Consider the following 288,358-nt stretch of genomic DNA (forward strand, 5'->3'; position numbering starts at 1 on the left):
GAGAGATGTCCCTGCAACATGCCTCAACCTAAAATTTTGAAAATACCACAGGGGTTTTTGTTTTTTTTTTTACCAGCAAGGAACAATAACTCTTTTGTCTCCCACTTTCTTCTGTTTTGGTTAGAGAAATATTTAGATCCCCTGCCGTTTTTTTGTAAAACTAGCAGCTTCCACCCATTAATATACACAAAATATATGTTTATTCAAAATACGCAGAAAGTAGCAAGACAAAATGCCAATAACTTTTTTAAAAAATCTGTTTTGACAATCTCAGGGTTGCTCATTTTCATTACATTTCTTATTACACTTGCTAGAAAGCCTAAGTCATATCACAATGTCACATCTTATTAATTTTATTTATTCATTTATTTATTTATATTTATTATTTGATTTATAGACCACCTATCTCTCCAAGTGGGCTGTAGGCCAGCTGCCTATGCTTAACCTCACATAACAGGTGTAGGTGGTCCATTCCACCACCTCAAGGTTCTACCTCATTGTCACCTCATTCTTTCATGTCTCTTCCCTCAGATGTCACAAACAAACAAACAAAACACATTCTTAAGTCTGCCCACAGTCTTCATCCTCAGCTTCAAGGAAGTCTGCTCGTTGCTCATGGTGATCTCTATATCTGCTCAGATTCACCCAAACCACTCTGAATTTTAAGAAGTCTTGATAATTCATGGTAGTACTTGAGTGTTTTTCATATCCTTTGTTCCTGTTCCTCCTACCCATTAACCATAATCTTTTCATATTCTCATCCTTAAACTGTAAGCTTCACAAAATCTGACAAAATCAAGTAACCTGGGCTATGGAGGTCTTACTCATGGAGGTCTTACCCCAGAGCAGGGTGTAGATCGCGGAATTCTGATCTGGTGAGCCGGGTTTGATTCTGCACTCCCCGAGCAGTAATATCAGGGCCCTCTCAACCTCACCTACCCCACAGGGTATCTGTTGTGGGGACAATTTATGTCCGAGGAGTGTTTCTATTCACATGTTTAATAGAAGCAACACTATAACTTTATTACAGACATTGTAAATATTCATAACTTCAGGGAGATCAGTCACTCTCTTCTTCATCTTCTTCACCTTCACCTTGACTTTCACCTTCACCTTCATCATCCCCCACTCCATGGTAGGTAATGAAGTACGTAAGTAAATCCATGCAGGAGGATGAGGCAGAAGAATGCCGAGATGGTACATGGGACTGTACTATTTCAAACTGCAGGGGAAGATTCAGGAGCACCATGTATTGCAGCTCGTTCCCTTATCTTCAAAACTCCCTGCAGTCAGACAACCAGCCCAACCACAGAACCGTTCTCCTTGTTGGCCACATTTTCTATTTGCACGGAGGTCTCCCAGCAAAGAAACATTCAAACCTGGAACCCACCATTTGCAGTTTAAAGTGGCACAGTCCATTCCACAGCCTCAGGGTTCTACCTCATTGTCACCTCATTCTTTCATGTCTCTTCCCTCAGATGTCACAAACAAACAAACAAAACACATTCTTAACGTCTGCCCACAGTCCTCATCCTCAGCTTCAAGGAAGTCTGTTCATTGCCCATGGAGATATCTACATCTGCTCAGATTCAACAAACAACTCTGTGAATTTTAAGAAGTCTTGATAACTGATGGTATTACTTGGGTGTTTTTCATATCCTTTGTTCCTGTTCCTCCTACCCATTGACCATAATCTTTTCATATTCTCATCCTTAAACTGTAAGCTTCACAAAATCTGACAAAATCAAGGAACCTGGGCTATGGAGGTCAGGGCACTTAAATATATTACAGTGGAATTATCAATGGTAGATTCTTAAGCAGAGTTACCCAGTAGATCCATCCAGCTATTCTGCTGGATAAGAGTGGTAATCCCTTTGCCCACCCAAAACACCAGGGTGTAGTCTGCACGGGACAGAGTCCCAGTTTGAATAAATCCCTCCCATCTACACTCAATTCGATTTGCATTTTGATTTTGGGTGCTTTAAATTTCCCCTCTGCAACAAGTATGATTAATTCACGGGGACCCTACTTTCCCCCCCACAGTATCCTGGAGTGGATATAAGCCTCAATGAAAGGCTCAGAAGTCAGGAGCATTCTTATTAGATAAGAGCCCACAGGGAAGGGCAATATAAACTTTTAAATATTAATAAACAAATCTATAAATAATGAATGACTGCTCTTTCTACAGATGGAAACATGACTGCAGATTTTCAGTCAAACCCAATCAAAACACTTATGTCAGAGGTGTGTTTTTAATCACATGTTTAATAGAAGCATCACTGAAACTTTATTGCAGATTATTGTCAATATTCATAACTTGACAGTGATCAGTCACTCTCTTCATCGTCTTCGCCTTCACCTTCTTCACCTTCACCCTCATCATCCCGCTCTTCACTTTCTGGTCCTTCACCCATAACCTCTGCTGAAGGGGGGTTCTCAGATTTCTCAGCCGAGCTCTCGATGTCTTCATCTGCTGTTGAAGATGCTGCTTTTGGACTGGTGGCCTCTGTTGTTTCTGCACTCTTTTTTTCAATTGCCTTATCAGAAGGGGTAGAAGGTGGTGGTGGCGGCGGTGGTGGTTCAGGAGCAGGTGATGGTGGTGGTTCAGGAACAGGTTCTGGTGCTGGTGAGGGTGGTGGTTCAGGAGCAGGCCGTGGTGGTTCAGGAGTAGGTGGTGGTGGTGGTGGAGGAGGAGCAGCAGCAGCAGGAGGAGCAAGTTCTGCTGGTGATGGAGGTGGAGTAACAGGGGGGATCCACCATTGTTCCAGCATTGGTACAGATATTTCTTCAAGACTGGGCTCTTGTGATGGTGGCGTTTCAATGCTCCAACTGGTCGAATCCACTTCCTCAAAGGATTCTTCATCGTGCAGTTTGTCCAGTGTGTTATTGTCTAGTTTGTGCAGATTAGAATGCAAATATTTGAACCAAAGAGGCTTATCTCTCAATGGAGAGGGTGTTCTGGGAATCTCTTCATCTGGCACGAGTTTCTTTTCTTTGCCCAGAAAGTTCTTCTCCTTGGCTGCAGAATGCTGAGTCCAGACAACAATTAAGCAGATAACAACTACAATTATTAGAATGCCGGTGGTCACTGAAACAGCCAAGAGCAGCTTGTTGCCATATCTATATGGTGGAATCCCCTCATTTGTTATCCTTCCTAGAGGCTTCTCCCGTTTTGGTGTGCTTCCTGTGGAAATATCAGCCGCATCCAAGGAGGGCTGAATATTCCATAGGGCGGAGGTTTTCTTGATGTGTTCAGTAAAGAGTTTCAAGAGGAGGTCTGTTTTAGTGATGAGGTTCGCACAAGCAGCCTGGAGTGTGGGAGACGTGCAATCTACTTTCAGGATGCGGATCATGCGAGAGATCAGTTTCCTGACTGGCGGATTTGGGATGAGGTCAGTCAGCTTCTTGTTTAGCTGATTTTCGATGGCTTCACCCTCACCCTGAATGATGAAATCTTGTTGTGGCAAGAAGCCCGAAGGGGGAGAAGCAGAAGTCTCCTGCGGTGATGGCTCAGTCAATGAGGGTTTTGCGTCACCTGCCGGGATTTCTCCTGCAACGTCCTCAGTTCCCTGTAGGAGGGGTTTCAGCAGCTCTTCTTTCGTGAATATCTGTGACCCAAGTACCTTCTTTAGCACTAGCACAGAGTTTTCTCCATTAGGGAGGTTAGTCAAGTCGTCTCTGTCCATTTCCATGGAGCCTTTGGGCTCCAGAACGTTTGTCTGAGAGTCCCATAAGAGGCACCAGGAACATACAAAGGTAGAGGTTAGCATAAGCCACATCAACATGGTGTATGCCACCGAGCAAGTCTTTGCAGACTGCACAGCAACCACTGTGGGCAAGCTTTATGCATGTCTGAAGATGATTGTGAGATCATTTAGCAGGATACTAAGCATTATAGCCTAGCCATCCCTATGGCAACGATGAAGATTTTGCTTGAAAGGCAAGGACTGATGGGCTTGAGACACTGAAAGCAGCTGGGTATTGGCTGCAGGTTGCAGAATCATAGAATCATGGCGCTGAAAGGGGTCTCCAGCGTCAACTAGTATAATCGTCATACAACGTCATACAACGTACAGCATATCCTTATTGCCCAAAATGTATCTCATCCTTACAAATTTATGGAGTTTAATGTTGATCTAGGACAATAAAAAGATAATGTATCGTAACCGAATATCCTGAATAATTTGTTTAACATCCCAGCTTTGTCTATAAACTGTTTTCTCCAGGTACATATTTTACACAGAGCCATTCCTCCATAATTACTAGTAGCTTCTGCTTCCAATATTCTGCTACTCAGATGGTAGCTGCTATTAGCAAATTCTTTATCAGCTCCTTATAGTTGGCAACCCTACAGAAAGCTCATGTATAACATTTAATTGTCCAGCTAAGTCTTAAAAGAATTAAAAATGATCATATCCATCATGAGTAGGACTAATATACATACTGATTAGTTCATTTTCAATTGAGACTTGCGTTTATCCTGTTCCTCCGTCAAGGCTTCCCGTGTACAATTCTCTTTTGACTTAGAGTGGTGCTTTTTGTTTATATCTATCCCAAACCAGAGTGGGATGTCTCTATGAACCTGTTGGAATGTGAACCCCCAGCCCCACGTCCAACAGCCTGGTGTAGTGGTTAAGATCGCGGCATTCTAATCTGGTGAGCCGGGTTTGATTCTGCACTCCCCGAGCAGTAATATCAGGGCCCTCTCAACCTCATCTACCCCACAGGGTATCTGTTGTGGGGACAATTTATGTCCGAGGTGTGTTTCTATTCACATGTTTAATAGAAGCAACACTATAACTTTATTACAGACATTGTAAATATTCATAACTTTAGGGAGATCAGTCACTCTCTTCTTCATCTTCTTCACCTTCACCTTGACTTTCACCTTCACCTTCATCATCCCCCACTCCATGGTAGGTAATGAAGTATGTAAGTAAATCCATGCAGGAGGATGAGGCAGAAGAATGCCGAGATGGTACATGGGACTGTACTATTTCAAACTGCAGGGGAAGATTCAGGAGCACCATGTATTGCAGCTCTTTCCCTTATCTTCAAAACTCCCTGCAGTCAGAAAACCAGCCCAACCATAGAACCGTTCTCCTTGTTGGCCACATTTGCTATTTGCACGGAGGTCTCACAGCAAAGAAACATTCAAACCTGGAACCCACCATTTGCAGTTTGAAGTGGCACAGTCCATTCCACCACCTCAGGGTTCTACCTCATTGTCACCTCATTCTTTCATGTATCTTCCCTCAGATGTCACAAACAAACAAACAGAACACATTCTTAACGTCTGCCCACAGTCCTCATCCTCAGCTTCAAGGAAGTCTGTTCATTGCCCATGGTGATCTCTACATCTGCTCAGATTCACCAAGCAACTCTGTGAATTTTAAGAAGTCTTGATAACTGATGGTATTACTTGGGTGTTTTTCATATCCTTTGTTCCTGTTCCTCCTACCCATTGACCATAATCTTTTCATATTCTCATCCTTAAACTGTAAGCTTCACAAAATCTGACAAAATCAAGGAACCTGGGCTATGGAGGTCAGGGCACTTAAATATATTACAGTGGAATTATTAATGGTAGATTCTTAAGCAGAGTTACTCAGTAGATCCAACCAGCTATTCTGCTGGATAAGAGTGGTAATCCCTTTGCCCACCCAAAACACCAGGGTGTAGTTTGCACGGGACAGAGTCCCAGTTTGAATGAATCCCTCCCATCTACACTGAATTCGATTTGCATTTTGATTTTGGGTGCTTTAAATTTCCCCTCTGCAACAAGCATGATTAATTCACGGGGACCCTACTTTCCCCCCCACAGTATCCTGGAGTGGATATAAGCCTCAATGAAAGGCTCAGAAGTCAGGAGCATTCTTATTAGATAAGAGCCCACAGGAAAGGGCAATATAAACTTTTTAATATTAATAAACAAATCTATAAATAATGAATGACTGCTCTTTCTACAGATGGAAACATGACTGTAGATTTTCAGTCAAACCCAATCAAAACACTTATGTCAGAGGTGTGTTTTTGATCACATGTTTAATAGAAGCATCACTGAAACTTTATTGCAGTTTATTGTCTATATTCATAACTTAAAAGTGATCAGTCACTCTCTTCATCGTCTTCGCCTTCACCTTCTTCACCTTCACCCTCATCATCCCGCTCTTCACTTTCTGGTCCTTCACCCATAACCTCTGCTGAAGGGGGTTTCTCAGATTTCTCAGCCGAGCTCTCGATGTCTTCATCTGCTGTTGAAGATGCTGCTTTTGGACTGGTGGCCTCTGTTGTTTCTGCACTCTTTTTTTCAATTGCCTTATCAGAAGGGGTAGAAGGTGGTGGTGGTGGTGGTTCAGGAGCAGGTGATGGTGGTGGTGGTGGTTCAGGAACAGGTTCTGGTGCTGGTGAGGGTGGTGGTTCAGGAGCAGGCCGTGGTGGTTCAGGAGTAGGTGGTGGTGGTGGTGGAGGAGGAGCAGCAGCAGCAGGAGGAGCAAGTTCTGCTGGTGATGGAGGTGGAGTAACAGGGGGGATCCACCATTGTTCCAGCATTGGTACAGATATTTCTTCAAGACTGGGCTCTTGTGATGGTGGCGTTTCAATGCTCCAACTGGTCGAATCCACTTCCTCAAAGGATTCTTCATCGTGCAGTTTGTCCAGTGTGTTATTGTCTAGTTTGTGCAGATTAGAATGCAAATATTTGAACCAAAGAGGCTTATCTCTCAATGGAGAGGGTGTTCTGGGAATCTCTTCATCTGGCACGAGTTTCTTTTCTTTGCCCAGAAAGTTCTTCTCCTTGGCTGCAGAATGCTGAGTCCAGACAACAATTAAGCAGATAACAACTACAATTATTAGAATGCCGGTGGTCAGTGAAACAGCCAAGAGCAGCTTGTTGCCATATCTATATGGTGGAATCCCCTCATTTGTTATCCTTCCTAGAGGCTTCTCCCGTTTTGGTGTGCTTCCTGTGGAAATATCAGCCGCATCCAAGGAGGGCTGAATATTCCATAGGGCGGAGGTTTTCTTGATGTGTTCAGTAAAGAGTTTCAAGAGGAGGTCTGTTTTAGTGATGAGGTTCGCACAAGCAGCCTGGAGTGTGGGAGACGTGCAATCTACTTTCAGGATGCGGATCATGCGAGAGATCAGTTTCCTGACTGGCGGATTTGGGATGAGGTCAGTCAGCTTCTTGTTTAGCTGATTTTCGATGGCTTCACCCTCACCCTGAATGATGAAATCTTGTTGTGGCAAGAAGCCCGAAGGGGGAGAAGCAGAAGTCTCCTGCGGTGAGGGCTCATTCAATGAGGGTTTTGCGTCACCTGCCGAGATTTCTCCTGCGACTTGTTGAGTTCCCTGTAGGAGGGGTTTCAGCAGCTCTTCTTTCGTGAATATCTGTGACCCAAGTACCTTCTTTAGCACTAGCACAGAGTTTTCTCCATTAGGGAGGTTAGTCAAGTCGTCTCTGTCCATTTCCATGGAGCCTTTGGGCTCCAGAACGTTTGTCTGAGAGTCCCATAAGAGGCACCAGGAACATACAAAGGTAGAGGTTAGCATAAGCCACATCAACATGGTGTATGCCACCGAGCAAGTCTTTGCAGACTGCACAGCAACCACTGTGGGCAAGCTTTATGCATGTCTGAAGATGATTGTGAGATCATTTAGCAGGATACTAAGCATTATAGCCTAGCCATCCCTATGGCAACGATGAAGATTTTGCTTGAAAGGCAAGGACTGATGGGCTTGAGACACTGAAAGCAGCTGGGTATTGGCTGCAGGTTGCAGAATCATAGAATCATGGCGCTGAAAGGGGTCTCCAGCGTCAACTAGTATAATCGTCATACAACGTCATACAACGTACAGCATATCCTTATTGCCCAAAATGTATCTCATCCTTACAAATTTATGGAGTTTAATGTTGATCTAGGACAATAAAAAGATAATGTATCGTAACCGAATATCCTGAATAATTTGTTTAACATCCCAGCTTTGTCTATAAACTGTTTTCTCCAGGTACATATTTTACACAGAGCCATTCCTCCATAATTACTAGTAGCTTCTGCTTCCAATATTCTGCTACTCAGATGGTAGCTGCTATTAGCAAATTCTTTATCAGCTCCTTATAGTTGGCAATCCTACAGAAAGCTCATGTATAACATTTAATTGTCCAGCTAAGTCTTAAATGAATTAAAAATGATCATATCCATCATGAGTAGGACTAATATACATACTGATTAGTTCATTTTCAATTGAGACTTGCATTTATCCTGTGCCTCCGTCAAGGCTTCCCGTGTACAATTCTCTTTTGACTTAGAGTGGTGCTTTTTGTTTATATCTATCCCAAACAAGAGTGGGATGTCTCTATGAACCTGTTGGAATGTGAACCCCCAGCCCCACGTCCAACAGCCTGGTGTAGTGGTTAAGATCACGGCATTCTAATCTGGTGAGCCGGGTTTGATTCTGCACTCCCCGAGCAGTAATATCAGGGCCCTCTCAACCTCATCTACCCCACAGGGTATCTGTTGTGGGGACAATTTATGTCCGAGGTGTGTTTCTATTCACATGTTTAATAGAAGCAACACTATAACTTTATTACAGACATTGTAAATATTCATAACTTCAGGGAGATCAGTCACTCTCTTCTTCATCTTCTTCACCTTCACCTTGACTTTCACCTTCACCTTCATCATCCCCCACTCCATGGTAGGTAATGAAGTACGTAAGTAAATCCATGCAGGAGGATGAGGCAGAAGAATGCCGAGATGGTACATGGGACTGTACTATTTCAAACTGCAGGGGAAGATTCAGGAGCACCATCTATTGCAGCTCTTTCCCTTATCTTCAAAACTCCCTGCAGTCAGAAAACCAGCCCAACCATAGAACCGTTCTCCTTGTTGGCCACATTTGCTATTTGCACGGAGGTCTCACAGCAAAGAAACATTCAAACCTGGAACCCACCATTTGCAGTTTGAAGTGGCACAGTCCATTCCACCACCTCAGGGTTCTACCTCATTGTCACCTCATTCTTTCATGTATCTTCCCTCAGATGTCACAAACAAACAAACAGAACACATTCTTAACGTCTGCCCACAGTCCTCATCCTCAGCTTCAAGGAAGTCTGTTCATTGCCCATGGAGATATCTACATCTGCTCAGATTCAACAAACAACTCTGTGAATTTTAAGAAGTCTTGATAACTGATGGTATTACTTGGGTGTTTTTCATATCCTTTGTTCCTGTTCCTCCTACCCATTGACCATAATCTTTTCATATTCTCATCCTTAAACTGTAAGCTTCACAAAATCTGACAAAATCAAGGAACCTGGGCTATGGAGGTCAGGGCACTTAAATATATTACAGTGGAATTATTAATGGTAGATTCTTAAGCAGAGTTACTCAGTAGATCCAACCAGCTATTCTGCTGGATAAGAGTGGTAATCCCTTTGCCCACCCAAAACACCAGGGTGTAGTCTGCACGGGACAGAGTCCCAGTTTGAATGAATCCCTCCCATCTACACTGAATTCGATTTGCATTTTGATTTTCGGTGCTTTAAATTTCCCCTCTGCAACAAGCATGATTAATTCACGGGGACCCTACTTTCCCCCCCACAGTATCCTGGAGTGGATATAAGCCTCAATGAAAGGCTCAGAAGTCAGGAGCATTCTTATTAGATAAGAGCCCACAGGAAAGGGCAATATAAACTTTTTAATATTAATAAACAAATCTATAAATAATGAATGACTGCTCTTTCTACAGATGGAAACATGACTGTAGATTTTCAGTCAAACCCAATCAAAACACTTATGTCAGAGGTGTGTTTTTGATCACATGTTTAATAGAAGCATCACTGAAACTTTATTGCAGTTTATTGTCTATATTCATAACTTAAAAGTGATCAGTCACTCTCTTCATCGTCTTCGCCTTCACCTTCTTCACCTTCACCCTCATCATCCCGCTCTTCACTTTCTGGTCCTTCACCCATAACTTGTGTTGAAGGGGGGTTCTCAGATTTCTCAGCCGAGCTCTCGATGTCTTCATCTGCTGTTGAAGATGCTGCTTTTGGACTGGTGGCCTCTGTTGTTTCTGCACTCTTTTTTTCAATTGCCTTATCAGAAGGGGTAGAAGGTGGTGTTGGTGGTGGTGGTGGTGGTGGTTCAGGAGCAGGTGATGGTGGTGGTGGTGGTTCAGGAACAGGTTCTGGTGCTGGTGAGGGTGGTGGTTCAGGAGCAGGCCGTGGTGGTTCAGGAGTAGGTGGCGGTGGTGGTGGAGGAGGAGCAGCAGCAGCAGGAGGAGCAAGTTCTGCTGGTGATGGAGGTGGAGTAACAGGGGGGATCCACCATTGTTCCAGCATTGGTACAGATATTTCTTCAAGACTGGGCTCTTGTGATGGTGGCGTTTCAATGCTCCAACTGGTCGAATCCACTTCCTCAAAGGATTCTTCATCGTGCAGTTTGTCCAGTGTGTTATTGTCTAGTTTGTGCAGATTAGAATGCAAATATTTGAACCAAAGAGGCTTATCTCTCAATGGAGAGGGTGTTCTGGGCATCTCTTCATCTGGCACGAGTTTCTTTTCTTTGCCCAGAAAGTTCTTCTCCTTGGCTGCAGAATGCTGAGTCCAGACAACAATTAAGCAGATAACAACTACAATTATTAGAATGCCGGTGGTCACTGAAACAGCCAAGAGCAGCTTGTTGCCATATCTATATGGTGGAATCCCCTCATTTGTTATCCTTCCTAGAGGCTTCTCCCGTTTTGGTGTGCTTCCTGTGGAAATATCAGCCGCATCCAAGGAGGGCTGAATATTCCATAGGGCGGAGGTTTTCTTGATGTGTTCAGTAAAGAGTTTCAAGAGGAGGTCTGTTTTAGTGATGAGGTTCGCACAAGCAGCCTGGAGTGTGGGAGACGTGCAATCTACTTTCAGGATGCGGATCATGCGAGAGATCAGTTTCCTGACTGGCGGATTTGGGATGAGGTCAGTCAGCTTCTTGTTTAGCTGATTTTCGATGGCTTCACCCTCACCCTGAATGATGAAATCTTGTTGTGGCAAGAAGCCCGAAGGGGGCGAAGCAGAAGTCTCCTGCGGTGAGGGCTCAGTCAATGAGGGTTTTGCGTCACCTGCCGAGATTTCTCCTGCGACTTGTTGAGTTCCCTGTAGGAGGGGTTTCAGCAGCTCTTCTTTCGTGAATATCTGTGACCCAAGTACCTTCTTTAGCACTAGCACAGAGTTTTCTCCATTAGGGAGGTTAGTCAAGTCGTCTCTGTCCATTTCCATGTAGCCTTTGGGCTCCAGAACGTTTGTCTGAGAGTCCCATAAGAGGCACCAGGAACATACAAAGGTAGAGGTTAGCATAAGCCACATCAACATGGTGTATGCCACCGAGCAAGTCTTTGCAGACTGCACAGCAACCACTGTGGGCAAGCTTTATGCATGTCTGAAGATGATTGTGAGATCATTTAGCAGGATACTAAGCATTATAGCCTAGCCATCCCTATGGCAACGATGAAGATTTTGCTTGAAAGGCAAGGACTGATGGGCTTGAGACACTGAAAGCAGCTGGGTATTGGCTGCAGGTTGCAGAATCATAGAATCATGGCGCTGAAAGGGGTCTCCAGCGTCAACTAGTATAATCGTCATACAACGTCATACAACGTACAGCATATCCTTATTGCCCAAAATGTATCTCATCCTTACAAATATATGGAGTTTAATGTTGATCTAGGACAATAAAAAGATAATGTATCGTAACCGAATATCCTGAATAATTTGTTTAACATCCCAGCTTTGTCTATAAACTGTTTTCTCCAGGTACATATTTTACACAGAGCCATTCCTCCATAATTACTAGTAGCTTCTGCTTCCAATATTCTGCTACTCAGATGGTAGCTGCTATTAGCAAATTCTTTATCAGCTCCTTATAGTTGGCAATCCTACAGAAAGCTCATGTATAACATTTAATTGTCCAGCTAAGTCTTAAATGAATTAAAAATGATCATATCCATCATGAGTAGGACTAATATACATACTGATTAGTTCATTTTCAATTGAGACTTGCGTTTATCCTGTGCCTCCGTCAAGGCTTCCCGTGTACAATTCTCTTTTGACTTAGAGTGGTGCTTTTTGTTTATATCTATCCCAAACAAGAGTGGGATGTCTCTATGAACCTGTTGGAATGTGAACCCCCAGCCCCACGTCCAACAGCCTGGTGTAGTGGTTAAGATCGCGGCATTCTAATCTGGTGAGCCGGGTTTGATTCTGCACTCCCCGAGCAGTAATATCAGGGCCCTCTCAACCTCATCTACCCCACAGGGTATCTGTTGTGGGGACAATTTATGTCCGAGGTGTGTTTCTATTCACATGTTTAATAGAAGCAACACTATAACTTTATTACAGACATTGTAAATATTCATAACTTCAGGGAGATCAGTCACTCTCTTCTTCATCTTCTTCACCTTCACCTTGACTTTCACCTTCACCTTCATCATCCCCCACTCCATGGTAGGTAATGAAGTACGTAAGTAAATCCATGCAGGAGGATGAGGCAGAAGAATGCCGAGATGGTACATGGGACTGTACTATTTCAAACTGCAGGGGAAGATTCAGGAGGCCCATGTATTGCAGCTCTTTCCCTTATCTTCAAGACTCCCTGCAGTCAGAAAACCAGCCCAAGCATAGAACCGTTCTCCTTGTTGGCCACATTTTCTATTTGCACGGAGGTCTCACAGCAAAGAAACATTCAAACCTGGAACCCACCATTTGCAGTTTGAAGTGGCACAGTCCATTCCACAGCCTCAGGGTTCTACCTCATTGTCACCTCATTCTTTCATGTCTCTTCCCTCAGATGTCACAAACAAACAAACAAACAAAGCACATTCTTAACGTCTGCCCACAGTCCTCATCCTCAGCTTCAAGGAAGTCTGTTCATTGCCCATGGTGATCTCTACATCTGCTCAGATTCACCAAACAACTCTGTGAATTTTAAGAAGTCTTGATAACTGATGGTATTACTTGGGTGTTTTTCATATCCTTTGTTCCTGTTCCTCCTACCCATTGACCATAATCTTTTCATATTCTCATCCTTAAACTGTAAGCTTCACAAAATCTGACAAAATCAAGGAACCTGGGCTATGGAGGTCAGGGCACTTAAATATATTACAGTGGAATTATTAACGGTAGATTCTTAAGCAGAGTTACCCAGTAGATCCAACCAGCTATTCTGCTGGATAAGAGTGGTAATCCCTTTGCCCACCCAAAACACCAGGGTGTAGTTTGCACGGGACAGAGTCCCAGTTTGAATGAATCCCTCCCATCTACACTGAATTCGATTTGCATTTTGATTTTGGGTGCTTTAAATTTCCCCTCTGCAACAAGCATGATTAATTCACGGGGACCCTACTTTCCCCCCCACAGTATCCTGGAGTGGATATAAGCTTCAATGAAAGGCTCAGAAGTCAGGAGCATTCTTATTAGATAAGAGCCCACAGGGAAGGGCAATATAAACTTTTTAATATTAATAAACAAATCTATAAATAATGAATGACTGCTCTTTCTACAGATGGAAACATGACTGCAGATTTTCAGTCAAACCCAATCAAAACACTTATGTCAGAGGTGTGTTTTTAATCACATGTTTAATAGAAACATCACTGAAACTTTATTGCAGATTATTGTCAATATTCATAACTTAACAGTGATCAGTCACTCTCTTCATCGTCTTCGCCTTCACCTTCTTCACCTTCACCCTCATCATCCCGCTCTTCACTTTCTGGTCCTTCACCCATAACTTCTGTTGAAGGGGGGTTCTCAGATTTCTCAGCCGAGTTCTCGATGTCTTCATCTGCTGTTGAAGATGCTGCTTTTGGACTGGTGGCTTCTGTTGTTTCTGCACTCTTTTTTACAATTGACTTATCAGAAGGGGTAGAAGGTGGTGGTGGTGGTGGTGGTGGTGGTGGTTCAGGAGCAGGTAATGGTGGTGGTGACGGTTCAGGAGCAGGTGGTGGTGGTTCAGGAACAGGTTCTGGTGCTGGTGAGGGTTGTGGTTCAGGAGCAGGCCGTGGTGGTTCCGGAGTAGGTGGTGGTGGTGGTGGTGGAGGAGCAGCAGCAGCAGGAGGAGCAAGTTCTGCTGGTGATGGAGGTGGAGTAACAGGGGGGATCCACCATTGTTCCAGCATTGGTACAGATATTTTTTCAAGACTGGGCTCTTGTGATGGTGGTGTTTCAATGCTCCAACTGGTCGAATCCACTTCCTCAAAGGATTCTTCATCGTGCAGTTTGTCCAGTGTGTTATTGTCTAGTTTGTGCAGATTAGAATACAGATATTTGAACCAAAGAGGCTTATCTCTCAATGGAGAGGGTGTTCTGGGAATCTCTTCATCTGGCACGAGTTTCTTTTCTTTGCCCAGAAAGTTCTTCTCCTTGGCTGCAGAATGCTGTGTCCAGACTACAATTAAGCAGATAACAACCACAATCATCAGAATGCCGGTGGTCAGTGAAACAGCCAAGAGCAGCTTGTTGCCATATCTATGTGGTGGAATTCCCTCATTTGTTAACCTTTCTGAAGGCTTCTCCCGTTTTGGTGTGCTTCCTGTGATCATATCAGCCGCATCCAAGGAGGGCTGAATATTCCATAGGGCGGAGGTTTTCTTGATGTGTTCAGTAAAGAGTTTCAAGAGGAGGTCTGTTTTAGTGATGAGGTTCGCACAAGCAGCCTGGAGTGTGGGAGACGTGCAATCTACTTTCAGGATGCGGATCATGCGAGAGATCAGTTTCCTGACTGGCGTATTTGGTATGAGGTCAGTCAGCTCCTTGTTTAGCTGATTTTCGAAGGCTTCACCCTCACCCTGAATGATGTTATCTTGTTGTGGCAAGAAGCCCGAAGGGGGAGAAGCAGAAGTCTCCTGCGGTGAGGGCTCATTCAATGAGGGTTTTGCGTCACCTGCCGAGATTTCTCCTGCGACTTGTTGAGTTCCCTGTAGGAGGGGTTTCAGCAGCTCTTCTTTCGTGAATATCTGTGACCCAAGTACTTTCTTTAGCACTAGCACAGAGTTTTCTCCATTAGGGAGGTTAGTCAAGTCGTCACTGTCCACTTCCATGGAGCCTTTAGGCTCTAGAACATTTGTCTGAGAGTCCCATAAGAGGCACCAGGAACATACAAAGGTAGAGGTTAGCATAAGCCACATCAACATGGTGTATGCCACCAAGCAGGTCTTTGCAGACTGCACAGCAACCACTGTGGGCAAGCTTTATGCATGTCTGAAGATGGGCGGCTGGAGCAGTCATGAAATCAGACTGCTCCTGAAACTAAACAGGCCCAGCCCAAAAATAGCCGCCAAAAAGCACCCAGAATTGATCACTCTAAAAAAATAAACAAAAACAAAAAGAACCCCACCAATTTAACTACAGATATCTGAAGAAACGCAAAAGAATCGAAACAACAAAACCACTACAAATAGAAACAAGAACAGATAAGAAGAACCAAAGAAAGAAAAACAGAAACGGTAAGAAAACCAACCAAAACAAAACAAACGAAAACAACAACGGCTGGCTAACAACAAAGCCCTCCGGGATTGCCATCAAGGACTGTGCTGGGGCTGCCCACTGACCATCTACCAAGCCTGAACAGCCCCACGGCCGGAGGAACCTGGAGCTTGCTGAGAACAGCCAGGGGGAGCCGACCAGCAGATCCACTGGAGCGGCCTGTCAGCGTCGCTGCGGGAAACGGCCTGCTGCAGAGGGACCCTCCTGCAGCCGCCCAAGCAGAGCCGGACTTCAGCCACAGCTGACCGCTGCTACTGTGCCACGCCCACCATCAGCACCGCGGCCACCACGTGAACGGGGCCGGACCCTCTGCTGCGGCTGTTCCACCGCCGAAGGTCGACAGGACGCCATTACCACGCTTCGCCTTCCATTCAAGCCCATAGCTGCCGCCCGATCAGAGCCAGGACCCCGCAGGAACGGAGCCTGGACCTCTACTGATTCCGCCTCGCCATAGCTGCGCCGTGTCCACCACCCGTGCCCAACCACCACCAAACAAAGCCTGACCCTCTGCTGCTGCTGCCTGCCCATCGCCGACCCTGCACTACAGCCGAGCGACAAGGAAAAGAAGCAAACAGAAAAGAAAGAAGAAGGAAAGGAAAAGGAACACTCACCTGCAGAACAATAAAGAAAGAGAAGTACCAAGCCCTGGGGGGGGGGGGAACGGGACTTGCCATAACTATCCCATCTGTAGGGGGGAGGGAAGAAGGTACAAACGGACCATTTATTTATTCTCAGAAGGGGGAAGGGAAATCAAACGGACTAACGAACTGAATAAGATTAATACCAAATCCTGGGGGGGGGGGATTGCCATAAATATCCCATCTGCAGGGGGGAGGGAAGAAGGCACAAACAGACATTCTCAGAAGGGGGAAGGGAAATCAAACGGACTAACCGAGCTGACTAAGGTTGATGCCTATTTCAAAGGGGAGGGAAATTAGAAATTAAGCAGGAAGAATTTAGGCGGGAAGAAAAAAAGCGGGAAGAATTTAGGCGGGAAAAACTGTACAGACAGAAAACGGAGGGGAGGGGGAGAATAAGGGGAAAACTTCAAACAAACTAAGAGAAGAATCAAGTGGAAACATTGTGGTGTGCACAGAAAAGGGGAGGGGAAAAAAGAGGGGGGGAGGGAAAGAGCAGGGGTGGTGGGGGGGAATAGAAAAAGGAGAAAAATTTTTAAAAGGGAGGGAAAGAGACAACAATCTATGCACAGGAATTATAAAAAAGGGAGAAGAATTAACCCCCAACCCTCAACCTAACGACAACCCATCTGACCATTGACTGACCCCAAATTAAATTAACACCTTACCCATCTACCCATCCGAACAATTATCATCAACTGATCTACCACAACCCCACCATCAATTTAACTATCCCAAACCCACCCAAAACAATTAATTCCACCAATTAATCAACTAAATCCTAAAATTGAACTACCCAAACCCACCCCAAAACAATCAATTCTACCAAACAATCAATTCTATCAACTAATTGAACTACCCAACTATCGCCTGAACTACCCAAGCCACCCCAAATCAATCAACTCCACCAACCAATTGAACTACCCAACTACCAACTGAACCACCCAAACCCACCCCAATCAACCAATTCTAACAACTAATTAATTCAGACCATACCTAACAACCCACCCTCCACTTGCCAAACAACGCTAACTGTCCAACCCAATTCCACCCAACCCACAAACATCCAGTCCCAAATCACAACATGAAATAACACAGAGGCCACACATACACCACACACCCTGGACTGGGCAACCCTGAGGTGCCGCAACAGGCGATCGGGGCTACCCCTCCAGATACACATCCTACACATAGCACATAACTGTCACAATTGGAACTGGGAAGTCCTGAGAGGCTATAAATAGCGATCGGGACCAACCTTCCACAGATACACAAAACCCTACACCTACATTAGAAACCAGCAATAAGCACAGAACCAGGGTGGGCAACAACCCTAGCTAAACCGCAAAACCAAGAACTAAAACCAACAGTGTCCATGGAGCCCATCATATTTGAAAGAACGGAGGAAGGGAAGAAAGCGGGGGCCCTGAAAGGGTCAGGGATCCCAACAATAAGGGGCAGAGGCAGAGACAGCGGATGGCGGCGACCAAGGGGCCCGGAAATCAACCATACACGGGCCCCCTCCAGACTCCGCCCCATCCCTAGGGACACTAGGGTGGAGGCAAAGGTGAATAACCAGCCTCTGACACTGGTGCTGTGCAACGCCAGGTCAATAAACAACAAAACCTCTACCCTGCAAAACTATTTTGCAGAGCAAAGAGTGGACCTGGCGTTCGTGACAGAAACCTGGACCAGGAAAGGCGAAACAGTCGCCCTCAAAGATCTAGCCCCTGCCGGGTTTTCTGTCCTCCACCAGTCCCGGACAGCGGGGCGGGGAGGAGGGGTGGCAATCCTGATCCGAGAGGCTTTCTCCTTCAGGGCCCTTCCTGCGCCATCAATACCAGGCATTGAATGTGTTGGCCTCGGATGGGGATCAATCGAGAGCGTGGCCATTTGGTTAGTGTACCGCGCTCCCAATGCACCACCAGATGCCCTGCCTGCCCTGCTAGAGGCGGTGGCGGCCTGGACGCTACAGTTTCCCAGTCTATTAGTCCTGGGGGACTTTAACGTCCATGCTGAGCTGCCGTCTTCTAGAACTGGGCAGGACCTAGTGTCAACCATGGCGACACTAGGGCTCTCGCAGTTTGTTGTTGGCCCCACCCACCAAGCAGGTCACACCCTGGATCTTATTTTCGGCGTAGGTCTGAATGTGGATCTGGTCACGGCAACTGCCGTGCCATGGTCAGACCACTATGCCCTGAAGGCTCGGCTATGGCTACCACTCCCACCTCAGTTGGGCGCCGAGCAAATTTTAGCTCGCCCGCGGAGACTTATGGATCCAATTGGATTCCTGAATGCTCTGCGGGAGCCAATGCCTCCTGGCACTTCTCTCAATGGCCTGGTCAGCGACTGGCATGACAGACTGCTGGCTGCCATTGATGAGATAGCCCCCCGACGCCCTCTCCGGCCCCGTCTCAAGCGGGCCTCTTGGTACACCGAGGAGCTTCGCAACAAGAAACGGGAACTGAGACGGCTAGAGCGAGTTTGGAGGAAGACTCGTGACGAAGCCTCGAGAACATCTTATAGAATGCAGATGAAGGCCTATGAGATGGCGGTGAAGTCAGTGAAACGCAATTTTTACTCGGCTACCATCGCATCCGCAGACTCACGCCCGGCTCAATTGTTTAAGGTAGTTCGGTCTCTTACTGCCCTGGCTGAAGGGCAACAAAACAGTAGTAAATTGGATATCAGCTGTGAGGCATTTGCGAGTCATTTTGCGGATAAAATCTCGACACTCCGCCATGACCTCCCTCCAACCTTAGATACAGAAAGTGAACTAGAGGCCCCTTGGCCGTCTTTGGAGAATACCTTGAGTAACTTCAGACGACTCACGCTGACCGAAGTGGACAGGATACTAGCAACAGCGAGGCCAACCACATGCCCACTAGACCCTTGCCCATCCTGGCTCCTAAGAACAGCGGACATAAGGATAAAGGGCCCCCTCCGGGAGATAATCAATCTATCTCTCACAACGGGAGAATTCCCGGAGGGACTGAAAGAGGCTGTGGTACGCCCACTGCTGAAAAAAACATCCTTAGACCCGCGAGAGCCCAACAACTATCGACCCGTCTCGCATTTAGCGTTTCTGGGGAAGATGATTGAAAGGGCTGTCGCAAACCAACTAACAGAGTACCTGGAAGAAGCTTCGGTCCTAGACCCATCCCAGTCAGGCTTCCGGCCTGGCCATGGGGTAGAGACAGCGCTAGTCGCCCTGACGGATGACCTCCGTCGCCAGTTGGACCGAGGCGGGTCGGCACTGCTGATATTACTAGACCTCTCAGCAGCGTTCGACACAGTCGATCATGAGCTTCTAGCTCGCCGCCTCACCGATGCCGGAATACGAGAGACAGCCCTCCAATGGCTGATCTCCTTCCTCCGGGATCGTGGACAGAGGGTTGCAATTGGAGACAAAACATCAGACCGTCGTCAACTTACTTGTGGAGTCCCACAAGGAGCGGTCCTCTCTCCTATCCTATTCAATATCTTTATGCGCCCTCTCGCACAACTGGTACGGAGGTTTGGGCTGGGTTGTCATCAATATGCCGATGACACCCAGCTCTTCCTCCTGATGGATGGCCGCCCTGACTCCCCCCCAGAAGCATTAGCCAGCTGCCTGGAAGCAGTGACGAGATGGCTGAAGCAGAGTCGTCTGAAGCTCAATCCTTCAAAGACGGAGGTCCTGTGGCTGGGTAGGAAGGGCCCAATGCGAGGAAGCGTGCCTGCCTGCCCTGGATGGAGTACAGCTCTCTACGGCTCACTCCGCCAGGAACCTAGGCGTGATTCTGGATACTTCCCTTACAATGGAAGCCCAGATCACAAAGGTAGCGCGGCTGGCATTTTACCATCTCCGCCAAGCCAAACTACTAGCGCCCTACCTGGCCCCGGAACACCTAGCCACAGTGATCCATGCGACGGTCACCTCTAGACTGGACTTCTGTAACTCGCTCTACGCAGGCCTGCCCTTAGCCTTGACCCGGAAACTACAGCTGGTCCAAAACGCAGCGGCCAGGATCCTCACAGCAACACCGTGGAGGTCCCACATCCGGCCCATTCTCCACCAACTGCAGTGGTTGCCAGTTGAATTCCGGATCAGACTAAAGGTTCTGGTAATTACCTTCAAGGCCATTCACGGTCAGGGCCCAGTGTACCTGAGGGACCGCCTCCCTGCCTATGCCCCTAAAAGAGCTCTGCGCTCCACCGCCACCAACCGGCGAATGGTCCCTGGCCCTAAAGAAGTCCGCCTGGTCTCGACCAGGGCCAGAGCATTCTCTGTACTGGCCCCCACCTGGTGGAATGAGCTCCCGGAGGAGATCAGGGCCCTGACGGAGCTTAAACAGTTCCGCAGGGCCTGCAAAAAGGAGCTCCTCCACCAGGCATTTGGTTGAGACCAGGCACAACCAACAGCGAATGAAGGGCCCCCGCTCCCCCCCCACCCCCCATCTCCCCCCTTCCTCCCAGAACTCCACCAGAGCGCTCTGGACCTGTTGTGGTATTGCACCGTTCCATCGTTATATTATTTTATTATACTGTTATACTGTTACATTATTCTGTTATATGGTTACAACCACTGTTATTATTTACTGTATGTTTTAACGAAGACTGTTTCATGTATCGTTGATTAGTTTTAAATGTAAACCGCCCTGAGCCTTCGGGGAGGGCGGTATATAAATCTAAATAAATAAATAAATAAATAAATAAATAAAGATGGTTGTGACATCATTTAGCAGGATAGTCTGCATTATAGCCTAGCCATCCCTATGGCAACGATGAAGATTTTGCTTGAAAGGCAAGGACTGATGGGCTTGAGATACTGAAAGCAGCTGGGGATTGGCTGCAGGTTGCAGCATCATAGAATCATGGCGCTGAAAGGGGTCTCCAGGGTCACCTAGTATAATCGTCATACAACGTCATACAACGTACAGCATATCCTTATTGCCCAAAATGGATCTCATCCTTACAAATTTATGGAGTTTAATGTTGATCTAAGACAATAAAAAGATAATGTATCATAACCGAATATCCTGAATAATTTGTTTAACATCCCAGCTTTGTCTATAAACTTTTTTCTCCAGGTACATATTTTACACAGAGCCATTCCTCCATAATTACTAGTAGCTTCAGCTTCCAATATTCCTGCTACTCAGATTGTAGCTGCTATTAGCAAATTCTTTGTCAGCTCCTTATAGTTGGCAACCCTACTGAAAGCTCATGTATAACATTTAATTGTCCAGCTAAGTCTTAAATGAATTAAAAATGATCATATCCATCATGAGTAAGACTAATATACATACTGATTAGTTCATTTTCAATTGAGACTTGCATTTATCCTGTGCCTCCGTCAAGGCTTCCCGTGTACAATTCTCTTTTGGCTTAGAGTGGTGCTTTTTGTTTATATCTATCCCAAACCAGAGTGGGATGTCTCTATGAACCCGTTGGAATGTGAACCCCCAGCCCCACGTCCAACAGCCTGGTGTAGTGGTTAAGATCGTGGAATTCTAATCTGGTGAGCCGGGTTTGATTCTGCACTCCCCGAGCAGTAATATCAGGGTCCTCTCAACCTCACCTACCCCACAGGGTATCTGTTGTGGGGACAATTTATGTCCGAGGAGTGTTTCTATTCACATGTTTAATAGAAGCAACACTATAACTTTATTACAGACATTGTAAATATTCATAACTTCAGGGAGATCAGTCACTCTCTTCTTCATCTTCTTCACCTTCACCTTCACCTTCATCATCCCCCACTCCATGGTAGGTAATGAAGTATGTAAGTAAATCCATGCAGGAGGATGAGGCAGAAGAATGCCGAGATGGTACATGGGACTGTACTATTTCAAACTGCAGGGGAAGATTCAGGAGCACCATGTATTGCAGCTCTTTCCCTTATCTTCAAGTCTCCCTGCATTCAGAAAACCAGCCCAACCATAGAATCGTTCTCCTTGTTGGCCACATTTTCTATTTCCACGGAGGTCTCCCAGCAAAGAAACATTCAAACCTGGAACCCACCATTTGCAGTTTGAAGTGGCACAGTCCATTCCACAGCCTCAGGGTTCTACCTCATTGTCACCTCATTCTTTCATGTCTCTTCCCTCAGATGTCACAAACAAACAAATAAACAAACAAACAATACACATTCTTAACGTATGCCCACAGTCCTCATCCTCAGCTTCAAGGAAGTCTGTTCATTGCCCATGGTGATCTCTACATCTGCTCAGATTCACCAAACAACTCTGTGAATTTTAAGAAGTCTTGATAACTGATGGTATTACTTGGGTGTTTTTCATATCCTTTGTTCCTGTTCCTCCTACCCATTGACCATAATCTTTTCATATTCTCATCCTTAAACTGTAAGCTTCACAAAATCTGACAAAATCAAGGAACCTGGGCTATGGAGGGCAGGGCACTTAAATATATTACAGTGGAATTATTAACGGTAGATTCTTAAGCAGAGTTACCCAGTAGATCCAACCAGCTATTCTGCTGGATAAGAGTGGTAATCCCTTTGCCCACCCAAAACACCAGGGTGTAGTTTGCACGGGACAGAGTCCCAGTTTGAATGAATCCCTCCCATCTACACTGAATTCGATTTGCATTTTGATTTTGGGTGCTTTAAATTTCCCCTCTGCAACAAGCATGATTAATTCACGGGGACCCTACTTTCCCCCCCCACAGTATCCTGGAGTGGATATAAGCTTCAATGAAAGGCTCAGAAGTCAGGAGCATTCTTATTAGATAAGAGCCCACAGGGAAGGGCAATATAAACTTTTTAATATTAATAAACAAATCTATAAATAATGAATGACTGCTCTTTCTACAGATGGAAACATGACTGCAGATTTTCAGTCAAACCCAATCAAAACACTTATGTCAGAGGTGTGTTTTTAATCACATGTTTAATAGAAACATCACTGAAACTTTATTGCAGATTATTGTCAATATTCATAACTTAACAGTGATCAGTCACTCTCTTCATCGTCTTCACCTTCACCTTCTTCACCTTCACCCTCATCATCCCGCTCTTCACTTTCTGGTCCGTCACCCATAACTTGTGTTGAAGGGGGGTTCTCAGATTTCTCAGCCGAGCTCTCGATGTCTTCATCTGCTGTTGAAGATGCTGCTTTTGGACTGGTGGCTTCTGTTGTTTCTGCACTCTTTTTTTCAATTGACTTATCAGAAGGGGTAGAAGGTGGTGGTGGTGGTGGTGGTGGTGGTGGTTCAGGAGCAGGTGATGGTGGTGGTGACGGTTCAGGAGCAGGTGGTGGTGGTTCAGGAACAGGTTCTGGTGCTGGTGAGGGTGGTGGTTCAGGAGCAGGCCGTGGTGGTTCCGGAGTAGGTGGTGGTGGTGGTGGAGGAGGAGCAGCAGCAGCAGGAGGAGCAAGTTCTGCTGGTGATGGAGGTGGAGTAACAGGGGGGATCCACCATTGTTCCAGCATTGGTACAGATATTTTTTCAAGACTGGGCTCTTGTGATGGTGGTGTTTCAATGCTCCAACTGGTCGAATCCACTTCCTCAAAGGATTCTTCATCGTGCAGTTTGTCCAGTGTGTTATTGTCTAGTTTGTGCAGATTAGAATACAAATATTTGAACCAAAGAGGCTTATCTCTCAATGGAGAGGGTGTTCTGGGAATCTCTTCATCTGGCACGAGTTTCTTTTCTTTGCCCAGAAAGTTCTTCTCCTTGGCTGCAGAATGCTGTGTCCAGACTACAATTAAGCAGATAACAACCACAATCATCAGAATGCCGGTGGTCAGTGAAACAGCCAAGAGCAACTTGTTGCCATATCTATGTGGTGGAATTCCCTCATTTGTTAACCTTTCTGAAGGCTTCTCCCGTTTTGGTGTGCTTCCTGTGATCATATCAGCCGCATCCAAGGAGGGCTGAATATTCCATAGGGCGGAGGTTTTCTTGATGTGTTCAGTAAAGAGTTTCAAGAGGAGGTCTGTTTTAGTGATGAGGTTCGCACAAGCAGCCTGGAGTGTGGGAGACGTGCAATCTACTTTCAGGATGCGGATCATGCGAGAGATCAGTTTCCTGACTGGCGTATTTGGTATGAGGTCAGTCAGCTCCTTGTTTAGCTGATTTTCGAAGGCTTCACCCTCACCCTGAATGATGTTATCTTGTTGTGGCAAGAAGCCCGAAGGGGGAGAAGCAGAAGTCTCCTGCGGTGAGGGCTCATTCAATGAGGGTTTTGCGTCACCTGCCGAGATTTCTTCTGCGACTTGTTGAGTTCCCTGTAGGAGGGGTTTCAGCAGCTCTTGTTTCGTGAATATCTGTGACCCAAGTACTTTCTTTAGCACTAGCACAGAGTTTTCTCCATTAGGGAGGTTAGTCAAGTCGTCACTGTCCACTTCCATGGAGCCTTTGGGCTCTAGAACATTTGTCTGAGAGTCCCATAAGAGGCACCAGGAACATACAAAGGTAGAGGTTAGCATAAGCCACATCAACATGGTGTATGCCACCGAGCAGGTCTTTGCAGACTGCACAGCAACCACTGTGGGCAAGCTTTATGCATGTCTGAAGATGGTTGTGACATCATTTAGCAGGATAGTCTGCATTATAGCCTAGCCATCCCTATGGCAACGATGAAGGCTTTGCTTGAAAGGCAAGGACTGATGGGCTTGAGACACTGAAAGCAGCTGGGTATTGGCTGCAGGTTGCAGCATCATAGAATCATGGCGCTGAAAGGGGTCTCCAGGGTCACCTAGTATAATCGTCATACAACGTCATACAACGTACAGCATATCCTTATTGCCCAAAATGTATCTCATCCTTACAAATTTATGGAGTTTAATGTTGATCTAGGACAATAAAAAGATAATGTATCATAACCGAATATCCTGAATAATTTAACATCCCAGCTTTGTCTATAAACTGTTTTCTCCAGGTACATATTTTACACAGAGCCATTCCTCCATAATTACTAGTAGCTTCTGCTTCCAATATTCCTGCTACTCAGATTGTAGCTGCTATTAGCAAATTCTTTATCAGCTCCTTATAGTTGGCAACCCTACTGAAAGCTCATGTATAACATTTAATTGTCCAGCTAAGTCTTAAATGAATTAAAAATGATCATATCCATCATGAGTAAGACTAATATACATACTGATTAGTTCATTTTCAATTGAGACTTGCATTTATCCTGTGCCTCCGTCAAGGCTTCCCGTGTAGAATTCTCTTTTGGCTTAGAGTGGTGCTTTTTGTTTATATCTATCCCAAACCAGAGTGGGATGTCTCTATGAACCCGTTGGAATGTGAACCCCCAGCCCCACGTCCAACAGCCTGGTGTAGTGGTTAGGAGTGCGGAATTCTAATCTGGTGAGCCGAGTTTGATTCTGCACTCCCCGAGCAGTAATATCAGGGTCCTCTCAACCTCACCTACCCCACAGGGTATCTGTTGTGGGGACAATTTATGTCCGAGGAGTGTTTCTATTCACATGTTTAATAGAAGCAACACTATAACTTTATTACAGACATTGTAAATATTCATAACTTCAGGGAGATCAGTCACTCTCTTCTTCATCTTCTTCACCTTCACCTTCACCTTCATCATCCCCCACTCCATGGTAGGTAATGAAGTACGTAAGTAAATCCATGCAGGAGGATGAGGCAGAAGAATGCCGAGATGGTACATGGGACTGTACTATTTCAAACTGCAGGGGAAGATTCAGGAGCACCATGTATTGCAGCTCTTTCCCTTATCTTCAAAACTCCCTGCAGTCAGAAAACCAGCCCAACCATAGAATCGTTCTCCTTGTTGGCCACATTTTCTATTTCCACGGAGGTCTCCCAGCAAAGAAACATTCAAACCTGGAACCCACCATTTGCAGTTTGAAGTGGCACAGTCCATTCCACAGCCTCAGGGTTCTACCTCATTGTCACCTCATACTTTCATGTCTCTTCCCTCAGATGTCACAAACAAACAAACAAACAAACAAACAAACAAACAAAACACATTCTTAACGTCTGCCCACAGTCCTCATCCTCAGCTTCAAGGAAGTCTGTTCATTGCCCATGGTGATCTCTACATCTGCTCAGATTCACCAAACAACACTGTGAAATTTAAGAAGTCTTGATAACTGATGGTATTACTTGGGTGTTTTTCATATCCTTTGTTCCTGTTCCTTTTACCCATTGACCATAATCTTTTCATATTCTCATCCTTAAACTGTAAGCTTCACAAAATCTGACAAAATCAAGGAATCTGGGCTATGGAGGTCAGGGCACTTAAATATATTACAGTGGAATTATTAACGGTAGATTCTTAAGCAGAGTTACCCAGTAGATCCAACCAGCTATTCTGCTGGATAAGAGTGGTAATCCCTTTGCCCACCCAAAACACCAGGGTGTAGTTTGCACGGGACAGAGTCCCAGTTTGAATGAATCCCTCCCATCTACACTGAATTCGATTTGCATTTTGATTTTGGGTGCTTTAAATTTCCCCTCTGCAACAAGCATGATTAATTCACGGGGACCCTACTTTCCCCCCCACAGTATCCTGGAGTGGATATAAGCTTCAATGAAAGGCTCAGAAGTCAGGAGCATTCTTATTAGATAAGAGCCCACAGGGAAGGGCAATATAAACTTTTTAATATTAATAAACAAATCTATAAATTTATTTATTTATTTATTTGATTTGTATGACCGCCGCTCTCGGAAACCGGCTCGTGGCGGTTCACAATGTTTTAATACAAATACAATATATTAACCATTAAAATTCCCCATTAAAACCCCATTAAAATAATGACTGAGTCACAATGATGGCGATTAAAAAACTATTCCCGTACAGGCCCACTGGATGAGCAGAAGGGAACGGATGGATAATTGGGCATAGGGTGGAACAATCTGGGGAACCGGGTCAGTCTAGTACTGGCCTCCCCCCTCTAATAATGAATGACTGCTCTTTCTACAGATGGAAACATGACTGCAGATTTTCAGTCAAACCCAATCAAAACACTTATGTCAGAGGTGTGTTTTTAATCACATGTTTAATAGAAACATCACTGAAACTTTATTGCAGATTATTGTCAATATTCATAACTTAACAGTGATCAGTCACTCTCTTCATCGTCTTCACCTTCACCTTCTTCACCTTCACCCTCATCATCCCGCTCTTCACTTTCTGGTCCTTCACCCATAACTTCTGTTGAAGGGGGGTTCTCAGATTTCTCAGCCGAGTTCTCGATGTCTTCATCTGCTGTTGAAGATGCTGCTTTTGGACTGGTGGCTTCTGTTGTTTCTGCACTCTTTTTTTCAATTGACTTATCAGAAGGGGTAGAAGGTGGTGGTGGTGGTGGTGGGGGTGGTTCAGGAGCAGGTGATGGTGGTGGTGACGGTTCAGGAGCAGGTGGTGGTGGTTCAGGAGCAGGCCGTGGTGGTTCAGGAGTAGGTGGTGGTGGTGGTGGAGGAGGAGCAGCAGCAGCAGGAGGAGCAAGTTCTGCTGGTGATGGAGGTGGAGTAACAGGGGGGATCCACCATTGTTCCAGCATTGGTACAGATATTTTTTCAAGACTGGGCTCTTGTGATGGTGGTGTTTCAATGCTCCAACTGGTCGAATCCACTTCCTCAAAGGATTCTTCATCGTGCAGTTTGTCCAGTGTGTTATTGTCTAGTTTGTGCAGATTAGAATACAAATATTTGAACCAAAGAGGCTTATCTCTCAATGGAGAGGGTGTTCTGGGAATCTCTTCATCTGGCACGAGTTTCTTTTCTTTGCCCAGAAAGTTCTTCTCCTTGGCTGCAGAATGCTGTGTCCAGACTACAATTAAGCAGATAACAACCACAATCATCAGAATGCCGGTGGTCAGTGAAACAGCCAAGAGCAGCTTGTTGCCATATCTATGTGGTGGAATTCCCTCATTTGTTAACCTTTCTGAAGGCTTCTCCCGTTTTGGTGTGCTTCCTGTGATCATATCAGCCGCATCCAAGGAGGGCTGAATATTCCATAGGGCGGAGGTTTTCTTGATGTGTTCAGTAAAGAGTTTCAAGAGGAGGTCTGTTTTAGTGATGAGGTTCGCACAAGCAGCCTGGAGTGTGGGAGACGTGCAATCTACTTTCAGGATGCGGATCATGCGAGAGATCAGTTTCCTGACTGGCGTATTTGGTATGAGGTCAGTCAGCTTCTTGTTTAGTTGATTTTCGAAGGCTTCACCCTCACCCTGAATGATGTTATCTTTTTGTGGCAAGAAGCCCGAAGGGGGAGAAGCAGAAGTCTCCTGCGGTGAGGGCTCATTCAATGAGGGTTTTGCGTCACCTGCCGAGATTTCTCCTGCGACTTGTTGAGTTCCCTGTAGGAGGGGTTTCAGCAGCTCTTCTTTCGTGAATATCTGTGACCCAAGTACTTTCTTTAGCACTAGCACAGAGTTTTCTCCATTAGGGAGGTTAGTCAAGTCGTCACTGTCCACTTCCATGGAGCCTTTGGGCTCTAGAACATTTGTCTGAGAGTACCATAAGAGGCACCAGGAACATACAAAGGTAGAGGTTAGCATAAGCCACATCAACATGGTGTATGCCACCGAGCAGGTCTTTGCAGACTGCACAGCAACCACTGTGGGCAAGCTTTATGCATGTCTGAAGATGGTTGTGACATCATTTAGCAGGATAGTCTGCATTATAGCCTAGCCATCCCTATGGCAACGATGAAGGCTTTGCTTGAAAGGCAAGGACTGATGGGCTTGAGACACTGAAAGCAGCTGGGTATTGGCTGCAGGTTGCAGCATCATAGAATCATGGCGCTGAAAGGGGTCTCCAGGGTCACCTAGTATAATCGTCATACAACGTCATACAACGTACAGCATATCCTTATTGCCCAAAATGGATCTCATCCTTACAAATTTATGGAGGTTAATGTTGATCTAAGACAATAAAAAGATAATGTATCATAACCGAATATCCTGAATAATTTGTTTAACATCCCAGCTTTGTCTATAATCTGTTTTCTCCAGGTACATATTTTACACAGAGCCATTCCTCCATAATTACTAGTAGCTTCTGCTTCCAATATTCCTGCTACTCAGATTGTAGCTGCTATTAGCAAATTCTTTGTCAGCTCCTTATAGTTGGCAACCCTACTGAAAGCTCATGTATAACATTTAATTGTCCAGCTAAGTCTTAAATGAATTAAAAATGATCATATCCATCATGAGTAAGACTAATATACATACTGATTAGTTCATTTTCAATTGAGACTTGCATTTATCCTGTGCCTCCGTCAAGGCTTCCCGTGTAGAATTCTCTTTTGGCTTAGAGTGGTGCTTTTTGTTTATATCTATCCCAAACCAGAGTGGGATGTCTCTATGAACCCGTTGGAATGTGAACCCCCAGCCCCACGTCCAACAGCCTGGTGTAGTGGTTAGGAGTGCGGAATTCTAATCTGGTGAGCCGAGTTTGATTCTGCACTCCCCGAGCAGTAATATCAGGGTCCTCTCAACCTCACCTACCCCACAGGGTATCTGTTGTGGGGACAATTTATGTCCGAGGAGTGTTTCTATTCACATGTTTAATAGAAGCAACACTATAACTTTATTACAGACATTGTAAATATTCATAACTTCAGGGAGATCAGTCACTCTCTTCTTCATCTTCTTCACCTTCACCTTCACCTTCATCATCCCCCACTCCATGGTAGGTAATGAAGTACGTAAGTAAATCCATGCAGGAGGATAAGGCAGAAGAATGCCGAGATGGTACATGGGACTGTACTATTTCAAACTGCAGGGGAAGATTCAGGAGCACCATGTATTGCAGCTCTTTCCCTTATCTTCAAAACTCCCTGCAGTCAGAAAACCAGCCCAACCATAGAATCGTTCTCCTTGTTGGCCACATTTTCTATTTCCACGGAGGTCTCCCAGCAAAGAAACATTCAAACCTGGAACCCACCATTTGCAGTTTGAAGTGGCACAGTCCATTCCACAGCCTCAGGGTTCTACCTCATTGTCACCTCATACTTTCATGTCTCTTCCCTCAGATGTCACAAACAAACAAACAAACAAACAAACAAACAAACAAAACACATTCTTAACGTCTGCCCACAGTCCTCATCCTCAGCTTCAAGGAAGTCTGTTCATTGCCCATGGTGATCTCTACATCTGCTCAGATTCACCAAACAACACTGTGAATTTTAAGAAGTCTTGATAACTGATGGTATTACTTGGGTGTTTTTCATATCCTTTGTTCCTGTTCCTCCTACCCATTGACCATAATCTTTTCATATTCTCATCCTTAAACTGTAAGCTTCACAAAATCTGACAAAATCAAGGAATCTGGGCTATGGAGGTCAGGGCACTTAAATATATTACAGTGGAATTATTAACGGTAGATTCTTAAGCAGAGTTACCCAGTAGATCCAACCAGCTATTCTGCTGGATAAGAGTGGTAATCCCTTTGCCCACCCAAAACACCAGGGTGTAGTTTGCACGGGACAGAGTCCCAGTTTGAATGAATCCCTCCCATCTACACTGAATTCGATTTGCATTTTGATTTTGGGTGCTTTAAATTTCCCCTCTGCAACAAGCATGATTAATTCACGGGGACCCTACTTTCCCCCCCACAGTATCCTGGAGTGGATATAAGCTTCAATGAAAGGCTCAGAAGTCAGGAGCATTCTTATTAGATAAGAGCCCACAGGGAAGGGCAATATAAACTTTTTAATATTAATAAACAAATCTATAAATTTATTTATTTATTTATTTGATTTGTATGACCGCCGCTCTCGGAAACCGGCTCGTGGCGGTTCACAATGTTTTAATACAAATACAATATATTAACCATTAAAATTCCCCATTAAAACCCCATTAAAATAATGACTGAGTCACAATGATGGCGATTAAAAAACTATTCCCGTACAGGCCCACTGGATGAGCAGAAGGGAACGGATGGATAATTGGGCATAGGGTGGAACAATCTGGGGAACCGGGTCAGTCTAGTACTGGCCTCCCCCCTCTAATAATGAATGACTGCTCTTTCTACAGATGGAAACATGACTGCAGATTTTCAGTCAAACCCAATCAAAACACTTATGTCAGAGGTGTGTTTTTAATCACATGTTTAATAGAAACATCACTGAAACTTTATTGCAGATTATTGTCAATATTCATAACTTAACAGTGATCAGTCACTCTCTTCATCGTCTTCACCTTCACCTTCTTCACCTTCACCCTCATCATCCCGCTCTTCACTTTCTGGTCCTTCACCCATAACTTCTGTTGAAGGGGGGTTCTCAGATTTCTCAGCCGAGTTCTCGATGTCTTCATCTGCTGTTGAAGATGCTGCTTTTGGACTGGTGGCTTCTGTTGTTTCTGCACTCTTTTTTTCAATTGACTTATCAGAAGGGGTAGAAGGTGGTGGTGGTGGTGGTGGGGGTGGTTCAGGAGCAGGTGATGGTGGTGGTGACGGTTCAGGAGCAGGTGGTGGTGGTTCAGGAGCAGGCCGTGGTGGTTCAGGAGTAGGTGGTGGTGGTGGTGGAGGAGGAGCAGCAGCAGCAGGAGGAGCAAGTTCTGCTGGTGATGGAGGTGGAGTAACAGGGGGGATCCACCATTGTTCCAGCATTGGTACAGATATTTTTTCAAGACTGGGCTCTTGTGATGGTGGTGTTTCAATGCTCCAACTGGTCGAATCCACTTCCTCAAAGGATTCTTCATCGTGCAGTTTGTCCAGTGTGTTATTGTCTAGTTTGTGCAGATTAGAATACAAATATTTGAACCAAAGAGGCTTATCTCTCAATGGAGAGGGTGTTCTGGGAATCTCTTCATCTGGCACGAGTTTCTTTTCTTTGCCCAGAAAGTTCTTCTCCTTGGCTGCAGAATGCTGTGTCCAGACTACAATTAAGCAGATAACAACCACAATCATCAGAATGCCGGTGGTCAGTGAAACAGCCAAGAGCAGCTTGTTGCCATATCTATGTGGTGGAATTCCCTCATTTGTTAACCTTTCTGAAGGCTTCTCCCATTTTGGTGTGCTTCCTGTGATCATATCAGCCGCATCCAAGGAGGGCTGAATATTCCATAGGGCGGAGGTTTTCTTGATGTGTTCAGTAAAGAGTTTCAAGAGGAGGTCTGTTTTAGTGATGAGGTTCGCACAAGCAGCCTGGAGTGTGGGAGACGTGCAATCTACTTTCAGGATGCGGATCATGCGAGAGATCAGTTTCCTGACTGGCGTATTTGGTATGAGGTCAGTCAGCTTCTTGTTTAGTTGATTTTCGAAGGCTTCACCCTCACCCTGAATGATGTTATCTTTTTGTGGCAAGAAGCCCGAAGGGGGAGAAGCAGAAGTCTCCTGCGGTGAGGGCTCATTCAATGAGGGTTTTGCGTCACCTGCCGAGATTTCTCCTGCGACTTGTTGAGTTCCCTATAGGAGGGGTTTCAGCAGCTCTTCTTTCGTGAATATCTGTGACCCAAGTACTTTCTTTAGCACTAGCACAGAGTTTTCTCCATTAGGGAGGTTAGTCAAGTCGTCACTGTCCACTTCCATGGAGCCTTTAGGCTCTAGAACATTTGTCTGAGAGTCCCATAAAAGGCACCAGGAACATACAAAGGTAGAGGTTAGCATAAGCCACATCAACATGGTGTATGCCACCGAGCAGGCCTTTGCAGACTGCACAGCAACCACTGTGGGCAAGCTTTATGCATGTCTGAAGATGGTTGTGACATCATTTAGCAGGATAGTCTGCATTATAGCCTAGCCATCCCTATGGCAACGATGAAGATTTTGCTTGAAAGGCAAGGACTGATGGGCTTGAGACACTGAAAGCAGCTGGGTATTGGCTGCAGGTTGCAGCATCGTAGAATCATGGCGCTGAAAGGGGTCTCCAGGGTCACCTAGTATAATCGTCATACAACGTCATACAACGTACAGCATATCCTTATTGCCAAAAATGTATCTCATCCTTACAAATTTATGGAGTTTAATGTTGATCTAAGACAATAAAAAGATAATGTATCGTAACCGAATATCCTGAATAATTTGTTTAACATCCCAGCTTTGTCTATAATCTGTTTTCTCCAGGTACATATTTTACACAGAGCCAATCCTCCATAATTACTAGTAGCTTCTGCTTCCAATATTCTGCTACTCAGATTGTAGCTGCTATTAGCAAATTCTTTATCAGCTCCTTATAGTTGGCAATCCTACTGAAAGCTCATGTATAACATTTAATTGTCCAGCTAAGTCTTAAATGAATTAAAAATGATCATATCCATCAAGAGTAAGACTAATATACATACTGATTAGTTCATTTTCAATTGAGACTTGCATTTATCCTGTGCCTCTGTCAAGGCTTCCCGTGTACAATTCTCTTTTGGCTTAGAGTGGTGCTTTTTGTTTATATCTATCCCAAACCAGAGTGGGATGTCTCTATGAACTCGTTGGAATGTGAACGCCCAGCCCCACGTTCAACAGCCTGGTGTAGTGGTTAAGATCGTGGAATTCTAATCTGGTGAGCCGGGTTTGATTCTGCACTCCCCGAGCAGTAATATCAGGGCCCTCTCAACCTCACCTACCCCACAGGGTATCTGTTGTGGGGACAATTTATGTCCGAGGTGTGCTTTTATAAACATGTTTAATAGAAGCAACACTATAAATTTTTTACAGATGTTGTAAATATTCATAACTTCAGGGAGATCAGTCACTCTCTTCTTCATCTTCTTCACCTTCACCTTCACCTTCACCTTCATCATCCCCCACTCCATGGTAGGTAATGAAGTACGTAAGTAAATCCATGTAGGAGGATGAGGCAGAAGAATGCCGAGATGGTATATTGGACTGTACTATTTCAAACTGCAGGGGAAGATTCAGGAGCCCCATGTATTGCAGCTCTTTCCCTTATCTTCAAGTCTCCCTGCATTCAGAAAACCAGCCCAACCATAGAACCGTTCTCCTTGTTGGCCAACTTTTCTATTTCCAGGGAGGTCTCACAGCAAAGAAACATTCAAACCTGGAACCCACCATTTGCAGTTTGAAGTGGCACAGTCCATTCCACAGCCTCAGGGTTCTACCTCATTGTCACCTCATTCTTTCATGTCTCTTCCCTCAGATGTCACAAACAAACAAAACACATTCTTAACGTCTGCCCACAGTCTTCATCCTCAGCTTCAAGGAAGTCTGTTCATTGCCCATGGTGATCTCTACATCTGCTCAGATTCACCAAACAACTCTGTGAATTTTAAGAAGTCTTGATAACTGATGGTACTACTTGAGTGTTTTTCATATCCTTTGTTCCTGTTCCTCCTACCCATTGACCATAATCTTTTCATATTCTCATCCTTAAACTATAAGCTTCACAAAATCTGACAAAATCAAGGAACCTGGGCTATGGAGGTCAGGGCACTTAAATATATTACAGTGGAATTATTAATGGTAGATTCTTAAGCAGAGTTACCCAGTAGATCCAACCAGCTGTTCTGCAGGGTAAGAGTGGTAATCCCTTTGCCCACCCAAAACACCAGGGTGTAGTTTGCACGGGACTGTTTACAGAGTCCCAGTTTGAATGAATCCCTCCCATCTACACTGAATTCGATTTGCATTTTGATATTGGACGCTTTAAATATCCTCTCTGCAACAAGCATGATTAATTCCTGGTGACCCTACTTTCCCCCCACAGTATCCTGGAGTGGATATAAGCCTCAATGCAGAAGTCAGGAGCATTCTTATTAGATAAGAGCCCACAGGGAAGGGCAATATAAACATTTTAATATTAATAAACAAATCTATAAATAATGATGGAAACATGACTGCAGATTTTCAGTCAAACCCAATCAAAACACTTAATGTCAGAGGTGTGTTTTTAATCACATGTTTAATAAAAGCATCATTAATAAAAGCATCATGTTTAATAAAAGCATCATTAAAACTTTATTACAGATTATTGTAAATATTCATAATGAGATAGATCAGTCACTCACTTCTTCTTCACCTTCACCTTCACCTTCACCATCCCTGTCTCCACTTTCTGGTCCTTCACTCATAACGTCTGTTGAAGCGGGGTTCTCAGATTTCTCAGCAGAGCTCTCTATATCTTCATCTGCTGTTGAAGATGCTGCTTTTGGACTGGTGGCCTCTGTTGTTGCTGAACTCTTTTTTTTCAATGGATTTATCAGAAGGAGTAGAAGGAGTTGGTGGTGGTGGTTCAGGAACAGGTGGTGGTGGTGATGGTTCAGGAGCAGGTCCTGGTGCTGCTGGGGGTGGTGGTTCAGGAGCAGGAGGTGGTGGTTCTGGAGCAGGAGGTGGTGGTTCTGGAGCAGGTGGTGCTGGTTCAGGAGCAGGTGGTGGTGGTGGTGGTGGAGGAAGAGGAAGAGGAGCAGGAGGAGCAAGTTCTGCTGATGATGGAGGTGGAGTAACAAGGGGAATCAGTTGTTCCAGCAGTGGTTCAGATAATATTTTCTCAATACTGAGCTCTCATAATGGTGGTGTTCCCATGCTCCAACTGGTTGTATCCACTTCTTCAAAGGATCATCATGCACTTTGTCCGGTGTGTTTTTCTCCAGTTCATCCAGATTAGAATACATATATTTGAACCAAAGAGGTTTATCCCTCAATGGAGAGGGTGTTCTGGGAATCTCTTAATCTGGCATGAGTTTCTTTTCTTTGTCCAGAACGTTTTTCTCCTTGGCCGCAGAACGCTGAGTCCAGACAACAATCAAGCAGATAACAACTACAATAATCAGAATGCCGGTAGTCACTGAAACAGCCAAGAGCAGCTTGTTGCCATATCCATATGCTGGAATTCCCTCACTGGAATCATGGTGCTGAAAGGGGTCTCCAGCGTCAACTAGTCCGATCCCCTGCACAGTGCAGGAAACATAACTACCTTGGCCCCCACAGTGATCCCAATTCCATGCCCAGATGACACATCTTTTGGAATGTTATAAATTTATTGTCATAATAGTACAATACTAATGTTGTTCTCAGTATAATAGTGATACAATGTACAGCATATCCCTATTGTCCAAAATGCAATTCTTCCTTACAAATTTATGGATTTTAATGTTGATCTGTAGGACAATAAAAAGATAATGTATCATAACAGAATATCCTGAATAATTTGTTTAACATCCCAGATTTGTCTATAAACTGTTTTCTCCAGGTACATATCTTACACAGAGCCATTCCTCCATAATTAGTAGTAGCTTCTGCTTCCAATATTGTGCTACTCAGATTGTAGCTCCTATTAGCAAATCCTTTCTCAGCTCCTTATTGTTTCTAACCTATTACGATAGCTGAAGAGAACTGTAAGTGGATTACATGCAATCTCACAATGAATAATTTCTGTTGGAATCTGATGTATTTCTTACTGAAACTTTTTGACCAAACCCATCGAATATGGATAAAAATACCAATATGCTTTTAAACATCTCCAGCAACTGAAAGAGGATGTCAATATCATTTTTGGCATTCTTGGTAGGGTATTAACCATCCGTACATCATCTTTGTTTTTGTTGTTGTTAGGTGCGAAGCCATGTCAGAACCATCATGACCCCATGTACTATGATTCTCCGGAGTCCATTTAAGTTTGCACCAACTGCCTTAGTGACTCCATCCAGCCACCTCATTCTCTGTCGTCCCCTTCTTCTTTTGCCCTCAATTGCTCCCAGCATTAGGCTCTTCTCCAGGGAGTCCTTCCTTCTCATGAGGTGGCCAAAGTAGTTCAGTTTTATCTTCAGGATCTGGCCTTCTAAGGAGCAGTCAGGGCTGATCTCCTCTAGGACTGACCGGTTTGTTCACCTTGTAGTCCAAGGGACTCACAAGAGTCTTCTCCAGCACCAGAGTTCAAAAGCCTCAATTCTTTGATGCTCGGTCTTCCTTATGGTCCAACTTTCACAGCCATACATTGCAACTGGGAAGACCATAGCCTTGACTAGACACACTGTAGTTGACAGGATGATGTCTCTGCTTTTCAGGATACTGTCTAGATTTGCCATAGCTTTCCTCCCCAGGAGCAAGCGTCTTTTAATTTCTTTGCTGCAGTCCCCATCTGCAGTCTCCATCTGCTGCAGTCCCCATCTGGAACCCAGGAAAATAAAATCTGTCACTACCTCCATTTCTTCCCGATCAATTTGCCAGGAATTGAGAGGGCTGGATGCCATGATCTTAGTTTTCTTGATGTTGAGTTTCAAGCCAACTTTTGAACTCTCCTCCTCCAGCCACATTAACATAACAGATGTAGTTATGTTATGTCAATATATACACTGAGAAGGTCAGGGTAATGACATCTTTCAATTTTTCCATGGAACTTTGGAGTTCTGTTTTACTGGAAACAGATACTGCGGCAGAAATGGCAGTATTAGAACACAGGATTCTTCTAGAGTTTGCCTCTCTGTTTCTATAGCAGCCCAATATGCTCCCCAGAAATCTTATTCCTGGGGATCCCCTCTTCTCCCATGATTTGAGGGGCACATTGGCCTGCTGCAGAGTGTGAGAGGGGGAAAATCATACTCTGTGAGCAGAAATCCCTGTACCCACCTAGTTAGAAGCCAAGCCACCCCCCCCCTTCCATTTTTCAGCAGACCCAAGTTGTGTTGAAGCATACAAATATATTCTTTTACAACACAGAAACAAAGATATCATTCCAAAACAACTCTTTGGGGGCTAATTTTTTTTTAAAAAAACCTTTCCTAATATAAATAGGGATAGTTTTAAAACATTTTCTTTTTTTAGGCTATAAAGCAATGCTGCTGGTCTGCTTTTTTGTGGAAAGGCAACATAGCATAAATAATACATTTTTCTTTGGGGGAAAACTATTTAATCAATTTTAAAAATACACCTACTCATAAACTGCAAGAGGAATTTTATTGCACAAAATGCTATTTACACCCCAACAGTCCTTGATAACAGAGCACAGCCAAATCAGTGCCCAAGTCCCAATTTAACTGGCAAACAATAATGGAGAGTCACCCAGGGAATCTGTTCATCCCTTTCTTTGGGTGACACAGGTGGTCCATGTCTGGGACAAGGCAGTGTGCTACATTGATATTCATTAAAATGGACCATGAATGGCTCCGAACTAGTAAGGATAATAAATAACAACAAATGCTGCGAATACCACGGACAGCCAAAGTTACCAACAAGATAGTTTTAGAGGGGAGCAAATCAACTGTGTCATTAGAAGGCAAGATATTATGGCTGAAGTTCACTTACTTTAGACACATCATGCGATCAAACTCGTTAGAAAAATCATTAATGCTCGGCATGGTCAGTGGCAAAAGGAAAGGTGGTCACCAAAGGATCCGCTGGCTCAACAGGATCAAAGCCGACACAGGGATGACCATGAACCAACTAAAAGAAGCAGTCATTGACGGAAGCACTTGGCGAAGACTTTCCTATAGAATCACCGAGGGTCGGACGCAACTGAATGGATAACATCATCATCAATAATAATAATAATAATAAAAAAGAACTGAGTGCCATCCTAACCAGAATGACAGCCTAATTAATTAATGAATTCCCCTATTAATTATTTGGACTTATTGCCTGCCACTGTCATGACTGGCTCGTGGCGGGTCACAGTTTGTCCGTATTAAAACTTTCTGACTAGATGGGCGTTCGTAGTCTTTGAAGAGTGCAACGTCCTTAAGGATGGCACTCCAGGTCTCTAGTAGCAAACTTTGAAATAGAAGTAGGATAAAAAAAAAATTACTGCTATCTTGTCAGTTCACTGAGACAATGGTGAGAGACGAGCGTTTGGAGAGAAGCGGTGCCAATAGAAAGGCTGCTTTGACACGGACGTTTTCTTGTCTTGTGTTCATGCTCAACGTGGACCACCTGAGTTTGCTGGGGTCCTCTTCTGTAGATGGAGGCTGACAGATGTACAGCTTCATTCACTCAGATGCAGAGAAAATAGGGGGGGAAATCTAAACTACAGGGAATATAAAAAAGGCATATTTATGAATAAACTTCTATGTGCAGATTGGAATGTACCTGAGTTAATGATGGGTTGAACATCAGATCCTGTAAGTTATGGAGGGTCCTTGTCACTTATGTGGTGTATTCGAGGTGGGAATATTATTGACAAAACTGTAGATTTTCTCCCCTAAGTGGTAAAAGCAGCTTTGGTGTGGCAATTTTGAGTAGAAAATATGATAAAGCATTAGCCTCTTCCCCCAAGAACAAAACCAAACCAAACTAATTATATAAATATCACATGGATTAGAGAAAAATCAGCATCTTTAAACATAAACCAGTAATTTGTCTATAGTGCAACCAGGAGCATGTTCATTAAAAATCCAAGTGTATGTGTAAAATATTTTTCTCATGAAATCAAGCTTAATAAACTCTTATCTCTTGGGATGTTTTAATTTTTTTGGTAATGAACATACAAAAGAAATAATTGGGTAAGAAAGTGCAGGTAGCATCCATGATTAAAACAACACCCAGTTGTCCCAGTATGCTCTTGGAGGGGAAGGAGGGAGCTAATTTTAGAAATAAAATTCCTGTAGAAGGGAATAATGAGGTGCCTTCAGTACGAAGGTCACAGTCATTAATAAAACGACAGGCAATTTCATCTCTAGGTAAAGATGGTAGTAGTTAAGAGGTTCACGGTTTGGTTTACAGATGACAGTGGATCCGGTACAGATCTGATAGTGAATTAGCATTTCTCCAGATCTTTATATCCATGTCTTTGAAATGTTGTGAGGTGATACCAATTAACTAGCTGCTGAAAGGAAGCAGAACCATTTGAAAGGGTGCACAGACACACAATGTGGTCTGGAATAACACATAGCCGCAATAATAATTTTAAAAAGCCAATTTTCCTCAGAACCGGAGTTTAGCACCTTGTTTCATATAAATAACATATCTATCAGTTTATTGTGTAGGAGGCTTCTAGAGAGAGGATTTTTCAAGTGTTAGGTGTGAATTGATGGTACCCATTTGGGGGTCCTGTCCAGTGCTAATTGCTTCCATCCTAAACATATAGTTACAAGAGAGTGTGTTTGAAAGTGAACATGATGGATTCTTAAAAGCTGCGATCTACTCCCACATCCATATTTCTGTGTGTGTTCTTCCCTGGCTTTTTGGCAGGTGAGCTTTCTTCTTTTACATTATTTAACACCCTGTTTTATAAGTGTATCAAAACTGCTTACTCTAGAAGCCCAAAATAAAGCCACTTAATGTGAATATGAAAAATGATTTTCCAAAGGTTTGGGAAGTGACTAACTTCTAAGGTTCTGCGATGGACAGGTTTGGGTTCAGACCTTCTCTAACAGGAACCAATGAGAGCTGAAGGAATGCTGAGAAAGGGAGACTTGAAAGACATCAGTAAAGAGTTAGTAACAGAGAAGCTGACAGCTTAGGGGCTGTTCGGAGCAGAGCTGTTCAGAGAAGGCTGAAAGTCGTGAATGAGTAACTGACAGATCCCAGTTGTATGAACAGGACCTCAGTTCAAAAGTTCCATGGAAGTGAAACACGGTCACCTATACTTTCCTTTCCTTAGGGGCTTTTCGCACGCCTTCAAAATCGCACAATGGTTGCCAATTGAAAACGCTACTGATTTGCCATTATGCACAACGTCGTTGACAATCTGCCACACACCTGAAACCGATCCGCAAAAAGCGCTTCCTTGTAGCGCTTTCAGGGAAATCCCCAAAAGCGGATTCACCCTCCGGAAAGCGCTACACTCTTGCAACCAATCTGCAACACTAGCGAAAAAGACCTGTGCGTTAACATTGTTGCGGTTTCTTCAAAGTCCCTCCTCCTGAGCCTGTCCTCCAAACTTCCGGCGAAGCGATCGCCATTTTTTTTTCTCCTAGCGAGCGGGGATAAACGCAGCAGCGAGCCTCTTTCTGTTTAGAGGCTTCCCTGGCTTCAGTCCTTCACCTTTAGTCACTAAGCACAAACAACAGAGAAGCCTGTTTGCTGATGTATTTTCCCTTTATTTTTTACACTGTTTTCGGCCGAAAATCAAGCCCGTGAGGGGAGGGGGATTTTTTTTTTCCACTTGGGGGGAGCGTGGCAACGATGAAACGACAGCTCAAACACACCTGCCAGCTGATGGGTCTCTCCGTTGCAACGAATCAACACATATTCGTTGCAATGGGTGTTTTTTTTTTTTTAAACCTTTCTTAAAGGGAAAGGGGCTGTTTGGGAGCATGCTAACGGCTGCCCATTGGCTGCTTGACGGCCAGGGGCGGGACGAGCTCAGCAATAGCGCTTCCTTTCTAGCGATTTTTGCTGAGACCGGAAGCTTGTGGGAAATGATAGAAACGCAACTGGATTCCACTACAAAGTCAGGTATGCATAATGACGAATTGCACTATTTTAAATGGCGATTTTTCGTTCAGCAAACAATTTGCTACAAGGATCCCGGTGCGGAAAGCCCCTAAGGGTGTTTTGTTCTGATCATAAATAAATGTTTCTTGTTTCGATTACCCTGCTAGCTGCATGTTTAAAGATAGAAACATGCACACAATTTAATAACTCGGCCTGAATTTAGCTATACATACTGCAGTATATTATAGCAGTGGTCCCCAATGCCCGGTCCGGGGACCGGTACCGCTCTGTGGATCATTCAGTACCGGGCCGTGGCTCCTCCTCATCCTTCTCCCTGGCTGCTGCCTCGGGGGCTGCCCTGCCACTCTGCCGCCGGCTCACCTTTGGTGCTCTCTGGCGGCTGCCATGTCTGGGGCTCCCCCTTGGTATGGCACTGTGCAGCTGCTGCTGGCAGCGCCCCCCAGTGGGCGGCAGGAAGTCAGGGGCACCGACGGGAAAGCAAGTGGAGCAGGGGCTCAAGTGGCAGTGGCAATGTCCCTCGGCAAAAGACTACCCCCCTGGGCCTCAGTAAAATAGTCAAGTGTTGACTGGTCCCTGGTGATAAAAAGATTGGGGACCACTGTATTATAGGATATGAATGAATAGTGGCAGTGAGTGATTAGAACAGTGCTTGAGCCCCAACCCCAACAGATCTGTGTGAGCGAGGGCTGATTATTAAAGGGGGCTGGGATACCCTATCTGTGGTGTCCCTGGGAGCGAGAGAGGAGATCTGAGGTGCAAGATGGTCCTAAAACTCCATATATTAAAAAAGAGACAAGAGATGTGATGAATGTGACATTCTGACCTACTTCTAACCTGAATAAGAGTGATTTGTAGAGGCTGTGAGGCACTCTGTGTGAGTGGAGAAGGGGCAGCACAGTTCCAAATATTAAACAGACATTAGACAGACAAAGGCAGGAAGTTAGTTTGATGAATAATCCTAATGTGAGTGATAAAGGAATTTCCATTTGCCAGACAAATTGAATATATGCTCTTACCTCTGTTTGTTATCTCTGCGCATATATCTTTTTCAAAGCAGAGCCTGAAATGACACATTGAGTTTACTAATGTAATTCATCTATGATTCAGTTCTATACAGCCAGTTTTACCTTTCATACTAAGCACTCCACACCAAAGGCCATTTGATGAACACTTGGTACACTGTGCAAGTGTACCCCTGAAACCTGGGATATCCCTCAACCCTTGAAAACTTGGATATCTGTGCATAATCTATCAAAAACATCTTATTGCTGCTCTTGCTGAAAGAGTTCAGCAGAGTGGCATACAAGGTTGTGTGCAGTTCTGGAGGCCTCACTTCAAGAAGGACGTAGATAAAATTGAAAGGGTACAGAGGAGAGCGACGAAGATGATCTGGGGCCAAGGGACCAAGCCCTATGAAGATAGGTTGAGGGACTTGGGAATGTTGACTAGCAGGTGGTGACTATCCCAGTAACGACGCAGACCCAGATTTGGCAACAAATTGGCCGCAGCCGTTTATTAACCGGGACCCCTCCCACTGGAGCGTTGGCCCGCATGCCAGGTAAAGGAGCCCATGCCTTGTCAACCGGCCGGCTAACCACCATGCCCGCAGCGTTCCAGCTCCTCGCCTCACTCCCAGCCGGGAGGATGGGATGTCTTCCACCGCAGGATCCCTGGGAAGCAACCATCAAGGACCCCACAGGTGTCCGCCTCCATGGGGCCCCCTCCCTTCGCTTGGCCCCGGGCCCCTGGCCTCCCAGCCGGGTAGGCCGCGCCCGGTTATGGCCGGTCTCATTAACGAGACCCCCTACTCCAGGGAGTCCCGTACGCAGACGGGCTCCCTGCCAACAGGCTCCCTACCTTGCATGACCCACGACTGCGACGAAAAAACAGTAACAAACAGGGAGGGACGTGAGGGTAGCTGTCCGGGCGCGCGGCTGAAAGGGAAAGAGGGTGGGCTGCGTGCGCACGGCCTTTTAAGGCTGGCAGCCCCGCCCTTCCCCCCAGCGCGCCGCAGCGCGGCTCGCTGACGCAGCTGGGTCCGCGCCGCTCCCGGGCGCCACCGCCGCGTCAACGGCGGCCGCGCTCAGTTGCGGCCGCTATTTCAGCCTAGAGAAAAGGAGGTTGAGAGGGGACATGATAGCCCTCTTTAAGTATTTGAAAGGTTGTCACTTGGAGGAGGGCAGGAGGTTGCAGAGGAAAGGACGCGCAGTAATGGGTTTAAACTACAAGTACAGCGATATAGGCTAGATATCAGGGGAAAAATTTTTCACAGTCAGAGTAGTTAAGCAGTGGAATAGGCTGCCTAAGGAGGTGGTGAGCTCCCCTCACTGGCAGTCTTCAAGCAAAGGTTGGATACACACTTTTCTTGGATGCTTTAGGATGGTTAGGGCTGATCCTGCGTTGAGCAGTGGGTCTGACTAGATGGCCTGTATGGCTCCTTCCAACTCTATGATTCTATGATTCTATGAAGGTTCTCCCCTCTCCATTTTATCATTTTGACAATCCCTTTTGTTTGCAGGTCAGGAACAGGATACTCACTCAGGTTCCTGCTCTTAGGTTCACACAGGAGAGATGTGCTTAAAACCGCAACAATTTATTAAGAAGACGTAGGATCATCTGGTTTCAGGACAAGGGAGCTTGTGCAGATCACAAATCTAAGCAGAAACCAGAGCCCAGCAGGGACTCTAGTCCATGAGATTAAAGCAATGTGCACAAATATCACAGCTCTAGTCTGCAGGGCTACAGCCGATTTTACCACTCTGGGATCATTATCCTGCATGGTATAAACCAGGGCTTACATGACTCTTGCCAGCCTTATTACAAGGCATGGGCTTTAGAATACACAAGGATCTATACAGATGCCATGTATCACTATATTTAATAGGAGTTGCTTTTCATGTGGATGAAGAACCCAGCACAATGGAGACATTCATGGACAAGGGAGGCCTCTTAACACCTCGGTGGGGGGACTTCTCAGGAACAAAGATAAACACCACTTTCCAAAGAAAGGGGGAAAACACCATAAATGAGGCCCGGTTACAGTCCAGGAGAATGGAATTCCTTATGGCCCTCCTAGCTTGCTATTAATTTCCCTCTGTACTCAGCCTTTCATTAAGTGGTCTAGGTTCTGCAGTTTGAAATGAGGCCAACAGCCATGCTCTTTGAGCGATATCTCCAAATACCCACAGCCCAACGCCTGTGTATACGTGGAAATTCATCCGTAGATGACCTGCCCCCCCTATGTTTTGGCTTGTCCCCTGTACTCTGAACCCAGGGGCAAATTCCTTGCCAAGTTATTACTGAACTCACACCCTATTTCTGATTTTGACAAACTCACCTATCTGTTATCTAATACCGACCCCCTATATTTCATATAGGGTGGCACTTTTCGCTTTGGCCACCAGGGAGCCAAAGCATTTTTACAGGCGTCTCCCACCTTGATACACCATTTCCCCCCCCCCCTTATTGTAACTCAGTAGCCCATGTTTACAATTTTATGTACACAATAATGGAGAAATATTGTTTTATTCGTATTTGCACTTTATTGTTTTAATTGTGCTTCTTAATGGCCTTTGACTATATGCAGTAAATGTTATCGTATCATATCGTAAGTAGGCCAGGGGTAGTCAACCTGTGGTCCTCCAGATGCTCATGGACTACAATTCCCATGAGCCCCTGCCAGCAAATGCCAGCATTTGCTGGCAGGAGCTCATGGGAATTGTAGTCCATGAGCATCTAGAGGACCACAGGTTGACTACCCCTGGTCTAGGCAAAGCCGGTTGATTTCATTCTCCGCTCTCCTTGTATAATATGGGAGTGATAATGCTGATCTGCATCTAAAGTTGCCAGCTGGGGAGGAGCCGTAATGGTAACTGTTTCCCAGCAGTGAGTGAACCCTGCAAGGGTACCCAGAGAGACATCCCTTTCACTCAGAGCAGACACAGCCGATGAATAATGAGCCGGCTGCCTCTGGGAGGAACAGAAACAAGGGGCTGGTGAAGAGGTGAGGCTCTCAAGAGCTGCAGTCAGGCAATCAGGATAGTGCTTGTAATCATTAAACTAACAATTTGTCAAAGGGACCCGGCGCTATCCTGAATGGCTTTTGGATGAAGCTGAGGAAGCAATCTGGATCCAGGCAGACACTGAGGGGCAAATTTAATTAAAACCAGATACACTTTATCGCCACGAGCTTCCACGGGTTCAGCCAATGCAATCTGCAAAATTCAATTCATACAATGCCCTTATGCAGTCAGCAAGCTGGCTTCGCTGAGTCCATTAAGTGAAAGTAATGGACTGGAGCAGCTGGGGAAGGTACAGCGTCTTTTTTGCACTGTGCTGCCCTCAGTCCTAGGGGCAAATGCAAGCATGCAGAGAGGAAGTCGTTGTTTTGTGAATTCCTGATTGCAGGCGGGTGGCCCCAACACCAGAGATCTGACACTAGTGAAGTTTCTGCTTTTCCAGTCCTCGTTTTCCACGAGTGGGTTTTCTAGCCTGTGCTGGTCTAATGCCCAACTGGTGTGGGGTTGCCTTCACAGAGAAGGCAATCTCCAGAGGCTGAAGCAAGACATGATGTTTGGCATCTGTTCTCCACGGGGACTAGCAGCCCTGTGCCAGATAGTTTCCCCCTTTTGTTGTCAATTCACGGCTGACTTATGACAACCCCATGGGGCTGTGAGGCAAGAGACATTCCGAGGTAGTTTGAAATTGCCTGCCTTTGCATCGTGACCACAGTATTCCTTAAAGGTTGCCCATCCAAATATTGACCAGGGCTGACCTTGCTTAGCTTCCAGGATCTGATGAGATCGGTCTAGCTTGCACTAACCAGGTCAGGGCTATGCCAGTAAGGATATTTTTAAATTTGTGGGTAAAGACATGGACACTTCAGCGCCAAACAACCAACAGTTTACTAGAACCAGAAAACACTGAACACTGAGAAGCAAAACTGGGGAACTTATATACATACTCAAGCCTCCTGCCAAGACATGTGATTGGCCGTAAAGGAGGCCTGTGATTGGTCTATAAGTCTGTTCAAAGCCTCTTACAAGGGGTCTTGAAAATCTACACACACAAAGATATTATTAACATTTATTATTAAAATTTATTTTTAGTTTGAGTTTCCTTATTTGTATACTCCTGGAGCAGATCTATTTAACCATTTTGGTTACTTTATCTGGTCCTTTGGTTTGAGTGTTGTTGTCGTCTCCTCCGCCCCCTTTCTTAACCAGCAAAGCTACCAATTTCCATTAAGAACTCCCTCTAAAATTCCTGCAAGGCGGGCATAAATCTGGTTGAGACCATGGTGCAGTGGAAGGGGTTCTTCTTTTCTCCCCATGCCATTTTCCCCACCTGAAATGGCATTGGAGGATGAATGATACTCCCCAGTTCCACAATTCCCATGAGCCCCTGCCAGCAAACGCTGGCAGGGGCTCATGGGAATTGTAGTCCATGATCATCTGGAGGACCACAGGTTGACTACCCCTGCTTACATCCCTTCTCCGCTTATGTCCCTTCTCAAACTCTCACCAAGGCCCCTCTTAATTATTCTATGTTTTGGCCAAATTAAATATCCAAAATTCTGGCTCAACCCAGCAAACAAGAGAGTACAAACGGATTCCAATCTGTCATTAAAACCTGCAATATTTGGAAATGAATGGAAGAACACTTTGATCTACTGTGATGCTCTGTTTCTGATCTCTAAGACAGCATCCTTCAAGCAAATGAATTTAAAAGGGAAACTCATCTCTGGAATCGCAGAACTGGGATTTCTTTAAAATTTCACACTCTTGCCCCCACCTCTGGGTTGTTCTAAGACTTAGGCTAATTCTACAAATGTTGGGGAATGCACTTTCAATGTGCTTTGGCAGCTGGAATCGCCTTCTAAAGTGCATTGGAAGTGCATTATCTAACCTGTGTAGAATAGACTGTCGGCAATGTTATAGTAAGATTGAAAAAAAAAACCCTGATACAACCAAAATCAGAAATTCCACATATATTATGTTTCAATTGACTTAGCATAACTAGCGAATGGTCTCTGTATTTTTCCCAATTAGATTTCAATTTTGCATAATTACATTCCACACTTTCTTCCTATGTTTCGTAGCCCCTTCACCCTATCATTAGAGTTTTGTGTTCTCTACATAAAATGATGGTATGGTGAGAATCCACTTGAAGAAAGGGATTCTAGCCCATAAAAACGTATACTAGAATAAAACTATGTGAGTCCTGTCTATATTCCATTATGGTTTATTCAGTAATAACACCTATGTTTTAAAAAGCTTTAACCGCTCCCCCAAAAGAAGTATAAAACATAAGGAACATATTTAGACATACCTGCTTATTAAATGGACTGGAGTATACAATATTTTCGGAATTGGGACCGTTTCTTCCTTTTTTCATAGACACTATCGAAACAAAGAAATTCCACTGTCATTTTGCTGTTGTTTCAAAATGATTGGCAGTTTGGTACTGAGACTAGGGCAGTCCAATCCAAAGAGGGGTATAGTCACGAGCAAACTTTAAACTGTTACATTGTCTGGGATTAGCTAATCTGATAGAATGCCTCATCCTATATAGTTCATCATTCTTGATGGCCTTGAAATTGTTTAAGGAGCCTCTCTTGCAAGGGCCCTTGACTGAAGCACATTGGCGGAAGTCCTCAGCCAGAGAGGTTTTATCAATTTACTTCTGTTTCCAACTTCAAGAGACTGGAAAAAACCTTGCCTCTTCTAGAGCTTGTTCTCTTATATTTAGAATCAGCAGCTGTACATTACCTAGAGAACCGTCGTCTTAATTTCTGCCTTGGATCTTACCCTTGTTCTATTGTTGTTATTTAGATTGCTAACAATCAAGTCTCACCACAACCCACTTAGAAAACATTGGATATATAGGAGTCTATAATTTTGAAAGGGAGAGGGGGAGATGGAGAGATTGAGAAATGCAATCAATAATGCAAATAGTTGCTCCGTGAGCAATTCCTTTCCTGATCCATCTTCTGAGGCGGTGTGGGCCAAAAGCTCAATCAGCAAAGCTGCAATAATATTGACCAGCTGTTTAGGAGGTAAGAGGTGTGGTGTGGGAGTTATTTCCTCCACTTCTTCCATCTTGGTAAAATGAGACAATTGGTACAATTGTCTCTTCTGAGAGGAATAAACATGTGTGCCTCCCAGCATTTGGCTGGAGAATATTCAACAACCACAGGGTATGCAGGTGGGCTCTGGTATTCTCACCCTGTGTCAGGTTGACTGGTGGGTTTTCTTCAATTCCCATTGGTGCAGTGCCTAATTCAGATCAGGATGCTGCAGCCACTGGCACAGCTTAAAAACAAATTAAATCTGAGCAGCAGTCGGCAACGGGGATGCAGGACTTTCCAACCAAGGGCCTGGGAGCTCTCCCTGAGCCTCCGGGGAGGGCGGTATAGAAGTATGATAAATAAATAAATAAATAAATAAATAAATAAATAAATAAATAAATAAATAAATAAATAAATAAATAAATAAATAATTGATACTTCCTCTAGTTCTGTGCTGGATTTCCAATGCGGTTAGATTTTCAGCATCAAATTTGCTATTTCTGGAGCAGATGGGGCAAAGTTTAAAAGAAAGAGAGATCCTTCTAGAAAAATTGCTTTCCATACAAATGAATGGCACAATCTATTCTTTGGAGGAAGTCATGGCCAAATAGTATAGAATCAGTACTGAATTATTTGCTGCTTGTGAACGAAGGCTTTTGATTGGGTTCTGTCTTTAAAAGTGGCAATTGCCACTTCAAAGGGACAGGACTACTGCAAGGCCTTCATCCTTCTCCCTCTTCCTCTGGACCAAACCCTTCAAAAGAGAGGGAGATAGAGATTGCAATGGAAAGCATACCTTTTGAAGGGTGTATGTGTGTGTAAATATTTTTGCCAATTCAGATTCCTCCACTACGTAAAAAGGCTGGCAAATAGAGCAGAAGTACTTTTTAGAGTAGATAAAAAGTGTCATGAAACATGATTTGCTAGTCAGTGCTAATTTTATGCCAGTTAAAAGAATCCTGGGAATTACAATTCGGTGAGAATTCTGTTTAATTGATGTTGTTGCTAATGGGCATGTTTTTTAGTGGTGTTTTATTATCAGCTGTAAACTGCCTTGAGTGTGGGTCTCTGGGTCTATACATTTTCTAATTAAAATGCAATTACTGGGAGAAAAACATTTTGTTCAATGGGTTAAGACATGTATGATTAAGTGGATGCAGAATTTCGAGACTAATATTACAATGTAAGAATGGGAACAACTATGGGTCAAGATTCCCAAACTCACAAATAGTGAGTTTGAGAAAATTGGTACCAGAAAATGCTGGCAGGGGCTCATGGGAATTGTAGTCCATGAACATCTGGAGGACCACAGGTTGACGACGCCTGGTCTAGAGATTAGCTATAATTCTGGGAGGTCTCCAGGACCCTCCAGGAGGTTGACAAATCTATTCATGGTAGGACTATTTCCAATTTTAACACAGAAATGAGAAAAGTTTGAAAAAGCTCAAAGAATGCCTTCCCGAGTTCTGCGTCAATCGCCAAGAACAAATGTGACATCTTGTTTGGTTAAAGATTTCTGCCCCATCCTTCTAACTTAAAGAGGCATTTAGGGTAGCTTACGATTAACCACAAAAACAACATATATTTGTATTAAATTAAACCAAACATCTCAAGTGGAATATTAAACAGTCGTAGCAGTAGAGAATAAAATAACAACACCCCCCAAAGCCTCCCCGCCCCCGCCCTGCACAAAATAAACCAGTTATTTATTTATCCTATAGTTCTCCTTTCCAGCCTCCTGAAATGCTAGTAAATGTGATTTACCATGCAAGTCTTCCTCCTCCGGTGTTTTTCTGGTAATAGAGTCCTGGAGCTGACGCATTTTTTCCTTAAGTAAGAAGCCAACACACAAACAACCACAAAAATCAATAGCTGGAGTTGATTGTTAAAAATAATGAATGAGAAGCTGGAGGAGGTGAGCTTTTTAGTATTCTGAATGCTTAAGCTTCTTAGCACAGGAAATCATTAAAAAAAAAACTTTTGACAAAAAAAAAGAACCCTCACCTTTTGTTTTTGTGTGCGTGCAAGTGTGTGTGTGTGTGTGTTTGAGGCAAGCCTTTGTAGTTGCAGCATTTGAGACCAAAAGATTTGTGGGAAGTTTTCTTCCAGCGGCACACAACGTTCCACCCCTCCTTGCCACCCACTCCTCCAGGCTCCAGGCAATCATTCCAGAACATTTGCCTTGAACCTCACTGCCTTAATCAAAAGAAGGTGTTTTATAACCACCCTGGCAGTAATGGGCTACCAGGAACGGCCAACTCATCCGTTATTCTGCCACCTTTATTTGTGCTCTGCAATCGCTACAAATTGCCTTGAGAAAGAAAAAAAAAAAGACCAGCAACAACCTTGTAGATTGGATTCTAGAGTAGACCCACTCAAAGGGACTAGAGTTAATACAAGAAGTACAGCAATAACCTTTAGGTTATTATTGATTCATTCTTAATCAGTGATTTACAGGAATTATATCCTGTGCAGGATTCATAACAGGCAAACTCGGAAGGAAAGGAAAGACTCTGCCACAGTTTTTGTTATTCTTGCTAGGCAGACTAACATGGCTGCCCATATTGATCTAGTTCCTTGGGAGGCATGAGATTTAGCCATACAGAAATCCATCAACCTCTGAAGATGTGACTCATGAAATCTCATACTCTTTAAACAAATTTTCCTGGCTTTTAAGGTGCTACTGGACTCCTGCTGTTTTCTACTGTCAGCACAAGTTTGCCCCACAAACGTCTAGGATGTATGGAACCCATGATAATTTGGACTTCATGCACGGTCTGAAAGCCCTCAGGTTTACCTTTTTCTCTGCTCGAATGATTCACAAGGGATAACAACAGTTTCATAAACTAGCCTCAGATGCTGAGTCAGCACAATTAGATTAAAACCCAAAATTCGGCCCAATTACTTGACATCCCTATTGAAAATAATGGCCATTCCAAAAGTAATCACAACAACCTTGAGGATTCTACCTGCTGGGTGGCTTCGAACTGCGTTTTATGGTTCTGCCATTGTTTGAATCTCTCCACGGCTTCATCCATCGAAATGGTCCCCCTTTTCACCTCCTCCTGTAACAGGATTAGTTGTTCTTGATTCAGTGGGATGTTAGGCCTGACAGTTGCGTAACTCATACTCTCATCGTAAACCCGGTCTGTGGGTAGGAAATGGAAGAGAAAAGGCAACACTGAGTTAGATTCATTTAAATTGAAAACCGTGAACAAGTATGGCGGGATGGTCTCCTTGAAACAGGAACCTGCCCACCATGTAGACATCAAGAGACACTCTATGAGATCATAAGAGTTTAGCAACATCCTAGTTCATCCCATGATGGCACTTTCTGGTTTCATTATAAGTGATGTTAGCACAACAGCATGATGCCCACACACCACTCTGCTGCCTAAATGTTTGTAGGGGTTGCCAACTGCAGCTTGGGTGTTCAAGCTGAGCACTCCCAGCTGAGCCCGTGAAGACCTTATACAATTGCAGAGACTGTTCAGTTTACAGTTGGCCTGTGTTGAGGGCAATAGGTGTGGGCTCACCTGTCATTTCCCCCTTCACTGTCACTGGCTGGGTCAGGGATCAGTGGCCCCTACAAAGAAGATGCTCTCAGCAGACCCAGTGGAGGAGAGGATGGGACAGTTCACGATTGTCATTGTTTCTGCTGAACCACGTTACTCTTCACTGATTTAAAAGTCAAGATGTTAAAAGAGCTATGGCAGCTTAGCCATGTGGAATGATATTTCATATTAGAAGAAGAGTTGGTTCTTTCCTCTACCCGAAGGAGTCTCAAAGCGGCTTACAATCGCCTTCCCTTTCCTCTCTCCACAACAGACACCCTGTGAGGTGGGTGAGGCTGAGAGAGCCCTGATATTACTGAAGAAGGAGATATGCCTCTTTTCTCTACCTGAAGGAGTCTCAAAGCGGCTTACAATCGCCTTCCCTTTCCTGTGAAAGGGAACAGACCTGTGAGGTGGGTGAGGCTGAGAGAGCCTTGATATTACTGCTCGGTCAGAACTTCTCTATCAGTGACGTGGCGAGCCCAGGGTCACCCAGCTGGCTGCATGTGGGGAAGTGGGGAATCAAACCCGGCTCGCTAGATTAGAAGTCTGCGCTCCAACCACTACACCAAGCTGGCTCTCTTTACTGTTCCCCTTAACAGCACTAAGCAAGACTGACTATGGCCCCCTGCAGAGTAAGGAATCACTGGTTACTCTGGGCAGCAACCTTGTGATGGGGCTATCAATAAACTGTAACTTCCTGGATTACATTCTGTGCTGATATATGAGCTGAAGGCTGCCCACACAAAAACAGAGAAGCCACATCCAGTGCTTCTAATGGTGTACAAAGCATCCAGATCCACGGCCATTTGCCTGATTAATTCACCGTTCATTAAATTTAGCTGTCATCGGAGTTGCCATTGTGAGATAGCACTGTACCATTAGCTAATAATGAAACTCAAGAAAGGAAGCACTGACACATTACGTTAAGGGCAGGCGCTGCAGATCACAGAAACAAGCACAGGAAATGTGGCATTGCCTAGATAACATCTCGCAACAAATGAGCAATTCGCACACCACACTTTTCCCAAAGATAAGCACTGCGTCTTGCTGAGTTCTCTCCCTGTCTATTCATCATCACATTCATGCTCAATTGGCAAGTAATACGTGGAACGAAAATGGTTCTATTGGTTTTAATACGGCCATGCGCATGCGCACATACACAAATGCTGCTTGGCTTCCAGGGCAAGGGTACAGTAGAATGGGATGTACAGACAACAAAGAATGTGACCAAATGCTCTGTGATGGCCTCATTTGTTCAGAGCTCCTGTTTTGCTAGCAAATCAATAAAATGGTGTATGCCTTGCTTTAAGACGGGAAGCTGTTGGGTCCACTATCAGAACAACCAGATCTGCCTTACGACTGTTTTGCCTATAAATCCGAATGTACAAACACAAACATTCAAGGCACCCATTAGGGTTGTCTTCCTCCATGGACGCTCTATAGATCTCCAGAAATTACAACTGAATTACCAGAGCATTGGCTGGATGTTGCTGGTATGTTGACATCAACAAGACCAGCAACAAGGTCTAGGCTTTCACCTTTCTCCTGGGAAGTCACCCCTTCTGACTCAATGACCACCTGCTGTCAGGCTGGTGGTGGGGGACCCCCACCTCCACCAGGGGATCTGTCAACCCTATTCCTAGAAGAAATATTTACCATTTTATAGGACAGGCATATGGCTCTTGTACCTGTTCCCCTGCTCACTGTTACTTGCCCCCATCTCTGGTTCGTATCCAATAAAGGGAGCTTTGATTTTCATCAGCTTACACCCTGAAAATCATGCTTGTCTCTATGGTGCTTCTGGACTTGAGGCTAGCGGTTGTCTTGTAGACCAACACAGCTACCCTCTGAAACGATGGTCTTGCAACACACAGTTATCCTCCCTGGGACCTCTGTAGTATTTTAACTACCAATATGCAAAGCTGCATTAAAACAGCCATTCTCACACAGCTACAATTTCACGTTTTTTAAAAAGGCTACACATCGTGTAGTACATTGGGAAAATAAAATCTGGCCAGGGTATTAAAAATACATTTATTTCAGCAGGTGATTGATGTTTAGAAATTATTTGAACTTGCATGGCAATAACCTTGGACATCGGTGCACCAGCAGCGCTAATACAGATATTTAATCATATCCTAGGAAAATGTTACAATACTGCTTGAAGGTTACAGTCAACTCACGGCTCATAAAAAAGAACAAGTAGTCAAAACAGACATTCTCCTCCATAGAATGCCAAAAGTCTACCAGTGGAGGCACACATTCATACAAGTTGAGTTGGGGATAACAGCCTGCTAATGATCCTTTGTGTTGATCGTTGTATACATAAGAAGAGTTATTAGCTCTAGAAACGAACCACTGTACTGCAATTAAACACTCTCGAGTCCTTTGTTCAAGGCAGTTAAAAACATCAGAAGTGAGTCTCGTACCTGGTTTTCTGACTGCATACAAGGCCTTCTCATTAGCCGCAGAAATTCTGGTTGCCTTTTGCTGAAAGACTACAATAAGCAGCAAATTAGGAAACTTGTAGCAGCAACACAGTAAAAAAGAAAAGTGATCATCAGAGCGCATCTGAGGCCCTTGAAAACAGATTGTAAGGAGAAAGATTTCTCATAATATAGACAGGTATTGTTTTGGAATTTCATACTCCTGTATTTAACAGACTGTCAGGGGGTAGCCCAGGCTAGTCCAAACTCATCAGATATTAGAAGCTAAGCAGAAATTTTGGGGAAGTAATCCCCACTGAATAATGGGATTTACTTCTGAGTTGGAGATGTTTAAGATTGCTCCCAAATCCTACTAGAATTAGGAAAGGTTTGCAACAAATTTAATCTATGATGAACACCTAACAATGCAGTCCTAGCCAATGTTACACCCTTCTGAATCCACTGGGGTCAATGGAGTTTGAATAAGGTTACCAACTCTGGGTTGGGAAATATCTGGAGACTTTGGGGGTGGATCCAGAAGTGGGTAGGATTTGGGGCAGGGAGGCCACCCTCCAAAGCAGCCATTTTCTCCAGGGGAACTGATCTCTATCACCTGGAGAAGTGCTATAATTCCAGGAGTTCCCCAGGTCCCACCTGGGGACCGGCATCCCTCAGTTAGAAAAATATAACCCTGTTTAGGACTGCAAGGATTTCATATAGAAAATGGCAATCACTGCTTTAAAAACAATGTATTTTTTTGGGGGGGGGGTGGAGAAGAGAACGGATGAGTTGATTTTATATAACATAGTGAAGTGAAGCAGAGGAGGAAAGAGCCATTGGTACTACATTAGGAAACATTAACTTTGGTGAATTCAGTTCTTTCTCTCCGATTTTATTTTGTCTGCTTTAACTGCCTGATGCAGGATGTTGAGGCAGCAAAGGCTGTCTCGCTCCATTGGAAGCACCACCTGTTATGATAAAAGCTCTCAAATATCATTGATGACATTATACAAGTCGCGTTGACTTGCAGGGAACACTGGCGGTGAGCGAAACAACATTAGAGGGAATTGTGCTTTGACTGAGAATTTGCCTGTTTACAAGACCCTTGGAACAGCACTGCAGCCCCAGCAAGAGTGGTGCCCTAATGGCTGTAAGGTTAAGATGTAGGTCTCCCCCACCCACCATGACATTAAATAATAACAAATAAAGCTGAACAGATCAATTGGCTTGGAAAGACAGGATCAAAGACTAATGGCAGAACTGCATGTAAAAATCTAAAAAGTAATGCACACGCTGGAGCTGCAAGGCCAGAAATGTAAAGAGTGGGAGACCCCCCTACCACCACTGTTTTCTTTGTCTCTTTTTCCATTGAAAATTGGGCTTTTGAAACTGCTTTTGACTCAAGTGGTTTGTTTTGAAAACTTGTATTCCCTCTGTGGTGGTTTCCAGTGTGCATATCTCCTGACCAGGGTTTAAACTGCATGGAGCTTTTATTCCAATCCCAGGTCGATTCAGTCCCTGTTGTCTACACAAATGCGATTCCGTTTTGATTTTGGGCGATTTAAATTTTCCTTCTGCAACAAGCAGGATTGATCTGGAGTGACCCTACCTTTATTGTGCAATATCTTAGAGTGTTTTTTAAACCTCAATATTTTAAGATTTGGATTGAGAAAGCAGGCTGTTTTGAATCTGGGCTCTGCTCTGTGGTAGAGAACCTCTGATTGGCCAAGGCTGCTCATGTGACAAGCTTGCCTTAAAGGAGAAGCCCCTAAATTCTCTCTGTCGGTCTTGGATTTTTTTCTCCCTCCTTTGCTGTTTTCCAATCCTCTCCCCCACCCTTCAAGAAAAGAAAGGAAGAGGCTGTGCTTGGCTCCCCCCCTTCTAAACTACCCTAACCATGTGCAGAACATTTCAATGGGGAGGGGGGGGAAGAGGAAGACCCAAGTTCAAACGATCTGAATTCACAGGATTGACAATGGAATAAACAAAGTAAGTGCAGACTCTGCCCTGAATAGCCCGAGCTAGTTAAATCTTGTCATATCTCAGAAGCTAAGCAGGTCTAGCCCTTGTCAGTATTTGGATGGGACACAACCAAGATAGTTAAGGACTGTGATGCAGAGGAATGCAATGACAAACCACCTCTGAAAGTCTCTTTCCTTGAAAACCCTACTGGGCCACCAAAAACCAGCTGTGACTTGACAGCAGCAACAACATATATGCAACAAGGCTGAAATAGCTACTCTGCCCCATACTGCTCTGCAGTACTCTGTAAAAATAAGAATCAAGATTGGCTTTGTTGTCAAGTCAGTCAACTTATGGCTATCCCATTGGGTTGTTTAGGAAGGAGACAAACAGGTGGGCTTGCCTTTATGTAGCAACCTGGGGCTTCTTGGGTGGTTTCCCATCCAAGTACTAACCATGGCTAGCCCTGCTTAGCTTTTGAGATCTGACAAGATCTAGCTAGCTTGGCCCTGAAGTACCATGTTCATGGAAGACCTGAATTTTGGACTAGCTGGCTTCCATTCCGCAGAAATTTCAACAATGGTGTTTGATCCAGTATGAGGCCATACAGGAACAATTTCAGTATGAGGCCATTCAGTATGAGGCCATTCATGAACTATTTCATCCTCCTTTTGCTATTCCCATCCCAGAACGTATCAACTCATTCAATTTTTCTCCTTCACCTAGAAAGTGTATTTCTCTTTTCACATTCTGGTCCTTCTTGGACATCACACTTCACAGCTGTAAGCACATTTCTTCATGCCCAGGTTGCTTCCAGAATCAGAGCAGGCCTAAGATTGAAATTCTGGAAATGTTGAAAGGTAAAATGAAGGGTGAGGGAAAGGTTTCGCTTCACTCCCCTTGGCTCTCAATTTTGGATTAATACAGAAGAAGAAGAAGAAGAAGAAGAGTGGGTTCTTATATGCCACTTTTCTCTACCCAAAGGAGTCTCAAAGTGGATTACAATCACCTCCCCTTCCTCTCCCCACAACAGACACCTTGTGATGGAGGTGAGGCTGAGAGAGCCCTGACATCACTGCTCGGTCAGAACAGTTTTATCAGTGCTGTGGCAAGCCCAAGGTCACCCAGCTGGTGGCATGTGGGGGAGGAGTGAGGAATAAAACCCGACTCGCCAAATAGAAGTCTGCACTCCTAACCACTACACCAAGCTTGCTCTCCAGACCCCTTACCACATTATAGAATAAACACCAGTTCCTTCATCACAGCTGATGTGACCCTAAAGAAGACCATGTCCCTGTTATCCCTTCCCTTTACCTCATGCATAACTTCCCATTTGAATTCCAAGTGGAAATGGGTTGAGTCGGACAAAACATGTAAAAACATGAACTACAGTTGGCAGGTTTTTTCATTGGCAATCTTTGCAAAGGACGGTGAGGAGTCCCCATCAGACACAAAGTATTCCCCTCCCGCCCCCTCCTCACCCCGGCCCGAGGCGATTCTCTATAGTCAGCGCGGAGCTATATCACAGGATCATTGCAAGCCAATTTGTACCTGTCTGGGGTTAGGCCACACCAGCTTCCGTCTCCAGGGTGGATAATCCTGTGCCAGTAATGAGTGCATAACAACTTTTCACTATGTGCTAGCAATCAAAACGCACTCATACATTTATTTAACAGTTATTCTGGCACTGTGTAATTGGAAGCGTATTGAAGGGCTGAGGGTTCGCATGGGAAAGTAGACTGTGAATTGCCATCAATTGTATTGTGATTACATTGGGGTTTTATGCTGTTTTTATGCAAACTGCCACGAGTTGCCTGTGCTGGGAGTGGCGGTCTATAAATATAAATAAATAAACAACCTGGTGAAGGATATTAAAAACTCAAGGAATGGGGAAGGGAACATACTGGGAACGCACACCATCTGGGTGCCCATAACAGAGAATATTTATGCAGGTGTACATTACACCAGGGCTAGTCAACCTGTGGTCCTCCAGATGTTCATGGACTACAATTCCCATGAGCTGGCTCATGGGAATTGTAGTCCATGAACATCTGGAGGACCACAGGTTGACTAGCCCTGTATTACACAATTACCAGAAAAGGGAGAGGGATCCCACACTACTGTTATCAGAGGTCAACATGACAAATGTGAATCTATCTGCACATGAGCCAACCTGCTTGCCTCCGGATGTTTATATTGAAAACAAGCTCCCCCCCCCCCCCAAGGTTCCCTGGGAAACTGTAGTTCTTTAAGTGAATTAGTGATCTTTAATGGAAGATTCTCAAGACTGTCATCTACTTAATTCTGGTGGGATATTGTGACAGTTAAACTGGTGCAAAATGGATGTAATTACCAGTAGAAATACTCATGGGCCTTTATGTATGAGAAAAATAATTCCACTTGTTTTCTGCCTCCGCTGATGTTTTGTGTTTCTCGCTTGTTTGGAGGAACTCAAGGGTAACATTGCCCGTCTGTCTGCCAACCATAAATATCTCAGCTCTAGCAGTGAACACTAATGCCCGCTTCTGAATTTGTCAGGGGACTCCAAGTAGGAGCTTCCAAACTGCAGCTGGTCTGGAAGTTTCCACTTGATGTTCTGCTGCTGCTGCCCCCCCTGCCGCCCCCGAGAAGGAAGGGCTTCCCCTCCTATTGGCTCTTCCACGTCAGGGGTGGTGGCCGTGATGGCAGTGGCTGGGTCTGCTAGTTCCTTGCAAGGGGCGCATGCTCTTTCTGTAGACCAGCGATCTGTTCAATGTCAGTTGCCTAATTAAATAGGAATACATGAAGTTGCCTCTAGAACATATCAAACCTTTAGTCCCTCTAGGCTAGCAGTTCTGCAGGCCCCAGATTTTTCCCTTGCTCTGACATCCTTCAGCTAGAGGCGCCTGGGGTTAAACTCAGGATGTTACACATGCCAAACATGTGTTGTGTTGCTGAATGCCTCAAAATGCATCCATACCGTATTGTACTTCTGCATCCTTCTGCAGATCTGTACTTGGTGTAGTGGATAAGAGCAGCAGCTTCTAATCTGGTGCTTTGGGTTTGATTTCCTGCTGCTCCACATGTAACCCGCTGGGTGACCAACTCTTCTTATAATTCTGGTATTGGGTAAAAATGTAATTTAACCTGGAGTATTTTCTTGACTGATTCATTGTCCTCAATAGCTGATTATCCACAGTCAAAACACTGGGTTGGATTTCATAAGACACCAGTGAAGACACTGGCTGGGACAGACCTTTTCCACCTTCCTTCAGGGACCTCTTGGAAATGGAGATGCTGGAGGGTAGGAAGATCTGCATGAACAAAAATACTCATCATGGGTAGAGGCTGTGAGGAAGTAGAAATGCCACTGGCAGATGAATCAGGAGAGGCGTTATTACTGCTTTTGCCCCCTCATGGCAGCCCTGTGTTTTAGGACATTTTGTACATGTGGGGTTCCCAGTTCCCAGGATTGTCTTTTCAACATTAACAGGAGTTTATTGGAGATAGGGGGAAATGTGAAAAGCCTGGTCCCACCAGTGTGCTATGTTGGCAGTACCTAGAATGAAACCCATAATCTCCTAGTATCTTAGTTATTTGCCACTACCAAAACTTGAATGAGCAAAGAATGTCGGATTGAGATTGAAAGGCTGATTTCAGTCTGATAGTCCATCAGGCATTATTAAATGCCGGCAAGGGTTACCTTGTGCTATGTAAGGCATGACCTCCTCTTTTACAGGGGCAGACGAAGGACGGGGCGCAGGTGCTGGCGGTCGGTTCATAATAAAGGATCTACCATCTTTTCTTCGTATTTCAGTAGTGCTAGCCAGTATTGTATCATAGACATCATCATCCAGCTGAGCAACCGTATATGGATCTTCCTCTCCTTCCTGGGCTACATCCTCTTCTTTCAGGCCTTCAAATGTATATTCGTTTTCCTTTTCGTCCTTAACCATTTCCTGTTCTGCAAAACACAGAAAGGCACCTTTAAAATTCAGATCCTAGTGGTTGCCAAGGTGAATGTAAACATCAGCAAAAACTTGCTAATGTAAACATTTGTTTAAAAAAAAAAATCAGATCCAAGAGCCGAATGTTCCATTCTAAATATGGGTAGTTGAATCTGAATATATTCCTTTTTGACCTCAATCATCTCTACAGGGTCTATTAGAGACCAGATCGGCTTTGAAATAATACCATTTCATTGGAATGAAATGTTTTGAACAATTAGGAAGTGCTGTATGAATGCTAAGTATTACTAGTAACAGCTCGTAACAATTTTTAAAAATGAAAATGTAGTATCTGGGTTAGTTCTAAGTTCAATGCGAGGCAGTTGTATAGGTGAATTATGCAGATTTGAAAGCCACAACCATGTAGGCAAACATCTGTTTAACTTAATGTACCTGCAGCAGTGTGGATCAGTCACTGAAGGGATAAAAAGATTTTTCATCCTATCTAGTATTAGATTTTAAGTCTTTAAGATTCTTGGTTTCTCATACAGAATAGCTCCCATATAGAAAATACCTTGCAATTACCATGTAATTCATATGCTTGTTTTTGGTTGTCCTTTTTCGCAATATATATATTATCTTGGTGATAATTTCTCCCTAATTTATGGTAATTAGGGATGCCAGTTCCCAGATGGGGCCTGGGGATCCCCTGGAATTATAGCTCCAGACTAAAGAGATCAGTTCCCCTGGAGCAAATGGCTCCTTTGAAAGACTCCATTGCATTATACTCTACTGAGGTCCATCCCCACCCTAAATCCTGCCCACTTCAGACTTCATCCCCAAAATCCCCAGGTATTTCCAACCCAGAGCTGGCAGCCCTTATTATACATATTGTGGAACCACACAAGAGGAATGGAGCAGAGAAAGAGCAGAGGAGGCCTGGGTTCAGGAGCGCTCACCATGTGAGGGTTGGTACCCCACTTGGCTTTGTTGCCATGGCAGCCTCTGACGGTCTGCGAAACAGCTGCAGTGTTGAGGAACATCCAGGAAAGAGGATGTCACAATCCTCTATACCAAGAATATGGCTTCCTGGTCAATATCCAGCCATTTTTTCGTTGATTGACTATCATGCTGGATGGAACAATTGCTGTAGCTTGTTCAGAGAAGGGTGAAAGGGGACTGGGGTGATTTCATTATACTGGAATTGTGTTATATTGCCATTCCAGTCTTTAAAAAATAAATAAAACCAGAATGATTTCAGACTTGGAAGGGAGGCGGAAGAGTGCTCAAATGTGACAAATTGCCACTGGAAGATGACAGGTAGTTTTGCCACATGACAATGATTGACATGTAAAACAAATGGCAGGAGGTGCTGACTTCCTGTTCCCTGGCTTTCCCATATATACACAACTCCTGGGGGCAAACAGGAGAGAGCAGGGCATGGACTTCCTGAGCAGTAGTGCAGAATTGGGGCAGTTATTCCTGGGCCACAAACCAGCGAACAGTGTGGCATAACATCCTCCATGGGGCAGACATCCTTGAAAACCATACCAACCCTCAGAAGACTGGAAATGTAGAATATACACACACACAAAATATATAATTATATAATATTTTAATTATATATTATATATCTATAATTTTAAATTTGAATTAATTTGTTTAATTATTATATATGTGTTGTATTTGTATTGTTTTATTCTATTGCTACCCATCCTGAGTTAAGTGAGAAGGGTGGGATATAAAAATAAATTTATTATTAGAATAAAAATCTTACATTATTCAGTTTGCGTTAAGATATATCAGAGTATTCTCAGGGCATAAATCCAGTGTTCAACTTCTGTTCTGCAACTAAAAGACTCCGTCTTGCCCACTTGCCCACTACTTGCTCAACTTCAGTGTTCTGGCTGCTAATTTTGTGAGAACTTGTTTTAGCAAGGGTTGTTATATGCATATTTAAAGAAACACATAATTCATCCTTTACACAGCCAGGGATATTTCCTTTACCACAGTAAATTTCTAAAAAGACCTGTCCCCCGTTCGATGTAAACACTTACAACATCAAGCAATTCTTGCAAGATATAAGTTGCCCCACTATTATAATCATTCTCCTTATTGTGTTAGCTTTTTGGTCTCTGAAGATCCATAGGATACACCCCTGCTCTTGGCAAATGAACTCTCCCGGGGAAAAGGAGTCAGGCTCCAGATTGCTTTTTCTCAATTCTTGTGCAGTACCTGTGGCAAATGGCTCTCGGAAATATGTGTTAGGATGACTCATTCCAGTTCCTCTTTAAAAAGAAACTATTATTATCTCCTCCCAAAGATGAAACCAACCTAATGCTTCACAGAAACACAGCACAATTATACAGAAAGATTTGTACAGAAAATGCTTCCGTAGGATTCTGTTTCATTCCCAGGACATTAACTGGTGCTGCCTGGAATTTGAATGTGCATCTGTCTGTTTACAGACAAATTTGTGATGCCATAGAATTATTCATGTATGGGGGCATCCAAGGGCCCTTTCAGCAGACCGACCAGCTGGCCGTTCTACATTCAGTCTGATAAGTTTGTTTTTTAAATGAAAAGCCTTCTCCAGTTTTCTTATGAGGAAAGAGGCATTTCAAAAATAACAAGGACAGGAGAAGTGCTCTGTCAAGCAGGAGAGTGATATATTATATGAGGCATGGCATAATTGTTTTTTGCTCTTATTTCTAATTTCTTCCAGATTTGTTTGTTTTTTTATTGAACTACTGTAAAATAGCAGTCCTGTAAAAATAGCTGTTAAAAGGAGCACACTTTGTGTTCCTTGGGTGTTTCTACACTGCAAAATTACATCAGTTTAATTGCCGTGGTTTCTGCAACAGAATCTTGGCAACTAAAATTTGACGCTGTTGCCAAGGATTCCCTGTTAGGGGTGCCTAGCTGTTTCACATTCCCGGCCACCCTTCCCGGAGTTCCTTACAGAAACAGAAGGATGTACAAACCACTTTAAATGTGTAGAATCCATCTTACTTATCACTATGGCTGATGGACAAAGACTGGCTCCCTTTGTGGATAACTAAATCCTCGCAATGGGGCCAGGCACAGAGAGCACTGGTGTACCTGGGGGTACCCATGTTGATAGAAAGAATCTTTTAAATAGAAAATTATTATTATTTTTTTAAATTATTTATTCCATGATTCTGTACCTGGAGATACATAGAAAGGTTCATCTGGTCTTGGGGTAGTCAGTTGGATGCGAGGTGGCAGTGGAGGCCCTTTACACAAGGTGGCCATGGAGGTGGCCATGTCTGCCATGTTGGCTTTGGGATCACCCCCATCTATAGTAGCGTACAAGCTGTCATTATCTTGATACAGTTCTTCTACATCCTTGTTTGCTTCTCCATCGGGACTTCTCTTGGCCATGCCTTCCTCATCTTCCTCTTCCTGTTCTGTTTCCACTTCTGCTTCATTCTGGATTTCCCGGCAGGCGCCAGGCTGTTCTCTTGTCCTTGGCTTGTCTGTTGACGTTAGGAGAATGCATTGTTATTCCACTTAAAATATACCATCTGTATGCATTTCATATTTTGCAGATTTTCCACCGAAGCAACAGAAGAGCTGCTAATAAAACTTTTATGAACTAATACAGCAGAAAGCTGTCAAACGTACAACTCCGGCAAAGGAGCGACTAAAATATTTATTAAATGAACAGTGGAGGCTTTCATTAGATTTGCAACTCTGCTACACAACACATTTGTGCATGTGAGAACATTAGGCTTTTGCCAAAATGATTTCAGAGACATTGTGCCTGTCCCCCCACCCAATCCCCCCCAGCCCAGGGTGCCTGATTCCTAATGCAGCATAGCATATATGGGAGAGAGAAGCAAGTTGTAACTTTGTGAAGTTGTATGCTTTATTCCTAACAGAGAGTGGCTTGCCTGCTCATCTATTTAACTTTCTTTAGCATGGCATAAATATTGCCCTTGAGAGAGGCAATTTGAACCACTGGGAAGTCTATTTGTAGGGGGTTCTGTGTGACTTGGTTCTCACTATGTTTAGGTGTAAGCAACAAACTACATGGAAGAAGAGACTGTTCCTAGTAGGCTGTTCCCAGTTTGGAGTAAAAGGCATATCTCATGTGTTTTCCCCACCTGCATAAACCGTGCACTCCATCCCGTGAACTGTCCACCTCTTGATGGATCAGGACCTACTGAGATGTATCTCAACCACTTGGCAATGACTACATTCAAGTAGATTGGCTGGCTACCAAAGATAGCAATATCAGATACCACCATATAGAAACAAGGCATACGTGGAGGATCAGGCAGGAGAGCACATTTGTGATAGGAAAGTGAGAGGCACTTTCACACATGCTAAATGACACACTTTCAATCCACTTGGCAAATGACAAAATCCAGTGGCAAATGGTCGCTGAAGTGGATTGAAACTGCATCAATTGCATGAAAGTGTGAAAGTGTCTTCTTACTGGAAAAGCCTCTGCTTGTCCCTGGAATCTCTAGCTGAAAGTACAAGGTGGAAAGTAATGTGAAAGACTTCAGCCTGAGACCCTGGAAAGCCATTGCCGGTCTGAGCAGACAATACTGACTTGGATGGACCAAAGTGCTGATTCAGTATAAGGCAGCTTAATGTGTGCTCAAGTGTGACATAAAGGCACTTGGCTTGTCAATCAACAGTTTTGCTGTTGCTAACTTGAGAATAGTTGGTGCCTGCTACCATCCCTGCCAATGAAAGTGCATCTAGTCAAGGCTATGGTCTTCCCAGTTGCAATGTATGGCTGTGAAAGTTGCATCCTAAGGAAGGCCGGGCGTCAAAGAATTGAGGCTTTTGAACTCTGGTACTGGAGAAGACTCTTGCGAGTCCCTTGGACTGCAAGGCGAACAAACCGGTCAGTCCTAGAGGAGATCAGCCCTGACTACTCCTTAGAAGGCCAGATCGTGAAAATGAAACTCAAATACTTTGGCCACCTCATGAGAAGGAAGGACTCCCTGGAGAAGAGCCTAATGCTGGGAGCGATCGAGGGCAAGAGAAGAAGGGGCCGACAGAGAATGAGGGGGCTGGATGGAGTCACTGAAGCAGTAGGTGCAAACTTAAATGGACTCCGGGGAATGGTAGAGGACAGGAAGGCCTGGAGGATCATTGTGCATGGGGTCGGGATGGGTCAGACATGACTTCGCACCTAACACCTACAACCATCCCTTCCTGGCCTTTATCTTGAATCATCCAGATGGGTTTCAGTAACAATTCTGAGTTAAACCACTGACCCTGAGAGCCAAACAACATGTTACAGCAGAGAAGGATCCAGCCTGTGCCCACCAATGCCATTTGAGATGCAAATTTAAAGGTAAAGGTAAAGGTATCCCCTGTGCAAGCACCGGGTCATGTCTGACCCTTGGGGTGACGCCCTCTAGCGTTTTCTTGGCAGACTCAATACGGGGTGGTTTGCCAGTGCCTTCCCCAGTCATCACCGTTTACCCCCCAGCAAGCTGGGTACTCATTTTACCGACCTCGGAAGGATGGAAGGCTGAGTCAACCTTGAGCCGGCTGCTGGGATTGAACTCCCAGACTCATGGGCAAAGCTTTCAGACAGCTGCCTTACCACTCTGCGCCACAAGAGGCTCTGATGCAAATTTAGCCCTCTGCAAAATGCTGCATGGGCACCATCCTGATGTAGCCAGCAGTACAGCGGCAACGAGCTCTCTTGTCCCCCCCCCCCACCAATCCATACTTAAAAGCGCTTTAAAATTACTACGTTTAGGACTGGCCAGTAAACTTCACCCTTCCTTGTGCGTTTATCCATCACAATGCATGACACTGTGGCATTAACAGGACCCAACTGAGGAATAGCTGAAATCTCTCGACTAGGAACTTACAGGAATGTCCTTTATAATGAGGTTCTGGGTGCATCATAATCATGTAAACGTCATCTTCAGAATCCACTTTTTCTTCCTCCTGTTCATCTTTTTTGCAGTCATCTTCATGAATCTAAAAAGAAATCAAGGAATATTGAACAATGCAGCCTGTCTATTTCCTACTTTTGCATGAGATTTCTGAGCAATTTCCTACCTCTGCTTATAAATTCTATAGCTATATAAGCTTATGAAAGAGAAAACAAGAGAAGACCTGAGAGCAAAATGACCAAATGACACAATATGTAAGTTTATTAATTACATAGTAGAAACAGCTTTAAGATGCTGTATAATTTTTAATGAACAATAAGTAACAATACATGCAGCCAACAATGGTCCCCCAATAATAAATATTTGGGGAATATGCACACACCCAAAACAACTTGTAACATTGTTCCCCCCTTCCAACAATACTGAATGAAAGAGATACCAGTTAATGAAAGGGAAAAAAAATGCTGATTTTAAATGCATTCGTTATCCCCTGAAACTATATATCTGGGATCCATAGGCAGGATCTATTCTTTTATCCTGAAACTCACAGGAACAAAATGAACTTCAATTCCTAGATGCCGATTTAAGCCTGGATAAACAAAGTAACATGAGTATGAGGTTACTGTGATCCCAAGCTATTCTCAGTATCTTATTCTGCCTGTCACTCATGTCTCTTAGACTGTTTCTATGTGAGATTTCTGAGATTTCTGCTTCACAAATTCTAATGCTGTACAAGCATTAAAAACAAACCAATCCTGGGATGAAGCACAAAAGTAAAAGATTTGCTTTTGCAGACGATCTTATACCACAACCTTCAAAGCTAACAAATATTGTGTTGTAATCTTCTCTTGAAGCTTCTCTGATTGAGAACTGACACTCTTGGGTCAGCAATGGAGGGTCCAGGAAGATTAAACTGCTCTCCCACTGGTGTTTTTAAAATGTAAGCTTTGTGTCCATTTATTTGTTTGTTTGTTTTCTTTGCATGAGGATTGACCTGTTTGCATGCCGTAGAGAGTGGAAGGATGTTGCTGGCATAGCTTACACTGTTTCTGCTAACAATGGGGAGGAACTATGCAGACACTGGTAACCAAAGTCAGTAACCCCTGGAAATCTTCCCAAGCAACTGGCATTGGACAAAAAGAGCAGCTGCGAACTACCTTGCAGCCACCATTGAAGCAGTGGCAGGTGGGCAAGGAGGAAGGCACTCTTCTGCGGAGCATCGGGAGTGGGAAAACGAGATGCGTGCGCCCTGATGTAGGGAGAAGAGGCGTGGGGGCACGTGGCACCCTTAAAGGGCACCTCGTGCAAAAGGGTGGCCTCTTCTCCCGCAGTGACCAAGCAAGGAGCTTCCCTCCCACCCACCATGTTGGTTACACTGTGGGGACTGGTGCATCGTGGCTTGGGAACAGGGTGCGTTGTTTGTTATTGAAGGTTTGATCCTGTTCATAAAAATAGTCACAACTGTGGGGGGACAAGGGGAATGAGCCATGGAAAGGGAAAATACCGAGGGCGGAGTAGAAATACTCCCCAGATAAGGAGCCTTGTTAAAAGACTAGGGTGGGGCTGACCCAGATGGGAAGGTCCCAGGAATGCTCCAGTAGACTCAGAGGAAAGGGAATGGGCTGTAGGAGGTATATACCTCCTGATGCATTCCCTGGATTCTCTCTACTGAGAAGATGCCCAGTGGCAAGGGGACCCGTAGGCCTGGCTGGGGACCAGGACGGGATTCCAAGGGCACCACTGGGGGAAGAGAGTTGGGTTGTATGACCTGAACATGTAGGGGGGGGGGGCTGTATTTCCCTTGCCAGCCAACACACTGGTTTGTTAATAAAGTTGTGGCCTATTTGCCAAAGTTAATGGTGCGTGAGACTTATTCCTTGCCCCGTATGCCCACCTGCAAGTCAATGCTATCACAGGCTGGAGGACTTTTGCCCTGGTTTTTTTTGGACTGTGAAAAATGAGGCTCTCTTGATGCAGCATGATATGCCCATTTCTGTCCTTTCATCCCATGCTTGTTGATGCATCATTCTGTGCGCCACAGTTCATTGGTAGTCATCTGATGAGGTTGGTAGGCAGCATGTTATTTTCTCATTCATTTCTAGGCTTTCAGCCGCTGGATCCAGCACAAAAGCCAATGTCACGACAAACGGAACCACCTTCAATGTTTAGTGGTACCCTTAAAACTCTACATTCTCTCCCACCCCCCTTTTTAAACAGGGAGTGCATTGGGTACTGCGGCCTGGCATTTGAGTTTCAAAAGCAGAAGACATTTCCAGGCCAAAGTTTAAGTAGCTTATGTTGCAGTCCTGTGTCATATAGAAATCTGCCAAAAGGGTGAACTTCCTTTAAACTATTGTAAGAACTTCCCATTCAGACTGGTCTTGGCAGTCAGTCTTTGCTAACTGTGAAGCCGAATTCTGATGAAGATATATTATCTGAAAGCAGTGTTACCGGAAGCTGTTTAGTTCTAGATAAGCTAGTTATAAGGGAGTTCTTAGAGCCTCTTGTGGCGCAGAGTGGTAAGGCAGCTGTCTGAAAGCTTTGCCCATGAGGCTGGGGGTTCAATCCCAGCAGCCGGCTCAAGGTTGACTCAGCCTTCCATCCTTCCGAGGTCGGTAAAATGAGTACCCAGCTTGCAGTCATGACTGGGGAAGGCACTGGCAAACCACCCCGTATTGAGTCTGCCATGAAAACGCTAGAGGGCGTCACCCCAAGGGTCAGACATGACTCGGTGCTTGCACAGGGGATACCTTTACCTTTACCTTTAAGGGAGTTCTTGATAGTTAGGCAGCAAGTTAAAGTAAGGCAGCCTGGACTGAACCTCTTACTGCTACAAAATAAACTGGGAACTTTGTTGTATATTGGTCTCTCACAGTCTTCATGCTTAGCTACCCATACCATGGAGCCGATTTTTTGTAACCCGGTAGTGGCTGGAGATCTCTTGGCATCACAACTGTTCTCTAGGTGACAGAGATCAGCTCATGTGGAGAAAATGACTGTTTTGGAAAGTGGACTTTATGGCATTGTATCCTGTTGGTGCTCCCCTCAAATCCTGCCCTCTGCAGGGTCCACCTCCAAATTCTCCAGGTAGTTCCCAACTCAGAGCGGGCAGCCCTACTTCCATGATAGAATGGATCTTTTTGAAAGACCCACTGCAAGATGAACAGATTCCCCTGACAAAAATCTGTCGGTAAAACACACAGGAAATTTTTGGACATTTAACTGAGCAATAACATTTATTTTTAGCTGATTTTGCATCACTGTCCTTGGCCCTATCTCCTCTGACTGGTGCGGTTATTTTCTTGTCACCATAAATTAAAAGCAATGCAAATAGTCCAACTAGGGTTGCCAACTTTGGCTTGACAAATGCCTGGAAATTTGGAGCTGGTGCCTGGAGAGGGTGCAGTGGAGGAAGGAGATGGAACTCAGCCGAGATGGAAATCCATAGAGTCCACCCTCTAAAGCTGCCATCTCTTCCAAGGGAACTGATCTCTGTCCAATGATCAGTTGCAATTCTGGGAGAACTCCAGCCCCTGCTTGGAGGTGGGCCATCCTAATGACAACCCATTAAATCACAACATCTTTTCTAATCTACCCAAGTGAAGAATAAAGTGTCGTATACCCATGCTGATTGGAGGGGATGCAGGAATTTGGCAGCTTAGCGGTACACTCCTAAACAGAGTTACACTCTTCTATGTTTACTGAAGTTGATGTCTTTTGAACCTCTGGGCATCTTTGAAGTTCTTCTTTGAAGACACAGGGTGGTGGGCACAAGCTCAAAATGGCTGCCACAGGAGGTGGAGCTAAATAAACTGAGGAAGCCCCATTGCAGGCGATAAGAGAAGTTGAAGAAGAGTGTTTTTATATCTCGCTTTTCACTACCTGAAGGAGTCTCAAAGCAGTGAACAAATGCCTTCTCTCCTCTCCACACAACAGACACCCTGTAAGGTAGGGGAGGCTGAGTGAGAGAAACTGCTGTGTGAGAGTAGCCCTAACTGGACTGTGACTAGCCCAAGGTCACCCTATTGGCTGTACATGGAGGAGTGGGGGGGCCAAACCCGGCTTTCCAGATTAGAAGCCGTCCCTCTTAACCACTACACCAAGCTGGCTCTTGGTGTAAAAATACGCTGAGAAAGAGGAGTGAGAGACAGGGACAGAATAAAAACAACACTGTGGTGGCAACTGCTGACAAAATATTGTTATTTTAATCTGCACAGCCAATCAAATCTTCCATGGGCACCATGATGGTGACCCCTGCTCCACATTTTAGAAAAGTATACAGAGCCTCAAAATGACTGCTGTAGATAGAACACAACGTATTCTGCGGCAAGCAGAATGAGAGCATATTTCTGTAGAAATGTCACATTGAACACCTTTTTGAAAGCGTAGGGTCCTGTTTCCAGTTCTAGTTTTTTCTTAATAAAGTAGTTTCGGTTCTATTTTGACATATATAATGCTTATATCAACATGCAGAATGACTCTGCAGAATGTCAACAAAATCCATAACAGACTGCATTTGGCACAGAATGGCCTTAAGACAAGGACAAATGACATCTCTTCCTCCCTGCCCTCACTAAAGAGAAAGTTCTGCAGCGATCCCATAAAAACTGCAGTTAGTTCTGTTCCGTAATTCATGGATCGGTTGTTACTTGATGAGTCCAGCTACGGATAAAACCTTGAATGGAATCCAACCTTAGATGATTTCCTCTTCTTTGCACGTGGCCTTGCAGCTGCCAGCCTGGAGGTAACTGAATGCTTTTAGCCTGAATTACAAAGAGGATCTAGTGTTACTGTTTTTTTGCTACCACCCAGTCAACAAATGCAGTGCATAAGTCCCATTGCAACGATCAGGCCTCAAGTGAATGTAACCATGGGATCGATTAGACCTCTGTTTCCCAAGTCAGGTGTCTTGAAAATACTTGCTGGCTTCAAACAGACACAAACCTAGCATGACATTAAAGTGCCAGCTCAGTCTCTGATCCCCTTTTGTAAATATATTATATCGGAGTAATGAGAAAATAGCAGCAGGCTTTGCAATCTCACCCAAGACTTAAGTAGAATATTTCCAGGCATTAAGCAAGCCAGTTTACTCTTGAACGAATAAATAGTATCAGGTGGAATATCCTGCCAAACTCTTTCATCAATCATCCCTTCATTCTCCTGCTTTAAAAAAAAAAAACTGGGTATTTTTCTGCTCTCATGTAGGATTTTTTAAAAATCAGAAAAAAGGAAATGGGTATAAAATAGGAATTGTTTGATTTACTTAATTTTATTTGGGAAATAGTCTCTGCTGTCACTGCTTTTAGCAGCTGTCCCTAAATGTGTAGAGAGGATGGAGTAGAACTAGAGAGAAGAAGTAGCGGTACCTGTTATGAGGCAAATAAAATCCCTGTACATACACTAACACCAATGAAACGCCCTTTCAAAGACCCATTTACATGCAAGGGGGAATCCTGATCTAACCAGATGCACCAGGGATAGAATCTTGCCATATCTTAGCATCGTGGAATGCTCTTCGTCTTCTCTATTGACAACATGTTCCTTCAAGCAACTGAGCTCAAGGCAAAGAAGTCTCCTAGGATGATAGCTAATTAAAAGAAGGTGCCGATACTCAGCAATGTAAATTGGTCCTGATTCCCTGAAGCTAACCCCAATGGGGAAATCTATTGTGAAGGAGCAGCTGTCCAGTAAGCTGTGAGGGGAGAAGGTGGGTCCTTGGGGAATTCTCATGTTGACTAGTACCAGTTGAGAAAATTAACCATTGAGGAACTGACAAGAACTGCCTTTACAGATACAGACAGGGCACAGATACTTTACAAGCTTAACCTAGTTTAATAATTATTCCATCTCCTGAGAAAATAGGGCTCTCTGACAAGTCTCAGCATCCTTATTCAACCCTTACAGTAGCCAGGAGTCGTGTTATTAAAGTTTTATAAAACTCAGATCAGTTTGCATTGTTGCTAAAGCTTCAGCACACAGAGAGCTGGATTGATGGGCTTTGGAACCTGGTGATCAAAAAACAAATAGGATTGAAGAGGTGTACTGCTAGTAGCAGGTGTTCTCCATCCACCACCTGGAGATTGGCAACCCTAGGTTGTTACCTATCTTGCCTCAGATTGTGGGGGCAACAGAGGCAGGGCCTCCAAAGATGACTGGGGTAGATAAGAAGATTCATATGAAAAGATCTGGTCTTTAATGTATGCAGTTGCCAAGGCATACAAAGCTGTACAGGTCAATACTAGGTGTGGGAACAAAAAAATAATGTGTACCATTTAGGATTTGCATAGAAAATATTTGGGCCAAACCTCAATCATGTGAATACCCCTTTACTTCTCCAGATTCATCCAAATTGATTTGGCCAAATCTGAAAAGTTTCGGGGGGGGGGGGTTGCGCATATACTCCCTCCCTCCCATTCTCAGGCGGCTGAGGTGATGGCTGTCTTTAAGGATTTGAAAGGTTGTCACTTGGAGGAGGGAAGTGGGGAGATTCATTGGACAGTACCCATAGAGCAGATCTTTGGTGATATGGATGGAGATTCCAAAAGTGATCTGGGCAAGGAAACCAATTTTTTAAATGGCCTTTCATATTTGGGGTGAATAACTAAATCAAGTTTCAATTTTTTCTTTTACAGCTGAATGGCATGCTATAATAATTGCAGTGGGAAAAGGAATGCCATGTGTCTAGTGTTCCTTCCTCACTGCCATGTCTAGTGGAACTGACCCCATATTGTAACACATGGCCTTCTGCCTCTCACCGTCCTCATTCCACATAATTGGCTGCTGAATATGGGGAAATAGCCTTGTCCCATTTCTCTAAACATTTAGTCACCATAATATTCTCCAATATAGCAAGGGAGAATGCCATGTACATTCTCATCTAGTCACTCTTTGACAATCACATGACAACAATGTCAAAAGAAAGCACGTTAGCTTCCTGGTAGTAGGGTGGTATTGGATGCATCTATTTGGATCCCATTCTTATCAAAAGGTCAAGCTTTCAGAACAGTGAAGGCTGAAAAACAATCCTGATTGCTTTCCCATCCCCACTCTCAAGAATGATAGCAATGCCAAGAAGGGTCAAGAGCACAGAACAGAAATGTCTTCTCCATATTGTATGGAAAGACAAAACAACCAATTATCCCTATTACGTAATGCAATATCGTTGGATGCTTTTTTGACCTTTGTTGACCTCCTGATAATAATGGAAATGAGTCTGACAGTCCTCAGTTAAGAAAGGTTACATATTGTCTTTCAGAACTCAGTGCAATGGGAACAGATGAAGGTCTTGTTCAGGCCTGCTGTGAAGTCTATGTTGAATCCATTCAGAAGTGCAGGAAGAGGCATAATACTGCTTCATCTTGCACGTGTATTTATATCTCCTGCTGGTTCTTCCTCTTGTTGGCTGTGACATGGAAATGGGCTCTATATGTTACTAGGCCATGCGCAACAGTGGCAGTATCTTTCCAGCCCGGGATGGGCCATAGGAGGTTTACCAGCCAAACTTGATGAAAAGTACTCTTGTCAACCATTGCCCCTTGTTTATCTAGTAGGAGGCCTAGATTCAGCAGTGCTTCCAAATGATAAAGCTGCTCCTGTAGGGGAAGTAGAGCTCCATCCTGAATAAAAGCTATCCCAGTTCTTGGGTTAAATCTCCCCTCCACCAGTGGAACCTCCGTTTTGTCAGTATGAAGTTTCAGTTTGTTAACCCTCATTCCTCTCCAAACTGCTTTGAGACATCCATTCATGGTTCTCACAGCCTCCCCGGTGAGTTTGAGGTATATAAACTCAAAATGCACAACCCATTATCATAAACTAGGATCACTGTCAAAGTGAGCTGGAAGCCAATGCTAAGGCAGGGTAGAAGGTTGCCTGATTCTTCCGAAAGCAGCTCTTAAGCAAATACAGCTAGTTTTAGGTATATATTTGAGGACATGCTACGCTCCATCATTACAAAGTCATGTGTCAGTACCTTATTTTCAGAAATGCTGAATGTTGCCAAAGTCCCGAGTTCCTATTCCCCACAGGGAGTAAATTAAAAATTAAAATAAGTAAAAAAATAAAGATTAATAAGAATTCACTGGAGTTGCCCACATGATGACATGATTTTCCAGGATTACCCAAAAGCAATGGTGGTGACTCTAGGATTCACCAGAAAAAGTTTCCAGCAGTTCCTAGAGTAACCATTGCTGCTTCCAGGTGTCACCTGGGCGACATCTGCCTACATCCCTTGTCCCTCCCTTCCCCATCACCAGTTACCAAATTGGCAACCTTAGAAACCGGCCCCCATTTGCCTTCACAGAATCAGCCTCTCCGTCAGATGGCTATCTAGCCTCTGTTTAAAAATTACTCCCTTCTTTAAATGTCCAGGTATATTCTTCCAGAGCTTTCCCCCCTCTCCAAAGTGGGTTTGACACAGTTAATAAAAGGCATTCCCTTCTTTTGTTCTCTCTCTCTCTCTCTCCACTCAGCCTCTCTTTAGATTTGCTTGAAATCAAAATCGATATGGATTCATTACAGAGCATTCCTATTCACCTCCACTCCGGTTTGTCATCCTTTCCTCCACTGCCAGACAAATCCCAGTGGCTGGGTTTCCTTTACAGAACCTTCTCATTTGAGTTACCCACACCGGCATGAAAGCCAAGCAGCCGGCACTGTAAATATTCATTTGATCCATTAAATATCTCGGTGTTGTAACTTAGCAACCGCGCAGCATAGTTCCTGTTCTCATTTCGGTATTAATATTGCTAATATACACACATTCTACAGTGTAGAGTGTTCATCAGAGTATTGGAAATGTTAAAGTATTTATTGCCCATTTCTCCCCCCCCCTTACGCTTTTCCTAAAGACTATCCAGATAAAACGGCTGCAGAAATGAGGTCCCTCAACTTGTCCACATGCACGCAATTAGAACCAACCAAATGCTCTTCATTAGAATTATCAACCTGAAGTGTATTTATTGCTTTTCTCATCCTGCCTGATAGTTAAGCAAAAACTGGAGGGCGGGAATGGAGGGGGGATATGAGCTCAATCACTCTTTCACACCCTAGTCATTCAGTTGTTTGTCTTTTCTGTAACAGACCTACTGCATTCCCCTAATATTCACAAACGTCAATATTTTGTGCCTGGGAAATTGCATTTTTCGTCCCCAGACAGAAAATTTGTTGCGCGGTACAGTGTGTGAAGCATGGTGGTGCATGTATAATAGACAGCTGCTGGGGGGGGGGTCTATGAAACAAAGGGGAAAATCTTAACAAGAGGATTTATGGGAATCTGACAATACAGTCCTAAACAGAATGATGCTCTATTAAACCCATTGATGGAGGGAAGGCAGCCTGGTATAGCCTGTTCTTGTCAGATTGTGGAAGCCAAGCAGGGTCAGTATTTGGAGGGGAGACCACCCAGGAAGGCTCTTCAGAGGAAGGCCATGGCAAACCACCTCTGCTTCTCACTTTCCTTGTTCATGTGTTAGAACAGGGGTCTCCAGACTTTTGGAGTCCAAGCACACCTTTGGGAACCTGACACAGGCTGGTGGGTGTGACTACAAATGGCTATCATAGGAAGCAGGGCCAATCACAACATATCAAGGAGCAAGACTGTACATAAATCTGATTGTAACTCTTCGGCTCTGTTTTAACAGGATGTTAAAAAAAAGATTCCTGGCATACGTGCAAGTATTTATATTGAACTAATGAAGACGTTTGGACAGATATGAACTTTTGATTGGCCATTGGCTCCACCCATTTTCTGAAAACACTTGTTGGGTGCCAGGAACGGTGCCAGTAGGGTCTTAGGCAACCATGATCACCGTGTTGGCCATCCTGCATTAGTCCCTGAGCCAACTAAGTCCAGAAAAAGGGGTCCAGGGGACAGCATACAAGACAGGGGCAAGTAAGAGCAACAAGCGAAAGGTTTGGGGTGTTTGTTTTTGTTCATTCTTGCCCAAAGTGACCTTGGCACACCAATGAACTTACTTACCAGATGTGGTCTTCTTCAAAGCCCCTGATGTAGCAGCCTTAAGGTTGGACTCCATGGGCATGCCCTTGAAGACAACCTGGACACTTCAGCAGATCCAGAATGTAGCTGCTGGGTTGATTACTGGAACAAGCAGAACTGTGCCTATCACATCTTTTCTCCCCACATGGAAAGCAGGAAGTCCTGCATTAAAGTGACTTTGCATCTTTCTGCAATCTCTAGTCCACATAAGAAAAAAAAAACCCTTGGTTTTGTCTGGGTAAAAGAGAGCCAGCTTGGTGTTGTGGTTAAGTGCAGCAGCTTCTAATCTGGTGAACCAGCTCCTCCTTTGATTCCCCGCTCCTCCTTTATGAAACCCTGGTTGAGAAAACATGAATTCAATGGTGCTACCATGTACAGTTTGTTCAGCTTGCAGAAAAGAGGCAGGCTGAAAGGAAACTGTCTGAAGCTCTGCCATAGCAGTCAAGGAGCAAAGGAGGGAATGTTTCAGTTTAATAACAGAAATTTAGTGCCAATGATCACGTCAATCATTTCAGTCCCAGATTTCAAAGGGAAACCATTACTTGTAGTGGAGACTCCGTGTCGCCAGCAGCCATAACCTCCTGTAACATTATGTTCTTTCTGCAATCTCTAGTCCAATTGCCTAAACCATGTGGCTTTTTACCAGTATCCTGGAGATATCAAATGCAGGAGGTTTAATTTCCTTTCAAGCATATACGGAGGCAATGCATCACTCGTACACTTAACTTGGTGGTTATCCTCTCCATTACTACCACATTGAATATGTTATTTATTGTCTTGGTCTCATCATAGATTATTATCTCTTTAATAAACTTTTAATCCATAGCACAGATTGTTGTTATGTTCATGTGTGCCTTGAATGTCTTCTTGCTAATATAAGGCCTTGCTTGTGTATCCTTTGATGGCCTATCTTTGTCTGCAGAATGCTATTATTTGGCTTTTCTTATAGCAGGGGTAGTCAGCCTGTGGTCCTCCAGATGTCCATGGACTACAATTCCCATGAGCCACTGCCAGCAAATGCTGGCAGGGGCTCATGGGAATTGTAGTCCATGAACATCTGGAGGACCACAGGTTGACTACCCCTATCTTATAGAACACTGCCATACTCTCACTCAGCTACAAAAGGAGCTTGGTTTATCTCTCCTTTTTCGTACCCATTTCGTTAGTTCCTATATAAAGCTTTCTTTACTCTACACCAGGTCAGTGCCCTGACTGCCACATAGACACCCTGCCAACAAAGCCTGAGGAGGGGAATGGACCTCAGCTGGGCATCAGACCATAGAGTCTACCCTCCAAAGTGGCCATTTTGCAAGTTACCCCCTGAAACAGGGTGGCAGGTGTGACCACAAATGGTTATCATAGGAAGCAGGGCCAACCACAACATATCAAGGAGGCCAATTGTAATTCCCAGAGATCTCCAAATCCCACTCCACCTCCTGATCTTCAGGAATTTTCCCCACAAGGGGTCAGGGAAAGATCCCATGTTCCATCTATGCTGCAGTGGTACCTTCCCGCCATTTTAGAAAGGCTGAATTTGTCTCTACCATTTCCACAGTGGTCACAGGTAGGGTCCATGGCCTCTATGACATCTAGTTTGGGCCTGAATTTCCTGGGGGAAGGGCAGGATAAAAATGCTGCTTGGCTTTTGTTATGTCAGGTTCCACAGGAGCAGGGCACGCAAAGGAAAATGGGCATCCCTAAATGGGACTGTCATATTCCAAATACACTAGAAAGGGTCCCTATGTATCACTGAAACCAGGAAGAATGAAATTTTCAGAAACCTCAGGCAGTTCTACAGATGGCGCATGCATCAATTTCTGTTCCCAGCTGCATCACAAAGAGCTGTACCTTAAGTGTGTCCGTAGTTTCATGACATTTAAATGCAAAGTATAGCAAACTCAGATTAGGTCCTAGGCAGCTTTGACTTTCAAGACATGACTTATATTTGTGCTCCTGCAGCCAGATGAAATATAGCTTTTCATCCTAAGTGGCCATCTGTTATATTGTAAAGCAATTCAAATAACTGCAGTTGCTTTTGCACTATTGCCTTCAGAAACAATAAAGGGAAAAACTGAAACTGGCATTGAATTTGCAGTTATACACAGAAATGCTAATACCGGGGACCATTTTTATTAACTTGGAGAGAGTTCTTTGGTCTCTCCTTGAAGTTCAATACTTTTCGAATGTTTGTACCCTTCTGTAATATGAACACCAAACAACATGGGATTTCTTTTAGGGAATATGCTTTCAGAAATGAGAATATCCCTTAGTTTCATGTAACATGTTTCTTCTCTGAGTACAGTTCTTGCTTCTGTGCTTTTTGCATATATATTTTCTTTTAAATTTTAAAAAAATCCCTACTTTTTTTGTCTGGAAGGAAAGGTTGCTTAGGAAGTCAATATAATAACTGCACTGTTCACAGCAATTGTTTATTAGCGTATCAGTCAGGTGTTAGATCTTTCTTTCTTTCTTTCTTTCTTTCTTTCTTTCTTTCTTTCTTTCTTTCTTTCTTTCTTTCTTTCTTTCTTTCTTTCTTTCTTTCTTTCTTTCTTTCTTTCTTTCTTTCTTTCTTTCTTTCTTTCTTTCTTTCTTTCTTTCTTTCTTTCTTTCTTTCTTTCTTTCTTTCTTTCTTTCTTTCTTTCTTTCTTTCTTTCTTTTCCTGTTTTTCCAGGAAGGTCACTCTAAATTAATCTAGCTCTGACCTGTATAGAACCTAGCCCTTACCCTGACCCTGACCTGTATAGATTTTGGAAGTTAAACAGGGTTGGTCCTGGTCAGTATTTGGAAGGGAAACTTCCAGGGAGCACCAGGGTCATGATGTAGAGGCAGGCAACAGGAAAGCACCTCTGAATGTCTCTTGTCTTAAAAAGCCCTTGGCATCATCATCAACTCAGCTGCCACTTCACAGCAACAAACAAAACACACACACAAACTAATCTGCTCAACACTAAAAAAAAGTTAAGATCCCTCTGCAAAAAATCAAGAAGTTATTGAAACAAGTTAGTAGTTCTCTTGCCTTACAAGAGGAGGTTCAACAGCTAATGAGATGTCATTCAGAAGTACCCATTCTGCACATGTTGAATAATACACTTTCAATGCACTTTTGAAGCAGCCATTTTCTCCACAGGAACTGAACGCTATAGCCTGGAGACCGGTTGTAATTCTGGTAGATCTGCACTCACCACCTGGAGACTGGCAACCCTACGGCTAGTTCAGTTTTAATTAATCTGGCAAGAAGGACAATACCATACCCAGTCCTGGCATTCTGAGGAAGCTCACTTTCTCTAGGATAGATGAGCACAGCAGCCCAGATTGTTACAGGAAGGAATGGTATGAAATTGGTTAATGTCTTTTGCAGGGTGGGACTAGACTAGACTAGACTAGACGACTAGACTAGACCATCTTTGGCTCTCTTCCTGTAATATTAACTGAACTCCCCGCCTCCACCTCTCACATTTTATGCAAAAGCTTAAGGAGAATGGAAGACCATCACCTGGCCAATGTTGGCTTCTGTTTTTTGGGGGTGGGGTGGGAGTGAGGAAGGGGAAGGCTAGAAGCTACCCTCAGGATATTCAAACAGAATAAGGTCTACACAGTTTCAAGCTAAATCATACTGTGTATATATCAAATAAACGTATAATTATTTATACAAAATCAGTTTGTGTTTGGAGTGTCAATTTATTGCTTTAAGTACCAAACGTAGAACTCATGGTGCTTGACAAGGTACATGTTTCGGCTCATGGGGGAGGGGCTTGCAGCGGAATTGAACTGTGCTACAAAATCAACCTAATGGTTGCCAAAGAACAAGCAAAGAACAAAACAAAGAGCCTAGTAGAATGGTTTAAAAATTGGATGGATATGCAACTCTTCTGGCAAATAGTGGTGTCAGGACTTGTGAAACAAGAACTGGGGGCCAACAGCACTGCCCTTTGGGCATTCTAGACCACCCAGCGGCTATGAATAGTTTCTTTAGGGTCTTGTACATGTTATTTCAGTTGGTTCCAATTTCAGAAATTAGGAAAGGGCACAACAGTTGAGCAACAAAGATTATTAAAGAAGGACGGATGCACTGTTTCTCCTGTCTCTCACAGTATCTAATAGCACATGATTCACTTATTATGCAGGACTATGCAAATGCTGTTTAATACATTATTCATATCAAGCCCTACTTTGTGATATGAAAAAAGTAAGCGCTGCCTCCTCCAGTAAACAAGCTGGAGCACTGCACAGATGCTGAAAAGCTGCATTATTTAGTAGATGAAGATAGTTATAAGTATTTCCGTACAATTAAAAGACAGTAGGCCTGGCACTCTGTACAATAAAAGGCATGCAGATGCAAGTCAGCATAGTTCACAATGGAATTTTGCCTTTCTCTTTTGCATTGCATGCCCAATTGCCTTGCAGTACTGATAGCTCCAACAGCATTAGTATTCTTGGACACAACTTCATATAGTCGCCTTGCATATTCTTGTGGAAAAGCAAAGGATTTCAGGACTGGCTGAAGATATATTGAACCTCAACCGATTACACTAATAGAAGTGTGGTTCTCAGCGACTGGAACTTAAGCAACCTCTTGGAGGATAACAGGATGCAGCTCCTGGGTCACCTTCTTTCATCAGCACTTCCTGAAAATACAGTGGCCTGAAGCAACTGCCTGATTCCTTGGGTTTGGCCGAATCGATTTAGCTGAATCCGAATCACCCAAATTGATTTGGCACCATGATAACCTATGGCACCATTAAAGACAATGGGAAATCTTGCCTTTTCATCTAATCTGTGGTCTGGGGGGAGGGGGAGGCTTGAGGTAGAGGCACCAAATTTACAGTGTAGCTGCAGGAATCTCTCCTCAAAACAACCCCCCCCCCCAAAAAAAAAACCCTCCAAGTTTCAAATGTGGAGTTCTTCTGATGAGATGCTCCCACAGCTACACTGCAAATCCAACCTCTATTGTTTCCAATTGTGGGAAAAAATAGATTCTCTGTTCTTGCCTTTTTTCTCACAATTGGAAACAATGGAAACAGCTCTCTTTGAGTCACTCATAGAATTGGATTCCCTGGTCCAATCTTTTTGAAACGTGGGGAGTCCTTTTGAGGAGAGGCTCCCACAGCTAATGCTGCAAATTTGGTGCCTCTACTTGAAACCCCCACCCACACCCCCAGATGACAGAATAGACAAAACAGCAACATTTCCCATTGACTTTAATGGTGCCATAGGCTATAATTATGCCAAATCACAGAATTGTTATCTAAATTGCCAAATCATGATTGAGACATTTTAAAGTGTTGGGAAGGGTAATTCAGCTTAGATACAGTTCTCGCTTATCCGAACTGAATCGGCCATGACTATTCTAGAATACAATACCCTATAGCAGGGACAGTCAACCTGTTGTCCTCCAGATGTCCATGGACTACAATTCCCATGAGCCCCTGCCAGCGTTTGCTGGCAGGGGCTCATGGGAATTGTAGTCCATGGACATCTGGAGGACCACAGGTTGACTGCCTCTGCCCTATAGTACATACCTTATTACTATCACAAATCACCCCACCCATCTTGTAGCTTCATACGTCCAAGGTCATATTGTGGAACTCCATTTGTCACTTTCTTGTCTTCAAAAATTAATTTGTGGTATACAAGAACTGGATTTAGTGGTGAATTATTTTTAATGCTTCCTCACTGTTTCTTTTGTCATTAATATAGACCAATTAGTGCAAGTCCCAGGAGGTCTGAACAACAAAGACATATGACCTTCAGTAAATAATAGGGACAGGGGGTAACTTGCAAGTCAAATGGCAAATTCTAAGGAAAGAGCGCAGCTGTAAGGAAGAGGAGAGGAAATAGCTGAATAAACAGTTTGTCTGGGGGGAAAAACAGAAGAAACTTGAGCTGGATGCAATACAGAATTTTGCCAGCTTGCAGATTCCAGAAGCTTATGCAAGTTTACAGAGTGGAAGCCAAGGCCAGTTATTTATGTATCTGGATTAGATTCTGATAGATTTGGAGAGAAACTTATTTCTATGACAAAATGCTGACCTTCCAAGAGAAAGGGTGTGATCACCAAAGCTTACAGTAGCTGTTGGAGGTACTAGATTTTTAAAAAATTTCAGTTTTAAAGATTTTTAAAACTTCCTACCCTAGGACTTTCAGACAGCCTTCACAACATCAATAGGTTTTTGGAGGAAAGAGATGTATGGTGGAGACCTGTGGTGATTGCACAGGTGTTAAATCGGCACACTAAAGACAATAGCAGCTTCTAAACATCAACAATCTTGTTCAGAGAGATCTCCCTCTTATGAATTTGCCACTATGAATGGCATTGTAATGGAATTTTGAGTTTTGACTCCCTGGCCTTGGGAAGTGACCAGCAATTCCCTGGGAGGAATGTCTCACAGTTGTATGGAGCAAGCAACATATGGAGAGGTGATAGCCTTTGATCTCTCTACCAGCAACATTTTGGTTTCTCTTTGTAAAGTACACTGAATTCTAGGGGATTGACTGGCTGTTTTGACAAAGGATTATCATTGGCTGTATCTGGTTGTGACACAGACGTAACAGAACTGATTTTTGCTATATATTCCCTGTCATGTAAGAAGATGAAGGGTGCTTGCACTCGAAAGCTCGCGCCTTGATTAAATCTTTGTTGGTCTTAAAGGTGCTACTGGACTCTGATTTTATTGTGCTACTTCAGACCAACACGGCTACTCATTTGAATCTATCCTCAGGAGTACTAGTTATATTATATTCTCTCTAACACCCTCCTGTCTTTCTTTGCAGTGATTCCATAGGAAACAATGTATGTGTCATGTAAAGCCTATTAAATTAGCAATTATCACATTAAGTCCGAAAGGACTTTTTCCTTGAAAGATAGTGGGTGCTAATTCTGGACATCCACTGGGTAGGATTTGACCTTCCAATTCACTGGGATTTGAAAGCTATCACGGATTAGCAATCCCCTCCACCTACCCTTTTCATCTGATCATCTTTCAACATTTGCAATTGTAGATATGTTAGTGAGGTCACTAGTCAATTTCTTGGCTTTAAAAAGGATCAGATTGTGTGGAGTAGGGAAGGGCGCTGTAGACCACACCATTTGACACCCTTGGGGGTTTTGGTTTGACTTCTCTGCTTTAAAAACATGGCCAAGCACGTTAACAGGTCCATACAGATTACATAAACTGAATGCCATTGTTGATAATACAGACAGTAGACATCCATTTTAAGACCATATTTAAATATGGAATTAGTACCACCCTGTAGGTGATAATTACTCAACTGCGTTCAAGTAGTTTGAGGATAGAAACTACAGCAAGTCAGAAAAACACAATGAGATATGACCAGTCATGGTAAAATCTCACTCTTTGGCAGAGTCTAGACATGCACAGAAGCTGAGCACATGCTAAGAACAAAATAGATTTCTTGAGTAAGAGAACAAACTGTATAGGAAAAAGAAACGATAGAAGCCCGCCTGCTCTAGCTGGAGAGAGGAAGAAGAAGTAAGTGTTGTCAGAAGAACAGAAAAAAATCCTAAATGGACCAATCAGGGGAACTATTTGAAATAGGGAGAGGTCCTGTCTCTTTGGTTTTTTGCTACCCTGCCATATTCCACTCTTCCTTTGGCTGAAAGCCTACCCTTCTTATTTGATATTGCAACCAACTTATGTTGACCCCGTAGGGTTTTAAGGCAAGAAACATCAAGAGGTGGTTTGGCTCTGTTCAGCAACCCTGGACTTCCTTGGTGGTCTCCCATCCAAATATTAACCTGGGCCAACACTGTTTTGCTTCTAAGATTCGATGAAATCAGGCTATCCAGGTCAGGGTTACTTGCAACCAAATCAGACTAATTCTCCAAGCTAGAATATTGCTAGCAAGGAGTATTCCTGATTGTATATAGCAGGGGTAGTCAACCTGTGGTCCTCCAGATGTTCACAGACTACAATTCCCATGAGCTCCTGCCAGCGTTTGCTGGCAGGGGCCCATGGGAATTGTAGTCCATGAACATCTGGAGGACCACAGGTTGACTACCCCTGCTATATAGCATGAAAGTCCTCCCTATGAAGCGAGCCTTGCATGCTCCTGTGCTTGCAGAAGATGCTATGTGCAGAAATGCTCTGATGATGCTCTGCTGGCTAGGCAGTTCAGTTGGACAGTGTCCTGTCAGATCCGTATCTGCTGAGTTACGTGTCTGAGCCCTCAGTGCCTGCTCCCTCCCACTCCCTGGGACATTTTTAAATGCAGGAAAATGTAATCAGAAGGCAGAAGGAAGCAGCAGAAATCTCAGCACCATGGGGAAAAACAACCAAGTCTGCCCTATTTGGTTTGAGTCCAAAAAGCAGAAGAAATTCCATTAGTTAACAATCTGAGATTAACGAGCAGGGTATGTTCAGAATGGATTTCAATTAGTCGTTCCAAAAGCACATCCTTACTAGACATTTCTGATATTTCATGCATAGTGTTATTTCCTCGTAGAACGCTTGTGCCAACAAATCATTCCCTACCCTTGGAAATTAATCTTTTTGCAGATATGCTGAAAGAGAATTGCCATGTACTGGCAAGAGAGTCATTTATGTTGATTTTTTTCATTGATACACTCATTCTTCATCCATAATTAATGAATTCATCATCCTACAGAAAACAGATTTTCAGCCTGTCCTTGTAAGAACACACAAATAGAAGCATGCCGGTATTGCAGTCCTGATAGATCTTAGAAAAACCAAACAAAAATGGCTCCCATCATTATCTCCCAGAAAATTCTGAGTCGGTTTAGAAGACAAAGCCCTGTTTATTGTAATGTTAAGGCTATGTTATGGGAGCTTCCCCCACAGATCAACAAAGAGTATAAGAGATATAAATAACAAAGGTTTAATATGGGGAATGTCTTTTCTTACCAGGGTAACAAATGAGTGCTGTATATCTTTTGTTTGTGTGTGTGTGTGTGTGTGTGTGTTTCTAAGGCTCTTAACCAGGGGTAGTCAAACTGCGGCCCGCCAGATGTCCATGGACTACAATTCCCAGGAGCCCCTGCCAGCATTTGCTGGCAGGGGCTCCTGGGAATTGTAGTCCATGGACATCTGGAGGGCCGCAGTTTGACTACCCCTGCTCTTAACTCTGAAGACAACTTTCAAGGCAAGATTTTTAAAAATGTAGGTGTTAAATGTAGTTAGTGAAAGGGAATGTTGCCACTGAGTAAATCATCGTGCCATTTTGACCAGAGTGACACTCTTCCAAGTCCATTACCTCAGGGAGCTTCAGTGGAGGGAAGGGAGCTGAAACTGTGGAAATTATCATAACATAATGCTGTGATATAATTTTTGGCCATGTACTTTGGAAGTGATGTCACAGCTTTGTGTGATACTCTAGGAATTCTTCAAATCTCTGTGCTTTTGCCATTCTATTTTTTTTTAAGTATAACTGACTCTTTATGATGGTTTCCAGAGTCTTTGCCTCAATGAAAGACATAGGAGTTGCTGCCATTTTGGTCCAGCTCCACTCAGCAATATCAGGAAACCTGACAGGTCCTTTAACTGGAGATGCCACAGGCTGAACCTGGGACCTTCTGCATAACTTAAAGCTCTTCCACTGAGTCACAGCTTCTGCCTGAAGGTCCTAGGTTCCTTCCCTGGAATCTCCAGTTAAATGTAGAAAGTAACAAGTAATGTGAAAGACCTTCACCTGAGCTGCCAGTCAGAGTTAACAATGCTAACCATGACTGGCCAGTGGTCTAACTCAGTATAAGGCAGCTTCATGCATGCAGTTGGTCCAGCCTGTAGTTTTTTCTTTTATGTCTTGAGGACAGCCAATTCTGACTAATTTTCAGTCTTCCAGGAAGGTTAAAATAAGAGTGATGACTGTACCCACATGTGGTACATGGACATCTATTATACACTCTTAAAAGATTAAAACAGTTATATTGAATCATGTTTTAATGTCCCCAAAGCATGCTGACTTAATTCTAAAGTTTTGATTAAGTAATACCAGCAATTCTCTAAACTAAAATTAATGCGATCAATTTTTTCAGAGTTTTTGTTATATTGGTTTTCCCTTCCATCTATCACCCTTTCCCTTCGGGGAAAGACATGACGCACTCAAAAATCTCTGTCCCCAAGAACCAGACAAACAACTTGAAACCAGAATATATTTTAGATGCAATGCGAAAAAAGACTGCAAAGGATATAAAATAAATCCTCCAAGGGAAAACACACTTTATGAATATAACAGTAGCCATGTACAACAGACCAAGGATTCATCCAGGTGAATAACCAGTCTCCAAAAGGGACCAGATCCAGGTGTTTCAACAATTTGTAAAAACATCCACACTGTTATCTTGTAGTTATTTAATTATAAATATATTTTGGGCTGCCTCCACCTGCACAACATCCCTGAGAGGCAGCTGAGGCTGGCAGGTGATACACACTTTACTGTAGCAGGGGTGTTTTACTAGAATTGTACGTAGTAGATTAGAGTATAGTCTTCACTTACATTTTTTCCCACTGTAAATATTGCCAAATTTTGGTTGATTTGAACCCATATCTACAGCCTCCTGTTTCCCCAATTTTAAAAATGCCACCCTTCTGCATTTGTCCCAATATTCATTCTCCTTCCTGCTTGATTGGGGGGGGGGGTTCAGATGAAGCTCCAGCAGGCATTAAAGGAGCACAAGGCTGGAGAGTGCTTTATTTCCTGCCCTTTGTCTCCCAATGATAAAGCCAGAGTAAGTCAGGGGAGGGGCAAGTGGAGCACGAGGGTGTTTGTTTATTTGTTTGCTTTGCTCCATAAGGAGGGGCAAGTGGAGCACGAGGGTGTTTGCTTTGCTCCATAAGTATTGGAGGTGCCAGGGAGGAAGTTACTCCGGCAAAATGCAGAGATCTACACTTAATACTGGGCTCTCAGAACGGATTTCTCAAATGTAGTGAGCTATAACCGCTCCTGGATATTGCGGCAGAAAGGCAGGGTCACTGCAGATCAGTCATAGACGTTGCAGAGGAAAAATTTAAAGCGCTAAATATCAGAATGGAAATCAAAAATTATGTAGATGACTTTGTTTAATTCAGGGTCACTGGGGATTAAAAAAAACCCAGTGCAGATTCAGCCCAGGTTTACATTTACCATGGGCCTCATCATCATTATAATCTTTTCTAGTTTCCCATTTCATTTATAATGGAAATAACTGCTGTTCTATTTGGTATTTGCAGGTGGAAATCAAGTTTGTTTCCACATTCCAAAAGCCATCCACCCTCAGTTCTAAGAAATGATGTCCTGCTAAGGTCGCCTTTGAGGAGCTGGCAGGAAGAGGAGAGAGTCATTGAGTTTCCTAATATAGCAGGAACCTGGTGCTCCTGTATTTGGCCCTGTACAGGGCTTGAACCAAGAATTCTGGGACCATCCCTACAGAATTTTACTCACTGCCCTATCCAGGAAGCTAATAATGATGAATCTGCAGACCTTTCAAGGCAACAGATGGAATTTTCTGAGCCATGTCAGCTGCTAAGAGAAAATGAACTATTCTTTACTTAATTGTTACCAATCTCAGGGCCGACTATTTGTCATTAACATAAACTACATGTCTCCTAGAGCAGTGGTCCCCAACCTTTTTATCACCGGGGACCACTCAGCGCCGGGGACCACTCAACTCCTTTTACTGAGGCCCGGTGGGGGGGGGTAGTTTACTCCTCTACTCTCAACCACTGCCCTAACGCTCTCTGATCGCTATGGTAATGTTTAAACATCCCTTCAAAATAAGATATAGACACGCCACAACAATGAACATAAGAAACATTTTATTTTCATGGAAATTTTAACTCATGACAATGACAAATCAATGGGGTTGAGCTTGTTTCTCTGCAACGAGATAGTCCCATCTGGGAGTGATGGGAGACAATGACACCCGAAGTGTGTTGTAAAGGGCTGGGGGGGGGGATGAAGTAAAGGGCCGGGGGGGGAGGAGGCGTCCTTCGGGGCCCACCTCCAATTAATCGAAGGACCACATGTGGTCCACAGCCCACAGGTTGGGGATCGCTATCCTAGAGTATTTATTAATTATTATTAATTTTATATACTACACCCCCAGCAGGCCAGCTCAGGTAAATCTTTAGATGCTTGATGCCCTGTTTCACCTATGCCTGTTTGTCACCCAACCAGCCTCTGATCCTGTTTGTTCTCCTTTCCCCACTTCCAGCTACTTTCCAGCTCTGGGTTGGGAAATACCAAGAGAAACTGGGGGTGGAGCTGGGAGTGGGTGAGATTTAGAGTGGGCAGGGAACTCAAAGGAGTATAATGCAATGGAGCCCACCCTCCAAATAAGCCATTTTCCCCAGGGAAATTGATCTCCTTAGTCTGAAGGTGAGCTATAATTCCAGGGGATCCCCAGATTCCACCTGGGGATTGGCATCCCTGTCTTACTTTGCCCTGGTTGGCATTGCTGGGTTGTGCCAAGCCCATAGCATTGAGAGTTTTAACTCTGAAGAAACTCTTGCCTATCCAAACACCTTCCACAATAGCCTTGTTGGCCTCTTATTACTATATCGCTGTGTTGTTTCCTTGTCACAGAGGGGAAGCATGACCTTAAATGCCTCTTTAGCTGCCATCTGCAGCCGCCCTGAGGCTGTGAGCCTTCCGAGTCAAAACTGGGTTTGTTCACTGTCAAGTGACATGTAAGGGAGCCTAACCCCTAAGTAAAATGTTACTTAGCACTGGAATGCAGGTTTCCTTCCCAGTAAAAATTCCAATGCAGTACCTCTAACAAAGTTGAAACCAGGTCTGCGTAATGCAGCAAACGGTAGAATCAGTAGTATCCATGATGGTTCAATATATTCAGATGCTTCCCAAGGCTGCAATCTTTAAAACATAACCTTTGCTGAAAACGGTACATACCACAGAATACCCCCCTCCCCACTGCTTTTTCCTTTCCATCTTGCACAAACAAGCTAACAGCATCAGACGGAATGACGTCTCAGGAAAACTGCTTTGCATTGCGACTGCAATAATAAAAGTGTTCTTTCACGCAGGGATGGTGTATTTTCTCTGTTGCTGCTGTGGCTGCCAATACAGCACAGCAGCTATGGGGCTCCGGTGTGGCAGGTTTCCCCATAGTTTCCCTGCCCCACTACCCTGGCAGCCACCTCTGCAAAACGAGGATTTTTTTTCAGTTTTAAACCGGCCACTGAATATAGTTTGGATATATGTTTTTTCCAAATTCCCAGCAGAGAAATAGCTTTTTGTTGCAGAGAAATAGCTTTCAAACAAAAGGGGCTAGGTACTGTCATTGAGGCTATTGGTCATCGTCCTAAATGGAGCAGAATGTATGTTTACTAACTCAAGCTATTTTTACAAACCAAAGCTTTCCTGCAAATCCTGAAAAGGAAGAACCAGGAGTATCAAGAGTAAGAGTCTCAAGCTGTTATTTATTTAAGCCTTTTTCACAAGTCAGAGAATGAAAGTTCAAGATCCGGGGGGGGGGGGAGGGGGGGCTCCATACCATCCAGCTCTTTTCACAGAACCAGGAACCTTGATTTTTCTTGGTTTCTGATCACATAGAGCAGTGTTTGACAACCAGACATATGCATAACCCCAGTGTTACTCCAGAGTGGGGGAGGTCCCCTGCTGCTGTGGAGCACAGAGAAAAACTTCTCTGCATCCCATGGCAGCAGTGCCCTGGTATTCTTTGGAATACCAGGGAGCCAGTCAGCACCCCTCCTGCTGGGGAGGGATGCTGCCTGGCTCCCAGAGTGCAGAGAGCACTCAGCACCCCCATAAACCACAATTCCCAGGGATCTCAAACACATGGGGGGAATGCACTATTACAGTATCAAACAGACCCCCCAAGGCACTGGATGCCATTAACAGACCCTGAACCGGGCTAAATCCATTTTGCTGACATGATTCAGACTTAGATCCTTGGGAGATCATCGCTCATACCTGATGGCACTTGTCCATTCATATTTTATTCTGAATAATCGCAAAACACTTTCTGTATGAGAGACGGAACAAACGTCACCAGGTATGAGAAATGCTATTACTCCCATATAATAAAGAAAAAGTGGATTTATCCAAGGTATGAATCAGAAATAAGTTGTAGCATTATCAATCCCAAGCAAAAAGAAAGCTAGCCATTGTTGCACTGAATAGGATACGGAAGGTGGTTGGCCTCAATTTAGCCTAGATAGATCATACTCTTTGAGATCATATTCTGTCTCCTGCAGTTTATTGAAAAAGCCTTTGCTTGGCAAATCCCATCTTAATTAAGTTTATTGATTGTGAGGAATCATTTGATAGTATCCATCGAGCGAGAGTGAAAGGAACTATAAAGTACATGACAAATTAATCAATGTGATCAAAAGTTATTACAATGAAAGGGAGGTGCAGCCAGATTGGATTCACAGCTCCAAGAGAAGGATGTAGCTGAAGCAAATACCAATCCTTTTCTTGAACTGTTGATGGGCAGGTCTGTGAAGGATGTAACAAAAAAGAGCAGCTGACTTCACAAGAGAAAAAGGGAGCTAATACACAAATTTTATTTTGCCTTATTTGTATGCTGCTATGCAAGAACAGTACAGGAGGCAGCAAAGTTTAAATCAGCACTAAACACAGAGAAAACTTGCAACTAGGGGAGCAAGCCTCTGTAGGTCTACTCAGAAGTAAATCTAGGTTTCTTCAATAACAATTACTCCCATGAAACCCTGACCTGGATAGACTAGACTAGCTCAATCTAATCAGTTCTTAGAAGCTAAGCAGGGTTGGTCCTGGTTAGTGTTTGGATGGAAGACCACCAAGGAAATCTGGAGTCATGTCACAGAGGCAGGCAGTGGCAGGCTGCCTTTCAAGGTCACTTGTCTTGAAAACCCCATGGGGCTCTAATAAGTTGCTGTGGAGATGGGGGGCGGGTACCACCTTCCAAGTAAATGTTTTAGGATAGCAACCTATCATTCCTATGGCTATCCATGAGTGGCGTTGGGATTTTGAGAATAGCATATCCTAGACAGAGACCTTGAAAGATGATTCTGTGACAGCAGAAGGCCCATTTTTAAGATAGCTAGCTTGGTGTGGTGGTTACGAGCAGCAGTTTCTAATCCTCTGGATGCAGCCAGCTGGGTGACCTTCGGCTAGTCACAGTCTTGGTAGAGTTGTTATCACAGAGTAGTTTCTCTCAGAGCTCTCTCAACCTCACCTACTTCACAGTGTTGTGGGGAAGAAGGTAAGCTGCTTTAAACCTCTTTCGAGTAGTGACAAACAGTATATAAATAACAATTCTTCTTCAGCTTCACCTTCACCACTACACCATGCTGGCTCAGTGTTCTCGTACTCCCACAAAAATGATACTGTTCAAGCTGGGCATTTGTGATAGGGAAAGTACTCTTTAATTCGGCTTCTCCTCCTCCTTTTGACTGCAACCTGAGTGTGAGATGGATCCACTGGAATAAATGCAAGGGACTTTTGTGGGGTTTTTTTTTTTTTTTTTTTTGCAATGTAATTCTTGGGAGATATATTTATGGCATATCATAGCAGGGACAGGTTATTGGCCTGACCCATAAGGGCATCACACTTCTATGACTGGGCAAACTCTCTTATATTAACTAAACATCCTAATAGTAATTCAGTATAGGGCGGCGTCCTGTGGCCTACACATTTGCTAACAAACAAACAAAACAGTGCCACTTGTATAAAACAAACAAACCAGAGTCCTGGAACACAGCTTGGTGTAATGAGGTTACTTTCTGGCACAGGATCAAGGCAATTTTCAAATTACATGCCCAGAGGTTCTTTGAAGCAAAAAAAAAAATAAATTCTTGGCAAGGCCAAATCAAAGGACAAGAAGTTCCACCAGCACGTTAGAAGCTCCTCTTCCTGCTCAGTGACACACAAATCTGAGCCGAAATTAAGGCATAGCAGGGACAGCATCAGCGGCACTCAACATTTTAATCTCTCTCTACAATGGTAAAGTTATGCGCTAAACATTTCCTTGGTTTTGCAACTAATGCTGTTTCCAAGAGGAAAACAATGAAAGAGACTAATAAAAGAATAATTGGATGGGAAAGCTTCCAAGTTACCTTAAATGAAAGCTGTTGTGATGACAAATGGTCGTTTCTTGTGCTGTGCCTTCTATTAATCTTTTCTATTTCCTCATTTTCAGGAACTCAAGCTATAAAATGTCTGATGGGTCAGTCCAGGAAAGCATCTGATGCGTTTTCACAGGCTTGTATCCAAAACGACTGAATAAAGATCCAGGACAAGTGGAAGCCTAAGCAGGGAGTGGGCATAACTGGGCTAATGTAGCAGTGCAGTTGGATGATTTAAATCAGGGGTAGTCAAACTGCGGCCCTCCAGATGTCCATGGACTACAATTCCCATGAGCCCCCTGCCAGCGTTCGCTGGCAGGGGGCTCCTGGGAATTGTAGTCCATGGACATCTGGAGGGCCGCAGTTTGACTACCCCTGATTTAAATGATGACTCTTGACTTCACGGTTTTAATGGGGAGAGAGGTGATGGCATGGTGGTGAATAAAATGACTGCAACCTTCTGATTGATCATGCAGTCATTAGAGATTGACTATAATTCTGCAGACCGGTTTGTTCTTGTTCAAGTCTTTGGTTCTTACCAGGCAGAGAAAGCAACCTGTTCCTCTCTGGAATGTGGTCTTGATAAGCTCATTCACAGAAACAATGTTTATTTTATGGATGGAGTCGAACTGACTGTATGTCACGGCTGGAGGAAGAATGGAAGAATAGAAAAAGTGTTTGTCGCTACTGCTTATGTAAACAATTGGAGGTTGGGGGAGAAAGCCTGTGAGCAGCTTTTTGGACCTGTCAACAACTTATGGTGGGCTGGCTCAGCAGCTGCAGGGCGGTCCTGGGAGATGACATGCCGAGAGGAAACCTCAGGTTATTGGCTTGACCCATAAGGGCATCATCTCCCCCAGCCTCCAAGAAAAGGGTATTAGTTATTTGTTTGCTTGTTTAACACTATGTAATCCTATTGTTGTCACACAGATTTGGGAACTCCCCTGTGTCTATTTGCTGCAGTAAATAAATAACTCAAAAGGCTTTCCTCTCAGTGTGATCAAATTTGGAGTGTTGCACTGGGCAAAAGAACCCCGATAAGGCTGCTTGGCTATCAGATGCTTTAGATCAGTGGTTCTCAACATGGGGGGTCATGACCCCTCAAGGGGTTGTTCATCCCTTTTCCGGGGGTCACCGAGACTGCTCAGTGGCAGCAGCATGGTGCTGGCCTCCTCTTCGCTGCCTCGAAGCTCATGGAAGATGCAGAGATCACCGAGGCAGCATGGAGGAGGCCAGTGCCATGGTGAGCATCATGGCGAGCAGGAACGGCTCTGCCGCCCCTGCTGCAGGGGTTGCGGCATTAGGGCGGTTGAGAACCGCTGCTTTAGATGGTAAGATGTATCACTTCACCAGTGGCTGATTGGGCTATTGAAGCAACTCAGGCACCAGCAGAGCTCTCACAGCCAGCTGTGAAGTTAGGTGTCTTTCTTATGTTATTAGAGAGCCAATGTGGTATAGCGGTTAAAGGACTGGACTAGGATCAGGAAAACCCAGAATGAAGTCCCCAGTCAGAATGAAGTCCCACAATATTCAGTGGGGGCCCCCTCCCATGGTGGCCAGTGTGCATAGAACTGTGCCCTTAATCACAGACTTCAATGTACGACACTGAACAGTTATATTGTCTATATAGATGATGCAAGACAACCATTGCCATAGAGAATGAAAAATAAAACAACTACCATATTTTTATCCGTTTTTCCCCACCCTTTAGGATTGCAATGTGTCTACACTAAGTAATCCCATGGTCTTCAGTGATACTGACTCTACAGTAGTTGTATTCTACAACTTAGTTCCTGTGACTTTCTTGTAGTTCTGTCCATAATTTATTTGTTCAGAACTTTCATATGTAACTCAAGACGGCACAAAGTAAAAGAATAAAACAAAATGAAATTAAAAAAATAATATAAACTATATAGTGAAAGAAGCCATAAAAATAAGGCTATGGCATAAAAACAGCACAAAGTGACATACGGTGACCTAAAATGATATCTATTCAAAAGTCCTCAGGCTACAAGCAATCTATGAAAGGAACTTTTTAAAAGATGGAACTTTTTAGTGTCAGTCTCCAGGAAGACCTGGAGGTCCCCCTAGAATCATAACTCATTTCCAGACAACAGGGATCAGTTCCCCAGGAGAAAAGGGCTGCTTTGGAGGGTAGACTCCATGTCATTGTATCCCACTGAGGTCCCTGTCCCCCCGAGGCTCCAGCCCCCAAGTCTCCAGTAGTTCCCCAATCTGGACCAGGTAAGCCTACTCCCCTCCAATCCCCTGCTAGTGCACAGGGGGGACCTGGCAACTCTAAACTGGCACCTAAAGAGCAGTAAGGAAAGCATCAGGCAAGCCAAAGGCATTCCTAAGAGAAGTTGCCACTGCTGAGAAGTTCCTGTCTCTGGCCATCATCTATGTCATCTCAAGAGGCAGGGCTCATGGAGAGCAGGGCTTAGAAAAGCTGTTTTTCAAAATGCAGAAGTAGGATTGGGAAGAGCATAGCTTTCAGGGGAAATAAAAACATGTACAGTCATGTACAAAAAAAGTGGTTCTAATATTAGTGCTTGAGATAGTTCCACCAGAGTCTTTCAAACTGAGCCTGGTTTGGCTTCAAGGGTTAAGGTGAGCTATTCAGAATTAACTAGGAATGGGATTTGTGGTGAAGGGAAGAGGAATCCCCTTTCAACTGTGAGCTGCAGGAATTAGCCTGTGTCTAAAACCTGCTCCACTTTCACTGAACAGCTGAAGTTAATTCATGTAACCATACTGGGTATATTAAAAAGGAAGCAATTAAATATTATTACATTATACCAGGTCAGCATTATGTCATTAATTTATAGCTTCATTACTGTAGCTATAAAGCACAAATCTTTCTTTTTAATTTGTGCCCATGGCTAAGGCTTAGCATAGCCATGATTTTGATCCTGCACACTGGAGGGAAATTGCCTTACCAAAAAGACACACAGCAGAATGGAGTGTTTTCTGTTTTGAGATAGTAGCCTGACAGCCCCACAGTTCAAAGCTCTTTGTGTGCTCCATTGTACACAGAAAGTTCCTGGGGAGAGCAGGCTTCTTCTTTTACTGCAATATAGGCTTATCAAACCCCTTGATCAGCTGGTATTTGGGCAAAACTCTATGGTTGAAGCCAATTCTGCCAAAGAGTTTTAGCCCAAATTATAGCTGGATACCTAGCTTGGCATCCTGTTTCACACAAGCTCTGCAAGGCCAAGTCCTTCCTCTGATGTTGTCTCATCGCCCTGGCATTCAGAGGTCTGCTGCTTTGGCCTATGAGAAAAAAGAGCTGGTTTTTATACTCCGTTTTTCTGTACCCTTAAGAGTCTCAATGTGGCTTACAATTGCCTTTCCCTCTCTCAACCCACAACAGGAAGTATTTGAGGTAGGTGGGTATGTAGCAAAGCATCCTATCTTCCCCCAAGAGGGAATTATTAGAGGGCCTAGTCCGAGTTGAAGGTGTCAAATGAATTGGTCTTTCCTGCAGACATCTCTTTTAAGGTTCGGCTCAGGATTATGATAATTGGTTAATTGTGAGAACCTGTGCTCAGTTGTATAACCAATTAGGAAGGAGGAATTAGAAGCAAATGTTGACATCTTCTGGAAAGTTCCATCAAAAGAGATTCCTGATTGGATCCCAGACACCACCTGGTGCCAGAGGGCAAAAGGCTATAATAAGGGTATAGGTCAAAGGGAAGTCATACTAACGCTATGTTCATGTCAAAGGGAAGTCATGCTAACACTATACTCATGCCATGATACGATGCTCTAATATCCTATGCTTCATCATGATGGATTGCTGTTTATAGAATGCTTTCATGCTATTGCTTGGATTTTATGCTGCAAGAACAGCTGGCTTCTTTATTTTCTCTGCTGCTAGAGATTGCACTACATTGGCTTCACCTGGAAGTTGGCAACCCTAGATCACACTTTTATCCTGTTTTTTTTCTCAACGGTAAGGAGTAGCACCTGTGGCTTCCTTTGCCTTCCTGCAAGGTAAAAAGGTAAAGGTATCCCCTGTGCAAGCACCGAGTCATGTCTGACCCTTGGGGTGACGCCCTCCAGCGTTTTCATGGCAGACTCAATACGGGGTGGTTTGCCAGTGCCTTCCCCAGTCATGACCGTTTACCCCCCAGCAAGCTGGGTACTCATTTTACCGACCTCGGAAGGATGGAAGGCTGAGTCAACCTTGAGCCGGCTGCTGGGATTGAACTCCCAGCCTCATGGGCAAAGCTTTCAGACGGCTGCCTTACCACTCTGCGCCACAAGAGGCTCATTCCTGCAAGGTAGGTAAGTGCTAATGCTTACCCTTGAGAAGAAAAGCAAGATACAAGGATGATCTAGTTTCATCCACAGCATTATGCCCTAATGTCCATCCCGTCCCCAAATCCCACCCTTTCCAGCCCCCCGTCCCAAATCTCCAGGAATATTCCAACCCAGAGTTGACAACCAAAGTGTAATGGAATATTGAAATATGCTCTGATATGGACTATGATCCTCTAATCCCGCCTTTCTCAGCTTTTTACCATTGAGAAACCCCTAAAACATACTTCAGGTTTCAAGATACCTCAGAAGTGGTGTGATCGTGCAGAATGTGGTTGGGAAGCATAGGTGTGTACATGCCCACCCAGGTCCCCGTCCCTTTTCCACCCCTTCCAGGCCCATCATTGGCTATTTTGGGAGGGGGGGAGAGGCAAGTCAACTAGACCATATATGGTCATATCACCCAATAAATGTTTAACAAATTTTAAAAAGATATAAAACATTACTTAACTCCCACCCACTTAGAAAACCCCTTCAGGGCTGTCAAGGAATACCAGAATTGAGAATTCTGCTCCAATTACTAATCAACATCTTAGAAGAAGTGGTACATCACAGTCTGTTTAGTCTCCCCACTCTTTCTCCCCTTCCACAATTGTGCCATGAACAGCTGCGACAGAGACAGAAATTCACCAGGTACAGTTTTTTTAATACACACGAATCAACAGATGAGTGACTGCCTTAACACAAAATGCCCATTTTTAATTTATTTTCCTCTCTCACCGATTGCCCTCCATTTGCCAGAGGAATTAGTACAAAGAATACAAACTAACTATTGCACACACAGTTTTGAGAATAGCCTTTTTATGCTGCTCGTTTCTATTTAAATCCACTTCAGTCAGACCCATCCCTGCATGCAGAAGACAGTCGTATTGAGTTTTTGTTAGTTGGAGATCAAGAACAATGAGGCGTGCTCTGTTGCTTGCTCCCTGTTCATTGTTCAGCGCCTAGAGATAAGTGCACTCTGCCAAGTTCAGTGGAAAGGGAGGGGGGAGACCTTTTGAAGATGTGGGAAAGAAAATTAAACACAAACCTGGCAGCTCTTAATCCCTACGGTCTCCAAGCAAAATGTAAAATATTAAATCTGACTCATGCATCATTTTTGAAGCATTTCCCCCTCGTTTTATTAACATTATAGTTGCAATATGCTAAAGCGCATTAGTTTAATCAGTAGAAAGGTTCATACAATTCAAGGGAAATGGTTAGGAATACACCATTTCCTTTTTCTGGTAACAGGTTCGGGCAGGTTATAGGGAGAAGATCTGCTTGGCCAGCTCTCTGATGAAAGGAAGTAGGTAACAAAGATTCAGGACTATTTGTATTATAATAAACTAGATTCAAAGTTTTGAAAGCCCCCCCCCCCGGTGTGCTGCTAGGCCCGAGGGGAAGGCCTGTTTCCCCCCTCCCCCCGGGTGTCGGCGCGGCCTTCCGCTTGGGCCTAGGAGCACACCCTGAGCCCCTTCAAGGCCCCAGATGTGCTTCTAGGCCTGAGGGGAAGGCCTTTGTCTTTACTCACGGTGTCCTGCTGCTTCCCTGTGGCTTTCTGGCCTGTCCTGGTGAGGGCCTAGAAGCCTTTCTGGCCTGTGCTGGTGAGGGCCTAGATTGTTCCCTCACCCGATTGGCTAGAACTGCTGTCTGTCCTGGTAAGGGGCCCCACCCACTCTCCACCCAATTAGCCCTTAGCCAAATATGAATACAGCAAAAACTGTATAAAGATTATTATGTTTTTTTCCCTCTTGTACTGTGCAGGAGTCTTTAGTTTGAGCAGACCAGGGTGTCCATCTCCTCTAGTGAAGTGTCCCCTGTGTGGGTCCCCTGCCAGTAGGCTGCCCCAACACCAATCAGGTGGGGGGATTTATTGGGAGAGAGAGGGTGATATGGTAATATCACTTCCACCATGCACAGGAAGTGACATCATCACACTGACAGCATCCAGGTGATGCTACGATATCTGGGGAAAAACTCCATGGCAGAAGGCATTTTGACCATAGAGTTTTTGCCCAAGTACATCTCCAAAATGTTACTGCTTGAAGACATCACTTCCTTTGTGCACCGGAAGTGATGTCTCCTGTTCTATCTTCTCCTTCAAAGTGGCTTCCTAGATATCAGCTTTGTTTCCACAGTTGTTTCTGTTATTCCTTCCACTCTCAGCTCAACTTTCCCTCTAAGATAACAGATACATGAGCTGTAGAGTTGTTCAAAAGTGTACAGCATACACATTCAATGGATCCAACCAACTGACACCTGTTTATTCAATCAAATGTCTCTGTGTGAGTATACAATGGTCCTCTTAGAGGCTGACAGGGTTGCTGACTCTGGAATGGGAAATACCAGCAGATTTTGAAGATGGAGCCTCAGGAGGGTGGGGTTTAGAACATTAGAGAACCTCAGCATGGTTTCACGTCACAGAATCCACCCTCCAAAGCAGCCATTTTCTCTGGTGGAACTGCTCTCTATTGTCTTGAGATCAATTGTAATAGTGGGAGATCTCCAGGTCCCAGTTGGAGGTTGATAATCCTATGCACACATGATCAGGTCTCTGATTTTTGTAGTGACTTAGGAGGTTACCACGAGTCAGCTGAGAAAATAGTGGCACTTTCCACCATCAATCATATGGAAAGGAGGCAATGCACTTCAGGGAGAATAAGATTTCATGTGAAATCTGTTGTTTCACAAGATACTGCCAACATGCACAAACTGATTTTTAAGTTTTCGGAATCTAATGGTGAAGAGTCTTACTCTAGATAGCGATGGAAGAAGTGATCTTGCAGGGGGGAACAGCAAACAATGGAGGCAGGGCTTCCTCCTGCATCACCCAAGCCCCTTTCTGCTTTCTCTCAGTGGATTCTCCTGACCAAAATTTCCTATGTTGCACAGAAGCAGAAGAAGCTGTGGGGAAGGGTTAAAACACTCACTCCTCCACTGCAAATTTTAGAAGGGGTTGTGGCTCAGTGGAAGAGCCTCTGCTTTTCAGGTACAAAGTCCCAGGTTCAATCCAAGCATCTCCAGTTAACAAGGACCTGGCAGCGAATGGTCTGAAAGACATCTGTCTGACCTCCTGGAGAGCTGCTACCAGTCAGAGTAGAAAATACTGACCTTGATGGACCAAGAATCTGATCCAGAGTGAGGAGTTTTCAAGGGTGTTCATGAGCGCCCCACCTCTCTGGGCTTTGCTGCTATTGGCCAACCTCAGGTCCCAACCCTGTGTCTTTCACTACAAGTCAGGTTGGGCTCCTGGGTCATCTCTCTGTAGGGTTGATTTTAGTCTTTCACCACTGCTGAAACAACTATTCTATCACAATTTATGTCCCCGCTAAGCCATGGAGTAGCTCTCTCAACCTGTGATAGTTGTGCTCAAAAAATAGATAACCAGAACTGGGGGGGGGGGGGGGGTTCAAGGAAAAGAACTTGAAGCCTTGAGGTTAGTTATAATATTTTTTCCCCACTGGAACATCTCAAACTTTACCCATTTGCCTATCTTGTGTGACTTTTAATTTATAGCAAAGGGAAGGAGAGTGATAAGAACAAGAGGCGACAGATGCCTTCTGCCAAGTGTCAACTGGAATTAAATCCAGAATGCAAACTGCATTTTGGTCTTGAAGGATGGTGGGGAAAGAAGTGACCTGTTGCCACTTGTGTCTTTAAAACAATCAAGATTTTTGTCATCCTGTCAACAAAAAAAACCCTGTTTGTATCACGTACGTATGTCATTATAAAAGTATTCCCAAGGATATTTACCGAAATGAAGTTTGCATTCTGATGAGGTTTCCCTTCTATAACCAGAGCATAATAAAATACAATATATTCAGGGGGAGGGGGAATCTGGAATGGAAAGACTGAAACTTGGAGAGTTAGCTGCTTTGGGAATGTAACTTTTAAAATATATTGTATTACATTACCATATGATGACAAAAGTCAGCAAGGATATGGAAAACGGAATTTTTCTGTCCAATTCTACTGAAAAGCAATAGACAGAACACTGGGATGGAAGGCAGCACGACCCAGCCCGATCTCCTCAGAGCTCCAAAGCTAAACAGGGTGAGGACTTAGAGGGGAGGCTACCCAGAAAGACTTTGCAGAGAAAGTCAATGGCCAACCACCTCTGTTTCTCACTTGCCTTGATGAAAACCGCTTGCTGGGGTTGCTGCAAGTTAATTGCAAGTTGATGGTACTTACCTACATAATTATAGACCAAACACCTGATAGACGCCGTGATTTAATATCAGTCTTTTGGGCTGCTTCACTACAGAAGAAGGGTACAGATTAAATAATTGAATGTTCCCTCCTGAAAGAGCAATAATTGAATGTCCCCTCCTGAAAGCACATCACAAATGCCCAACAAGGGTTGCCACCTGATCTCCAGATTGCATAAGCAGGCCATTATTTATTTATTTAAAACATGCATTCCTCTTAGTGTAGAGATAATGGCTCCCTTGGAAGGTAAAGTGCATGGCAAGATATGCTGCCGAAGTTCTTCTCCTCCTCAAATGCCACTCTCCCTAAACGCCACCCTGAAAATTCATTTGTTATGGAGAAAGGAAGGAAAGAGGCACAGTTGACACTTCCTGAATATAGTGTCATTTGAACAGGTCCAGGTTATAGTCTCTGTGCTGACTAATTAGTAGCATAGACAGTTTCAAATATGCTGGCACCTCATTAGCACAGCAAAAGGACTGACTCCCCCCTCCAAAGGGTCCCCCTTTCCTACACCAAGAACATTAATGTGGCAGTTTGTTATTCATTTTTCAGAATTGCTGCAGTTAGGAAAAGTGGAAGCAAAGGGCAGACGGCATCACAAATCAATGCCCTTTTGAGCTAAGGTTGCCAGCTCTGGGTTGGGAAATAGCTGCAGAGTTTAGGGGTGGAGCCAGGAGTGGAAGCAATTTGGGGCAGGAAAAGACCTCATTGGAGTATAATGTTATGGCACCCACCCTCCAAAAGCAGCCATGGTCTCCAGGGGAACTGATCTCTGTTGGCTAGAGATAATCTATAATTCTATGGGATCCCCAGGTGGACTGGCAATTTTGAGCCGTAAGCTGAAAATGCACCTCTAGATGAGTCTAGATGAGGCAGGGGCTGAAGCCAGCATCCTTGTGCTCTGTTCTCTCTTTCCACCAGCAGGGTTCACAGGGCTTCTCTATATCATCTTTCTGATCTGAATTGGGCCTGTGCTCAAATGAGCAATGTAGATCTTGGTAACATGCTTCTGCACCTGACCCAGGGACATCCCCAGGGAAAAGGTACCCTGGAGTTAAGTGCTCGGTCCGGTGCTGCCTCAGTTCCCATGTGGTCAAGAATGCTAGTCTCTAGAGTGAACTTGCAGAAAATGGCGGGCTTGGAGTAGATTCTACGGCATTGTACTCCATGGAGATCCCTGTCCTTCCCAGGCTCCTTGCCCAAATCTCCAAGCATTTCCCAATGTGGATCTAGCAGCCACTACCCATGTCTCCTGGTTGGTGGTGGTGGTGGGTGGGACCTGACAACCTTCCATGTGGCAGAAGGAATGCCAGCTGCTCCATCTGTGAGGGAAACGGGTGACTCTAGGTTTGAGGGAATTCTGGCTGTGCTGCTGTACTGTAATGCTGAAATCTCCACATCCCCGCTATAGTTTGGCTGTCCGAACACACACGACTATGGTCTCACTGACTCAAGCACTTTCAGTGAATCAATACATGGTGGGCCATGTTCAATATGCGTTTCCTTAAAGAAATAAAGACTCCTTATCCATTATGCAGGATCACTGGCTCAAAGGAGCTTAAAATGTAAATGGAAGGAAAGGAAAGGAATATGCATGCAAACCTGAAAAATAATTTGTAGGGAAAGGGAAAGGCTGGCCTCAAAGCCAACCAATTAATCTGCATTGGTGAGGAAATACATGGATCGTGGGCTTAAGAAGAAAGAAGAAGTGCACCAATTTGCAAAGCAACCCAGCAGAGACAATGATGTAGAAAGTGGGTGTCCGGGCTTTTTGACAGGTCACATTAATACAAGGTAATTTTGCAATGCATTTTTTTGTTTAGCACTGTGCTTCAGTTTAGCACCCTGTCAAAATTACCACAACAAGGAAAGTTGGTCTAGTGTTTATTTGCACAAACGCCATTTGCAAATAGAAACAAGGGACAAGTGATTTAAAAAAAATCTTGGAAATAAGAGGTTTGGTCCTGCAGAACCATTCTGCAAATGGTGTTTTTTAAATCCCTTCAGAAGCTGCCTTTTGCAGAGCCCAAAAGAGCAGCTCTGTACCAGTGGAAATCTCTTTTCTCCAGAGGAAAGGGCTGCTATTAATTGGTAGAAGTGCCAGTCTCTAGGTGGGGCATGAAGATACCTAGGGCTGACAACCTCCAGAATGTGGCTGGCGATGTCCTGCTATTACAACATCTCCAGGGAAGAGATCAGTTCACTTGGAGGAATGGCCACTTTGGAAGTTGAATTCTATGGCGTTATGCCTCAAGGCCCACCCTCTCAACTCTATCACCAAATTTCCAGCCATTTCCCAGCCTGGAGCGGGCATCCCTAGAGATGTCCCTTACAATCCATCACTAGTTGAAAGAAGTCAACTCCCCTGGAGAACACAGGTGGTTTGGAAGGTTTGGAAGGTTCTGGTTTTGACCTTTAAGGCTATACGCGGGTTGGGACCCACATACCTAAGGGACCGCCTACCGCCCTATATCCCCCACAGGGCTTTACGCTCAACGGGGGAGAATCTCCTGATCGTTCCTGGCCCTGGAGAAGCACGCCTGGCCTCGACCAGGGCCAGGGCCTTTTCGGTCCTGGCCCCTACCTGGTGGAATGAGCTCCCAGGTGAGCTGCGGGCCCTGCAGGATTTACCAGCTTTCCGCAGGGCCTGCAAGATGGAGCTCTTCCACCAGGTTTTTGGTTGAGGCCGGGGTCAGCGAATGAGTGCCAACATTCCCCCCCCCCCGGACCTAGTAAGTTAGATCTCCTCCCCACCCTCCCTGCCGCTCTGATAGCAGGGGTGGGAATAATAATAACTTCCGCCATGTTGGGATTGTTTTAAAGTCTTTCAATGGGTATTTTAATGGGGATAGGACTGTTGTGACCCGCCACGAGCCTACAGGGAGTGGCGGGAAATAAATCTAATTAATAATAATAATAATAATAATAATAATAATAATAATAATAATAATAATGTGGCTTTATATACCAATGTTGTCCCTCCCCTCCCTAAACCACACCTTCCTCAGGCTCCCCCCCAAAAAAAATCTCCAGGTATTTCCCAGCCAGATCTGGCAACCCTAGTTAACTAATCAGATCTCTGGGACCCCTCTTGGGAAGGATGAATAGAATTCTGGCACTCCAAACATTCTTCTAGAACTGGTATTCTCACATAATGTTCCGAAACTTAGTAGTCTAACAAAAAGGAAAATGAAATTCAGATGAAAAGGTTAAGCAACAAAAACCTGGCTGTTGTGAAACCCCACTTCACAGTGTTTCGAGCTGAGCTCACAGAAAAGTTCCACAGAAATCATGCAACGGCATAGTCAGTTGCCGATTAAAGTGATAATAAAGAAATGTATCATAAGGCACAGTCAGCGAATTTTCAAACTGCTAACCCTGAGAAAACGCAATAGAAACTCAATCTAATCAATAAAGCTGCAGCCTCTGAATACATCATTATGTAGATTATTCTCTGTTCTTTCCAAAGAATCTGAAGTCTAGCAATATAGGAGGGGGTTTGGGAAAGAAACAGCAGTTTTTGATACATGCTATGCACTACTTTCCAAAGGATCTACATATTTCAAATCCTATATGCTCAATTTCTCCCTGTTTGTCAGGGAGTCCTCTGTTCTCAGATAGGACACTTCCTTATTTCGTATTTGTGGGAGATGCTTGGAAAACCTTTTATGATATTATTAATCTACACATACACATTTGAGTTCAGGTTCTGCCTTCTCTTTTTAATCTCTGTATGTTAAATATCCATCTGTCCATCCATCCGCATGCACATGGTTGCAGAACTCGTAATAAGATGGCACTTTTAACCACAAATAAAAAAGGAAATGTATGAATTTGGCTTTTTGTTTGTGCTCATGCATGCACCTTGGTTAAGGTGCCCATCCGTCTCGCTTCTCATGGGACCGCCCCACCTCCAGGCAAATTGCCTTGCTTCCTGCCACATTCCGCAAATGTCACGCGACGGCGCCCGACCCATCGCGAGGCGAGGCAGCGCGGGATGGTGCAAGGCAAGGGGAGGCAGTGCAGGGTAAGGCAAGGCGGCCAGCCCTAGGGAGCCAGAGGCAGCTGCCTGCGCCCCGCCCTCAACTTTGCGGGCCAGCCCGGATGGGGCGGCCGGCCAGGTGGCTGCCTCCACCCCGCTCCCTCTGTTCTGCCCACCCAGCCAACCAGCCAGAGAGGAGGCCACTGTCGGCCTGGCTGCTTTGCCGGGGATCGAGGAGGCAGTATGGTGCAGGGCCTGGCGCGGTCTCTGCCTGCCCTTCCCCGAAGCCGGTGGCCAGTGGGAAGGCGGCTGGGAGGGCCCAGGTCGGAGATGGCCGTTTCCATTGGTTGCCCACTTCCCGGGGTTTTTCCTGGGCACATATGGCCAGGAAGAGGAAGCAGGTGAGCAAGCCGGGGGTGGAGGGGACAGAATGAGAGCACCCCTGCCACCGCCAAACAGGAGCCACTGCCCCCCCTGCCGCAGCCGAGCAGGAGCTGCTGCCGCCCCCCCACCGCTGCTAAAGCAGCCCTTCCCATCTTTACTCTGCCACTGAGCAGGAGCTGCCGTGGAGCAGGAGCCGCCGCCACGGCCCCCCTGCCGCCGCCACCAAGCAGGAGCCACTGCTGCCACCCCCCGCTGCCGCCCCCCACCCCCAATGTCCCGCTTTAGGTCCTTCACAATCTGGTGACCTTAACCTTGATCTCTATTCTGCACCCCGGAGAACCCCAGTTAGAAAGTCACAAACAGAAATAACCAGACTTCTAATCCTGGTTTGAAGGGAGGAAACTAAACACTCAATGTAGCATAGAGATATGCTACATAGCCCCCCCCCCACTGGTGCCACAAGGCATGGTGGACCCTTCCTGCCCCAGAGGTGTGCATGCTGCCGCACTGCTAGGAACCAGCAGCGGCCCAGCACAGCTGCTGCTGTGCATAATCGGTCATGTATTCATGTATCACGCATCTGATTCAGTTTGCAATTGTGGTTTTTTATGCAATAGTGCCTTCCAATAAATTGCTTAATTCATATCAACAACATCTTGGAGTCTGTGTCTTTTCACTGACAGTCGCATAACCATGAGAGTGATAGGAATCTGAAGGAGTAGAGGCCTCTTGCTTAAGGGGCCGGAATTAACAGCCATTGGAGAGATAAGTAGGGCATTCTTATGCCACATTCACAGAGCTTCTGTGCAGAGTAATCAGATAACGGGAGGCGAAGTGATAAGCCTGAATATGTGAATCATTCCCTAACTAAATTTCAGTAAGGATAATTGGCTACCATGCTAGACCCTAAGAGCATGAATTTCTCTCAGTTTTGCATTCTTTGCTTTTTGCCATTTATATTGATCTAAGTTTATAACTCTTTACTTAGTGAACAGGTTGTTATTGCCACTAAATTATAACTTATGTACCGTGCATGCATTAAGTCCACCCCCACCCACCCCATTTTCTCTCTCTTCATAGACATAATATAGACAATGAGCACACATTCTGATCACATCTAAGGCAGATCTTATATGGCATGAGGCATTTTTAAAATAGTCCCAGACTGTTGATCTTTCAGGGCCCAAGAAGGCAGCCTTCTGAGATGCTGTGAGTATGTCCTGATGCCTGAAAAAGCACCTGGTGATATAATACAGTCTCACAGCCTGCCAGCAGCTTACAAAAAATGAAAAATACAAGGTCCTGCATAACAAAGTCATGGAAGAAGATGTGATTTGGCCCTTTGCTATTTCCAACGAGCAGTATAGCCTGTTGCACAAAAAACACAATGGGCTCTAGGCTGCCTGTGCTCCCTTTCAATACTACCCTGCAGCCTATGAAGATAGGGGTGACATTGAAAGAGAGTATAGGCCAGTTTGGTATAGTGGTTAGGAGCACGGACTTCTAATCTGACATGCCGGATTCAATTCTACACTCCCCCACATGCAGCCAGCTGGGTGACCTTGGGCTTGCCACAGCACTGATAAAACTGTTCTGACCGAGCAGTGATATCAGGGCTCTCTTAGCCTCACCCACCTCATAGGGTGTCTGTTGTGGGGAGAGGAAAGGGAAGGCCACTTTGAGACTTCTTCAGGTAGAGAAAAGCGGCATATAAGAACCAACTCTTCTTCTAATCAGGAAAGCCCCACAGCTGTTATGATCAGTTGTAATGCTGCAGCACACTCCCTTTAAATATCCCCCAACTTCACAGACAAAGCTTTGCCTCCGAAGGGGTGTGTGTGTGTTCGTATTGAAAGTTCCAAAGCCTCATGGTGTGGGCAGGGCTCTGCTTGGAGGCTATAGAAGATTCAACATGTTGCCGGAAGTACAAACACTGTTTTATATGTTATGATGATACGGAACTTCGCAGAAAGCTATGCACTACTATGGAAACAATTTTCCAGCTAGGGTTGCCAGCTCCATCCTGGCAAAAGGGAGGGGATGGGTGGTCTTATCAGAAGAAAGAGGAAGGCCCAGTCCACATTGCTGGCCTCACATAGGAAGTGATGTCATCGCACCAACGACATTCAGGTGATGCTCTGGTATTCGGGCAAATCTCTGTGGTAAGAATAGATTCTCCTATAGAGTATTTGTCCAAACACCAGCCTGTCATCCAGGTACCACTAGCACTTCCTGTGTGACACTTGGGCCTTCCTCTTTCTGCTGGTAAGGCCTCTGTTCACTATTTCTAACATGCAGAGAGAGGATTGTCAATCTCCAGGTGGTGGCTGGGGAGGTCCCAGAATTACAACTAGTTTCCGGGTGACAGGGATTAGTTCCCTTGGAAAAAATGGCCACTTTGGAAGATGGACTCTGTCATTATGCTCCACTGATGTCCTCCCCCCCCCCAACCCTGCATTTTCCAAGCACCATTTCCCACATCTCTAGGAATTTCCTGGAGCAGGCAGCTCTGTCAGTAAGGAACAGTCTGAGAATCTGGCCGAGATGGCCACCTTATTTCAAGGCACGCTACAAAGCTCATGGTATTTCCAGCAGCTTATATTTCCAGCACTTAATATTGCCTTTTAAAAACTTGCTCATTTCCTCTGACAATCAAAGTTAGTGGGCAGAAGTCAGACAGACTCAGGAGGTAGAATCTGTAATCAAAACAAGACGTTTTAGAATTGCTTTTCCCCTCTAAAGTTATTGCAGCTACATGGCTATGCAATGCTAACCTGATTTTGATGAAACCTGTCCCCTTTTCCTGAGGCAGTTTTCTAGAGGACAGGATATTTCCATAACTCTGAATATGTGGAACACTAGAGTTAAATCGTGCTAAAAGGTTCACCATTTCTTAACACTAAATCACTGCCAGCTATTAATTTCAATGCTGGTCATACCTAGAAGGGGCCTTAAACTGATTTGTGCAGCTTTAATATCATGTAGCATCTTAGAAGCATTGAATACTCAAGTAGTCACAATTCAGAGCAGCTTTGAATTTGCCCCAGTGACAATAATGTGGAAAATGCATCGGGGTACATTGACTCCAGCCATTAAAACCTGCTTAGGTTTTTCACTATCTGGAAAACACTATTGAAGTCCCTCCCCTCTCCAAACCCCAATCCAGAGGTGACCACCCTTTTTACATGCCACCTGTCATAAAGGGATCACAGCTGAAAGACAGCAGGAGGCAGCCTTGTGGCAGAAAGCAGACTGCGTTCCATTGAAACGATGCCTACAGACGGGGAACATATTTTCAGTGCTTTTCTGTCTAACTTCCCTGAACTCTGGGCTTTTGCTCAAGTAATTAAAAAAACACACACATAACAGCTTCATTTTCAAAGGCCTCTGCCAGTCCAACCTTTTTAAATTAAAAAATGCTTTCAGTAGCAAAATATTCTTTGAATGGGAGGTTAAGGTGCAATTATCAAAGCACTGGGAAACAGTATACACACAGAGATAGCATTTTAAAAATGCAGAACAGCAGAAGCTGGGACTTATCATTACAGGGATAGATGCAGTGGTTGTTTTCAAAGCAAGATTTCAAACAATGGCGCCTGTGCATTTGTTTCTGTAACCCTCTGTAGCTCTGCCTGGGAGAGTTCAAGCCTTATAGAAAATTTCTGATGAATTTCTCCTGCTATTCATCTTCTCCACAACCTCCTCCAACTTCACTGCTCACCTACCACTAGGCACCTGGAGATCTTCCATGAATTCAGACACCCTGTGAGGTAGATGGGGCTGGGAGAGCTTCTGACAGGACTGCTCAGTCAGAACAGCAGTATCAGGGCTGTGAAGAGCCCAGGGTCACCCAGCTGGGTTGCATGTGGAGGAGTGGGGAATTAAACATGGCTCACCAGATTAGAAGCTACCACTCTTAACCACTACACCAAGCAGGCTGGACAAAAGCTTCATGGGCTGCAGTAAGGACCTGGGTAAAATCTGAATGAGCTTATATAGTACAAGCTTATACAGTATACAAAACCATTTTGAAATACGCCTCCTCTTTTTTGTTTCTGGGTAGTTTAAGCAGCCATCTTAAGCTACAACTCCGAACATTCTTTATTCTCTTCTCTCTTTTGAGATTACAACAATAATTAAAAAGGCAGCTTCTGGCTGTCTGATTTAGCCCAAGCTGTTCCACCCTGCTTTGCCCTTGAATATGAGATTTCACCAACCAATCTTGGGGCTACATTAGATTCGCTTCATTATTCCTCTCTGCAACCGTACCAAATTCCATCCCAGACACACTGCTGTTTGGAATCTCTTAAATTATTCAAATTTAAAATACCAAAGAATGTTTGGAAGAGCCAAACCGACACTGAATCGAAAATGAGACTGGGAAATGGAGCAAAAACACCCAAAATATCTGTGCCAATCCAACGATCCTTTTGGTGGTACAGAAACTCCAAAAGAATAGGCAAAGTAACTTCATTCCCCACAACCCTTGGAAAATAAATGAAGAGAATTCAGCACAGCTCTAGAAGTGACATACCACATTTTTTCTACAAAGGTGATTTATTGCTTAATTAGGAAAATTGTCCTTAGGCTCTGCAACAATAGAACCATTAACAAAGGACATTCTTCAAAGCTACTGAGCCTATTAGAAGAAACGTTTAAGACATCCATTCCTGCCCTGATTTGGGTTAGTTTAGTTGTAGACAGCTATGTGAGGTTTTGAATTTGTGACTACTGTAATGGAAGGGAGCAGGTTAGCAGGAGGGCCTGGTTATTGCAGGAGCCGTGTTAGGGTTCAGGTTCATGGAGCACTCTGCATATTAATACACCCTTCTGGAGTATATCTCCCTGAGAGGAGGGACACCACTGAGATATAGATGTCCTATTTACTTGTATCAGACTAGGAATGACCAAACCCCCAGCCTCAAGTTCCTGCCTTCAAGGAACCAAATAATGTGAGAAAATAAATTATCTCTACAACATAGTTACAGTCTAGGGATTTACCCTAGTCTTTATGGTAAAAACTATAGAGACTAGGAAAGGTTACCTAGAATGTCACCCAGAATTGACATTCCCCCGCCCCCAAACCTGGCATCATAACTAAAATCTTTCAGTATTTGCCAAGCCAATGCTTGAAGCCCTATTGGGATAAGAAACTAGGGATGGGCATGAACCACCTTTTTTTAGTTGAGTTCATGGTTCACCCATGAACCAATAGGCTGGTTTGCAAACTGAACTATTTCATACCAGTTCATTTCAGTTCACGAGCCATTTAAAGTTTAACCCCCTGCTTTCTGCTTCCTGATGCTTTTTGCGGGGTGCAGAAAGCAGGGGGTTAAATGGCTCCAAGCCATTTTACCCTCAGCTTTCTGCTGGCGATAGATTTCGGTGGCAAACAAAACCCAGGAGATCAAAAGGCTGGGAGGAATTTCACCCTCTGCTTTCTACAGACTATGGCTTTGGGTGATGAGCAGAAACCAGGGAGTGAAATAGTTCCCAGACATTTAAACCAAACAGCCGTTTTTCACAAACAGCAGAAAGTAGGAGTTTAAATGGCTCAGAGCCATTTTAGTTTAGTTCATCAGCTGTTTTATGCCCATCCCTATTGGAAACGCCTTCTGATTAATTCAAGTAGGTAGCAATGTTGCTCTGAAGTAGAACAAAGTTGGAGCCAAATTGATTAGTATGCAGCATTATGAAGCTATTTACCAGATACAAGTGTCTTACAGAAATAAAAAGCTAAGTTTATCAGATCAGCATTCATTTGGGTTCGATTCTGGGGAAAAAACATAGTAAAGGAAATAAATATGTCAGGATTAAAGATCCTTTGTGGAAACTAAAAGGGTTTTGTTTCTTAAACTTGAAATCCACTTTCATTAAGAAATGCAACTGTGCCCCAGCACCTGGATACTCATGGGTTCCCCCAAAAGTATTCAGATGACAAAATAGCACAGGTGTGGGGAAAGTTGAATCCCCTTACCCACATGTACCAGAGTCCCGATCTGCAGCAGAAACTAAAGAGAAAAAAGGCTTGCCAACATTGGGTTGGGAAAACTGGAGATTTGGGGGGTGGGATCTGCAGGAGAGAAGTAACTTCAGTCCCAGGGCTGGTAACTCTAAGGAGCACTCAGACTGCCTCTGATGGTAGTAAAATTTAACCACCAAATGCGCTTTTTCATTGTCTGCAAAAAGGAAGGAAGGAAATGGTGCCATGCCATGTACTTGTAGCTCGTATGCCACTGTGAGACAATATCCATTTTCCTGATAGTATAACTGCAGCACACACACACACACACAAACTCTTCCTCTACCTTTTTGGTAAATAATTTAAAAAAAACAACAACTAGGAGTGCTCTGAAGATGTACAAACCTCCAAGAGGGAGAGCATCTCAGCAGCCACACCAGTCCATACTAAGTTCAATAGAGCTTACTTCTCCCTGTCCTTTAGCACTGCAACTCCCCTTAATAATGACCCATCTAGGCCTCATTTTCCACTTCTTTTTGGGCTAAACTGTTTGGATTCCTAATGGCAGGGACTCCTGGGACAGCTGGTGCTCTGACGGAAGAAGTAACGGGTTTGGAATTTAGCAGCCTCTGCCACAATCTGAGTTCCCCCGGGGGATACACATGTCTGAGCTGCAAGGGAATCCGATGAAGAAATAATGCCATTGCTACAAAGACTAATGAAACCAATTATTGATCCGCACAGGCTCAGAAACACATTCCATCAGGATGCTCTCTGCTATGCTGCAGTCTTGATAGCTATAAATGGCTTATTGCTTGCAGGTGGTCAGCAGGGCCTGTAATTTATTGAATCAATGCTAGTGCCGAAAGGACCCTTGAGGATTAATTTTGGGTTTTGCCCAAGTCTTCCCCCTCCCCAGCATTGATTGGACTCTGACTTATTCTGGCTGGCTGTTACCTATGGAAAAACAAGTAAATAAAGAACAGTGCTAGAAAGAAGGAAAACAAGTGAGAGAGAGAGCACCTAGTTATCCTGCAGAATTCTGAAACTCTAACAAAATGGGAACTAAGAAATCGCAAACAGTTAAAGGAAAGCTGCCTTTCTCTTCTGGTTTTGCTAAGTAACCATGCGTAACTCTTTAGCAAGTAAAAGAAATCATTGGTGAGCTCTAAATGGACCACAGCATCATCTAGGACAGTGGTTCTCAACCTGGGGGTCGAGACCCCTTTGGGGGTCAAACGACCCTTTCACAGGGGTCGCAGCAGGGCAAGCAGCTTATCTAGGGGAGCATCATCCACACAACAGCCTTGTGGGGTAGATCGAGACAGAGTGTTCATCTATCTGGAGCAGCGGAAATGAGCGAGGTCAGCATGGTGGGACAAGAGGCAGAACTGAGAGAAGCCCTGGAAAAAAAACCCCAGTTTATATACAATCGTGAACAATGGATCTTCACGCCACTGGTCAATTTCGGTTTAATTTCTGAGAAAGAACACTTGCATAATTTTATGGTTGGGGGGTCACCACAACAGGAGGAACTGTATTAAAGGGTCACGGCATTAGGAAGGTTGAGAACCACTGATCTAGGAGTTTGCTACTATTGTTTGGGTAGTATAAATCTAATGAAAGGTATGTTTGGAGCTCCAGGGAACGATGAGAACTTGTGGGCAGTTTTAGCATTTGCATGGCCATTTTGCTTTCCAAAGGAGCCAACTAGAGATTAATGGCATTCTTAAAATGATCTGTGTCTTCACAAATATACATATTAAGTAGGCATCAGTAGGCAGCTATCAGAAGGCATTATTAGGTAGCAGTAAGAACAAAGGCTGTGCCAGATTCACAAGGATATTTATTTATTTATTTAATTTATATCCCACCACTCCCCTGACAGGTACCAGGAATGTGTTGGTGGACATTGGGGACCTTTGGCATAAGCAGATCAGTTAGCATGTAATGGCGGATGACCTATCCATCTGAGTGGACCACATGCTGGGAAAGATGCAAGCGGAATCTTCTCTGATGTAGAACCAGTATCCTTTAAATTCATACAATGTGATATGCATATGTGACAAAATTGGGATCTACAAGACAATGCTTGGGGAAGTCCAATGAATGGGAAATCTCCCTTTCCCCAAATAAAATCTTTCCCCTCCAGGAATCTGGAACAGGCCAGTTTATTCTACTCCTCAGAGCAGTGGCCAAAGCCAGCTTGATTTAGTGGTTCAGAGTGGCGGATTCTAATCTGGTGAGCAGGATTGATGCCCTGCTCCTCCACATGCAGCCAGTCGGGTGATCTTGGGCCAGTCACGGTTCTCTTAGGACTGTTCTCACAGAGCAGTAATGTCAGGGCTCTCTCAGCCCCACCTACCTCACAGGGTGTCTATGGTGGGGAGAGGAAGGGAAGGCGATTGTAAGCCGCTTTGAGACTCCTTCTGGTAGAGAAAGGTGGAGTATAAAACCAACTCTTCTCCTCCTCCACCGTTGTGAACACTCCTACTTGTTGGGCTCACAGCCACTTGCACCACACCCTGATGGCACTGGGCAGGGCTGTGCGTAGGACTGCTACCACTGTGACAACTGACACCCCTCCTCCCTCAGCAATGCTGGGCTGCACATGCATTCCAGAATAGGTGTGGTTGAGAATGCAAAAGCAGGTGGGGGAGGGACATGTATGTGAACGACTGGGGAGATGTACAGTCAATGTCTGAAGTCCACACCAAAAGTCCTGGGCCCTGGCAGATGCCTCAACTCAGGATACTGATGCTGATTCTCCACTCATGCCACATTAGGTCACTTGGGCCAGGGCTAGTCAGCTTGGTGTAGTGGTTAGGAGTGCCGACTTCTAATCTGGCATGCCAGGTTCGATTCTGCGCTCCCCCACATGCAACCAGCTGGGTGACCTTGGGCTCGCCACGGCACTGATAAAACTGCTCTGACCGGGCAGTGATATCAGGGCTCTCTCAGCCTCACCCACCCCACAGGGTGTCTGTTGTGGGGAGAGGAATGGGAAGGCGACTGTAAGCCGCTTTGAGCCTCCTTCAGGTAGGGAAAAGCAGCATATAAGAACCAACTCTTCTTCTTCTTCTTCTTCTTCTAGTCAACCTGTGGTCCTCCAGATGTTCATAGACTACAATTCCCATGAGCCCCTGCTAGCATTCACTGGCAGGGGCTCATGGGAATTGTAGTCCATGGACATCTGGAGGACCACGGGTTGACTACCCCTGACTTGTGCCATTAGGTCACTTGTGAATGCTTCTTTTCTAATTTACAATGTAACATTTTTTTCTGCTGTCCACAGCCAAATATGCATACACGTCTCCTTTTTCTGAGGAAGGTCCTATTTAACTGCTCTATTAATGAGTGTTTATCCATCAAGGTTGCTGTTAGAGGGAATCATGTTGTAAATTAAAACTCCCAGAGATATTTGCCTGGCATCTAACCTTTGAAGTTTTTAGGTGCAAGAAAAAAACTTGGCTCTTTGCATGGCTGTTTTAATTTTATTAGTTATTTAGTTTTTGTAGCTCAGATTGTGCTTAGATGCTCTTACTGACACTGTTTCATTGTCCCTTTTAAACTGCTTGTTAAAACGATATGTTTACATGCTGCTGTTTTGTTCATTTATCCGCTTGGGGTTGTTCAATTTGCTTTATGTAGCTATTTGATCTTGGTGTTCTGCTTTTGTATTGATTTTATTGATTGGTTGGTATTGATTTTAATGGCTTAGAATTTATTTTTATGTCTTCATACTTTTGCAAGGCACACAAGGCGCATCTTCTGGAGCATTCACACACAAAAAAGCTTGATTGAATGGGGTCTGCTTTTTAAAAAGGTGTTATCTTTGAGGCAAAGTCTCAGTTGAAACATCAAAGAAATGCATCTTTTTATTTCCAGGCTTCTAATAAGGGACATTTTATTTACTCTGTATATGATGTACTCCACACACTGTGATGTACAATGATATACACTGTTAAGTGAAAATGTCTGCAAAGTAAAAATAACCATTTCCCTAGGCAAATTTCATAAGAAGGTGAGAAATCTATACTGCAGATTGTAGTTATGCTCTCTACACTATAGATTGTGGACATGTAGGTTTTTGTGTGGGGGGTAAACACAGATTTCCACAGACAGCAGAGGTCTGGATTTTTGCTGATTAGCTCCTCCTTCTGCAGACCTCTGACTGCCCTCCAATGTTGTCTTTGGGGATCGCCTCTCCCCCAGAAGCAGCATTTCAGGGGTCATTCAGAGCAGCTACTCGAGGCCATGGAAGTTCTATCTGGGATCCAACCCAGTGTTAAATCTCAAGATGAGAAATGAATGGTTCTATGCAACTTTCCCTGAATTGCAAACTATGGTTTACCTGAACAAACTTTGGTTTGCTGAGCATATTTGATTTGCGTCAGTATGTCACGCCTGTCTTTCATATCCCCACAAATTAGGTCCATGCTTTGAAAGCTTTCAGTGGCTGGTTTATGGGATGTGCAAAGTCCCTTATTAGTCCATGACCAAAATTGACACTTCATGTGACTTTACTATCGCAGTTCCAGAGTTGAGCTTTGTCTCCAGCAACTATCCGTAAATTAACTTTATCCCCTGCTTCAGTAAATATTTTACTCATGTTATTAAGAGTTTAAAAGATTACTTCAGTGATTAACAGTCCTTGGACTTAATTCACTGATTACATTTCCATAAATGTACAAAGAGCACAAACATCAGTATCAAGGTGGAGAAGATTGGTTATTAGAAACAAATTCCAGATTAGGTTTTGGACAGATCCTTGGAGATAAATGAGAATGTATTTGGCATGAGATTTCATGGGAAAACAGTTTAATCAACTGTCTTGTATTAGATTGGGCAACAACTGCCAGCAAAGGTTACAAGTCACGATAACGGAAGTATTTAGGGAGAGCAGAAGGTCATGAAAGATTTGCATCAACAAAGACTTAACAGCATCAACCACCGAACAGCTAAAGCAGCAGAACACAAGACACACTGGTTTGCTGCTATCCACAGTCTGAAATGAGTAACAAATTGCTGTGCACCGGAAGCACATTACTTATTTTTGTCTCTGAGCGGTAGATTAGCTGTAATTTAAGGACTCCTAGATACTTTCTCAGCTAATGGAAAAGTTTGATACTATATCCCTGTTTGCTTATTAACACAATGGCCATAATCAAGTACCTTCTCAGTGGCTCTATACATCTTCTGTTGCTGTTTGCTGTTTGCTCCAGCTTGTTTGCTCAACCTCATTCAAGGTGCTGAAGCTAGGGGTAACTCTGAAAACCTTGGATAGGGGTTCTGCCACCAGATCTTGAAGATATCCTGGACATTTTTTGCCTTTCTCTGGGCCTATTCCAAGGGTCACTGGGACAGGTTAGCTATGAATTTCCTGCATTGTACAGAAATTTGGACTGCTTTGGGGAAACACTTCCAGCTCTGTTTCTATACCTCAGTGGTTCAGTCCATGCCTGGAATGGGCTGTACTCCAGAGACTCATCCAGAGAACCATTGTCAGTCAAAGAAGTCAATATTCAGATAGGTGGGCCAGTCTAAGGCAGTGTTATATGTTCCATTTATACTGCCAGGTCGACTTGGATGACCATAGATGACACACACGCACCCACTTTCCATCCCCCCTGGTCTTTTGAACAAGAATGGGGGACATGGGAGCAGTTGTGGGAGGCATTCCACCACAAGCAGGTAAGTGACTACCCTACTCTTAAGGAGGAAGCTATTGTGTTTACTTAAGAAACATTCTCATGTTATGCTACATGTAGCAGGAGAGTGATCACACATTTGCATACAAGTGACCAGACTCCAGTATATAGATGATGTGATGGCCAGAGAAGAAGAAGAAAACAGCATTTGAGAAGCTTAAGCAAGTGCAAAAGTAGACTGGCTTCCTCAGCAACTCTTGTATAATCCTCCCCTCTACTTATTGCCTGGTGGCTCAGCCACGGGGGGGGGGGGAGTGGGAATCTGAAAGGGATAGCTCTTTGATCTTGATGTTGTTAAGAGCTCCATCCGGACTTTTGTTTACTGAACTTCAGTAGGCAATTGAAAAAACAGGCTCCTTAAAGAAGGACTATGCTAAGTTTGGGTTATTAGCAATACTGTTTGTCCTGTCATTTTAGTCTCCTCCATTGTTTTCCACTTGCTTTTATGATGTTTAGAGTGCTATTACTGTATACCGAGACTTTGGGGGAAGAGAAGTATAAAAATGCAAGCAAAATGAAACCTATGGTACCGGCAGATAGCAAATTGTGTCTAGGCGACATTGACACAACACAACGGTGGGAGATGTTCCATGTGACCAAGTTATGGTTCTGCAAGACAGTCTTTGAAGTGAAATCTCATGTAGCGTAGGTCCTAGCTTTGTTAACTTTTGTACTCTCTGCCAGTGATGTACAATAATAACTAATAAAGATAATCATAGTTTGCCAGCAAAGTATACCTTTCTCATCAGCCCTGTCTTACCTGATTAATCAAGCAAAGAAATCACAGGATATCCCAAACGTTCTTTTGGAGCCCTTTATGCTGAATGGTTTTAAGAGGTTCAATGTACCTGTAATTTTCTTAATCAAAATTCGGTAACCAAGTCAGGAGTAGCAAAAGAGACTTTTATGGATTTCCTATCACTTAATGCAAATACTGCAGCATCCACCCTCTAATGAGCACTGCTGTCTTTGTGCTTAAATGCCATCATCTGAAAACCATTTTGAGGTCCATAAGAGAAATGACAATGGGCTGATTAACATTAAGCCATTGCTATACATTTCCAGCCCTGCACTTCAGTCAGAACCTTGATGCTGGTGTGCAGCAAGTTGCCTGCCTTTGCTGAAATGTAACATACATCACCATCGATGACTATGTCTCAACCGAGGAGGGAAAGCAGAAGTTTAGAGAGAGGGATGAGAAATTTGCCATTGCAAGCTTGATTCAAAGAGGGGGGGGGAAAACCATTATGCCAATTTCCCCCATTGGCCATAGGATGCTGTCATGCTGCTAAAGCCAATAAGGTCAACTCTGGGAAAGAATCTAGGAGCCCCATATTAGCCACTGTAAAGCCAGAACCACATGGCATGAGATATCCAGGAGCTATAAGTCCTGCAGTTGTCTTTCTAAAAAAATGCAATGAGTAGTCTTGGAAGGCATGATAGAGAACAGGGAGTAGGCTAATCTGCCTCCCTCCCCTGCTGTTTTCCTATTTTCACATCCTCCAGTTTGGAGCTGCTGTCTGCCCTGTTTTGTCCCATGAAATAATAACAGCTCCAAGTGATAGGCCCATTCTGCACAAGGATCAATGTGGCAAATTGCTTGCTGAAAGAAATAACAGAATTTAAAATAGTGGAATTCGGTGTAACGCATACCTGCCTTTGTAGTGGAATCCAATAGCGTTTCAATCGATTCCAACAGGTTTCCAGTCTCGCCAAAAATCGCTAGAAAGGAACCGATTTTTTTCCATGCTTTGTCCCGCCCCTGGCCGTCAATCAAACAAGCAGCCAATGGGAGGTTGTTACCATGCTCCGGAAAAGCCCCTTTCCCTTTAAGAACAGGGTTTAAAAAAAATATGCCTTGATTCCTTGATTCCTTGCTTCCTCCTAATGTAGAGACCCATTTAGCTGGCAGCTGGCCTGTGAGCTGCCGATTCATCATTACCACGCTACCCCCCCCCGTGCACGGGCACGATTTTCGGCCGAAAATAAAGGGAACTTGCAAACGGGGCTGTGTTGTGCTTGGTGACTTAGGGGAGCTTTAAAGCAGCTCTGTGGAGGGACTGCAGCCGGAGAAGCCTCGCTGGGTAAATGAAGGCTCGCTGGCTCGTTGCTCTCTGCTCGCTCTGAGAAAAAAAAAAGGCGATCGCTTCGCCAGAAGTTCAGAGTAGAGAGCCAGGGGGAGGGACTTGGCTGGAACTGCAACAATGGGAATGCAAGAGTGTAGCGCTTTTCGAAGGGTGAATCCACTTTTCTGGATTTCCCTTTAAGCGCTACAACGAATCGCTTTTTGCGGATCAGTTTCAGGAGTGTGGCAGATTGTGTGTGATGTCGTGCATAACTGCAAATTAGTAGCGTTTACAATTTGCCACACTCCTGCTACATTGTGCAGAATGAGCCATAGAATATGCAAAATCTGCCTTGTATGTGAATCAATTCCTGCAGGAGGCATCATAGAAGAGGTTTATTGAGCATAGTTCACTTAGGAAATTCCTGATGTTTTCCAAATAATATCTTCCAGTGTCCTAAATGGCTCTTCGGAGACCTCCTGCTCCTTTGAGCATGCTTCTTCCCTGCTTGCCTCCAGAACAGAACAGAACAGAACAGACTGAACTAATTCAACAGACTGACAGTTAGAACTAATTTTCTCTCTATATACAAAGTTGTTTCTCTTCATAATAAAACTATTTTATTCTTTAAAGCAGTCAGGCGATTCTCTCCTCTTTGTATAAACTATGCTTTGCATCTAAACTATTCTATCTGTGGTTTATGCTGTCTGTCCTCCCAAGGAGCTTAGGGTTTTCTATATGGTTGTTCCTTCTGCAGACTTACAACAACCCAGTGAGGTGGGCTGGCTAGTCCTGGTCAAAGTGACACCCCAAAGTCAACTGGTGAGCTTTGTGGCCATGATGGGATTTGAACCCAGGTCTCCACAGGTATTCTGATTATGCTAAGCCATATTTTCTTATTTCACTGGGAATGCTGCATTGAAAAAACGGTATTGGGAGAAAGAGTTAGGAGGCTGTTATTCTGACAAATGTCAGCATTGGAAGTAAGTATCTATAGCAGGGGTAGTCAACCTGTATTCCTCCAGATGTTCATGGCAGGGGCTCACGGGAATTGTAGTCCACAAAGATCTGGAGGACCACAGGTTGACTACCCCTGATCTATAGGATGAAAAGTGAGTTGCCCTAGAGTAGATTTTGGAGACACATGAAGGGCAAAATCCCAGAATGGATGGAGCCACACTGTCTTCTCAAGGAGGTTAAATACATAGTTTGAATGTTTTAGTGCCTACAATCTGTTTTGGCAAAAGGGAGGGGGGGAAATGCTCTGAATTCCAGACTTCAGAAGGATGGACTCTTAAGAAAGCGGGATGCATTCAAAGCAGATATCCACCTTCTCAAGGCTTTCTTAATGCTACAGATTCCAGTGAATAGCAGCAGACTATAAAAGCAGTAACAAGCACTTTCACGGAATTTTTATTCTTTAGGAAATGGTTGCTAGGGAAACTGTGAGACTATACCTTATTTTCTAGATCGCTTGATCACTCTCAACACTGGATGAATGTAGTTTCCACTTATTTGGTTAAATGATTTCACATTTGGGTACCAGAACAGAAATCTGACTCCAAAATTTTCCCTTTGTGCACTTGAATTAATATAAGCACAAAGGTAATTACTCTAGCTGCTGGTATAACATAATAGTTAGGAGAATGAGCTATGGTCCAAGAGATTCCAATCTTAATCAGAGGCTTGGAGATCTCCCAGAAATTACACCTGATCTCCAGACAACAGGGATCTGTTCCCCCTTGGAGAAAATGGCAGATTTGAATGGTGTACTCAATGGCATTACATCCTCACTGAGATTCCCTCCCCCACCAAATTCAGCCTTCTTCAGGCTCCACCCCAAATCACCAGGAATTTCTCAACCCAATGTTGTCATTGATAAATCTCACCCTTGCCAGGAATTCACTATGGCCTAGACAAGCTGATTTCTCTCAGCCTTAGTCCTTGTACCTGAAATACAGGTATCATTATACCTTACAAGGCCATTGCGAAGATGATATGATACATCATAGAATCATAGAGTTGGAAAGGGTCAATGAAGGCCATCTAGTCCAACCCCCTGCTCAATGCAGGATTAGACTAAAGCATCCAGGATAAGTATTCATCCAGATGTTGCTTGAAGACTGTCAGTGAGGGGGGGCTCCCCACCTCCTTAGGCAGTCAATTCTACTTCTGAACTACTCTGATTGATTTTTTTCCCCTCTGATATCTAGGTGATATCATTCTCCACATAGTTTAAACACATTACAGTGGGTCCTATCCTCTGCTGCCAACAAGAACCTTTCCTGCACTCCTCTAAGTGATAAACTTTCATGAGAGCAATCACGTCCCCTCTCAAACCTCCTCTTCTCCAGGCTGAACATTCCCAAGACCCTTAGCCTTTCCTCACAGGGCTTGGTCCCCAGGACCTGGATCATCCTCATCATTCTCCTCTGAACCCTCTCAATTATGAAGTGAGGCCTCCAGAACTGCATACTGTGAGGTGTTTTGAATACCCACCACTAAGCAGTAGAATTTCATAAAACGACTAAAGAATGGAATTCAGGAACATACTTATGAGCATTTAATAAATAATATATTCACTGTGATGGAGAAGAGGGCATGGCAAAGCTGATGCTTCCTCTGTACTTCCTGGAACAGCATAAAGACTAAAGAGCTTTGTTTGATGTTAGTAAGGATATAACTGAATATGTGTTGCCATTAGATCAGCTTGTTATCCTTTGTGGTTATATTAAAGATCCTCTCCAAACACCTTGCCACCAAGCAATTTGTGGAAAACACGTTTGTTGATTGCAGATACATTAGTGGCTTTGAAATGAAAGTCCCTACAAACTGCACTAGTTAAGGAATGACTTAATGACTTGTGGAGTAATGCAAAATTGGCTAAATTAAAACAATTTGTTTAAGTGGAACAAAATCCATCTAAAAGAGATAATGGTGGGTTTTTTTTTGCCTTTTTAGATTGTAGATTTGTTACAACGTGACTTTAAAATATATTTGTAATGAATATTGTATGGCTATGCAAATGCAAGTCAACTGAGCAATCGCCTGCTCTTTTCGGTAGGTGTTGTTTCTCTTTGTTTTGAATATGTTGGCATTGTTCACGTTTCTTCTTCTTCACTGACATCAAGAAACTACATTTAAAAAGCACAATAAACAACATGACAGAGCTGCCACCTTGGATCAGATCAAGGGCTGCATCCTATTTCCCATAGTGGTCAACAAGATGTTCCTGGAAAGCCTACATGCAGGAAAGCATATGGAGCTGTCAGCCTCCTCTTCTTGGTCCTTCTGAATATTCAGAAATGGACAAGCTTTGAACATAGAGGCTATATTTAGTCAGTGTGCCTGACAGCTGTTGGTGGCCATTACTAGATTTTGTAGCAGTGAATTTCTTGATGTTTAAAGGTATATTTCCTTTGTCAGTCCTGCCCATCAATCATGTTGAAATTCTTGAATTCTAGTTATTATCCCTCATATGAACTTGCCCATAGGTTAAGATCATCCCCATAGGCCTTGCTCTCTGTAAGTATGAGATGAGGATCACACACAGGACCTTTCATAGATCTTCTCTGATGCACCACCAAAACTGTGGAATCCCCTCCTTATAGTGCACGAAACCTGATTAGACTTGCCGATCTCCAAGTGGTAGTTGGAGATCTCCTAGGATTACAACTGATTACCAGGCATTAGAGATCATCTGGGTAGAATGGCCGCTTTGGGATGTGCACTCTCTGGCATTATACCCTCCCATCCCTAAACCCTGCCCTTAGAATGCTACACCAAATGCCCAGGTATTACCCAACTCAGAACTGGCAATCCTAAACCTCATGTCTTGTAGGCATCGTATTTCCCCCCTCTTGAACATTTAAATCATGTCTTGGATATTTCACAAACTCAGGAAGTTGGCTTGACCCATGTTGATGTATTCCATGTATTTATCATAAATTGAAAATTGCACAGTAGTACTTTATGTGTTTAGGCTATGCACATTTTATCTGTTGATGAGCTGGTTTATTGGTTTTCACTCCAGCTTTTCTTCTCTAGTGCTGGTTTTATGTTTGGGCATGAGTTAAAGTTGCTATCACCCTATAAAAAACCTCGAGGTTTTGTGGGGTTTTTTGTAATTGAGAGGTGGGGGATAAGTGTTTAAAATAAACAAATATGGGAGGAAAAGCAACCAAAACAATCCCTTATTGCCCTATATAATTTTATAAACGTCTATCATATCCTCTCCCCTCCCTTGATAAAACAAAGAATTGTCACTGGGAGTCCAACTCAGTTTTCGCTTGAGGAACTTATTTTATCTTAGGACTCCAGAGAAGCAGCACGTATTTCCCTCTGGGGGTTGGCATCCCACAGTAGGAGTGTCAACACACTTGCAACTCAATACTGCCCATGTTCAGAGGTCTGTGCCCTTCATACTTAGGCTTCAGTAAACTGCATGTCACATGCCATGGTAGAGGATGGAGAAGAAGAGAGACTAGAGGAAATGGAACTAGAGAATGTCTGCTTATCCATTCCCTGCAAAAAGGAGGAGCTGCAAAAAATAAATTCATCTTTCCCCCAGCTGTTTTTTTTTTTTTTTTTGTAGCCCATGGGCAGGAAAAGGACCTGGGGAGGAGGCTCTTTTGTGAAGAAACAGCAGGAACAGGGAAAGTTATGCAGCCCCTCTCCTCCCTTTCCCTCTTCCCAGGGTTCTGATCCTGATAGCAACTACTGAAAGGGGGGGAGAGTGTCATTGGAAAAGGAGATCTAGCACTCTGGCACCCAAGTTCTCCCAGCACAAAAGCAGAATTGCCACTCCAGTGGGCAGATCGTAGCATGACATCGATATTAAAACAAGCCCCTGGAATCAGGCGCGCTGGGGAAGACAGGCTTTCAAGCTGTAGCAGGGGATGCCTGGAAGCAGGTTAAGCTGACTGGCTTTGTTTGGCTTCCGGCCACCTGTCAGCGGAGGCAGCTTTTCAAGATTTCTGCCCATTACACTGATCCAGTGAAAGGAACATGCTGTAGTCTTGTGGGCACAAAGGTATCATTGTACATCTTTAAAAAATGGGCAAGGTTCAATACAACAGTCAGCATTAGTGATCCTGCAAAGGGTTCAGAGTTGGCCACTAGTAACGCTTGGCTCCATCCTACAGTGATCTCTACCCAGGAATTCTTCTTGGGTACATGTTGTAAGCTGAGCTGGGAAGGACTGTTCCCTCCGGCCTCCTTGTCCCTACTTAAATGGCTGCTGCCATGGCAAAAGAGAGGTTTCCGTCTAATTGGAAGGAGAGGAAAAATAATATACTTGGCGGTGAAATGGGAACGAGTGCAGCCCCCTCCCATCAATTATCAAATTTGTTGCACCGAAAGGAAGTGACATGGGTGTGATGATCTGACACCTAACATCCCAATTCTCATCCATTCTAAGATGCTGCTGCAGCATCTTCAGAGGGTTGTTTTGCGAGGATAAAACGGAGGAAGGGAGAAGGAAATTGGGAACGGCTGCAGATCCTCGCTGGAGAGAAAACAAGGTACAAATCCACAAATCCACTTTTACTCGAATTGGGGTTGGCCACCACCATCTCCAATGAGCTTACCTCTCTTTTGTTGCCACCACAAATTTGAGAGATAAAGCCTTGCCTCATTGCCATGTAGTACCATAAAAGTTTTGTATAACTTAATGCCACTCCCTGATGCACCCTTCCTGTGGCGGTGAAGATCAGGCTTTCATGTGACTTTTGCTATAGCTGTGGGAGTTGCTTGTACTCAGGTCTTTAGATTCCACCAGCACCATCTCATCAGGGAGACAGCCCCTGCCTTCCTCTGCCTGAGGCCAGCTTGGATGAGCTCCTGCAACGGAACACATGCTGGGCAATCTGTTCTTCCCATTCCTCCTTCTGTGACTAAGCAATGAATACAGACGTCCTGGCTGCATATCATGAAACCTTGGGAAAGAAAGTGCATCTCTTTGATCTTGCTCCACTAATGGACCATTCCTGCTCAGGAACTTACTATAATTCTAGTTCACAGTTGCTTCAAAGAAAATCACTTTGACGTTCCACTGAGAAAGATCAGGGAGGTTCAAAAGCTGCCTCTTCATTTCAGCAGAACATTGGCACAGGTTGTTCAGGATGCATTTTTAAGAACGGACGTGAGGGCTTTTTTTTGGCAGCGTGGTTCCAAATCCTTGTTGCACATTGTAAGTGGTATATTATTGCCTACAAGGTATGTGGTTGTATGTTTCCTCTCATTCACAGGCATGGGCAGCCATGTAAATTAATGCAGATCCAAGGCAACGTTTGCTATCCCAGGCATAATCAGCAGAACATCACAGCACTTGCTGGAGTGAGCTGCTTCTTTTTTTAAAAAATGCATCTGGTAACGTTTGCAAACCTACTGCTTGTTCGGGACATTGCCCTACAACCGTGAATGTGTTCTCCCCCCTCCTTTTGGAATGGAAGAACAAAGATACTCCCCACGGCATTTTTGAATATGACAGGTGTCCCTGCTTCTCTGAAAGAAATTGTCTTCCCTGGCAGCACCAGCAGCGCTTCCTAAGAAGCTAGTTATACATATTATATGGCTCTTGCTGGAAAAATGTACCGATACTTACTGACAATTCTTTAATGATTTCCTGAATCTCTTTCTGGCCGTACTTCTCTGCAATGCATGCTGGGCTCTCTCCATACTTATTGGTTAGCTTGCAAGCCTGAATAGCCCCAGGATATTGGAGGAGAACAGTGGTGAGCTTTTTTAGTCCATATTTAGCTGCACAGTGGAGAAGAGTGGGAAGTTCTTCCAAATGAGAGCCTGTATTGAGAAACAAGCATAAGTACATTAAAAAAAACCCCTCTGATTTATGCATTTACTTTGAGATAATGAAGACAGTGATATATGCATTATTAAAAAAATAATCTACTCCCGTATAATCCTCCTTGCACCTTGAGATGACCTTGAAGGGGAGGGTAGGGTATCAGTTACAAGAATCTTAGACTGAATCACACCATTAGTCTGTCATGGTTATTACCAGCTTCTCGGGCAGCCAATGGCTGTCCAGGGTCTCAGGCCTTGTTTGTTTATGTCACGGAAATTCCTGATCCAACAGGAGATGCCAAGGACTGATCTTCAGACTTTCTGCACGCAAAGTCGATGCTTTGCCCTCGAGACATGTCCCATCCTCACACAACCTATCACCAGTCTGCTACAAAATTCCCTTTTCCCTGTCCTTTCCCCTATTTGTCCTTGTGGCATGATCCACGTCCCTCACAGGTAGTTTATAACAATATGGAAAAAAGGGTCCCAAGAGCTGCAGTGCTTGCAATTATGTGTGATCATTCGAAGAGGCGGGGAGTGTCTATATAGTCCTGCAGTGTGGGTAAGATTGTCAGCTACATTCAGAAAGAAAAGGGTCCTGTAATAACATGATAACAATAATCCGAAGGCTGAGACTGGGATTCTATGATTCTATGACTTCCCTCTCCAAGAATGGGAACTTTATGGCCTTCATACCTTTTCCCCAGCCTGTCTCCTAAGTAACAGGGGATAGCTCAAAATTTTTTTAACAATAGATCACAACCCATTGCTTAATGTTAAGGGGAAAGGTAGGATTTCCAACAGAACGTGGGTAAACATTGGAAGATTTGTATGTATGTGTAGGGGGGGGGAGGATGGAGTTTTGGGATGATGTGATGATACCTCTGGATGACACTCTAGATCAGGGGTAGTCAAACTGCGGCCCTCCAGATGTCCATGGACCACAATTCCCAGAAGCCCCTGCCAGCATTCACTGGCAGGGGCTTCTGGGAATTGTGGTCCATGGACATCTGGAGGGCCGCAGTTTGACTACCCCTGATCTAGATGCCTCCTAAAGTCTTTCCCATAGAGACTACGAGAAATTCCTAGACCATGACTATTGTGGAGGCCATTTTTTTTCTTGAGAGTTGGGTGAAAAGTGGAGGAACTGGTCCCCTTTGACTACCAAAAAGACTATGCTGGAGTTCATTTGACCTGTATGAACAAAAGTCCTGTAGACAGGGGGGCTGTCGTAAGAGGAAGAACTGGCAGCGATTGAGTTTTAAAAGCTTGTTTAACCAACCCATAGTATTCAGGTGGGTGAGTGCATATCAATTCATTATTATTCATCTTCCTAGCACACAGAACTTGGTTTAATGATGTCCTTTTCTTTAAAAGTAACATCTTTTGTAAGGAACAGGAGGTCAGACAAGTTGTTACAGTTGATAACTATAGAATATTCCTCTCTTTCTCTCTTTGTGTAAAAGGGATTTCCATAGTGTAAACACTCTCACCCTTGTGATGCATATTTGTTTATCAATGAGCTTTTCAATGCACATTTGCCCTTTGTGGCCTTGTTAAACACCACATTTCTAGAGGGGACACAGTGTTGTAATTGGGCATATCATGACTTTCCCCCCTCTCAGCCCCTCTATGGCCCAGAATTACCACTGGAGGTAACATGTGTGAAGACGAACATCAGTTTGTTAAGCAACCAGACCATCTAAGATAGCCATAATCATAATTGTACATTTGGGGATGAGGTTGTTAAGCACTGTTCTGAAAGAGCAGGTCAGCAGAGCTTGTTGTCCCTTTATTTGCCACTTGGGATGCTTTTGAAGAAGGTAAACTGAAATCAATTGATTGTTCCTCAGCATCTATAGTTAGCAGCTGCAGAAGTGTGTGTGTGCTCATGCATGTGTGTGTGTGTGTGTGTGTGTGTGTGGGCGGGAGAATTCTTTCTTCATGCCGTTAGGAAGCTACATTTTAAAGACTAGGGATACACTTCCAACCCAACTAGAAAAGGAGGGATTTTTATCGCGAGGGAAATGAGGAGGACTTGCTTTTATTTCTTTGCTTTAAAACTTTGTTGCATTTGCAACCCAGGGCAGGCACTGGAAGCTGAGCGATACTGCTGCCCGAGCCAGATTTGAAAATCAAAATACAGTAACTGTGATGCAATTTTTAAAAATCATAACATCAGAACATAAACCATGGAAGCACAAGAGCATTTCCAGTCATTCATATCACTAAGCAAAGCCTTGAGAAAACAAAAGACATTACGCATCAGTTGGCAATGGGGTAGGCAGACAGGGCCAGATGGTTCTCCTTTGGAACGTTGTTCCAAAGGCTTGGGGCCACCACCTGAAAAGCAGTGCTGTGTTCTGGGAAGGAGACACAAGGGAGCCACTCAGCGGCAGGACTGTAGAAGCCCCGGTTCAGTTTTACAAGCAGCCCATTCTCCTCAGCTTCCCTAGACCACTCCAGCCCGCTTGTCCGATCACCAGCACCCACATGCTGTATTCCAGCTCTGTGGTCTCCCACTCCCTTACATGTGCTCCATGCATCTTGCTCCCCCATGCCCCCCCCTCCATCTTGTCTCTCTTCATCTTGTGCCTGCTGGATTGCACAGCCACAGGGGAGAGACCGGCAACATAAGTGTGAGGTATGAGGCGCTGAAGGAAATGGGGGAGAGATGAGAGCCAGAACCAGGCATTCGGGAAAGGGCCCAGGAGGATGGAGAGAGGGGAAGGCAGGAAAAAGAAAGAGTGGCAGGAGAAGAGGCTGCATTGCCTCGGGCAGAGACAGCACTGCATGAAATGAAGGAAAGCCCAGCAGAATTCTTTCATGGGGAGGCTTGGATGGGTGCTGGCAGTGGCCGGCAAGGATATGGGCCCTAAAATGAAAGTGAGGTCTGACCATGAGGGACGGGAAAGAGAGAGAGAGAGAGAGAGAGAGAGAGAGAGGAAGTATAGAATCATAGAATCATAGAGTTGGAAGGGGCCATACAGGCCATCTAGTCCAACCCCCTGCTCAATGCAGGATCAGCCCTAAGCATCCTAAAGCATCCAAGAAAAGTGTGTATCCAGCCTTTGCTTGAAGACTGCCAGTGAGGGGGAGCTCATCACCTCCTTAGGCAGCCTGTTCCACTGCTGAACTACTCTGACTGTGAAAATTGTTTTCCTGATATCTAGCCTATATAAAGAGCCTCTTGTGGCGCAGAGTGGTAAGGCAGCCGTCTGAATGCTTTGCCCATAAGGTTGGGAGTTCAATCCCAGCAGCCGGCTCAAGGTTGACTCAGCCTTCCATCCTTCCGAGGTCGGTAAAATGAGTACCCAGCTTGCTGGGGGGTAAACGGTCATGACTGGGGAAGGCACTGGCAAACCACCCCGTATTGAGTCTGCCATGAAAACGCTAGAGGGCGTCACCCCAAGGGTCAGACATGACTCGGTGCTTGCACAGGGGATACCAGCCTATATCGTTGTACTTGAAGTTTAAACCCATTACTGTGTGTCCTTTCCTCTGCAGCCAAAGGGAACAACATCCTGCCCTCCTCCAAGTGACAACCTTTCAAATACTTAAAGAGGGCTATCATGTCCCCTCTCAACCTCCTTTTCTCCAGGCTGAAAATTCCCAAGTCCCTCAACCTATCTTCATAGGGCTTGGTCCCTGGGCCCCAGCTGGAACAAGGGGAGAGAAAAGCGGACGGTGAATGGAAAATACTGCAGCCAACTGCGACCACGATGGAGCAAATGGTGAGGCAGGCAGGGGAGGAGGGGATCGGGCGAGCATGAAACGTAGAGAGGCAGTTCAAAGATGGAATACGGCCCCTGAGGTAAATGACGGAATATGGCAACTGGATTATCCTGTTGATCTGAAGGTCAGTATGTTTCTGCGTAATGGTGGTGGTGATCCCATACAGGAGAACGTGCTCCTGTAAATGTGCCTTATTCTATGATCGTAGAAGGCTAAATAGGAACTGAAAAATTGTCATGCTGCATCAGATCCAAGGCCTGTCTAGCAGAGCATTCTCGGCCTAGCATTAGCTAACCAGATACTGTAGTGGGCAAAGATGGAACCCTCCTGAGAGAAGGCTGAAAATATTTTGATGCCTGAGGCAAGCAAATCTCAGTAGTGCTCTCTGTGGCGGCAAAAACATAAAAATAAACAGAATAATTGACAACTTGCTGCCCTCAGATGTTACAGTATCTGCCACCTGATGCAGGCCTTGTTACCCTGTCTAGTGTAATTTTGGGGGAGAAATAAAAAGTGGTAGGTCTATCCAACCCCCTTTTAAAATTTATACCCCATATTTCTTAATCAAGGTATCTCCAAGAGGTGATGGTTCCATATTTAGCTGTCATCACTAGTCATAGAATCATAGAATCACAGAATCACAGAGTTGGAAGGGGCCATACAGGCCATCTAGTCCAACCCCCTGCTCAACGCAGGATCAGCCCAAAGCATCCTAAAGTCCTCAAAATGTATGGGAAAACAAACATACATATAAGAGATTCCTGTTCAAATCCCACTGAACATCCAGTGACCTTCACAGCTAGGTGCAAAATAGTTTATAGATTCTCATGGTTGTCTTTGCAAAGTAAAAAATGGCAGAATTTCTTTTGCATTTCATATAATATAGATCAGATTTGTTTAAACAAGTGAATGAAATTCAGAATTAATGAACTGCCCTACAGGGTTTTTGGGATAACACCATATAGTTTTAGCAATCCAGAAGCCATTTCTTATAATAAATATAATGGGGGTACATTGCTAATATCATTCCAGGGATAAATCGCTATTTCAGAATCACAAATTACAGTCTGAATCATTTAAATACGCTTTCGGCTTCTTCACAGCTTGAGTTTACACAGTATGCAGGCAATATATTTGTAGCATATTGAAAATGTTTGTTTGTTGCAAAAAAGGTTTGGAGACTTCACGTGGAAAGAGCCAGAATGGGCTTTGAGCCTCACAGGCTCTTGTAGTCAGGGAAACCTAGGCTCCATATCATTTCCAGAAATATGTCCTTGCTCTGTCACTGATCACATCCTTTGCAGGTAAAGAAATTCATGTTTAGTCTGGAAAAAAAAATCATCTAGGGTTGCCAGACCCCTGCTGGAGCTGGGAGAACCCCTGGTTTTCCATTGCTCCTTCATTCTGGGGGTTTGGTGTAGTGGCCAGTTTGGTTTGGTGGCCAGTGTAGAGCCAGTTTGGTGTAGTGGTTAGGAGTGCAGACTTCTAATCTGGCATGCCAGGTTCGATTCTGCGCTCCCTCACATGCAGCCAGCTGGGTCACCTTGGGCTCGCCACGGCACTGATAAAACTGTTCTGACCGGACAGTGATATCAGGGCTCTCTCAGCCTCACCCACCCCACAGGGTGTCTGTTGTGGGGAGAGGAAAGGGAAGGTGACTGTAAGCCGCTTTGAGCCTCCTTCGACTAGGGAAAAGCGGCATATAAGAACCAACTCTTCTTCTTCTACCATTGCAGGGGCAATGCTGGCATACCCCCGAGGAGCTAGACTCTTCTCCCATAACCCATTTCCCATACCTGTTGAATTTTCCACTATGGCTAATGATGAACCTCTATTTGCATGAGTGCTGAAGATGGGTAGGAGCAGCCACCTAGAGATCAGTGAGCAGGCAAACATAGCAAGAGAGCAAGTGGCAGCTACTGTTAAAGGTAAATAACAGGCAAGGGCTGGGACATTTTGCTGAAACCTGGGGCTAGCCAGATGATTAACTGTCTCACTGAAATGTACACTATTTAAAGGTGTGTAAGGAAAAAGTCGAAGGCAGCAAGAAAAGAAGACCCAACATGGGACTGACTTAGTCAAAGAAGTCACAACTATGTATGTGCATTTTGGACTATTTTGGACAAAAAGTACCTGAATCAGGCTTGATTTGGGCACGGATCATACAAAAATAGTGCGATTCAGTTACCTCCATAGGAATACATGGTCAAATCGCAGCAAATTGTGATTTGGATGTTTTGGTGCTTTGGAGGTGGCTGTTTAAAGGGACAAAGGGGGTGGGGACGCCTTCTAGCTTTCTCACTCTCTTTTGCCCACCTTTGCCCTGATTCCCAGGCAAAGGGGAGGGGAAAAAGAGGCAGACCAATGGCTAAGCTCCCTATGCACACAGACAAGACCATAGAAACCTTTTTCCAATCATAGGAAACAATGGTGGTTGGATGAGGGCACCCTCCTTGGGTGCCCATAGAAATGGACCCCCTGGTCCAATCTTCTTGAACCTTGGGAGGGGGTCTTTTAAGAAAAGGCTCCCAGAGCTACACTGAAAGTTTGGAGCCTCTAACTGAAAATCCCACCCCAGACCTTAATGGTGCCATTGACTTTAATGGCGCTGAATCCCTTCAGAGTTGGCTGAAGACAAACCTGAATCAGCTGATTTGGACAGATCAGATTTGGCCTGAATCAAGCCAGGCTGAATCTGAAACAGTCCATTTTTTTCATTTTGCATATGCTTCGTCACAACCCTCATTTTGCAAGACCTGAGCAAAGCTGTTAATGACAGGACGTTTTGGACGTCATTAATCCATAGGGTCACCATTAATCAAAAGTGACTGGATGGCACAACAGACACAGAAGCCTGGCTGGATGCTGCCGGAGCTTTGCGACCTCATGTTTACCAAGTTGCTTGCACTTGTAGAATAACTTCACTGACAGTTGAGGATTTTCCAGCTTTTGAAAGCCTTTCCCTTACAGGCCTGGTAAATGGCAAGCCTGCACTTATTCCAGAGACTGGCTTTATTTTCTTTATCAGTTCAGGCCCAAGACATGTATTTTACTTATTAAGTTGAATTGCACAGAGAAGTGCCTATTTTCGAGCTATTATCACTTACTGAATGGACAGTGTTTATCCCCACCCCCCCCCCCCCCCACATACCCTTGTTCCGAGCCCAATGTAATTACAGATAATTACTACTCTTGACCTTCCAAACTTACATCTTCTGTATCAGCAAAGAGAATCTGAATGCGTGTGTGGCAATTATCTCAATAAACACAGTTCACCGCAGCAGGAGGCTCTTGCGTGCTTCAGTCCTTTAGAAGCCAGATGCCCACGATAAGAAGTCAGAAATGAATGGCTTAGAGATGGGTTTCTAGAGGCTCCAGTTCTCTTCATTCCCTCACCTGCATCATTTCTCTGCATCTTTTGGGAATGGCTAACGGGCCCAGGGAAGAAATACATTCACATCTCAAAGTGTGTACCTGTCGTTAGCTGCAGCATGGCAGAAATAAATTGACTACTGTCAAATTCTCTGCTGCTGATTCTGGGCCTGGCTTGTCGATATTCATCATTCAAAACTGGTATTTGTCTTGCACTGATATCTGATCAAATTTAGACAGACTATCAAAGCACACATCGTTATGGCAGCCAGAAGTAATGACATGAAAGGACTCCCTGGGGAGATGAATACTTGAAATGATTATTTATTTGAGTAGCCCCCAATAGCCCAGTTTAGCTCAAGCTCACCAGGGTTTAGGAGCTAAGAAGGGACATCAGCCTCTAGTCTCCAGCGAGGACTTGGAGACCCCCTGGAGTTACAATTCACATCCAGACTACAGATATCTGTTCCTTTGGGGAAAATTGATGCTTGGGATGGTGGACTCTATGGCATGATACCCCACTGAAGTCCCTGTCCTTCCCAGGCTCCACCCCCAAATCTCCAGGAGTTTCCACTGGCAACTCTAACCCCAATCCCATTCCAGTGGTCATGGGGTACCATCAAAGCAGGATGACCTTCAAAGAAGATTGTGGTTTCTATGAGGAAAAGGGAAATGGCAAACCACCTCTACTCTTCTCTTGCCTGGAACGCCCCATGGATGGGGTTGCCTTGGGCCACCTGCAACTCAATGGTCAAATCTTCTTATTTGATTAACCTCATTTATACTCTAATGAGGTCCCAAAGAGGCTTACACTATTCTCCTTTCCTCCATTTTACCAGCACAACAATCTGGATGGTGGTTTAGGCTGAGAGTCTGGGACTGGCCCAAGGTAGGGATGTTGCCAGTTTCACCATAAACACATTCAACAGTCAAACTTACTGTATTGGAAGGTGTCAGTCAAATGAGAGTTGATCATTTAATCTGTTTGGTTCAGACTGAGCAAACACAAATACCTGCTGAGTTGGTTTGAACTGGGAGTTCACAAAACTGCACATGGACAGAGACACGGCTAATTCAAACGGATTGGAAACCATTAACATCATGGGAATGTCGATCAGAAACCCACTCCTAGATTCAAGGGTTCCAATCTCCCAGCGTGATGTATGTCATCCTTCCCCGAAGGCAGCAATGGGGAGGGGGGGGGAGATAATCCACGCCTTTTATTGTGCTCTGTGTAGACACGGATCCAAACCCCCATATAAAAATTATGAGAATAAATGAGTTTTATAGCACTGCCTATAGATCCAGATTTAAGTCAGGGCAGTTTTCTCTTGTTTCACTGTAAAAATACCATGAATTCATGAGGATCTAGATTAAACTTTTGCTCAGCCCCACTCCAAAACACTGCGATTTGGAGGGAATAGAAATCCCTAGTTAGGGTGGCAGCATGGCTCAGTGAAAGGGTGTCTGCCTGGCGTGCAGAAGGTTGCAGGTTCCATCTCTGGCATCTCTAGCTAAAAGGAATGGGTAGTAGATGAGAGAGTCGCTGTCAGCCTGCGTTCATAGTACCATCTTTGAAGGACCAAGGGTCTGATTCAGTAGAAGGCAGCTTCATGCAAGCTCCATTTCTAGAGTGCAGATTTCTAAGCCATCTTTCCTTATCACTTTGTTTCAGTGAGGCTGAAACAGCAAAGCCCCTGTTCAGCAGGCATTCATGTTGTGAGAACATGCAAAGAAAAGTCAGTTGTGCAGTGTAATTAGGAAAGAAAGAACACAGTGATCTGGCAAACAGTTGATTCATCAATCTGAAAAATGAAAAAACAAGTCCCTGTGTGCCGCTGGTGAACAGGACATGATCTGGACCATCAGGTATATCCCTAGCCCAAGTCACTCGGGAAGCTTCCAGGATACAGTGAATATTTGAACCTGAGTCCCCCGCATCCTAGGTTGGTACAGTAACCATTACACCATATGATATAGTCCTTCACTGTCACACTGTCTTCAGATGAAGAACTTTTCATTGACATCTTAGGTCTGAGGACAGTTTAATTAATGGGGAACAATCCATGTTTTCCTTCCCATTGAGCTCTCATTTGTGCAAAAGGAGACCTCCATAACTCTAAGTGGTCCAGAGTTACACTGCTGAAGAAATGGCATTATGCTGACTTGGTTATAGCAGTTGTGTTGACTACATAGATCACAGAAGATGCCTCTGCAGGCCAGAATTAAGACTTGCTGTGTGTTCCAGCTAACACAACGAAATATCAGGGCCATTTCGCACGGCTTCAAAATAGCACAATGGTTACTAATTGGAAACGCTACTAATTTGCCATAACCCACGACGTCGTAGACAATCTGCAACAATCCTGAAACCGACCCGCAAAAAGCGCTTCGTTGTAGCGCTTTCAGGGGAATCCAGAAGTGGATTCACCCTCCGGATAGCGATACACTCTTGCAACCAATCTGCAACAGTAGCGCTAAAGACCTGTGCGTTACCATTGTTGCTGGTTCTTCAAAGTCCCTCCTCCTGAGCCTGTCCTCCAAACTTCCGGCGAAGCGATCGCCATTTTTTTTTTCTCCGAGCGAGCGGGGATAAACGCACCAGCGAGCCTCTTTCTGTTTAGAGGCTTCCCTGGCTTCAGTCCTTCACCTTTAGTCACTAAGCACAAATCACATAAAAGCCCATTTGCTGAAATAAAGTCCCTTTATTTTTTACACATAAATTCAGCCGAAAATCGGGCCCATGAGAGGGGGGGGGATTTTTTTTTTATCACTCGAGGCAGCGTGCAAACGATCATACAATCAAACGACAGCTCACATTAGGCAGCTGGATGGGTCTCTCCGTTGCAACGAATCTACCTAGATTCGTTGCTATGGGTCTGTTTTTTTTTTTTAAACCTTTCTTAAAGGGAAAGGGGCTGTTTGGGAGCATGCTAACGGCTGCCCATTGGCTGCTTGACGGCCAGGGGCGGGACGAGCTTGGCAATAGCGCTTCCTTTCTAGCGATTTCTGCCGAGACCGGAAGCCTGTGGGAAACGCTAAAAAACGCAACTGATTCCACTACAAAGGCAGGTATGCATAACGACGAATTCCACTATTTTAAATGGCGATTTTTCATTCCGCAAACAATTTGCAACAAAGATCCCCGTGCGAAAAGGCCCTCAGTCTAACTAAATTGCCAAAAATTAGAATCTAATGGGTCCAAATCACCATCATGAGGGGGTAGCAAACATTTCAGCACTCGAAAAGGCTTGGCAGAGGGACAAGAGTGCCTTGTCTTGCTAAGCTGTGCCTTGCAGGGGCTTCAAGACAAAAGACATGCAGAGGTGGCTTGTCACTGCCTGGCTTTGGTTGCAAACCTGGACTTCCTTGGTGGTCTCCCAACCAAATAGTAACCAAGACTGACCCTACTTAGCTTCCACCTAGATCAGGCTAGCCTGCTGCTCTTAAATGATGACTTTTAAGACCTATAATATCGGAGTCCAAATTGATCGGCTTCTTAGAAGAGTCGCCATGCTTCGTGATCTGCTTACTGTTGGTAAGGCATCTTAATGGGCTTAAGTAATTGTCCTCTTTTATTATCTATGTAAAATCGATTGATGCTGTTCTCATATTCTTTTGTGCTAATCAATGTTTAAAAAAAATAAATGGTAGTGTTTTAATAAAAAAAGAAAAAAAATGTGGGCGAGCATCTCTAGTAATATCTATAATGGGCCATAATGTTGTTGAGGTGTACCTCCTGCCAGGAGATTAATGATCTCATAAAAGATAGCAAACTATCTGCCTATGGCATTGTTCACTGTATATTCTATACTGTCTAGGAGTATGATGTTCTTAATTTTGCCATCTAGTTTCATTGCACTGTTGATCATATATATTACATTGTCTTTTTGCATTGCTTTTAATTGTGCAATTCATCTTGAGCCTCAGAGGGAAAGCACAAGCAAACAAGTGAGCAAAGAATGCGCACTACACACCTTTCTGTTGTTGTTGTTGTTGTTGTTGTTGCTGTTGTTGTTGTTGTTGTTGATGATGATGATGATGATGACCCTTGTCTTCACTTAGAAGATTGCTAAGATCGTGGGAAATGGCAGGGCTGGTCAACAGGAATGTGAGAATCCTGTCAATCTTCTCAGTCGAGGTAAACTTGGAAACCTTTAAAGGGTGGTGGTGGGAAGAAGGACAGAAAACAAGATGAGAGAATATATACAAAGCACCTTGTCACTCAGCAATAGCAAAAAGGCCAGCTTATTTATGGAATTTCATGTCACTGTGCTTAGAGAGCCGGTGTGTTGTAGTAGCACACTGAACTAGGATCAGGGAAGCCCAGGTTCAAATCCCCCCTCTGCCATAGAAACCTGCTGGGTGACCATGAGTGAGGCACACCCTCTCAGCCTATCCTGTGAGGATAAAAGGGAGGAGAGGAAAACAGTGTAAGCTTCTCACTGGGGAGAAAGATGGGATAGGAATGAAGTAAATAATGAACCCAGGCAATAGTTTGAAGTTTTTTGAAACAAGGGGGAAGGGATTAAACAAAAAGCACCCTTTCCCATACTAGAGTCTTATAAAGAGAAGATGCTCTCCATGTCTCACATAACTGAATCCTGGCATTATAAAATTCATGCCAGTCAACGATAAACATAATTAGTCATCTCTTGTCAAATTTGTTTCCCAGGTTTCCGAAGCATCTCAGCTTGCAAAACTCTTGTCTAGGGATGAGAGTGGGATCAATGTTCAAGAGTGCATCCATGTTACAACCTCTCTATATCAAGTGACTGCTTTCTTCCGCTTTCTCATCTCTTTTAGCCCCCACCCCTTTATGACAGCACTCTGTTTCTCATTTATACTAACCCTATCCCTTTGCACATTGATTGGCTGGACTGCCCTTTGGCTGGCTCTTTCGCAAGTAGCATCATCATCATCATTACTTGAGTTTTAGCTTTAGAAAGAATGTGGTATGATGCTTTTTAAAAAAATTGAGCGGCATTTTATTAATGTTTCAACACACACAAAAATCAATACGTATATTATTCAGCCAAGATCTAGAAATAATACACAATGAAAAGTACCTAGATTAATTAGGATGTACAGTTGAGGCCAGTGCACAAAATAAAATCAATGGGTCATCCCCTTTTCTCAGAACATATCCCCCCCAAAAAAACAAAAACAAAATAAGGGTCAGACATGACCCCGTGCTTGTACAGGGGATACCTTTACCTTTTTATATATATTTATATATACAACGATATAGGCCAGATATCAGGAAAAAATTTTTCACAAACAGAGTAGTTCAGCAGTGGAACAGGCTGCCTAAGGACGTGGTGAGCTCCCCCTCACTGGCAGTCTTCAAGCAAAGGTTGGATACACACTTTTCCTGGATGCTTTATGATGCTTTGGGCTGATCCTGCGTTGAGCAGGGGGTTGGACTAGATGGCCTGTGTGACCCCTTCCAACTCTATGATTCTATGATTCTATGATTCTATATTACAAACCATCTGATGAAAGGAGCTTTGACACTCGATGCTACATACACCTGTCTCTGTAGTCACCTCTGTAGAAGCTCTGCAATGTCATGTATTCTAGGATGCAATGTCATGTATTCTAGGATGCTACCGAGGTCTGCCACCTAACTTCACATAAGTGATGTGCAAATAGCATAAAACTTTGGAACTCCTTCCCTAAGGAGATTCATTTGTCTCGCTCTGCTGTTGGAATGCTGGCAGGGGCTCATGGGAATTATAGTCCATGGACATCTAGAGGGCCGCAGTTTGACTACCCCTAGTCTATCCCCACTGTTCTGTGAGATTTCAACAACAACATTCCCTAGTCCCTTTTATGCCATTATGACTTCTGGTCACAAAATTAGACACTTCCATATATTCACACTGATTTGAATGCAATGCAATGAGAAGCAGAGCTACACCTTTCTAGGTCCACTAAAGCCAGTAAGCTTGGAACCATACAACTCTGTACAGAATTATACTTTAACTACATTAAAAACTGTCTGATGAAGGGAGGCTTTGCCTCTTGAAAGCTTACACCCTAAACTCCGAAGGGGCTACCAGACTTACTCCTAACTACTAGAAACCTTGACACTCAAGGTTTAGCTGTCTCTTCAGCTTTGAGACAACCACGGCCTGTCTCTATTTGTTCAATAAATAAAGAAATAAAATGCACAAAGGATTTTTAGGGGCTAGTTTGCAGCCAAGCAGCATCAGCCCAGTGGTCCATCTTGCCAGCCTCCTCCTCCTCCTCCTCCCATCAGTGGCCAGAAAGATGGTCCTAGAAGGGATACAGATGCTAAAGCCTTCCCCTATGGCTGCCCCTTCCCAGAACCAGTGAGAACTCTGCAAGCTCCATCTTGCTCCCACTATGAGGCCAGCTACTTTTAATGAAACAACAGGATCCTTAAAAATGTGTGTTTGAAAAGAATTTACCAGTGCCCTTAGCCAACTGTTAATAATGCAATGCATCATTTTTTATTAATCCTTTTGTTATGAGCGTAATGCCTGAGGTGGCAGACATGGTAGATTTGTCACAGGAAAATGAGAGTGTCTGAATTACAAACACAGCTATTATTTTTGCTCTTGCTTCCCAATTACGATATAGACATGTCAAGTGCACTCAGACTGGCCACTGTTCGACAAATGGTATTTCAGATCCTTTCCTCTCCTGCAATAGATTTTCTTTTCCCATTATATGGCCCTGGCAGAAGCATCCGTTGCACTGCAGGGGCTCTATCCTCTTGTGCTTAGAGGTGATTAAAGCCCTGAAATATTCAAATGGGAAATCTGCACAGCGATCTTTTAAACCTCTTAGAAAATCAAACACCTGCCCATGATCCAACTATACATTATAATCTTAATGTTTCCCATTGATTGCCTTAATTGATCCATTCAGTTGAGGAATAGGATAATCACAGATTTTAATTGCGGATTCCTGAACCTTTCAATGGCTGGCTGTGAATCGATTTTTGGCTGTCACGAGACTGGTAGAAGCCATCCACATGTCTGTCCTTATTCATTTAGTCAATATGACCCGAAGATCTACCAGACCATTTCTGCACGGAGGGGTAAAACACAAGTGGTTTCCTGCTTGCAAACACAGGATGGTAACTCTTGAGTTTGCAGCCTTCCTCATGGGGAGACCACTCCCATGTTTTCCCTTTCCCCCATTGCAGCTTTTCACCTCCTGATTAGGCTGCAAGGGAAAACAAGCCAAACTTCTCCCTCCACTCCTTGGCTTGTCTATGACAGCAAGCCATCAATCAAAGCATAGCAGTTTTCTTGTGGAATGAAACTTTCTCTCTCCCCCACCAGCCCTGAAATTAATATATATGTATTTTTTTAAAGGCACTTCAGTATTGCTATGTGGTAATGCCACAACACAGATACGTTGTAATAAAAATCAGCACTGCTGCATTGCTTTGGAGAAGCGCCAGAATGATACAGCATTTATTTGTTTGTTTGTTTTTTTAGAATTTTATACTGCTCTCCCATACGGCTCAGGGCAGTTTATATAAAATGTGGGGTGTTACATGGAATGACCAAAGCATAGAACATAGTCAAAATAACATCAACAATAATCCAACAGTGGTTTAAATTAACATAATATCAATTAATTAAGTCAACAATAATATAACACGAACAACAACTTAGATAACCCCCCATAGAGATCACAGTGGTGTAGGCCATGGAGGAGGTGTCTGAGGGGGGACCTGTAGAGGTTATTGGGTTGGTCAGTCTCAGGGGAATGCCTGGTGGAGGAGCTCCCTTTTGCAGGCCCTGCGGAATTGTGGGAGTTCAGGCAAGGCCCTGATCTCTGTCCTGGGGGCCAGGACAGAAAAAGCTCTGGCCATTGTTGAGGACTGAACTAATTCTTTGGGGCCAGGAACAGATTTCCTGTCCCTTTGGGGATTCCTGTTCTTTGGGACTTTAGTTTTGTCTGGGTGGATTTCTGAGATGCTGAACATGGTCCCTCGAGCCCATTTTTTTGTTAATGGTTGGCTTAAAAACAAAGTGCTCAGACTCCTGTATGATTAGGAGGCTGCCCAGTCATCCGCTCCCCCTCTTTCCCAGCTCATTCCCCACTTCCAGAAAGTAGAAAAGGGGCTGTGTTTTGCCTGCCTGATCCCAAAAAGACCATGGACACTTTAAAGAATGTTTTATTTTACCTTTGACAATGTAGCTTTGTGATCATGCTGCAACATGGACTCCGCCATTTAAAAAAAAAATTACTTGGAACAGCAGATGGAGAGGGGAGGGCATGTTTCTCCCTCCATGTGGGATTAACCCTGGTTGCTTACCAATGGGATGCGCTATTTAGGGAAGCAAATCCAGTTTTGTTGATTCCCAAAATTGTGAGTTAAAAATGGTCAAAACTCGACCCAGCTACTGGACAGCCTCAGGATGCCGGCGATGTCATGCGGAGGGGGCTCTAAAACCTGCCAACATTTGAAGGCTGTCCAGGAACAGATTCCTAGTGTAGAAATGGTCCCAGAATATGAAAAGTACAGATAGATCCATACATTCGTGCTTTCTTAGTTTCCAGTAACAGAGGTGGATAAATGAAAGAAATAAAAGCATTTCATGGGAATATGACACGCCCCTTCCAAGCTCTGTTCTGCCTATATTAGGGTTACCAGTGCCTGCCCCAAGGCCACACCCCCTGCCACTGATCAGCTGACCACTGGGAGGACTTACTAGCATTGGGGAGAATGTGGTTTATTTTAATCCTAGTTGTTTGTTAAGCCAGAACCCAGCTTTCAGATGATCACAGTAGCCGCCAGCAAGAAAAAAGTGCTTGAAACCTTCACTGATCTGCAGGATGACTTCTCATTTGGCTTCAAGCCACAGCTGGAGAAACATTCTCTCTGCTGCTATCACAGATGCCATTTCTTGGATGCATTGAGACCTTCCTGTAGGTGTTACCTGCCTAGCAACTTCCTGGAGACCCTGGTCCCCTGAACAAGGAGTAATAACTGAAATCCAGTTTACACTATGTAAAGTTCTTATGGAGATCATGAAGAATTTGTATCACATATGTGTCGGACGTTCCATGCTTTTGAGGAGTGCAGGTCTGTATTTCAATCCTCCTGACATTGGCACGCTTGCAGAAGAGAGTTTCAGCCTCACTCCTCCTCACCCCTAGGCCTTCCATGGCCCCAGCAGGAACCCTGTGTAGCAGTTGTCAAGGCAACTTAAGTTTCTCAGCCGAGCAAAGAGCAGCTTTTTGGAGTAGTTTATAAAAATGGCATGGCGTGTGTGGGGGAGGTTGAAGGCTATTCTCCACATGTCCTACAGTTCTGATTAGAATACAGCCCCCAAATGACTAGGAGGTATGCAAGTCCAGACTTTGTAGCAGCCCAGAAGACTCTGTAACATAAGGGATGACAGTCCTCAGGTGATACCTAAGGATCAGTTCCCCTGGAAATCAGTTCCCTGGAGAAAATGGATGCTTTGGAAGGTGGACTCCCTAGCACTGTACTCTGCTGAGGTCCTTCCCTGCCCCAAACAAATCCTGCACATTCTTGGCTTCACCCGCAAGGTCTACTGGTATTTCCCAACCCAGAGCTGACAATCCTAGTATTGTGGGACTGGCCCTAAATGGTTCTCTGCACACAAATTAATTTCAGAAAGAAGTTTCCTGATTCCCCATCACCATCACCACCACCACCATCAAGGCTGTGCATTGGTATCAGTTGTAAGAAATTATTATTCATTATGCATTTGTCTTACCTTTGAAGCAGGAAGAATGTGTTCTTTCTATACGGAAACCATTGTGCGCAGTTACAGCTCTGGAGAGACATCCGTGAACAGCAGCTAAGCAACTGTGATCTGTTGCATTTGCCGAGATGTCACATCTACAAATGTCACCAACCGGTTTCCTTTCTGCAGCTTCCTATTGATCTAGTTCTTGTTATTATTTCATCGACCCACAGAATGCACAACACAATGTGCATGCTCTTATCTAATATCGACACTTCTGCCCCCCTCCCTTTATTAACTTAACGCAGAGGTCAATTTACCTGACAAGCAAAGGCTACTGGGTCTGCCACCTTCTGAAGCATGCATTCAATCTCCTCGGCTGCTGTGTAATATTCAATCTGGGTTGTTCCTTTAACGACGCCTTCACAGTAAACGTTTACATTTACAAGGCCGGCAGGAAGATCTGATAAAACAGAAATAAAAAAAGGTAGAGAAGGAAAATTAGACAAACCATCGCTGCCACTAGATTGCCAACTTCCAGATGGAGGCTGGAGATCTCGCCAGAGTACCCCCAAATTACTCCGATCTGCCTGTCCGACACTCTGGAAGAGGCAGATCGGAGAGTCTTGCCAGAATCAGCCCCGGAGCACCAGCCTCGGAAGCACCAGAACTGCCTAGGGAACCCTGGCCAGAACCTGAGCCACAACCAATTCAAGCCCCCCCAGCTCCTCCAGAAACCTACCCTGTGGCAGAAGTCCCAGCAGCAGCAGCTGGCTCCCCACCTTCATCTCCAGAGCCAAAAGAGCAACAGCACAGGAAGCAACACTTTGTCTTATGGGAAAAGTGCAGAAGCACAAGACTGGTCACACAAGGAAGAACTGGTCTCTGAGGTGTTTTGCAGAATGTACTCCAGAGACTGAGGCAGCTGTGTGTGGTGAGAGGAAAAGGCATCTTTCTTCTTGGACCTGCACTCCCAGACCCTGCTCTTAAACTCTGTGGATCCTGTTTCCCTGACTCACTTTTGGCTTGATACTCTTGATGACGGACCTTCTTCTTGCCCTTAGTGGGACTTGGCTTGTGTGTGTTTGTTTTCTGGCTATTGAACTCAGCTTCCTTGACCCTGCTTTGCATACTCCCTGCAGGACTGTTCTGGCTGCTTGCCTGTCTCTCCCTGTCAGGCCTGGAAACTTGACAGCAATCTGTGGTTATTCCATGAGGAAGCTTGGAATTTGAGTCTGCTTCCTCCTCCATTCCCACTGCAAGTGATGACATATCGACTCCACCTACTATGTGCCTCTCCTCCTGCCCTCCCCCCTTCCCATTGCATTTTTTAAAATTGAACATTATTGTGTTACATCTTGAATTTGCAATAACAATAATTCCTGCTTTCTGGAAACGCTCCAGAAAATTAACCTTAAATCAGAAATGAGGACTCCACATTCCTCCCCCTGTTTCCTCTGTCTTTCTTCCAGCATCTTTCATGAGTTAAAGTGCATTGGGGCACTTTGTAACTTTTGTGCAGATAAATATTGATGTAATGGCACCCAGCATGCTTTGCCTTCATGTATGCATGGTGATTGAGCCCATATCAACACAAGAACTCCCTCCCCCCCCACCCCGCTTCGGTATTTGAGCGCCACAAGAATTGAGGGATGGGGGAGTGCAATTTTTAAAATTTGTGATTGTATTACAGCTCAGACTACAAAAAAGGGGGATTCATGATGGGCTGCAGAGCCGTCCAGTCACCCAATGAAAATGCAAAAGACATTCCATGACTGGAGTCCTGACCAGGGATAGGAGAAAGCCACAGAGGCACAATCCCAGGCTCAAATTCAGAGTCTACATTTAGAATCCGATGTGGTGAAAATATGCCGGCAAATAACACCTATGGAATTAGCCAAATGTTTTTAGACAATGGGCGGGCCCAGGTGGGCCTTTGCCCAGCAAAGCTCCTAACTGGCCATTGGAGATCTGACTGGTTGTGCAGATTTTTAGAAACAATGTTTTAGCAGCAACTGCAACCACAGCAGAAGGATCTTCACTGTGTGACTGTTCTGTAAGTAGCTTTGATTCCTGGAACAAGCATTTTGTAGCAGCCATTTTGGGGCTGGGACCACTACTCTGTGCCAGAATTCCAAAAATGCCCACAGGCTCAAATAGATTGGGGACTCTTGCTCCAGAATATACACAGGATCAAACCTGATCCCTTCTGTATGCAAAACATATTCGTTGCCACTGAGTCACAGCTCTCTGACATAAAAGGAATAAGAACGTTTGGCCTAAAGGGACTTCTTTTGAGAATAATGACTGCTAGCAATTTGGCAACATTAATTCAGTAAATGTTACATGCAAATGGGAAAGGAGTGAATCCTGAATTGGAACATTTGTAGTGGTAACATTTTGAATCTCAATTTTTCCTCATTATTTAGGACGGGAAGAGTGAACGAAACCAAAGAAATTTACCAAATACAAATCCCCAAATGAAGAAAAATAGTTGATGTTTGTATGAATAAAACAGTGAAATAAACAAGCTGAAAGAGGGAGGGGAAAATACCGAGAACATTGTAAAACAAGAGAGCATATTGCTGAACTTTGTGCAGTCATAAGAGAATAAGAGCTGTGCACATTTTATAGCAGAAATTGATTGAGAATAGCAATCTGTGACTAATCAATGACATTTTAAAGACTGCCACCTGCCATTTTATCATACAAAAACAGCCCAATAAATCCAGCTTCACATAAGTCACAAGCTTTTATGTCTGTGCATTGATAAAATAGCATTCTGCATACAAAATGATCCAGGCATAGTGAAAAGTTACACAGTGGTACTGGGCTATGACTTGCCATAAAGCAAGTGATGAGAACCAATATATGAGAACCAATATGATGTGTTCTGGGTATCTGTGAGACCTGTGTTCAAATCTCCACTCTGTCTTGAAGCTCACTGAGACCGTTTCTGCACTGGAACTTCACTGTCCCGGTTCCCATGTGGGAGCACAAATCTGGGATGGACAAATGCACCTGGCCAAATGCTCCCCCCTGTGTGGGAGCAAGAAGAGGCAGGGCAGCCTACCTCGGCTCAAACTCTAATCCGGCACAAAGCCTCCAGTGCGGAAACACTCTGAGTGACCTTGAGGAAGTCATGCTCCTTCAACTTATCCTACATCGAAGGAGAATAAAATCAGAAAGTACTTAAAAATTATCTTACCTAGTGTCTTCATAAACATGATATTTTGATTCCAGATGTTTGGCTGCATCCTGATTCGTTGATTTTCTGTCACAAACTCAATCTCTACCGAGTTGCTGGGGACACCATCTCTCAGAAGAATGAATATTTCTTCAGGGTGCTATCAAGTTAGAATTATAACCATTTAGATGTTCAAACAGGATAATGAAAAACAAAATGTCAAAAAAGGTTCTAATGTAAGCTGAAGCTGCTTGGCGGATTAGCAAGAGATGATATTCATTCTGAGATACAAGCAGGTAGAGCTGATCGCGGTCATTACCAACACAATCCTAAGAAGAGTTACCCCATCCTGAACCAGCAGATGGATCAACTCTCCTTAGGATTCTACTGTAAGGATAGTTTGGTTTAAGGCCAGTTGCACTTTAGAGCCCAATCAGATTTTGGAGGTATTAGCTTTTGAAAGTCAAAGCTCCATCAGGGAAGGGACAATGATAGCGTTAACTCCTGAAAGCTTATATTGTGAAAATCCTGTTAGTCTCCGAGATGCTTCTGGACAGTTCTATTGCAGACCATCACAGCTACCCTCTGGCAATATACAGGTGTGTCTGACCACATGCAACAGGAATGATAAGTTTGCTAGTTGATGGTCAGACATGCAATGATTTCCTACTCAAGTTTTCCTTTGCAAATTTTTAAACACAGGCTAGATAGCCATTTGACGGAGAGGCTGATTTCGTGAAGGCTCAAGAAGGTGGTAGGTTACAGTAGATGAGTAATTGGGATTTGAGGGTCCTGCATAGTGCAGCGGGTTGGATTAGATGACCCATGAGATCCCTTCCAACTCTATTATTCTATGATTCTATGATTCTAAGTCTTTCCCTAATACCCAGGAATGTGAGTGTATCTTTACCGGTATAACAATTGCAGATAAAAAAGCTCAGAGATGTAAGCTGTGGAGCCCACATTATCATGGCTCCCTGGTTTGCAGCGCAAAAAGGTGGCCACAACATCTACAAACACAAGATATATTCTACCTTCACCTTTAGGGTCTACAACGCTTTGGAGAATGTTTCCCAAACTTACAGTTCCATTGACTAAAAGCGTATAGACTTTAAAGAGATTAACTTTGTTTAGGCTAGCACTACTAATACCCAACATAAATCCATACATAATATAAACCCATCCAATACTTTCCTTTGAGGGCCGTATTATATATTTTCTCTTCCACTTGATCTTTAGGGCTCAGTTCAGTTTTCATACAATATGCTGAGATACCTAAATGACACTAAAATAATTTTAAAATCAATTCTGCTCAATAAAAGAAACCAGTCATAGGAATGACAATAGAACAGAATCAATGGAAGGCCAGCACTTAGAAGCCAAATACTCCATGGCAACCAAGTCAAATGTGTCTATTAGTTTTTATTTGCACCTGCCCTTGGAACTGGAGAATGGAGAAGTCATTCAGAAGCAGGGACACAGTTACACTTAAAATAAAAACCTCATTGGATCTTACCTCACATGATATCCTTGTGGGTAGGACTAAGACTTCTGGCCTTTCTGATGTTTCAGGGATTGTCTCAGTTGCTACACCATCTTCTATCTTCAGAACATCTTCTAAATTCAACAACAATGTATTGAGATCTGCCCAAAAGAAAGTCTCATTTACTGATTAAAAACTCTTATCCTATCACAAAACAACCCAGCCCTACATTATCTCTCTTAATTAGCCAACTTCTGTCATCATAACAGTAGTGTGACCTAGAACCTGGGATGGAACATCTTCTTTATGAAGAATGCAAAAGAGTTTGCGGGCTTTTAAAATATTTCTTTTAAAAAGACAAATGATAGAGGAAAGTTTATCAAATCATGGTAGGTGCTTTATTTTCTGCTATTTCACTAGGCATTTTTAAAACCTCAGTATCCTCAAATGTCCAAGTACTTGATCCCCTCAGTTTAATTCAGGCCATTCAAATCAGCATTTTAGAACATCAGTTCTCAGACTTCAGCAACACCAGCACCCTTATTTTGATGAAAAGAAACTAATGGATTTCCTCCCCAGAACTTCCCTTCCTCCTTCAGCAGCTCTCACCACATGCCAGAGAAACATTTTCCCCCACATGCCCCTGGGAAGCTTCAGTCCCACTGTACCCACAAAATAAGAAGGCCTTTATCATGTCACACATATTTTGAAAGCAGGTTTTTGAAAAAGTGTTTACCGTGTGTACATGGTTTCCAAGGTCAGGTCTCAAAGGGCAGATGACTTTATAGGGCCGCAACTCATAAAGGCCACATTGCAAGTGCTAATGAATGTCAACCTTGGTTGGCAACAGAGACAGCAAGAAAGCTCCTTATTAGTTAATAATTTCTAGGCAGAATCCAGCTGTACAAAGGTGGAAAGAGGCCAGAGCAAACTTTCAGAGTTGCTCAGAGAATTAGAAAAAGACTATTATCACACAACATCTGAATGTCTGATATTCAACTGAAAAACACCATTAGCAATGGATGCAGAGCAATCTTCCTTTTTTTTCTCTTTCTTTCTTTCTTTCTTTCTTTCTTTCTTTCTTTCTTTCTTTCTTTCTTTCTTTCTTTCTTTCTTTCTTTCTTTCTTTCTTTCTTTCTTTCTTTCTTTCTTTCTTTCTTTCTTTCATCATTGGTTACAGATTAATAAATGAAACCCGAAAGTTTAGTTTCTTAATTATCAACAACTGAGTTACATTTTTATTGCGCGAGCAATATTATAACTATAAAGCAGCAGTATACTCCATCAGTTTACTGCCCCACCTGGTTTAGTATGCAGCAGGTCTCCAAGACTCTGGTGGGAAAGGCCTTGCCCCCAACCTTCTGCCTAAAATTCATTAACTGGAGATGCACAGGGTAGTTATGTTTGAGGACCCTGAAAAAATGACCTGCAGGACAGGTTTGAGCTGATCCAGGAACAGTTGGACAACCTGTCAAGGAATTGGCTTGGTCTCCTCTCACAAATGGTGATTAAAACATGAATTAAGCTAGGAGTTGCTCAGATATTCCCATAGGTGATATTATTTTTCTGTGCTTCCTTTTGCTGCTGAGCTGGATGGTGTCTATAGCAAGAAAGAAGGTGTGAGTTGTTCCAGCCATACCTCTGCTTGGGGGTGGGGGTGAGGGTGGGAGGAATGCCTATTCCAAATGAAGTACCAGGATTTTTCTGGAACTAAATAAATCAATTTGCAGACAAGATGCATTAGCTGGCATTTTAAAAGAAGCAAACCAAGAAAATGGGATAAAAACGGCGCAGCACAAAATGAAGATTTTGGTTACTGGTTCTGCCAAAGTTCACAGGAGTTGTGCTGTTATCCTAAGAGCACTGTTGCATAAACTGGGATTTCTGAGTGGGTCTGATTAAGATTGTTTTCATGGATGCATTGCCAGTCAGTTATTCAATAACACACCTTTAGATATATCCTCAATAAAGCCAAATAACACGAGTCATAAACATTCTTTTTTATGTTTCATCGAAAAACAGGGATATTCCACCCACTAAGTTCTCTAATTGCAGGCGTCCTGTCTCCAAACACATCTACTGGAGCATATACTTAAAATCAGAATTGTCAGGATTTTGCCTGGAGCAAAAATGGAGGGGGTGAGTTGGCAGTTCTTGTGTGGGAAACCATCCCAGGAATTTAAAAAGCATTAAAACGAACACCATTAAGGGCGAAACTAATGCAGGAGATTCATTATCAGGTCCTTCCATGTTTTTCACCCACCTTCAACGTGTGTCCTCCAAAAAACACATTGTGGAATTTCTCTGTTCTGCCCTCACCTATGGATATATGTTATCCTGCGTGTGAGTAGCACTTTGAATAATGACTGCCCAGCCACATGCCCTCTTCTTGTACAATTCCGGAATCTGAATTCATTAGCTGTATCTAATGATGCTTCAACTGTGTTCTGAGGTGGAAACTAAACAGAAAAATCTATAGTCCCGTCCTCTTGAGTATTAAAGATAATGCCTGCTGAGGTTATAATAGCTAATACGCCATCTGAGGCGGCTGTCTTCCACAAGCTTTTGACAAATACCCATTGCTGTACTTCATGCCCAAAGAATTAATCTCAAATTGTACTTTATATCTCGGTAATCAAATATTAGCCCAGCCTCCATTATATACATTCAGCGATTCACTTAATTAGGCATTGTGCTGATGCCTTGAGTTTTATTTCAGCCACTCTCCTTAATTCATAAAACTCAGTAGCTTCATTCCAGCCTATCTTATGCAAAATCATTTGGACGGCGTGATGGCTTTCAGCCCTCCATTACAAAATGAATAGATGGAATGACTTCGAAATTGCATTTCCCTGAATAAACACAGAATTTGTAATGAACATTCTGCCCATTGTCACTGAGGCAGAAACCAACATAGCGGTGAAAGAAAGAAAAACGTCTCTCGCCGTGTAGCCGGGATGAAGGATTCTGCCCTTTTGAGACAGTCTGCCACTTATGAGAAGTTTGTGCAGGGAATTTTGTAGTGGGAATATGCATTGCTTACATATTAGCCTTCAGATGCCACAAAGGCAGGTACCAGGAGCCTGACAACCATGCATAATGGCAGAGCATGCCATCTGTGGGACTTCTAATTGTCATGTGCCCATGTTAGTTCTCCAGGACTGGAGGTGGGAACCTCCACTCCACCCCTCCCTCCCAGGTTCTTTCCTGTTTATACTTTACCTTCCCATAAAAGGCAAGTGGTATCACTGTGTTAAGAGCCTCTTGTGGCGCAGAGTGGTAAGGCAGCCGTCTGAAAGCTTTGCCCATAAGGCTTGGGAGTTCAATCCCAGCAGCCGGCTCAAGGTTGACTCAGCCTTCCATCCTTCCGAGGTCGGTAAAATGAGTACCCAGCTTGCTTGCTGGGGGGTAAACGGTCATGACTGGGGAAGGCACTGGCAAACCACCCCGTATTGAGTCTGCCATGAAAACGCTAGAGGGCGTCACCCCAAGGGTCAGACATGACTCGGTGCTTGCACAGGGGATACCTTTACCTTTACTTTATCACTGTGTTCCCCTTTGAAATGCTGAACAACCCTTGTAGTGACTAGGAGTAGAAGGCCAGCTGGGGAGATAATTCAGCCCAGCTGGCACCATTATTCACACCTCTCAGTTTCCAACCCTTTATCCTCAGAACCTGGTTTCCTGCCTGATCATAGGGGTGGGAGCCTAAACATATATAGAGCCTTGTAGATCCATTGTTCAAATTGTCTTTGTCCATTTCCTTGTTGTGATGAACCTCCATTGAAGTCTGTTCCAGTATGTTCCTTCTAAAAAACCAACTTTGATCAAGTATCTGATGTTCTGGGACTTTGCTTTGTTGGGTCAAAAGGTACACTTCTGGGTGAGCTTTTCACACTAATACTCGTGGTCACCATGTTGTGTAACTGAAGCAATGTGAGTATTCACACGAATGCATAAAGGTGCCGCATACTGAATCTGAGCTTGGTCTATCAAAGTCAGTGTTGTCTGGGACCTGGGTTTTGTTCATTTTGTGACATAGTGTTGGACTAGATGGGCTATTGGCCTGATCCAATACGGCATCTCTTATATTCTTATGTCTGCTCAGATGGGCAACACCTCTCCTGGGCATCAGGAAGAAATCTTTCAAATCACCTCCTACCTGAACCTTAACTGGAGACGTGAGGGACTGAACCTGGGACCTTCTGCATGACAAGCAGAGGTTGTACAACTGAACCAGCCCCTTCCCTGTATACAGTGTTCAGGTTGAACTAAGGAGATATTTTCTAACAGTGTAAAACTGAAGGAGCCAAAATCAATAGCAGCACATGCCTGAATCCCATGCCTTCCACACTAGCGATGATAGTCCTGAATTGTTTGTTTTTGAAATTAGTTCTCAAGCTCTGGAGCATTAATGTAATAATCTGCATTCCCAAATGATATGAACAAGAAAATGTTAAGAGATGAGTTTTCTTTCTCACAGTCCCAGGAAGCAGCTGGATATGAAAATGGGATTTTTCTCATAGTTAAGGGAAAATGTTCATCGAGATACTTAAAACAGGGGAACAGTTATTGAAGTTCTGCAATATGTAACTGCATCTTCTTGATTTAACAGATTCTCTGATTAAAAGCCAGACAGTTAATTGCTTTATGGAGGAAAAAAAAGAGTTAGCTGGTGGGCCGCCCTTGTGATCATGATTCATATGCAACTTGCAGATTCACTTCATGATTTATTGGCTGCATCTATGAGTCATATATACGTTATATTGCAACAGTGCATATTAAGTAGAAATAATGGTAAACAATTTGTGTATCCTCGCAGACATTGATGTATTACACGTCTTCCTTAATGATGTGCTATGGACTTGTTCTAGCGCACTACACTACATAACAAAATAAAAATGGGGTGAGCAAACTAGGAAGGAAATAGCATGTGAAAAAGGGTAAACATAAAAATCGTCCATGCAATGGACTGAGTGAGGTCCATCAAAATCTTAACAAGAATATGATAAAAAATATGGAAAACTAAACAAAGGCCCACAGACTGCAAGGGCCATTGTTGTGAAACAACCAAGAAATCAGAGGGTGATTGAGCCTGGGGAGGGGAGTCATGAAGGAGCTAGAAGAGATTCTTGTAAGGATGTGTCACTTGCAAGTTACAGCCAAGATCAACATGATTCATATCATAGTATTCCCACGTTACTATGGATGGTGTATAAGTTGGAACATGTAGAAATCTGACTGGAAGGAGACTCATTTGAAATTTGGTATTGGGGGAGAGTTTTGCAGATACCATAGACCAGGGGTAATCAACCTGTGGTCCTCCAGATGTCCATGGACTACAATTCCCATGAGCCCCTGCCAGCAAATGCTCATGGTTGTAGTCCATGGACAGCTGGAGGACCACAGATTGACTGCCCCTGCCATAGACAACCAAAAAGACAAATAAGTGTGTATATCATGCCACTGCCAGGCACTTTGCCCCATCACTTCCCAGGCCATCACGAGAGAAGATTCCCCCTCCCCGACCTGTTCTGCCCTGGATTACTGCCTCCACATGAGGCAGCTGTGGCAGAAAGGTTCCACTGTGCTTTGTGGCGGTGTTTTTTTTTTAATGAATTTGGGATTGCACCTTCATGAAAATTTAAAAAATTCCTCATTCTGCACCCCTGCAAATTGCCACAAAGCTGACTGTGGCATTATTTGTCCCTTCCAGGATGCCATATGTAGGGGAACACCTGGGCCTGGAAGGCCAGACTCTTCTCCCTCCACATGGGCCTGGCATGGGATAGGCCCCATTGGCACCCACCGCGTTCCCTTGCCATGGAGCAATTGCCGGCCTGATTTAGGCCAGGCAGGGCTAGCACCAATGTCATGTGGAAGCACGGATTACCCCGCTGCCACACGATTGCGGGCACGGTCTTTTCCCCCATGGGGAAAAGGTTGAAAATACAATGAAACAACAACATCTACTGGATCCCTTAGAACCCCTCCCCCTGAACTGAATCCTGAACTGACAAACCTTTGGGGTCATCATTAATGTGTTAATAGTTGCTACCACTAGTCATAGAATGTTGTGTAACCACTGTTATTAATGCTGCGTGTTTGCTTATTTGATGATATTGAATTATACTGTAATTATCATGTTTTCCTGTGTTCTAGGTAAACTGCCCCGAGCTGTAAGGGAGGGTGGTAAATCAATCAATCAATCAATCAATTAATCAATCAATCAATCAATCAATCAATCATGCTAGGAAAAGTTGAAGCAGCAGGGGAAAAGGGAGACCCAACAAGAGACAGTTTGACTTCATCAAGAGAGCTACAGCCCTTAGTTTGCAAGATCTGAGCGAGACTGCTAACGACAGGATGTTCTAGAAATCATGAATTCCTAGGGTTGCCATAAGCAGGAAGTGACTTCACACACTCCCACTCACATCTGTAGAATGGATGATTAAAAATTCTCCATCATTTTCACTTGGGCTTTGATGTTCCATAACCAAACAGCTTGGTTTCGGTCCAGTTAAAGTGCAAGAATGCTGTTAGAAAACATAAGTAAAATCACAGGGATATCTGTGAGCGGTTAAACACCCTATGAAGAGCACTTTACTTTTCTGAAGCGCTCAGCTGTGCTATATATCCATATGGCAATGTAAAATTACATATCAGGCGATTCTCCCATTATTCATAGGAATTAGGCTCAATAAATCTCTTTCACTGTGGTTAGCATTCCATCATTGGGTTTTTCTCATCACTTCCAGGGCTTAATAAATCAATCATTTTCACTTTGGTGTGTAACATATATTTCCCCACAGGATCCCAGAGATCATATTGGGTTTCTCTTCTCCCACTTTCAAACTTGCACGCGGACCTTTTTCCTCAGGGTTTTGCACAATTCACTTTTCTCCATCACTCTGCGTTGACTGCTGGCTCTGGTGCATTTCCCTACCCCCATCTATCTTGGCTTTATTGGATATATTGTTTACTTTCTTGCCATTTGTCTTGTCAGGGGCTCCTGCTGTTCTCTGCAGTCCTGATGCTTCATATTTGTCATTCAGATGTTTTAAGTTGGGAGACAGTCTCCTTCCATGCCTGAGCCATGTAGTCACCAGTTGTCACCTTGTGCTGCCTTCTCCTTCAGTTCCATGTACTGATATTTATTGATGCTAAACAGCTGTGCTTTCAATTCTTACCGAAATGTCAGTGTTTTCCTTCAGTGCCGTTACGGAGGTCTTTACAAAGAGTTGTTCTAGTCAGAGTCATGATTACCTCAGATCCCAAATATTCTTGCAAACTAGCACTGGGAGGTGGTTAAGAAGTGATGGAGGTCCCAGGGTTTACCCCATGCACCTGGGAACTCCCCCTTTGTGGGAAGGGCCAATTCTGGTGAGGACAACAGCTATTTTTCCTCCCTGAAATAGTCCAGGGGCAGTATTTGGCCAGGATGTTAGGATTGAGTATCCACTCCATCACTGTAACCACTGCACACTGTTAGCTGGCCTTTAAGAGCATTGTTAAAACAAGGAAGAATCTCTCCCCCTCTGCAAGTGGATGTGCAAACCAATGCAAAATTAAGTCCATTTCTCAGGTGCTCTTATGCAGTTATTGAAATCTTAGGCAAATGTTTCTGCTCATGAATGGTGTGTGTGTGTGTGTGTGTGTGTGTGTGTGTGTATGGGTGTGTGTGATGTGCAGTTAAGCCTACAGCAGATATGCCCAAGATGTATGATCTGGACCTGCATTGTGAAACTATATCTCTGACTTTGAGGCTAACTGTGCTAAACAGGCAATGCCAGAGGGTGGGAAAATGAAAATATAGGTCAGGTTTTGTACATCCACAATGAGCCATGTCCTGGGGGACTGGTAGCATCTGTCATTCAAAGACATGTATTGTCTTCCAACCAATGCTGCTCACTTTTACATTTTAATTGTGTGTAATTTTATTGTCACAATACCTATCACTTCTTAAGCAATGTTTTCTGAATTGCAGAATTCCATTCAGACTATCAGAGCTGTGACATTATATCCCCAATAACATATCCCAGCTAAAATAAGCTTTTGGAAGATGAGAAGAAGAGAAGAGCTGGGATTTTTGGTTACTCTGCTTTTTATCACCTGAAGGAGTCTTCAAGTGGCTCACAATTGCCTATTCTTCCTCTCCCCACAACAGACACATTGTGCAGTAGTTGAGGCTGAGAGAGTTCTGAAAGAACTGTGACTGGCCCAAGGTCACTCAGCTGGCTACATGTGGAGGAATGGGGAATTTTATTGATTGATGGATTGATTGATAACCTGACGCTCCCACACAGTGGCTCATGGCAGGTATCAATATACAATGCCCACAATCTAACCCCTTAAAATAATGAAACCAATTAAAACCCACTCATAGCAATGACAAAGACCCACCCCCACCCCACAGGCTTTGGTCTAGTGCCTCAGGGGATACCACAGGATTAGCCGATGTCCTGGCTGTTTCAGGGATAGCCTGATATAATTGTCCTGGCCTCAACCAAAGAGCTCTGTTTTGCAGGCCCCAAAGAACTGGGAAAGTTCCATCAGGCCCTCAGCTCTCCTGGGAGCTCATTCCACCAGGTCGGGGCCAGGACCAAGAAGGCCCTGGCCCTGGTCGAGGCCAGGTGAACCTCCCTTGGGCTCAGGATCTCCAACAGATTTTCACCCACACAGTGAAGTGTCCTGCAGAGGTCATAAAGAGATAGGCAGTCCTGCAGATATGTGGAGCCCAGACCACTGATGGCCTTAAAGGTTATCAACAGAACCTTGAACCTTATCTGGGTTGCAACTGGAAGCCAATGCAGCTGCCTCAGGACAGGCTAGATATGGGCCTCCAAGGTGGAGAAAGAGCTGGCTGTCATCCACATACTGGTGACAACCCAGCCCATATCTCTGGACCAGCTGGGCCAGAGGGCTCATGAAGATGTTGAATTATGTGAGATGGAGGATCGCCCCTGAGGAACCCCACTAGGGAGTTGATAGAGATGTGACCATTCTTCCTCCACTGTCACCTTCTGTGTCCGGTACTGAAGAAAGAAGTGCAACCACTGAAAGGCTGTCACCCAAATCTCAGCCCCGGCGAGGGAGTGGGCTAACAACTTATGGTCAACCATATCGAATGCAGCTGACAGACCAAGCATCATGAGAATGGCCCAAGTGCCCCAATACAGCTGGCGCCACAGATTGTCCATCAAGGTGACCAGGATGGAAGCCTGACTGGTACAGATCAAGCCTGGTTCTCCAGGTTAGAAACCACTGCTTTTAACCACTGCACCACACTGGCTCTCGATAATGTTAAGCCAGTATATCAGGTACTGTTCAGTCCAAATAAGAGACCTGCACACTTAGGGTTTATTTTTAAAAGGTACATTTGGAGAGAGTGCTGTTATAAAAACCAGTTTATAAATAATTTGTTGTCTTTTCCGCACTACCACACAATCACAAAGACCCAGGAATACAACGATGTTTCCTGAGCAGAAAACAGGGCATTTCTAATTGTTACACACAATTCCTAATGTCTATACTCCTTTGGCCTTGCATAAAGTGACTCCTTGAAGAAGCAAAGGGCTCTAAATCCAAAGAGTTCCTGCTTACAGATTTTATAAAATAATTCAGGCTTCCTGCCACTAGATGGAGGACCAGAGGCATCTTATTGACTCTGGGGGAAAGCTGTCTTTCCTCATTGCTATTTACAAAAACCTTTCCCTTAGTTGGATCTCCCTGTTCATGAAGAACACGAGGACATTAGCCCTTGAAATTACCACATATTCCTGAGTGGGAGTGGAGGGACCAATGCATTAACTTGCTTCCTCTTTCTGATAGACCCAGGAACACTGTGTGGGGGTGGTGAATTAGCTGATGCTGCAGCACAGAGGGTTGCTGGCCTGTGGAGTTCCCTAGTCTGAAAACATTCACTCTCTCCATTTAAGCCCAGGCAACGGGCAAGTGAAAGAACCGCAAACATCTGAAAATCAAGAATTGGCTCAGGAGTAATGTGAAACTGTGGGTGACTGGCACCATGACGCTAAATATGGTTAGGTAGGGTCTGCAGGAGCCTCTTGTGGCGCAGAGTGGTAAGGCAGCCATCTGAAAGCTTTGCCCATGAGGCTGGGAGTTCAATCCCAGCAGCCGGCTCAAGGTTGACTCAGCCTTCCATCCTTCCGAGGTCGGTAAAATGAGGACCCAGCTTGCTGGGGGGTAAACGGTAATGACTGGGGAAGGCACTGGCAAACCACCCCGTATTGAGTCTGCCATGAAAACGCTAGAGGGCGTCACCCCAAGGGTCAGACATGACTCGGTGCTTGCACAGGGGATACCTTTACCTTTACCTTTAGGGTCTGCAGTTCTAGGGGAACTGATCTATATAGTCTGGAGACGAGCTGTTATTTCAAGGGATCCAAAAGACTGGCATATCTAACCCCCTTCCCAATGCTTGGGAATCTTTTGGCCGTTGTGAGACTGTGGTGGTTCATTTACTCCCTCGTTCTTGTCTTTCTAACATGAATAGCAAAAGAAGGAAACAACTCAAAGGGCAAAACACGAAATGCTTACAGGATAAAGTATATTTCTCCTCTGATTAGAGGATATACTTGGCCGATTTTATTCAGGCTTGGATTCATTTCATTCGGTTTGCGAATCATTTTGCTCAGATTCTTTAATGTCTGTTTCGGTTTGGGTATAGAATTTGGATAACATTTCCACAGTAAATCATGTTCACATAAAAATGCTGTGAACGGTTAAAAATGCTAGCTTTTCTGTATCTCTTTAGTGAGCTTACTTGGAGGCAACTGCATGCAAACACTGAAGCAAAGAAAAATAAGGTTCAGGAATGTCTGGGCTTTTTGTTTCCTTCACCGACACACATTTTATTTTCGCAAACACACGTACACAAAACCCGAATCCCCACCACCTCTTTATACAGGAATGGGTGGATGTGGGTAATTGAGTCCCAAAGGGCTGCATTCTAACCAGAGACTATCAAATTCTCAATCAAGAGTATTTCTTACATAGCAAAATTCCTTTGTCACATAAGCCCATGAAGCTGCTTTATACTCCCAGATGACCAAAATGTATTTTTCTGTCTATATTAACTTATTTGTATTTTAGTACAGTTAGAAATCTTTTCATTATTCACCCTGAGCCTTTAGGGGAGGGCAAAATACAAGCTGAAAATTACATTAAATTAAATTGAATACTGAGTCAGATCATTGGTCACAGCTAATATTGTGGCCACAGCTTTCCAGGGTCTCAGACAGAGATCTGTCATATTACCTAGTACTTGATACTTTTAACTGGAGATACCGGAGATTGAACCTGGGACCTTCAAAAGGCCAAGCAAATGGTCTGCTACTCAGTTACCATTGTCATATTGCTTCTGGCTTTCTCCACATGCCTTTGGTAGACCGTTTATGCACTGGAGAATTCTACACCCCACCTGCAGGTTGGTGACTCGATCTGTCTGCACTAAGAGGAGGTGAGAAACCAGCCTCAGCTGCCAGTTGAAGGAATTAAAAGTGTACTGCATATTCCCCTAAGCTCAATTTGCAGGTGTGCCTCAAATGCTGCCATGCTACCACACAGGATAATTACCAGCAGCCAGAGAGGCACAATGTCAAACAAAACTATACTAGTTATACACATTACAGTGACTTTATGCCATCAAATAATGCTTAGGACTGGAGTGTTAGACATGTTGAGATAGTGTGATGACAGCTTATTTGAATGTGTACAGATGCTTTCCTTTCCCTGGCATTCCAGTTCTTCTTTCCTATTTGCTTTCATCCTGGTCCCTGATTTTCTGAGGAGTTGTTCAGCCTCTATCTTCTACCTATGCACAGTGAAGATTCTGTGATCCTTTCTGAACTGTTTCTTTGTTACCATCCTCACTGCTTCATATATATTAATTGACAGTATTCTGTGCTCTTTCAAGGCAACAACTAAAGGGATAAGTTAATCACTTTACACCAGGCACTGGAGAAGCAAGACAGACTGTTACTGCTTGTGATTTACTACAAATGCAGTGAAAAGTGAAAGACCAGGTGCATTGACCAGCCCCCATCCCTTTCAGTCATCAGAGAGAGGGGGAGGGAGAGAAAAGTCCTCAGCCAATCAGCACCGAGACAGGAAGTGAGATCACAAGCCTCAACCAATCAACAGTGAGTCAAGAAGTGAGATCACAAGCCTCAACCAATCAACACTGAGACAGGATGTGAGATCACAAGTCAATCAACACTAACACAGGAATTGAGATCAAAAGCCTCAGCCAATCAATACTCAAGATATTTTTTTCTTTTTGTACAAACATTTATTTATTCATTGCTAAATCTGAATCCAATAGCATCTTAGGGACCCCAAATTTGGGGATATAGCCTTTTAAGAGTCAAAAGTCACATTGTCATATACTAAAACAAAAACCAACAGCTCTCCAGGGCAGAGTCTGCATTTACTTTGTTTATTCCATTGTCAATCCTGTTGAATTCAGATCGCTTTGAACTCAGGTCTTCCTCTCCCCCCCCCCCCATTGAAAGGGAAAAGTCTTCTGCACATGGTTAGGGTAGTTCAGAAGGGGGGGGGGGAGCCAAGCCTCTTTCTTTCTTTTCCTGAAGGGGGGGGAAGGGGAGCCTCTTTATTTTTTTGGAGGCGGGTGGAAAGAGGATCGAAAAAGGCAGAGAAGGGAGAAAAACTCCAGGACTGACAGAAGTTGAGAGAAATTAGGGGCTTCTCCTTTAAGGCAAGCTTGTCACATGACCAGGTGTGGCCTATCAGAGGTTCTCTACCACGGAGCTTTCTTTCCCAATCCGGATTTGAAAAATATTGAGAATTAAAAGTATTCTAAGATATCACACAATAAAGGTAGGGTCACTCCGGGTCAATCCTTCTTGCTGCAGAAGGAAAATTTAAATCGTCCCAAATCCAAACAGAAATCGCATTCTGTGTAGAGGGCAGGGACTGAATCGACCTGGGATTGGAATAAAAGCTCTGTGCAGTTTACACCCAGGTCTTGGACTTGGGTCTATCATTAGGGATGGGCACAAATTGGTTCACGAATCAAAATTCAGCCCAAACTTGGGCCAGTTTGAAGTTCATGAACTGATATTCAAGGGAGATGCCTTCACTGAACATTTCCCAAACTTCTGGCAAGTCTGGTTTGGGTGTTTAGGGCCAAAGGCTCAAACACTGAGCCTCAGTCCCTCCCCTAAAGTCCAAGTTGACATACATGTCCATCTCAACAACTGGGTTTGCACAGTGTCTTAGAAACTTGTAATGTGGGACTCTTCCTGACTTCCTCAGGAAGGCCTTTCCACCAATAGGTACCATTACTGGAAAAGCTATGGAATTAACACCAGGATAATCAGTCTACAAGATGGAACCTTAATCCCCAGTGGACTATATCAAGAGAGGCAGGCAAGTAGATATTTGGCTTCCAAACCTAGTTTAGTGATATTATCCAGTTCCTTGCATTGAACTCGAAAACCAAGAAGCAGTCAGCAGAATGCTTTCCAAAAAAGTGTAATGTCCTAAGGCAGGGGTAGTCAACCTGTGGTCCTCCAGATGTCCATGGACTACAATTCCCATGAGCCCCTGCCAGCAAATGCTGGCAGGGGCTCATGGGAACTGTAGTCCATGGACATCTGGAGGACCACAGGTTGACTACCCCTGTCCTAAGGTAAAAATTTCACCATACTTAGCTGAAATGAAATCTTGCCTTCAGTTGGAAAAATATTTTGACCTCAGTGCAGTTGTAGGCATGGGCAACTAGGTTTGTGGAGCAACTGGTGGCACAGCATGCCTGTCCCGCCCCCCTCAAAAACTGTATCTAGCCAGCCAATAGAGCTCAAGGGAGCATTTCAATATGGAGGGAGAAATGGAAGTCACTTACTAAGGGTACTGCAGCAATGAGCATGAATAGAAAGAATAATGTATTTTTAAAATGAAAAATACAGTTTTGAATGTGCACAAAGCACTGCATATTCATGCATCTCTCTCCTATTAGATCAAAGTAACTGAGTTCCACACCTTTTGCACATTGGCAGCAAAAAAAACCTGGGAGATTGCACTAATAATTGGCATTTCAGATAAAAACTTATTCTAATACACACACTCTCTCTCTCACACACACACACAGAATAAAAGTACAAATAAGATTATTACAGAGGCAGATCGTCTCCCACTGAGGTTCTGCAAAAATAAGAGGTAGAATTAGGGAAATTCTGCATAATGGTGTGTTGCTTTCTACAGAGTGGAATTAAATACAATAATGGAAGACATTAGCCTGCTCAATAGCCTATTCTTATTTTACTTTTATTTCCGTCATGGAAAATAGCCTTTCCTTTATATTTTTTCAAAATGAAACTTTTTGAAATCTATCATATAAGAGGGAAAATAATGTATTTGGGTTGTTGGTTTTTTTTAACAATTGAGAAAACAGTTGTGAATCCTTTCAAATGTTATATATCAACCTGTTCTTTTGTAAAATGCGAAAGAATGTCAAAGTATCCAAAGAAGAACACTGACCTAATGAATGCTTTGAGTAGATTGCTTATGAAGACTAGGTAAAAACACTCCATAACATCAAACTATAAAACAGGATATTCTTTATCTTGACCTCTTTGGAGTAAAGGCACCTCAGCATGCATAGACATTGGGGGAGGGGTGGTATATTGCTCTAGGTGTGTACGTGTTTTATTCTTAACGAATGGGATGCCTAAGGTGGAAGCTTCTCCCTGACGCCTTCTTTTCTTGTGACCTTTATGTTCTCTCTCTCTCTCCCTCTCTCTCTCTCCCTCTGTCTCCGCATGGACATCTACAGGTCTCTCCTTTGGAGCCATGCCATTATACCTACATGCACATGCTCCCAGATTAGAATCATAGAATCATAGAATCATAGAGTTGGAAGGGGCCATACAGGCCATCTAGTCCAACCCCCTGCTCAACGCAGGATCAGCCCTAAGCATCCTAAAGCATCCAAGAAAAGTGTGTATCCAACCTTTGCTTGAAGATTGCCAGTGAGGGGGGAGCTCACCACCTCCTTAGGCAGCCTATTCCACTGCTGAACTACTCTGACTGAAAATTTTTTTCCTGATATCTAGCCTATATCATTGTACTTGTAGTTTAAACCCATTACTGCGTGTCCTCTCCTCTGCAGCAACGGAAACAGCATCCTGCCCTCCTCCAAGTGACAACCTTTCAAATACTTAAAGAGGGCTATCATGATCCCTCTCAACCTCCTTTTCTCCAGGCTGAACATTCCCAAGTCCCTCAACCTATCTTCATAGGGCTTGGTCCCTTGGCCCCAGATCATCCTCGTCGCTCTCCTCTGTACCCTTTCAATTTTATCGACGTCGTTCTTGAAGTGAGGCCTCCAGAACTGCACACAGTACTCCAGGTGTGGTCTGACCAGTGCCGTATACAACGGGACTATGACATCTTGTGATTTTGATGTGATGCCCCTGTTGATACAGCCCAAAATGGCATTTGCCTTTTTTACCGCTGCATCACACTACTCTTGGAAACTGTGGTTAGTGTAGAATGCGGTGGCTGGACTGGTGGTTGGGGCTCTCTATCAGGAGCATATGCCCCCAATACTACAGCAATTGCACTGGCTCCCAACCTGCTCCCAATCCTAATTTGAGGTGTAGGTCTTGTCCTTGAATGATCATGATCTCTCATATATTTCCACCTGAGATTTAAGATTGTGAGGAGAGGCCCTCATTACTGTCCCACCAACTAAAGATGTTTGTTTGGTGTGTATGTGAAAGAGGGCCTTTTCTGTGGTAGCCCCTCTAAATGGAACAGCCCCCCCAGGGAAGTGTGCCTGATTCCCTCACTGCCGATCTTCGTGAGGCAGTTGGAAACCTGTTATGGTAGGATTGTGTTTTGATTGATTGAGGCTTTATTATTGGCCAGCCTAATTGGAACTTTTAATCTGGTTTTTATAGGTTACATAATGATTGGTTTTATAGTTTTTTGCATAATGTTTTATTTATATTGTAAGCTACCCTGAATTCCACAAGGGAGAAATGTTTTAAGTAAAACAAACAACTAACTGAATCTACCTCATTATATGTAAGTTTTGACCTTTTGGCACAAGACACCATGCTTACTTGGATGTGCAGCTTTGCCATAATAAGTAATACATACAACCAATAGACACAACTCTCCAGCCTCTTTTTTTTTTAAAGCTTTCAAAGCATGAAGGAAAAAATCAGGTATGATAATAGTCACAGATGCCCCAGCATCAGTTAAAGCTGAATTACAGCCACTCAGAGACCCAGCCCAGTTTTGGGCCACGTGGGGAGAGTTTTGCTCAGCAAAAACAGACCCTAATGTTGTTGTTGTTGTTGTTGTTATTATTTATTAGATTTCTTACCCGCCTCCCCCAATGGCTCATGGTGGGTTACAAATATCTGTATAACCCCCCCCCCCCAATAAAATTAGCCCTTTACTGTGAAAAAAATTACTGGTACCCATCATTTTTCTTCCAAAGGAAATAACACTGCAAGGACACAGACTGTGTTGTGTCCTTGATTTGTGAAACCCCAGGGGTCTGGAAAGGGTCAACCCCCATCTCCCCTTCCCATGGAGCCCTGATCCCAGTGGGGTCCCATATAGCAGGCTATCTAGCTTTAGAAGACCTGATCATGCCTCTTCCAGCCTTTCTTTGGTTTTGAATCAGAGACTTGCCAACATCGTTGAATTGCCCATCAAGTCAGGAGAACATTCCAAATGCGTAATTCAAGCCAGCCTTCCTGTAGATTAACCAGGTGCTTCTATCCCTGTTCTCAGAAGAAAGAGTGAACAATAGTTTCCATCTTTCTGACATCCTTTCAATACTGTCAACCAAGCTTTTTATTAATCTTCTTCCTCCTAAGTCAACATGCCCATTTTCTCTGGGCTTTCGTTGTGTGATTTGTCTTGTAGACATGTTGGCTGATCTCCTAAGCATACCTACTTGGAAGTCAGCAAAAAATCAAAATGAATGGGGGATTACTTTGATACAAATGAGCAGAGAATGGAAGTTGCTCTTGTGTTTGGATTGTGAATTCCTTCCAACTTGCCAACACCCTTCTTACATGATATCTACAATGGAGCACAGTCTTTCAGACAAGATTTCTACAAGTGCTGAGCTGAATGGTATTTCACCAATTTTTTCCAAATCATTCGGGGCACAGCGGGGTTTCTAATGCCCTTTTCCACGCCCATGAACCCCCAAGCCCCACTTGGCTGCAGTTGTAGTAGCAGTTTTTCTCTCTCCCTCTTTGGACTCTTAAACTATCTTACCACTGTCCCACGTGTCAAGGATCCTGGGAAATACATTGTTTCCCCAGGGCAATGAATAATCATATTAAGATTGCCACAGGTCTCTGCTGCCTGAGGTGCTCTTCCAGCAGCAATCACAGATCCAATGAGAGGGAAATCTCCCTCCTGCCTTCCCTTCCGCTATTTGACTGAGTAGGCAAGAAGAAGTTAGATGGAGGGGAGAATTCTGAGATGAAACCATTAATGGTTTCGGACTCCAACAACTAATTATCAGAGATGCTGAATCACCCCACTGTTCAGATAGCAATTTGTTCATGAATTGTTACCTAAATAAACATTTGAACATTTGAAATTGGATCGAGAATGTTCAACATGTGCATGTTCTCACACTATTTTCTCATTCTTTGTCCATCAGTTTTGTTATATGGTAATACAGCTGTGTTTTTTAAGGTGTTTCTGTTCTGCTAGGAGTGGTGGGAGAGTTGCTCATTTTGCCTAGCTGACTCAGATGGCAAATACTTGCTGTATGCATGCCTGCCAACTTCTCACCAGCCATCAAGTCCAGACTGTAAATATTTTTGCCATGCTCTCCCCTAATGCACTTCCTGCCCTGTCCATTCACCTAATGGCACTAACAGGGGAAAGTTTCAAAAGAGGTTAGTTGTCACAGTCTCTCTATGGTGTCCTAACTGGGGTGGGGTGGGGAGAGCTGCATGACTCACTCTAGTGTTCAGCCATGCCCATTCCCCCTCCTGCCTGATACCCAATGCTGAGCATGTTTCTATTTGTATTAACTGGATTAATGCATTCTTTCACTTACCCCAGGGAAATACAATGCAGTCCTTTCAGATTTTAGCAAGCACCACTCAAGTGCTCAGGTGCAAAAGCAGCACATATACACAGATGTAGCTCACTTTAAACCTGACATGACCTGCCTGCAATGACCCTGAAGCTACCGAGTCCAAGCAAACCGATGCATTGTGAGCATGTGTTAGGAGTGACAGTGCTGAATGCTTCCAGTTCGCAGATGGGGAAAATATCTGAATTGCTGTTTGCTTACAATTGTGAGCAAACTGCTGAAGCGAACATACAAAGCATTCAACTCAACATAACACAGGCATTGTGAACTAGGTGAGCGTGGATCATGGATTACATTTTTGTGAAGTTTGCAGCACCCCCTGGTAATTGTCCATCTTTCATTTGGAAGAGGAAGAGAGAATGGCACAGCATCGCTGTAACAACTGCACTTTGCAAATCATGTTTGCAATTAGGAATTCTCTCTAGCAGGTGGCAGTCTCCTTCCCTGATGAAAACATGAAGCTGATTTATACAGAGGTTGGTCAATAATGAGACAGGTCAGTACTGTATATCTAACAATATTCCAGGGACTCAGGTCTCTCACTTTGACTTTCACCTAGATCTTTTAAGAAGAAGAAGAAGAAGAGTTGGTTCTTATATGCCGCTTTTTCCCTACCCGAAGGAGGCTCAAAGCGGCTTACAGTCGCCTTCCTTTTCCTCTCCCCACAACAGACACCCTGTGGGGTAAGTGAGGCTGAGAGAGCGCTGATATCACTGCCCGGTCAGAACAATTTTATCAGTGCCGTGGCGAGCCCAAGGTCACCCAGCTGGTTGCATGTGGGGGAGCACAGAATCGAACCTGGCATGCCAGATTAGAAGTCAGCACTCCTAACCACTACACCAAACTGGCTCTCTGGAGGTACTTGGACCGATTCCGCACGGAGGCATAAAATGCGCGCCGCCTCCTGCTTGCAAACTCATGACAGGAAACAGTGCATTTGCAGGCTTCCAGATGGAAGGCCCCTCTTGCATTATCCCACTGCCTTGTTACAGCTTTTTGTCTTCTGACAAGGCAGCAAAGAAGCAGAAAGCATGGACAACCCACACTTCTCATCCTGCTCCTCAGGTTGTCAATCTATGCAAGCCACCAATCCATACACAGCAATGGTTTGGGGGATTCAAACTTCCTTCCCCCCTGAAATTAATTTAAACACAAACACTTCCACGTTGCTATGGGGAAATGCTACAACAGTAAAACATTTATTTTAAAAAACTTGCACTTCCACGTTGCTTCGGGCTCATGCCATAACAATAAAACATTTCCTTACATCTCTTTTCTGGATTCTTTGTATAATGGTCTCTCTTTATGTTCAGGTAGATTTGTGATAGGCTGGCCATGGTAACTGGACCCTTATAATAGTGTGTTAATGATAAAGATTTTTTAAAAAGTGCACGGATGCCAAGCTAATAGGGAGAGGGCTGCTGTATCACACGCCCCTCCTTCCCCCGTTTATACACTGCTGCCAGAAAACACAAACAGGAATGTGTTTTAGCTGCCCAATCACAATATTACCATGCACACTGAAGAAAACATTTTATTTGAAGTGAGGGTATGTCACTTTGCAGTCCCGTAGCTACGCAGACCATGCCATTAAAAATTATTTATTTATATTGGTGATTTACAATTAAAATCCATAAAACAATAAAACAACAGCAGTACAACACAATGATAATGACAACACAGTCCAATTCTATCACCTCCTCCCGCCCCCTCCCTGCCCAGTAACAGCAACATACCACCACCCTAAGGGAGATAGTCCATGCCCAGATATCTGGAATATGGGCCTCCACAGAGAGGGACCTGATCTTCCTTAGCCTGGCCTCAACCAAATGCCTGGGTGAAGAGCTCCATCTTACAGGCCCTGTAGAAATGTGTCAGCTCCATCAGGACCCTCAACTCTTCTGGGAGCTCATTCCACCAGGTTGGGTCCAGGACCAAAAAGGCCCTGGAACTGGTTGAGGCCAGATATATCTCCCAGAGACAGATTCAAACTCACAGAGTGAAGAGCCCTGCAATGGGCATATGCTGGACCCAAACTGTGTATGGCCTTAAAGGTAAGAACCAAAACATTGAACCTGATCTAGAAGCTAATTGGTAACCAATGCAACTGCTTCAGCACAATGTCCCTGAGAGGATCCTAGCAGCCGCATTTTGGACCAACTGCAGTTTCCGGGTCAGAGACAAGGGAAGACCCATGTAGAGCGAGTTACAGAAGTCCAATCTGGAAGTGACTATTGCATGGCTCACTATGGCCAAGTGTTCTGAGGACAGGCAGGGCACTAGTACCCTAGCTTGGTGAAGATGGAAAAATGGCCTTTGAGCTACCTTTGTGATCTGTGCCTCCACTGATATGGAGGCATCAAAGATCACCCCCAAATTTCTGGCAGAGGATACAGCCATAAGTTGTACTCCATCCAGGCAAGGGAGGTGTGCTTCTTAGTTCTGTCCCCTACTAAAAAGCCACAGGGCCTCTGTCTTGGAGGGGTTGAGTTTCAGGAGATTCTGCTTGAGCCATCCAGAGGGTTGGGTGGACAGTAAACCAACCAGATGGCCAAGTTCTCAACTGACTCCCACCCTAGGACTATTCCTGGGATTGATTGTGCTAGGAGAGCCCTCTTGGAGTAAGCCTCCCAGACAAGGATCACCACTCCCATTCTATGGAACAGAGACTGGTGAAAGACTGAAAACCCAGGTGGATGACTGTTTCACCCTCCTGTGCCCAGGTCTCCATCACACATGCCAGGTCTATTATTATTATTATCATTTTATTTATATCCCACCTTCCTCCAGAGGCTTGAGGTGGGTCTACCTTGTGCCTTGCAAAATAGTCTCGCAAGGCTGAGGATTCGTTGGTAATAAACCTGGCATTACATAACATCAGAGTTGGCTCCACCCTAACCCTCCCTCAAGTCTGGGAATGGGTCAGATATTAGAAGAGCTGCACATGTATTGACCATGCCCACAGCCGTGGTTACCCCATGGCCAGGGCCTACATGGACCTATGTATGTCACAGCCCCATTTCAAGCAGGAAATGGAGACGGGAGGGTGGGTGGTTACGAGGGCAGGCAAAATGCTATTGAGTCTGTTGCATGTTTCTCCCCCCAGATGGGCTTGTCCCTGCTTGTGCCCTGATTGGAAATACAACAAGAAGTGGCAAATCATGATTTTGGGATTTCTGTTATCACAAAGCAAATATGATGAAAACTCACTCCACCCACTGGAGAGCTCCAGGTTGCTGCTGATGTAGAAGCAGCACTAAAATCCATGAGCAATGAGAGGCTGTCCAGGGGCAAATTCCTCATGCAGAATCAGTCCCAGGATAGAACTTCAGACCTGCTGTATGCCAGACAGATGTTCTGCCACCACACCCTTGGTTGACCTTGGTTTCGTATTACATCTGCAGTAACCACAACCATGGTTGCCATAGGCATGGTCTTAACCAGGATTTTTAAAACCAGCTTTGAAGTTGTTTTTCAGGCTCTCCCAAGTCTATATAGGATTGCATCTGTATTCCTAAGTAAGCCTGAGCACTTAGTTCTCAGTGTTTTAAGTGCTAGTTTTTCTTGTTCCCTTTCCCTTTTGTGTGTGTCTCCAATTTGGAAAGACTGGGCAAGGTGTATTGATTTTAGTTTTGCTACAGACAATACCTACCTTCCTAAGAACCTAAGAAATGATGATACTTGAAACATATTGATCCTAGTTACTTATGTGAGATAACTATGCAGCTAACCAAAGATTAATGGGTGTTGTCCTCCATACTGTACATTTCATTTCTGAACATAGTACAAATTCAGACCCGGAGAATGACCACAAATGTGCTTTGGAGCTGCTGTCAAACATAAAGCAGCCACATAATTTTTTAGGAATAAGGAATTGCCCATGCATAAAACCACAGCATACATAAGTTGATCAGAATGTTTGCATTTTGCATATAGAAGACCCATTATTTTATTTGATTTTTGCATAGCCAAGTCATACTGACAATATAATGCAATAGTGATGAGCTCCATTCGATGCACAGACTAATTCACTTTATTAATTCAGTTCGTTCTCTTTACCAGGTGTAAGCAGTTTTCATCCAATTAGTGTCGGAAACAAGAGAAAAACATCACATACTCATACCAGAGGGCACAGGGCACTGCAGATGGTTAGACATATCAAAACCTAAACTGCTGGGCTGTTACGCAAGTCTGATTATATGATGAGCAAGAGGCTTTTGGGTTCTGCAGGGTTATGAGAAGCAAAGTCAAGCAACATTAAAGGGATTTTAACTGCCAATTTGCTGGTTGCCACAGCTCCTTAGTTATCGCCTAAGAATTTTTTTATTGTTCTTCTTTTGGACTTTCAACAACCTCTGAAATAATGGTTTCATTTGATTGGGCCATGGGCACAGTCCGCAGATTCTGTCATCATGTCATCCTGCCTCTTTGGTGGTCACCCCTGGCCTAGATGCCCAGAAGCACAAATATCCATCCCACTCTTCCAGGACTGGAATCCTACTTAGACTTTGGAGAAGTCGGACACCGATGCAATGTGAGTCCTCACCATTTCTTCCTTCCGCTCTGCAAAAATCCCACCCCAAGGGAGATTCACGATTCCCCTCTCACCGGGTTTTCTATTTCTATTCATGCAGAGGAGTTGAGGAGAATATGGTTCCGTCAAAAATGACTGCTGAGCAAGAACTAGCAGAGCCCTGGCAAGTAATCTATCTATCTATATAAACCTTTATTGGCATAACAATAACAGGCAAGTACAGCAGTGATTACAGGTTCCAAATGGGCATCTGCATCCACGAGGGTAACTTCGTAGGTTCAATGAGATGCGTTAAGGATGCATCAAGCGATGGCTGAATGCTGACGGACTTGGGATAGAGAACACTTAGGGGCACTTTCTGCAATCAGAGTAGCCGAGGAGGGGGATGTGGTGGCCAACTAAACGCAGGAGGAAATAAACGGATAGTGCGGAGACCAGCCAAGCAGGGCAGATCCTGGAGATGGAACTTTAGGCTCAGAGACAGTAGCCAAAAGGAGTAGCAGCTAAAGGCTTTTCAAGATTGTCCTCTTCCACAAACAAAGAGGGCTTGTGAAGAACCGCCGGCACTTCCATAGGCTTGCCGCAAAAAGAAGTCATAAAGAAGATTTATTTATTGACATTTATATTTATATTCCACCACTCATGAATAGTCGTCTTGTGGTGGTTCACAAACAAGTATTAAAACTGCAATATAAAATCCCCATAAAACCCCCCAACGACAATATATACAACAATGACAACAGATGGCGAAAGATGATCGCTATTGCCATGATGTCGGTGACGAAACGGAGCGTCAAACCTCCCCCGCTACTGAGATGTCTCTGCAAGGCATCGCACAGCAACTCTCCCTCCCATTGAGATCTGGCAAGCAGTTTTGCTCACCCTTTCATGTATGCAAAGGCTGTCCACTATGTTGGAATCAAAGCACCCCACTGGACAGCACAGAGCTCAGTAGGCACCCTCTCTGGCACATGAGATTTCTAAAGCTAATTTTAAAAGTGCCCTGTAGTGTTGCAGAGGTTTTGCTGCAGGCAGGCACCACTTGCCCGTCTTCTGGACATGGTGGTTCAGAGGGCTCCTCCGCCCCTTGTCTCCCAGTAAGAAAATGCTTCCCTCCAAGTTTATTTTTCTTCCCCCTGCCCATGGGGGCTTCATGGAGTTCCTACTACTACATGGAGCAGCAGATTATGTCTCACAAGGGTATAATACTGTTTAAATGCTGCATATTATAAAAACCATGACCTGGATGGTCCAGGCTAGCAGAAGCTAAGCAGGGTCAGCCCTGATCAGCATTTGGATGGGAGACCACCAAGGAATCCCAGGGCCATGACACAAAGGTAGGCAATGGCAAGCTACTTCTGGATATTTCTGGCCTGGAAAAGTCTGCAGGGTCTCCACAAGTTGGCTGTGACTTGACAGCAAAAAAAGAAAAGAAAAAGGATCAAAGTGCATGTATGGGAACTTGCGCAAGGACTGAAAATACACATCCATGCCCACGAGGGTCGTATGTGCAAACGTTCAGTTCTTGTCACAAAGGCAAGTTGTTTATATTTTCCCATCTAATTTGAACATTCCTGACCTTTGCATGATTAGCTGCTACCATTATGCCACAAATCCCCCCCCCCCTCAATAGGATAGAAAAGAGACAGCCATGGTGCTGTGCAGGACATTTTGGTTCTGAGTACTTCTGTTTGAACGGACCAAATTTGTGTCCTGCAGCACCCATCATGTTTACTTTCCGAATCTGAAATCAGTACCTTATTATGACCTCAGATAGAAAGCACCAATCCACTTAGCAAGTTTTAAAGCAGCCTTAAATACACAATTTGCATGAGTAATCCACTGAGCAGTGATCTTATACAACTTTAGAGCACTCATAGAATCCTAGAGTTGGAAGGGGTCATCTAGGCCATCTAGTCCAACCCCTTGCTCAATGCAGGATCCACCTAAAGCACCCAGGATAAGTATCTGTCCAGCCACTGCCTGAAGACTCTCAGTGAGGGGAGACCTCAATGTCTCCCTACACAGCCTATTCCACTGCTGAACTACTTTGTCTATGAAATCCCCACATACACACCTGATATCTAGCCAATACCATTCTACATGTAGTTTAAACCCATTACTGCAGGTCCTATCCTCCGCTGCCAACAGGAACCTTTCCTTGCCCTCCTCCATTGACAACCTTTCAGACAACAGCAATCATGTCCCCTCTCACCCTCCTTTTCTCCAGGCTGAACATTCCCAAGTCCTCAGCCTTTCTTCATAGGGTTTAGTAATGCTCACTGCTCTCCTCTGCACCCTTTCAATTTTGTCTACATCTTTAACTGAATCATCAGATCTATGTAAGAAGGGTTTTTGAGGCTCCCTCTAGAAAGCTTCTGCTTGGAGTCAGGTGATACCCAGAAATGAATATCCAAGCAATTTCACATCCCTTCCACTGCTAAAAAGTGCTCTGCTACTGCGTGCCCAAGTATGAGATGTTGTGATGCCACCATGCATGCATTTTAATGTCGCCGCGCACCAAATATGCCACACGCCCACTCTGCAGTTTCACCAGCCAATGTCTCCATGGAGAAGTGGGTAGCAGCAGGAGCAGCAGTATGCCTAGTGGCAGGCTCTCTTTTGAATGCCAAGCAGAAATGTATTCTGGAACTCAAAAAGAAGGCATCTGCAAAACTGCAGGTTGCTGGTCTCTTCCCTACTGCATTGACCTCCAGATAAGAACATCTATGGTAGATTTCGCTGTGATTAAAAACTACGGCTGACCCGAAGGAGCAACACATTTTGTTAACGTCTCTGGGAAGTACACCATGACAATTCTAGATGTCTTTGGGGAGGGGTTAGTGGCTCAGGTGCAGATATCTGCTTGACCTACAGAAGATCCCTGGTTCAATCCCCAGCATCTCTGGATGAAAGGATTAGGGAGCAGGTGATGTGAAAAGACTCTGGAGTGCTGCTGCTACTCTGAGTAGACAATACTGATTTTGATAGATCAATGGCCTGATTCAGTATAAAGTAGCTCCCCATCTGTTCATCTTTCAGAGCTAAGATAGCCAGATCCAGATTGGGACATACCTGCATATTTGGAGGTGGAGGCTGGGGAGAATTGGGTTTGGGAGAGGGAAGAAGAAGAGCTTGTTTTTTTTTTCTCAGCTACACCAAGCTGGCTCTCATGGAAAGAAGGCAACAGGTTGGTTTAGGGAGAGAAGAGACCTCAATGGGGTACAATGCCACAAGTCCAGCTTGCAAGGCAGCCATTTTATCCTGTGGAACTAATCTCTGTCATCTGGATATCAGATGTAATTCTGGGAGATCTCCAGGCCCCAGTTGGATGTTGGCAAACCCCATGGAACTAGGTACATTTTTGTGGATCGACATTTCAAACCAAAGGCAATCCAACAACAATTGATATTCCTAAATCCTATTCCAGGTGATTTCCTGAAACAAAAGTGCACTGCTAACCTAGACAGGGCCTTTGGTGTGGTGGCATCCTGGCACTAGAATATCCTCCATAATGCTGACTCATATGGCGGCTCGTAATTTTTCGTTTCAGGCATTCAACTAGAACATTTATGTGTCAGCTGTTTTTGTCTCGGGGGGGGGGATATATTTTAACGCAGGAGTAGTCAAACTGCAGCCCTCCAGATGTCCATGGACCACAATTCCCAGAAGCCCCTGCCAGCAAATGCTGGCAGGGGCTTCTGGGAATTGTGGTCCATGGACATCTGGAGGGCTGCAGTTTGACTCCCCCTGACGGTTAGTGAAACCTGTATATTCTACCTGTCCTTGGGTCTCAAGGCAGATGACAACATGCAACCACAACAAAAAACCCAAATTTTCTCTCCCTAACCTCTTGCAATAACTTTTGCTTTGGTTTTGATGAGGTTTCTGGCTCTTAATATTTTAGTGTTGATGTTGTGCTGTGTTCTTTTAATGAGGTTTTATTGTGTTGCGTTCTTATTGGAGGGAAGCTCCAAGGCCTGTAGCCGGAAAAAAAAAATAGACAGGAACAGTCTAACTATTAAATAATTAAATCAGAGTCCAGTAGCACCTTTAAGACCAACAAAGATTTATTCAAGGCGAGAGCTTTCCCCTGTTCCTGACAGTTAGAGCGGTTTCTCAGTGGAACAGGCTTCCTCGGGAGGTGGTGGGTTCTTCATCTTTGGAGATTTTTAAACAGAGACTAGATAGCCATCTGACGGAGAGGCGGATTCTGTGAAGGCAAAGGGCTGGCAGGTTACAGTAGATGAGCGATTGGGTTGTGAGTGTCCTGCATAGTGCAGGGGGTTGGACTAGATGACCCATGAGATCCCTTCCAACTTTATTATTCTTTGATTCTATGATTCTATTCTGAAAGTGTTACTGGGCTCTGATTTTATTGTGTTTCTTCAGACCAACACGGCTACTCATTTGAATCTATTAAATAATTATCTGCTCTACCCAGCACTGTCCCCCCTGAGTGACTCCATTTTGAATCTTTTGTGTCAGCTGCAGTTCCTACACTTTTCCTTGGTTTGAATAAAAGCAAGGCTTAAATGGTACGGTTGCCAGGTGCTTCCATGCTGTCAATGGGGGCACTATCTCTGGGAGCCCCCCCAGCACTTATCCAAACTCAGAATGGCACCTGGCATGCTGATGTTATTCAAAAGTGATGTTGGCATGACAGATACATCAGGGAGACACTCTAGCTTTGGGGGGAACTCTATGATAAAAAAAAACCATCCTCAAACCACAGAGTTTACCCCCAAACCTACAGTATCACTCCTGAATGACCAGAGTATGTTGACATCACTTCCAGTTGATGCAAACATGTTGGGATATTTTTCCTGGGGTGGGGGCTAGCAAGCCTACATGGTAAACTGAGAGTCTTAAAATCATTCATTCATTCATTCATTCATTCATTCATCCATCCATCCATCCATCCATCCATCCATCCATCCATCCATCCATCCATCCATCCATTCATTCATTCATTCATTCATTCATTCATTCATTCATTTTTTTTGTTCTAATAGCCTAAGATCCCCCGAAATCACTACAGTACATAATGGGACATATTGAAGTATTTAGTTCATTTTCTGGGTACAAAATTAACAGGGGGGGGGAAATAAAAAACAATAACAAAAATTTAACACAAGGAAATATTGTACTGAATGCATACTAACCAACGATGCCATCAAATATTTGAGAATAAATGTCACTGGGCAAAACTGTAATCTTTTCAAAACAATTAGCATAAGATATGGAAAATGACACAGGCGGACTTATCTAGATGGAAAAATTTCATGGATGGGATCTAGAACATCTGCAATTAAAACAAATGCACTGCCAAAACTAATTTTTAATTTCAAATGTTATCTATACATGTAGAAGACAAACTACTGAAAGAGTGGAAGAGACAAATTTATTTGGAATGGCAAGAAACCAAGATTGAGCATTAAAACATTGCAAGATGAGAAAAAGAGATGAGGATGAACAGTTCCAAATACAAAATTATATTATCAAGTGGCAATCTGGATGATTTATTTATTTTATTTTATTTATCATACTTCTATACCGCCCTCCCCGGAGGCTCAGGGCGGTTTACATTATAACAGAAAACAATACATAAAAAAGTCTGTAGAACATGTATAACTGATAACTAATAATTGTAACCAAATAACAACACAGTATAACAGTAAACAATATAGTAATACAAACAGGTCCAGGGCTTATTGATGGGATTCTGAGGGGGGGGAGCAGGGGCCCTTGGTCGCTGATTGATTACGTCTGGTCTCGGCCAAATGCCTGGTGGAGGAGCTCCTTTTTGCAGGCTCTGCAGAACTGTTTAAGCTCCGTCAGGGCCCTGATATCCTCTGGGAGCTCATTCCACCAGGTGGGGGGCAGAACAGAGAATGCTCTGGCCCTGGTCGAGACCAGGCGGACTTCTTTAGGGCCAGGGATCCTTAGCTGATTGGAGGCAGTAGAGCGCAGAGCTCTTTTGGGGGCATAGGCGGGGAGGCGGTCCCTCAGGTACACTGGGCCCTGACCGCGTATGGCCTTGAAGGTAATTACCAGAACCTTTAGTCTGATCCGGAATTCAACTGGTAACCATTGCAGCTGATGGAGAATAGGCCGGATATGAGACCTCCACGGTGTTGCTGTGAGGATCCTGGCTGCTGCATTTTGAACTAGTTGTAGTTTCCGGGTCAGGGCTAAGGGCAGGCCTGCGTAGAGCGAGTTACAAAAGTCCAGTCTAGAGGTGACCGTCGCATGGATCACTGTGGCTAGGTGTTCCGGGGCCAGGTAGGGCGCTAGTAGTTTGGCTTGGCGGAGATGGTAGAATGCCAGCCGTGCTACCTTTGTGATCTGGGCCTCCATTGTGAGGGAGGTGTCCAGAATCACGCCTAGGTTCCTGGCGGAGTGAGCCGTAGAGAGCTGCACGCCATCCAGGATGGGCAGGCGTGCTTCCTCGCATGGGCCCTTCCTACCTAGCCACAGGACCTCCGTCTTTGAAGGATGATGGATTGGATTAAAAACCCAAGATAAAGAATAGTAATCAGCAAATCTGAAAGAAGGTTTACCCAATTATTTATGGATTAAGAAACCAACCAAAACAATTATAACACAAGAAAGCCATACAATCAGAAATGGACATGCTAGAATTTACTGAGACTTTCAAACTCCCAACTTACACACCCAACAAGGGCCAGAGCCTTCTCTGTCCCGGCCCCCACCTGGTGGAACGAGCTCCTTGAAGAGATCAGGGCCCTGCCCGAACTTCCACAATTCCCGCAGCGGCTGCAACAGGGAGCTTCCACCAGGCATTTGCATGAGGCCAACCGACTCAAACATCTGTTGCCCCCCCCCCCCACGCCCTTCCACTACTGACAAATCTGACCTGCCCAGGGATTGTCATTGTTGTTCTGTTAATAACATTGTTCTGGTTGTCGTGTTGTGTTATGATTACGTTATGCCATGTTACGTTATGATTCTTATTTATTACATTATTATAATATTCCATGTAAGGATTCCACAACGATTAATGTAAACTGCCCAGACCCGTAGGGAAGGGCGGTATAGATATCTGAATGAATGAATGAATGAATGAATGAATAAATAAATAAATAAATAAATAAATAAATAAATAAATAAATAAAAATTACTTCCAATGTATGCTAACATAGTAAGTGTTCAGGGGAAAACCAGGTTTTAGAAAGATATTAAAGACTAGGGGCAAAGCTCATTGCATTCAGGAATACAATGGGCACTAGACTGGGGGGTGGAAGAACTCTGTGGACGGCCCCCCCTCACACTTGGAAAGGCTACAGTAAGCTGTTAGGGCAGCATGACCCCAGCCAAGACCGTGGCCGGGTGGCTTAGTCATCTAGGGATGAGGTGTCCCCCCAGGGAGCCCCAAGGCCCAGGGCCTGGAACCCTCAGGCAGGGAACTCACCAGCTGGAGTAGCTCTTATGTGATAGGGGTCTGCAGACTGAGCCTTGGAGGGAAGTAGAAGGAGGAGGGGGTGTCAGGAGTGGGGGACATCAGTGAGACAATAGATCACCCTGGCATTTCTTTATATATAATATTTGCTAAACATTTATGAGGTGATAGGCCCATATACGATCATGTCTACCCACCCCTTCCTCCCCAAATAGCCAGTGACAGGCCAATAGGGGTGGGGAGGGGCCCTGGGTGGACATGTACACAGCTATGTAAACAACCATATTCTGCATGATTGCACCACTTCTGGGGTTTCTCAAAGCTGGAAGAAAACTTGAAAAAGGCTGCATTAGATAGAGGGGTAGGAAGCAACCTGCTCAGAATCCACTCCCCCCCCCCTTTATTGAATAATCATATATGTATAATTTTCTGATTCCTTTTAGCTGGGGAACTGATCTCTGTAGTCTAGAGATTGGATGTAAAAGTGGGAGATCTCAGGGCCCCACCTGGAAGCTGGCAATTCTAATATTAAAAGGTAAAGGTATCCCCTGTGCAAGCACCGAGTCATGTCTGACCCTTGGGGTGACGCCCTCTAGTGTTTTCTTGGCAGACTCAATACAGGGTGGCCTTGCCAGTGCCTTCCCCAGTCATTACCGCTTTACCCCCCAGCAAGCAAGCTGGGTACTCATTTTACCGACCTCGGAAGGATGGAAGGCTGAGTCAACCTTGAGCCGGCTGCTGGGATTGAACTCCCAGCCTCGTGGGCAGAGCTTTCAGACTGCATGTCTGCTGCCTTACCAGTCTGCGCCACAAGAGGCTCTTCTAATATTAAAGGGGAGGGTAAATAATTCTTATGAAAAAATAACTGTCTATGAAAGTATGCATTTGCCTTTCCAGCAAATTGCAAGCTAATAAGTATTAGCTAACAATAAGAGGTTATGGGGATGAGGAATGTGAAAGAGGGAAATGAGATTAAGCATCCTTTTTGAACTGTACTTTCAAAACCAGGATAAAAACAATATAGATGCGTTTGCCATTCCTTAAAGAATTGAAAAATAAGTTTGCAAAAGAGTTTGAATTCATAGTTAAAAAAAAAACAACACACCTACCGCCATCTGTGCCAAGGCTTGTATTCTTCCACAGAAAAAAAACCCAATATGTATAGTTTCAGCCACGTCCCTTCCCATTCAACGTAAACATTAGTAATCTATCATCAGGAAACACATTTTATGACCATCACCACTTCTTGCCAAAAATGCCCAGTTCATGGGGAACCCGTGACATTGCTCTTCTTGCCTCCCTGTTTCCTCTACAAAATCAAAGGCTGGAGAGAGTTTGCAAAAGATCCATCAGCAACCATGTCTTTGGGCAGTGGGGGTGGGGAGTGGGGGGTTGTTTTGTTCCTACAAAAATGTGAGGGTAATTTGATAATGTTTCAAAACACAGCCCTGGAAAAAGTGCGCTCTTGATGATCTGAAACTGCACAGACATAAAATGACTGGGGAAAGAATGTTGCATGATAATGGGGAAAATGTTTTTTTTCCCCTGATTCGTTTTCTGAGTCATATCACGGCATCACCTAATTCTGGGTGGAAACAACAAAGAGTTCCCCCCCCCTTATACAGGGACATATTGTTGGCTTAAAGCCATCAGAGATAGCTTTTCTTTGTGCCAGAGCATTACTTCATATATTAGAACAGATGAAGAGTTGAAATATTAAATCTACAATGACACAATATTTTATTGATTTCTTAACCATGATGGCAAAGGGATTGCTGACTGTTCTAATCCACATTGAGTTCTCTGCTCCTGATTTACGTAGGATGCAGCCCACCAGCTTCTCTGCATAGTTTTCCCCAAGTTATTATTCTGGTTGCATTCACAGCCAGATTGGTGTAGTGGTTAGGAGGGCAGATTTCTAATCTGGCATGCTGGGTTCGATTCTGCGCTCCCCCACATGCAACCAGCTGGATGACCTTGGGCTCGCCATGGCACTGATAAAACTGCTCTGACCGAGCAGTAATATCAGGGCTCTCTCAGCCTCACCCACCTCACAGGGTGTCTGTTGTGGGGAGAGGAATGGGAAGGTGACTGTAAGCCGCTTTCAGCCTCCTTTGGGTAGGGAAAAGCGGCATATAAGAACCAACTCTTCTTCTTCTATTGTAGCTGGACTTCAGCTAGGGAGCAGGGCCATTCTAGACAATAGGGGATTTCCCTGTAGGCTGATGGCCTACCCTCCCTACTTAGGCCAGTCAAGCCCAGAGTAGAAGGGCCACACATGGACCAGAGAAGGTTGCATTCTGATGTCGGTGAGCTGCCTGTGGCCCAAGGGAGGCATCACTCCAGCTTGGGTGACCCCCTCTCCTAGGGAAGTTATCACCCTAGTCTGAATGAACCCTGAGCAGTCCAGGGAAGGCAGCCCTTTGACTTGGGTGAGTAGCATGCAGATGTACCCATCCCAGCAGTGCCAGGGACAGAATGCAGATGGATGTGCCTTACTTGGTGGAGCCGTGGGAAGTGGCAACCTGGCTGGCTCTTCCTCCTTCCTTCTCGGCCTCTTTTGTGGGGGGTGGATCCAGGATTGGCTGAGGGTCGTGGCCTTCCTGTCTGCCCCTGCTAGAGAGACTTGGATTCATTCTGCCCTGCACAGCAATTGGACCAGTCACTTTCTCTTGCCCTCAATATCTCACCAGACCATTGTGATGGGAAAAAAAAACAGGAAGAGAGAACCACGTATGCTGAGATGAACTCTTAGAATAATTAAAAATCAAAACACCACTAGGTGAAAACAGAACATTTGTTTATCCCTGGGGTATTCCAGGGTCTATTAGGCCTCTTTCATACCTCCATGTCTCCCTTCCTTTGGGCTGCCTTAGAAACCATAACACAAACACGGGCTGCTATTTGAGCTGCTATATAACACCAGAGTTTCCTAAAAAGACCCTCCTTATTGGGATACTGCTGCCCCTAATTCTCAAGTGTTCTACAATCTCAGTTAAGAGGCCCTCCGGCTGCATGTCATTTCCTCTGCCGGAAAGGTGCGTTCCATCTTCCTGGGGGCTGCAATAATGCCTCATCCTTGCTCCCTGATGCTCCAGTGGCACTCAAGAGAGGTATGAGAAAGAGAGCTATTGATTAAGCAGCTGCTCCAGTGATAAGAAGTGGTGCTCAAAGTCTGGGCAAAAGCGTATTTGAGATCTGGAGATATTTACGGGGAGAGAACAGATGTAATACTCTGCTCTGTTTGGTCACTCACTATCTCAAAAGGTGCACACGGGGAAAGAAGCAGGGGTCAGGGAAATACGACAAGGTTCAAAGAAATGCGAAAGCCTTAGTGTTTAGTTCACAGGCAAGCTGAAGAGATAATTGAGACATCCAAAGCGGCAAATGGGATAAAACTGTTAAAAGCTAGACACTTAAGATCCTGAAGAGGTTCTGAATAAGAATGCTGCAACCAGGTTGGGGGGAGGAGGTTTAGTTAAGAAAGAAAGAAAGAAAGAAAAAAAATGTTTGGCTTCTAAATCACTACGTTTTGCTTTCAAGGTAAAATATTGCTTTCCAAGTTTGTTTTGCTTTCAAGTAAATTTCACAATTTCTGGTGGACAAATCCAGGGTTACAGCCTACAAATTTGCAGTCTTGTTGCTAAATTAAACTTGACCAGGAACTAGCAAGACTGTCATGCAGCTCTAAGTTACTTGAACATCTCTTACTTCCTCAAAAGACAGAATTACATATATTTGAAAAGGGAAGGGTATCAACGTGACTATCTAGAATAGCCTTTTTCAACCTTTTGATTGTGGAGGAACCCCTAATGTGATGTCAGTTGGCCACACCCCTGGAAATGACATGTCACCAGGAGAGATATCACCACCCACCCCTTTGCCTTCCTGTCATTCCCTCTATCCACCTTTACTGCCACCATGGTGGCTCCACGTCATGGAGGCTGGAAAGAGAAGGAGGAGCTGAGAAGACAGCCGAGAGCCCCACACTATGGCACAACTGACTCTCCCCCTTTGATTTTTATACCCACAGCTGACCCACCAAGCCCTGTGGGCAGAGGCAGCCAGTTCCATAGCTTGTGACCAAGTCTATTAAGGCAGGAGGGGAAAGGCCACAGACCCCCTCTAGAGCTCCCGCAGATCCCTTGGAGTCTGTAGACTCCTGGTTGAGAATCCCTGATTTAGATTATGAATCACTGGCTCCATTTGGTGGCCATACTGGAAACAATCCAAGTGCAACCAGCGGGTCGCATCATGGTATATTATGTACAGCCTTTAAAATTTGTGGGATTCCAACTTCCACTGAAAGACTGAAAGTTTGTTATCAGAATAGGAAAATGTGTACTTACAAATCACTAGTTGAACTACTATGACTATAAACATGGTTAGAGATTGAAAGAGAATAACAGGTTTCTGAATTGTTTTTCATGCACTAAAAATAATTGCTCTTTGTCAACATATACAGATGACACTAACACTCTATAAACAGTTTGTAAGTTCTAGACTATTTTTTAAGGTTCTTTTTAAAAATCTATATGTTTGTACAAAACAAAACGCTCAATCTGACAATCTAACTACATAATACCATACTGGGTCTCTAATGCCAGCACAGTATTCTGAAAGTTTTGGCTACCACTATACAAGAAATACTATATATTAAGTCAGCAGCAATTCATACATTATGGAGTACACAGTTACAGTAGGATATGTATCCTGCCCAGTATTTTAATTAAAAAAATGTCTTTGAATATATTTTAGCTCTTGTTTTAATGACTTGTTTGTTGCTTATAATGACTATTAAAGGTAAAGGTATCCCTTATGCAAGCACCGGGTCATGTCTGACCCTTGCGGTGATGCCCTCTAGCGTTTTCATGGCAGACTCAATACGGGGTTGTTTGCCAGTGCCTTCCCCAGTCATTACCGTTTACACCCCAACAAGCTGGGTACTCATTTTACCGACCTCGGAAGGATGGAAGGCTGAGTTAACCTTGAGCCGGCTGCTGGGATCGAACTCCCAGCCTCATGGGCAGAGCTTTCAGATTGCATGTCTGCTGCCTTACCACTCTGCGCCACAAGAGGTTCTTTAATGACTATTAGGATGTGATATTTATTATATAGGCTTTAATTTGTTAGGCATCTTGGTGGCCTTCGTGAGGTCAAAAAGGTGGGGTATGCAATTTGTAAAATAAAAATAAACCTGTGGTTTCTCCTTAATTCTCACATGAGAGCTTCTCTATTTGGACTGGGAAGAGAAGGACCTTTGGACTGCACCATATTCCTGACCTGAGTCGGGGAAATTTCCTGACAGAATGTACATCCACCCCTTTCCCCCATAACCACTCTGCCTAGTGAAAATAACTTGTGGCTGATATAATTTCAATGACTGCCCAAGGTAGTTGTGTGTTTTATAGCTCAACATTCCAGGGGTAGTCAAACTGCGACCCTCCAGATGTCCATGGGCTACAATTCCCATGAGCCCCTGCCAGCAAATGCTGGCAGGGGCTCATGGGAATTGTCGTCCATGGACATCTGGAGGGCTGCAGTTTGACTACCCCTGCTCAAGATCCTCAGAGAGTGGGTTTTTCTAAGACATGGCTGGATCATTATTGGTAGCCGGACATTCTAGAAAACCAGGCATGCCAAATGGTTGGGCAGGGAGTTCCTTACAGGCTCAGTGGATCACAACCCGTAAGCATCGTAGCATGAATATGAGACAAATGGGCATGACATTAATTCCCATGCATATTAAATACCTGCTCAATAAGCTTTGAGCATTACTTTTATATTCATAATATTCTTTGCTTGTTCACTTCTGATGGACAAGAAAAACCCATAATGAGAAGCTATGTACTGAATGTTGCTGAACAGTCTGTAATGAGCGCAGTAGGCAACAATGACCTTTAGCTTTGCCGAATGGGCACTTTGCTTACATAACGAGCAAGCTTCCCAACTTTTTCATTCTGAAAAGAAAAAAAAAGAATTGTGCTTTGCTTGAACCTCAAAATTTGAACCAACTGATTTTATTTCCTCTTACAGTTCTTTAAACCAAATATTTCAGCAACAGCATCAGTGAACGTTTGACATAAACCACAGGAGAAAAGCTTAGGACTCTACACTCTTTCATATCCCCCCTTAGATTGGATTTTGTCCATAAAATATTTTCCGAACTCTCTAGGATACATTCCAACAGAAACAAAGCTACAGATATGTTAAGATATCAACAGCCCCATCTATCCATCTCCCCGCATCTACTACAGACAAGACAGCTAGCTTGTATTTGGCTTGGGCAGAAGAGGTTCTACAAAAGGCACTGCTGATACTGAGAGTTGTTTCAAGTGAATATTGAGTTGTTTCAAGTGAATTTTAGATTTTAAATTTAGTTGATATTTACTATGACATTGTATACCACCTTTAGCCCATTCGTGGGAAATGGTCATGAACTAGCATTCCCCGCAGTACCCTGGAGAGCCTATGACTGATTGATACTAAAATATTAAAATAGTAATATAAAAAAAGACGATAAGATTTTGTCACCCTTGATACTACAAATTGTTTTTGGAGGATTGGAGGTTTCAACCACTGATGAAACCAATGAAAGTGGAAATTATCTAGAAGCCATAATGGTTGTTCCTTCTGGTATATAAAATAATTGTAAAAGAAATTGAATTGATATTCATTGTATACATTATTACAAACATAAAAGGTAAAGGTAAAGGTATCCCCTGTGCAAGCACCGGGTCATGTCTGACCCTTGGGGTGATGCCCTCCAGCGTTTTCACGACAGACTCAATACGGGGTGGTTTGCCAGTGCCTTCCCCAGTCATTACCGTTTACCCCCCAGCAAGCTGGGTACTCATTTTACCGACCTTGGAAGGATGGAAGGCTGAGTCAACCTTGAGCTGGCTGCTGGGATTGAACTCCCAGCCTCATGGGCAGAGCTTCAGACAGCATGTCTGCTGCCTTACCACTCTGCACCACAAGAGGCTCTTATTTACAAACATATTGCCTTAGAAAGCATCCCTTTTTTCTTCTGTTGATTGTTCATTGTGAAGCTTTCTTTTTTTTGTACTGTAGATTTGGGTTATAGACGACCATCTCAACCTGTAGAATGGGTGTCAAGCTTTGCTTCCTGCACTTCCTTACCCTTTAAAGCCTGTTGCAGGCCACTGTTCCTCTGTCAGCATTATAGCCAGGGTTATTTTGCTGGTAGTTTTGCCAGCCTTCAGGGGAAACATGGACATGTCCAACTGATCAGACTAAAGAGATCAGTTTCTATGTTGAAAATGAGGGCTAAGGAGAGTAGACTCTATGGCAGTATACTCCACCAAGATTGCAGCCCTCCCCAAACCTCACCTTCTCCAGGTTTCATCCCCCAAACTCCAGAAACTTCATAACCCCAAATTGGCAACTGTGATTCCTGATCCTTTTCTAAGTTAACTCTCATAGCAACCAGCTCACCAGCAGCTGCCACCCTGCAGGTGACTGCAATGCAGAGCCAAGATCTCCTGCAGGGACTCTGATTGGTGGGTTTGCTCCCAGCCAACCCATCATTGGTTGCTGTGTGTGAACGTGAGTTCTACTGTGGCTCCCGAACTGTGCATTAAAACGAAAACAAAACATTAAAACCTCCCTAAATAAAGGAATTCTTTTTTGCCATGTTGTGTCCAATTTAGCAAGATGACCTTACTGCTGTGTGTATGCTGGCAAGAATTATTTCAATCCTATTTTCTCTAAAATAATGCTCAACATCTGTGCTGTGGTCCACTGCATTATAGATTACTCATACACCAGGCAGTGGCAGCTCAAGCTGTTTCCCAAGGCAAGCCTCTGTCCTCCATTAGCCAAACTGAAATCTGAAATAACCTTGTAGAAATTACAGGAAATCAAAGAAATAATTCCAGATCTCTGGCAATGAAAGGAACAAAATAATATACTGTCGTCCGCAGGGGAAGTGTTTCAAAATATTAAGTGCTGGAATCTAAGTCTCTTTTGGATCAAGATTTGCATCCATTTCCCCTTCACTGCAGACCACTATGTAGCAACCTGTGGTAATCCCAAGAGCTCATAGATTTGCGGAAACAGTTATGTAGGGAATGCAGCAGGAGAAGGTGGGAAATTTCCGCTCCAAGCACACAGTTCAACTTTAATTACACAGGATCCAAAATGTTGCCACACAATAATTTTGTCCTGAAAAATCCACCTCAGTTCATTGTAAGCATGATTTTTTTACATGCCCATCCTTATTAATTTGTGCATTAAAGATGAGAATACACAATAAAGTCAACATTTATACTGTCACTCTTTGCATTTTAAGAAAGACATATGATAAGAAGATAATTTATATCCCAGTGCTCTTCATTATGTCCCAATGTAAATTTAGGACTGAATATAATCTTGAAATGCAACGCATGTCTGAGCAACATGATCACCAACAGAGGAGTGTGGGCACTGCCTCCCCGTGTATGTTCTCCCATTATTGATCCAATATTGTCTAGACAGATGAACCACCAGGGCAGAATTCCATCTAATATAAACAGAGGAATCCAAGATATCCAAAGTTACTGTTTCAGAAGCCAGCAAACACTGAAAAGCTTCAAACAAGCATTACTTCTAAGAGTTGAGCATGTGGAATGGAAAACAACATGCACATGAACCTACTAAATCCAGATTCTTACTGTATCTAGGTTGTCTCATAAATCGACCTGGGTGCATTAGCTGATTATGAATAATCATTGGAGAATACTCAAAAACTGGAGTTTTTGTAAAACAGTGGTCCCCAACCTTTTTATCACCGGGGACTGGTCAACGCTTGACAATTTTACTGAGGCCCGGGGGGGGGCATAGTCTTTTGCCGAGGGACGTCACCGCTGCCACCTGAGCCCCTGCTCCACTTGCTTTCCTGCCGGCACCCCTGACTTCCTGCTGCCCGCTGGGGGGCGCTGCCAGCAGCAGCTGCACAGTGCCATGCCAAGGGGGAGCCCAGCCATGGTGCGTGCTGGAGAGCACCAAAGGTGAGCTGGCAGCAGAGTGGAAGGGTAGCCCCCGAGGCAGCAGCTGGGGAGGAGGACGAGGAGGAGCCGTGACCCGGTACCAACTGATCCACAGACCGGTACTGGTCCCCCACCAGGGATTGGGGACCACTGTTTTAAAAAGTTATAAATTAATACTGTAAAATGAGATTTTGCACATGTGTTTTTAATGCAAGACCTTATTTTGTCCAACTCATGGATGGTAATAACAAAATGCACCTGTTGGGATCTCATTTTACATTATAACTTTTCAGAGAAATTATGTTTGACCCGTCTGAGTATAATGAAGTAAGTGAACTCATATCCTATATCAGGGAATTACATGTTTCACCATTTGGGACTAATAGGTGATATAAGAACTGAACAAATCTTGATTACGGTTTAATCTGAGTTTGTATATATTTTATATTTCAGTATATTTAAAAACCCTCCTAAAATCATTATGATTCCAAAGTTATCATATTTAAAAATAAAAAAAATTAATTTAAAATATTACCTTTTTGAATAATGTCAGCAATTACTGCCAGGTAGACTTCTGGGTTTTGATCGGTGGTGATCACCTGACTGCTCTTGTTCGTATTTAGTATCTCGTGCAGAATGGCTGAATTTTCAACTCCACAGAGCAGAATAACCACATTTTCAGGAGGCTGAAGAACCTCCTCCAAAAAAAGACTTTTGTTCAAATCCAGGCAGTTTAGAAGGCCGCTCGACAATATCAGAAGTTTGCATCTGTAGGAACACAAAGACTGCAGCTCCAAGTGGTGATGAGATGCCATCTCTATATTGTAAAGCAAGATCCTGCGTTCTAATGTGAAGTGTTTGAATATTGACTTTAAATACAATGCCCATTCTTCTGAATCTTCTTCGTAGATAACAAGAATATCTCGTGGACTTTCTGAAAGGAAAAGAATGAAAAAAATAATTATCACTTTATGTCACAACCTGACATGTTGGATTGCATGCCAGGATTGCTGTGGACTTGTTCCAGGGAGGAATTAATATGAAACCCACATTTCATATGTAGATAAAGTTTGTTCTGAGAAAATATTCCAATATCATTTTGACTTTTGAGCTTATAAGAGATCTAGTGATAAACTGGGCATCAGATACTTTGACTTTGATTTTGGTTAAATATCACCACTGAGTCTAGATAAGACATTGACTGGCAAACCAAAAATGCTTGGATACTACCTTTCTGTTATGAAATAACCTTATAATTATGAGCACAAAATGGCTCTCACATCACACGCTCTGCCTCTTACTCAGAAGGATCTAATAACCAGCTGCCCAAACAAATCCACACAGCTGGATTTTTACTAAGCCGAATGCTGAGATTGGCTTTCACCAATGCTTGAGTTGTTTGATATGTGTAGAGTTGGCAGTTTCCCACTGAAATCCACGTTTCCTTAATGGCACTTCGGAAACCTGTGTGGTTTACCAAGCTTGAAGGGTTTGAAACTGCAGTGTGAGAACATGGCTCAAGCAGCAGTAACTTGAATATCTTTCTGAAATCTTATATAGTTATCTAGTGTCCTGCATGGCTTTTGCACAAACATTTCCCATGATTGTTTGTTTGTTTGTTTGTTTACTTGTTCGTTTATATCCTGCCGCCCATGGCAAGCCATCTTGTGGTGGGTCACAACATTACCCCCCCCCCACATAAAACCATAAAATTCCATTAAAACCCATAGATTACAACAAAATGGGCTGTAAAAATTCACATCCCTCTTCCCAATGAAATGACTGCATCTCGGTGTGCCAGAGGGCTCCATATATCAAAACAATCAAAATGATGGCCTATCAATAAGGTTGCAGTATCTTCTGGGGGGGGGGTCCATGTCCTGGTTTCAACCATAGACCTTGTAAAAGAGCTCCATCTCACCAGCCCAGAGGAATAATGGTAGTTCCTGCATGGCCCACAGCTCTCCTGGGAGCTCATTCCACCAGGTAGGGGCCAGGATCGAAAAAGACCTGGTTCTGGTTGAGGCCAGGTGAACTTCCTGGGGGCCAGGCATGGCCAGCAAGTTGGTACTCGCTGAGCATAAGGCCAGCCAGTTGCCTTGGAGTGGCCAGCCAGTTGCCTTGCCGGGACAAATATAGAGGCCCAGGTCTTCCCCTGATGCTTCAGTATTCAGAGATTCCATCCTTTCCACTCTGCAGAAGATTGCAGCCTTACTGGCTCTCAAGATGAAGGCCCGCTTCAGTCACCATGGCTAGTAGTTAGTCATGTGAATGGGAGTAAACCTCCAGTGTCTTTTACTAGACTGTGTTTGTGATCATTCTGTACCAGTCCACATATTAAAATGTTAAAAAATACCATATCAAAGCATACAAGCTTCGCATTTTGAGAACATAATTGTCCTTGTGACAAGGCTACTGTAGAGAATAAGATCCTATTAGCTGTACCAGGTCTATTGATCATTAACAATGTGCTTCATGGCACAAAATGACACAACAATGAATACAGGTAGTCCAATTGCTCCAGGCTTATTTCTGCAGGAAGTATAATAGGAATATTTTGCAAAAGCAATTGTTACAGGGTTCCACAGCTGGAGACAGGAAAGAAAAGCAGCTCACTGTCACACATGTTAAGGGTTGTTTAAAAACGGCATGAAATGCATCCTGCTCTTGGCTATAACCATATAATTTTACTGGGGGCGGGGTGGCAGCGGAGAATTCCACTAGCATTTTTTTCAAAAGCTCTTTCAGATTGATACCATATTAAGAACTGTGATTCCAGCCTAGCTGAATTGAATTTGATGGGTGATCCTAAATTTACTTCTCAGTTCTGAGTTTATGTTATGTCAGGACAAGAGGAAAAGAAAACAAACCATGATCAGAATGCCAGTTATTTCTTTCCCTATAATGCTAAGCAATTATTTTGCTAGGATTAGTCTCAGCCATTCAGCGTTTCATCCTGTAGCCTGAATTCTCAAATACTTTTGTAAGCAAGAGTGATAGACAGCAGTACATGCAGCACTGGAATGCTCACCTTCCACCGTGAGTCCACTGTCAGTCCAATCTAAACAATCACAGGAGGACAAAGGCCTTGGCTGTGAGACAATCTGGAGACCAATGAAGCTTGAGTTGTTTCTCTGTTTAGCACAGGGGTAGTCGAACTGCGACCCTCCAGATGTCCATGGACTACAATTCCCAGGAGCCCCTGCCAGCGAATGCTGGCAGGGGCTCCTAGGAATTATAGTCCATGGACATCTGGAGGGCCGCAGTTTGACTACCCCTGGTTTAGCAAGTGCTGGAAACATTCCAATGGAATATTATGATGATTTTTAAAAGGATTGTTAACAGAAGTGTGTGTTTTTATACACCACTTTTCTCTATTCTCAGGAGTCTCAAAATGGCTTACAATTGCCTTCCCTTCTCCCCACAACAGTCACCTTGTGAGGCAGGTGGGGTAGAGAAAGTTCTGGGACAACTGTGACTGGCCCAAGGTCACCCAGCAGGCTTTACATGGAGGAGTGGAGAATCAAACCCAGTTGTCCAATTTAGAGTAGTCAACCTGTGGTCCTCCAGATGTTCATGGACTACAATTCCCATGAGCCCCTGCCAGCAAATGCTGGCAGGGGCTCATGGGAATTGTAGTCCACGGACATCTGGAGAACCACAGGTTGAAGGCCAACGCACTATACCATACTGTTGGAATGTTAAATACTCTACTGTGTAGAGACAAAGCACCATGCAGCATGGCAAACTACAGTGAGGAAGGAGAATCAAGTGAAAATTCTGCTCTGACCTGCCTCATTAAAAACTTGTGCTCCAGTGTCCTTCCTCTCCTGGCAGAACAGGGAGGGGGAGATCCCTCCTCTTGACTGTAGCCATCTCATGCCATGTAGCATATTGTCCTTGTGAGCTTCCAGCCCTTAGCATTACGTTTTTAGGGGTAATGAAAACCTGCTTCTGCAGATTCTTTGTACTGGTGGTTTACATCATCCAACTCACAGTGTCTGTTGCCACCTGGGAGAACTAGATTGCATAGTCACTATCTATACCACAAGTCAGATGTACTCAACACATGGCTTGGTTAATCCATGTGGGAAGCTGGTTACATAGTTTGCTTTACATTTATAGATCCATGCTGTCTCTTTTGGGTTGCATAAAGATTGTAGGCCAATCGACACTGGATTTCAACTTGTTTTGGGGCACAATTCAAGTTGCTGCTGTTGAATTTCAAAGCCCTATATGGTTTGGACCAATATACTTGAATCCCATATGAGCCTGCCCATCTGCTATGACCATCATTGGCGGGCCTGGTTCAGATGTTCGTGCCTTTTGAGATCTGGCAGGTGACAACCCAGTTAGAAGTTGGACATGGAATCTCGAACAGGATCACCAGTTTGACAAGGAGATCTTGTAGACTACAAGGCAGCAAGCAGAATATACTGTTCTGTTGACCCAATGGAGACAAAAAGCCCAGTCCCTTATATTTTTTATCCAGATACTTCATATTATTTTCCATTTTGGAAGACTAATAATGCACAATCTTATTCTTGTCTGTGCCTGACACACACGGCCCAGGTCAATCGCTGGAACAGATCTAAGCCTCAAGGCACAGATACAGATTCCCATCAAAATGTGTTGGAGTGTTCATCCGTGCTGCATTTGTAATGTGTATTGATTTTTTTTGAGCCTTAGATCAGGGTGGACAAAAGGTCACTTGGGAGTGACCAAGCAATTAGGGGGAGATCTCCTGGCCTCTTCCATTGTTGTTCTACTCCCTTTCTAATCCTTCCCTTTAAAACTACTACAGAAGTTTCTCTTCCCTTTCTCATATAAGAGAAGAAGGCATACAAATGCACAAATCCCCATTCTCACTGGGAAAAGCACAGAGCCCTTTCCTACCTTCCTCTCCTCTACCTTCTTTGTGTGAACATAGGCACCCTTGCTCTGGTTGGGAAAGGAGCCCCTGCATCAACGCTGTTATTTACTTCTTCCATGGAAAACATAGAGGCAAATTATATTCTCCCCCCTCAAAAAACAAACAAACATGTTACATGGTGACAGCCCTGGGAAAGCAGAACAGACAAAGTTTCCCCAGCCAAGACCAATAGACCTGTTGCAAATTTTGCACAAGCTGCTATTTTGTGAATGGCTCCACCTACTAAGCTGCCAGTTTGTGATGGATAGCCTCCAAGCCTCATGAAAAAAATGAGATCCAAGAACCATAAAGTATGCCTTCCCCTGACCATTGCTGTGCTGCTAGTTTTAAGGTCTCACTCCTAATCAGTGATGTATATTGAAGAGAGCCAGTCTGGTGTAGTGGTTAGGAGTGTGGACTTCTAATCTAGCATACTGGGTTCAGTTCTGCACTCCCCCACATGCAGCCAGCTGGGCGTCCTTGGGCTTGCCACGGCACTGATAAAGCTGTTCTGGCTGAGAAGTGATATCAGGGCTCTCTCAGCCTCACCCACCTCACAGGGTGTCTGTTGTGGGGAGAGGGAAGGGAAGGCGACCGTAAGCCACTTTGAGCCTCCTTCGGGTAGAGAAAAGCGGCATATAAGAACCAACTCTTCTTCTTCGGTGGTAAGGAAGGCAATTGGCTGAGCCACTTGTCTGGAATGATGATGATTAATTCGATTTATCAGATGGACTGGCCAGTGATATTGTGAATCTGCTACAGAGGCATCAAGGAATGTTAGGCTTGGCTAGAAGAGGGTCCAAGAATGGCAACTTTCATAACTATGATGCAATAATAAGTCCTCAAAGCACACAATGTTACTGAGGAGGATCAGAAGGGAAAATGCAGAATAGATTTTATTTTTCCCACATCTGAACCAGAATGGAATGTTGAAAAAAAAAAACAAACTTTTAGCAGCAGAATTCTCTATGCACTTCATTTTTATATTTTAAAATGTGTAAGATTCCCTCCATCTTTTTTTCACTCATCATCTGGGGACAGGGGGGGGGGATCTAGTTCAAGTCTTTCTTTCCATGTTTTTCAACCCAGTCGAGATTCCCTAGAGGCAGTCAAAGGATATCTTCACTGCAGCCTGGCACATTTGATTTCCAGTAGGTCTGATATATACACATGTGCCATGTTCCGATTAACCTGCCCTGGCCATGCATTTGCACCTTCATTCAATACAGTTCCTGATTTGAGCCCTAGCTCAAATAATACCTGTCATTTACTTGAATAATAAATATGATTTAAAATATGTTTTTAAGAGAGGAGTTTATTAAGAGTTAAGAGAGGAGTTACATTTTTTTCCATGTCCTATATACATCTAGATCTAAGACATCTGTGATATATGTTTTAATTTAATGTGTGATTCAACTACCATAATTCAGTTTTCTGCACAGGCCTCTGATTTTGGGAAAGGGTGAGGCAGAGATGGCTGGAGAAATGTTTAGTAATTGGAAGAGGACCAGAGCTACTATATTATACAAAACTGAACCTGTGTCTCTGGTGGGATATTGTGTCTCTTTGACATACATAATTCTGGATTGATTTGTATCCTTTGGCTTTAGCAATGATATTACATTTTTCTTAAGAGGGCAGAGAAGAGCTGCTGCAGTTACAGTGCATGGATGTATAGAACCTATAGATTCAGCTTTATGATGTACACCATTTAGCAGGCACATTTGACTTGTATATGTACAATAACTCTAGGCCATGGGGTGGGGGGGCGAAAGAGTGATACTGCAACTAAGCATCTAACTTGAAATGAAGGCAATTGACCATGACGTTCAATACTTGCAGACAGGGGATCATCAATCACTGTTTCTATATGACACACTAAGAATGAGAAAGCCTAACAGCACAGCCACCTGAATATATATCCCAGTATACCATCTCTGGCCTTCTGGTTGTCACCTTCTAGTCAGTCTCCTATTTAAGATGTCCACCAGATTGGCATCCACATGAGTCCATTTCCTAGAACCCATTCTTTCTCTACAGGGATCCTATTGTTGAGGAATAGGCTCCCTGAAGCTGTGAGTGGAGCAGTGTCATTACAGGTAGTAGGGGCCATATACACTATATATGGTGTAGAGGCCAAAGGCCATTACAATTAGGATTCGCAATAGGGAACATAGAAAAATAATAACAATACAAAGCTAGTTAAAATAAAAGCATATAAAAACACATTTAAAACACAGTCGTGTGCAACTAAAGTATTTCTGCCTTTAGACACTGTTCCAGTCTGATATTTACTTGGCTGCCGAGGCAAATAGTGTATAAGAGACATACTGGTCCAAAAATCAGAGAGAAGGGAAATTGGGTTCTTTACTGGGGGAGAAGAATCTATATATTTTACAATGTCAGACAGAAAATGTATTTCAAGGCTTTATGTACAAAGGGAGATCAGAATATAATGTGGGAGGGACCAAGGTTTCACAAATATAAATGCAGAAGAATTAGTGTTTGTGTGTAGCATAAATCTAGATAAGCAGAAATTGAACAAATGTTAAGGCCATTTCTAAGACTGGAGAAATGCTGGACAGGTAAGAGGCTCTTTCATGGTTCTTTTTCAACCATTTGAATCAAGGAGTTAATTGTGCTTCTGTCAAGCATGGCATTGTCCTTAAAGATCCGTGCTTTTGTTTTGAGAAGGGGCAAGGAGATATAGATAGGGGCAGACACAAACTGCATGCACCGAACTATGAACTGATATGCCAGTTCACAAATCAAAATTTGTGGAAGTTTGTGACAATCCTTCGGTTTGTGAACAGCACTTTGCAAACCAAAAACCAGCCAAAATTCATGATAGATTTTAATTCATCAGACCATCCATAGATATAGACTGAGAGCAGGTGTGGGGTAGTGGTACGAGTGTTGGACTACTATCAAGGAGATCCATATTCCAATCTCTACTCATGCCTTGGAAACTTGCTGGATGATCTTGGCCAGTCACACTCTCATTCTAATCTACCTCAGGGTTGTTGTGAGGGGAAAACAGAGGCGTTACCCATTGGGAGAAAGCTACCCATTGTAAGCTACCCACTGGGGAAAAGGTAGGGTATAAATGAATTAAAATAAATCATTTTTATGAGGTGCTTTAAGACCCTTTTACTTTGAGGGCTTTTAATGGGGCTTAGCCAGCTGATGTTTTCATGAGGAGAGTGATTCATGATACTGCACTGTGTTTTGGGAGCTAAGGAGGGTTTCTTCTGGTTAGAAGCTAGATGGAAGACCACAAAGGAAGCCCAGGATTGCCATGCAGAGATAGGCAATCACAAACCACCTCAGAATGTCTCTTATCTTGAAAACTCTACAGGGTTGCGCCATAAGGGGGCTGCAACTTGACGGCCCTTCCCACCATTGCCACTGTAATTCTTATGTTTTACAGTGTCAGCCATAGAGAAAAAGCAGGGTCTAAATATTTAATATTTAAATGACAAAATAAACATGTTTCAGGTAGCGACATGAATAAGGGTGCAGTAGACCTCTCAAGCTTGTCCCATGGGCTCCAAGGTGGGTTGCAGAGGTGGTCAGTAGCTGGTTCTGTAGCCCTGAAATGGCAACACAAGAGTGGGACATGTGCCTTCTCACATGCCCCCCCCCCAGTTGTCTATATGGCAGGTTTCAGTGTCTTTGCAGCCAGTTTAGGGCCCAGGAAGCAACACCGTAGGTTGCTGTCCTTCAAGTGGGTCCTGAAGACCTCCCAGAACTGTTCTCCAGACAACTGAGATCATCACTCCTGGAGAAAATGGTGGCTTTTGAGATTGACTCCATGACATTATAACTGTACTGAGGTCCTTCTTCCCCAAACCCCGCCCCCAACCCCCACATTTCCAGGGATTTCCCAGTCTAGAGCTGACAGCCCTAGATCTGAAGGAGGTGCAAACCCAACCAGTTTGATGCACAAACAGACTCCTTGGGTTGCTTGAGCACTGAGTCAGTTTTGGCTGCCGGTTCTCTCTTGCATTTGCATAAAAGACAGACCAGCACAGAGAATGTCCAGCCCAGTTAATGCCCAATTAGAGACTGATGAGCATGCCATGCTGTCTTCTGAGGATATCTTAAATAATGTAATATCTTAAATAATGAATCGTATAGCCAACACAGAAAAAGACTAATACCTTACGGAGTCTCAAAGCAGATCAGAATTGCTTTCCCTTTTTCTCCCCATAACAGGAACCTTACGAGGTAGAAGGGGGTGAGGGAGATCTGAGAGAACTGTGACTGGTCCAAGGTCACCCAAGAGGCATCACATGGAGGAGTGGAGAATCGTACCCAGATCTCCAGATTACAATTGGCTGCTCTTAACCTCTACTTCATGCTGGTTGTCTAAATAACATGTACTATTTATTTGATGATATATATATTCCTGCAATTGTCTCTCATATTCTTTTATACAAGTCCTCTGAGAGTCCTCTGAAAAGAACATGTGTTAGAAGACGTGGCACAGGCAGTCAACAGAGAGAGATTCAACCGGCCATCATTAAAGGAGTACTTGTTCTTCTTCTACTGAACCGTTTCTGAAGAGCAGAAACTGGGCTATTAGTCCTCCTGATAGCTTCAAACAGTTCCAGTATCTCCATCACTTGGGGCCAAAGGAGTTCATCTGTGTATATCGTCAAAAGCAAGTCATCTTTAGAGACTACCCAAAACTATTTAGTCATACCGATAAGGAACTTGCAAACTCACAGGGTGTTGAAACATCCGCATAATCTGCCACCTGATCTGCTGCTAGCTGCTTCCATGAGATAAAGAGCAAACTGGTGAATCGGTTTACTTTTCTTAGGCTTAAAATTCTGCTTCTGAAAATAAAATAATGTGTCTAATGGAATCTCTCCAGACAAGGCTATGGCTAAAATGTCAGTCAGCAATAGAAAACAACACTTACCTAGTAAAAAGGAAAATACCTCTCTGTTTAGACTCACTTTGTACACATATAATCTAGGGTTGACAGACTTAGAGCTGTGGTGAAAGAATTTTTTTAATGGCTGGCAGACCACAGTGTGATGCCATTTCTATGGGAAGATCCAAAAGGTATCTATCCTCTCCAAGCATTTCCAGCAATGTCATGGTTTTGCAGCATGTAAGGAGTTCATAGTCTAAGAGTGCTTGCACTCGAAAGCTCACTCCCTGAATAAATCTGTTGGTCTTTAAGGTGCTACTGGACTCTGATTTTATTGTGCTACTTCAGACCAACACGGCTACCCATCTGGAAATTCCTAGAGAGGCTTGCAGCATTTATCACAGACAGACAGACAGACAGACAGACACACAGACCTACCTACCTACCTACCTACCTACCTACCTACCTATCTATGGATTTACATGTCGCCCCTCTCAGTTGTACTGTCTCAGGGAGGTTTACACAATGTAAAATTTAATAATAAATACAATTAACAATCAAATTAAGATATTCAAGCTATTTCAAACCGACAGATCTAGAAGGGATAGTTTAGCACTGATAGAGGACTGGGAAGGAGACAAAGAAGGAGTGGGTGGATCAACAAGAATCCCCATTCAAGTCAGCAGGGAAAACGTTTAGTAAAGAGAAGTAATTTTTAGCTTTTAGCTAGAAGAGCTTTTAGTTAAGAGAAGTAATCCCTGTCCAGTGAAAAGGGAGATAGCTCCAAAGAGGAGTGATCCCTGGAAGGATTTTAGGAACTTAGTTATACGTTCCTGCCTTCTAAACGTGAAGAGTCAATGAAACTCAGAAACCTATGGTTGTAAGTTAAAGCAGAAGCTTGTAAGCAAAAAATTGTCAGGAGGTAGTGTGATTACAAAATTACCACCGTTTTATTAGCTTGCAGGCGGGCAGTGGGGGCCCAAAGATGACGCTCACACCTTTACTGGATTGGCAAACAGGCCACAGCTTTTATTTAACAAAAACACAACGTGTTGGCTGACGAGGATCAGGAGCCCAACATCCCCTGGGTCATCCGACCCTAGCCCTGACTCTCATGGCGCCCTGGGTACCTCGTCTCAGCCCCTGCTGAGCCCCAAGAACCCTTGCCATGGAGTCTTCTCCGCTGGAGACAGCTGGAATGCCTTGGGAGGCGTGGACCTCCCTCAGCCCCTTCCAGCCTCTCTCACCTGGACTGCTTTGGACCTACCCGTCCGGGTTGGCCGCATTCCAGGCGGATGCCTCTTCCTGAGGCCCTCCAGTTAGGGGAGTGCTATCGCTCTCCCTTTGTTCAATCCCCACCTGTTTGGGCTCCTTTTCCTTGTCCCCCGCCTGCTGTGACTATGAAAAATTTCAAAACCCCAACACGCTGCTAAATTCCTTAACCATACCAAAACCTTAAAACCTAGGGTGGGAGGGTGGGTGCTGCTCGCTGGCTGGCCGAGGAAAGAGGCCGCCTGCGAGCACGTGGCGCCTATTTAAGCGCCACGCTTCGCTCCTCCCTCCCCGGCTCCGTACGCCGCGCATTCGCACGGCAACCTGCTCACGTGCGCCGGGGAGGGGGATAGAGCGCCCAAGCACGCGCCATCCCTCCTCCGCCCCCCGCCTCGCCGCTTCTCTAATGGCGGCCGCGGTAAGTCGCGGCCGCACTTTATCAGTTCACCTCATGCATGCCAAAAAGGAATGCTTTGGAATTATTCTCCAGACTTCTGTTTTATGTTATTTCATTTTGATTTTTCCTTAGAACAACAGTAACTGAAATTATTGCCCGCTACTAGTCTTATCACTAAAAAGGACAATCCTACCTTGTTTAATCAATGTTCAAAGGCATGGGCGATATCCAATAGCTTTATTTCACTATTTGGCTTTTGTGAGGATCACCCACTGCTGTACAGTCCACATTCTCTAGCACTAGTCACTCTCACTCTCAGAAGTGCAGTGTCTTTCAAGGAGCCAGAAAGTGCCTAGTGCAAGAAGAGTGTGTTCTGCTGCAGAGGACCACATCTACGACCAGGGCACAAATGGAAATCAGCTCATGATCCCACAGGTACAGACACTTTTATTACACTACTAACATAAAGATAGATTCAAGTGGGTAGCTGTGTTGGTCTGAAGTAGCACAACAAAAACTGAATCCAATAGCATCTTGTTGGTCTTAAAGGTGCAATTGAACTCAATTTTTGTTGTACTACTTCAATGCTAGCAGTCTCAGGATTCCTGGAGATTCTGGAGAATCCTGGAGATTCAGGATTTCATTTATTTATTAGATTTCTTACCCACCGCTCTCGTAAAACATCTCCCCCAGTAAAGCTTGGGGAGGGGAGGGTTTGGGGAGACAAGTAAACTCAGGGAGCTGTGATACTATAGAGTTCACTCTCCAAAGCATCCATTCCAACCCATTCACCCACTTGCAGAACTGATCCCTGTAATCTGGTGATGAGTTGTAATTCTAGAAGTTCTCCAGGCCCCACCCAGAGTATGGTAAACCTGTTGATTCAGTTGTGAATCACACAGAAATCAAAAAGACTTGATTCTCTTCCAAGCAAGGGTGTAAATGATTGAAGACATAGCTAACTTCTGCCAGACTGAACTGAACAAAACAACCAGTGCACCAATAGAACTATTGCATTTCATGTATAAATGGAAAATAAGAAGGCTTTTGCACAATTGAAGCATAACAGGATTTATCCTCGCATTGACTAAATTAAGCTATGCTTCACTTACTTGTACCTGGTAGAATAAAAGGTATTATTAGCCCTGCAATCAGGAACAAGGGGCAATCGCATGCTGTCATCCAGAGTAGGAGCAGGGTTTTCTGATAGGGCAAACTGTTCTCAAAGTTACTGGTGTGCAGCCACCCATGAAAGCATAATACAACAGAACTACCAAATGTGGCACCTAAGCCATTGCTCAGAAAGAAATATTGGTTGTGTGGGTTTAAGAAAGCACAGAGTGGGTCCCCCCCCCCCATACTGCATGCGGGAAATATAAGAATTGTAGGTTGGGAAGGGGAGGCAGAAAAATTTCATGTCAGAAAAGATCAGAAGGAAGGAGAGCAGAAAAAAAACCTTAGGAAACTTTCCCTTAATGTGCTTCTGGGCTATTTTTCAGCTGGGAGGTAAAATTAACTGTTTGCCATTACTATGTTAGGGGAACAGTGAAGGAAAAATTAAGTATTTCTCTGCTTACCTAGGAATCGTTTATTTACAACACGGGAAGATCCAAGGGGAAACAGGCTGGGCAATCTAAATGTAAAAACATCAATTTTGACTTTTCAGGCCTTGTTCTTCCGGTGCTCCTTATGGAAAGGAGGGGGAGAGGCTACAACTGGAGGCAATTTGCCCTTTGGTGATTGATTGCACTCCAAAACAGCTGTAGTGCTGCCAGTCCTAGCAAATGCAGTTAAGGCAAATGACACCAGCTGCAACTTCTGTTAAAAATGATGACTTTCCCCACTGATCCAATTTACCTTGGTTTTTATGCTAGTATTAAAAGGATCATGTGTGGGGTTGCCCTGACCTGGATGGCCCAGGTGATCTTCTGAGCTCAGAAACATCAGCCTTAGTTAATACTTGAATGAGAGACCGCCAAGGAATTCCAGGGTCCCTATCTCTTGCCTACGGGGTCACCATAAGTCAGCGATGAAAAAACTGGAGGGTTGAAAAATTCCTGGAGATTTGGGATTGATGGAGTTTTAGGAAGGGATGGATTTTAGCAGGATTGCTACTGTTTCCTCCAGGGAAACTGACCTTTGTAGTCTAAATATCAGTTTTAACTCCAGCATAACTCCAGGCTCCAGCTAGAGGTTCTTGAACCTAGATGCATATTCCAATCCAATTAAAGGATGACCCATATCAGGTGATGGGAAATATCTTTCTTTGCTTACTCTGGAGAATGATCACCAGCCAAATCAAGCAGAATATATGGCAATACAGAATTAGGAGGCCTGATGATATATGGTAACTTTATAGGCCCACATTATATGTAAGAAGAATAGTCTGTTCTAAAAATTATGTGGTGTGCATAAATTATGCAAATCCAATTTTCATGTTTCCAGAAGTCATAAGTTTGCTTATGTTACATGACTGACTCATTCTGTTGATCATGGGGCAGGGGAAGGGAAAGCACTGGCACTAAAGTCTCACTAAGAACCTTGTTTAGCTACCTCAGTGGGTTTTGATACTCCTGTAACATTGCGTGCGCACTTTGAAAACTATTTCCCATCTATCAGAGCAAAATTTGCCATTAAAAAATTAAAACTAGATGAGGTTCTCAGGAAACAGTATATGAACAGTATAGGATTGGATTCAAAATTTAGTTTCCCGGTGAGTGCCGGGAGCTGACGCTTGCGGCAGAGTGTGCGCCGGAACAAGGTAGGCGTCAGAGGGGAGAAGAAAGGCAATGTGGAGGGCCATGAGGGGCCTCCTGATTGGCCACTCCGTTTGTCAGTCCATGGGCAAGGGCCGAATCCATGAGTTTTGATCACGGACTCGATCCACCCCACCCCCTCTTACTGTTTTATTAAGAGGGAAAGAAGATAGGACAGCCATTTCCCCCTGTTCTTTACAGATTCAAAGGCTCAATCAGTATCCAGAAATATGAATTCTTCAGTCGCTTTGCAGGAGATAATTTCAGCATTTATGTGAAGAGGTATGCTGTTAAAGCAATGGTAGAGAGAAATCTGGGTGATCTCCTTTGGAACAATCCACTTCAGAAGTCAGTACGTCTAATGAAACAAGTCAAAGTTAACTGCACCTGTTGCCTTCCTAATTATCTGACCAGACATCCCATGTGGTTTTTGTTTGCTGTGCAACAGAAAGCCAAAGCTGTGCTCTAGCTCTGAGCTGCAGCCCCTCAGCTCTATGTTGAGTGATTATGTAGATTCCATCACTGAGACCTCATAAGAATTTCCCAACACAAGAGCAGTATTAACTGGAACAGGAAGGTGCCCTCCCTAGGGCCTCCCTTGATTACTGATGTCACCTTGAAGTTTTCATCAGCAGTCTTTTATGAACTTTTCTTTCCATTAGTGGCAAATCTCTGCGAAGCAATACGATGTTGACCAAAATCATTTCCCATCATCAGAGAGCTCAGCTAAAGTGCTTTCTGACTGTGCCCCTCCCGGTAAACTCATTTCACTTTTGCTGTATGGATTTGCCTTGTAAGAGGCCACCGGCCCAGAACTGTTAGAAGTTTATTCTGCTTGGCTGGAAAGAGTCGGTTTCTGAATGGAAAAGAATGGATTAGAAATAAAATTGCTTTCTTTGTGCCATGATGACACATCATTCCCAACCAGCAGTGTATGCAAGATGGGTAGAACAGACATTTTCTGGAGTAATTCTAGATTGGCGGTATCCACATTGTCTTGTGTAGATTGTAGGCAGTGGATTTCTCTGGCATCTAAATAGCTTCACTAGGTGCCTATTTATTCCTTAGTCCAGTTTGCAGTTCCGGCCCTGTCCTTTCAAGGCCTAAAGATCAGTCCCATACAAACAAACCCAACTATTAGATTAGGTTAATTCTTATTATGGCCATAGACTAGTCATAGATACCATTTACATATATAAAACCATAATCAAAGCCAGAAACAGACAATGTATGAGGTCTGGCACATTCATCACAACATAATTGAACAGACTAAATCAGACGGAATGATTTAAAATAAAATAAAGATGTAAAAATAGCGGTGGTAAGCTAAGGATCATTCTAAGATTTGGTCTCCACCTTCCATCTCCTTTGGAGTAATTAGTACAGAAAAGATACACCAGGGCACAAAAGTTTGCCACTTTCTTATTGCCAAACCCAACTGTCATGCTCATCATTCCTATATTTATTTATCATACTTATATACCGCCCTCCCCGGAGGCTCAGGCCAATATATCTGGCCAATGCATTAATTTTAATTCTATTTCTTTAGGCATTTTTATGCTGCCTCTCCAGGAACCTGCCCTAGCCAGCCTACAAAACTAAAATAATAAAAAAGAAAACACTAAAGTACATTAATTAAAATGCAACATTTAAATGTCCAGCCCAATATAAAAAACATAACTAATAAAAACAGATCATAGATGGCTTAAAACAAGACAGAAATGTTTTTGTCTAATCTAACACCTAAAATAAAGAAACTTGGACAGTAGGTGAGCCTCAAGAGAAAGGGCATTCTATAAAAACAATATTGAAAGAAACCTCTCCAGGTTTTTTTTTTATATTGGAGAGACCTCTCCAGGCAGGACACTGAGAACAGAGCTTTTGAGGTAGATCTTAATTGGAAGGCATGACCATCTGGGCTGTCCTTCAAGCACCCTGGCCTCAAGCCATTTAAGGAAGGGGTAGTCAACCTGTGGTCCTCCAGATGCTCAAGGACTACAATTCCCATGAGCCCCTGCCAGCAAATGCTGGCAGGGGCTCATGGGAATTGTAGTCCATGAACATCTGGAGGACCACAGGTTGACTGCCCCTGATGTAAGGTACTAACCAGCACTTTGAATTATGCCTGGAAACAAATGGGCAGCCAGTGTACTGTGGGGATGTGGTCCCTGTATCCTGCCCCTGACCATAACTTGGCTGCCGCATTTTGGATGAGCTGAGCTTTCCAGACCATCTGGGATCCCCAATATAAGCAAGAAACCAATCATTCTATTCTGGATGTAATCAGAGCATGAGTCACAGTGTCCAGATCACACTTTTGAGGAATGGCTGAGTGTGCTTGCACACAAAAGCTTATATCTTGAAAAATACTTTGTTGCCACAGGACTCAAGCTTTGTTCAGCTTCTGCCCTGTTCTCTAGTGGCTGCTAGATTTGCAGCCCATCCCTAAACTTCATGACACCAGCATATCACTAACACTGGAGCCATGCTGCTGCCATCAGTATCTTGTGCTCTTTCAGGAGACAAAACAAGTACCTAACAGCAAGGAGGTTAGATCACAGCAACACCACAATACTCCACAGTGACACAACCAACACCTACGAGTGCAGAGCAGAATGGCAACGGTACCTCTGCATGAGCCATTTGTGGGAAAAGACAACAAATGCTCTTTGACAGCAGGACATGACCATTCAGACTCCTCCTTACCCAAAGAACAGGAAAGCAAGGAGGCAGGCCACCCAACCCAGCACCCTCTACCACAGGGAGGACTAAGGCATGCTTAAAGAGCCAGTTTGGTATAGTGGTTAGGTGTGCAGACTTCTAATCTGGCATGCTGGGTTCGATTCTACACTCCACCGCATGGAGTGTAGCTCCATGGGCTTGCCACGGTACTGAGAAAACTGTTCTGACCGAGCAGCGATATCAGGGCTCTCTCAGCCTCACCCACCTCACCCACCTCACAGGATGTCTGTTGTGGGGAGAGGAAAGGGAAGGCGACTGTAAGCTGCTTTGAGCCTCCTTTGGGTAGAGAAAAGTGGCATATAAGAACCAATTCTTCTTCTTCTTCTTTCGAACAGCACTATGCCTATCAGGTTCTTGAAATCTTTGTTGAAGGGACTCTGAATCCTGCCAATATTACTGCTTTTTACAGGCTGACACACAAGGACAGACACATGAGGAGTGATGGTTTATCACCTAGTACCTTCCCTAATTCACTCAGGAGAAAAAGCCCCCAGGGAAAACCAAGAGCTGGTGTATACCTGATATATCTCCAAGTTACCAAGGCACTGGTGTTTATTTGCCAACCTCTGAAACCTGTGCATCTATGTGTGTGTGCTGTCAAGTCACAACCAACTAACAACGATCCCAGCAAGGGACTTTCATGCAAGTTAGAAGAAGAAGACAAGAAGAAGAGTTGATTATTGTATGCTGCTTTTCACCCACCAAAGGAGTTTCAAAGTGGCCTACATTTCCTCTCCCCACAACAGACCCCCTGTGAGGTGGGTGAGGCTGAGAGAGCCCTGATATCACTGCTTGGTTAGAACAGCTTTATCAGTGCTGGAGCGAGCCCAAGATTACCCAGCAGGCTGCACATGGGGGAGCGGGGAATCAAACTTGGCTTGCCAGATTAGAAGTCCACACTCCTAACCACAACACCTCTCGAAGCAGAAGTGGTTTGCCATTGCTTTGTTCTGCACGGTTTTCTCATCTTAGCTTCTGAGATCTGAGAAGATTGGGCTGTATCATGTCACCTGCTCTCCCAAAACCTGTGTGCACCATTTGTTCAATAATTTCACAAATGCTGGTCTTATCACTGCTTTCCAGCATCTAGAAAACAAATCCATTATTTCAGAGTGAATGGATTACTGATAAAAGTGTGCCAAAGAGAATGGATCCCATTATACACCAGACAGCTCAAGAACAGGTTCTTCAGCCAACAGCCATTAATACTGTAGTAGAGAGCTGCCTGCTCGAGAGTGCTGCTAAGTGTACTGTTTCTTTATTGTAAAAAGCATAGTCATTCAAGCATTGATTGTCTTTAGGATATTCTGGTAGCTGTGCTTAGTTGTTTTGGTTGGCCAAGAAAGTAGGATCGGCATCCATGAAGCCACCTTCTCAAATGATGAATCTGGGACAAAAGGTGGGGAAACAAATTTTAATAGGCCACTCCAGGGACTGAATCTCATAAGCATGAGTTTCTTATGACCGGGAGTAGATTGCTTCTGTCATGGCCCAGCCAGGCATAGCTGGGGACTTTTTCAATACAGAGTCAGAGGTGGGAGTATTTGCAGGACTCAACCTGGAACCTGAAGCTGTACCTGCAGGATCAGAACCCAAGCCTCCCAGAGTCTCTGCAGGACAGACTCAGAGGCTCAAGAAGTACAGGAAGAGTCAGCTCAGGCAGATCCCCCTCGCCTCCTGAGCAGCAAAGGAGAAGGCTGCATAACTGCTTCCAGGAGCGGAGAGGAAGCAGAAGGCTGGCAGCTCAGGTCAAGCTAGCCTTAGCTACGATGCAGAGGACTTACAGGAGCCAGGTTGAGACACACAACCCAGCTGCACGGCATCAGCTTAAAAACAAAGCTGTAGCTGGCAGCAACATTGTGTTTACACTCCAGTGTATACTGACCATGTTCCTGTGTTTGGTATTTCTGGCTTGACTTTGGCTTGTGATTTTGGATTTGAACGTCACTCATCTTTCCATTGAAGTCATAGGGTTTAGAAGGGTGTAACTCTGCTTATGAATGTCCTGTAGATGGATAGTCTTCCTTAAGTTTGCAGATGACATATAATTTGTGAGAAGACAGAATTCAGAAGAAGCTTAGTAAATTGGAAAAATTTACAAAATGGAAGCCAACAATAAAGCCAAAAATAACTAGATCTACAGGTATTGGACTAAATTGGACCTATGAGATCCTTTCCCACCGTAACCTTTGGGCAAAGCATGTGTTATGTTAGTGAGCCCCATACATGCTTTCATTGAAAAAAATAGCATGGGTTTCTCACAATGACTTCTTGAGCCTTTCCTTCCTTACAAAGATTAATCACTCCAGCACATGTACAGGAATATTGCCTGATGCAAAATGATGGGAATCCAAACTTGATTGTTTATTTTTATGCAATGTTGGCTCTAATCCTTAAAATTATTATTGAATAAGTTTCATTTCCTCATTGCTGTTTTTATTGGCTGGCTCTAATGTAACTTCAATTCAGCCAGCATGACAACTGTCTGGTCAGATATTTCTAATTAAGCCATTCGTAATGTTTCAAACTAGATCATTGTCCTATGTCTGAGGCATTTTTTTTTTCATTTCAAAAACAGCAGAAAAAGAACAGGAGAGAAAAACTACTCAAAATTCAGCAACTAAGAAGAAAAAGTATATATAAAGGAGAAACTTTAATAACAGTGGCAGCAGATCAACACAAAAGTTTTGATTAAAAATTTTGATAATCAATTGTTGTCTTTATGCCATACATTCAAATATTGATTAAAGTGTCAGGTCCTCAATCCAATGACTTAAAGGAGGTGGGCACTGATTTCTCCAGTGCAGTAATACAAATCTGTTAGTTGTAGTAAGGGCAAGGTGGGTCCTTTTCAGTTGACTATCTGTTAGTGTCCAAGAGATGGGTACATAATTTAAATGTCTGAGAAACTTTGATAAGTGAGGGTTAAACAGATGATAATAGACAAATGTTATGTGGCTTCCAAATACTGCAAAAGGGGATTTATTACATTCATATACTTCATACCTTGGCTATATATATATATATATAATCAATAAATATTAACTAAATTTAAAAGAAATAATGTTCAGTCCAGTCTTGGTCAACTCACTGGTATAGACTGTAGATAAGTTCTAGGGTGGAGGAGCAACAGAGGGCCGAGTGAAGTGAGCAGTGGTGCCCGAAGAGTGTCTCATTTCCCTCTGGCTACTCCTGCACAAATCATAGAATCACAGAATCATAGAATCATAGAGTTGGAAGGGGCCACACAGGCCATCTAGTCCAACCCCCTGCTCAACGCAGGATTAGCCCTAAGCATCCTAAAGCATGAATGACACATCCTGTGATGCCAATTACAGTGCATAGCCCAGTAATACTAATAGTATGGCTTTTCTAGGCCTACTATGTATTACAAAACCAAAGGCCTGCAAATGTTCAGCCACATTCCCAACAAGTATTATACCTGTGGTTCACTAAGTGGTTGTGGTTCACAAAGTACAGCTTTTTACTGGAAAGCGTGAGCAGCAATATTAACGGTGCATATATTTATGAGTTTGTGAAAAGAACTGGCCTAAAATCTCAGGAAAGAAACTACCTGTATGGATGTAGGAGGGGCCCAGTCACCGGTGAACAGTCAGCAGATGGCAAGAAAAGTGAATCTGGTAACTGCGAGGAACGTCTTGATAGTGAAATTTGGCGATGTTGAACAGGCATTTCAGTGATGCATAATGATCCCTGGTAATATGAAGTGAACATTATGGGACTCTTAGTTAATTTCCAGATCATACTGTAATCCTACGTATCCCTGGCACCTGGGATGGTGTTATAGCATCATTTGTTCCAGGTGTTGTGGCAAGGAGGGCAGAAGCAGAGAGCACTCTCATACACCACTAGCAATGGTGTATGTTTCCGCACAGTCGTGTTTCCGAACAGGGAATTTGCTGCCCTAGCTCCCATGCAGGAGCATAAATCTAATGTAGATGAGGTGCATCTGGCCAAATGTTCCCGTGTGCAGGAGCAGGAAAAGGCGGGGCATCATGATCCAGCTCAAACTCCAGCCCTGCAGCCTGGTGCAAAGCCTCCAGTGTGGAAATGGTCTCACCACTACAGATATCGGATAAGGTGGTCTGAAGGGTCAGGGGTTTGTAGGGTTTGGACTATATTTAGGATTCTGAACATCTTTTTCCAGAGTATTCTCTAACACCTCTATTAATCACTAGAGCTATTCTGAATTGAACTGAAGGGACTGTACCCATCAAAACTGAACTCAGGTCTGCAAAGTCTTCGGTTGTTGATTTACACAGATGCACAGGGACTTCATACTCCAGCATACAAAATAGAGTTCAGAGTCTAGATATGAATTAAAACATGAGTCCTCTCTTCACTGTTTATCTTAGATGTTACAGGTCCTTACGATCTGGGCTACTTTCTAAATTGCGCTCTTCAATCTTAAATCAGTATAGAAGAAATGCTGATTATTGACTCCTCTGGCTAGATAATTTTCAACTAATGCTCTTACACATCATTTTTGAAGTCTTCATCTGGTCCCAAGTTTTATATTTTCTGATCTTGACTTAAATCTAGGTCTAAAGATAACCCTGCTCTTTCTTCGAACTCCTGTGCGACATATGCTGTTTCTTTCTCCCCCCCCCCCCAGAGACTTCATCTTCATCCTGTTTAGTATGAACACTTTAGAAGCAGAGAATAGGATGTTGCAATAATGATGGCTCCTGGCCGGGCATATTATACAACATGCTTATAACTTGTTTTGTAGGTCATTCATTGCTTTTCTGACATATGCTCCTGGGGATTTTGCTTCAGAAGTGCACAATACACTAGACTGGGTATCTGATTCATATGGTAGCTATGAGTGACAAAGGAACAACACATCTGAATTAGTTCATCAATGAAGGAAATACAGAGACAAAATCCAACCCCTGAATGTACTCTTAGCACAAAATAATATTTATAAACTAACATTCATACCAGCAGCTTTTAATGCTTCAGCAGAAGATATTTTGTCCTCATTTTAGTTGTTTCAGGCTCCAACTGATAGATTCAAGTAAAAATTAAGATGTGTTTTCTTCTGAATTGAATCTGTGAACAGACCTGATTGAAAGCCTTCCATGATAGGACTGTAGAAATCAAGAGTAAAATCTTTAGGGGGATGCCATAGCTTAGTGGTAGAATACTACCACTAAGGCCCCAGATTCAATTCCCACCACATCCAGTTATATGCATCAGGTAGATAATGTGAAGGAATGCTACTTGAGAGCCATTGCCAGTCTGACCAGGCAATACTGATGGACTAATGATCTGATTCAGTATGACCATTTATGCACTGGAGGTTTCATGCTGGGCTGCAGGCTGGAGTTTTAGTCGTGGCAGGTTGCCCCACCTCTTCCTGCACCCACATTGGGGAGCATTTGGCCTGGTGCACCTCATCCGCCCCCAATCTGTGCTCCTGACAGGGGGGTGGGGCAGTGAAGTTCCCAGTGCATAAACGGTCTATGAGGCAACTTCATGCAGTCAGACTGCACTGTTTTTAACATCTTTATGATTTATTTATGTACTGATTAGTACATTTATAGACCAACCCTCCCTGTGAACAGACCCAGGGAAGTTTACAGCATGCTAAAATTCCATTGACGAAGAAGAAGAAGAAGAAGAAGAAGAAGAAGAAGAAGAAGAAGAAGAAGAAGAAGAAGAAGAAGAAGAAGAAGATGACAGCAACAACAACTTGGTTCTTATATGTTGCTTTTTTCTACCAGGATTCTCAAAGAGGCTTACAATGGCCTTCCCTTTCCTCTCCCCACACCAGGCACCCTGTGTGGTAGGTGAGGCCGAGAGAGCCCTGATATTACCGAAGAAGAGTTGGTTCTTATATGCTGCTTTTCTCTACCCAAAGGAGTCTCAAAGCGGCTTACAGTCGCCTTCCCATTCCTCCCCCCACAACAGACACCCGGTGAGGCTGAGAGAGCCCTGACATTTCTGCTCAGTCAGAACAGCTTTATCAGTACTGTGGCAAGCCCAAGGTCACCCAGCTGGCTGCATGGGGGGGGGGGAGCAGGCAATCTAAACAATAAAACAATAAATACACCAAATGCTCTATTGTCTTGCTAATTCTCCATGTCAAAGCCATCTAAATATATATTTTTTCCTGTGTACATAGGGTTACCAGCTCTGGGTTTGGAAGTCCCTAGCAATTTTGGGAGACTGAGGAGGATAATGACATATGATGCAACTTCCAACGGAGCCATTTGCTCCAAGGGAACTGATCTGTCACCTGGAGATCTCCAGCCACCACCTGGAGGTTGACAACCATGTATGATTAATGGAAATTATATAATATTCTTTAGCTAGGTTGATAACATCTCTTTCTCATTCCCTGTGTATAAAGGAGTTCATCGGGATGTGGTATTTTAGATCTGCATCATTTTATTGTTTGAGTTTGTGATTATTTTTGTGAGCAGTCCTGAGAAACAGCTGTTGGTCGAAGGGCAGGCTATAAAAGCTTATAACAAAACACATAATATTTTAAAATAAATATATTATCTCCATTAATAAGACTATAAATACACAAAGCAGAACCTCCACTATTAACAAAATGTTGATGCTATGAATTTACTTCCTCCCCTTAAGTCAACGTAACCTTTGTTTAAACAGTACTTGTATTAATTCAGATGCCAAACTAAACATCTCCCTAAGTATCAATTTCATCGAGTCCATCCTATGCCCCATAAACCACAATTCATATTGTTTTGCATGACCATGTTCAGAACAGCCTACGTATAACATTAATTCTGGGCATTGCTGCAGTGTACAAATCAATACGAAAGTACCCTTTCAAAACAAGTGTCTTTAAACAAAATAGCATATGAGTTAATGGTCATTTAAGATGCTGGATTTTTAATTTAAATGATGAAGACATCGATTTTGCAGAATGCTGTTTGATGACTAATGTATTTTTTTGCACAATGGTAAGCAGGCATTATTTGGAACTCAGCCATGCTATGAAAATACCTATTCATTATATCCTGATGGGTAATGTACAGAAAATCAAAGCTGTTGATCAGGGCTATTAATAAGCTCTAATGGAGGATTTCAAGACATTAACTGTTGTTAGGCATGTGATCATACAGGGATTGGGTTGTTTTCTGAACTCAGATGTGCAACTGTACTGAATGGTCCCAGCCCACATGCAAATAATATCCATCATTAGGCTAATTTAAAATTAAGCAATGAGATTTCACAGTAGCACCAGAAACCGAACGATGGCACATATTCTTTTCATCTTTAACTTTCTGCTACTGCTAGAACCACTGAACATATAAATCCTAAAATTAGAGGCTGAAGAAAAGCAAGAATTTCTCATACACTTAAAAATGTCTGTAATGATTTTTTCCCCCCTGTTTATGCCATGGCAATTTTGAAACAGGGGTCATTATTTTCCAAATGGAATGACAGTGTTTCAGAATTAGTCATCCGTTGGATCCAGTGACTTGGTGCCACAAACTGAGGAGTGTTCCTCCAATGGAGGAAGCTTTCCTCTGGAGGAAAATTCCTCATTTGGCAGAAGATCCAGCCCATATTCTTGGGGAAAAAAATGACTTGTATTCTATATGGTGGGAAGGAAGGCAGCCTGATCTTGTCAGACTGCAAAAGTTAAACATGACTGGTACTTGGATGGACAACCACTAAGGAAGATTAAAAAACAACACCCACCAAGGAAGATTCTGCGGAGGAAGGAATTTGGCAAACCACCTCTGCTCTTCACTTGCCTTAAGCAATCTTTTCTCAGGTCATGATAAGACAGCTGTGACTTGTTGGCACTTTACACAAACAGGCTAGGGATTGGGATGGCAATGGCATACATAGCCTGGTCTTATCAGATCTTTGAAGTTAAGCAGGGCTAATACTTGGATGGGTGACCACCAAAGAAGACTCTGCAGAGGAAGTAAATGACAAACCAACTTATTTACGTCAAAAGCCTCTTGCCTCCATAAATCATCTGTGACATGAGGGCACTTGACACACATTAAATATAGCAAAATAAGCATTTAAGACTTTGGATATTGTTGACCAGTTATCAACAATATTCAAAGTCCAGCCTCAGTCCAAAATTGATTCAAATTTTATAATGATAATAATAAAACTTATTTTTTAGCCTGACCTTCCATTTGCCAGGGCAGGTAACAACTATAAAGCACTGTACAAACATCATAAAATTATATATAAAACTGTTCCAGCTAAAATTCCAGACCGGGGGGGGGGGGGCTTGGTGTCAGGAACTGATCTTTCCATCTGTCTCCTCATCCTCATAGCAATGTTTACAGCTACATCCTGTATAGCAGGGGTAGTCAAACTGCGGCCCTCCAGATGTCCATGGACCACAATTCCCAGAAGCCCCTGCCAGCAAATGCTGGCAGGGGCTTCTGGGAATTGTAGTCCATGGACATCTGGAGGGCCGCAGTTTGACTACCCCTGCTGTATAGGGTTCAATTCCTTTGATCTCATGGCGACTTGATCCAGAGAGCTTCTGTCAGTATTTGCACACTTGATACTTCAATGGACAGGAACCCTAAAAAAATTCTTCACTTCTGTCCTTCCAGTGCTGTCCCCTTTTTCAATGGAGAAACAAAATTCTAAGTGCCACAGTCACACATTTCCGTAACTGCAATTTAGAGATCAGAAAATGTTATGGAAGTCATGGATCCTCATTTGCCACAGTCTCTACCCTGTAAGGTTGCAGAAGTGAAGTTATATCACTTAGGCGGAAAAAAAACTTTCTGAGTTTCTGAGCACAATATTACTCTCCAAGGATCTAGCACATCAAAATTCCAGTCGCATAGCCCTGACAGCACTTAGAAAAGCTGTTCTAAGTGTTACAGAAACTCAGGAGTGAAAATGCAGACACCACGGAGACTTGTTAGCACTTAAAGCAGCTCTAAGGGGCCTTGCGGAGTGCAGTTGTGCCTCCTTTCAATGTCTCCTTTCCTGCACTTAGAAAAGTTACCTTTAAGGGGATCTTGGGACCACCTTGGAGGACAAAACAGTCCTCCAAAGAACATACTTGAGATGTAGAGTGCCATTTCTAACTGGTGGCAAGGTTCCTTAGAAGGCCAAACTCTGATGAGATGGAAAAATCCCATGCAAAGCACAGATGTGACTTGCTAAATATCTAAGATCTCAGTAAACTGGTGGTGGAAAGTGCCATCCTGCAAAGTGCCATTGCAGTTGACTTATGGTGACCCATGGCAACAGACCTCATCCGTGGACTAGAATAGCACCCTTGTGCCCCTACAATCAATTCACTCTGGACACTTGCTTTGGCCTTGGCCAAAGCAAAGTCAGGACAATTGCACAATGCACTCTAAAGACAGCAACAGAGGACATGTCATGACCAACTGACTTTGCTCATGAACTCTGCATCCCTGGACTGGCTAGGAAGCACATGCACATCTTCAGTCAAGGCAAAGAACATCCTCCTTCCTGACGTTCTTCCCATGTCAGCAATTGTATTGCTAAAGTGGTAAACAGCAGACCTTTGGAAATGTGTTGTTCCCCCCAGCCTGCCAAGAGTTTTATTATTCTCATCAACTGGATATTAGAATTTCAACCCAGGTCCAGATCCTTCCTGAAGCTTCCCATTCTTCCACAAACATCCCTGTGTTCACTTTGATCTTTACCATTCTAGAGCAATCAAATCTTTTTGTCATACCAATCACACCTTTTATCTAAAGCTCACCTCAGCCTACATGGCCTTTTACCATGTACCTGGCTAGGAAACGGGTATAAAATCTCTTCACCTGGGTGTATTATTATTATCATCACAGAAGACTTGCAAAAAGACTGCCAAAAACAACATCATATTTTTTAATTCTTTAACGTGACATCCCACACACTTTTAGAGCACTTGGGGTAAACCAAGAGACAGAGGTGGTTTGCCATTGACAACCTCTGCAAACCAAACCTTGTATTCTTTGGTGGTCTCCTATTTAAGTACCAATCAGGGTCAACCATGCTTAGTTTCCAAGAGCTGACAAGCTTGGGCAAGCCTGGCCCATCCAGGACCGGATGGCTGTAAATTACCCACAGGTAATTCACCATAGGTGATTCATGCCCCCACCCCACCTCCTAAAACTATACAGCTCAAAGGATCTGAAAGGACATGACTTTTGCAGAGGAGCCCTTGGGTTGACATCCACAGATTATGAGCTCTTGAATATTTCATGGTCTGTGAATAATCCCTAGGAATTCCATTGTTCGCTATTGCACTAAATATATTTTAAGGGCATAATGGGAAAGCTACACTTGCATTCCAAGATATGGATTGCAAGAGTTGAAATTTCTATTTTTGGGTTACAACACTTTAAAGTTGAGAACAATAAACAGAGAAGCTTGATGGCTGTTACAGTTATGCCATTTATCTTCATGAATGTGGAGAGAAACAGTAACTCAAGTGTGGCATAACCATTAGTGAAATATTCTGTCACTGCCAATCCAATGAACTGAAGATGGATGTCATAAAAGATGAGTCATTATGTATGCTTTGCCTCTGCTTACAGTGTTATCCTACAAACTTTTAGATGGAAATGTGTTGCGCTAAAATCACTGGGACTAAGAGCATATTAAGAAAAGAAACCCTGGTCTGGACCAATGATTGCCAACTCTAGGTTTGGAAATTCCTGGAGATTTGAGAGGTAGAGCTTGGGGAGGATGAAGTTGTGTATAATGCCTCAGTGGGGATATAATAGAGCCCACCCTCTAAAGAAGCCATATTATCCAGGGAAACTGATCTGTATCATCTGAAGATCAGCTGTAATTCTTGGAGATGTCCAGGCCATTAAGAACTGCATCACTTTGGAATACAAGGGAGAGTCTGATAGTCACCTGATGTGGCACATCATGGAGGAGATCTCTCCGCTAGGCTAACATACCATGAAGTCAGTGTGCTTTTATTTATTTGTTTGTTTATTCATTTATTTATTAGATATCTATAACACCACTCCGAGACCAGTTGGCTCGTGGCGGTTTACAGCATAATAATAAAATCATTAAACCCCATATGATGGCCAGGTAAAAAATAAAACAGCAAGGGAGACTATTGGGGGACTATTGAAAACGGTGACATGTAGGGATGCCAGACCCTCTGGTGGGGGCAGTGGTCTCCTGCTGCCAAGACCCACCTCAACTGGCTGGTGATGGGAATAAACCACTCCCCAAAAGGGAAAAGTTACATAGGCATGTTGAAGAAGTAAAGGGTGGCATTCTACCATACAGTTTTGTCCAGGAACCAGACTGTTCCCTGCCCCCAACATTCATATATCACTTCCAGGCCATGTGGGTACATTGTCAGGCATTCTTCCCTGCTCACGGTAAATGCACCCCCACTGGCTGCTCTGAGAGGCTTGGGAAGTGCCACCACCAGCTGATGAAAGCAAATTGCATTGTTTCCTGAATATGTAGTTGGGCTTTGATGCTCTATAATGTAATCAGGATATGGAGAGCAATGCAATGGCCTAGTGTGTGTTTGCAGGTAGCAGATCTGCAAAGTGGTGAAGCTCCACAAGGAACTACCATTTGCAGAGATAATACCAGGATTCACTGACTGACTGCAAGCCAAAGCAAACATTTTAACCACCGTTAAAATAAACCATGCAAATGATTTCACATGATGTCTGCGCTGAGCCAATATGTAGTTCGGCCATTAGCAGCACAGGAATCTTCTGATGAATCCATCTAGGAAACATTCTCGAAGAGATCCACTCATTTATTTGCTTTAGGATGCTTAGGGCTAATCCTGCGTTGAGCAGGGGGTTGGACTAGATGGCCTGCATGGCCCCTTCCAACTCTATGATTCTATGATTCTATGATTCTATGATTTATCACTTTTGTTAAAAATAAAGGAAGTGATTTAATAGAAACACAGACAGTAAGCAAACCAGCATGTTATAACACCCCCACAAAAAAAGTTTTTTTTAGAAGAGCAGGAGAGAGACAATAATCTTTCTGAATATTATACCATAGAGGCATTGCGGCTGGGGATGCATATGCTTGGTATTCTAATATCAAGTTATGATTAAAAGACCTTTGAAAGATTTGTAGGAAAAAACCTGTGAAACCATTCTGCATATGTCTATCCTATATGTACACCTTATATGTATACAAAAAGATTACACATTAAAGTACAGAATTAAAAGCCAAACCACACTACAAGCCATTTGAAGTAGCCTAAAACTATACACATCAACACATACAGAAGAACAACTAGTAAAAAAAAATACATCAGTAATAAAAGCATATGATAACGAGAAAAACTCAGAAAGCTGTAAAACAGGAAATAACTGAGCATAGTACAAGCACCAGCTAAACTGGATTCATTAATCTGGGGGTGGGGTGGGGAGAGAGATGAGAGGAGCACTGTAGAGTTTCTGGCTAGTCCTAGAGAGGCATAACATGTAATACTGTCATGCCAACTGCAATTTTTACTTCATATTTTCCCCATCAGCAGCTAACTGAAAGCCCCAATTCAGCCCCCTAATATGATACATGCAATGAAAAATAATGCTATAAGTTCTTGAGAAGAAGCAAATGCATTCAGTAGGCAACTTGAGGTGCTGTGTGAGCTTGGGTGTACCAGTTAAAGCATGTTGGCATGAGAAGAAGCTAAGAGATTAGCAAAACACGAACTGACCGGAGTCCTGCCTGCCTTGCCTTATCTTGCATTTTGGATTCTACACAAAAATTTTTGCCTAATCTTGCCTTCGGATTCTACACATGAGTATACAGGAAATGGTCTGTGCCAGCTTTCTTCTATTCTCCTAGGACACATTTGGGAGAAAGATTTGAATGGATTTTGTTGCACAATCATTACAAGACTTTTTCTGCCTGACTCAGGACTATGTGAGCACTTTAATCTAGGTGGAAGTATGCATTTGGTTCTTTTCAAGAATTTATAGTATTATTTTTATAGCATTATTTATTTTAAAGATTAGCTGCTTGTGATTGCTGGCAATATTGTTAACAAGGCACTTCTACCTCTCCATCGAAAGGGATGAAGAACTATTTGAACAATTCTGGCATCAGCCCTGCCCTTCTTTTTCCTAGCCTCTCTTCTAGCTCATCTGCCTACTTTTTTTCTATCAAGGGATGCCAGCCTCCAGGTAGGACCCAGAATCAGTCCAGGAGAACTGACCTCTATCAGTTCTCCTGGAAAAGATGGATGCTTTGGAGGGTGGACTCCATGGCATTATGCCTTCTGAGGTTCCCTGTCCTCCCCAGGCTTCACTCCCATATCTCCAGGAGTTTCTCAATCTGGATCTGGAACCTGCCACCTTCTGCCGGCGATCAGGGGTGACTTGACAGCACTATATATAAAGATTCCCTAACTAGCACTCTTGGAGCTTATTCCCCAGTACAGAAAGAGATGTGAGAGGAAGGTCTGTGAAGGTCTGGGAATTGCAGTCCATGGACATCTGGAGGGCCGCAGTTTGACTACATTCTCATTTCCTGTGTTTGGGGGGGGGGATGACAGAATGAGGTGGTAAATCTGTCCAGATTTGACTCAGGGATCTCAGGGATGGCACTAAACCTCAGCCCTTTCCCTCTTTCAGTGGCCAGGGAGAGACCTGGCCACCCTAGCACTTCCTTATTCCACATAGCATTATTTTAGAAGAAACCAAGGCAGCTTTTATTCCTTGTTTTTCACTACCTGAAGGAGTCCCAAGGTGGCTTAGAAATGCCTTCCCTTCCTTCCCGACGCCCCAATACAAAGCCTACTTCCTCCTATCACCATTTGTGCTGTTTATATATACATGGATGAGAGAAGGTACTGCACATATTAAGGTCAATTCGAAATACTGGAATCATCACACTGAATTCAATGACCTTTTTGTAACAGGGGCTCCCCCCACAAACACACTTAGCCCATAGATCAGGGGTAGTCAAACTGCGGCCCTCCGGATGTCCATGGACTACAATTCCTATTCAATTCAAATGCTGGCAGGGGCTCATGGGAACTGCAGTCCATGGACATCTGGAGGGCCGCAGTTTGACTACCCCTGGCATAGATAGTCCTCTCCTATTCCACTAGCATCACCCACCTGAATTGCCAGCCATGCCTGTCCTCTTGCTCGGTGTTCCTCCCTCTCTCCAAAGAAAGAGGCAGCGGAAGCAAGAGTGGCTATGCCAGACGATCGCCTTGAAATGGCCTTGCTCTAAGGTTTCACAGCCCTTTGCTAAGAATGGGGTCCAAGGATGGACAAGAGGCTGCTTCTGTTGCCGTTCGCCGCCTTCACTTCCTCACACTGCTGGGTCACTGCTTAAAAGGAACCGTGCATTGCGGATGTGAAACTTCTCTCCCAGAAGCATTTATATAGCACAATCTACATTGTGGGTATTTTGGACTTCCTCTCGCCACAACTGAGAAAGTCAAAGTCTTTATTAAGGGTGTGAAATGCACGAGTGTGTGTGTGTGTGTGTCTGACAGGCATGGCTGAGGTGATTGCTGGAGATCTTTAAGAGCCAGACAACCAATCTACACATTCAACAAAAGGGTGGGTTGTAGCTCTCCCTAGACTGAATTAGGTAGGTATATCTGAATGCCTCCATGTAATAAAAAAAAAACTTCCCTGCATGTGTAAATCTGTGTTTCAGGTATATGATTTCTAGCCTAGACTTCTCCCAGAAGTGAGTTTTCTACCACTGTTTTGGGAAAAACATTCAAGCATGTTAATTCCTCATATTCTGGACTGGTATGTTCATGTTTACCATAGGCTTTTTTTCTTGGAGGAAAAAAGGGTCATGGCCACCTGATGAGAGTACAGCATTGTCTAGTGAGCAATTCTGACTTGAACCTTTCTTTCTTTCTTGAAGCCACTAAAAAGAGAACCCCACTGTGCATTTATCCACCTCTGAGATAAAGTATACAATATACAATATTTACCATGTGACCAGCAGGAAAATAATGTCATGAACTTGCAAAGACTTTAGAAAATCAGTATCACAGAGCTCCCCAAAAAGCTGAAAGGATAATCAATGTACCTGTGTATGGTACATTGTGTGTGTGCTTGCAAACATCATTTACATATTTTTAAATCATGCCCTTCCTCCAAGGATCCCAGGACAACATTCATTCAATCTTTATTTTATTGTTACAACGGTCTTCTGAATTAGGTTAGTCTGATAGTAACCCACCTTCATCTTCAAGTGATGATTCAAACTGATAAGAAGAAACCATCTCCACCTATGTGCAAATGTTGGTAGAGTTTAAATATGCACAGGAGCAGAGAACCAAGTTGTTTAAAAAACAGGTTTTATTAAGAAGAGAAAAAAACTATGTCTAGAAAGAAGAGGGGGAGAGAAAGAAACCGAACTAACTGTTCTAACTGTTGTCTGCAGTAATTCTTCTGTTGTGTTCAATTGCTGTTCTGGAGGCAAGCAAGGGAGAAATGTGCTCAAAGGAGCAGAAAGTCTTGCATTGAAACAGAAGAGTTGATACTTCTATGCTGCGTTTCTCTACCCGAAGGAGCTTCAAAGCTGCTTACATTTTTCCTTCCCTTTTCTCTCCCCCACAACAAACACCCTGTCAGGTAGGTGAGGCCAAGAGAGCCCTGATATTACTGCTCGGTCAGAACAGCTCTATCAGTGCCATGGCAAGCCCAAGGTTACCCAGCTGGTTCATGTGGGGGAGCAAGGAATCAAACCCGGCTCACCAGATTAGAAGTCCATACTCCTAACCACTACACCAGGCTGGCTCTCAGGACACTGGAGGAAATTATTTAGAAAACATCAGGAAGTTCCAATTCAAACTATGCTAAATACACATCTCTTCTAGTGCCCCCTGTAGAACATTCTTTATACTTTGCTCAGTAATGCAAACTGCAGATCTTGCATATTCCAACAGCAAGTTCCTTCAATGTGTCTGGAAGAAAATCTTGAGCTGCTAATACAACAGTCATTTAGATTTGCTTTTCAAATGGGTACAGGTTCCATTAATCCCAGAACTCCAACATGTTACATAATTTAAAGTGTTTAAAAGAGTACAAAGACTGAATGGGACTTTCGAAATGTTCCCTCTCAGAAAGAGAGTGCAAGATCTTTATCACAGCAATATAATTTTAATGCCCTGCCTTGGAAGATTCTCAAAATCATAATGATTTAGTACCTCTATGCCATAATGCTTGATATTAATTCTCTACACTGAAAATGGAATAGATGAAACATGTATTTCAGAAATAAGCATCTAAGTGTGGCAGAACCCAAAGGCTTTTTCTTCAGACTAATCCCTTGCAAGGAAAATTCACATGGGAATTCTCATAGGCCTTGTTTAACCATCTTTTTCTTATCCTTTCTCCCGTTGGGTTGTAAACTGTTAGAGACAAGGATTGATGTACTGCTTTTTCAGTTGAACATGGCATTCCCCTTGTGTATATACAGGTGGGGCAAAGGTATGGGTAAGGTTTCCAGATCTGGATTTAAAATTCCTGGAGATTTGTGGTATGGAGCCTGTGGAAGTTAGGATTTGGGGAGGGCAGATACCTCACTGGGATTTAGTGCCATAGAATCTGTCTTCTCAAACAGCCTTTTTCTTCTTTAGTTGGAGACCAGTTATAATTCTAGGGAATCCCCAGCCACCACCTGGAGGCTGACAATACTTCTGCCTCTCACTGCTTTAAACCAGTGCTTGTTTGCAGAATTCCTGACAGGAACCAAAAAGTGTTGTCTCCTTAATCTAGACTGAATCAAGGATGCAAGGTTTCCACCCAATCTCCTCAGAAGTCAGAATCATAACTATTTTTGGTTCCTCTCCCATATCTTTATATTTCTTCAGTGGAACCCACATGAGCCAGTGACTGGTTTGGGCCTATTATTTGTCACAATAATTTATTATAGGTAACGGAGCTGATAACAACAGAAGAAATCACAGGAATTAAAAAAAAAAAACCAAGCCCCGGCATCATTAGTAAAAGGCAAAGCATGCTGCGTAAGAAATAGATCATATCAGACAAACTAGATACTTTCAGAAGAATTATGATAGCATCAGTCGATGAGAGAAATCTACTGCATATCCACTGGTGGCATATAAATTACTGAAATAAATTCACTCATCAGGGCACGAAAACATGTATGTCAGGTTTGTATTTCAGATCACACTCTGGGGCTTTAGGGTTGCCATGTCCCTCAGGGCACCAGCAGGAGATTGGATGGGGGGTAGGGTGGACTGCTAGATCCAGATTGGGCAACTCCTGAAGATTTGGGGACAGAGCCTGGGGAGGATAGGGACCGCAGTGGGGTATACCTCTCAAAGCATCCATTTTCTCCAGGGGAACTGATCCCTGTTAGCTGGAGATGAGCTGCAATTATGAGAGATCCCCAGGTCCCACCTGAAGGCTCTGTTCCACTAAGTGTAATGTCTGAGGCTCTGCCGGAGGGCTACTTAACATTCTGGAACATTTCTGCATGGCAAGCAGTTCTGTGATGCCGTTAAAGCACACATAAGGATCATTCATGGGTATACTTCTCTGCATGGATAACAAATTGGACTTCTCTGTTATGCGTAAAATTCAACAAACCACATTGGATGCTGTCAGACCAGGATTATAGCCAGCCTTCCTCACTAGGGCTTCCAGACATGGCCTGGCCACCCGCAGCTGGGAGATCAGATGGGTGCTATTGATGATGGCACAACATCCCTCCTGCAAATCTCCCTCAAGGGACCTTTCTAGGAATCACCAGTATTTCCAGTGACTCCCAGAGATGACTGACGTCACCTGTTTTTCCCCTAGAAGTGATACCACAATGTCACCCAGCAGAATTTTTTTAAAACTAATTTTCTTCTGCTGGCAAAACAGGGGTGGCAGGAAATGGAAGCCAGAGATAGGGCATCCTCTACCCGTTGGTGGAGTTTGACAAGCCTTCTGGCAAGGAAACTGTATTCCTAGATGAGGGTTGAAAGGAATTCAGGCCATAGACTTCATAGCTCTTAAAACAGGGAAGTAGCATATAGATCAGTGAGTTCTTAATTTTAAGTCTCGCAGCATGTCCAGAAATATGCTTCTGCATATGAATCAGTCTCATTCAACTGAGGCAAATGTGCTTAAGTTTGTTGGAGTAGCTTGATGCCTTCTTCTTAGAAATATGTTTTTGGTGTGTTTTTTGGGGGATTTGAATGGGGTAGAGTCTTTACTCCCATTGCAACTCCCTTTTACCTCCCATTTCAACAAAATATCTTTTGTTGATAAATGTCTCATAAAGATTCTGTGAATTTAGACAGACACTTGAGTGGGTGTCAAGAAGGGTTGTGTTGGTGCTTGACTGTGTGGCCCTTTCGTGCATTCCTAGGGAAATGCTGATCATCCCTTGGGGTTGGAAGGCGAATTTCCTCCAGGCTAGGCTGGCCAGGGATCCTGGTTGGAGGGGGCATCAACTGGGCATGGAACTGAGGTCACTGTGGGTAGGCAGGTAGTTGTGAGTTTCCTGCATTGTGCAGGGGGTTGAACTAGATGTACCTCGAAGTCCCTTCCAGCTCTATGATTCTATGAAATTAGAAACTGCTAATGGACAAACTAAGACACCAAAATATTAAGGGTGGCTTATCAGATCAGATTCAAGTCAGTGAAGTACAAGGACAAACATAATCTTTTACTTTCACATATAGTTGCCAGCTCCAGGCTGGGAAATTCATGGAGATTTGAACAAATGCAGGGAAAGGAATGCTGGAATGATTGATAAGAAGAGCTGGTGGGTCATGGGATCCACAATGTTTGAAAAGTAGATGAAAGCTGTAATAATTTGAAAGCATGTAAATGATTTGGGAGAAAGGAGAAGTAGGATATTCATTCAGATAGGCAAATGTCTTCACTTCTTGTTTTTGTGGGTTAGATTCTGCTCTGCGTTGATGAGAGAACACATTAATGTTTTGCAAATATTTCTGCCCCTTCAGAGGCCCTCTAACCACTATGTAGAATGCCAAATGCAAGGAACTGAACTGTAAGAATAGAATTTATGGGAATGTTGTCCTGTCGTGACAAATGAGCATCTCATTGTCTCTGTAGTCTTTTAAAAAATAAATTGCTTGCTTACTTACTGGCCCTTGATGGCTTTTGGTGACCAGCTTGTGGATATACCACACACCAGCACAGATGGGGACCAAAGAAAATCATTTGAATGCAGCCAGTGAAGGAGAAAGGTGTTGCAGATGGCAGCAAGAAGCAGTCAGGGCATGTGTATGTATGAGCTGGGGATGAGCTGTAAACTGTCATTTTGGGGAAATGCAATTTTAAAGCCTAGCATCAGATTTTTGGTTGACTGCCCTCTGTGTTGTGAACCCAGGTCCTGTTAGTGAGGACTCCTTGGAAGAAAAGACTTACCAGGAGCTTTCAGATTCACTTGAGTCTCAGTTGGATGAGGGCTTAGCTCATCCAGATGTTCAATAGGCAGAGAGCTCTGACCAGCAGAAGGAAATTGAATTGCAGTCAAACCAAGGTTTAGACTCCAAAGTAGTTGCAGAATTCCCTAATTCCTCTGCCCAGTCTCCAGGTGGATATCCCAGCCCTGACAGCCTACCTGGCTCACATGAGCCCAGTAACCAGCACAGACTATGTGCCCAATGACAGATCCAGTCTACAAGGCACCAGGTCAGAATAGCAAGCCAGTTGCTAACTGCAGAAGTCTGTGAGTCATCACAAGCTGAGGCTACTGGCATCCTATATTAATTTGGGATTGGGAGGCCTCTCTTGCTGATGCAACTTTGCAGTTAACCTGTGGTTTCTTTCTGCCTGAATGAACTCTTGACCGACTGGACTACCTGACCTGGAATTATGTCTGTCCCTTCGGTGTTCTTTCCGTGGACACTGACTTTCCCTGCACATCAGCTCTTTTGCTTCCAGCAGAGAGCTGAAACTAGCATACTATGCTTAACTTTTGTAAGTGGGAGATGTGAAAAGACAGGACTTTTAATGAGAATTCTAAATGGCTAATAGCTGCCAAAACACCTTTACATATTTTAAAAGGAAGCTGAACATAGCTAGAAAACAATAGAAACCCATTTAGCACATTGTCTATGGCTATACGTTTCCTCAGGAACTTGATGTAGAAGAAATGATGAGAAAACTGAATTGCTTACTCCATGGTCTCTATGACCTCTGTAAAGAGGCCAAGAAAAGTAAGTTTTCAAAATAGGACCTGTGTAAAAAAAACCTTGAGCCTTGAAGAATAAATGTGAACTCCTGCATATTCCAATTTACTTGAGAATTCATCATATGAATCCCAGATATACGGAAGTATTGTGTCTACCCTGATGATGAATTCGAAACAATGCTATTGGAGGATATACAAAGAATTTCACATCTCGTGAACACAAGTATATTAATGATGACTGTAAATCCACAAAACTGCAGTCCATTGTAAGAGAAACATGCAAGAGCTTCATGTAGCATTTCATACACCCCTCACTTTGGGCTATGTGCTTTTGTCCACACTACAGTGACTGACCAATAGAAAGGCACGATAGCTAGCCAGATGCTTCTGAGATCCTTAAAAACAGTGCATCAAGTCAATATCTGTGAATTTTTTCATGGCATGGAGGAAAATAACCTCACCAGGCAAATAATATCCAAATAAAGGAACAGGACATCTGTTGCCCAGGCAGCTGGCAACCTTGGATATAACTGCCTTATGTTTAAATTTTGTTATTAGTCATTCATACATCTATCAATATTTTTACTACACTTTTCCTCCAGGGATCTTGACTTGAAACTCATTGTTCCCCCATTTTAGCCTCAAAACCTTGTAAGAAGCAAGCTAGACTTCAGCCAGGGACAGAGCCTTGTCCTGGCCCCCACTTGGTGAAACAAGCTCCCTGGAGAGATCAGGGCCCTTCCTGGACTTCCACAGTTTCGTAGGGCCTGTAATAGGGAGCTCCTCCACCAGGCATTTGGTTGAGGCTGGCCAACCTAACGGCATCTGCTGGTCCCCCCATACATCCCCATCCATGTCCTGAACCAAACTGACCCCCCACAGTGGTTCATGTTCATTGAGTTTCCAAAGTCGTTAATAAAGAAAGGGTGATGTCTTGTCTTGCCACCCTTCTCTATCCAGTCTTTTTATGCTGCTTATTGTTCATACCAGTTTAGAAGTGGTGTGTGTGTGTTTGGGGGGGGGAGCTTTCCAAAAACACCAGCTAAGTCAGTGAGGATTTTTTTGGGAAGGAGGGGGACTTTTTGACTGCTAGTGTTACATCTAGATTCTTATGAGCTTGCGCAGACATGGTTGAGTACTGTGAAAATTCCTCTACTTAAGGGATTATCCAAGGGGGGAGGGAGTCTTAAGGCACCCTATTAAAAAAAACAACCCCCCCTTAAAATAAAAGAGGATCCCCCCATCTGCAAACACAGAGAATGAATGACTTTTTTCGAGATACCAATATATGAATTATAGATAGCCTTTCAGATCCTACTGTTATGTATTATTAATTAAAAAAAAAAACTAAAGATCTTCATCTGTGCTCAAAATAAACCCAGATAACTAGGCCACTCCATGGTGAGAATGGGATGAAAGAAGCAGGCTGCTGTAACACAACTTTTTCCTGTCGCTGCTGGCAAGATTTCAGCACACAAAACAATCTGATCCTTTTGATACTGCTGCTGGACACCACTGTTTCTCTTTTTGAGGAAGGAAGCTTTTTTCCAAAATGCATGTGCCCCTCAATCTTTTAGCAATTGGGGGGAAATATAAGCTGTATAAAGCAGGGGTAGTCAAACTGCGGCCCTCCAGATGTCCATGGACTACAATTCCCAGAAGCCCCAGCCAGCATTCGCTGGTAGGGGCTTCTGGGAATTGTGGTCCATGGACATCTGGAGGGCCACAGTTTGACTACCCCTGGTATAAAGGATATGTTCAATGCTGGCAGGGGAAAGTGCCATCGAGTTGCAGTCGATTTACAGCATACTGACTGTTTCCGCACTGGTGGTTTCATGCCAGGCTGCAGGCTGGAGTTTTAGTCGTTGCCCCACCTCTTCCTGCACTCACACAGGGGGGGGGGCATTTGGCCTGGTGTGCCTCATCCGCCCGCAATTTGTGCTCCTGCACAGGAGCTGGGGCAGTGAAGTTCCCAGTGCGGAAACAGTCACTGCATGGAGTTTTCAAGGCAAAAGATGAACATAGATGGTTTGCCATTGCCTTCCTCTGTAGACTTTCTTGGAGGTGTCCCATCCAAGTAGTAACCAGGACTGTCCCCAATTAGCTTCTGAGATTTGACATGACTGTGCTATCCTGGCCTATTCAGGTTAGGATGTCAGCCAAATTCCAACATACCCTGTGGCAGTAAACCATCACCAAACAAAGTTATGTTTGTGATGCTAGAAGTCTATATGTTTCACAACATCCTGAACCTGCTTCAAATATATATCTTCATAAATTGCAAATGTTTCTGGTGTCTGTGGGGTTGTCCTTATACCCCAATGCCTATCTGTCTGGGGTGAGGTAAGTGTTTCTCAATGAAACTCATTGTTTGTGCCAATCCACGAATGGTTATAACATTTTACTTCAGGTGTTTCCGTGCTAAAACATTTGCTTAGCATGTAGAAGGTCCTTGGCATCTCCAGTGAGAGAAATTATACGTGATATGAAAGACCTCCACTGAGATCTTGGAGAACTTTTTCCAACCAGTACAGACCGTATTGGCCTTAATAGACCATGTGGTCTGGTGCAGAATAAGGAAGTGTTATGCGTATATTTGCATGTACTTGGGTAATGCTTTCCTGGATCAGATTTCCATTGCAAACCTCATCCTTTCCCAAACCATATCTACTGCATAAGGACTTCCCTTCTCTCTCCCTCAATCAGAATAGACATTAGTGCAGCTTGATGGATTCCATGGCTGCTCATTAGATCTCTTGCCACTTTAGACAGCCCAAGTTGACAAATACTCTTCAGCAGGCAGGCTTATGCAGTGAAATCGAAAAGATACATAATAAAGCAAGCAATCCTCACAAGTCAGATACCATGTCCTTTTATCTTAAGATGCAATCTGCTTTCCATAGCAGGCTAAGATGTTGGCCGCTGGTTTACAGGCGAGTAGAAGCCTGTATTCTGCAAGAATGGCCTTCTGCTAGGGAAGGATTGAAGTAGAAAAGGTCACAATCACCTACCAGCAGGAAATTAGTCCTCTTAGGGAATATTGGCTGTGTTTATCATACAGCTTAGACTGATCCATGGTGCAGCCCCAGCTGATGTTCTGAATGCCATCGCAACTTATGATGAATTGAAGTTCCAAATCTTACTAGCAGGACCACACAAATCTCCAAAGAAAACAAAACTTGAGTGTGTGCGTGCATGTGTGCATATGTGCATGTTTTTGGCCACTTGTTCCTTCCCTATTGGCCTTCTCTTGGATCTCTCATTATTTGATATCTCATTATCTGAACACAGCCCACGGCGCCGTGGGTGCCGCGGACTAAATAAAGCCGTAAAGTCTTTGTGGGAGGAGTTAGGGCGGGCTCGGTCCGGGATGAGGAAGGGTGCCGATTGGCCCCTTCCTCCGGACAGACCATTGGCCCGGCCGATTCCCGCCCTGCTAACAAGGAAGTAACTGCGAGCCGCGCTCTGCGCAGCTCGTAGTTGCTCCTTTGCCGGCGGCCTGACGCGGCGAGAGGCGCAAAGCGCCTCTCCCCGCATCAGGCCGCTGCCCAAGGGAGCCCCCGGCTCCACTCCCCGGCTCTGCGCGACTGCCGGGGGCTCCCATGCCTAGCGCCCGCTGTATTTTAGGTACAGCAGGCTTGATTACTAGTTGTATATAATATTGTATATAATATCCCATATCTGTGGGCGATTCCTTCCTTTTGCATGGTTCGTTGTGGGATGAGGTTCATTCTTTTCTCATCTTGTGGCCTGTGCATGTTACTGCCCTCCTAATTAGTTGATTTTTATTTACTTCATTTATACGCCACTTTTCTTCTGAATGCAGAGCCAAGCAGCTTGTACCATTCTCTCCTCCCAACAACTCTGCGATGATGGTTAGGCTGCCTATTTGTGGCTGGCTGAAGCAAGCGTCTGTAGGAGTGGGGATTCAAATGTGGCACTTCCAGATTATAGTCCAGCACTTTAACCACTCTACATAAAACCAAAGCCGGATTTTTCTGTGACAAAAAGATCCTATTCTGGCTGTAATTAATGCAAATTACTACTTAGCATTGGGTCTCTGTCATCTTGTTGTGAGTCTTCAGGCCCAAAAGGAACAGCTTGAAGTGTTGTAAAGACTCTGAATGATGATAGAAATCTGTGTACTTCTTTCAGCCCTACGCCAAAACTGGCGGCTGAGGCATCTTGCCTTTCCCTGTCATCTCTCCTCAATGTCACTCTTTGCAGCAAGCCAGCCAGCTCTTCCTGCCTTTTCCCCAGAGTCAAGCTGCACCTGGCCTTGACAAATTTTATTTGGCTCTAGGATGCAGCATAAAATCTTAGGAGCCAGACTCCTTTTTCAGCCCTTAGGGCTTCCTATTTTATTCACCAAATGTTCTTGTTATTGCTTCTACAATACCTAATCCTAACCTCTTCACAGTTTCTCAAAATCATATTAAAACTACAGCAAAAACATTGTAGTATATAAATAAACAATCAAGGTACCTGCAGGACTCATGGAGCAGAATCCCAGTCATTTTATCCCTCCCCCTCCTGAACTCTTCAACTAAGGCCTTCGACTTTGGGACTTTTACCATCTAATGCAGGTTTCAAATGTATTAGATATTTAAGCTAGATTTTCTGGTTTTCTTTGCTGTATGATTTTTAGAGTGGAGTGTTGTCTAATAAATTAGTTCTAATAAATTCCATATATTTTAACAAGGGTTGTTTTTCTTGTGCACGCTAGCTTTGGGAATCCATGGATTTTTGTCTATAACCTCCTCATTTATACACTTCAGTATTTCTGGATTATGCCTATTAATGCCTTCCCGGAAAAACTCCTTGCTGTATATGGAATTTAGCTCATAAGGAAAACTGGTCCTTGTCTGGATCTTTTCCTGATTCACTACATTTTTATATGCAGTGATTTTTTAAAAGAACCCTGAGAGGATTAAAATCTGTTTCATAGAACTAATATTGCTCTGTAAAAACTCAGGTGTTTGTTGTAAAGCTGACCATGTACTCAGATCTATTTTAATTGATTCCCATATTCTAATATATTTGTCTCAATATAGATCTTTAAAGCCAACCATGCCTAAATACCAAACTGACCATTCAGAGTCATAACGGGTTGTCGGCCTGGAAAAAATAACAAGCTTAAAAATGATTATCCTCAGACTTCATTTCATTATTGAAAATGTACCTATACAAATACTAAATTCATGGCAAAAAGAATGCACAAATGTATATACACTAATAAAAAAACAAGGATAGCCCTATAAATTTTACACATAGGAAAATTAGAAAGTGGGTTGCTATGTCCAAATATAGCAAGTTATTATCATGCAGCAATACTGAAGACCAAGCATAAGTGGATACATGAAAGTCAAGAAGAACCTTGGTTTAAAATAGGTCTATAATGCAGTTTAATTCCATTGCCTTATGCTTTTAAATGGCATGCTTCTAAAGCAAAGTTATCAGAAGAAACTCTATTAAAGCTTAGTAATCCAATGATTGAGGTAATAATTGATATCTTGACATCTTTTAGAAGCATTTAAAGTCCAGATGGTTCATTATTACAGTCCTCCATGTTTAATGCACACTTTAGAATCATGCAACTATGGAAGACGGGGTTAAAACTACTTGTACTAAGCTATTGGCTATGACCTTTAATGGAAACTTCATAGGGAAATAAGAAAGAAAAATGAAACAACACATAATGCCTTCAGTTTTTTCAAATATATAGTTATGGCAAAACAGTTGGTAAACAATATGGACCACGTCTAAGATGGTACATAATAAGAAATCACAGAAGGAACTTATCTCTGCCATAATTTTTTCTTTTTCTTTCCAGTTTCAGAAATATTAAGATGTAACTTTGCAAACAAACAAAAAATAACAGTTGATTGGTGAAGTTGTTCCTGAAAAAGAATTGCAAACTATTTTCTCCTCTTCCTCTGCTACAGCACTATATATGAGAGAGAATTTTTACAGGGTCATTGTATTCATTGGACAGCTGATTTGTTACACCGGTCTGAGAACCTTGATTGACAGGGGGTTCAAATGGAAATCTACCATGGACCTGAGGCTATAGCAGTTGAGAGTGGCAGTTAGGAAGGAAGGACTGAGGAGGATCCTGAAATAGAGAAGGGGAACCAGTAATCCTTCCTTGAAGGAAATGGCTCCTAGGAAAGGCATGTCTGTGTTTCCTATCCAGTGGTAAAGAACGCAAATTTGAACCTGTATTTATGTTCCTGCCTCCACAAGTGTTAGTAATTTTGTGATAAATAAGCTTATGCCTGTTTAGCTAGGTGACAGTGAACTCTCTCAATAGTAACAAAGACAAAACAGCTGCATTTTTGTGATAATCTATTGTATATAGTTATACAAAGTATCCCTCATTCCTGTTGCTTTATCACACGCCAAGATTAAAAGTGAAACCTACCTGGCAGTATGACTCAACTATTTCATGATAAAAGTGTAAGAAAACAGTTTGTGTGTGAATTAATCTCTATCTCCCATGTGCCATCATCAGACATATACCAACAAAGGGTTTTTCTGTTCCTCAGCAGGCTAGAGTGGGTCAAAATATATTTGTACATTTAAACATCTGGGGAGACAGACAGAGAAACCAAGAAAGAGAATAAAGGGCATAGTGGTCTGACCATGGAACGGGGTTAGCTGCCAACAGATCCAAGATCTTTAGCATATGGATAGTTCTTGACATGATTAAAGCTGCAAAATTTGATCTCTTCACCATCAATTGTTATTGTGACATGTCTGTTTATTGCAATGGTCGTTATTTTTGTCTTTTAGTGTTTAAGAAAAGGCCAGATTTCTTGCTTATTTCATTGACCTTTGTAATCAGCTGTTCTAGGCCTTCTTAGTTTCTGATAGTGTCATCAGCATAACGAAGATTATTTATATTCCTTCCTCCAACTTTAATTCCAATCTTTGATTCTTTTAGTTCAGTCTCTCTCATAATGATCTCACCATACAAGTTCAACAGGAAGGGGGAAAGAATACAACCTTGGCGCACTCCTTTCTCTATTTTGAACCAGTCAGTGTCACCAAATGGTGTATGTACAATGGCTTCTTGGTGTAGATAGACTGCATCAGTTTGATCAAATGCACTGTCACCCCCAGACTTTGCGGGGCTTCTCACAATTTGTTGTGATCCACACAATCACAAATCGAATAACAAGAAAATAACAGTGAAAACAACATATAAGTCCAGAGCAAACTGAGTGCCGAGGTTCAGAAAATGTGGCCTTAAATAGGGAAGGAGTGGACCAGACCAAAGTCCCTGGCTTTTCGGTCTGCCCCTCACTCAGCCCCACAAAAAGCATTCCCAAGCAAGCAGCCAATGGTTGCTGAGCTGCCAGGAAGGCTGCTGTGGCCCATTCAGAATGCCCTGGACCTGCCATGATGCGGCCCAGCCCCAAACACTACAGCAGAGAGCTTGCAGCCCCTTTTTCTAGCCCCAGACCTGCGGCTTCAAAGCAGTTACTGGCAGTAAGTCAGTAGTAGTGGAATACGCTCCCTGTCCCTTCCACCCCATATAAGCTTGCCAGGGCTAATTGCCTGGCATACACAGCACCTGTGGAGATCAGTTCCATGCCCTCCCTCTTCATTTCTCTGCAGAACAGCCACTCTTTCTGCCTCAGTCATTTCCTACTGATTCCTGACACCCAGAATCAAAGAAAATACAAACAATAGGCTAATGTTGGTAGTATAAAAGAATCCCATAGAGGGCTTGTTAAGAGTAATAACTCCATACAACCTCTGGAAGCCCCATGGGGCATGTACGATTTGCTGGGAACGAGGAGGGAAGGAAAATGAGCTGCTCTAGTTCCTAGGCAGGGATGGTGAACGGCAACGTGTGGGGGTGGGAAACAAAACCCCTCAGCATGAGACGGTAGCGAAGGATGGCAGCCTCAGGAAGCACCCCTTGAGAGCTGCCGCTGTACATAAATGAATCTGCACAATCACATAATGATTGCCTCTTTTTTTTGCCTTGTTTGATCTCTTGCATGTGTGCTTGTTGCTACTACACAGTCCGGGGGGGGGGGGGCATGGTCAAGAGCACAAGGGTCTGAAAGCTGTGACAAGCTGGTAAACTGCACACATGGAAATGTCAGTATTAAGGCCAGGCAGGACAAAATCATAGAAAGATTAAAGTTACAAACCCAGGACAGTTGTTTTCTGTCCCTAGGCCAGGGCTGGTTTACCCATGCAGCACATGAAGCATGTGCTATAGGCCCTGCACTTCCCGGGGGCCTCTACAGTGTTGTAGCCTTTCTCCTATACCCCCCCCCCCCCGTTTCTTTCTTCGAGGACCCTTAGAGTGACACCACTTTCAGGGCCCCTCCGTCCACAGTCTGGCTGCTTCTGCCACAGTTCTACTCTGCTAGAGCCCTGCAAATATTAAATCGGCTGTAGTGCTACAGGCCCCGCAAATCCTAAAACCATTCCTGCCCTAGACCACATTCTCGAATAATTTCTACTCAAACTTGGTATCTTAAGTGGCAAGCTTGTCAGTGTTTCTAAATATGATCTGCTTGGGAATACTGGCAGAGCCTTACTGTGATTCCCATATAATAAGAGAAACTCCTTTTAATGGAGAAAAGGGAAAGAGGGTCATTGGAATACTTCTTAACATGGACCTTCAGTTTAATATTTCTTATCAATTGCCATGTTTAAATAATCAGTATCAGCCCCAGAATTCACATCACCTCTAGGGAAACTCCTGATGATCCCACTAGTTGCCTGACTTGTACTGCCCTTGCAGTCTTGCCACTTGATCTTGGACTGCTTTGGGACTGTGATTCTGGATTATATTACTTGGCCTGGGTTATATCTGCCCTTACATTTTTTCCACTGTAAATCATGCTGAATTCTGATTGATTTGAACCAGGATCTACACTTGCATTGTCCCAATTTTTGGTCTCCTTCCTGCTTGACTTTTTTTTTTGGGGGGGGGGGGCTGGGTTAAGCTCCAGCCGACATTGAAGGAGCACAAAGCTGGAGAGTGCTTTATTTCCTGCCTTTTGTTTCCTGATAATACAGCCAAAGCAAGCCAGGAAAGGGGCAAGTGGAGCATGAAGCTGCTTGTTTATCTTTCTTTTCCCGCATGAGCGGGAGGGGGAAGGGGAGGGCAGGCAGCAGCCTCACAGAGAACAAGGAGGGGAAAGTAAATCCAAAAGGCATATCTCTGCTCATAAAAGTGTGGGCTTTGGGGGCGTAGTCACTTTAAAACAGATTTCAAAATGAGGGCAAAAATATACCCTGAGAGGGGATGAAAATCGGGAACAAGTTTTCCTGAAGTCTTTGAATTGACACCCTGACCAATCAGCGACAGACTGCTTGTGGCCTAGGCCTTGACTCCAACCTGGGGAGCTCTTCCTCCTCTCCTCAGGCCTTCCCTTCACAACTTAGGGAGACAACCCAAACAGTTCCTTATCAGCCTATATTCTGGACCTGGTGTGGTAGGGAAATCTAATAAGAGATCAGGGATGACATCAGCTGCTCATGCAGTTCTTCCCTGACACTCCTTTTTTGGCCAGGCCAAGTCAATTGAGGCTGACTACTGTGGCAGGATCTGGAGCTGAACTCACCTCAGCTAATTGGGCCAAAAGGGCCCCTCTGATGACTTTAGTTTCCTGGGGACAATTCCAATCCCAGGCAAAGAAGATGAAGCAAGAGTGACATTGGCACTAACCCTGATCTAATTTGTCACTCTAAACTTAGTAGGAAAACTGGGCAGGAAGAAACTAGTCACTGTCAAATTAAACAATCTACTTCTCTGCTTGTCTTTACTTCTAGGGTGAAATTGTCACAGTATTTTCAGTGGTCACATGGCACAGCCAGCCCACCTTTCTGTAACCCTCTACAACCTCTATATAAAACAAGAGTTTTAAAACAATGGAAACAAATGCTATTGCCCACCGCTTCTGAGAAAACCATTAGAAAATAATTACATGGTCTATAATGCAGTAATAGATTTTTGCATTTCTTGATGCTGTAACAAATAAATTGTCCTTTGCTAATTTGAGACTCATGTGACATCCGGTACAGAGTGTTCTGGATTATGTGAGTTGATCGGTGACATTTGGATTATTCTTCCTTGCAACAGTGTTTTGGACACGGTCTTTTTTTGAACCTTGCAATTAATTTAATTCAGTGCATGCCTATGAGGTCAACGGCTACCAGCTTAAATTTGAGTATTTCAGTTTACCTAGATTGTATGGGGCTTTGAAGTATGTCAAGATGTCAACTTCTAATAGAAGAAAAATATGTGAAGGCTTTTGAGGATAACAAGCCACAGAAACTGTATCTTCAGAAAATAAAACTTTCATCTTGGCATTCCCAAGGAATCTTTGTAGTTACCAAAATTTATTAGCTAGATACAATTCCAAATAACAACAAACTTGATTTCTTCATCTTTTCTTGCTCAAATTCTTCTAAAATGTTCTGCAGGAGCTCATCACATGGTAAGGATCAGCGCTTAGAAGGCACAGTTCGAGCACAACAGAACTATGGCTCCAGAGATTAGCCAACTGTTTAGTTAGTGATTACATTTTCCCCTCATGAATCAAATTCCAAAATGTTGAAAGATATTATAAAACAATTTAAAATGGAAAATGTCCAGTCCAATTAAATGACGTAATAATTCTTAGCAGTTTATATAATTCAACATATTGTTTAATCATTCAGTCATCCAGAGCCTTTGTATTTATATTTGTATTTATTCAGATAACCCACTTAAAGTAGGGATACTTCTGAAAGTCTCCTCATCTGAACTTCTCTCAGGGCTTTTCTATATGTCCCCCCTCCATCAGTTCTGGATTTAGTGTGTGCCTCAATTCACACATGCAATTTTGTGTCTTTAATTTTCAATTTGGCTTCTCCCCAACATTATTCTCCATTTTTCTGCCTCTTTTGGGGATTTTCTGCATGTCATATTTTCATCAGTTTTGTGCGCTACTGTGGCCAATTCTGCACATGTTGGATAATGCACTTTCAGCCTGCTTTTGCTGCTTAATTTTCCTGTGTGGAACAGGATAGTGCTCATGAATAAGATGCAGATACACTTTTAAAGTTTGGCCATTCTAAACGCTTTGTGAAGTCTTGGACTCATGCCTGGGAATTTCAGTGCAAACTAGAAGATTCTGGGCATGCACCATACTCAACAGGTATCAATTGTGCACAGACAAAATCTGCTTTCATAGGTTAAGAGAAATACTCTTAATACCTATTTATCCAATTTCTCCCTAAAATCTAAAATTCCTTTTCTTTCCAACTTTTTAGGAATTTGGACTTTATTTCTAATCAATTGTGTTTTGATCCAAGTGAAACTTGAAGAGAAGAGGAGGCAAGAAAGGAAGTTCTGCCAAATTTTTAGAATTTCACTCTCTGGCTATTCAGAGACTGTTCAGAGGCAGTCAATGTCTTCCCAAACCTTCCTGTCCTCCTAGTAGGTCACCTCCCCCCCTGTGGTGTGTAACTTAAAACAATAGCAAGTGTTGAAATTATAAACGGATGCATTGATATCTCTTCAAAGAGGAGTGAAAGAGAAATCCCTCTTTTAAAAGAAAAGAAAAGAAAAGAAAAGAAAAGGAATAAGAATCAGTGGCTGCTAGAAAAGCATCAAATGCACAAAATGTGGCTGGATCGGATGAAGATGAGGATGGTCATAGGGCATCCATGATTTAACCAATGGTCAAGCAACTAAACAAGGAGAAAATGAGCTTTGTGAGCAAGATAAGATCTTCAAACATCTTGTTTGCAGAATAATTGTACCATGGCTGGAGGGAGCATCTAACCACATCTGCAGGAGGAAGTGGCCTTAGCCTTGCCTGAGAATAGATCCAAGGGTGTTGTTGTTAAAGTACATTGATATCATCCTACCAACAGATGTGCATCCTTTAGAACAGTGGTCCCCAACCTTTTTATCACCGGGGACCAGTCAGTGCTTGACAATTTTACCGAGGCCCGGAGGGAGTAGTCTTTCCCAAGGGACATTGCTGCCGCCTGAGCTCCTGCTCCACTTGCTTTCCCATGGTGCCCCTGCTTTCCTGCCACCCACTGGGGGGCGCTGCCAGCAGCAGCTGTGCAGTGCCATGCCAAGGGCGAGCCGCAGCCATGGCGGACACTGGAGAGCACCAAAGGTGAGCTAGTGGCAGAGTGACAAGGCAGCCCATGAAGCAGCAGCCGGGGAGAAGGACGAGGAGGAGCCGCAGCCTGGTACCGAATGATCCATGGACTGGGACTGGACACTGGACCGGGGATTGGGGACCACTGCTTTAGAAAACAAGTTGCTGTTCAAATGCATGACAATTCTGAAATTGTTTTGCTGGGGATGGGTTTTAAAATGCTCAGTCCTTCCGAGGTCGGTAAAATGAGTACCCAGCTTGCTGGGGGGTAAATGGTAATGACTGGGGAAGGCACTGGCAAACCACCCCGTATTGAGTCTGCCAAGAAAACGCTAGAGGGCGTCACCCCAAGGGTCAGACATGACTCGGTGCTTGCACAGGGGATACCTTTACCTTTACCTTGACATTGTTATAGAATATATAATGTTCCATGTAAAGTTATACAATGTTCAATGCAAACCGGCCAGAGCTGCAAAGAATGGGCAGTATAAAAATTCAAATAAATAAGTAAATAAGTAAGTAAATGAGTAGGTAAGTAAGTAAGTAAGTAAGTAAGTAAGTAAATAAAAGGATAGAAAGGAATGGTTTGAAATGAACTGATGATGATGATGTTATCCGTTCAGTCATGTCCGACCCTCAGTGATTCTATAGGAAAGTCTTCGCCATGTGCCCCTGTCTCTGACTGCTTCTTTTAGTTGGTTCATGGTCATCCCTGATTTGGCTTTGATCATGTCAAGCCAGCGGATCCTTTGGTGACCACATTTCCTTTTGCCACTGACCATGCCGAGCATTAATGATTTTTCTAGCGAGTCGGATCACATGATGTGTCCAAAGTAAGTGAGCCTTAGCTGCAAAATCTTCCCTTCCAATGACACAGTTGGCCTGCTCCTCTCCAAAACGATCTTGTTGTGGCAGTGCAGGGGGTTTTGTGGCAGTGCAGGGGGTTTTGTAAATAACTGCTCACTTCTTCAGACTCACATTCTAGCTGTATCTGTAATGAAAACCCTAAACACTACACTATAATGTACAGTTCTCTTAAAGGAAGCACCATGTCCAATGTTGTATGTGTGGTGAGATGCATATGCACTTGAAGGGGCATGATGCTGTTTAGGATCATTACCTGTTTCCTGACACAGGCTCCTGGCATTTCAGCTGCTGAATATCACAAAATTTTCCAGACACCAAAAATTAGGGTTGCCAACCTCCAGGCAGTTACACTAATAAGAAAAAAACTGGAACATAAAGCTGCACCATTAGAATGTCTTCAATTTTTTTTAATGCTGACAAAGAGACAGAAGACTTGTCGGGGCGTTCCCTGCTTCTATAAACACTTTCAGACATAAATTTCTTCAATGACAAGTAGTCTTTTGAAAATTAGTTTTCCAAATGACAAGCGTTTCAATGAATGTTAAACAAAAATATGGAGGCTGTGAATAGTGGCAAAAGCCTCCAGAATCAGGGCAGAATTATTGGTATTCAGATTATAGGGAGAGAGGTTTTACCCCCATATCTGTCCCAAGCTTTTGTCTGTCCATAACTTCAGCAACAGGGGGTCTTGTGGAACCATCTCCTGAATAAACTTCCCAGTCTTTACTCTGGACTTTGAGTTTGTCTTTCCTGGATGTGTATGAAAATCAGTACAACCTAAAGCTACAATCCAGTATTGAGGTGAGAATGTTAAAATCTACTGGTTTAGGTATACCTAATTATGTGCCCCAATGGTTTTCTACAGAAGGGGATAACACCGCTCGCTAAAATTGCTGTTTTATGCCAGCAAACCTTTGCTAGAGCACCAAATTGGTAGCTTTCACAGAATCTGTGTTAGGCAAAAAATACCACAGCACTGTCTGGGAGAGACCACTGATCTCATTTTCCCATCAAAACTTAACGGCTCTGACTTCTATCACATAGAGTACATCCCTCCACATCCCGCTGAAAAGGCAGCACTCTTAAGAATGAGGTTTAAAATGTCTTTTTCCTAAGGGGGAGGAAAAAGTAATTACTGAGGAAGATTGTACCTGCTTTGTGTGGTATGTGAGAAAGACAATGCCATGACCTCCTACTCCGCCAAGAGCAATAAACTCCTTTCACTGCACTCCTGACCTAATCAAATTCCAACCAAAGTCTCCAGGTACACTGTGCCACGTCTTCTTTGATAATCTAATAAAAACTAATTCTTGGCAGAGATTTTAACAAAAACATTTCGGTCAAGAGAACTCTCTTTGTATCTGGGTTATTATGCAAAATATTTCTGAGAAAGCTGAGCGCATGATCATTGCTATTCATTTTCTTATACAGGAGATGTAGGAAGAGGTGCACCCCTCCCCACAGAAGAGAGCAGGAGGGCTGAGACGGTTTTGAAACTGTCTGCAACTTCTCATTCTTAATTGCTTTGATCTTCTGAAGCAGGGGTAGTCAAACTGCGGCCCTCCAGATGTCCATGGACTACAATTCCCAGGAGCCCCCTGCCAGCGAATGCTGGCAGGGGGCTCCTGGGAATTGTAGTCCATGGACATCTGGAGGGCCGCAGTTTGACTACCCCTGTATCTGAAGGGTCCATGTTAGGAGCTAAAATACTTGATAGATGCTGTGACGGAACAGGGTTGTTCAGACCTGCAGGCACTGTTCCACCTGCCTCCCAAGGTTTTCCCAGTACCTGGGGAGGCTTTTCTTTCTGTCTCATCTCACCCACCACATGATCTTTGCAATGGATTGTCCACTGGGAAGGTCAGGACTCCCAACTTCCTTTCCCAGGTCTGAGGCCTTGCAGAGTGGCAGGGCAGAGTGGCAGGACAGCCCCCGAGGCAGCAGCCGGGGAGGAGGATGAGGAAAAGCTGCGGCCCGGTACCGACTGATCCACGGACCGGGACCGGACCACTACCCTAACTGATGTTAAAATATAGGACCGGTTCCTTAGCTTAGGAAGCTGCAGATCTCTACAGAGTTTGCATTACCTTGAAACTTTCTTCAGCTGCCTAGGCCAACACGTGGTTAATGGCTGCCTTCTCCAGTTTGCAGTGAAGGGTTCTGTCTACTCTCATGGACTCAGCTCAAGAAAGAGCTGAGTTGGGTCACTTCTCTTGTCAGTTCTCTTTTCCCCACCCACTGACCAGGCAGAAAAGGCTGAGAGGGTGCTCATATGGAAGTGTGGCTAATCTCTGCTTCCACACAATGCAGCTATCAGGCTGGCCCCCTTCCAGTCCTGCTCCAGATGGGGACCTCATTTGCCCCAGGCTAAGGGAATGCAGTAGAATCCATGTTCTCTTAGCCAGTTGTGGGGGTCATCAGGGCCTGTCCCTTGGCAGGCCTGAGTGGACAGGGAACCTGTCCCACCTGGTCATACAGTAGCCCAGGTCAGCTTCATGGCACTTCACCATGCTATGGGGTGAACCAGGGCATTTGTTTTTATTTTGCAAAATAACCCCCCCCCCCCCGCATGCAGCAAAACCTATCTGCTGCCACCTGGGGGTGGGGAGACACATTTCAGTGCCAGAAGAGATCTGGTGCTGAAATGTGTTCCCCGTGAGGACACAGAAAGCTATGGAGTATAAAGCTCTGTAGCACTACACCAGCAGGGGTGCAGTGGAGCTGCAGCTGAACAGAATCAGCCTTCCCGAAGATTCTTCCTGGAGTTCCATCCTGAATTCTTTCTAGTATTATATTCCTCCATATCTCTGATCCCAACTGGGAAGCGACTTCTATCAATTACATCTGATTTTCCAGCTCTGGCCTTTCTTAAGCTCAACAGATGCTATTGTAACCTCATGACTGATTACTGTAATGCACTCTCCTTTGGGCTGCTCCTGAAGACAACCTGAAAAGTGCAGCAGCCCAATTACTGTCATGGGCTAGCCAATGGGAACATACATAGCTCACCACTAATTAATATATTGCCCCCTGGCTTGTTTCCAAGTTCAATCCAAGGTTATGACCTTTAAAGCCCTTCACAACCTATGGCCCATGTATCAGAAAGACAGTCTCTTCTCACAGGAACACTTGCTCCTATTTGGGTCTTTAGGTGCCACCTGATGCCTGTTCCCCTGCTCAGAGTAGCCCATCCACCTGATATTGACCAGGGCTTTTGATGAGGTTTGAAAAGCAGGCATCTGTTGTTGGAGGTAGAAGTATTTGCTTTTCCAAGAGATTATTTGTTTGTTTGTTTGTTTATTGCCTTGCATAGTGCAGGGGGTTGGACTAGATGACCCATGAGGTCCCTTCAATCTATATGATTCTATGATTGCATTTATTTATTGCATTTATTGCATTTATATAGCACCGTTCCCTGAGGCTCAGGGCAGTTCACATTAAATGTAAGGAACTGGAATATAGTTGTTGTTGTTAGGTGCAAAGTCGTGTTGGACCCATCGCGACCCCATGGACAATGATCCTCCAGGTCTTCCTGTCCTCTACCATTCCCCAGAGTCCATTTAAGTTTGCACCTACTGCTTCAGTGACTCCATCCAGCCACCTCATTCTCTGTCGTCCACTGGAATATTACAGATAAATAAATAATAAACAAACAAACTGGTAGAGGGGCCAGCTACTAGAACTGGTAGGAACCCATGAGTAGGGCCATCGCCACAAGGGAAAGATATAAGGTTGCTAACCTCCAGGTGGTGACTGGAGATCTGCCAGAATTACAACTGGCCTCCAGACCACAGAGATCAGTTCACCTGGAGAATATGGTTGTTTTGTCTGGCATTATACCCTTCCCCTGGCTCCACCCCCAAATTACCAGGTATTTTCCAACCCAGGGCTGGCTGGCAGTCCTATGCTAGGGAGAAGAACTTACCTTACCTTATGGATGGGGATGTGAAGATGAGCAGAAGATGGGCTACATTGGTCAGAAGGTTGCTCTGACCCAGAAAAGCACACAAGGAGGCATTCTTATTTTTAAAATGATGATGAGAAAAACAAACAGAAGGCAATATTTGTTCTGTGGTTGTGAAACATGAGCTTGTTGTATTCCCTCCCAGACCTTTGCTGAAGTCTTTCTAGTTTCTTACATTGCTGGTAGTGTTATTCCAGCAGCAGTCTGTTTCTTAACCTGCAAGAAAGCTTTATTTTTATATTAGAAAGATTACTGAAAGCACCCAATCAGTTCTCTATTGCCAGTTTATTCTTAGGGGCCTAGTTCCTTGTGTGTGCCTTACATAAGGACTGGCTAAAAGTGAAACGAGTCTGCCCCTTGCTGACTTTGCAGCTGCAAAACAGCTGTAAACCACAGTGCTGGAAAATGTAGACCAGACACAGTTCTTTTCATTTGAAAAAATCTGATCTGTCAATGCTCAGGACAGGGGATTTCAGTGGTGACGTCCACATTACAGAATCACCTAACAAATTAGACATGTCATTCTCTTCTATAATTCTGCTGCTCAGCAAATGAAGCTCTTCCTACTGTGGAAAGGTATTCCTGTTTAATTTGACAATTTAATGGATTTTTCTTCATTCCAGGGTTAAACAGGGTTTTTTTTCTTGGTCATTTTAACTATACTTTAATATTTTTATAATGTGCAGGTTGCAGGTTTATTTATCTGACTCCCTTTATTATGGTCTTCCACCAGCAGGTGAAGCCTTTTTTCGTTTCCTGTGGCCCACCCTCAATATCTGTGATGGCCCTTCCACCCTGGTTTTGGTTTTATCCGTGTTTTTATTGAATTATTTTAAACACTATGTTTTAAATTTGTTTTAATGCTGAAATGTTTTAAAGTTTTGATGCTTGCCACCTTGGGCCAGCAAGACGTAGTGGTTAAGAATGGCAGCCTCTAATCTGGAGAAGAAGAAGAAGAAGAAGAAGAAGAAGAAGAAGAAGAAGAAGAAGAAGAAGAAGAAGAAGAAGAAGAAGAAGAAGACAACAACAACAACAACAACAACAACAACTTGGTTCTTATATGCCGCTTTTCCCTACCTGAAGGAGGCTCAAAGTGGCTTACAGTCGCCTTCCCTTTCCTCTCCCCACAACAGACACCCTGTGGGGTGGGTGAGGATGAGAGAGCGCTGATATCACTGCCCGGTCAGAACAGTTTTATCAGTGCCGTGGCGAGCCCAAGGTCACCGAGCTGGTTGCATGTGGGGGAGCGCAGAATCGAACCTGGGATGCCACATTAGAAGTACGCACTCCTAACCACTACACCAAACTGGCTCTAGGTTGGATTCCCTACTCCTTTCCCACAAGGAGGCAGCTGGGGGCCCTTGGACCAGTCGGTTCTCTCAGCCCCATCTACCACACAGGGTGTCTGTTGTGATGCAGGAATAACAGAATTTTTAAAATGTTCTCGCCAACAAAATCAACCAAACCTGAGAGCGAACAGTCTCATTTTTCATTAATGAAGGGAGGAAAGATTAAGAACCCTCCTTCTTAAGACGGGTGAAATGACATATAGTAATTTGCCAGACAGGGAATCAGTTTATATTATAAAACAAACCTCCGCATAGTCCTACTGGAATTCTGCCAGCCTTTTAATTAGCAACCCTGTCATATGTGTGGGTCATTTATGCCCACTTTGCAGACCTGAGAAAAATGGATTTCATATTTAGCTCTCTGGCTGATGGGTGCTGCTCGGCCACTATAACCCGGCTTGACACAAGCTGAAAGTTGCAACAGCCTGCTATGACTTGAGATAAAATTATTCTTGCCCATTGTCCACGGCATCATTAAACACTTGAAGAAGATTCTGAACATGGAGAGGGAGAATCAAATGAGTGGAAGGATGTGGCACTCATCCAGCGATGTTGCCATATTCAAAGATAAACCACAGCAATGGAGATCAAACAAACATCTAGAGCAGGATATGTCTTCTGCCCATGAATGGCAGAAGGACATGAATGTTGGGATTGTTATAGCAGAAGAGGATGAGCTTTATGCTTCCTGTTTTTGACCACACACCAAGTCTATTGAGAGGAAGAATAACATTCTGGGAGCCCTGAGGGCCCGTTGAGCTAGGGGAGTCATGTGATTTGCTTTCAGACGGCATCTGGATTAGATCTGGGTTATGGAATCCATATTGAATGTTTTTCTAGATGTCTGTGGTGGCTGCCTTGCACACCGCTTTTCCTGGCTCTGGATGCCAATCAGATGTAGTGGCTGGAATGCCTGAGGAGGTCTGTTTCAAATCTGGACCAGTCTGTGAAGTTCATTCAGTAGATTTGGGCCAATGTGTTGTCTCAGCCTAGCCAAGACTGCTGTGAGAATCAGCCATGAGGTTGCTATGAGAAGGAGCCATGTATGTCAGCCTGAGCTTCTTAGAGGAATGGTGAGATGATGATGATGATGATGGTGATGATGATGATGAAGAATGTGATTTTTAAGCCAACCCTCTCCAAATAGTCTTGGGGTGGCTTACAACGGTAGATAAAAGCAGTCAGATTCAAAACTATTCAAAACAACAGAATGTCATGCTAAACATTTACAATATATCCTGTCACCTAATAGCTTCATCCCAAAATCATGCCCTAGTGGGCCAGGTGTACATTTCATGGTGTGTCCTGGCTCAAGATGGGGACAAACAGTCTGGGTGGGGACCCCAGATATGGGCTAGACAGGGGGCCCATATAGATGTTAGATGTACAATCCTGAGTCTCAAGCAAATGCCTGGTGGAAGACCACTGTTTTGCACTCACTACTCCAACTAGGACTAACAACATTTTTACCACTGACTGCTCCTCTGTCTTTTACCAGCAACAATGAGCGTACCTGCATGGATGGTTCAGAAGGGAAGGCAGGACTAGTTCACTCAGCCTCAGCCTTTTCCTTACCACTTCATTCTGTCTGGCCTATTTCTTGGTGTAGTAAAGCAAAAGAAACAGTGAATCATGTGACCAACTATATTTTAGGAGTGCATGAATAAAGGGTGAAAATAAAGTCTCTTACCTGTGATTCCTTTAAACAATTAAGAGAGTGGATGTTGCAAGCTGAGTCAAACAAGGTTCTGGTATATCCTTTGTTTCAATTGAATTTCATCAGCAGCAAAAGCTAAAAATGATAAATAAGATAATAAACAATACCAAATATAAGTACAGCCAAAAGCATTTAGTTGCAAATGTGTTTAATCCTTCCCACCCCCAACTAGTTTTCTCAACTGACCTTTCATTTTTTTTCACTATCGTTTTTTATTTAGTTTTGTAATGAACAAAATTTATTATCACTCACTTCTCTCCAGTCTGTAGATCAAGCCCTGTTAAATCAAAGGAAACAGGCCATTTCTTTCCAGATTGGGTTACAACTCTAATTTTCCAAGCTGCTGACATATCCTGAAAGCCACCCCAGATGTCCAGAACAGAAGCTGACGGATCCTGTGAACTTGTAAGACTAGTTTATTTAAAGTCAAATTATTGATCCATTAATCTCAGTATTATCTGCTGTGACTAGAAATTCCCCGTCAGCATCTTCTACGGAAGTCCCACCATACTTACTGGCCCCTTCTGCAAACAAACATCAATCACAGAAACCCCAGCCTATGTATATGTTTCTATAGTCTCCTTCACTGCCACTGGTATAAATATGGGACAGGAAATGAGCCAATTATGATCTGAAGTGGCTGTGTATACTATAGGTCAAGTGTAGGAAATGTAACCCTGTGAGAAAGCTGATCTCCTCTTGAACAATCACACCCTTGACATATGATACTGGAGGGGGGAAAGTCTGTTAGTTTACCTGTGCACGTGATGTAGGAACCATAATGCCTTTTAGTGCTCACATCTGAATCCTTGATAAAAGTTGTATGGTTTGGAACTTCCTGCTTAGGAGGCTTTGCTTCCTTGTATCTGCCCCTACTGATGTACAATATATAAAATTTGGGTTATAATTCCTTGGAGATGACTGGTTGCCACTATGATTTATACATCAATGGCAAGAGATCTCTCTGGGGGCCTTTGGAATATTACATTTTATTGCAATCAAAGGTATTGTGTCTTTTTCTATTTACATAACCTGCTAACAAAACATATCGTCTCGGGCATATTACATCCCCTGTCGATCAAAACCTTAACAATTTTAGACATATATTGGGCCTTGCTTTAAAAGAAGAGAAATGACATTTTTGGGTGGTTGATCGATGTATCCATTTTTCTTCGTGTATTAACCCTTGAGAATGTTTAATTAATTCTGGGTGGAGAGTTGGGCCCAGTCTGGGGGTGGACAAACTCATATTCCCTGAAATCACACAGCAGTTGGAACTATGGTGTGTGTGTGTGGAGGGGGGGGAGCTTCCCCACCCCGACGCCAGTGTAGTTAAGAGTTCCAGACTCTAATTTGAAGAACTGGGTTTGTTTCCTCACTGCTCCATCTGCAGCCCGCTCGGTGACCTTGAGCTAGTCACAATTCTCTTAGGGCTGTTCTTGTAGAGCAGTTCTGTTAGAGCTCTCTCAGCCCCGCCTACCTCACAGGGTTTCTGTTGTATGGAGAGGAAAGGAAAAGTGCTTATAATCTGCTGTGGGGCTCATTTGGGTAATAAAAAACAAACAAAGTATAAAAACCCAGTAATTTTCCTCCTCCTCTTCTTTTTCCAAGTTGAAATGACCCCAATGGATAATTGTGACTTCAGTAGTACAAGCATGTGTGTGTAAAGAACTCTCTGCTCTGCTCAGTTTCTCAAAAGGATGGTGGTGGAGCAGGAGCCCCTCCTCCCTCCAAATGGAAAGGGGCACTCTTTAAAATGGCATTCCCTGTGGCTGTTGTGTGGCTACACTAAAGAGGAATTACTAAAGAGGAATTAAGCTGGGGAAACCCAGACACGGGAGACCAAAACCAGTTTGGCCCTTAATTGGCTTAGCAAACAAAACCGGAATGCATAGAACTGCCAGACAGATAGATCTACTTAGTTCTTTAAAACAAATTTCAGTTTATTAAAATCAGTTAATATCTGAACATGTTTTCCCTCCAATAACAAATGTACCAAAACAGACTGCTAATTTTTATTTTTTAAAATAAGGTTTCTGCCTTCACTCTGATTCGGAACAGTAGCTTTAACTAAGCAAGCAGTTAAACTTCAGTGCCCTGCTCAGGTCTATTCTGTTGCAGCTGAATAATTTTTAGACACAGAGTTCTGCAGGACAGGATGCAACAATGGTCTTGGTGAACTATGGACACTGTGTTCGCAAATGTCCCTTGACAACCTTGAACATAAATTTGCACAGCTCTAATAGGCCTGTTATTTCATTCATAGCCAAGGAGAGGTCATAGAACCATTGCCTTATTTGAAAGAAAGTTTAGATATTTCACCTATGAGCCTCTGCTGAGAGTTTGGGTGAAAATTAACAACTGTGAAATGAATAGTCAAGAATATATGAGCAGCTCTGGACAGCCACCTTTTTCATTGTCCAAGCACTATTAGTAATTGGCATTCCACAGAAACTCAAGGTGAAGACACAAGTTACATTTTTCTTAAAAATTGTACAGGCTATTGAATAGTTTATGCTCTGTACAAAAACATACATTTCCCCCCACTGCCCAGGATCAAGTGCTACAAAAGCCATGTTTGGTGTAGTGGTTAGGAGTGCGGACATCTAATCTGGCATGCCGGGTTCGATTCTGCACTCCCCCACATGCAGCCAGCTGGGTGACCTTGGGCTCGCCATGGCACTGATAAAGCTGTTCTGACCGAGCAGTGATATCAGCGCTCTCTCAGCCTCACCCACCTCACAGGGTGTCTGTTGTGGGGAGAGGAAAGGGAAGGGGACTGTAAGCCGCTTTGAGCTTCCTTCGGGTAGGGAAAAGTGCCATATAAGAACCAACTCTTCTTCTTCTTCTTCTTCTTCTTCTTCTTCTTCTTCTTCTTCCTGTATTCAGCATGGTCCAGCTTGAAGAAGGAAGGCAGCTATTGGCTAATGTCTGTAATGTTCTGAGCATACCCATCTATACCAATCCTTGAGTGAGTTTTGTAATACTTTTAACAAAATGAATGGACAGCTGTTTATACAAATAAACATCTAACAGTAAACTGCTAGGATGGTATTTGAGGGAAGGAATCTCTTGAAATCCTGTGTCTCTGCACTTACTCCCTAGAGTATCTTTGTCCTGCAAGCCAGCATGTATAGGAGAGATCGCTCTGGCAGTTATGAGTTGGTGAACCTTGGGGAAAGGGGCAAGATATGATGCTTGATTGGGGGAAAACTTTCCTCTACTCAGTATGTTGGTAAACAAATTAATGTTATGAAAGCCACAATGTCATAAAGAAACCATTGTAGTTGCTTCCTGCTGATGGAGGGAAACAGGCAGAATGAAAATATAAAGATTTTTACATGCAGTAGACTGCATTACATAACCAAGTATCCTTTGTTCTGACACAGAATTGTTTTGTGTATCAAAGTGCATATTTGCCATTACATCAAGTTGTATCCAGACATCTTTTTGGCCCAATCTTAACTAATTTCACTTCTTTTTACAGCCATCCCCCTTTAGGCTTTTGTCCATGGAGGTTCCGTGATCCCCCAGAATAGCCTTTTTGATGTTCAAAGGGGATACCACCCTTCCCTTTTCATCAGTGGAAAAGCTGGTTAGATCCATTATGTTCTGATATTGTACTATACCATTGATTTTATGTATCAACAAATTCTTATGGAATTATTGAGAGCCAGCTTGGTGTAGTGCTGCAGCACTGATAGAGCTATTCTGACCAAGCAGTAATATTATGGCTCTCTCAGCCTCACCTACCTCAAATGGTGTCTATTGTGGGGAAAGGAAAGGGAAGGCAACTGTAACTGCTTTGAGACTCCTTTGGGTAGAGAAAAGCAGCATATAAGAACCAACTCTTCTTCTTCTTCTATTGATCTCAATGCAGTAGCAATTGTCAGTAGCTTTAGCCACCCCCCCCCCCCACACACCCCAAATCATTGTCACATTTTTCTTGATTTGAATAATTCAACCATAAGGCAAGGAGTCAAACCTGGGTCTCCCAGACCAAACTCTGAAACTCTGCTATATCACACTGGCTTTCATTGAATGGCTGCTGTTGAACACTAGCAAGTTGCCAGGCCTAGTTAAATCATGCAAGTTGAGTGGGATCAGGTCACCCAGAGGTTGCTTGCAGGTCTACGGTTGCCATCATCCAGTTGGGACCTGGAGATCTCCCAGAATTACAACTGAACTGTAGACAACAGAACAGTCCTCTGGAGAAAATAATGACTTTGAAGGGTGGACTCGGTGGCATTATATTCAGGTGAGGCATATCCCCTCCCTAAACCTTGCCCTCCTCAGACTCCACCACAAAATCTCCAGGAATCTTTCCCCTATCTTTTCTGGTCTGTTCATACATTCCTATCATTATAGAAAATAATGGAGGTCAGACGGGGGCGTCCTCTTTGGGTTCCTCTAGAATTGGACCCTCTGGTCTAATACTTTTGAAACTTGGAGGTTCTTTTGAGAAGAGACCTCTGCAGCTATGTTGCAGGTTTGGTGCCTTTATTTCACTCCCCCTCCCCACCGAACCTAGAAAAGACAAAAGGGGGGAAATCCGCATAGACTTGAATAGTGCCATTGATTTCAATGGCTCTGAATTGATTCAGATTCAGCCAAATCGACTTGGTAGAATTTTAAAAAAACACCTGGCAGATGTTTGGGATAAATCAGATTCAGGCTGATTTGGACCAAATCTGAATCATTCATTTTTTTTTCTTGTACATCCCCAGTCTGGAATACTGTGCTTACCTAACCACAGCCACTGAGGGGAAACAATGCTTAAAGCGACAGGCACTCCTACCTTTTTTGGATTTTTTTTAGCTGCCCAGTGTTTTTGTTGTTTGGATTTCACACTTTTTTTTTTTTTTTGCAGATCTGCGTCCCTTTTCAGGTCTGTCTAAAGATTCAGGTTGCCCATTAACAGTTTCAGCCCACCGGACTGAAGGATCCAAAGATTTCTCAGACTGCTACTAGCTGGGAACTGCAAAATATTGGAGGATCCCTTAAAGCCCCCCCCCCCATCAGTGCCATCCAAGAGAGGGATGTATGATTTGCTGGCTGATTCATTCATATAGCTGCATGCGTTTCATTAAGGACACTTAACAACGGTCTAAATATTTCTACATCGTGTTGCATGTTCTAAAGATTCCATGGAAACTGCAGAAGGAGTGTTATGTGATGACCCCAATACGACATCCTGTGGTATATCTGTGTGTGGTGGGGGGGGGGAAGCCGTAGGGTGCGTGCATGCTAGCACATACTGAATGTCTCCTCAAAGAAAATAATAATGCTCGCAGCACAAAGGAAAATCCTCTTGGATTGCAGTCGTGCAAACGAGGGTTCTAGGAATGCATGGCTGTGTATCAGGCTAATGAGAGACTGAGAGACAGCGTGTTGCACAAAACCAGAATCTCTGCAAATAAGTTGCATGCATCAGCTGTGCTCCCTTCTCAAAGCAAAAGTGTCAGACCCCAGGATACAAGAAGTATCAAGGTTTGTGGCCAATCTAGTGGCATTTTGCCATACATCAAGAGCCGCTTATCAATCCCAGTCTTTGATGGAGGAAGCCCCTTGCTAGGAGACAGTGTGGTGCAGTGGTTAGAGTGGGGATGCTGGGTTCCAATCCATACTGTCAGTTGCCTGTCTGGGGGCTCTTCAGCTGAGTAGAGATGTGAGCAAAAAGCAGGGAGTCCTTTGAGAGGGATTTGCAGGCCCAGATGAAAATATGTCACTTCTCAATAATCAACTCCTTGCTTGGCATGAGAGTTGCTATGTTCCCGGGGAGTTTTGCAGACATGGCAAGAGGCAGCCATAATATTGGGCTACATGTCAATGTTACATCTGGACAAAAATCTGGGTCTGATATTGCTGCATCGGTTAATGTTCTAGAAACATTATCATTTGGCACGGCATTGGTTGATAGAATGACAATTGTCGGAATTGCAATCAGCAAGTAATTAGGTGAAGCCAGCATTGAAGGGCTGTTGTTAAGTGGTTTATGCAGCTGAACTGTATCTATCTACTCACTAGTGACATATAATGATCACTCTGGGATTACAGTGGGGAAGTCTCAGCACATGTCTGGGAGATTTCTTTATTTAAGCTGGGCTCCTGCCCACTTCCTGTTTCTTCAGGGGGGGAAAGAGCAACTCCGTGTGAGCTCTGAAACAAGGCATAGATTCCATTAGGCTCTCTTCTCCCTCTCCATCTGCTGATGTGTGGCATGTAGTCTGCCTGCAACTTAGCCACAAGAGGCTTGCAATGTGCTGCTTTGGCAATACTCTTTAAGCTTTTGTATTCTGCTTCAGTAATGAGACTAAAGCAGATGAATATCTTTCCCAGAAAATATCTTTCCCATTAAATATCACTCTCCTTTAAACCTCAAAGCACTGTGAGTCTAGGTGTGTGCCTCAGCCACAAAGATAACTAATAGCTGCATACATTCAAAACACTGTGTTACTCTGCATCTCTATTTCTCTGGAGGGACTCAGGACACAGCCAAATCCAAAAGTCCCAATAACAATACATCCAGGTTTTTATCTGGATGTGACATCGACATGTAGTTGAATGTCCTTCTCCCGCTAGCCCCAGAGATGCAGGAAGGTGGAGGGGTCTAGCAGCAAGAGACTGCCTGGCCAAAGTTGGCAACTGGCACCTGATAAGTTCCTGTAAATATACATCTGACAAATTGTATTAAGGATTCTGCATTCTGATTAAATAACCATAGAAGTGGCAATGAAATAATATATGTTTGGTCGCACGACTTCTAAAAACTTAGTCTTTTGCATTTCTTTTTAATAAATAAAATCTTGCTGTAATGTAACTAAGACGCAATAACTCCTAAAACTAATATTGCGAAGATAATTAGGAGCAACTACAATTTTCATCTAACATTTTCCCGTAGGCACTGGCGACCTTTTATAGATGGATTATTACACAACATAATAATAAGCTGATTATTTTTATTCAAATTAAGTAACACGGAACAGCACTAGTTATTTCAAACATGTATCTTGCATTCGAGGTTACAAAAGGGAACTTGCATTTTGAATCAGAGTTGAGATGAATCTGTTCCCCTAAAATTCTGCTTTTGCTAAACAAATTTCAGCTGTGGAATTTTGTTTGTTCATCCAATCTAGTCTATGTGCTGAATAGTTGTGCAGATACCCGAATGTTCAGAGGTTTATTGTGCAATGTATGTTTGAGAGCATTTGTATTTTGTTTACACATTTATTGTCATGCCCTAACTACCTAGGGAAGGATGGCTATTTGGAGCTCTATATCATCATTTGTAAATTATAATTATTTTATATATGTATATGTATAAAGGTAAAGGTAAAGGTCTCCCCTGTGTCTGACCCTTGGGGTGATGCCCTCTAGCGTTTTCATGGCAGACTCAATACGGGGTGGTTTGCCAGTGCCTTCCCCAGTCATTACCGTTTACCCCCCCAGCAAGCTGGGTACTCATTTTACCGACCTCGGAAGGATGGAAGGCTGAGTCAACCTTGAGCCAGCTGCTGGGATTGAACTCCCAGCCTCATGGGCAGAGCTTCAGACTGCATGTCTGCTGCCTTACCACTCTGCGACACAAGAGGCTCTATGTATATGTATATGTATATGTATATGTATATGTATATGTATATGTATATGTATATGTATATGTATATGTATATGTATATGTATATGTATATGTATATGTATATGTATATGTATATGTATATGTATATGTATATGTATATGTATATGTATATGTATATGTATATGTAAGCTGACTAAAATGATATTTTTTTTGCCTTCAGTTCCAGAAGAAAGCCTGGAATGAGAGCACATGAAAAGAACTGATAATCTTGCTTTGGCTTTCTAATAATGCCAAGCACTTCTCAAGAAGTAACAACTATTATTGTATGCAAAAAAGTATATGTTTCTCTGTGGCACTGCAGATGCTATGTGGGAGTTTGGTACTACCACTCCAAAATGTAACATATTTATAAAATATTTTGCTCCAGGCTATGTTTAAAATGAACACTTCTTTAAACAGATAATTTAACAGTGGTTCTACAGTTTTTGCCCACATGCATACACACATACACTGGGGGAATTAAATCCTCCCAAACACAAGTGTTTTTTGCGCATGCACAAACAATGCAGTCAGCTCTGGGCTTCAGACTGTTTAGGAGTTGTGCTGGAAGTTGAAGAGCGGGTGGCAATGCAGTGGGCAAACAAATATTGTGCTGAAGAGGAGGAGAAGGAGGCAGTCAAGTACTGAGCCAAGGATGGAGGGGAAGTGGGCGAGGAGTCCGCTGAGGCGGGGGAAGCAAGCAGGTGGAGCACCACGCCAACAACATGGGCCCAAGCAAACAAAGTGCTGACAAGGTGGAGAAAGTGAGCAGACCATGAGGGGGAGGGAGAAAGGCAAGCAGAATCAACAATGGATGGAAGGTGGATAGAAAAGAGGATGGGAGGAAATGAGGCAAAGAGCAGATGTTGGAGGAGAATCATAGAATCATAGAGTTGGAAGGGGCCATACAGGCCATCTAGTCCAACCCCCTGCTCAATGCAGGATCAGCCCAAAGCATCCTAAAGCATCCAAGAAAAGTGTGTATCCAACCTTTGCTTGAAGACTGCCAGTGACCTGTTGGAGGCAAGCAGAGAGTCAATGATGAGGAACAGCAAGGGAAAGACAACAGTGGGGGGAGATGAGCAGAAAGTGGAGTGGGTTCCCTACGAGAGCCAGTTTGGTGTAGTGGTTAGGAGTGTGAACTTCTAATCTGGCATGCCAGGTTCGATTCTGCACTCCTTCACATGCAGCCAGTTGGGTGACCTTGGGCTCGCCAAGGTGCTGATAAAGCTGTTCTGACCAAGCAGTGATATCAGGGCTCCCTCAGCATCACCTACCTCACAGGGTGTCTGTTGTGGGGAGAGGAAAGGGAAGGCAACTGTAAGCCGCTTTGAGCTTCCTTTGGGTAGAGAAAAGCGGCATATAAGAACCAGCTCTTCTTCTTCTTCTCCTTCTTCTTGTGAGGTGCAAGCCCAGCAGCTTGCACCTCACAACTGTGCTATAGTTTTTTAATGCTGCCATCAGAGGGAGCTGAAGACAAGTTGACTGGTGGGCAGTAAAGAAGGAGGCTGGAAAAGGGAAGAAGCTATGAGGGCTTTCAGATAAGGGAAAGAGGAAATAGTGGGAGGCGGGTTAATGAGATCCTCCCTCAAGTCCTTGTGAGTTCCTGCTTATGTTTTCTATCTTTGTCTTTCCTTATGAGATGATAAACCCCTCCATTTACTTTTTGCTGGGCCCCAAAGAGGTCCGTATTACTGGGGGTGGGTTAGGAGAGGCCAGAATGAGTAAGGTACACTGAAATTTCATGGGGGGGGGGGTCACTGCATAATACAGGGATAAGATGGCAAGACAATGCTGATGTGTGTACTGATCTCATGGACATATGGGAAGGGCCTGTGAGTCAGCTGTACTGATTTGAGGACTTAAGAGGGAAATATGGGGGAATAGGAAGGTAAGGGTTTCCCCCCCCCCCGATGCCTTTTTAAACTCCTCTGATGTCAGGATTGAAAAGTTTGTGGGAGCCCTGCAAAGAAATTCCTATACAATAGTTTCCCTTACAGAATTAGTTGGATTATTGCATATATTTCAGTTTTTCCCAAAAGGTTTGGGTTTTTGGGGGGAAGGGAATGCTTATGGCTTTAAAAATTTCTTAAAACTTTACATCTCTAGTCCCAGATTCATTCCTTGTCATTGTCACTTAAAGGACCTTGGGTAGCAAGTGTTGTACACCAGATAGCAAGGACAAAACCCTTCTTTGCTATCGAATTACTTGCCAAAAATTAAGCTGTATGGACCAGTTTTCTGACCTTGCATAAAGCAGGTTCATGGAGGAGTTGGATGTAGAGTTCCCATTTCCAAAGACTGAAGAAAGCATAAATTTAGGATATGCTTGCAAGATTATTATTCTTATTATTCTTATTCTTTAAAAGCACACTGTTTTAAGAACATTTATTTTGGTGACTTTAAAAATAGCTCCTAATGGCTACACGAATCACTACATGTGAAACAATCCTATTTTTATAAGCGAGGTGGTACTTCTTTATTTTACATATTAGTCCTCCATTCTCATTGAGATTCAAGACAGATTACAGAACATGTCACGATGCAAGCCAACCTCATATAGCAAACAGTGCAATCAGTTTAGGATTGTAGGAGTTAGGAAACAATGTCAATAGCATGTCATCTAAGACAAGGTATACTATACGCAATACAGGAATTGTGAAGGAAGGAGACCATGCCACAAAAGCAAGATGATACCTATAATACAAGGCAATAAATCTATTACCTAGTTAGTGTACAATTCCATCGTATTCACGTTGGACACAAAAAGGATGTACACTACTCAATATTAAAATGTGTGCATGTTAACTTCCATTGAAACTCACCAGGACTCTCTGATTGGGAACTATGGCTGAAACACCAGGCTTTGGCCAGAGCTACCCAAGGACATTATGGTTTTTGACCTAGGCCCTGTAGGGGGAAAGTCTAAGCTGGGTGTAAACTGCACGGAGCTTTTATTCCAACCCCAGATCGATTCAGTCCCTGCCCTCTACACAGAATGCGATTTCCGTTTGGATTTTGGGCAATTTAAATTTTCCTTCTGCAGCAAGAAGAATTGATCCGGAGTGACCCTACCTTTATTGTGCAATATCTTGGAGTGCTTTTAATGGTCAATATATTTTAAAATCTGGATTGGGAAACCAAGCTCCGTGGTAGAGAACCTCTGATAGGCCACACCTGGTCATGTGACATGCTTGCCTTAAAGGAGAAGCCCCTAATTTCTTTCAACTTCTGTCGGTCCTGGATTTTTCTTCCCTCCTCTGCCTTTTTCGATCTTCTCCCCCACCCCTCCAAGAAAAGAAAGAGGTTCCCTGCCTGGCTCCTCTCCCCCCCCTTCAAGAAAAGAAAGAAAGAGGCTTGGCTCCCCCCCCCCTTCTGAACTACCCTAACCATGTGCAGAAGACTTTCCTGTTTCAATGGGGAGGGGGGGAGAGGAAGACCCGAGTTCAAAGCGATCTGAATTCAACAGGATTGACAATGCAATAAAGAAAGTGTGCAGACTCTGCCCTGGTCGGTCAGGTCTATTCCATTCAATGGGACCAACTCTCAGGAAAGGGTTCTTAGGATTCCAGTCACAGTTGCAAACTATGTCATCTGAGCTATACCAGCCCAGGTACACAGGTGATGTTGGGAATACAGGACGTGTGTAATGAGTGAGTGGGACTGAGCACGCTAATCCTGCCCTCCTATGCTCATGGTCAAGGCCATTGAGCTATGCGCATTTATCCCAGCATGTGCATTCAAAATCAACATGAATATACTCTGTCCAAGTGATCTGGAATATTTTAATGTGGGTGGAGTCGCAGACAAGTACTATTTTTTGGTGCCCAGGCACCCTGCCTATGTGAAGTGAATGCATAGGGCAGGAATGGACCCAACACATCCACTCTGTCTCTGTGTGCCCTGACCCCATATGCCATGCATCCAAGCTTCCTGACATTCATCAGCAGTTGACTCTGAAATTCTGCCTGATGTGATTAGGTATTAATTGGTTCTCTCTGGATTCTCCAAGATGCAGATCAAGTACAATAGCACTACCTGATAAATTTATTTTAAGTGTTTTACTAAGAAAGGAAATGTAAAAGGGATAAATTATTGTTCCGCTTGTCTCAAAATGCTCCTAAAATTTTGGGAGGGATGTGGGTGGCACATGGTCCGTCTACAGGTGACTGGAGCACCAAATTAAAATATCTGAAAAGGGCTTGTGTGTCTACATAGTCCATGATGTATATCAATCTGTTTCCTTTGAAATGTCAGGCAGATTGATTCCACATTACCGATTTGAGGGCGGGGGTTGAACCTGAGAGAAAGTTGCTTGCCTGAGGGCACAAAATGAATTAATACTTGAGGTGGCTTTTGATCTCCAGATGAGCATATGTTCCTGTTTGGTTTTTTTAAATATCAATGTGCAGTACTTGTTTGTACTGTATATACATGTGTGGTTTTTATACACCATTGTGTGCCCTATAACATTTATGCATAATGTACACCTCAAGTATAATATTGATTTGTGGATGTAGAGATGGCATTGAACAATGGAAATGGTGTGTGTGTGAAAAGCGTTGTCAAGTTGCACCCAACCTATGGCTACCCCGCAGGGTTTTTTTTTTTTTTTTTTTTTTTTTATAGAAAGTTTTTATTTTATTTTCCAGAATTGAAGAGTTGAAGACAGTAAGATACATGCAATCTACATTGTTAATACAGAAAAGGAGAGCTATACTCTTCATTTGATACACTTGGTTCCCCATTTTTAATCCCTTTTGTAAATAGTTCAGGTAAGGGCCCCATTGTTCTTGAAAGACCTCTTAGTGTCAGTTTGACTATCTTGGTAAGATCAGCTAGTTTATTCACCCAGTCTTCTGTCGAGGGTAGTTCTTACGTTTTCCATTTCTTGGCCAATTCTAGTTTTTCTGCCGTCGTCGCATAGAAGAAGAAGCTCTGTATGTGGGTTAGGAAGCACTGTGGAAAAACATTTTGGTTCCCTGTTTCAATCTTAAAAACCCTCTTCTCTCCATTTAAGATTATAAACTGGCTACAATATTATGGACTTTTACCCAAAGCTTATAGACTTTTTATAGACTTTTTCACGTTTGCACCACATTTAAAAAGAGAAGTCTACCTTGTTACCATCATTTCAACATTTGTTTGCATAGTTTCTGATAGTTTTAACAATCATAAACAGTTTATACTTAACGTAGTCCTAGAGCCCTCCACATTTTCACTAGAAAAAGGGAAAAAGGAAAAAAAAGAATAAGCCTGCTTAATTGTACAGAAAGAAGAGAAACAAATATGTATAAGTATACATTGTTAATACCAGAAATAATAAAATGGAGTCTTCATTAATTAATAGAATAGATTTTTCGTTAGTTATATTTACACCTCCTCAGTTAAAAACCTTCTTTTAGTTATGCATTAAATTTAGGCTGAAAGTCACTACAGAGATATGCTAGATAATTCAAATTCAGCTATCATAGGAAATCTAAAACCCCACACTATAATATAAGCCCATTCCATTAGGTGTCTCCTTTTAGTTATGCTTTGATTTTGAGCTAGTAGGCAGTGCGAAATTAGGTTTAATAATACAGATTCAGCTTACTTAAAAGATCTTAGACCCCAGATTAACTTCTTAACTAGTTATATTGCCTATATGGCTACATACAGGAGGTAAAAGAGAAAAGGAATTTCGACCACTGTGTTGCATTTCCATTCCCCAAGCTTCTTAAGGAGGTCTCATTTCGAGGCTTATTACGTCTTGTAGCTCCCGTTGACTAATGTTCTGTCCTATTGGTCTTTGGCTGGGAAAGTACAGTTGTAGTCTTTCCCTCGAAGTATACATCGATAAATCTTGAAGCAGTTGTACCTCCTGGACTCCAATATCAGTACAGATGTTTTTCCATGAAGCTCCTTTCAATCGATTGCTTTCACCGCAGATCCATATGTCTTTCTTGTGTATTGTTGCTTTGGAGTGGCTATATATCTTCTCAGGTAGGGTGTCCTTATCTGAGCTGCAAGACTCTGACATCCCCTTTTCCATCTCCATAATTTCAGATTCCTCTTCTGCTGGTAATTTTCCATCTTGTTTAAAGCTATCATCAGCCACTACCATTGGTTCATCATTCCTGTTAGAGACTTCTTCCTTAATGCCTTTAAACTCCATGAGCATATTTTTAAGTGAACCATTTAGAGATTCTTTCAGGTCTTGTGTTTGTTTATCTAGAAGATATGCAAATTTTTTAAACGAAAACATGTTCCAGGTTTGGAATTTTGTTAATCAATTATGCATATGTTGTTTCCAAAATATATTTGCAATTTTGCAGATAGCCAGTAGAGGTCCTACAGAGTCCTAACGAAAGCAACAGTCTGTTTTGAATTAAAGGAATGTTTCTAGAGCTTAGTTCTCGCGAGATTCCACGGCTCTAATCTCTCTTATCTTCGAAGACCAAAAACAGATATAATACTTATTAGTTTGAGTTGATTTAAGTCCTTCTTCGCTTAGAAAAGAAAATTAGCCTGCCTCATGATGAGGTGGCATCAAGCAGAGCCAGAAACGGGGGGGAAAGTATAGACGGAGAAGCGGAAAAGCACTTGCATCTCTGCGTTGATTAATGACTCAATATCTTGGAATTTGGCTGCTTCACCCCCTCAGTGGTAATAAATCCTGTCACTCTGGCTTGTTTGGATTAGCGAGAGCAACTCTCCACGCCGAGAGTTCATTCCAGGGAAGAAGGTGCCGAGGGAAACCCCACTCACTGTTTGTAGGCTCGATCTGATGTCTGCCAGATGTTTTCGCTCCGGAGTTGTAGTGAGTTGAAGGTCTTGCTGGGAGGTGTCCAATTATCTTGGAAGATTAAAATAAGCTTTGTAGATTGCAGAGTTGAAAAAAGAAGAAAAGGAAAAAAGATTTTAAGATGGCGGACGGCGCTTGCTGGACCCTGTGCACACTGAGCTTACGTTCCAGTGGGAGATTAATTTCCCTGCGGAACAGAGAGGCCCCAGAGATTCACAAGGAATTCCTGAGAAGATTTATGGTTGGGTTAGCGTACCCAAAACCCGATTCTGTCAATCACAGCAGTGATTGACCCTCAGTGGAACAGGAGCTCGAAGTAATCGAGCTATCCAAGTGCCATGGCTCCGCCTCTACCCCGCAGGGTTTTGAAGCCAAGTAACTTTGCAGACTTCCTCTGCAAAATCTTCGTTGGTGGTCTCCTATCCGACTGCCCCTGGCTTAGCTTCTGAGATCTGACGAGGTTCAGCTAGATCAGGGGTAGTCAAACTGCGGCCCTCCAGATGTCCATGGACTACAATTCCCAGGAGCCTCCTGCCAGCGAACGCTGGCAGGGGCTCCTGGGAATTGGAGTCCATGGACATCTGGAGGGCCGCAGTTTGACTACCCCTGAGCTAGATGTTGCTTTCCTATATCCCGGGAACATTTTACAGAAGAAATTCAATACAACCACCTCCTCCCCTTCCCCTGGAAATTGTATAAAGATAAAGAATCAGAGGTTTCATTTGCACAAGACAGAAATTAAAACAAAATGGGAGTTTGGGGGTTAAAACAGCAGTGATGACAAATCTGAATCCAAAACAGTCAGCTGATTTCCCAAGTAGTTTCATAGAATTAGAATAATAGAAGCATAGAGTCGGAAGGAGCCATACAGGCCATCTAGTCCAACCCCCTGCTCAATGCCTCCATAAATAGACCTGAATAGGAATCTGAGTAGACCTGCTCAGACTTGCTCTCTCATAGATTCAGAAGCAAAGAGGACATGGCAACGTCCATGGGTCTGGCCTGTGGATACTGCCACAGTTTTAAAATGCCTTGAGGCACAGTGCAGTAGGACGAGGCCATCTTGTTCTCCCTCATCTTGCGTTTTCAAGTGCCAAAACAGGGGTGCAGCTGAACATAGATCAGTGTAGCCATTTTGGCACTTGAAAAGATGGGGGCACTTCAGGACACCATACTGAGAGCCCGATCAGGATCGGACCTTCATGGCATTTTAACATCATTTTTAAAAGGTGCTAGCATCCACAGGTCACACCGAGTCTGGGCCTCAACACTCGCAATGGCCAGCTTTGGTGTAGTGGTTAGGAGTGAGGACTTCTAATCTGGTGAGCTGGGTTCGATTCCCCACTCCCCCACATGCAACCAGCTGGGTGACCTTGGGCTCACCACAGCACTGATAAAACTGTTCTGACCGGGCAGTGATATCAGGGCTCTCTCAGCCTCACCCACCCCACAGGGTGTCTGTTGTGGGGAGAGGAAAGGGAAGTCGATTTGTATGCTCAAAGTAAGCCACTTTGAGACTCAGGTAGAGAAAAGCGGCATATAAGAACCAACTCTTCTTTTTAGATATATTTTTGAAAATAAGAACAAAAAGGTAGATCCTATGCTTCTTTTTCTCTGGACAGTGTGGCCCTCTCTTCCAGAACTAATTTCTCTGGCACTTAGACCTTGCATGTGTAGAAAATGTTTAGCACACTGCACCACTGGATGAAAAGTGTAGGATCCAGTCCACCAACATTACATCACATTAAATTATGGATATTAAGTATGTAACTGACCGTAGATATTAAGTACGTAGTCAATTGTGTTTTAAAAGCTGGGAAACAAATACAGTTTTTAAAATGGTATTCGCAATTTTGTAGCACGCTATTCCATTGGCATGAGAAAAATCATTCCATTCTCGACGCAATGAGGATGAATGGCTCATTCATACATGGCAAGGCTGTCTGTTTTTCTATGTCGTTGTGTAAACGAATCACTCCTGTTTGCACATGGGAGTTGCTCCTTAGGTCTGCTAGAGGAAATAGAGACTACTTGCAGCAGTGTTCTTAGGGAATGTGCCAACCACCCGGTTACAGAAAGGGCTGCATTCATGCCTGACCATTGAGAGCCTTTGCTATTCTGGAAGCCGCTCTCGCTGAGCAAGCTTAATACCCTTCCCAGGCTTATACTAAATGGATCCAGTCCAGGAGCTGAGAGTGTTGATATGTTTGAAGGAGCCAGAAATATAAAGAAGGAGTTACAGTATTTGCTTTCTCTCCCTAGTTAGAGAAGGTTCATTTATACTTGGGAAGAAAGCAGAAGGCAAAAAGATCTGCTCCATAACTTAAACCAGCCTCGGAAATGAGACTAATTCATGCTTTCATCTATGACCCAGATTTTTTTTTCTAACCACTTTAGATTTATAACCTCTCCTATCCCGAATCTGAGAGTCATGAGAGTAATATAAAATATCTATCACCTTTCAGCTTGCCCTTCATCCAAGAAGCTTCGAGTTTATTGAGCAAAATCCAATCCTGCACTGCACCAGGGTGACCATGTAAGTAGATACAGGCTCCCTTCCGCAAGGCTTCCTTGGATGTATTCACACACTATTTCATAAGGATTGACAGGAAAAGTTACTGTGTCCCCAGGTGCTAATAATTCCTCTCAACATTCCTACAGGTATTCCTTCAGATATACCTTCACTGTTCATTTTAGGTGAAACGGGGCAGCAGTTTTTAGTTACGGATAGGATACCTAAGTCTGGAATTCTATTTCTTTATTTAGATACTAGACGTCCCAGGGAGGGCAAGGGTGTTGGGGGAGTGATGGTGGCTCCCTCAGGCCTTCCCGCAGCTCGGCACCAGTCCACAGAGGCCGCGTAGCATCCTGTGGAGTCTTGGGAGGGGGATTTTAGGATGCTTAGGGCTGATCCTGCATCGAGCAGGGGGTTGTACTAGATGGCCTGTATGGCCCCTTCCAACTCTATGATTCTATGATTTTCAGAGAGTTGGAGGCCCCGTGGAGTGGGCTCGCAGCCTCGGCTAGGCAGTGGGCATGCTGCAGGAGGGCCTGGGAGCGTTCCCCGGTCCTCAAGGGCCTGCCCCCCCCATGCGGAGGTACCTCAGTGGTTTCGGCTTGGGGTTGTAGCTACCAGTTGGGGGGGCTGCGGTGTGCCTCGGCGGCTCTGGGGCGTTGCGGCATCTCTCCGTTGTGGGGTGGGGAGGCGCATGGTATCATGACCTGGAGGCTCCAGAGTGGAGTGGCGTGGGTCTTTGGGGGGGCAGGCGCATTGCGGCTGCCGAGTGTCGCGGGTGGCAGGGCTCGGTTCTGCTCGCGAGGTGTCCCATCTTTGGGGGGGTGGCAGCACAGGTTGGGTGGGCCGGGAGGCACTGCGCACCTCCCGACTGCTGCCAGTTCCAGCCAGTCAGAAGAGGGGCCAATTGCCAGGCACTTTGGGATGCTAAATTAGCAGGGAGCAGTGAAAGGCTTTTCGCCTGGCGATTATCTCCTCACCTAACTGGCTGGAACGAGTGTCAGTTCAGGTGAGGGGTCAATCAGTATTGATCCCGATCCTGGACAGGTATGGCTTACAGTGGCCTTAGTGTTTTATTTAAGAGGAACAGATTAACATCCCAGTTTGTCTCCCCAGTGGGGAGCCAAGGCACCACTCCTCGTCCATTTTGTCCTCACAGTAATAAACCTGTGAATTAGGCTAGGCTGTGATTATATGAAGAAGAAGAAACCCCTGGCCATGGTGGGAAACCCTCTGCTCTGAGGTCCCATAGCCCATGACCACTTAAAAGCAGCAACCGGAGGTGTGGAAATAAAACAACTATGCTTTTTCTGGGCATAGATGTGGTGTTCCTGAGCTAGCAGTCTGGGTGTTCCATTCCACTTACCCAAAGGGGGATCCCGCAGCCAGGTGGTGACCATCTTGTGAACCTGAGCGACATGAGGAGGCATATATATGGACGTACAGCTTCCATTTACATGAACCAGAGCGCTGGCAAAGTAATGCCTTTGGTCCGTGTGACTGACAGCTGTACATGAATATACAATCCATGTGTGGTCCAATTCAGATGGTGACCATGCATATCATTTGAACTGTAGGGGCTCCTGATTCAAATGAATAGAATGTCTGCAAAGGGCATTGAACTGGCATCATTTGTATTCAGTTTCTCAAGCTCATGGTGAACGCTTCCTAGTTCCCTCCTAGTAACGGAGAGAACTGCCTTTTTAAAATGCCTGCACAACCCTCACACAGACACCCTCTGGCTGTGTGCAGATGGACAGACTTGAAGGCTCAGCAGTTGCTAGTTCCCCTGCCTCTGGTGTCTATCACTGCCATTTGGCCTGTGTGCTATTATCTTGCCTGGAGATCTGGCTGGCCCACAAGAGTTACACATTTCTTAGGCCCATGATCTGTGAATTAAGCATCAGGATCAGTTTCACAGTCGTGCTAAGTATGCTCTGTGCATTTTTCATGTGTTTCAAATCAGTCTTGACTTGAGCACTCTTAAGACACAGCAGGGCTTACTCTGAAAGGAGGGCTGAGGGGCGGAATAAAATGGGAATTTGCAAAAATATGATAGTTTTATCTCAGCCATTTTTGTCTTCTGTCCTGCCCATGTTCAGAAGAAAGGATGTGAATTGCATGGGATAATGGGATTACATAACCAAGGGCCTTTTAATAACAGTAATCTCTGGTACAGAGTGGTGGCATTGGTGGCAGAAAGTGGTGTCAAGCCATAGCTGACTTATGGCAAACCCATAGGGTGTTCAAGGAAAGAAGCAATCAGAGGTGGTTTGCCATTGCCTGCCATCATATCGCGTCCCTGGTATTCCTTGGAGGTCTCCCAAACCCTGCTTAACTTCTGAGATTGGATGAGATTGGGCTAGCCTAGGCTAGCCAGGTATTTCCCCCCCCTGAATTCTTCTAAGCCCTGCAGTACACTCTTTTATCAGAACAAGACAAGATTCCACACGGCTGCATGTCATCCCCTTGCAGTGGTTACCCAGCTAGGTTCTTGTATTTTGACGGCTCAAAAATATGCAGCATCTAATTCCACATTAGCACACGAAGGATTTGTTAGCTGAGACACTTAAAAAAAAAACTCACCTCGTCAATCACCCTGTCTCCATTGCAGCTATGATTGATTATTGATGCGCTGAGCAATCTGCCCACTGCTCCCCTGCTCTCTGCATAAGAACTCAGTCTCTTGCTTGAAATCTATCTTCATTGTGTTTGTCGCATGTTTCTGATCCCAGTACTTAATCATCACATGTAGGAGGTGTTAAAAAGAGAGCAGACTTCTAGTTTAATTTCATCCTCCTTTGATTATTGTTTGCGCAGTCCTGTAACTGTACACGCCGCTGCGCTCACAGTTCAAAGATTCCGCGGAGACCTGAGCTTTGCCCTGAAAAGCATATTGTTGAAATGTATATGGGGATACATCGGGGCAAAGAGAGCAGGTGGACCGGTCCCTGAAGCAGGAATGCTTTATGGAACAGATGTCAGAAAGAAAATTGTAGGAGGGAGAGTGGAGGAGGGAGGGAGCCTGTTCCAACATGGGAAATGGTCTGAAGCATTGAGTGGGCGACTAAAGCAACTCGAAATTTTATACACTTGTGTCGGCTGTCTTATCAAGAACCAGTTGTACCTTTGGAAGTGTAGGGAATTACCAAGAATAAATGCAGTCTTTAAGGGTATCAAATGAGGCAAAAAAAGGGACTCTTGTGCTTAACAGCATGCAAAATTAATTGCGGTCTTTAATATTATAAAGGCCCCAAAATGTCTTATGTTGATATGAGTGTAAGAAGAATGGATCAGACCAGTGACCTATCCGGTCAGCATCCTGTATCGTGCAGTGCGTAGACAATTACTTTGGAGGCCCTATAGATGTTGCTGCTTGCCCTAGTATGTAGCCTTGTCTTAAAATGCAGCCGTGGGGCAAGATGGCTGAGCTGAATCAATGCCACAGACAGAGAGCCAGTTTGGTGTAGTGGTTAGGAGTGCGGACTTCTAATCTGGTGAGCTGGATTTGATTCCGCGCTCTCCCATATGCAGCCAGCTGGGTGACCTTGGGCTCGCCATAGAGCTGTTCTGACCGAGCAGTAATATCAGGGCTTTCTCAGCCTCACCCACCCCACAGGGTGTCTGTTGTGGGGAGAGAAAAGGCGATTGTAAGCCGTTTTGAGACTCCTTAGGTAGAGAAAAGCGGCATATAACAAACAACTGTTCTTCCTTTTGGAGGAGGCGGAGTTCTCTTTTCCTCTGGGCCAGTTACCTTTGAACTAGCAGGCGGGGGGGGGGGGAGAGAGCCACTATCTTTTTGCTTGTCTTTTTCCTGAACCTGGGCTAATGGGAATACAGTGGGATCAGTTTTATTCAGAATGTTACCAGTTTTCAATAACACAACCAACTGTTTTGATTAGAAAGCTTCTGCTCATGATGAATCTGCAGTTGTCTGTCCCCCCATGACACTAATAAATGTAAAAAAACAATGTTTAAAAATGTCATTTAAAGCTCACAAACAAGCCAGGAATCCCAACAAGGAAAAGGCAATGAAGAAAATCAAAAATAAAACTACTTCTTGGGGGATTTTATTGTAGCTTGGCCCTAAGTGCCATTTTTTATTTTTTTTTAAGTATAGTGTTTCTTTTTTAAATGCAAAAAGGGGAGAAATAAGAATATAAGGAGCACACAGAAAGAATAAAGTCATAATGGTCAATGACCACATAGTCGCTAAAAGACTGAAGACATATGAGCTTGGACAGAAATGGGACATTGCCTTTTAAAAATATATCATGGCAGTTTCTAATGCATAACATTCTAATTTTCAGATCTAGAAACCAATCATGCAGATTTTGGTGCAAGTTTTAGTATGAAATAGGGTCCCAGTTAAGTAGAAATATATTTTTCATTTCTCAGTTGAGGCTGTAAGTGAGATGTAACCCCTCCCCTGCTTATTAAAATGTTCTCAAGCACATTTATACCTCATTAAATCCCACAATTTAGCTACACAAATGTAGCTGCCATTAAAAAGACGTTTACTAGCACGGTTGTTGCTGGCTTCACAGAAATAGAATTGCATCTGAGTCCCCCATGCACTAGGAAAGCACAGCATAAGCAGGCAGAAAAATTCAGGCTGACATATAAGCGAGACCTTTGTGTCAGCAAGACTCCTTCACTGATGGGACACTCTTAGAGCAAGGGGCAGCAAGGGGCAAGTAAGGGACTGGTGAGTCAGAGTTTAAGGAGGCATAATTGCAAAAGAGATGGCTTCAAAAACACACTCACTGAACTCTGGACAACCACAGGTGCCTCTATCTCCCACCTTCCACCTCTGCCATCTCCGGAGGAGTAATTAAAAATTCCCTCTAACATCTTCGATGTTCCAGATCACTGCCCTTTCTCTTGATCCACCCTCTCTCATTAAGGTTCCACACTGGCAGATCTGCACACCTAGATTAGCTGCTATTGAACGAAGCTAAGGAAACCTGAGAGCAGGTTAAAAGTTCTCCGCCTGTATTCCAACCCACCTTCATTCTAGTTCGGCTGATGTTTTATAAGCATTTTGAACTGCAGCCTAATCTTCTGAACTGATACCTGAGTGTTTCTCTTCTCCCAACGTCAGGAATGTGTAGACAGAAAGATGGACCCGCACAAGTACAGTCCCAACGTTGCCTATGTGCTTTGATCACGTTGAGATAACTGATGTCTGCAGTCAAGAAGACCAAATGGGTGTTAGCGTTGCAGCTTTAACGTGAACCAGTAAAGATCCTCAGCTGGGAGCATCAGTTCAACCAGCCAAGGTCTTGAATGAACAAGAAAGATTCCAGTTGCTTCAGGATCCCGTCTAGAGTTCTGTAGTGGTGAAAAGCAATGGACTCTAATCTGGAGAACCAAGGCCTTATCTGCACACAAGAGATAATGCACTTATCCACATTATAGAACGAACCACAAAATCTGAAAGATGCTGATTTAGGCCAAGTAAGTTTTCACCAACTCAAATACTTTGGCCACCTCATGAGAAGGAAGGACTCCATGGAGAAGAGCCTACCTCACAGGGTGTCTGTTGTGGAGAGAGGAAGGGAAGGTGATTATAAGCTGTTTTGGGACTCTTTCACATAGTAAAACACCAAGTAAAAAAACCCAGCTCTTCTCTTCTTCTGTGTGGGAGGTGACAAAAAAGTGTAAGACCTCACAAGAGCTCTATTTACCCTTAAACAAAGGAGTGAAATATATTAAAATGAAATATTAACTACAATGACAAGAACTACAATGACAAGAAACTTCATTGTTTTGGGCTTAAAGAACAGCTGTACTTGCTTTTTTCCTCTACCAAGGCAACAGTTATGCTTTGGGCAACATTTTAGGAAGCTACTGTGTGTAGTCATATATGGGATCACTATTCTGCATTTTAGGATTAATTGTAAGAATGAATTAATAACAAAATGCAATGGGCAAGCTTAATCTCTGTAACATAAATTTCATTTTCTTCCTTAATAAACTTACTTTGGGGACTTCAAGGGATGGAGGAAGGAATGGGTAAATTTAATTAGGACGTTTCTTGTATAGTAGTAAAGGTCAGGAAACAACTGATATTTATACAAATGGATTCTCGCTTAGTTCCACACAATGGCTTAAGGGTAAATCTTATTAAAACACATTTATTGACTTAGATCTGCTGGAGGTTTTCCATGAACACAAGAATTTCTGTCTGCCGAGCATGACTTGGTTGCTTCTTTTCTTCTACAACAACGAGGACGGCTGGCTCTCGAATGGGAAATATCTGGAGATGTAGGGACTGAAGTCAGAGGGGATAGGGTTTGGGGAGGGGAGGGGAGGAACTTCAGTGGGGTATAATGCCATAGAGTCCACTTCCAAACTGGCCATTTTCTCCAAGGGAGCTGATCTCTATCATCTCGAGATCAGTTGTGGTAGCAGGCATCTCCAGCTATCACATGAAAGCTGGCAACCCTAACAACTCCAAATACCCCCCCCCAAAAAAAAACCCTGTATTTGTGGACTGGTGGATCTCTAGGCCAATATGTTAGGGGTGAAATGACTGGAACATTCGTAATTTCTTATTTTATTAACATTTGTGCTTCACCATGTGATTTTGATCAGGCAGGAAAGTGGAATAAAAATACTGTAAATAAATAAATACGAAAGATGTACAATATGAATTCCTTCACTTCCTTTTCGGTTGTCATTGGGAGGGCTCTCTCCCTGGTTCTGTGCACACATTTGAAAGTAAGTCCCATAGATTTCACTGGAAGTCAAAACCAATTCATATTTTACCTTTGCAACATGGTAGTCATCCGGGCTCGCTGTTATAATAACATGCTAAGGGCTAAGTGGGCAGAGAGTGGGCATGGCCATGACCACTCAGCCAACCAGGGGCTCTCTGCCAGCATTGGATGCTCCCCAGGACACATGTAAGTGCCCTGGGGGTGAAGGACTCCATTTCCATTGGCCCGGGCCAGTGGGAGCCAGATGGGGCAGGGGGGGCTTTCCCTTCTCCATTGGGCCGTGAAGCCCTCTCACCACCTTTGCAGCCCAAAGGGCAGCTAGCGCCATCATGGAGCTGGCAGGGGGGCTGGGGGGGCCTTACCCTTACCCCTTGGGCTTCCCCTTACCTGTTGGACCCCTTTCAAATCCCATTTTTTAAATGGGCTTTGATACTAGTAAAATATAACTGCACAAGTACGTCTGCCCTTGTTTCTTGGCTTAGAAACAATTGACCAAATGATATTGCTCAGCACTGATCAGCAAAACTTGCTGCCCTATGAACACATGAAGCTGCTTTACAGTGAGTTAGGCCATTGGGTCTGCCCAGGTTAGTGCTGTCTATTCCGCAGGGTCTCAGCAAGCGGTAGTTTTTATCACCCACCACCCCCTGCTTTTCTCTGGTGATAGCAGGGACTGAATCTGGGGCACCTCCTGCATGCAGTGGCACTGCTTCCCCACTGAGCTCTCCCCCCACCAGGTAATGTGTATACTCATTATGGTAATTAAGGGAGAGAACTTGGATTTACTGCAAAAAAAAATGCTTTCTAGCAGGAATAAAGTTACGTTTACAAAGCCAGGCGCTTATGTGACAACTAATCTGCATAATATACTATTTTGAACTAAAGGACCTGCTCAATCGCAGAACAGTTCCTGCCCATCTCTAATGTCTCAATCCCTCCCATATAAAAAGAGACAGTGTTTACCTTGCCTCTTCCTTATTGAATATAGTGTTCTAGACGGAGGTGTGGAAAACAGAGGGCAGTATGAATAGCTCCTCTCCCTTTCAAACTCAATTGCAACTTATGTTATAATCTTGCATGCCAGCTTTCAGCTTTGGATTTCATCAGGGCAGCTCATGTGCTTGGGGAAAGGGCAGATTCCTTGTAGGGCAGGCAGCAGTGCCAAGGAATGGGAGTCTTACAGGGACACACTTCTCTGGCTACCATACACCCTTGCTGTGCTCTTGGCTGCTTCCCCCTCCCCCTCTTGCATGCAAATTAATTAAGGCAAAAAGAAAAAGGAATCCATTAGAACTAAACTCATATAAGCTTCAGCTTTAATATTAAACTTAACTCTGTTGTCATATAAGCTACTCTTGTTTGCATGTAAACTATTCATAATATAAATATTACTCTTTAAGTGTGATATGTATCTTTTATTCCTTACTTATCTTTTTTTGTCTCCAGTTGGCATAACTGTTTGGTTTGCTTTCACTATGACTCTCATTTATAACTGCATTTTAACTGCATGTAACTGCATTTTGAGAGCCTCTTGTGGCGCAGAGTGGTAAGCGGCAGAAATGCAGTCTGAAGCCGTCTGCCCATGAGGCTGGGAGTTCGATCCCAACAGCCGGCTCAAGGTTGACTCAGCCTTCCATCCTTCCGAGGTCGGTAAAATGAGTACCCAGCTTGCTGGGGGGTAAACGGTAATGACTGGGGAAGGCACTGGCAAACCACCCCGTATTGAGTCTGCCATGAAAACGCTGGAGGGTGTCACCCCAAGGGTCAGACATGACCCGGCGCTTGCACAGGGGATACCTTTACCTTTTTAACTGCATTTTGATAATACAGAAGACAGACTCCCAAGCCCATTCTCTTGCCATCAGAAATGGAAAGAGTAATTAAAAGTATATCTACCTTGACAACAAAGGAAGAGTTGCATGGTCTTTTGGACTCCTTTCTCTATTTTGTCAGTCTGTTAAAAGTAAGGCAATTAATTAATTAAAGTTGAACCATGTGAACCCCCTTGGTTTGGTGGTTCGTGAAGGGCTTTTACTATACCTTTTAGCTGGCGAAATGGAAAACTTTGCTTCCAATTGTCTGTCTCCCCTGTTGTAAGTAGCTTTAATGGCGTAGACTGTGATTCCTCTTTTAATATACCCAGCCGCACCCCTGAGGCTTATATCTTGTTTTTGTTAATCCTCGCCCTCCCTTGCCTATGACTTCTTGCAACCTCTCGCAGTCCTGGAGCATGCTCTGCAATGCAAAGTGTCTCCATTCTGTGATTCTGAGAGAGCCGCTTTCACTGAAGTTTCATTGTCCCCACCTGCATCTTCCATCTGACCTCAGCTAAGGACAAGTGCAGCTGCCACAAGAGGCCTGTTACAGTAACCTACTAAGATTTGTTCTGCGCAGCACGTCCTCCCTGCAATGCATAAGTTCCAGTTGTCATGCTTCTGTTACAGCCTGCTGCAAGACAGACCGGTCTTTTTGGAAGCTGTGGGATGTCCCAGACCTACATTTGGGAATAGGAGCACCCAGTTTGTCCACAATGGTTTCACGTATGCCTACTTGACAAAGAGCAGCCCTTGTGGCATGGGTGTGTGCGGGTGTACGAAAGTTCCCCTCCACTGTTTCTTTATTTAAACTCTCCTGCTATCAAAATATTGCACACATTCTGGTCAACGATGATATATCTAGATGAAGAGATCAGCACCTTGATTCGCCCAGTGTTAAATAACTCATGAGTAAAACAGTCAGGGTAGACGCAGCGCGGTGGTAAATCTAGTCATGTCAATCACCCAGATGACAAAAGAAGGGAAAAGGACAAGAAGAAGCAAGAGGGACACATATGCTACCAACCTGCAGGAGAGCATGTTAATGGAGCATTGTTTGATTGATGGATGGATGCATTTAATTCATGCCCCACTCCCCCCCCCATGGGGACCTTAAAAACTTAATAAGAACCCTGCCAGCTCAAGGAGGCGGAGCCATGGCACTTGGATAGCTCGAATACTTCGAGCTCCTGTTCCACTGAGGGTCAATCACTGCTGTGATTGACAGAATCGGGTTTTGGGTACGCTAACCCAACCATAAATCTTCTCAGGAATTCCTTGTGAATCTCTGGGGCCTCTCTGTTCCGCAGGGAAATTAATCTCCCACTGGAACGTAAGCTCAGTGTGCACAGGGTCCAGCAAGCGCCGTCCGCCATCTTAAAATCTTTTTTCCTTTTCATCTTTTTTCAACTCTGCAATCTACAAAGCTTATTTTAATCTACAAAGATAATTGGATACCTCCCAGCAAGACCTTCGACTCACCACAACTCCGGAGTGAAAACATCTGGCAGACATCAGATCGAGCCTACAAACAGTGAGTGGGGTTTCCCTCGGCACCTTCTTCCCTGGAATGAACTCTCGGCGTGGAGAGTTGCTCTCGCTAATCCAAACAAGCCAGAGTGACAGGATTTATTACCACTGAGGGGGTGAAGCAGCCAAATTCCAAGATATTGAGTCATTAATCAACGCAGAGATGCAAGTGCTTTTCCGCTTCTCCGTCTTTACTTTTCCCCCCGTTTCTGGCTCTGCTTGATGCCACCTCATCATGAGGCAGGCTAATTTTCTTTTCTAAGCGAAGAAGGACTTAAATCAACTCAAACTAATAAGTAACAGCTTTTATCATATCTGTTTTTGGTCTTCGAAGATAAGAGAGATTAGAGCCGTGGAATCTCGCGAGAACTAAGCTCTAGAAACATTCCTTTAATTCAAAACAGACTGTTGCTTTCGTTAGGACTCTGTAGGACCTCTACTGGCTATTTGCAAAATTGCAAATATATTTTGGAAACAACATATGCATAATTGATTAACAAAATTCCGAACCTGGAACATGTTTTCGTTTAAAAAATTTGCATATCTTCTAGATAAACAAACACAAGACCTGAAAGAATCTCTAAATGGTTCACTTAAAAATATGCTCATGGAGTTTAAAGGCATTAAGGAAGAAGTCTCTAACAGGAATGATGAACCAATAGTAGTGGCTGATGATAGCTTTAAACAAGATGGAAAATTACCAGCAGAAGAGGAATCTGAAATTATGGAGATGGAAAAGGGGATGTCAGAGTCTTGCAGCTCAGATAAGGACACCCTACCTGAGAAGATATATAGCCACTCCAAAGCAACAATACACAAGAAAGACATATGGATCTGCGGTGAAAGCAATCGATTGAAAGGAGCTTCATGGAAAAACATCTGTACTGATATTGGAGTCCAGGAGGTACAACTGATTCAAGATTTATCGATGTATACTTCGAGGGAAAGACTACAACTGTACTTTCCCAGCCAAAGACCAATAGGACAGAACATTAGTCAACGGGAGCCACAAGACGTAATAAGCCTCGAAATGAGACCTCCTTAAGAAGCTTGGGGAATGGAAATGCAACACAGTGGTCGAAGAACCCTGCCAGCTCAGAGCAGTGGTTCATCTAATCTGGTATCCTGTCTCACACCATGGCCAACCAGTTCCTCTGGAGGGCCAACAACAGGGCATTCCCATGATGAAGTCTGTAAATATGATTTCACTGCTGGGAAAGTTTGATAATAAACAAGAAGTATTTCCCTGTTATTATAGCATACTTCTCTGTAACCTGAAAGTCAACTGTACACAAAAATGTGACATGGCCAAACCACTGCAGTCTGTGCTTTTGGATTTGTTCTTTAATTTGCGACTTTAATTTTAATTAAAATTTTGCGACTTTAATTTCTTTAATTTGCAACTGGTTGTCACATTTTGTTCAAATTGTATTGTTTTGATCATGATCACATCAAAAGACATCCAGAATCTGCAGCAGGCATTGCATTTGGAAGGTCTCGAGTTTATGTCAGATTTTAGTAAAGTCCATGTTTCTGTTTCATATAGGATTGGCAGGATTAGTGTCTGGAAGAGACGAACTTTGGTCTTGAGAAAGATGTTTGTCTTCTTCCAGAGGCACCATTTGAGTGTGGCAAACTAGATGTTGCTTGGCCAATCCTATTGTGGGCTTCAGTGGTAAATGACACTTTCTTTTCTTTCACCAATGAGCCTAAGTATTTAAATTATTTGACTTGCTCAATTTGGGCTCCACTGAGGTATACATTGGTCAATGATCCATCTGTGGTTTTGTCCACATTTATTTTTAAGCCATATTATTGGGCAATGCAAGCAATGTCATAGAGCAGGGGTAGTCAAACTGCGGCCCTCCAGATGTCCATGGACTACAATTCCCAGGAGCCCCTGCCAGCATTCGCATTGTAGTCCATGGACATCTGGAGGGCCGCAGTTTGACTACCCCTGTCATAGAGGATGTTAGTAGCCTCTGCATCTGTATTGGCAAATATGGCACTATCATCTGCAAACATTAGATCTGTCAGGAAGTTGTTTTGGCCCTATTGAATTCCACGTCTATTCTTGAATGCTTTTCTCATAATGGCCAAGGGTCAGACATGACTCGGTGCTTGCACAGGGGATACCTTGACCTTTATGCTATAGATCATCATGACATTTATCTATAGTCTGGCTTGCTCTCTCAGCTGGAGCCCTGCACCTTAGAACAGACAAGCAGGATGCTCACAAGGAATCACAAGGGGTGGGGGAAAATTGGGAATTCCCTTCCAGTCTTCTCTTTCAGGATTATAGGTTCAGTTCTGTGTTGTATAAAATTTTAAAAAATAGAAAATTGCTACCCAATAACATTTTAAAAATATGAATGTTTTCTGAATTGCAAACCAGATGCACGTAAAGTGCCGTCAAGTCACAGCCGGCTTATGGCAGGTGCTCAAGCAGAGGTGGTTTTCCATTGCCTTGTTCTGCAGGCTGGTTTTTATGCCCCTGGCTTGTTCTTATGGCTTATTTATGCTGTTGTTTTTCATTATTTTATGGTATCGCTTGTACCATAAGCAGGTCTGCGGAGACAGGGCATATAAATTGTCTAAGTGGCAATTCTACCATGAGTCATATGCACCATTTTCCAGGAGTTTTCCTCCACCCCAAGCTGCACTCAACTTGAAAAGAACAAGGAAGGGCCAGAATCCAAGAAATACCTGCAGAGTATCTGGCAACACCTTAGTCCATTATACCAAATAGCTGAAGATGGGTATTGGCAGAGGTGGGAGTTGTAATCGTAACAGGGATTCTGAAGAATATACACTTTCTTTATCAGTATGTTTTTGTAGGCAGAAGCAGAAAGCAGGGCTGTGCTCCAATCTTACGAGAAGCCGAAATAAGACAAGGCTTGTCTTGTTTCGGACTTGTTCAGCTGCAGGAGGACTTAATGGAACTTGGAAACAACAGTCACTTCCCAACTTTCTACTTTGCTTGAATCTGAAAACTTTATTAAATGAACAGATTTCCAGCCTTTAATGTTCTAGTGCCATAATGGAACCATTGTAGATGATAAAATAAAATTAATTAGTAGCTGATATGCTGGCAAGTCCTTTAATTTCATCGCGAAATTTGTTACGCTTTCGGAGAGCTGAAGTGCAAAGCGAAGCGTGTCCCTGTCATGCACATCTGTGCCTTTTTGCTCCACTGTCTCTGGAATTCATCTTTCTTGCTGGCGTTTCCACAACAACTCAGTCAGTGAGAAATGAAACGCTCAAGAAAAACAGCTTAATTAGTGCTAATAAAAATAGTGTGGAATGGTGTGATTGACATTTGCTTTACTTCAAAGTGAAGAAGTCCCGTCCCCCCGTCCCATAGAGGAAGGGAAATAGCTGAGGAATGAGCAATTTGCTTCCCAGGGCAAGTTGCAGGCCAAATGAGATGCTGTACTTGCCATGAGTTGGATTCCCAGCCTGTTTTAGATAATGTCAGGGAACTAACATTCTCCATATAAGGATGCTGGAGTCCAGCTGGGACCTGGGGACCCCCCAGAATTAAGGTCATCTCCAAACTCCAGAGATCAGTAGAAAAAATGGGTGCTTTGGAGGGTGAAATCTGTGGCTGTGAGGTCCCAGTTCTCTCCAGACTCCATCCCCAAATCTACAGGCATTGGCCAGCCTGTATCTGGCAACCCTATCTCCATGGGCAGGAATTCTTCCATCAGTTGAAAGCATTCTGGAATCCACCCCAGCAATATAAAGGGTATATTACCTGGGCCATTTTATTTGCAATCCCCAATAATCAAGAAAGTTATGCATTCATTTTATTTTTCATTATTTTATTTGCCCACTGCTGCGGTTGTCACATTGGTGCCCTTTTCCTTATCATTGCTGCTGAATTAATTGTTCCTGTAGCTTATCTGATGTCAGACCTCTGCCACTTAAACCCCCTCCCATTTGGGGCTGAAATTTCAGGCGTGCAAAACAATATGCGTTTTTAGTGTCAATATGCCCAGCCTGTACCACTCAGTGTGTTGGGCAGTGTACAATTTTCAGTGCTTCTGCTATGTATGTGTCAAAATATGACTTGCTAGGCTGCACTTGGAAACTAGCCATACCTTGTCCAGCTCTGGTTGAAATATGAAACAACAGCATATAGACCAATCCTACATTAATAACAAATTGTTACAGCAGTGCTTGAAGTACTATATGTTTTCCCAGATGCTAATGGCTATGAGTGTTATTTATGATTAAAATTTATTAATGCATTAATCATGTTATCAGCTCTTCTAATGCAAAATCTTGTAGTCAATTGATATAGCACTGTAAGAAACATGTCTCCATGCTTAGGGGCTTGTTTTTTTTTTGCCTTTATTGGAAATGTATCAGCCTGGAGGTATTGATGGCAGTATAATCTGGCTAAATGTGTATGGAAGAAATTCTGAAACATAAGTCCATAAGAAGAATGCTGCTGGATCAGGCCAATAGTCCATATAATCCAGCATTTTGTATCATATGGTGGCCACCAAGTTCCTCTGGAGAGGCGTAGAGGTTGAGACCTTCCCCATATGTTGTCTCCTGGCTCTGGGATTCAGAGGTTTAGTGCCTCTGAATGTGGACATTCCTCTTAGTTACCATGGCTAGTAACTACTGATAAACCTATCCTCCATGAATCTATCTGAACTATAAACAGCTCTCATTATGAGATTCAAAAAGCCTATATCACCTTTAGTGAAGCGATCAGGGCCCTGCCCGAACTCCCACAGTTCTGCAGGGCCTGCAGAAGGGAGCTCCTCCACCAGGCATTTGATTGAGGCCAACCGACCCCAAAACATCCGCTGGTCATCCCCCCCAGACGCTTCCTTCCATGACCAAACAAACTGACCCACACAAAGCTTTGTCAATGTTACTGTTCCTGTTAAAATATTGTTCTGGTTGACATGTTACTTTATAATTGTTATGTTTGTTATATTTGTTACAATATTCTATGTAATTACCCTGTGGTATTCTATATAAACTGCCCAGAGCCGTATGGAAGGCCAGTATAAAAATCCAAATAAATAAATAAATATATTTGCCATGTCTTGATAGCACTTTCAATTTCTACCCCTGTTTTGCTGAATGCTTAGGAGGTCATTTTGTCCAAGTGAAAGAGGAGGAAAAATCAAATGTAAGTTGCATTCTTAATTTAAAAAATTAAGTTCAGTCAAAATTATCCAACAGTGTGGAATGAATATGATGCCAAAGTATGACAATGATACTGGAAAACTTAGGTACAGCAGAGTATTGTCCTAGTCTAAGGAAAGCAAGGCATTAATAAATATTCCACACTGTGGCTAAAGTAGGCCACAAAGAACCCTGTAGGAGTAAAGTATGTGTAAATGTGCTTTGCTGCACCCTGGCTTACTCCTCAGGTTATCACCCCACAGCATTTCTACTTAGTAATCAGAATCTGGAGCCATTCAACAACACAGGCAACGAGACCACAATTCACCCACTTTCTGGGTTTCTCCACTCTTGAAATAAAAGAAGCACCAAGTTTGTGCTCTCTAGGTCAAGGTACAAAACCAGGAGTGAGTCCCATGGGGTATCCAGGGCCCTATGGATTAGGTGGGTCTGGGAAAGGTGTCCAGTGCAAAAGCCACCATTTCATCTTTAAAAATCTGTTTACTTCAAAGTTTTATTGCAGCCAGAAAAATGGAGCAGTTCATTCCTCTTGGCATGAAGGTGGTTCCTTCTTTCCCACTGGAAAGTGACAGTTACGCTAGGCTGCTGATGAGCTAGTTTTCCCTGTTTCCTTAGGGCGTAACCAGACAGGAAACTTGACTTACGAATACAAGCATATCATGGCCATCTGCTTAGACCTGATGCTGCCACTGAATGTCATGAGTTAGTGGCCAAGAAAGCCAAGTGCCATCATCTTTACCAAGCATGCTCTCCTTTCATCCCCTTCCCCTCATTGTGAAGGAGCCATAGGAGTATGAGCTGCTAAACTGGGGTGAGATACAAAGGGACAAGACAGTAGGAGAAGTCACCTGGGTTTCCACAATGGAGACTGAGGTGAGTGAGAAAGGGCATTTCTTCTATCTATTTCATGATACCCAAGGAATGCCCTGCAAATTGTCAGGTAAGAGAGCAGGATCACCAGATTTTCCACTATGAAGGGCAGACTTCCAGCCCCCACTGCCCCTTCACTCTAGTGGGAGCAAAAATGTGGGTGGATGGGAGGTGTACTGCCCTGCCAGGCTGTACACCAGTTACCGGTTAATAACATCCTCAGGCAGGAAGCTAAGACCAAATTATGAGGCACGCTCAGAGGCCAGAGGCCAGTCCAAAGGGTCTAAAGCTGAGGCAGTCAATTAACCAAGGACGGTGGGGCAGGGAGCAAAGTCTGAAGATGGGTCGAGAATTCCAATGCCGTACCATGGTCAAGTAGCCGAGGAACAGAGTCAAAAGCTGCACCTAAATCAAGAGCCAGGAATGGAATCAAGGAACAAACTAAAGTCAAGACAAACCAAAGTCAGGAACCAGGAATTAACCGAGCAGAGCTTCAATGTAATGAATAGGAACACCAACTATCTAGGCACATGGGCAAGGAATGCACACATTGAACCATCAGAGAGGCCTGTCTCAAGCCATCCTTAAGTACACCTTGGCTGGGTGGAGTAGTCTTCAGTCAGAGCACTTGCAACGGGACCTAGTCCACATCTGAGGAAGCAGCTTCAGCTGCACCCCAGTGGGACTGACAGTGAGCTGATAGCCGAGCTTATCTTCTGACAGCTGTCGGATTTCCATGCTGTCACTGTTGCTGCCACTCTGGCGAGCCCTCCAGACTAGATGAGGCCTTCCCTTGAGGGTGCAACCCTCCTGGCTTCCTGTAAACTATGGAAATTTCCATAAAAACTAAATTTTTCATGAGTGCTTTTTAAATACACTGATAACTAGGCTATATGGCATAGGAAAATGTTTTGATAAATGGCTGGGAGTGTGGACAGGACAACTATGTAGAGTATGTATTATATGTTGCTATAGATGTGATCCTAGCATGTAATCTTTGCATCATTATCATGTTGTGTTAATACATCTGCTTTGCTTCAGCTTGGTGTCAGGTCTATTTTCAGCTTTCTACAATTCAAACTTCATTGCTTCGTTCACTGGGTTCCCCAATCCTGTTGATTTCATTGTCTCACGTTGTGTGATCCACTTTGAGTCCCAGTGAGGGAAGCAGCTAATAAATGATGCAACTAAATCAAAAACACACCAAATTTCCAGGCCCATGGCTGGCTGAGGAGGAGGGTTTTAAACTTTCTCCTCATGTCATTTTTTGTTGTTGTTAGGTGGGAAGTCGTGTCCAACCCATTGCGACCCCATGGACAATGATCTTCCAGGCCTTCCTGTCCTCTACCATTCCTCTAAGTCCATTTAAGTTTGCACCAACTCCATCCAGCCACCTCATTCTCTGTCATCCCCTTCTTCTTTTGCCCTCAATGTCATTTTACTGACCTTCAAAATCCAGTTTTGGAGAAATACTATTTGCCCTCTTTGGCTAAATGTACAGCTTTCGCTTCATTTTAGAGTTTATGTTTTAAACCACACATACATTCAAGCTGTGTTTAGATTTGTCTAAGGCTGGTTCACCTACTGGTAGCCTGCATTCTTATACAAATGAGAGTCCTGTGTGCTGTTCAAAAGAAAAAGAAATGCTGAGGCCTCTAGAACTCCTAGAGAAGTAGGCATAACTCTGTGGTAAAATATTTGCTTTAGATACTGTAGGTCCCAGATTCAATCTCTGGTATCTCCATTTTAAAAAGTGTAGGTCGTAGGGGGCATGGAAGACTTCTACCTGTGACTCTGGAGAGCAACTGCCAGTCCAAATAGAAAATATTGACAACAATTGATGAAGATTATGTGTAAGGAAAGTTCATGTGTGTAGTCACTCTTAGCCTGACTCTACTGATGTCACTAGTTATACAATTTCAAGCTTTTCAAATTATACATCCAACCCCCCCCCTCCCCCAGAGAATGCCTGGTCTTCTCATCCCCTTCTGCTATCATCTCATCATGAGCCTTCTGTTATGTCACATGATTGTAGAAGAAGAAGAAGAGTTGGTTCTTATATGCTGCTTTTCTCCACCCGAAGGAGTTTCAAAGTGGCTTACAGTCGCCTTCCCTTTCCTCTCCCCACAACAGACACCCTGTGAGGTGAGTGAGACTGAGAGAGCCATGATATTAGCTTTATCAATGCTGTGGCGAGCCCAAGGTCACCCAGCTGGATGCATGTGGGGGAGCACGGAATCAAACCTGGCTCATCAGATTAGAAGTCTGCACTCCTAACCACGACACCAAACTGGCTCTCTGTGAGCCTTTTCCAGTTACCACTGCCATCCCTGTTTTCAAAAATCTACAACCTAAAGAGCTGGTTTGCTCTTTGATCTCTGCCTGATGTTCTACCAGAGTGCTGGACATTTTTTCTGAGATATAAACTGCAGCCAAAGCTAAATCTGTATTGTTATTGTTATTGTTATTGTTATTGTTATTGTTATTGTTATTGTTATTGTTATTGTTATTGTTATTGTTATTGTTATTGTTATTGTTATTGTTATTGTTATTGTTAACAATAATTTATGACCCTTTTACTCCACCTGCACACTTGTCCGATTCATGATCTTTTTAATGCTTTCATGACTGAACTGAAAGGATTAGGGGGGGGGGACTGCTTTATATTCTATTATTCCCGTATTCCCTTACCTAATGACTTCTCAAAATGATCTAATGTGTGTTATGCAAGCTGTGATTGATTCGACAGACTAGTAGAGTAGTTCACCTTTTTTGTCATTTACAAGAGTGGGGCAAGCCAGGGCAGTGCATAAACATTAGAGAGGATTTTAATTCCATCTGGCCTCCGCTGAGTCTGAAATCTACCCAACCATTTTCAGAAAACCAGTGAGAAGTCTAATCATCTAAGACTATAATCTGATCTGAGCCTCACACACATGTGAGCCTAACCACAAATTTTGGTAATACCAGTGTAGTTTCATTAATTTCAGGATGATTGTTGATTGAAGCCGTGAAGGAAGAACAGTAAGAACCACCAAGAGTGACTTAATGATTCCAAGAAGTGGAAAGAGGTGGGGAAGCCCCGCCCTTCTAGGTAACTAGCTGGAAACCAACCAGCATGAGCAATCTAATTAACCATGTGGAATGCGATTCATTCAGCCAGCTACATGAAATAAGGTTTGGGTAGACAGAGCCTTAGAATCATTGAGTTGGAAGGGACCTCCAGATGAGGGACAGAAGAGTCTCCCTGGGAAGCAAGTTCCAGAGTTTTGGCACCATGACTAAGAAGGCCCCCTCCTGAATTGGCCTCTCCTTAATTTCAGAAAGCAGGAGCATAGGAAGCAGGGCCCCCAAAGTTTATTGCAGTGGTCAGGTACGAGAAGGGAGTAAGTGGCCATTCATGTATGTCATGCTCAAACTGTAAGGCTCTAGCACCCTGAATTATACTTGGAAACAAACTGGGATAGGGATACCAGCCTCCAGGAGGGACCTGGTGATCCACCAGAATTACAGATCATCTCCAGACTACAGAGATCAATCCCCCTGGAGAAAATGGATGCTTTGGAGGATTTATTCTATGACATTGTACCTCACTGAGGTCCCTGCTCTCCACAGACTCCTTCTACAAATCTCTAGGAGAATCCCAACCTGGATCTGGCAAACTTACCATCCATCCTCTGCCAGTGACCAGGGGGGGCCTAGCAATCCTAAATTGGGAGCCAGTGTAGACTGGCCAGCCATGACTGGAGTGATATAGTTTCTATGGCCCACTCATTCAGCACCCTAACTGTAGCATTCTGTACCAACTGGAGTTTCAGAACACTTTTCAAGGGCAGCCCCATGCAGAACACATTGCAGTAATCTAGATGTAGCCAGGACTGCACTTTAGTGGTCAAACACTATAGTATTAACCAACTCTCAGCCAGCCAATCCCCCTACCCAGCAGATTTAAGTAGACAAGAAGGGTAAGGGTCATACAAACAAACTTCTGAGGATCCTGTCCAAATCTTCTGTCTGAATAAACTGAAAAGTATTGTGAGTTCCTGCATTGTGTAGGGGGTTGGACTAGATGACCCTAGAAGCCCCTTCCAACTCTATGATTCTATGAACAGCTGAGCAAGTAAGCACCCTGGCCTCAACTGACCCCTGTCCCTGCTAATGTTAAGTCAAAGTGAGAACAGTTGTGAGAGAGGTTTTATCTGCAAAGTGTTGAGCAAAATGGCCACTGAGCAGTCCACCTTCTTCTGCAGGCCACATCCCAATAAGCCTCTGACCACTCAGAACAGCACTGCCAGGCTACACTATGCAGACACAACAGGGGCAAAAAAAATGTTTTTTCATTGCCAACATCACTGCAGTAGAGTATCTCTCCCTCATGGCTGGTCCCATGGTCTAGCGATCCCCAAGCTGTGGGCCGTGGACCACATGTGGTCTGTCGACTAATTGGAGGTGGGCTGCGAAGGACGTCTTCTCCCCCCCCCCCCCGGGCCTTTACTTCATCCCCCCTGGCCCTTTGCAACACACTTCGGGTGTCATTGTCTCCCATCACTCCTAGATGGGACTCTCGTTGCAGAGAAACAAGCTCAGGGTTCCCATTGATTTGTCATTGTCATGAGTTAAAATGTCCATGAAAATAAAATGTTCCTTATGTTCATTGTTGTGGCGTGTCTGTATCTTATTTTGAAGGGATGTTTAAGTATTACCATAGCGATTAGAGAGCGTTAGGGCAGTGGTTGAGAGTAGAGGAGTAAACTACCCCCCCCCACCGGGCCTCAGTAAAATTGTCAAGCGTTGAGTGGTCCTCAGTGATAAAAAGGTTGGGGACCACTGCCATGATCCACAGAAAAAGTCCTTTTCATTGAATAAGGGGCCAACTTCCCTTTTTCGCCAGTGGAAAAATGGTTGGTGAGAGCAGCCAACCCATGCTATATAAATGCTCATTCATTATATGATTATTCGACGTATCAGTCACCCAGGGCAGTTAGGCAATTGTGTGTTGGTCTGATCAGACTAGGCTCTTAATAGAACCGAGCTGTTATATTTTCAACTGGGTGGCATCTCGAGCCAAGATTCAGATGCTTTTCAGGATGCTGCTGACTTTCTTTCTCCTTCCCCAGAAAATTTTATATTAATTACTTATAACATGTTTCTCAAAATAACCTAACTCCCTGGAGAGTTAATAACCAATATGAGAAAGTAATAAAACCAAGAAAAATAAAATGGAAGAAAAAGATAGTTATGTCACCAGGCAGCAGGATTCTGGGACTTTGGTGGGAAAGAATCAAACACAGGGAAGTCTTAAATAAACTTCAGACAAAATGACATGCAATATTGGTGCACTGGAACTGGGACTCCTGACACACAGTTTATTTTTAACGTATTTATTTATTTCGATAGGGATATCCAGTTTTTCAACCCAAGGGGGCCTGCAACAATAGAGAAACACAATGTGAATCAACATGTAAAGAAAATGAGTTACATCTTGGAACAATCTGGGTCATGTGGGAACCAGTATGGAATGTATTCTTTCTTTCTTTCTTTCTTTCTTTCTTTCTTTCTTTCTTTCTTTCTTTCTTTCTTTCTTTCTTTCTTTCTTTCTTTCCTGCCACTCTCCATGGACTCATAGCAGGGTACATGAAAACCGATTACAACCCCAATAAAATCCATCACAAATTCCCTAATAACATAAAAAAACTCATACAATGGCAACATAATCCCCAGTTCTCTCCGATCTACAGTCAACCGTCACAGGTATAGGTTTGCAGAGTGGTATGGTGTCGGCCAGAGGAGGGGCCCCCATTGTAGCCATGGCTCTGAGGGTGAAAGACATGAGCTCTTCTCGCGTGTCGTTTCCACAGCTGAAATTTCTACGGGAGAAAGGTCTGTACCATGTTTAAGCATACTTGTGATTTCAGTTGTCCCGCCCAAAATGGCCAATGATGGGCCTAGAGGAGGTAGGAAGGGGAGGGAGCCCAGGTATGTACACAGCTGTGCTTCCCAGTCATATTCTGCATGATCACACCACTTCTGGGGTTTCTCAAAGCCTGAAAAATGTTTCAGGGGTTTCTCAACAGTAAAATCGTTGAGAAAGGCTGGCCTAGATTCATGTATGTGCAGATGTAATCCAAACTGATATTCATGAATGTGTGTAAATTTAGATATCTAACGTTTAAGCCAAAGCCGTAGATGGTGGTTGATTCTACCATTTTTCTTTCACTACATCTTCTAGATACTACAAGCTATAGGAAACTAGGGGATCGTGCCACTATTCTAAAATATAACAGGAGCCACAGTTAGCATTTCCTTACTTGTTCATTTAAAAACAAATTAGATCTGAAAAGGAAAAAAAATCAGGTAAAATGGCGATAATATCCTCAACTATATTTTTTAAAACTTGATATGTGAGTAAACTTACAAAACAAACTGGTGGAAATTAGTATGGAAGCTAGTCCATTCATATTTACTTGCAGTCTAACAAACAACCTGAATTAAAGAACTTCTTAAAAACATACACAAGAACAATAGAATGAAGTGTCAGGAAAAGTGCTAAAATCTGATGCTCTACTTCCCTTAATGCTTACAGGCTATACGTTACCTCTCCCAGATGCTCTTGTCTGAAGTATAAATCTCACTCACCATTCCTTTGCCAGTTAAGCATTGCATTGGCACTGACCTGATTTTTTATTATCTATATTGGCCTACAAGTAGGCGATTGAGGGGAGTGAGGCTACACAGCCTTGATTCTTCCGACTGTAAATCGACCCATTACAAGCAGAATCCGAGTGCTGGTGTGCTGTAGGGCATGCAAACATCAACTCCTCTTGATTCCTGCCTGCCACGGAACTGTCCAAAGCATGGAAGCTCCGCCCACAAGAAAAAATAGCAGCCTACTTCTTCAGCGTTATGGCAGCTATGATTGCATCTGTGCATTCCTCCACCCACTGCTTAATTTGTATCACAAAGCCTTGGGGAGGGGGCTAATAAAATAAGGGTTTACAATAAACCTGAAAGTAGAATAAAATGGGTAAAATGTAAAACAGGTTAAAATCCATACAGCTCCTCCATAAACACAACAACCAACCCCACTAGCATGAGCAAATTGAGTACAACTGATGCTCGACTCAGCTGACTGTTGAAAGCAAAGAATTATGTGCATGCGTGTGTGTGAAAATATATATATATATATTTAAAACATTGGTTTTAAAAAAGGGAAGAAAACATAACCTCAATGCTCATAAATGGCTCCATTTTTCCAATTTTATGGGTGATATTCTGGCCTGACAAAGAAAAGTTATTTTGAGATTTTGCTCTGGAAGGTGACATTCGCTCCTACTATGGTTGACTGGCGGAGGCACGATCAAAATCTGCAGCCATATTCCCTCAGGAAGCCAGTGCAGCAGACAGCTCCTCCCACAGTCCTTTCTGCTAGCAGACCTCCAATTATTTCTTCCTTAGGATGCAGTGAAGGCATATCTGTTCACTTCCACTGACACCACCCCATAAACTGGAGCACTCTGACAGAACATGGCAGTGTGATACTTTTAATATCATGACTGTGAAATGTTTGATAGATAGAAAACAGATAGACATTGAATTAAAAGTATGTCAAGAATTAGGACATTCATCCTTCTTGGTAATTAAACTGTCAGATGTTTGACAAAGTTAACGTACCCAGCTTGATTTCATCAGCTCTCAGATGCTACACTGCGGAGTATTATGCATGGCAAGAAACCTCACAAAATGTCCAGAAAGAGGTCTTTTAAAAATGTTCTGCATGTGGCACCATTCTCACCATGGAAAACCCACGATAGCATTTTTTTAATTCTGCATGGCACTCCCCCCTCCCCATAGCAGCAACAGCAAATTTTCCACACAGTAATTAAAGCTAGATTAACTATGGCTTTTATTTTACAGTGGTACCGAGGATGCCTTTTTTCATGCATAAACATTAACATGTTTTTGGTCTCCTTCCTTGTGCCACCATACAGGTGAAGGGACAGCCTCTAGTGCCTCATCCACCAATGGGATGACCCCTTGGTCATCACAGACCCTCCCACCTCTGCTCTGACAACATTACACCAGCAGAAATTAATTTATTCATTCCCTCAGAGGCATTTCAAAAGTTGTAGTGTTTTCAAAAGACTGTGGGCCCCCATGGAAATTTCTTATTGAGGTCTCCATGTCCATGAACTACAATTCCCATGAGGTCCTGCCAGCAGCATGTGCCTGAGTGGCTATCAGGTGACATTGCAGATGACCATCTCCTGCCAATGAGCATCTGTCACTCAGCAAAGTCGGGGCAATTATCTGGTATTTGGGCAAATCTCTATGGTAAATTTGGCTTCTATCATAGAATTTTTGCCCAGATATCAGTAGTATTCCCATTCCTTCTAGGTCATGTCAGAAGTTATGAAGACATGTTGCGGCAATGTCGACTGGGCCTGCTCCTTTTCCAGATATGCCCCCCTCTGCTGGCATGCTGATTATTAGTGAGTCTGTAGGGTCTGGCAGTGGGGGACCCCAATCTCCACTGGATGGGTCTCCACCCAGGCTCCACCCACTGATTTGTTCCTTTGCCAGTTGGGTCATGAGGGAAGGCCTTTTTATCCTGCTCCCTGAAAAACAACTGAAGTCTCTGTAACACATTCTGTTTTCCCCATATTTATTTTAAACAACCCCCCTTATTTTTCCCAGAGGAGAAAAAGCAGCTCAGGTGTGACATTTTTGGTAAGGAATCAGCAGCAGAGGAAGAAAGTTTTCTTTAAAAAAAAAAAAAAAACCTAAAAACAATATGAAAAAATGGAACATGCGACCCAGCCTGAAACTTTGGCAATTCTGCACTTACACATCTCAAGTGGATCCCTGATGGCTCAAGAGGGGGTGAGCTATGGAAGAAGCATAAAGAACAACATTTTCTAATGCCTCTTGAGGAATGGTTAACAAGGCCTTTACTTGTGTTTCAGAGCAAGCAGCTGAGGCACAGTATAAAAGTAGGGTCCTTTTAAGATTCTCACCTCAGGCTTCCTAGCTTCCCTGTGACTTCCCAGCTGTGTTCACGGCAAACATCTTACATTTGATTTTACTTCTTTTTTTTTTTTAAGGCTGCCTTCCCTTCCCATCCCTTGTGGTCTTTGAAAGCACTCAGCTGCTCCTGCCTCTGCACACCTTCAGTCTCTCATCACTTGGGCAGCAGGTGGCACTTTGGCAAATGCGGGAAAGCCATTATACCACACTTGAGAGATGTGCTTCCTGAGGGAAAGGAAAACACTTTCTCACAGCTGCATAGTTCCCTGTCCTTTAACACAAGGCCAGGCCTTGTTTTGTGGCCAGTAAAGGCAACACACAAAGGGGGGAAGGGAGGGGGGGGAACAGCAGTTATCAGAGAACCTGTAACTAAATTTATTCATGATCCCAGTCTGAATAAATTTCTCTACTTGTTGGCCATCTAAGTGCTGTTTTGTGTCATGTAAGAGTAAAGAGGCTAGTACAGGCATAAACTTGGAATGGGGGGAGGGAGCTCTTGCTGTGGTAATGAAAGCAGCAAAACCAGCCACCAATAGACAAAGCAGAGCCCTGTATGAAGAAGAAGAAGAAGAAGAAGAAGAAGAAGAAGAAGGAGAAGAAGAAGAAGAAGAAGAAGAAGAAGAAGAAGAAGAAGAAGAAGAAGAAGAAGAAGAAGAAGAAGAAGAAGAAGAGTTGGTTCTTATATGCCGCTTTTCCCTACCCGAAGGCGGCTCAAAGCGGCTTACAGTCGCCTTCCCATTCCTCTCCCCACAACAGACACCCTGTGGGGTGGGTGAGGCTGAGAAAGCACTGATATCACTGCCTGGTCAGAGCAGTTTTATCAGTGCCGTGGCGAGCCCAAGGTCACCCAGCTGGCTGCATGTGGGGGAGTGCAGAATCGAACCCGGCATGCCAGATTAGAAGGCCACACTCCTAACCACTACACCAAGCTGGCTCTCTGAGGGTTCCCCAGGTATGCATAAAAATATGTCTTGGGGCCTGAACCAAAAGAAGATGTGGGGGAGATCAGCCTGCTGAAGACTAAATATGTTCCAGAAACACAATGAGCACAATTTAAAGTCAGTTGAAGGGGAAGGGGGGTGGGGATTAGGCTGCTGAAGCTCCTGAATGTTTATAGGCATGGTGGAATTTCCAGATTGCTCCCTCACCCCTGATTCCTCCCACAATTCTTCGCTTGTATTTATTGATTTCACCCCTCATTAAGAAAGACCCTAGTACCTCCAAGTTGTCTTAATGTAGGGAAGATTAGATATCAAGGATGATAAACACAAACATGTTGTGGGTTGGATCCTTCCAGTTTTTCTATTGATGACAGATAGATGAAGAGGCCCTCTGTAAATTCCATGCTATGAAAGGGAACCGAATGAACCCAATTTTTTAAATATTGCTATATTTAGTTAATTGCTGTGCTGCCTTTCATAGTTTCCTTTTAAAAGTTCGGTTTCAAATGTGTCATAACCCACATGCAGCCCTCATGCTATTGTGGCAAAGAGACAGAAATAAATAGATTATAGTTCAACAGAAGGCCAAGAAATTAAGACAGTGGTTTTCAATCATTTTTCTTTTTTGTTTCTTTCTTTCAAACATTTAAGTTATTCGATTTGATTTCAATTTCCAAGAGAAACCACATTTTCAGCACTAATTCCCTCCCCCCCCCCCAGTCCAGTTGAGATAAACATCTCAGAATTGTTCCCCAAACCAAGTGCAATGACCTTGCCATACTTTAGGCAGAAAGGAGAAAAAGTCCTGGTTGGATGTCTTCCTGGAATTGTTAGCACAGAAATTCATTCTGCTAGCCAAGAAAGCAGTCATGGATACAAATCACATATAACAGTAAATTGGGAGAAGCTTTATATGTTTTGGTTCAAAGTCAGGTATCCACTTAGTATCTTCCACAAGAAAGACAGATACAGACTACATTAAGTGCAATCTACCTATCTTCTTTCAGCATTCCACATTTGTCATCGAAGTATCCAAGTAGTTGCCTTGTTAGTTTTCCGCAACTTAGGGCTGATCAGTATGAACTGGGGTTTACCTGAATAGTTGTGTCTTGAAGCGGCCTAGTGAGCATTTAAATGTATCCTAAAACCTCTCAAAAAGCTAACTGAAGTGAAATATGTTGGTTTACAACCTAAACCAGAGCCAGTTTGGTGTAGTGGTTAGGAGTGTGGACTTCTAATCTGGCATGCCAGGTTCGATTCTGCACTCCCCCACATGCAGCCAGCTGGGTAACCTTGGGCTCGCCACGGCACCGATAAAACTGTTCTGACCAAGCAATGATATCAGGGCTCTCTCAGCCTCATCCACCCCACAGGGTGTCTGTTGTGAGGAGAGGAAAGGGAAGGCAACTGTAAGCCGCTTTGAACCTCCTTTGGGTAGGGAAAAGCGGCATATAAGAACCAACTCTTCTTCTTCTTCTAAACATGTGACAAAAGACTTCCACATGGCTAGTCCAGCAGAGACCATGGTGATATATGCAGACAGGTAACATTCAAGACAAGAATTGACCTTGTACCCTAGCAGGAGACTATTTATCTCCACCAATATCTGCACAGAATGAATATTTTTACAATCCCAGTCCCTGCTTTGCCCTCCCAATTCTGCTTGTCTGTCTGTCTTCTGTCTGATGGCATTAGCATGGGTTGGCAGTGTGTAGATTCCATTTGATTTTTGACTTTTTTAATGCTGTGAGATCATTGATGACTGCTAGAACACGTTGCTTGCTTTCCCCAACTTTGTTTATTTCCCTTAAGATCTCTCCATCTGTTGTATTCATCTGCTCAACAAATTTTTCCATGTTTTACAGTTTCAAATCTGGCAAGCATTATCTTTTCCTTCTGTCTTTCCAGTTTTAATTTGGTGACTATAGTTCAGATGGCTTTTAGCACAAGTAAAAAACAATTGAGATCCAGTGTCACAAACTTCACCAAAACATGATCTCCTTTCT

The 288,358-nt window shown here is 43.7% G+C and overlaps 1 protein-coding gene across 2 annotated transcripts; it reads right to left on the bottom strand.

Annotated features, from left to right (window-relative positions):
• Positions 1-37,925: 37,925 nt before the first annotated feature.
• Positions 37,926-217,496, bottom strand: BANK1 (B cell scaffold protein with ankyrin repeats 1). Of its 2 annotated transcripts, none has more exons than XM_077300769.1 (16): positions 217,292-217,496; positions 186,779-187,177; positions 147,203-147,303; positions 145,708-145,846; positions 142,820-142,962; positions 136,770-136,947; positions 125,486-125,682; positions 66,193-66,304; positions 63,511-63,822; positions 60,079-60,339; positions 54,438-54,506; positions 51,421-51,599; positions 50,216-50,279; positions 47,713-47,783; positions 42,399-42,442; positions 37,926-39,010 (listed from the first exon to the last, which is right to left on the bottom strand). In XM_077300769.1, exons 1-15 carry the CDS (start codon positions 217,305-217,307, stop codon positions 42,431-42,433), a joined length of 2,253 nt encoding a protein of 750 aa, XP_077156884.1. In that variant the 5' UTR covers positions 217,308-217,496; the 3' UTR covers positions 37,926-39,010; positions 42,399-42,430. The 2 variants fall into 2 exon arrangements, with proteins under 2 accessions (XP_077156884.1, XP_077156883.1); XM_077300768.1 differs by having other exon boundaries at positions 147,203-147,330.
• Positions 217,497-288,358: the final 70,862 nt, after the last annotated feature.

Source organism: Paroedura picta, chromosome 10, assembly GCF_049243985.1.
Source record: "Paroedura picta isolate Pp20150507F chromosome 10, Ppicta_v3.0, whole genome shotgun sequence".
NCBI classification, from domain to species: Eukaryota; Metazoa; Chordata; class Lepidosauria; order Squamata; family Gekkonidae; genus Paroedura; species Paroedura picta.

What these genes read in the sequence shown, in the direction of transcription:
- BANK1 (XM_077300768.1), bottom strand. An exon ending in CATGTTTATGAAGACACTAG is followed by an intron (nt 142,963 to 145,707) that starts GTAAGATAATTT and finishes CTGTTTTATCAG; the next exon opens with ATCTTCCTGCCGGCCTTGTA. An exon ending in ACCTTTCTATGTATCTCCAG is followed by an intron (nt 60,340 to 63,510) that starts GTACAGAATCAT and finishes TGTGTTTTGCAG; the next exon opens with AACAGGAAATGGTTAAGGAC.